The sequence below is a fragment of the Lissotriton helveticus genome, chromosome 12 (assembly GCF_964261635.1).
Source record: "Lissotriton helveticus chromosome 12, aLisHel1.1, whole genome shotgun sequence".
NCBI classification, from domain to species: Eukaryota; Metazoa; Chordata; class Amphibia; order Caudata; family Salamandridae; genus Lissotriton; species Lissotriton helveticus.
Genome location: NC_136073.1, coordinates 710200790 through 710489147, shown reverse-complemented (window position 1 = coordinate 710489147; position 288358 = coordinate 710200790).

Genomic DNA, 288358 nt, shown 5'->3' with positions numbered 1-288358 from the left:
TCTGAGTATGAGGAAAAGTCTGTAAAAATGGCAATTTTGGTCACTGTGGGGCTTTAAAAGTGGTTATTCATCAGGAGGCCCAGTCCTTTAGACATTTTACATCATTTTTTCAACATTTGAAAAAATATTTTTTTTTGATGAAAAATGATGACCCCGGACCTGTCGAACTTTCTCCAGATGGTCAGAAATGGTCATTTTTTCATGTTTTCTCTTTTGGCTGTAAATGACTATTAAACGTGAATTATCACTTTTGGAACTAAAATAAGAGTGTTTAGAGTCATTCTTCTGCCAGAAATTGGTCGTAATAGAAGCTTCTGAGTATGAGGAAAAGTCTGTAAAAATTGCAATTTTGGTCACTGTGGGGCTTTAAAAGTGGTTTTCAACAGGAGGCCCAATCCTTTTGACATTTTTCATCATTTTTTCAACATTTGAAAAAATACTTTTTTTGATGAAAAACGATGACCCTGGACCTGTCGAACTTTCTTCAGATGGTCAGAAATGGTCATTTTTTAATGTTTTCTCTTTTGGCTGTAAATGACTATTAAACGTGAATTATCACTTTTGGAACTAAAATAAGAGTGTTTAGAGTCATTTTTCTGCCAGAAATTGGTCGTAATAGAAGCTTCTTAATAGGAGGAATAGTCTGTAAAAATGGCAATTTTGGTCACTGTGGGGCTTTAAAAGTGGTTATTCATCAGGAGGCCCAGTCCTTTAGACATTTTACATCATTTTTTCAACCTTTGAAAAAATATATTTTTTTTGATGAAAAATGATGACCCCGGACCTGTCGAACTTTCTCCAGATGGTCAGAAATGGTCATTTTTTAATGTTTTCTCTTTTGGCTGTAAATGACTATTAAACGTGAATTATCACTTTTGGAACTAAAATAAGAGTGTTTAGAGTCATTTTTCTGACAGAAATTGGTCGAAATAGAAGCTTCTGAGTAGGAGGAAAAGTCTGTAAAAATGGCGGTTTTGGTCACTGTGGGGCTTTAAAAAATGGTTATTCAACAGGAGGCCCAATCCTTTTGACTTTTTTCATCATTTTTTCAACATTTGAAAAAATACATTTTTTGATGAAAAACGATGACTACGGACCTGTCGAACTTTCTGCAGATGGTCAGAAATGGTCATTTTTTAATGTTTTCTCTTTTGACTGTAAATGACTATTAAACGTGAATTATCACTTTTGGAACTAAAATGAGTGTGTTTAGAGTCATTTTTCTGCCAGAAATTGGTCGAAATAGAAGCTTCTGAGTATGAGGAAAAGTCTGTAAAAATTGCAATTTTGGTCACTGTGGGGCTTTAAAAGTGGTTATTCATCAGGAGGCCCAGTCCTTTAGACATTTTACATCATTTTTTCAACATTTTAAAAAATACATATTTGATGAAAAACGATGACCCCGGACCTGTCGAACTTTCTCCAGATGGTCAGAAATGGTCATTTTTTAATGTTTTCACTTTTGACTGTAAACAATTATTAAATGTGAATGATCACTTTTGGAACTAAAATAAGAGTGTTTAGAGTCATTTTTCTGCCAGAAATTGGTCGAAATAGAAGCTTCTGAGTAGGAGGAAAAGTCTGTAAAAATGGCGGTTTTGGTCACTGTGGGGCTTTAAAAAGTGGTTATTCAACATCAGGCACAATCCTTTTGACATTGTGCATCATTTTTTCAACATTTGAAAAAATAAATTTTTTTGATGAAAAACGATGACCCTGGACCTGTCGAACTTTCTTCAGATGGTCAGAAATTGTCATTTTTTAATGTTTTCTCTTTTGGCTGTAAATGACTATTAAACGTGAATTATCACTTTTGGAACTAAAATAAGAGTATTTAGAGTCATTTTTCTGCCAGAAATTGGTCGAAATAGAAGCTTCTGAGTAGGAGGAAAAGTCTGTAAAAATGGCGGTTTTGGTCACTGTGGGGCTTTAAAAAGTGGTTATTCAACATCAGGCACAATCCTTTTGACATTTTGCATCATTTTTTCAACATTTGAAAAAATACTTTTTTTGATGAAAAACGATGACCCTGGACCTGTCGAACTTTCTTCAGATGGTCAGAAATTGTCATTTTTTAATGTTTTCTCTTTTGGCTGTAAATGACTATTAAACGTGAATTATCACTTTTGGAACTAAAATAAGAGTGTTTAGAGTCATTTTTCTGCCAGAAATTGGTCGTAATAGAAGCTTCTTAATAGGAGGAATAGTCTGTAAAAATGGCAATTTTGGTCACTGTGGGGCTTTAAAAGTGGTTATTCATCAGGAGGCCCAGTCCTTTAGACATTTTACATCATTTTTTCAACATTTGAAAAAATATTTTTTTTTGATGAAAAATGATGACCCCGGACCTGTCGAACTTTCTCCAGATGGTCAGAAATGGTCATTTTTTAATGTTTTCTCTTTTGGCTGTAAATGACTATTAAACATGAATTATTACTTTTAGAACTAAAATAAGAGTGTTTAGAGTCATTCTTCTGCCAGAAATTGGTCGTAATAGAAGCTTCTGAGTATGAGGAAAAGTCTGTAAAAATTGCAATTTTGGTCACTGTGGGGCTTTAAAAGTGGTTATTCATCAGGAGGCCCAGTCCTTTAGACATTTTACATCATTTTTTCAACATTTGAAAAAATACATATTTGATGAAAAACGATGACCCCGGACCTGTCGAACTTTCTCCCGATGGTCAGAAATGGTCATTTTTTAATGTTTTCTCTTTTGACTGTAAATGACTATTAAATGTGAATTATCACTTTTGGAACTAAAATGAGTGTGTTTAGAGTCATTTTTCTGCCAGAAATTGGTCGAAATAGAAGCTTCTGAGTATGAGGAAAAGTCTGTAAAAATTGCAATTTTGGTCACTGTGGGGCTTTAAAAGTGGTTATTCATCAGGAGGCCCAGTCCTTTAGACATTTTACATCATTTTTTCAACATTTTAAAAAATACATATTTGATGAAACACGATGACCCCGGACCTGTCGAACTTTCTCCAGATGGTCAGAAATGGTCATTTTTTAATGTTTTCACTTTTGACTGTAAACAATTATTAAATGTGAATGATCACTTTTGGAACTAAAATAAGAGTGTTTAGAGTCATTTTTCTGCCAGAAATTGGTCGAAATAGAAGCTTCTGAGTAGGAGGAAAAGTCTGTAAAAATGGCGGTTTTGGTCTGTGGGGCTTTAAAAAGTGGTTATTCAACATCAGGCACAATCCTTTTGACATTGTGCATCATTTTTTCAACATTTGAAAAAATAAATTTTTTTGATGAAAAACGATGACCCTGGACCTGTCGAACTTTCTTCAGATGGTCAGAAATTGTCATTTTTTAATGTTTTCTCTTTTGGCTGTAAATGACTATTAAACGTGAATTATCACTTTTGGAACTAAAATAAGAGTATTTAGAGTCATTTTTCTGCCAGAAATTGGTCGAAATAGAAGCTTCTGAGTAGGAGGAAAAGTCTGTAAAAATGGCGGTTTTGGTCACTGTGGGGCTTTAAAAAGTGGTTATTCAACATCAGGCACAATCCTTTTGACATTTTGCATCATTTTTTCAACATTTGAAAAAATACTTTTTTTGATGAAAAACGATGACCCTGGACCTGTCGAACTTTCTTCAGATGGTCAGAAATTGTCATTTTTTAATGTTTTCTCTTTTGGCTGTAAATGACTATTAAACGTGAATTATCACTTTTGGAACTAAAATAAGAGTGTTTAGAGTCATTTTTCTGCCAGAAATTGGTCGTAATAGAAGCTTCTTAATAGGAGGAATAGTCTGTAAAAATGGCAATTTTGGTCACTGTGGGGCTTTAAAAGTGGTTATTCATCAGGAGGCCCAGTCCTTTAGACATTTTACATCATTTTTTCAACATTTGAAAAAATATTATTTTTTTGATGAAAAATGATGACCCTGGACCTGTCGAACTTTCTCCAGATGGTCAGAAATGGTCATTTTTTAATGTTTTCTCTTTTGACTGTAAATGACTATTAAATGTGAATTATCACTTTTGGAACTAAAATAAGAGTGTTTAGAGTCATTTTTCTGCCAGAAATTGGTCGAAATAGAAGCTTCTGAGTAGGAGGAAAAGTCTGTAAAAATGGCGGTTTTGGTCACTGTGGGGCTTTAAAAAGTGGTTATTCAACATCAGGCACAATCCTTTTGACATTTTGCATCATTTTTTCAACATTCGAAAAAATAATTTTTTGATGAAAAACGATGACCCTGGACCTGTCGAACTTTCTCCAGATGGTCAGAAATGGTCATTTTTTAATGTTTTCTCTTTTGACTGTAAATGACTATTAAATGTGAATTATCACTTTTGGAACTAAAATGAGTGTGTTTAGAGTCATTTTTCTGCCAGAAATTGGTCGAAATAGAAGCTTCTGAGTAGGAGGAAAAGTCTGTAAAAATGGCGGTTTTGGTCACTGTGGGGCTTTAAAAAGTGGTTATTCAACATCAGGCACAATCCTTTTGACATTTTGCATCATTTTTTCAACATTTGAAAAAATACTTTTTTTGATGAAAAACGATGACCCCGGACCTGTCGAACTTTCTCCAGATGGTCAGAAATGGTCATTTTTTAATGTTTTCTCTTTTGGCTGTAAATGACTATTAAACGTGAATTATCACTTTTGGAACTAAAATAAGAGTGTTTAGAGTCATTTTTCTGCCAGAAATTGGTCGAAATAGAAGCTTCTGAGTAGGAGGAAAAGTCTGTAAAAATGGCGGTTTTGGTCACTGTGGGGCTTTAAAAAGTGGTTATTCAACATCAGGCACAATCCTTTTGACATTTTGCATCATTTTTTCAACATTTGAAAAAATACTTTTTTTGATGAAAAACGATGACCCTGGACCTGTCGAACTTTCTTCAGATGGTCAGAAATTGTCATTTTTTAATGTTTTCTCTTTTGGCTGTAAATGACTATTAAACGTGAATTATCACTTTTGGAACTAAAATAAGAGTGTTTAGAGTCATTTTTCTGCCAGAAATTGGTCGTAATAGAAACTTCTTAATAGGAGGAATAGTCTGTAAAAATGGCAATTTTGGTCACTGTGGGGCTTTAAAAGTGGTTATTCATCAGGAGGCCCAGTCCTTTAGACATTTTACATCATTTTTTCAACATTTGAAAAAATGTTTTTTTTGATGAAAAATGATGACCCTGGACCTGTCGAACTTTCTCCAGATGGTCAGAAATGGTCATTTTTTAATGTTTTCTCTTTTGACTGTAAATGACTATTAAATGTGAATTATCACTTTTGGAACTAAAATGAGTGTGTTTAGAGTCATTTTTCTGCCAGAAATTGGTCGAAATAGAAGCTTCTGAGTAGGAGGAAAAGTCTGTAAAAATGGCGGTTTTGGTCACTGTGGGGCTTTAAAAAGTGGTTATTCAACATCAGGCACAATCCTTTTGACATTTTGCATCATTTTTTCAACATTTGAAAAAATACTTTTTTTGATGAAAAACGATGACCGGACCTGTCGAACTTTCTCCAGATGGTCAGAAATGGTCATTTTTTAATGTTTTCTCTTTTGGCTGTAAATGACTATTAAACGTGAATTATCACTTTTGGAACTAAAATAAGAGTGTTTAGAGTCATTTTTCTGCCAGAAATTGGTCGAAATAGAAGCTTCTGAGTAGGAGGAAAAGTCTGTAAAAATGGCGGTTTTGGTCACTGTGGGGCTTTAAAAAGTGGTTATTCAACATCAGGCACAATCCTTTTGACATTTTGCATCATTTTTTCAACATTTGAAAAAATGATTTTTTTGATGAAAAACGATGACCCCGGACCTGTCGAACTTTCTTCAGATGGTCAGAAATTGTCATTTTTTAATGTTTTCTCTTTTGGCTGTAAATGACTATTAAACGTGAATTATCACTTTTGGAACTAAAATAAGAGTATTTAGAGTCATTTTTCTGCCAGAAATTGGTCGAAATAGAAGCTTCTGAGTAGGAGGAAAAGTCTGTAAAAATGGCGGTTTTGGTCACTGTGGGGCTTTAAAAAGTGGTTATTCAACATCAGGCACAATCCTTTTGACATTTTGCATCATTTTTTCAACATTTGAAAAAATACTTTTTTTGATGAAAAACGATGACCCTGGACCTGTCGAACTTTCTTCAGATGGTCAGAAATTGTCATTTTTTAATGTTTTCTCTTTTGGCTGTAAATGACTATTAAACGTGAGTTATCACTTTTGGAACTAAAATAAGAGTGTTTAGAGTCATTTTTCTGCCAGAAATTGGTCGTAATAGAAGCTTCTTAATAGGAGGAATAGTCTGTAAAAATGGCAATTTTGGTCACTGTGGGGCTTTAAAAGTGGTTATTCATCAGGAGGCCCAGTCCTTTAGACATTTTACATCATTTTTTCAACATTTGAAAAAATATTTTTTTTTGATGAAAAATGATGACCCCGGACCTGTCGAACTTTCTCCAGATGGTCAGAAATGGTCATTTTTTAATGTTTTCTCTTTTGGCTGTAAATGACTATTAAACATGAATTATTACTTTTAGAACTAAAATAAGAGTGTTTAGAGTCATTCTTCTGCCAGAAATTGGTCATAATAGAAGCTTCTGAGTATGAGGAAAAGTCTGTAAAAATTGCAATTTTGGTCACTGTGGGGCTTTAAAAGTGGTTATTCATCAGGAGGCCCAGTCCTTTAGACATTTTACATCATTTTTTCAACATTTGAAAAAATACATATTTGATGAAAAACGATGACCCCGGACCTGTCGAACTTTCTCCCGATGGTCAGAAATGGTCATTTTTTAATGTTTTCTCTTTTGACTGTAAATGACTATTAAATGTGAATTATCACTTTTGGAACTAAAATGAGTGTGTTTAGAGTCATTTTTCTGCCAGAAATTGGTCGAAATAGAAGCTTCTGAGTATGAGGAAAAGTCTGTAAAAATTGCAATTTTGGTCACTGTGGGGCTTTAAAAGTGGTTATTCATCAGGAGGCCCAGTCCTTTAGACATTTTACATCATTTTTTCAACATTTTAAAAAATACATATTTGATGAAACACGATGACCCCGGACCTGTCGAACTTTCTCCAGATGGTCAGAAATGGTCATTTTTTAATGTTTTCACTTTTGACTGTAAACAATTAATAAATGTGAATGATCACTTTTGGAACTAAAATAAGAGTGTTTAGAGTCATTTTTCTGCCAGAAATTGGTCGAAATAGAAGCTTCTGAGTAGGAGGAAAAGTCTGTAAAAATGGCGGTTTTGGTCTGTGGGGCTTTAAAAAGTGGTTATTCAACATCAGGCACAATCCTTTTGACATTGTGCATCATTTTTTCAACATTTGAAAAAATAAATTTTTTTGATGAAAAACGATGACCCTGGACCTGTCGAACTTTCTTCAGATGGTCAGAAATTGTCATTTTTTAATGTTTTCTCTTTTGGCTGTAAATGACTATTAAACGTGAATTATCACTTTTGGAACTAAAATAAGAGTATTTAGAGTCATTTTTCTGCCAGAAATTGGTCGAAATAGAAGCTTCTGAGTAGGAGGAAAAGTCTGTAAAAATGGCGGTTTTGGTCACTGTGGGGCTTTAAAAAGTGGTTATTCAACATCAGGCACAATCCTTTTGACATTTTGCATCATTTTTTCAACATTTGAAAAAATACTTTTTTTGATGAAAAACGATGACCCTGGACCTGTCGAACTTTCTTCAGATGGTCAGAAATTGTCATTTTTTAATGTTTTCTCTTTTGGCTGTAAATGACTATTAAACGTGAATTATCACTTTTGGAACTAAAATAAGAGTGTTTAGAGTCATTTTTCTGCCAGAAATTGGTCGTAATAGAAGCTTCTTAATAGGAGGAATAGTCTGTAAAAATGGCAATTTTGGTCACTGTGGGGCTTTAAAAGTGGTTATTCATCAGGAGGCCCAGTCCTTTAGACATTTTACATCATTTTTTCAACATTTGAAAAAATATTTTTTTTTGATGAAAAATGATGACCCTGGACCTGTCGAACTTTCTCCAGATGGTCAGAAATGGTCATTTTTTAATGTTTTCTCTTTTGACTGTAAATGACTATTAAATGTGAATTATCACTTTTGGAACTAAAATAAGAGTGTTTAGAGTCATTTTTCTGCCAGAAATTGGTCGAAATAGAAGCTTCTGAGTAGGAGGAAAAGTCTGTAAAAATGGCGGTTTTGGTCACTGTGGGGCTTTAAAAAGTGGTTATTCAACATCAGGCACAATCCTTTTGACATTTTGCATCATTTTTTCAACATTCGAAAAAATAATTTTTTGATGAAAAACGATGACCCTGGACCTGTCGAACTTTCTCCAGATGGTCAGAAATGGTCATTTTTTAATGTTTTCTCTTTTGACTGTAAATGACTATTAAATGTGAATTATCACTTTTGGAACTAAAATGAGTGTGTTTAGAGTCATTTTTCTGCCAGAAATTGGTCGAAATAGAAGCTTCTGAGTAGGAGGAAAAGTCTGTAAAAATGGCGGTTTTGGTCACTGTGGGGCTTTAAAAAGTGGTTATTCAACATCAGGCACAATCCTTTTGACATTTTGCATCATTTTTTCAACATTTGAAAAAATACTTTTTTTGATGAAAAACGATGACCCCGGACCTGTCGAACTTTCTCCAGATGGTCAGAAATGGTCATTTTTTAATGTTTTCTCTTTTGGCTGTAAATGACTATTAAACGTGAATTATCACTTTTGGAACTAAAATAAGAGTGTTTAGAGTCATTTTTCTGCCAGAAATTGGTCGAAATAGAAGCTTTGAGTAGGAGGAAAAGTCTGTAAAAATGGCGGTTTTGGTCACTGTGGGGCTTTAAAAAGTGGTTATTCAACATCAGGCACAATCCTTTTGACATTTTGCATCATTTTTTCAACATTTGAAAAAATACTTTTTTTGATGAAAAACGATGACCCTGGACCTGTCGAACTTTCTTCAGATGGTCAGAAATTGTCATTTTTTAATGTTTTCTCTTTTGGCTGTAAATGACTATTAAACGTGAATTATCACTTTTGGAACTAAAATAAGAGTGTTTAGAGTCATTTTTCTGCCAGAAATTGGTCGTAATAGAAGCTTCTTAATAGGAGGAATAGTCTGTAAAAATGGCAATTTTGGTCACTGTGGGGCTTTAAAAGTGGTTATTCATCAGGAGGCCCAGTCCTTTAGACATTTTACATCATTTTTTCAACATTTGAAAAAATGTTTTTTTTGATGAAAAATGATGACCCTGGACCTGTCGAACTTTCTCCAGATGGTCAGAAATGGTCATTTTTTAATGTTTTCTCTTTTGACTGTAAATGACTATTAAATGTGAATTATCACTTTTGGAACTAAAATAAGAGTGTTTAGAGTCATTTTTCTGCCAGAAATTGGTCGAAATAGAAGCTTCTGAGTAGGAGGAAAAGTCTGTAAAAATGGCGGTTTTGGTCACTGTGGGGCTTTAAAAAGTGGTTATTCAACATCAGGCACAATCCTTTTGACATTTTGCATCATTTTTTCAACATTCGAAAAAATAATTTTTTTGATGAAAAACGATGACCCTGGACCTGTCGAACTTTCTCCAGATGGTCAGAAATGGTCGTTTTTTAATGTTTTCTCTTTTGACTGTAAATGACTATTAAATGTGAATTATCACTTTTGGAACTAAAATGAGTGTGTTTAGAGTCATTTTTCTGCCAGAAATTGGTCGAAATAGAAGCTTCTGAGTTGGAGGAAAAGTCTGTAAAAATGGCAATTTTGGTCACTGTGGGGCTTTAAAAAATGGTTATTCAACAGGAGGCCCAATCCTTTTGACATTTTTCATCATTTTTTCAACATTTGAAAAAATAATTTTTTTGATGAAAAACGATGACCCCGGACCTGTCGAACTTTCTTCAGATGGTCAGAAATTGTCATTTTTTAATGTTTTCTCTTTTGGCTGTAAATGACTATTAAACGTGAATTATCACTTTTGGAACTAAAATAAGAGTGTTTAGAGTCATTTTTCTGCCAGAAATTGGTCGTAATAGAAGCTTCTTAATAGGAGGAATAGTCTGTAAAAATGGCAATTTTGGTCACTGTGGGGCTTTAAAAGTGGTTATTCATCAGGAGGCCCAGTCCTTTAGACATTTTACATCATTTTTTCAACATTTGAAAAAATATTTTTTTTTAATGAAAAATGATGACCCCGGACCTGTCGAACTTTCTCCAGATGGTCAGAAATGGTCATTTTTTAATGTTTTCTCTTTTGGCTGTAAATGACTATTAAAGGTGAATTATCACTTTTGGAACTAAAATAAGAGTGTTTAAGTCATTTTTCTGCCAGAAATTGGTAGAAATAGAAGCTTCTGAGTAGGAGGAAAAGTCTGTAAAAATGGCAATTTTGGTCACTGTGGGGCTTTAAAAAGTGGTTATTCAACAGGAGGCCCAATCCTTTTGACATTTTTCATCATTTTTTCAACATTTGAAAAAATACATTTTTTGATGAAAAACGATGACCCCGGACCTGTCAAACTTTCTCCAGATGGTCAGAAATGGTCATTTTTTAATGTTTTCTCTTTTGACTGTAAACGACTATTAAATGTGAATTATCACTTTTGGAACTAAAATGAGTCTGTTTAGAGTCATTTTTCTGCCAGAAATTGGTCGAAATATAAGCTTCTGTGTAGGAGGAAAAGTCTGTAAAAATGGCAATTTTGGTCACTGTGGGGCTTTAAAAGTGGTTATTCATCAGGAGGCCCAATCCTTTTGACATTTTTCATCATATTTTCAACATTTTAAAAAATACATTTTTTGATGAAAAACGATGACCCCGGACCTGTCGAACTTTCTCCAGATGGTCAGAAATTGTCATTTTTTTATGTTTTCTCCTTTGGCTGTAAATGACTATTAAACGTGAATTATCACTTTTGGAACTAAAATAAGAGTGTTTAGAGTCATTCTTCTGCCAGAAATTGGTCGTAATAGAAGCTTCTGAGTAGGAGGAATAGTCTGTAAAAATGGCAATTTTGGTCACTGTGGGGCTTTAAAAAGTGGTTATTCAACATCAGGCACAATCCTTTTGACATTTTGCATCATTTTTTCAACATTTGAAAAAATAATTTTTTTGATGAAAAACGATGACCCTGGACCTGTCGAACTTTCTTCAGATGGTCAGAAATTGTAATTTTGTTATGTTTTCTCTTTTGACTGTAAACGACTATTAAATGTGAATTATGACTTTTGGAACAAAATGAGTGTGTTTAGAGTCATTTTTCTGCCAGAAATTGGTCAAAATAGAAGCTTCTGAGTAGGAGGAAAAGTCTGTAAAAATGGCGGTTTTGGTCACTGTGGGGCTTTAAAAAGTGGTAATTCAACATCAGGCACAATCCTTTTGACATTTTGCATCATTTTTTCAACATTTGAAAAAATAATTTTTTTGATGAAAAACGATGACCCTGGACCTGTCGAACTTTCTTCAGATGGTCAGAAATTGTAATTTTTTTATGTTTTCTCTTTTGACTGTAAACGACTATTAAATGTGAATTATGACTTTTGGAACAAAATGAGTGTGTTTAGAGTCATTTTTTTGCCAGAAATTGGTCGAAATATAAGCTTCTGTGTAGGAGGAAAAGTCTGTAAAAATGGCAATTTTGGTCACTGTGGGGCTTTAAAAAGTGGTTTTCAACAGGAGGCCCAATCCTTTTGACATTTTTCATCATTTTTTCAACATTTGAAAAAATACATTTTTTGATGAAAAACGATGACCCCGGACCTGTCGAACTTTCTACAGATGGTCAGAAATGGTCATTTTTTAATGTTTTCTCTTTTGGCTGTAAATGACTATTAAATGTGAATTATCACTTTTGGAACTAAAATAAGAGTGTTTAAGTCATTTTTCTGCCAGAAATTGGTCGAAATAGAAGCTTCTGAGTAGGAGGAAAAGTCTGTAAAAATGGCAATTTTGGTCACTGTGGGGCTTTAAAAGTGGTTATTCATCAGGAGGCCCAGTCCTTTAGACATTTTACATCATTTTTTCAACATTTGAAAAAATATTTTTTTTTGATGAAAAATGATGACCCCGGACCTGTCGAACTTTCTCCAGATGGTCAGAAATGGTCATTTTTTAATGTTTTCTCTTTTGGCTGTAAATGACTATTAAACGTGAATTATCACTTTTGGAACTAAAATAAGAGTGTTTAGAGTCATTTTTCTGACAGAAATTGGTCGAAATAGAAGCTTCTGAGTAGGAGGAAAAGTCTGTAAAAATGGCGGTTTTGGTCACTGTGGGGCTTTAAAAAATGGTTATTCAACAGGAGGCCCAATCCTTTTGACATTTTTCATCATTTTTTCAACATTTGAAAAAATACATTTTTTGATGAAAAACGATTTCTCCAGATGGTCAGAAATGGTCATTTTTTAATGTTTTCTCTTTTGGCTGTAAATGACTATTAAACATGAATTATCACTTTTGGAACTAAAATAAGAGTGTTTAGAGTCATTTTTCTGCCAGAAATTAGTCGAAATAGAAGCTTCTGAGTAGGAGGAAAAGTCTGTAAAAATGGCGGTTTTGGTCACTGTGGGGCTTTAAAAAGTGGTTATTCAACAGGAGGCCCAATCCTTTTGACATTTTTCATCATTTTTTCAACATTTGAAAAAATAAATTTTTTGATGAAAAACGATGACCCCGGACCTGTCGAACTTTCTCCAGATGGTCAGAAATGGTCATTTTTTAATGTTTTCTCTTTTGACTGTAAACGACTATTAAATGTGAATTATCACTTTTGGAACTAAAATAAGAGTGTTTAGAGTCATTCTTCTGCCAGAAATTGGTCGTAGTAGAAGCTTCTGAGTAGGAGGAATAGTCTGTAAAAATGGCAATTTTGGTCACTGTGGGGCTTTAAAAAGTGGTTATTCAACAGGAGGCCCAATCCTTTTGACATTTTTCATCATTTTTTCAACATTTGAAAAAATACATTTTTTGATGAAAAACGATGACCCCGGACCTGTCAAACTTTCTCCAGATGGTCAGAAATGGTCATTTTTTAATGTTTTCTCTTTTGACTGTAAATGACTATTAAATGTGAATTATCACTTTTGGAACTAAAATGAGTGTGTTTAGAGTCATTTTTCTGCCAGAAATTGGTCGAAATAGAAGCTTCTGAGTATGAGGAAAAGTCTGTAAAAATGGCAATTTTGGTCACTGTGGGGCTTTAAAAGTGGTTATTCATCAGGAGGCCCAGTCCTTTAGACATTTTACATCATTTTTTCAACATTTGAAAAAATAATTTTTTTGATGAAAAACGATGACCCCGGACCTGTCGAACTTTCTTCAGATGGTCAGAAATTGTCATTTTTTAATGTTTTCTCTTTTGGCTTTAAATGACTATTAAACGTGAATTATCACTTTTGGAACTAAAATAAGAGTGTTTAGAGTCATTTTTCTGCCAGAAATTGGTCGTAATAGAAGCTTCTTAATAGGAGGAATAGTCTGTAAAAATGGCAATTTTGGTCACTGTGGGGCTTTAAAAGTGGTTATTCATCAGGAGGCCCAGTCCTTTAGACATTTTACATCATTTTTTCAACATTTGAAAAAATATTTTTTTTTATGAAAAATGATGACCCCGGACCTGTCGAACTTTCTCCAGATGGTCAGAAATGGTCATTTTTTAATGTTTTCTCTTTTGGCTGTAAATGACTATTAAATGTGAATTATCACTTTTGGAACTAAAATAAGAGTGTTTAAGTCATTTTTCTGCCAGAAATTGGTAGAAATAGAAGCTTCTGAGTAGGAGGAAAAGTCTGTAAAAATGGCAATTTTGGTCACTGTGGGGCTTTAAAAAGTGGTTATTCAACAGGAGGCCCAATCCTTTTGACATTTTTCATCATTTTTTCAACATTTGAAAAAATACATTTTTTGATGAAAAACGATGACCCCGGACCTGTCGAACTTTCTCCAGATGGTCAGAAATGGTCATTTTTTAATGTTTTCTCTTTTGACTGTAAACGACTATTAAATGTGAATTATCACTTTTGGAACTAAAATAAGAGTGTTTAGAGTCATTCTTCTGCCAGAAATTGGTCGAAATAGAAGCTTCTGAGTATGAGGAAAAGTCTGTAAAAATGGCAATTTTGGTCACTGTGGGGCTTTAAAAGTGGTTATTCATCAGGAGGCCCAGTCCTTTAGACATTTTACATCATTTTTTCAACATTTGAAAAAATAATTTTTTTGATGAAAAACGATGACCCCGGACCTGTCGAACTTTCTTCAGATGGTCAGAAATTGTCATTTTTTAATGTTTTCTCTTTTGGCTTTAAATGACTATTAAACGTGAATTATCACTTTTGGAACTAAAATAAGAGTGTTTAGAGTCATTTTTCTGCCAGAAATTGGTCGTAATAGAAGCTTCTTAATAGGAGGAATAGTCTGTAAAAATGGCAATTTTGGTCACTGTGGGGCTTTAAAAGTGGTTATTCATCAGGAGGCCCAGTCCTTTAGACATTTTACATCATTTTTTCAACATTTGAAAAAATATTTTTTTTAATGAAAAATGATGACCCCGGACCTGTCGAACTTTCTCCAGATGGTCAGAAATGGTCATTTTTTAATGTTTTCTCTTTTGGCTGTAAATGACTATTAAATGTGAATTATCACTTTTGGAACTAAAATAAGAGTGTTTAAGTCATTTTTCTGCCAGAAATTGGTAGAAATAGAAGCTTCTGAGTAGGAGGAAAAGTCTGTAAAAATGGCAATTTTGGTCACTGTGGGGCTTTAAAAAGTGGTTATTCAACAGGAGGCCCAATCCTTTTGACATTTTTCATCATTTTTTCAACATTTGAAAAAATACATTTTTTGATGAAAAACGATGACCCCGGACCTGTCAAACTTTCTCCAGATGGTCAGAAATGGTCATTTTTTAATGTTTTCTCTTTTGGCTGTAAACGACTATTAAATGTGAATTATCACTTTTGGAACTAAAATAAGAGTGTTTAAGTCATTTTTCTGCCAGAAATTGGTCGAAATAGAAGCTTCTGAGTAGGAGGAAAAGTCTGTAAAAATGGCACTTTTGGTCACTGTGGGGCTTTAAAAAGTGGTTATTCAACAGGAGGCCCAATCCTTTTGACATTTTTCATCATTTTTTCAACATTTGAAAAAATAAATTTTTTGATGAAAAACGATGACCCCGGACCTGTCGAACTTTCTCCAGATGGTCAGAAATGGTCATTTTTTAATGTTTTCTCTTTTGACTGTAAACGACTATTAAATGTGAATTATCACTTTTGGAACTAAAATAAGAGTGTTTAGAGTCATTCTTCTGCCAGAAATTGGTCGTAATAGAAGCTTCTGAGTAGGAGGAATAGTCTGTAAAAATGGCAATTTTGGTCACTGTGGGGCTTTAAAAAGTGGTTATTCAACAGGAGGCCCAATCCTTTTGACATTTTTCATCATTTTTTCAACATTTGAAAAAATACATTTTTTGATGAAAAACGATGACCCCGGACCTGTCAAACTTTCTCCAGATGGTCAGAAATGGTCATTTTTTAATGTTTTCTCTTTTGACTGTAAATGACTATTAAATGTGAATTATCACTTTTGGAACTAAAATGAGTGTGTTTAGAGTCATTTTTCTGCCAGAAATTGGTAGAAATAGAAGCTTCTGAGTATGAGGAAAAGTCTGTAAAAATGGCAATTTTGGTCACTGTGGGGCTTTAAAAGTGGTTATTCATCAGGAGGCCCAGTCCTTTAGACATTTTACATCATTTTTTCAACATTTGAAAAAATAATTTTTTTGATGAAAAACGATGACCCCGGACCTGTCGAACTTTCTTCAGATGGTCAGAAATTGTCATTTTTTAATGTTTTCTCTTTTGGCTTTAAATGACTATTAAACGTGAATTATCACTTTTGGAACTAAAATAAGAGTGTTTAGAGTCATTTTTCTGCCAGAAATTGGTCGTAATAGAAGCTTCTTAATAGGAGGAATAGTCTGTAAAAATGGCAATTTTGGTCACTGTGGGGCTTTAAAAGTGGTTATTCATCAGGAGGCCCAGTCCTTTAGACATTTTACATCATTTTTTCAACATTTGAAAAAATATTTTTTTTTATGAAAAATGATGACCCCGGACCTGTCGAACTTTCTCCAGATGGTCAGAAATGGTCATTTTTTAATGTTTTCTCTTTTGGCTGTAAATGACTATTAAATGTGAATTATCACTTTTGGAACTAAAATAAGAGTGTTTAAGTCATTTTTCTGCCAGAAATTGGTAGAAATAGAAGCTTCTGAGTAGGAGGAAAAGTCTGTAAAAATGGCAATTTTGGTCACTGTGGGGCTTTAAAAAGTGGTTATTCAACAGGAGGCCCAATCCTTTTGACATTTTTCATCATTTTTTCAACATTTGAAAAAATACATTTTTTGATGAAAAACGATGACCCCGGACCTGTCAAACTTTCTCCAGATGGTCAGAAATGGTCATTTTTTAATGTTTTCTCTTTTGACTGTAAACGACTATTAAATGTGAATTATCACTTTTGGAACTAAAATAAGAGTGTTTAAGTCATTTTTCTGCCAGAAATTGGTCGAAATAGAAGCTTCTGAGTAGGAGGAAAAGTCTGTAAAAATAGCACTTTTGGTCACTGTGGGGCTTTAAAAAATGGTTATTCAACAGGAGGCCCAATCCTTTTGACATTTTTCATCATTTTTTCAACATTTGAAAAATACATTTTTTGATGAAAAACGATGACCCCGGACCTGTCGAACTTTCTCCAGATGGTCAGAAATGGTCATTTTTTAATGTTTTCTCTTTTGGCTGTAAATGACTATTAAACGTGAATTATCACTTTTGGAACTAAAATAAGAGTGTTTAGAGTCATTTTTCTGCCAGAAATTGGTCGAAATAGAAGCTTCTGAGTAGGAGGAAAAGTGTAAAAATGGCGGTTTTGGTCACTGTGGGGCTTTAAAAAGTGGTTATTCAACATCAGGCACAATCCTTTTGACATTTTGCATCATTTTTTCAACATTTGAAAAAATAATTTTTTTGATGAAAAACGATGACCCTGGACCTGTCGAACTTTCTCCAGATGGTCAGAAATTGTAATTTTTTAATGTTTTCTCTTTTGGCTGTAAATGACTATTAAACATGAATTATCACTTTTGGAACTAAAATAAGAGTGTTTAGAGTCATTTTTCTGCCAGAAGCTTCTGAGTAGGAGGAAAAGTCTGTAAAAATGGCGGTTTTGGTCACTGTGGGGCTTTAAAAAGTGGTTATTCAACATCAGGCACAATCCTTTTGACATTTTGCATCATTTTTTCAACATTTGAAAAAATAATTTTTTTGATGAAAAACGATGACCCCGGACCTGTCGAACTTTCTTCAGATGGTCAGAAATTGTCATTTTTTAATGTTTTCTCTTTTGGCTGTAAATGACTATTAAACGTGAATTATCACTTTTGGAACTAAAATAAGAGTGTTTAGAGTCATTTTTCTGCCAGAAATTGGTCGTAATAGAAGATTCTTAATAGGAGGAATAGTCTGTAAAAATGGCAATTTTGGTCACTGTGGGGCTTTAAAAGTGGTTATTCATCAGGAGGCCCAGTCCTTTAGACATTTTACATCATTTTTTCAACATTTGAAAAAATATTTTTTTTTAATGAAAAATGATGACCCCGGACCTGTCGAACTTTCTCCAGATGGTCAGAAATGATCATTTTTTAATGTTTTCTCTTTTGGCTGTAAATGACTATTAAATGCCTCGCTTCCACTGGAACTTCGCAGCACTCCCACCCTGCTTCAATTCAGAAGGAATTTGAAGACTTGGCTTTTTAACCTTTCTGTTTAGGTGGATTTTCTTCTTTGTTCTCCCCTGGGCTTTTGTTTTTTTTTCTTGTTATGTTGTTATACACTGTAGCTTCATGTGGAAAGCGCCGGGACACTCTTTTAGAGTAGCCGAGCGCTATATAAACATATTTTAACATAACATAACATAACAAATGTGAATTATCACTTTTGGAACTAAAATAAGAGTGTTTAAGTCATTTTTCTGCCAGAAATTGGTAGAAATAGAAGCTTCTGAGTAGGAGTAAAAGTCTGTAAAAATGGCAATTTTGGTCACTGTGGGGCTTTAAAAAGTGGTTATTCAACAGGAGGCCCAATCCTTTTGACATTTTTCATCATTTTTTCAACATTTTAAAAAAATACATTTTTTTGATGAAAAACGATGACCCCGGACCTGTCAAACTTTCTCCAGATGGTCAGAAATGGTCCTTTTTTAATGTTTTCTCTTTTGACTGTAAACGACTATTAAATGTGAATTATCACTTTTGGAACTAAAATGAGTGTGTTTAGAGTCATTTTTCTGCCAGAAATTGGTCGAAATATAAGCTTCTGTGTAGGAGGAAAAGTCTGTAAAAATGGCAATTTTGGTCACTGTGGGGCTTTAAAAGTGGTTATTCATCAGGAGGCCCAGTCCTTTAGACATTTTACATCATTTTTTCAACATTTGAAAAAATATTTTTTTTTAATGAAAAATGATGACCCCGGACCTGTCGAACTTTCTCCAGATGGTCAGAAATGGTCATTTTTTAATGTTTTCTCTTTTGGCTGTAAATGACTATTAAACGTGAATTATCACTTTTGGAACTAAAATAAGAGTGTTTAGAGTTTCTTCTGCCAGAAATTGGTCGTAATAGAAGCTTCTGAGTAGGAGGAATAGTCTGTAAAAATGGCAATTTTGGTCACTGTGGGGCTTTAAAAAGTGGTTATTCAACAGGAGGCCCAATCCTTTTGACATTTTTCATCATTTTTTCAACATTTGAAAAAATACATTTTTTGATGAAAAACGATGACCCCGGACCTGTCGAACTTTCTCCAGATGGTCAGAAATGGTCATTTTTTAATGTTTTCTCTTTTGACTGTAAATGACTATTAAATGTGAATTATCACTTTTGGAACTAAAATAAGAGTGTTTAAGTCATTTTTCTGCCAGAAATTGGTCGAAATAGAAGCTTCTGAGTAGGAGGAAAAGTCTGTAAAAATGGCGGTTTTGGTCACTGTGGGGCTTTAAAAAGTGGTTATTCAACAGGAAGACCAATCCTTTTGACATTTTTCATCATTTTTTCAACAGTTGAAAAAATACATTTTTTGATGAAAAACGATGACCCCGGACCTGTCGAACTTTCTCCAGATGGTAAGAAATGGTCATTTTTTAATGTTTTCTCTTTTGACTGTAAATGACTATTAAATGTGAATTATCACTTTTGGAACTAAAATAAGAGTGTTTAGAGTCATTTTTCTGCCAGAAATTGGTCGAAATAGAAGCTTCTGAGTAGGAGGAACAGTCTGTAAAAATGGCGGTTTTGGTCACTGTGGGGCTTTAAAAAGTGGTTATTCAACATCAGGCACAATCCTTTTGACATTTTGCATCATTTTTTCAACATTTGAAAAAAAAAATTTTTTGATGAAAAACGATGACCCTGGACCTGTCGAACTTTCTCCAGATGGTCAGAAATTGTAATTTTTTAATGTTTTCTCTTTTGGCTGTAAATGACTATTAAACATGAATTATCACTTTTGGAACTAAAATAAGAGTGTTTAGAGTCATTTTTCTGCCAGAAGCTTCTGAGTAGGAGGAAAAGTCTGTAAAAATGGCACTTTTGGTCACTGTGGGGCTTTAAAAAGTGGTTATTCAACAGGAGGCCCAATCCTTTTGACATTTTTCATCATTTTTTCAACATTTGAAAAAATAAATTTTTTGATGAAAAACGATGACCCCGGACCTGTCGAACTTTCTCCAGATGGTCAGAAATGGTCATTTTTTAATGTTTTCTCTTTTGACTGTAAACGACTATTAAATGTGAATTATCACTTTTGGAACTAAAATAAGAGTGTTTAGAGTCATTCTTCTGCCAGAAATTGGTCGAAATAGAAGCTTCTGAGTATGAGGAAAAGTCTGTAAAAATGGCAATTTTGGTCACTGTGGGGCTTTAAAAGTGGTTATTCATCAGGAGGCCCAGTCCTTTAGACATTTTACATCATTTTTTCAACATTTGAAAAAATAATTTTTTTGATGAAAAACGATGACCCCGGACCTGTCGAACTTTCTTCAGATGGTCAGAAATTGTCATTTTTTAATGTTTTCTCTTTTGGCTTTAAATGACTATTAAACGTGAATTATCACTTTTGGAACTAAAATAAGAGTGTTTAGAGTCATTTTTCTGCCAGAAATTGGTCGTAATAGAAGCTTCTTAATAGGAGGAATAGTCTGTAAAAATGGCAATTTTGGTCACTGTGGGGCTTTAAAAGTGGTTATTCATCAGGAGGCCCAGTCCTTTAGACATTTTACATCATTTTTTCAACATTTGAAAAAATATTTTTTTTAATGAAAAATGATGACCCCGGACCTGTCGAACTTTCTCCAGATGGTCAGAAATGGTCATTTTTTAATGTTTTCTCTTTTGGCTGTAAATGACTATTAAATGTGAATTATCACTTTTGGAACTAAAATAAGAGTGTTTAAGTCATTTTTCTGCCAGAAATTGGTAGAAATAGAAGCTTCTGAGTAGGAGGAAAAGTCTGTAAAAATGGCAATTTTGGTCACTGTGGGGCTTTAAAAAGTGGTTATTCAACAGGAGGCCCAATCCTTTTGACATTTTTCATCATTTTTTCAACATTTGAAAAAATACATTTTTTGATGAAAAACGATGACCCCGGACCTGTCAAACTTTCTCCAGATGGTCAGAAATGGTCATTTTTTAATGTTTTCTCTTTTGGCTGTAAACGACTATTAAATGTGAATTATCACTTTTGGAACTAAAATAAGAGTGTTTAAGTCATTTTTCTGCCAGAAATTGGTCGAAATAGAAGCTTCTGAGTAGGAGGAAAAGTCTGTAAAAATGGCACTTTTGGTCACTGTGGGGCTTTAAAAAGTGGTTATTCAACAGGAGGCCCAATCCTTTTGACATTTTTCATCATTTTTTCAACATTTGAAAAAATAAATTTTTTGATGAAAAACGATGACCCCGGACCTGTCGAACTTTCTCCAGATGGTCAGAAATGGTCATTTTTTAATGTTTTCTCTTTTGACTGTAAACGACTATTAAATGTGAATTATCACTTTTGGAACTAAAATAAGAGTGTTTAGAGTCATTCTTCTGCCAGAAATTGGTCGTAATAGAAGCTTCTGAGTAGGAGGAATAGTCTGTAAAAATGGCAATTTTGGTCACTGTGGGGCTTTAAAAAGTGGTTATTCAACAGGAGGCCCAATCCTTTTGACATTTTTCATCATTTTTTCAACATTTGAAAAAATACATTTTTTGATGAAAAACGATGACCCCGGACCTGTCAAACTTTCTCCAGATGGTCAGAAATGGTCATTTTTTAATGTTTTCTCTTTTGACTGTAAATGACTATTAAATGTGAATTATCACTTTTGGAACTAAAATGAGTGTGTTTAGAGTCATTTTTCTGCCAGAAATTGGTCGAAATAGAAGCTTCTGAGTATGAGGAAAAGTCTGTAAAAATGGCAATTTTGGTCACTGTGGGGCTTTAAAAGTGGTTATTCATCAGGAGGCCCAGTCCTTTAGACATTTTACATCATTTTTTCAACATTTGAAAAAATAATTTTTTTGATGAAAAACGATGACCCCGGACCTGTCGAACTTTCTTCAGATGGTCAGAAATTGTCATTTTTTAATGTTTTCTCTTTTGGCTTTAAATGACTATTAAACGTGAATTATCACTTTTGGAACTAAAATAAGAGTGTTTAGAGTCATTTTTCTGCCAGAAATTGGTCGTAATAGAAGCTTCTTAATAGGAGGAATAGTCTGTAAAAATGGCAATTTTGGTCACTGTGGGGCTTTAAAAGTGGTTATTCATCAGGAGGCCCAGTCCTTTAGACATTTTACATCATTTTTTCAACATTTGAAAAAATATTTTTTTTTATGAAAAATGATGACCCCGGACCTGTCGAACTTTCTCCAGATGGTCAGAAATGGTCATTTTTTAATGTTTTCTCTTTTGGCTGTAAATGACTATTAAATGTGAATTATCACTTTTGGAACTAAAATAAGAGTGTTTAAGTCATTTTTCTGCCAGAAATTGGTAGAAATAGAAGCTTCTGAGTAGGAGGAAAAGTCTGTAAAAATGGCAATTTTGGTCACTGTGGGGCTTTAAAAAGTGGTTATTCAACAGGAGGCCCAATCCTTTTGACATTTTTCATCATTTTTTCAACATTTGAAAAAATACATTTTTTGATGAAAAACGATGACCCCGGACCTGTCAAACTTTCTCCAGATGGTCAGAAATGGTCATTTTTTAATGTTTTCTCTTTTGACTGTAAACGACTATTAAATGTGAATTATCACTTTTGGAACTAAAATAAGAGTGTTTAAGTCATTTTTCTGCCAGAAATTGGTCGAAATAGAAGCTTCTGAGTAGGAGGAAAAGTCTGTAAAAATAGCACTTTTGGTCACTGTGGGGCTTTAAAAAATGGTTATTCAACAGGAGGCCCAATCCTTTTGACATTTTTCATCATTTTTTCAACATTTGAAAAATACATTTTTTGATGAAAAACGATGACCCCGGACCTGTCGAACTTTCTCCAGATGGTCAGAAATGGTCATTTTTTAATGTTTTCTCTTTTGGCTGTAAATGACTATTAAACGTGAATTATCACTTTTGGAACTAAAATAAGAGTGTTTAGAGTCATTTTTCTGCCAGAAATTGGTCGAAATAGAAGCTTCTGAGTAGGAGGAAAAGTGTAAAAATGGCGGTTTTGGTCACTGTGGGGCTTTAAAAAGTGGTTATTCAACATCAGGCACAATCCTTTTGACATTTTGCATCATTTTTTCAACATTTGAAAAAATAATTTTTTTGATGAAAAACGATGACCCTGGACCTGTCGGACTTTCTCCAGATGGTCAGAAATTGTAATTTTTTAATGTTTTCTCTTTTGGCTGTAAATGACTATTAAACATGAATTATCACTTTTGGAACTAAAATAGGAGTGTTTAGAGTCATTTTTCTGCCAGAAGCTTCTGAGTAGGAGGAAAAGTCTGTAAAAATGGCGGTTTTGGTCACTGTGGGGCTTTAAAAAGTGGTTATTCAACATCAGGCACAATCCTTTTGACATTTTGCATCATTTTTTCAACATTTGAAAAAATAATTTTTTTGATGAAAAACGATGACCCCGGACCTGTCGAACTTTCTTCAGATGGTCAGAAATTGTCATTTTTTAATGTTTTCTCTTTTGGCTGTAAATGACTATTAAACGTGAATTATCACTTTTGGAACTAAAATAAGAGTGTTTAGAGTCATTTTTCTGCCAGAAATTGGTCGTAATAGAAGATTCTTAATAGGAGGAATAGTCTGTAAAAATGGCAATTTTGGTCACTGTGGGGCTTTAAAAGTGGTTATTCATCAGGAGGCCCAGTCCTTTAGACATTTTACATCATTTTTTCAACATTTGAAAAAATATTTTTTTTTAATGAAAAATGATGACCCCGGACCTGTCGAACTTTCTCCAGATGGTCAGAAATGATCATTTTTTAATGTTTTCTCTTTTGGCTGTAAATGACTATTAAATGCCTCGCTTCCACTGGAACTTCGCAGCACTCCCACCCTGCTTCAATTCAGAAGGAATTTGAAGACTTGGCTTTTTAACCTTTCTGTTTAGGTGGATTTTCTTCTTTGTTCTCCCCTGGGCTTTTGTTTTTTTTTCTTGTTATGTTGTTATACACTGTAGCTTCATGTGGAAAGCGCCGGGACACTCTTTTAGAGTAGCCGAGCGCTATATAAACATATTTTAACATAACATAACATAACAAATGTGAATTATCACTTTTGGAACTAAAATGAGTGTGTTTAGAGTCATTTTTCTGCCAGAAATTGGTCGAAATATAAGCTTCTGTGTAGGAGGAAAAGTCTGTAAAAATGGCAATTTTGGTCACTGTGGGGCTTTAAAAGTGGTTATTCATCAGGAGGCCCAGTCCTTTAGACATTTTACATCATTTTTTCAACATTTGAAAAAATATTTTTTTTTAATGAAAAATGATGACCCCGGACCTGTCGAACTTTCTCCAGATGGTCAGAAATGGTCATTTTTTAATGTTTTCTCTTTTGGCTGTAAATGACTATTAAACGTGAATTATCACTTTTGGAACTAAAATAAGAGTGTTTAGAGTTTCTTCTGCCAGAAATTGGTCGTAATAGAAGCTTCTGAGTAGGAGGAATAGTCTGTAAAAATGGCAATTTTGGTCACTGTGGGGCTTTAAAAAGTGGTTATTCAACAGAAGGCCCAATCCTTTTGACATTTTTCATCATTTTTTCAACATTTGAAAAAATACATTTTTTGATGAAAAACGATGACCCCGGACCTGTCGAACTTTCTCCAGATGGTCAGAAATGGTCATTTTTTAATGTTTTCTCTTTTGACTGTAAATGACTATTAAATGTGAATTATCACTTTTGGAACTAAAATAAGAGTGTTTAAGTCATTTTTCTGCCAGAAATTGGTCGAAATAGAAGCTTCTGAGTAGGAGGAAAAGTCTGTAAAAATGGCGGTTTTGGTCACTGTGGGGCTTTAAAAAGTGGTTATTCAACAGGAAGACCAATCCTTTTGACATTTTTCATCATTTTTTCAACAGTTGAAAAAATACATTTTTTGATGAAAAACGATGACCCCGGACCTGTCGAACTTTCTCCAGATGGTAAGAAATGGTCATTTTTTAATGTTTTCTCTTTTGACTGTAAATGACTATTAAATGTGAATTATCACTTTTGGAACTAAAATAAGAGTGTTTAGAGTCATTTTTCTGCCAGAAATTGGTCGAAATAGAAGCTTCTGAGTAGGAGGAAAAGTCTGTAAAAATGGCGGTTTTGGTCACTGTGGGGCTTTAAAAAGTGGTTATTCAACATCAGGCACAATCCTTTTGACATTTTGCATCATTTTTTCAACATTTGAAAAAATAATTTTTTTGATGAAAAACGATGACCCTGGACCTGTCGAACTTTCTCCAGATGGTCAGAAATTGTAATTTTTTAATGTTTTCTCTTTTGGCTGTAAATGACTATTAAACGTGAATTATCACTTTTGGAACTAAAATAAGAGTGTTTAGAGTAATTTTTCTGCCAGAAATTGGTCGAAATAGAAGCTTCTGAGTAGGAGGAAAAGTCTGTAAAAATGTCGGTTTTGGTCACTGTGGGGCTTTAAAAAATGGTTATTCAACAGGAGGCCCAATCCTTTTGACATTTTTCATCATTTTATCAACATTTGAAAAAATACATTTTTTGATGAAAAACGATTTCTCCGATGGTCAGAAATGGTCATTTTTTAATGTTTTCTCTTTTGACTGTAAATGACTATTAAATGTGAATTATCACTTTTGGAACTAAAATGAGTGTGTTTAGAGTCATTTTTCTGCCAGAAATTGGTCGAAATAGAAGCTTCTGAGTATGAGGAAAAGTCTGTAAAAATGGCAATTTTGGTCACTGTGGGGCTTTAAAAGTGGTTATTCATCAGGAGGCCCAGTCCTTTAGACATTTTACATCATTTTTTCAACATTTGAAAAAATATTTTTTTTTATGAAAAATGATGACCCAGGACCTGTCGAACTTTCTCCAGATGGTCAGAAATGGTCATTTTTTTATGTTTTCTCTTTTGGCTGTAAATGACTATTAAACGTGAATTATCACTTTTGGAACTAAAATAAGAGTGTTTAGAGTTTCTTCTGCCAGAAATTGGTCGTAATAGAAGCTTCTGAGTAGGAGGAATAGTCTGTAAAAATGGCAATTTTGGTCACTGTGGGGCTTTAAAAAGTGGTTATTCAACAGGAGGCCCAATCCTTTTGACATTTTTCATCATTTTTTCAACATTTGAAAAAATACATTTTTTGATGAAAAACGATGACCCCGGACCTGTCGAACTTTCTCCAGATGGTCAGAAATGGTCATTTTTTAATGTTTTCTCTTTTGACTGTAAATGACTATTAAATGTGAATTATCACTTTTGGAACTAAAATAAGAGTGTTTAAGTCATTTTTCTGCCAGAAATTGGTCGAAATAGAAGCTTCTGAGTAGGAGGAAAAGTCTGTAAAAATGGCGGTTTTGGTCACTGTGGGGCTTTAAAAAGTGGTTATTCAACAGGAAGCCCAATCCTTTTGACATTTTTCATCATATTTTCAACATTTGAAAAAATACATTTTTTGATTAAAAACGATGACCCCGGACCTGTCGAACTTTCTCCAGATGGTCAGAAATTGTAATTTTTTTATGTTTTCTCTTTTGGCTGTAAATGACTATTAAACGTGAATTATCACTTTTGGAGCTAAAATAAGAGTGTTTAGAGTCATTCTTCTGCCAGAAATTGGTCGTAATAGAAGCTTCTGAGTAGGAGGAATAGTCTGTAAAAATGGCAATTTTGGTCACTGTGGGGCTTTAAAAAGTGGTTATTCAACATCAGGCACAATCCTTTTGACATTTTGCATCATTTTTTCAACATTTGAAAAAATAATTTTTTTGATGAAAAACGATGACCCTGGACCTGTCGAACTTTCTTCAGATGGTCAGAAATTGTAATTTTTTTATGTTTTCTCTTTTGACTGTAAACGACTATTAAATGTGAATTATGACTTTTGGAACAAAATGAGTGTGTTTAGAGTCATTTTTCTGCCAGAAATTGGTCGAAATATAAGCTTCTGTGTAGGAGGAAAAGTCTGTAAAAATGGCAATTTTGGTCACTGTGGGGCTTTAAAAAGTGATTTTCAACAGGAGGCCCAATCCTTTTGACATTTTTCATCATTTTTTCAACATTTGAAAAAATACATTTTTTGATGAAAAATGATGACCCCGGACCTGTCGAACTTTCTACAGATGGTCAGAAATGGTCATTTTTTAATGTTTTCTCTTTTGGCTGTAAATGACTATTAAATGTGAATTATCACTTTTGGAACTAAAATAAGAGTGTTTAAGTCATTTTTCTGCCAGAAATTGGTCGAAATAGAAGCTTCTGAGTAGGAGGAAAAGTTTTTAAAATGGCACTTTTGGTCACTGTGGGGCTTTAAAAAATGGTTATTCAACAGGAGGCCCAATCCTTTTGACATTTTTCATCATTTTTTCAACATTTGAAAAATACATTTTTTGATGAAAAACGATGACCCCGGACCTGTCGAACTTTCTCCAGATGGTAAGAAATGGTCAATTTTTAATGTTTTCTCTTTTGACTGTAAATGACTATTAAATGTGAATTATCACTTTTGGAACTAAAATAAGAGTGTTTAGAGTCATTTTTCTGCCAGAAATTGGTCGAAATAGAAGCTTCTGAGTAGGAGGAAAAGTCTGTAAAAATGGCGGTTTTGGTCACTGTGGGGCTTTAAAAAGTGGTTATTCAACATCAGGCACAATCCTTTTGACATTTTGCATCATTTTTTCAACATTTGAAAAAATAATTTTTTTGATGAAAAACGATGACCCCGGACCTGTCGAACTTTCTTCAGATGGTCAGAAATTGTCATTTTTTAATGTTTTCTCTTTTGGCTGTAAATGACTATTAAACGTGAATTATCACTTTTGGAACTAAAATAAGAGTGTTTAGAGTCATTTTTCTGCCAGAAATTGGTCGTATTAGAAGCTTCTTAATAGGAGGAATAGTCTGTAAAAATGGCAATTTTGGTCACTGTGGGGCTTTAAAAGTGGTTATTCATCAGGAGGCCCAGTCCTTTAGACATTTTACATCATTTTTTCAACATTTGAAAAAATATTTTTTTTTAATGAAAAATGATGACCCCGGACCTGTCGAACTTTCTCCAGATGGTCAGAAATGGTCATTTTTTAATGTTTTCTCTTTTGGCTGTAAATGACTATTAAATGTGAATTATCACTTTTGGAACTAAAATAAGAGTGTTTAAGTCATTTTTCTGCCAGAAATTGGTAGACATAGAAGCTTCTGAGTAGGAGGAAAAGTCTGTAAAAATGGCAATTTTGGTCACTGTGGGGCTTTAAAAAGTGGTTATTCAACAGGAGGCCCAATCCTTTTGACATTTTTTATAATTTTTTCAACATTTTAAAAAATACATTTTTTGATGAAAAACGAGGACCCAGGACCTGTCAAACTTTCTCCAGATGGGCAGAAATGGTCCTTTTTTAATGTTTTCTCTTTTGACTGTAAACGACTATTAAATGTGAATTATCACTTTTGGAACTAAAATGAGTGTGTTTAGAGTCATTTTTCTGCCAGAAATTGGTCGAAATATAAGCTTCTGTGTAGGAGGAAAAGTCTGTAAAAATGGCAATTTTGGTCACTGTGGGGCTTTAAAAGTGGTTATTCATCAGGAGGCCCAGTCCTTTAGACATTTTACATCATTTTTTCAACATTTGAAAAAATATTTTTTTTTGATGAAAAATGATGACCCCGGACCTGTCGAACTTTCTCCAGATGGTCAGAAATGGTCATTTTTTAATGTTTTCTCTTTTGGCTGTAAATGACTAATAAACGTGAATTATCACTTTTGGAACTAAAATAAGAGTGTTTAGAGTCATTTTTCTGACAGAAATTGGTCGAAATAGAAGCTTCTGAGTAGGAGGAAAAGTCTGTAAAAATGTCGGTTTTGGTCACTGTGGGGCTTTAAAAAATGGTTATTCAACAGGAGGCCCAATCCTTTTGACATTTTTCATCATTTTTTCAACATTTGAAAAAATACATTTTTTGATGAAAAACGATTTCTCCGATGGTCAGAAATGGTCATTTTTTAATGTTTTCTCTTTTTACTGTAAATGACTATTAAATGTGAATTATCACTTTTGGAACTAAAATGAGTGTGTTTAGAGTCATTTTTCTGCCAGAAATTGGTTGAAATAGAAGCTTCTGAGTATGAGGAAAAGTCTGTAAAAATGGCAATTTTGGTCACTGTGGGGCTTTAAAAGTGGTTATTCATCAGGAGGCCCAGTCCTTTAGACATTTTACATCATTTTTTCAACATTTGAAAAAATATTTTTTTTTAATGAAAAATGATGACCCCGGACCTGTCGAACTTTCTCCAGATGGTCAGAAATGGTCATTTTTTAATGTTTTCTCTTTTGGCTGTAAATGACTATTAAACGTGAATTATCACTTTTGGAACTAAAATAAGAGTGTTTAGAGTTTCTTCTGCCAGAAATTGGTCGTAATAGAAGCTTCTGAGTAGGAGGAATAGTCTGTAAAAATGGCAATTTTGGTCACTGTGGGGCTTTAAAAAGTGGTTATTCAACAGGAGGCCCAATCCTTTTGACATTTTTCATCATTTTTTCAACATTTGAAAAAATACATTTTTTGATGAAAAACGATGACCCCGGACCTGTCGAACTTTCTCCAGATGGTCAGAAATGGTCATTTTTTAATGTTTTCTCTTTTGACTGTAAATGACTATTAAATGTGAATTATCACTTTTGGAACTAAAATAAGAGTGTTTAAGTCATTTTTCTGCCAGAAATTGGTCGAAATAGAAGCTTCTGAGTAGGAGGAAAAGTCTGTAAAAATGGCGGTTTTGGTCACTGTGGGGCTTTAAAAAGTGGTTATTCAACAGGAAGCCCAATCCTTTTGACATTTTTCATCATATTTTCAACATTTGAAAAAATACATTTTTTGATGAAAAACGATGACCCCGGACCTGTCGAACTTTCTCCAGATGGTCAGAAATTGTCATTTTTTTATGTTTTCTCTTTTGGCTGTAAATGACTATTAAACGTGAATTATCACTTTTGGAGCTAAAATAAGAGTGTTTAGAGTCATTCTTCTGCCAGAAATTGGTCGTAATAGAAGCTTCTGAGTAGGAGGAATAGTCTGTAAAAATGGCAATTTTGGTCACTGTGGGGCTTTAAAAAGTGGTTATTCAACGGACATTTTTCATCATTTTTTCAACAGTTGAAAAAATACATTTTTTGATGAAAAACGATGACCCCGGACCTGTCGAACTTTCTCCAGATGGTCAGAAATGGTCAATTTTTAATGTTTTCTCTTTTGACTGTAAATGACTATTAAATGTGAATTATCACTTTTGGAACTAAAATAAGAGTGTTTAGAGTCATTTTTCTGCCAGAAATTGGTCGAAATAGAAGCTTCTGAGTAGGAGAAAAAGTCTGTAAAAATGGCGGTTTTGGTCACTGTGGGGCTTTAAAAAGTGGTTATTCAACAGGAGGCCCAATCCTTTTGACATTTTTCATCATATTTTCAACATTTTAAAAAATACATTTTTTGATGAAAAACGATGACCCCGGACCTGTCGAACTTTCTCCAGATGGTCAGAAATTGTCATTTTTTTATGTTTTCTCTTTTTACTGTAAATGACTATTAAACGTGAATTATCACTTTTGGAACTAAAATAAGAGTGTTTAGAGTCATTCTTCTGCCAGAAATTGGTCGTAATAGAAGCTTCTGAGTAGGAGGAATAGTCTGTAAAAATGGCAATTTTGGTCACTGTGGGGCTTTAAAAAGTGGTTATTCAACATCAGGCACAATCCTTTTGACATTTTGCATCATTTTTTCAACATTTGAAAAAAAAAAATTTTTGATGAAAAACGATGACCCTGGACCTGTCGAACTTTCTTCAGATGGTCAGAAATTGTAATTTTTTTATGTTTTCTCTTTTGACTGTAAACGACTATTAAATGTGAATTATGACTTTTGGAACAAAATGAGTGTGTTTAGAGTCATTTTTCTGCCAGAAATTGGTCGAAATATAAGCTTCTGTGTAGGAGGAAAAGTCTGTAAAAATGGCAATTTTGGTCACGTGGGGCTTTAAAAAGTGGTTTTCAACAGGAGGCCCAATCCTTTTGACATTTTTCATCATTTTTTCAACATTTGAAAAAATACATTTTTTGATGAAAAACGATGACCCCGGACCTGTCGAACTTTCTACAGATGGTCAGAAATGGTCATTTTTTAATGTTTTCTCTTTTGGCTGTAAATGACTATTAAATGTGAATTATCACTTTTGGAACTAAAATAAGAGTGTTTAAGTCATTTTTCTGCCAGAAATTGGTCGAAATAGAAGCTTCTGAGTAGGAGGAAAAGTTTTAAAATGGCACTTTTGGTCACTGTGGGGCTTTAAAAAATGGTTATTCAACAGGAGGCCCAATCCTTTTGACATTTTTCATCATTTTTTCAACATTTGAAAAATACATTTTTTGATGAAAAACGATGACCCCGGACCTGTCGAACTTTCTCCAGATGGTCAGAAATGGTAATTTTTTAATGTTTTCTCTTTTGGCTGTAAATGACTATTAAACGTGAATTATCACTTTTGGAACTAAAATAAGAGTGTTTAGAGTCATTTTTCTGCCAGAAATTGGTCGAAATAGAAGCTTCTGAGTAGGAGGAAAAGTCTGTAAAAATGGCGGTTTTGGTCACTGTGGGGCTTTAAAAAGTGGTAATTCAACATCAGGCACAATCCTTTTGACATTTTGCATCATTTTTTCAACATTTGAAAAAATAATTTTTTTGATGAAAAACGATGACCCTGGACCTGTCGAACTTTCTTCAGATGGTCAGAAATTGTAATTTTTTTATGTTTTCTCTTTTGACTGTAAACGACTATTAAATGTGAATTATGACTTTTGGAACAAAATGAGTGTGTTTAGAGTCATTTTTCTGCCAGAAATTGGTTGAAATATAAGCTTCTGTGTAGGAGGAAAAGTCTGTAAAAATGGCAATTTTGGTCACTGTGGGGCTTTAAAAAGTGGTTTTCAACAGGAGGCCCAATCCTTTTGACATTTTTCATCATTTTTTCAACATTTGAAAAAATACATTTTTTGATGAAAAACGATGACCCCGGACCTGTCGAACTTTCTACAGATGGTCAGAAATGGTCATTTTTTAATGTTTTCTCTTTTGGCTGTAAATGACTATTAAATGTGAATTATCACTTTTGGAACTAAAATAAGAGTGTTTAAGTCATTTTTCTGCCAGAAATTGGTCGAAATAGAAGCTTCTGAGTAGGAGGAAAAGTCTGTAAAAATGGCACTTTTGGTCACTGTGGGGCTTTAAAAAATGGTTATTCAACAGGAGGCCCAATCCTTTTGACATTTTTCATCATTTTTTCAACATTTGAAAAATACATTTTTTGATGAAAAACGATGACCCCGGACCTGTCGAACTTTCTCCAGATGGTCAGAAATGGTCATTTTTTAATGTTTTCTCTTTTCACTGTAAATGACTATTAAATGTGAATTATCACTTTTGGAACTAAAATAAGAGTGTTTAAGTCATTTTTCTGCCAGAAGCTTCTGAGTAGGAGGAAAAGTCTGTAAAAATGGCGGTTTTGGTCACTGTGGGGCTTTAAAAAGTGGTTATTCAACATCAGGCACAATCCTTTTGACATTTTGCATCATTTTTTCAACATTTGAAAAAATAATTTTTTTGATGAAAAACGATGACCCCGGACCTGTCGAACTTTCTTCAGATGGTCAGAAATTGTCATTTTTTAATGTTTTCTCTTTTGGCTGTAAATGACTATTAAACGTGAATTATCACTTTTGGAACTAAAATAAGAGTGTTTAGAGTCATTTTTCTGCCAGAAATTGGTCGTAATAGAAGCTTCTTAATAGGAGGAATAGTCTGTAAAAATGGCAATTTTGGTCACTGTGGGGCTTTAAAAGTGGTTATTCATCAGGAGGCCCAGTCCTTTAGACATTTTACACCATTTTTTCAACATTTGAAAAAATATTTTTTTTTAATGAAAAATGATGACCCCGGACCTGTCGAACTTTCTCCAGATGGTCAGAAATGATCATTTTTTAATGTTTTCTCTTTTGGCTGTAAATGACTATTAAATGTGAATTATCACTTTTGGAACTAAAATAAGAGTGTTTAAGTCATTTTTCTGCCAGAAATTGGTAGAAATAGAAGCTTCTGAGTAGGAGGAAAAGTCTGTAAAAATGGCAATTTTGGTCACTGTGGGGCTTTAAAAAGTGGTTATTCAACAGGAGGCCCAATCCTTTTGACATTTTTCATCATTTTTTCAACATTTTAAAAAAATACATTTTTTGATGAAAAACGATGACCCCGGACCTGTCAAACTTTCTCCAGATGGTCAGAAATGGTCCTTTTTTAATGTTTTCTCTTTTGACTGTAAACGACTATTAAATGTGAATTATCACTTTTGGAACTAAAATGAGTGTGTTTAGAGTCATTTTTCTGCCAGAAATTGGTCGAAATATAAGCTTCTGTGTAGGAGGAAAAGTCTGTAAAAATGGCAATTTTGGTCACTGTGGGGCTTTAAAAGTGGTTATTCATCAGGAGGCCCAGTCCTTTAGACATTTTACATCATTTTTTCAACATTTGAAAAAATATTTTTTTTTGATGAAAAATGATGACCCCGGACCTGTCGAACTTTCTCCAGATGGTCAGAAATGGTCATTTTTTAATGTTTTCTCTTTTGGCTGTAAATGACTATTAAACGTGAATTATCACTTTTGGAACTAAAATAAGAGTGTTTAGAGTCATTTTTCTGACAGAAATTGGTCGAAATAGAAGCTTCTGAGTAGGAGGAAAAGTCTGTAAAAATGTCGGTTTTGGTCACTGTGGGGCTTTAAAAAATGGTTATTCAACAGGAGGCCCAATCCTTTTGACATTTTTCATCATTTTTTCAACATTTGAAAAAATACATTTTTTGATGAAAAACGATTTCTCCGATGGTCAGAAATGGTCATTTTTTAATGTTTTCTCTTTTGACTGTAAATGACTATTAAATGTGAATTATCACTTTTGGAACTAAAATGAGTGTGTTTAGAGTCATTTTTCTGCCAGAAATTGGTCGAAATAGAAGCTTCTGAGTATGAGGAAAAGTCTGTAAAAATGGCAATTTTGGTCACTGTGGGGCTTTAAAAGTGGTTATTCATCAGGAGGCCCAGTCCTTTAGACATTTTACATCATTTTTTCAACATTTGAAAAAATATTTTTTTTTTATGAAAAATGATGACCCCGGACCTGTCGAACTTTCTCCAGATGGTCAGAAATGGTCATTTTTTAATGTTTTCTCTTTTGGCTGTAAATGACTATTAAACGTGAATTATCACTTTTGGAACTAAAATAAGAGTGTTTAGAGTTTCTTCTGCCAGAAATTGGTCGTAATAGAAGCTTCTGAGTAGGAGGAATAGTCTGTAAAAATGGCAATTTTGGTCACTGTGGGGCTTTAAAAAGTGGTTATTCAACAGGAGGCCCAATCCTTTTGACATTTTTCATCATTTGAAAAAATACATTTTTTGATGAAAAACGATGACCCCGGACCTGTCGAACTTTCTCCAGATGGTCAGAAATGGTCATTTTTTAATGTTTTCTCTTTTGACTGTAAATGACTATTAAATGTGAATTATCACTTTTGGAACTAAAATAAGAGTGTTTAAGTCATTTTTCTGCCAGAAATTGGTCGAAATAGAAGCTTCTGAGTAGGAGGAAAAGTCTGTAAAAATGGCGGTTTTGGTCACTGTGGGGCTTTAAAAAGTGGTTATTCAACAGGAAGACCAATCCTTTTGACATTTTTCATCATTTTTTCAACAGTTGAAAAAATACATTTTTTGATGATAAACGATGACCCCGGACCTGTCGAACTTTCTCCAGATGGTAAGAAATGGTCAATTTTTAATGTTTTCTCTTTTGACTGTAAATGACTATTAAATGTGAATTATCACTTTTGGAACTAAAATAAGAGTGTTTAGAGTCATTTTTCTGCCAGAAATTGGTCGAAATAGAAGCTTCTGAGTAGGAGGAAAAGTCTGTAAAAATGGCGGTTTTGGTCACTGTGGGGCTTTAAAAAGTGGTTATTCAACATCAGGCACAATCCTTTTGACATTTTGCATCATTTTTTCAACATTTGAAAAAATAATTTTTTTGATGAAAAACGATGACCCTGGACCTGTCGAACTTTCTCCAGATGGTCAGAAATTGTAATTTTTTAATGTTTTCTCTTTTGGCTGTAAATGACTATTAAACGTGAATTATCACTTTTGGAACTAAAATAAGAGTGTTTAGAGTAATTTTTCTGCCAGAAATTGGTCGAAATAGAAGCTTCTGAGTAGGAGGAAAAGTCTGTAAAAATGTCGGTTTTGGTCACTGTGGGGCTTTAAAAAATGGTTATTCAACAGGAGGCCCAATCCTTTTGACATTTTTCATCATTTTATCAACATTTGAAAAAATACATTTTTTGATGAAAAACGATTTCTCCGATGGTCAGAAATGGTCATTTTTTAATGTTTTCTCTTTTGACTGTAAATGACTATTAAATGTGAATTATCACTTTTGGAACTAAAATGAGTGTGTTTAGAGTCATTTTTCTGCCAGAAATTGGTCGAAATAGAAGCTTCTGAGTATGAGGAAAAGTCTGTAAAAATGGCAATTTTGGTCACTGTGGGGCTTTAAAAGTGGTTATTCATCAGGAGGCCCAGTCCTTTAGACATTTTACATCATTTTTTCAACATTTGAAAAAATATTTTTTTTTATGAAAAATGATGACCCCGGACCTGTCGAACTTTCTCCAGATGGTCAGAAATGGTCATTTTTTTATGTTTTCTCTTTTGGCTGTAAATGACTATTAAACGTGAATTATCACTTTTGGAACTAAAATAAGAGTGTTTAGAGTTTCTTCTGCCAGAAATTGGTCGTAATAGAAGCTTCTGAGTAGGAGGAATAGTCTGTAAAAATGGCAATTTTGGTCACTGTGGGGCTTTAAAAAGTGGTTATTCAACAGGAGGCCCAATCCTTTTGACATTTTTCATCATTTTTTCAACATTTGAAAAAATACATTTTTTGATGAAAAACGATGACCCCGGACCTGTCGAACTTTCTCCAGATGGTCAGAAATGGTCATTTTTTAATGTTTTCTCTTTTGACTGTAAATGACTATTAAATGTGAATTATCACTTTTGGAACTAAAATAAGAGTGTTTAAGTCATTTTTCTGCCAGAAATTGGTCGAAATAGAAGCTTCTGAGTAGGAGGAAAAGGCTGTAAAAATGGCGGTTTTGGTCACTGTGGGGCTTTAAAAAGTGGTTATTCAACAGGAAGCCCAATCCTTTTGACATTTTTCATCATATTTTCAACATTTGAAAAAATACATTTTTTGATTAAAAACGATGACCCCGGACCTGTCGAACTTTCTCCAGATGGTCAGAAATTGTCATTTTTTTATGTTTTCTCTTTTGGCTGTAAATGACTATTAAACGTGAATTATCACTTTTGGAGCTAAAATAAGAGTGTTTAGAGTCATTCTTCTGCCAGAAATTGGTCGTAATAGAAGCTTCTGAGTAGGAGGAATAGTCTGTAAAAATGGCAATTTTGGTCACTGTGGGGCTTTAAAAAGTGGTTATTCAACATCAGGCACAATCCTTTTGACATTTTGCATCATTTTTTCAACATTTGAAAAAATAATTTTTTTGATGAAAAACGATGACCCTGGACCTGTCGAACTTTCTTCAGATGGTCAGAAATTGTAATTTTTTTATGTTTTCTCTTTTGACTGTAAACGACTATTAAATGTGAATTATGACTTTTGGAACAAAATGAGTGTGTTTAGAGTCATTTTTCTGCCAGAAATTGGTCGAAATATAAGCTTCTGTGTAGGAGGAAAAGTCTGTAAAAATGGCAATTTTGGTCACTGTGGGGCTTTAAAAAGTGATTTTCAACAGGAGGCCCAATCCTTTTGACATTTTTCATCATTTTTTCAACATTTGAAAAAATACATTTTTTGATGAAAAACGATGACCCCGGACCTGTCGAACTTTCTACAGATGGTCAGAAATGGTCATTTTTTAATGTTTTCTCTTTTGGCTGTAAATGACTATTAAATGTGAATTATCACTTTTGGAACTAAAATAAGAGTGTTTAAGTCATTTTTCTGCCAGAAATTGGTCGAAATAGAAGCTTCTGAGTAGGAGGAAAAGTTTTTAAAATGGCACTTTTGGTCACTGTGGGGCTTTAAAAAATGGTTATTCAACAGGAGGCCCAATCCTTTTGACATTTTTCATCATTTTTTCAACATTTGAAAAATACATTTTTTGATGAAAAACGATGACCCCGGACCTGTCGAACTTTCTCCAGATGGTAAGAAATGGTCAATTTTTAATGTTTTCTCTTTTGACTGTAAATGACTATTAAATGTGAATTATCACTTTTGGAACTAAAATAAGAGTGTTTAGAGTCATTTTTCTGCCAGAAATTGGTCGAAATAGAAGCTTCTGAGTAGGAGGAAAAGTCTGTAAAAAAGGCGGTTTTGGTCACTGTGGGGCTTTAAAAAGTGGTTATTCAACATCAGGCACAATCCTTTTGACATTTTGCATCATTTTTTCAACATTTGAAAAAATAATTTTTTTGATGAAAAACGATGACCCTGGACCTGTCGAACTTTTTCCAGATGGTCAGAAATTGTAATTTTTTAATGTTTTCTCTTTTGGCTGTAAATGACTATTAAACGTGAATTATCACTTTTGGAACTAAAATAAGAGTGTTTAGAGTAATTTTTCTGCCAGAAATTGGTCGAAATAGAAGCTTCTGAGTAGGAGGAAAAGTCTGTAAAAATTGCGGTTTTGGTCACTGTGGGGCTTTAAAAAGTGGTTATTCAACATCAGGCACAATCCTTTTGACATTTTGCATCATTTTTTCAACATTTGAAAAAATTATTTTTTTGATGAAAAACGATGACCCCGGACCTGTCGAACTTTCTTCAGATGGTCAGAAATTGTCATTTTTTAATGTTTTCTCTTTTGGCTGTAAATGACTATTAAACGTGAATTATCACTTTTGGAACTAAAATAAGAGTGTTTAGAGTCATTTTTCTGCCAGAAATTGGTCGTATTAGAAGCTTCTTTATAGGAGGAATAGTCTGTAAAAATGGCAATTTTGGTCACTGTGGGGCTTTAAAAGTGGTTATTCATCAGGAGGCCCAGTCCTTTAGACATTTTACATCATTTTTTCAACATTTGAAAAAATATTTTTTTTTAATGAAAAATGATGACCCCGGACCTGTCGAACTTTCTCCAGATGGTCAGAAATGGTCATTTTTTAATGTTTTCTCTTTTGGCTGTAAATGACTATTAAATGTGAATTATCACTTTTGGAACTAAAATAAGAGTGTTTAAGTCATTTTTCTGCCAGAAATTGGTAGACATAGAAGCTTCTGAGTAGGAGGAAAAGTCTGTAAAAATGGCAATTTTGGTCACTGTGGGGCTTTAAAAAGTGGTTATTCAACAGGAGGCCCAATCCTTTTGACATTTTTCATAATTTTTTCAACATTTTAAAAAATACATTTTTTGATGAAAAACGATGACCCAGGACCTGTCAAACTTTCTCCAGATGGGCAGAAATGGTCCTTTTTTAATGTTTTCTCTTTTGACTGTAAACGACTATTAAATGTGAATTATCACTTTTGGAACTAAAATGAGTGTGTTTAGAGTCATTTTTCTGCCAGAAATTGGTCGAAATATAAGCTTCTGTGTAGGAGGAAAAGTCTGTAAAAATGGCAATTTTGGTCACTGTGGGGCTTTAAAAGTGGTTATTCATCAGGAGGCCCAGTCCTTTAGACATTTTACATCATTTTTTCAACATTTGAAAAAATATTTTTTTTTGATGAAAAATGATGACCCCGGACCTGTCGAACTTTCTCCAGATGGTCAGAAATGGTCATTTTTTAATGTTTTCTCTTTTGGCTGTAAATGACTAATAAAGGTGAATTATCACTTTTGGAACTAAAATAAGAGTGTTTAGAGTCATTTTTCTGACAGAAATTGGTCGAAATAGAAGCTTCTGAGTAGGAGGAAAAGTCTGTAAAAATGTCGGTTTTGGTCACTGTGGGGCTTTAAAAAATGGTTATTCAACAGGAGGCCCAATCCTTTTGACATTTTTCATCATTTTTTCAACATTTGAAAAAATACATTTTTTGATGAAAAACGATTTCTCCGATGGTCAGAAATGGTCATTTTTTAATGTTTTCTCTTTTTACTGTAAATGACTATTAAATGTGAATTATCACTTTTGGAACTAAAATGAGTGTGTTTAGAGTCATTTTTCTGCCAGAAATTGGTCGAAATAGAAGCTTCTGAGTATGAGGAAAAGTCTGTAAAAATGGCAATTTTGGTCACTGTGGGGCTTTAAAAGTGGTTATTCATCAGGAGGCCCAGTCCTTTAGACATTTTACATCATTTTTTCAACATTTGAAAAAATATTTTTTTTTAATGAAAAATGATGACCCCGGACCTGTCGAACTTTCTCCAGATGGTCAGAAATGGTCATTTTTTAATGTTTTCTCTTTTGGCTGTAAATGACTATTAAACGTGAATTATCACTTTTGGAACTAAAATAAGAGTGTTTAGAGTTTCTTCTGCCAGAAATTGGTCGTAATAGAAGCTTCTGAGTAGGAGGAATAGTCTGTAAAAATGGCAATTTTGGTCACTGTGGGGCTTTAAAAAGTGGTTATTCAACAGGAGGCCCAATCCTTTTGACATTTTTCATCATTTTTTCAACATTTGAAAAAATACATTTTTTGATGAAAAACGATGACCCCGGACCTGTCGAACTTTCTCCAGATGGTCAGAAATGGTCATTTTTTAATGTTTTCTCTTTTGACTGTAAATGACTATTAAATGTGAATTATCACTTTTGGAACTAAAATAAGAGTGTTTAAGTCATTTTTCTGCCAGAAATTGGTCGAAATAGAAGCTTCTGAGTAGGAGGAAAAGTCTGTAAAAATGGCGGTTTTGGTCACTGTGGGGCTTTAAAAAGTGGTTATTCAACAGGAAGCCCAATCCTTTTGACATTTTTCATCATATTTTCAACATTTGAAAAAATACATTTTTTGATGAAAAACGATGACCCCGGACCTGTCGAACTTTCTCCAGATGGTCAGAAATTGTCATTTTTTTATGTTTTCTCTTTTGGCTGTAAATGACTATTAAACGTGAATTATCACTTTTGGAGCTAAAATAAGAGTGTTTAGAGTCATTCTTCTGCCAGAAATTGGTCGTAATAGAAGCTTCTGAGTAGGAGGAATAGTCTGTAAAAATGGCAATTTTGGTCACTGTGGGGCTTTAAAAAGTGGTTATTCAACGGACATTTTTCATCATTTTTTCAACAGTTGAAAAAATACATTTTTTGATGAAAAACGATGACCCCGGACCTGTCGAACTTTCTCCAGATGGTCAGAAATGGTCAATTTTTAATGTTTTCTCTTTTGACTGTAAATGACTATTAAATGTGAATTATCACTTTTGGAACTAAAATAAGAGTGTTTAGAGTCATTTTTCTGCCAGAAATTGGTCGAAATAGAAGCTTCTGAGTAGGAGAAAAAGTCTGTAAAAATGGCGGTTTTGGTCACTGTGGGGCTTTAAAAAGTGGTTATTCAACATCAGGCACAATCCTTTTGACATTTTGCATCATTTTTTCAACATTTGAAAAAAAAAATTTTTTGATGAAAAACGATGACCCTGGACCTGTCGAACTTTCTTCAGATGGTCAGAAATTGTAATTTTTTTATGTTTTCTCTTTTGACTGTAAACGACTATTAAATGTGAATTATGACTTTTGGAACAAAATGAGTGTGTTTAGAGTCATTTTTCTGCCAGAAATTGGTCGAAATATAAGCTTCTGTGTAGGAGGAAAAGTCTGTAAAAATGGCAATTTTGGTCACTGTGGGGCTTTAAAAAGTGGTTTTCAACAGGAGGCCCAATCCTTTTGACATTTTTCATCATTTTTTCAACATTTGAAAAAATACATTTTTTGATGAAAAACGATGACCCCGGACCTGTCGAACTTTCTACAGATGGTCAGAAATGGTCATTTTTTAATGTTTTCTCTTTTGGCTGTAAATGACTATTAAATGTGAATTATCACTTTTGGAACTAAAATAAGAGTGTTTAAGTCATTTTTCTGCCAGAAATTGGTCGAAATAGAAGCTTCTGAGTAGGAGGAAAAGTCTGTAAAAATGGCACTTTTGGTCACTGTGGGGCTTTAAAAAATGGTTATTCAACAGGAGGCCCAATCCTTTTGACATTTTTCATCATTTTTTCAACATTTGAAAAATACATTTTTTTATGAAAAACGATGACCCCGGACCTGTCGAACTTTCTCCAGATGGTCAGAAATGGTCATTTTTTAATGTTTTCTCTTTTCGCTGTAAATGACTATTAAATGTGAATTATCACTTTTGGAACTAAAATAAGAGTGTTTAGAGTCATTTTTCTGCCAGAAATTGGTCGAAATAGAAGCTTCTGAGTAGGAGGAAAAGTCTGTAAAAATGTCAATTTTGGTCACTGTGGGGCTTTAAAAAGTGGTTATTCAACAGGAGGCCCAATCCTTTTGACATTTTTCATCATTTTTTCAACATTTGAAAAAATACATTTTTTGATGAAAAACGATGACCCCGGACCTGTCAAACTTTCTCCAGATGGTCAGAAATGGTCATTTTTTAATGTTTTCTCTTTTGACTGTAAACGACTATTAAATGTGAATTATCACTTTTGGAACTAAAATGAGTGTGTTTAGAGTCATTTTTCTGCCAGAAATTGGTCGAAATAGAAGCTTCTGAGTAGGAGGAAAAGTCTGTAAAAATGTCGGTTTTGGTCACTGTGGGGCTTTAAAAAATGGTTATTCAACAGGAGGCCCAATCCTTTTGACATTTTTCATCATTTTTTCAACATTTGAAAAAATATTTTTTTTTAATGAAAAATGATGACCCCGGACCTGTCGAACTTTCTCCAGATGGTCAGAAATGGTCAATTTTTAATGTTTTCTCTTTTGACTGTAAATGACTATTAAATGTGAATTATCACTTTTGGAACTAAAATAAGAGTGTTTAGAGTCATTTTAGTGCCAGAAATTGGTCGAAATAGAAGCTTCTGAGTAGGAGGAAAAGTCTGTAAAAATGGCGGTTTTGGTCACTGTGGGGCTTTAAAAAGTGGTTATTCAACAGGAGGCCCAATCCTTTTGACATTTTTCATCATATTTTCAACATTTGAAAAAATACATTTTTTGATGAAAAACGATGACCCTGGACCTGTCGAACTTTCTCCAGATGGTCAGAAATTGTAAGTTTTTAATGTTTTCTCTTTTGGCTGTAAATGACTATTAAACGTGAATTATCACTTTTGGAACTAAAATAAGAGTGTTTAGAGTCATTTTTCTGCCAGAAATTGGTCGTAATAGAAGCTTCTTAATAGGAGGAATAGTCTATAAAAATGGCCATTTTGGTCACTGTGGGGCTTTAAAAAGTGGTTATTCAACAGGAGGCCCAATCCTTTTGACATTTTTCATCATTTTTTCAACGTTTGAAAAAATAAATTTTTTGATGAAAAACGATGACCCCGGACCTGTCAAACTTTCTCCAGATGGTCAGAAATGGTCCTTTTTTAATGTTTTCTCTTTTGACTGTAAACGACTATTAAATGTGAATTATCACTTTTGGAACTAAAATAAGAGTGTTTAAGTCATTTTTCTGCCAGAAGCTTCTGAGTAGGAGGAAAAGTCTGTAAAAATGGCGGTTTTGGTCACTGTGGGGCTTTAAAAAGTGGTTATTCAACATCAGGCACAATCCTTTTGACATTTTGCATCATTTTTTCAACATTTGAAAAAATAATTTTTTTGATGAAAAACGATGACCCCGGACCTGTCGAACTTTCTTCAGATGGTCAGAAATTGTCATTTTTTAATGTTTTCTCTTTTGGCTGTAAATGACTATTAAACGTGAATTATCACTTTTGGAACTAAAATAAGAGTGTTTAGAGTCATTTTTCTGCCAGAAATTGGTCGTAATAGAAGCTTCTTAATAGGAGGAATAGTCTGTAAAAATGGCAATTTTGGTCACTGTGGGGCTTTAAAAGTGGTTATTCATCAGGAGGCCCAGTCCTTTAGACATTTTACACCATTTTTTCAACATTTGAAAAAATATTTTTTTTTAATGAAAAATGATGACCCCGGACCTGTCGAACTTTCTCCAGATGGTCAGAAATGATCATTTTTTAATGTTTTCTCTTTTGGCTGTAAATGACTATTAAATGTGAATTATCACTTTTGGAACTAAAATAAGAGTGTTTAAGTCATTTTTCTGCCAGAAATTGGTAGAAATAGAAGCTTCTGAGTAGGAGGAAAAGTCTGTAAAAATGGCAATTTTGGTCACTGTGGGGCTTTAAAAAGTGGTTATTCAACAGGAGGCCCAATCCTTTTGACATTTTTCATCATTTTTTCAACATTTTAAAAAAATACATTTTTTGATGAAAAACGATGACCCCGGACCTGTCAAACTTTCTCCAGATGGTCAGAAATGGTCCTTTTTTAATGTTTTCTCTTTTGACTGTAAACGACTATTAAATGTGAATTATCACTTTTGGAACTAAAATGAGTGTGTTTAGAGTCATTTTTCTGCCAGAAATTGGTCGAAATATAAGCTTCTGTGTAGGAGGAAAAGTCTGTAAAAATGGCAATTTTGGTCACTGTGGGGCTTTAAAAGTGGTTATTCATCAGGAGGCCCAGTCCTTTAGACATTTTACATCATTTTTTCAACATTTGAAAAAATATTTTTTTTTGATGAAAAATGATGACCCCGGACCTGTCGAACTTTCTCCAGATGGTCAGAAATGGTCATTTTTTAATGTTTTCTCTTTTGGCTGTAAATGACTATTAAACGTGAATTATCACTTTTGGAACTAAAATAAGAGTGTTTAGAGTCATTTTTCTGACAGAAATTGGTCGAAATAGAAGCTTCTGAGTAGGAGGAAAAGTCTGTAAAAATGTCGGTTTTGGTCACTGTGGGGCTTTAAAAAATGGTTATTCAACAGGAGGCCCAATCCTTTTGACATTTTTCATCATTTTTTCAACATTTGAAAAAATACATTTTTTGATGAAAAACGATTTCTCCGATGGTCAGAAATGGTCATTTTTTAATGTTTTCTCTTTTGACTGTAAATGACTATTAAATGTGAATTATCACTTTTGGAACTAAAATGAGTGTGTTTAGAGTCATTTTTCTGCCAGAAATTGGTCGAAATAGAAGCTTCTGAGTATGAGGAAAAGTCTGTAAAAATGGCAATTTTGGTCACTGTGGGGCTTTAAAAGTGGTTATTCATCAGGAGGCCCAGTCCTTTAGACATTTTACATCATTTTTTCAACATTTGAAAAAATATTTTTTTTTTATGAAAAATGATGACCCCGGACCTGTCGAACTTTCTCCAGATGGTCAGAAATGGTCATTTTTTAATGTTTTCTCTTTTGGCTGTAAATGACTATTAAACGTGAATTATCACTTTTGGAACTAAAATAAGAGTGTTTAGAGTTTCTTCTGCCAGAAATTGGTCGTAATAGAAGCTTCTGAGTAGGAGGAATAGTCTGTAAAAATGGCAATTTTGGTCACTGTGGGGCTTTAAAAAGTGGTTATTCAACAGGAGGCCCAATCCTTTTGACATTTTTCATCATTTGAAAAAATACATTTTTTGATGAAAAACGATGACCCCGGACCTGTCGAACTTTCTCCAGATGGTCAGAAATGGTCATTTTTTAATGTTTTCTCTTTTGACTGTAAATGACTATTAAATGTGAATTATCACTTTTGGAACTAAAATAAGAGTGTTTAAGTCATTTTTCTGCCAGAAATTGGTCGAAATAGAAGCTTCTGAGTAGGAGGAAAAGTCTGTAAAAATGGCGGTTTTGGTCACTGTGGGGCTTTAAAAAGTGGTTATTCAACAGGAAGACCAATCCTTTTGACATTTTTCATCATTTTTTCAACAGTTGAAAAAATACATTTTTTGATGAAAAACGATGACCCCGGACCTGTCGAACTTTCTCCAGATGGTAAGAAATGGTCAATTTTTAATGTTTTCTCTTTTGACTGTAAATGACTATTAAATGTGAATTATCACTTTTGGAACTAAAATAAGAGTGTTTAGAGTCATTTTTCTGCCAGAAATTGGTCGAAATAGAAGCTTCTGAGTAGGAGGAAAAGTCTGTAAAAATGGCGGTTTTGGTCACTGTGGGGCTTTAAAAAGTGGTTATTCAACATCAGGCACAATCCTTTTGACATTTTGCATCATTTTTTCAACATTTGAAAAAATAATTTTTTTGATGAAAAACGATGACCCTGGACCTGTCGAACTTTCTCCAGATGGTCAGAAATTGTAATTTTTTAATGTTTTCTCTTTTGGCTGTAAATGACTATTAAACGTGAATTATCACTTTTGGAACTAAAATAAGAGTGTTTAGAGTAATTTTTCTGCCAGAAATTGGTCGAAATAGAAGCTTCTGAGTAGGAGGAAAAGTCTGTAAAAATGTCGGTTTTGGTCACTGTGGGGCTTTAAAAAATGGTTATTCAACAGGAGGCCCAATCCTTTTGACATTTTTCATCATTTTATCAACATTTGAAAAAATACATTTTTTGATGAAAAACGATTTCTCCGATGGTCAGAAATGGTCATTTTTTAATGTTTTCTCTTTTGACTGTAAATGACTATTAAATGTGAATTATCACTTTTGGAACTAAAATGAGTGTGTTTAGAGTCATTTTTCTGCCAGAAATTGGTCGAAATAGAAGCTTCTGAGTATGAGGAAAAGTCTGTAAAAATGGCAATTTTGGTCACTGTGGGGCTTTAAAAGTGGTTATTCATCAGGAGGCCCAGTCCTTTAGACATTTTACATCATTTTTTCAACATTTGAAAAAATATTTTTTTTTATGAAAAATGATGACCCCGGACCTGTCGAACTTTCTCCAGATGGTCAGAAATGGTCATTTTTTTATGTTTTCTCTTTTGGCTGTAAATGACTATTAAACGTGAATTATCACTTTTGGAACTAAAATAAGAGTGTTTAGAGTTTCTTCTGCCAGAAATTGGTCGTAATAGAAGCTTCTGAGTAGGAGGAATAGTCTGTAAAAATGGCAATTTTGGTCACTGTGGGGCTTTAAAAAGTGGTTATTCAACAGGAGGCCCAATCCTTTTGACATTTTTCATCATTTTTTCAACATTTGAAAAAATACATTTTTTGATGAAAAACGATGACCCCGGACCTGTCGAACTTTCTCCAGATGGTCAGAAATGGTCATTTTTTAATGTTTTCTCTTTTGACTGTAAATGACTATTAAATGTGAATTATCACTTTTGGAACTAAAATAAGAGTGTTTAAGTCATTTTTCTGCCAGAAATTGGTCGAAATAGAAGCTTCTGAGTAGGAGGAAAAGGCTGTAAAAATGGCGGTTTTGGTCACTGTGGGGCTTTAAAAAGTGGTTATTCAACAGGAAGCCCAATCCTTTTGACATTTTTCATCATATTTTCAACATTTGAAAAAATACATTTTTTGATTAAAAACGATGACCCCGGACCTGTCGAACTTTCTCCAGATGGTCAGAAATTGTCATTTTTTTATGTTTTCTCTTTTGGCTGTAAATGACTATTAAACGTGAATTATCACTTTTGGAGCTAAAATAAGAGTGTTTAGAGTCATTCTTCTGCCAGAAATTGGTCGTAATAGAAGCTTCTGAGTAGGAGGAATAGTCTGTAAAAATGGCAATTTTGGTCACTGTGGGGCTTTAAAAAGTGGTTATTCAACATCAGGCACAATCCTTTTGACATTTTGCATCATTTTTTCAACATTTGAAAAAATAATTTTTTTGATGAAAAACGATGACCCTGGACCTGTCGAACTTTCTTCAGATGGTCAGAAATTGTAATTTTTTTATGTTTTCTCTTTTGACTGTAAACGACTATTAAATGTGAATTATGACTTTTGGAACAAAATGAGTGTGTTTAGAGTCATTTTTCTGCCAGAAATTGGTCGAAATATAAGCTTCTGTGTAGGAGGAAAAGTCTGTAAAAATGGCAATTTTGGTCACTGTGGGGCTTTAAAAAGTGATTTTCAACAGGAGGCCCAATCCTTTTGACATTTTTCATCATTTTTTCAACATTTGAAAAAATACATTTTTTGATGAAAAACGATGACCCCGGACCTGTCGAACTTTCTACAGATGGTCAGAAATGGTCATTTTTTAATGTTTTCTCTTTTGGCTGTAAATGACTATTAAATGTGAATTATCACTTTTGGAACTAAAATAAGAGTGTTTAAGTCATTTTTCTGCCAGAAATTGGTCGAAATAGAAGCTTCTGAGTAGGAGGAAAAGTTTTTAAAATGGCACTTTTGGTCACTGTGGGGCTTTAAAAAATGGTTATTCAACAGGAGGCCCAATCCTTTTGACATTTTTCATCATTTTTTCAACATTTGAAAAATACATTTTTTGATGAAAAACGATGACCCCGGACCTGTCGAACTTTCTCCAGATGGTAAGAAATGGTCAATTTTTAATGTTTTCTCTTTTGACTGTAAATGACTATTAAATGTGAATTATCACTTTTGGAACTAAAATAAGAGTGTTTAGAGTCATTTTTCTGCCAGAAATTGGTCGAAATAGAAGCTTCTGAGTAGGAGGAAAAGTCTGTAAAAAAGGCGGTTTTGGTCACTGTGGGGCTTTAAAAAGTGGTTATTCAACATCAGGCACAATCCTTTTGACATTTTGCATCATTTTTTCAACATTTGAAAAAATAATTTTTTTGATGAAAAACGATGACCCTGGACCTGTCGAACTTTTTCCAGATGGTCAGAAATTGTAATTTTTTAATGTTTTCTCTTTTGGCTGTAAATGACTATTAAACGTGAATTATCACTTTTGGAACTAAAATAAGAGTGTTTAGAGTAATTTTTCTGCCAGAAATTGGTCGAAATAGAAGCTTCTGAGTAGGAGGAAAAGTCTGTAAAAATGGCGGTTTTGGTCACTGTGGGGCTTTAAAAAGTGGTTATTCAACATCAGGCACAATCCTTTTGACATTTTGCATCATTTTTTCAACATTTGAAAAAATAATTTTTTTGATGAAAAACGATGACCCCGGACCTGTCGAACTTTCTTCAGATGGTCAGAAATTGTCATTTTTTAATGTTTTCTCTTTTGGCTGTAAATGACTATTAAACGTGAATTATCACTTTTGGAACTAAAATAAGAGTGTTTAGAGTCATTTTTCTGCCAGAAATTGGTCGTATTAGAAGCTTCTTAATAGGAGGAATAGTCTGTAAAAATGGCAATTTTGGTCACTGTGGGGCTTTAAAAGTGGTTATTCATCAGGAGGCCCAGTCCTTTAGACATTTTACATCATTTTTTCAACATTTGAAAAAATATTTTTTTTTAATGAAAAATGATGACCCCGGACCTGTCGAACTTTCTCCAGATGGTCAGAAATGGTCATTTTTTAATGTTTTCTCTTTTGGCTGTAAATGACTATTAAATGTGAATTATCACTTTTGGAACTAAAATAAGAGTGTTTAAGTCATTTTTCTGCCAGAAATTGGTAGACATAGAAGCTTCTGAGTAGGAGGAAAAGTCTGTAAAAATGGCAATTTTGGTCACTGTGGGGCTTTAAAAAGTGGTTATTCAACAGGAGGCCCAATCCTTTTGACATTTTTCATAATTTTTTCAACATTTTAAAAAATACATTTTTTGATGAAAAACGATGACCCAGGACCTGTCAAACTTTCTCCAGATGGGCAGAAATGGTCCTTTTTTAATGTTTTCTCTTTTGACTGTAAACGACGATTAAATGTGAATTATCACTTTTGGAACTAAAATGAGTGTGTTTAGAGTCATTTTTCTGCCAGAAATTGGTCGAAATATAAGCTTCTGTGTAGGAGGAAAAGTCTGTAAAAATGGCAATTTTGGTCACTGTGGGGCTTTAAAAGTGGTTATTCATCAGGAGGCCCAGTCCTTTAGACATTTTACATCATTTTTTCAACATTTGAAAAAATATTTTTTTTTGATGAAAAATGATGACCCCGGACCTGTCGAACTTTCTCCAGATGGTCAGAAATGGTCATTTTTTAATGTTTTCTCTTTTGGCTGTAAATGACTAATAAAGGTGAATTATCACTTTTGGAACTAAAATAAGAGTGTTTAGAGTCATTTTTCTGACAGAAATTGGTCGAAATAGAAGCTTCTGAGTAGGAGGAAAAGTCTGTAAAAATGTCGGTTTTGGTCACTGTGGGGCTTTAAAAAATGGTTATTCAACAGGAGGCCCAATCCTTTTGACATTTTTCATCATTTTTTCAACATTTGAAAAAATACATTTTTTGATGAAAAACGATTTCTCCGATGGTCAGAAATGGTCATTTTTTAATGTTTTCTCTTTTTACTGTAAATGACTATTAAATGTGAATTATCACTTTTGGAACTAAAATGAGTGTGTTTAGAGTCATTTTTCTGCCAGAAATTGGTCGAAATAGAAGCTTCTGAGTATGAGGAAAAGTCTGTAAAAATGGCAATTTTGGTCACTGTGGGGCTTTAAAAGTGGTTATTCATCAGGAGGCCCAGTCCTTTAGACATTTTACATCATTTTTTCAACATTTGAAAAAATATTTTTTTTTAATGAAAAATGATGACCCCGGACCTGTCGAACTTTCTCCAGATGGTCAGAAATGGTCATTTTTTAATGTTTTCTCTTTTGGCTGTAAATGACTATTAAACGTGAATTATCACTTTTGGAACTAAAATAAGAGTGTTTAGAGTTTCTTCTGCCAGAAATTGGTCGTAATAGAAGCTTCTGAGTAGGAGGAATAGTCTGTAAAAATGGCAATTTTGGTCACTGTGGGGCTTTAAAAAGTGGTTATTCAACAGGAGGCCCAATCCTTTTGACATTTTTCATCATTTTTTCAACATTTGAAAAAATACATTTTTTGATGAAAAACGATGACCCCGGACCTGTCGAACTTTCTCCAGATGGTCAGAAATGGTCATTTTTTAATGTTTTCTCTTTTGACTGTAAATGACTATTAAATGTGAATTATCACTTTTGGAACTAAAATAAGAGTGTTTAAGTCATTTTTCTGCCAGAAATTGGTCGAAATAGAAGCTTCTGAGTAGGAGGAAAAGTCTGTAAAAATGGCGGTTTTGGTCACTGTGGGGCTTTAAAAAGTGGTTATTCAACAGGAAGCCCAATCCTTTTGACATTTTTCATCATATTTTCAACATTTGAAAAAATACATTTTTTGATGAAAAACGATGACCCTGGACCTGTCGAACTTTCTCCAGATGGTCAGAAATTGTCATTTTTTTATGTTTTCTCTTTTGGCTGTAAATGACTATTAAACGTGAATTATCACTTTTGGAGCTAAAATAAGAGTGTTTAGAGTCATTCTTCTGCCAGAAATTGGTCGTAATAGAAGCTTCTGAGTAGGAGGAATAGTCTGTAAAAATGGCAATTTTGGTCACTGTGGGGCTTTAAAAAGTGGTTATTCAACGGACATTTTTCATCATTTTTTCAACAGTTGAAAAAATACATTTTTTGATGAAAAACGATGACCCCGGACCTGTCGAACTTTCTCCAGATGGTCAGAAATGGTCAATTTTTAATGTTTTCTCTTTTGACTGTAAATGACTATTAAATGTGAATTATCACTTTTGGAACTAAAATAAGAGTGTTTAGAGTCATTTTTCTGCCAGAAATTGGTCGAAATAGAAGCTTCTGAGTAGGAGAAAAAGTCTGTAAAAATGGCGGTTTTGGTCACTGTGGGGCTTTAAAAAGTGGTTATTCAACATCAGGCACAATCCTTTTGACATTTTGCATCATTTTTTCAACATTTGAAAAAAAAAATTTTTTGATGAAAAACGATGACCCTGGACCTGTCGAACTTTCTTCAGATGGTCAGAAATTGTAATTTTTTTATGTTTTCTCTTTTGACTGTAAACGACTATTAAATGTGAATTATGACTTTTGGAACAAAATGAGTGTGTTTAGAGTCATTTTTCTGCCAGAAATTGGTCGAAATATAAGCTTCTGTGTAGGAGGAAAAGTCTGTAAAAATGGCAATTTTGGTCACTGTGGGGCTTTAAAAAGTGGTTTTCAACAGGAGGCCCAATCCTTTTGACATTTTTCATCATTTTTTCAACATTTGAAAAAATACATTTTTTGATGAAAAACGATGACCCCGGACCTGTCGAACTTTCTACAGATGGTCAGAAATGGTCATTTTTTAATGTTTTCTCTTTTGGCTGTAAATGACTATTAAATGTGAATTATCACTTTTGGAACTAAAATAAGAGTGTTTAAGTCATTTTTCTGCCAGAAATTGGTCGAAATAGAAGCTTCTGAGTAGGAGGAAAAGTCTGTAAAAATGGCACTTTTGGTCACTGTGGGGCTTTAAAAAATGGTTATTCAACAGGAGGCCCAATCCTTTTGACATTTTTCATCATTTTTTCAACATTTGAAAAATACATTTTTTTATGAAAAACGATGACCCCGGACCTGTCGAACTTTCTCCAGATGGTCAGAAATGGTCATTTTTTAATGTTTTCTCTTTTCGCTGTAAATGACTATTAAATGTGAATTATCACTTTTGGAACTAAAATAAGAGTGTTTAGAGTCATTTTTCTGCCAGAAATTGGTCGAAATAGAAGCTTCTGAGTAGGAGGAAAAGTCTGTAAAAATGTCAATTTTGGTCACTGTGGGGCTTTAAAAAGTGGTTATTCAACAGGAGGCCCAATCCTTTTGACATTTTTCATCATTTTTTCAACATTTGAAAAAATACATTTTTTGATGAAAAACGATGACCCCGGACCTGTCAAACTTTCTCCAGATGGTCAGAAATGGTCATTTTTTAATGTTTTCTCTTTTGACTGTAAACGACTATTAAATGTGAATTATCACTTTTGGAACTAAAATGAGTGTGTTTAGAGTCATTTTTCTGCCAGAAATTGGTCGAAATAGAAGCTTCTGAGTAGGAGGAAAAGTCTGTAAAAATGTCGGTTTTGGTCACTGTGGGGCTTTAAAAAATGGTTATTCAACAGGAGGCCCAATCCTTTTGACATTTTTCATCATTTTTTCAACATTTGAAAAAATATTTTTTTTTAATGAAAAATGATGACCCCGGACCTGTCGAACTTTCTCCAGATGGTCAGAAATGGTCAATTTTTAATGTTTTCTCTTTTGACTGTAAATGACTATTAAATGTGAATTATCACTTTTGGAACTAAAATAAGAGTGTTTAGAGTCATTTTAGTGCCAGAAATTGGTCGAAATAGAAGCTTCTGAGTAGGAGGAAAAGTCTGTAAAAATGGCGGTTTTGGTCACTGTGGGGCTTTAAAAAGTGGTTATTCAACAGGAGGCCCAATCCTTTTGACATTTTTCATCATATTTTCAACATTTGAAAAAATACATTTTTTGATGAAAAACGATGACCCTGGACCTGTCGAACTTTCTCCAGATGGTCAGAAATTGTAAGTTTTTAATGTTTTCTCTTTTGGCTGTAAATGACTATTAAACGTGAATTATCACTTTTGGAACTAAAATAAGAGTGTTTAGAGTCATTTTTCTGCCAGAAATTGGTCGTAATAGAAGCTTCTTAATAGGAGGAATAGTCTGTAAAAATGGCCATTTTGGTCACTGTGGGGCTTTAAAAAGTGGTTATTCAACAGGAGGCCCAATCCTTTTGACATTTTTCATCATTTTTTCAACGTTTGAAAAAATAAATTTTTTGATGAAAAACGATGACCCCGGACCTGTCAAACTTTCTCCAGATGGTCAGAAATGGTCATTTTTTAATGTTTTCTCTTTTGACTGTAAACGACTATTAAATGTGAATTATCACTTTTGGAACTAAAATGAGTGTGTTTAGAGTCATTTTTCTGCCAGAAATTGGTCGAAATATAAGCTTCTGTGTAGGAGGAAAAGTCTGTAAAAATGGCAATTTTGGTCACTGTGGGGCTTTAAAAGTGGTTATTCATCAGGAGGCCCAGGCCTTTAGACATTTTACATCATTTTTTCAACATTTGAAAAAATATTTTTTTTTATGAAAAATGATGACCCCGGACCTGTCGAACTTTCTCCAGATGGTCAGAAATGGTCATTTTTAATGTTTTCTCTTTTGGCTGTAAATGACTATTAAACGTGAATTATCACTTTTGGAACTAAAATAAGAGTGTTTAGAGTCATTTTTCTGACAGAAATTGGTCGAAATAGAAGCTTCTGAGTAGGAGGAAAAGTCTGTAAAAATGGCGGTTTTGGTCACTGTGGGGCTTTAAAAAATGGTTATTCAACAGGAGGCCCAATCCTTTTGACATTTTTCATCATTTTTTCAACATTTGAAAAAATACATTTTTTGATGAAAAATGATTTCTCCAGATGGTCAGAAATGGTCATTTTTTAATGTTTTCTCTTTTGACTGTAAATGACTATTAAATGTGAATTATCACTTTTGGAACTAAAATGAGTGTGTTTAGAGTCATTTTTCTGCCAGAAATTGGTCGAAATAGAAGCTTCTGAGTATGAGGAAAAGTCTGTAAAAATGGCAATTTTGGTCACTGTGGGGCTTTAAAAGTGGTTATTCATCAGGAGGCCCAGTCCTTTAGACATTTTACATCATTTTTTCAACATTTGAAAAAATATTTTTTTTTAATGAAAAATGATGACCCCGGACCTGTCGAACTTTCTCCAGATGGTCAGAAATGGTCATTTTTTAATGTTTTCTCTTTTGGCTGTAAATGACTATTAAACGTGAATTATCACTTTTGGAACTAAAATAAGAGTGTTTAGAGTTTCTTCTGCCAGAAATTGGTCGTAATAGAAGCTTCTGAGTAGGAGGAATAGTCTGTAAAAATGGCAATTTTGGTCACTGTGGGGCTTTAAAAAGTGGTTATTCAACAGGAGGCCCAATCCTTTTGACATTTTTCATCATTTTTTCAACATTTGAAAAAATACATTTTTTGATGAAAAACGATGACCCCGGACCTGTCGAACTTTCTCCAGATGGTCAGAAATGGTCATTTTTTAATGTTTTCTCTTTTGACTGTAAATGACTATTAAATGTGAATTATCACTTTTGGAACTAAAATAAGAGTGTTTAAGTCATTTTTCTGCCAGAAATTGGTCGAAATAGAAGCTTCTGAGTAGGAGGAAAAGTCTGTAAAAATGGCGGTTTTGGTCACTGTGGGGCTTTAAAAAGTGGTTATTCAACAGGAAGCCCAATCCTTTTGACATTTTTCATCATATTTTCAACATTTGAAAAAATACATTTTTTGATGAAAAACGATGACCCCGGACCTGTCGAACTTTCTCCAGATGGTCAGAAATTGTCATTTTTTTATGTTTTCTCTTTTGGCTGTAAATGACTATTAAACGTGAATTATCACTTTTGGAGCTAAAATAAGAGTGTTTAGAGTCATTCTTCTGCCAGAAATTGGTCGTAATAGAAGCTTCTGAGTAGGAGGAATAGTCTGTAAAAATGGCAATTTTGGTCACTGTGGGGCTTTAAAAAGTGGTTATTCAACGGACATTTTTCATCATTTTTTCAACAGTTGAAAAAATACATTTTTTGATGAAAAACGATGACCCCGGACCTGTCGAACTTTCTCCAGATGGTCAGAAATGGTCAATTTTTAATGTTTTCTCTTTTGACTGTAAATGACTATTAAATGTGAATTATCACTTTTGGAACTAAAATAAGAGTGTTTAGAGTCATTTTTCTGCCAGAAATTGGTCGAAATAGAAGCTTCTGAGTAGGAGAAAAAGTCTGTAAAAATGGCGGTTTTGGTCACTGTGGGGCTTTAAAAAGTGGTTATTCAACATCAGGCACAATCCTTTTGACATTTTGCATCATTTTTTCAACATTTGAAAAAAAAATTTTTTTGATGAAAAACGATGACCCTGGACCTGTCGAACTTTCTTCAGATGGTCAGAAATTGTAATTTTTTTATGTTTTCTCTTTTGACTGTAAACGACTATTAAATGTGAATTATGACTTTTGGAACAAAATGAGTGTGTTTAGAGTCATTTTTCTGCCAGAAATTGGTCGAAATATAAGCTTCTGTGTAGGAGGAAAAGTCTGTAAAAATGGCAATTTTGGTCACTGTGGGGCTTTAAAAAGTGGTTTTCAACAGGAGGCCCAATCCTTTTGACATTTTTCATCATTTTTTCAACATTTGAAAAAATACATTTTTTGATGAAAAACGATGACCCCGGACCTGTCGAACTTTCTACAGATGGTCAGAAATGGTCATTTTTTAATGTTTTCTCTTTTGGCTGTAAATGACTATTAAATGTGAATTATCACTTTTGGAACTAAAATAAGAGTGTTTAAGTCATTTTTCTGCCAGAAATTGGTCGAAATAGAAGCTTCTGAGTAGGAGGAAAAGTCTGTAAAAATGGCACTTTTGGTCACTGTGGGGCTTTAAAAAATGGTTATTCAACAGGAGGCCCAATCCTTTTGACATTTTTCATCATTTTTTCAACATTTGAAAAATACATTTTTTTATGAAAAACGATGACCCCGGACCTGTCGAACTTTCTCCAGATGGTCAGAAATGGTCATTTTTTAATGTTTTCTCTTTTCGCTGTAAATGACTATTAAATGTGAATTATCACTTTTGGAACTAAAATAAGAGTGTTTAGAGTCATTTTTCTGCCAGAAATTGGTCGAAATAGAAGCTTCTGAGTAGGAGGAAAAGTCTGTAAAAATGTCAATTTTGGTCACTGTGGGGCTTTAAAAAGTGGTTATTCAACAGGAGGCCCAATCCTTTTGACATTTTTCATCATTTTTTCAACATTTGAAAAAATACATTTTTTGATGAAAAACGATGACCCCGGACCTGTCAAACTTTCTCCAGATGGTCAGAAATGGTCATTTTTTAATGTTTTCTCTTTTGACTGTAAACGACTATTAAATGTGAATTATCACTTTTGGAACTAAAATGAGTGTGTTTAGAGTCATTTTTCTGCCAGAAATTGGTCGAAATAGAAGCTTCTGAGTAGGAGGAAAAGTCTGTAAAAATGTCGGTTTTGGTCACTGTGGGGCTTTAAAAAATGGTTATTCAACAGGAGGCCCAATCCTTTTGACATTTTTCATCATTTTTTCAACATTTGAAAAAATATTTTTTTTTAATGAAAAATGATGACCCCGGACCTGTCGAACTTTCTCCAGATGGTCAGAAATGGTCAATTTTTAATGTTTTCTCTTTTGACTGTAAATGACTATTAAATGTGAATTATCACTTTTGGAACTAAAATAAGAGTGTTTAGAGTCATTTTAGTGCCAGAAATTGGTCGAAATAGAAGCTTCTGAGTAGGAGGAAAAGTCTGTAAAAATGGCGGTTTTGGTCACTGTGGGGCTTTAAAAAGTGGTTATTCAACAGGAGGCCCAATCCTTTTGACATTTTTCATCATATTTTCAACATTTGAAAAAATACATTTTTTGATGAAAAACGATGACCCTGGACCTGTCGAACTTTCTCCAGATGGTCAGAAATTGTAAGTTTTTAATGTTTTCTCTTTTGGCTGTAAATGACTATTAAACGTGAATTATCACTTTTGGAACTAAAATAAGAGTGTTTAGAGTCATTTTTCTGCCAGAAATTGGTCGTAATAGAAGCTTCTTAATAGGAGGAATAGTCTGTAAAAATGGCCATTTTGGTCACTGTGGGGCTTTAAAAAGTGGTTATTCAACAGGAGGCCCAATCCTTTTGACATTTTTCATCATTTTTTCACTGTTTGAAAAAATAAATTTTTTGATGAAAAACGATGACCCCGGACCTGTCAAACTTTCTCCAGATGGTCAGAAATGGTCATTTTTTAATGTTTTCTCTTTTGACTGTAAACGACTATTAAATGTGAATTATCACTTTTGGAACTAAAATGAGTGTGTTTAGAGTCATTTTTCTGCCAGAAATTGGTCGAAATATAAGCTTCTGTGTAGGAGGAAAAGTCTGTAAAAATGGCAATTTTGGTCACTGTGGGGCTTTAAAAGTGGTTATTCATCAGGAGGCCCAGGCCTTTAGACATTTTACATCATTTTTTCAACATTTGAAAAAATATTTTTTTTTATGAAAAATGATGACCCCGGACCTGTCGAACTTTCTCCAGATGGTCAGAAATGGTCATTTTTAATGTTTTCTCTTTTGGCTGTAAATGACTATTAAACGTGAATTATCACTTTTGGAACTAAAATAAGAGTGTTTAGAGTCATTTTTCTGACAGAAATTGGTCGAAATAGAAGCTTCTGAGTAGGAGGAAAAGTCTGTAAAAATGGCGGTTTTGGTCACTGTGGGGCTTTAAAAAATGGTTATTCAACAGGAGGCCCAATCCTTTTGACATTTTTCATCATTTTTTCAACATTTGAAAAAATACATTTTTTGATGAAAAATGATTTCTCCAGATGGTCAGAAATGGTCATTTTTTAATGTTTTCTCTTTTGACTGTAAATGACTATTAAATGTGAATTATCACTTTTGGAACTAAAATGAGTGTGTTTAGAGTCATTTTTCTGCCAGAAATTGGTCGAAATAGAAGCTTCTGAGTATGAGGAAAAGTCTGTAAAAATGGCAATTTTGGTCACTGTGGGGCTTTAAAAGTGGTTATTCATCAGGAGGCCCAGTCCTTTAGACATTTTACATCATTTTTTCAACATTTGAAAAAATATTTTTTTTTGATGAAAAATGATGACCCCGGACCTGTCGAACTTTCTCCAGATGGTCAGAAATGGTTATTTTTTAATGTTTTCTCTTTTGGCTGTAAATGACTATTAAACATGAATTATCACTTTTGGAACTAAAATGAGTGTGTTTAGAGTCATTTTTCTGCCAGAAATTGGTCGAAATATAAGCTTCTGTGTAGGAGGAAAAGTCTGTAAAAATGGCAATTTTGGTCACTGTGGGGCTTTAAAAGTGGTTATTCATCAGGAGGCCCAGTCCTTTAGACATTTTACATCATTTTTTCAACATTTGAAAAAATATTTTTTTTTGATGAAAAATGATGACCCCGGACCTGTCGAACTTTCTCCAGATGGTCAGAAATGGTTATTTTTTAATGTTTTCTCTTTTGGCTGTAAATGACTATTAAACATGAATTATCACTTTTGGAACTAAAATAAGAGTGTTTAGAGTCATTTTTCTGCCAGAAATTGGTCGAAATAGAAGCTTCTGAGTAGGAGGAAAAGTCTGTAAAAATGGCAATTTTGTTCACTGTGGGGCTTTAAAAAGTGGTTTTCAACAGGAGGCCCAATCCTTTTGACATTTTTCATCATTTTTTCAACATTTGAAAAAATACATTTTTTGATGAAAAACGATGACCCCGGACCTGTCGAACTTTCTCCAGATGGTCAGAAATTGTCATTTTTTAATGTTTTCTCTTTTGGCTGTAAATGACTATTAAACGTGAATTATCACTTTTGGAACTAAAATGAGAGTGTTTAGAGTCATTTTTCTGCCAGAAATTGGTCGAAATAGAAGCTTCTGAGTAGGAGGAAAAGTCTGTAAAAATGGCGGTTTTGGTCACTGTGGGGCTTTAAAAAGTGGTTATTCAACATCAGGCACAATCCTTTTGACATTTTGCATCATTTTTTCAACATTTGAAAAAATAATTTTTTGGATGAAAAACGATGACCCCGGACCTGTTGAACTTTCTTCAGATGGTCAGAAATGGTCATTTTTAATGTTTTCTCTTTTGGCTGTAAATGACTATTAAACGTGAATTATCACTTTTGGAACTAAAATAAGAGTGTTTAGAGTCATTTTTCTGCCAGAAATTGGTCGTAATAGAAGCTTCTTAATAGGAGGAATAGTCTGTAAAAATGGCAATTTTGGTCACTGTGGGGCTTTAAAAGTGGTTATTCATCAGGAGGCCCAGTCCTTTAGACATTTTACATCATTTTTTCAACATTTGAAAAAATATTTTTTTGTTGATGAAAAATGATGACCCCGGACCTGTCGAACTTTCTCCAGATGGTCAGAAATGGTCATTTTTTAATGTTTTCTCTTTTGGCTGTAAATGACTATTAAACGTGAATTATCACTTTTGGAACTAAAATAAGAGTGTTTAGAGTCATTCTTCTGCCAGAAATTGGTCGTAATAGAAGCTTCTGAGTAGGAGGAATAGTCTGTAAAAATGGCAATTTTGGTCACTGTGGGGCTTTAAAAAATGGTTATTCAACAGGAGGCCCAATCCTTTTGACATTTTTCATCATTTTTTCAACATTTGAAAAAATACATTTTTTGATGAAAAACGATTTCTCCAGATGGTCAGAAATGGTCATTTTTTAATGTTTTCTCTTTTGACTGTAAATGACTATTACATGTGAATTATCACTTTTGGAACTAAAATGAGTGTGTTTAGAGTCATTTTTCTGCCAGAAATTGGTCGAAATAGAAGCTTCTGAGTATGAGGAAGAGTCTGTAAAAATGGCAATTTTGGTCACTGTGGGGCTTTAAAAGTGGTTATTCATCAGGAGGCCCAGTCCTTTAGACATTTTACATCATTTTTTCAACATTTGAAAAAATATTTTTTTGTTGATGAAAAATGATGACCCCGGACCTGTCGAACTTTCTCCAGATGGTCAGAAATGGTCATTTTTTAATGTTTTCTCTTTTGGCTGTAAATGACTATTAAATGTGAATTATCACTTTTGGAACTAAAATAAGAGTGTAAGTCATTTTTCTGCCAGAAATTGGTCGAAATAGAAGCTTCTGAGTAGGAGGAAAAGTCTGTAAAAATGGCGGTTTTGGTCACTGTGGGGCTTTAAAAAGTGGTTATTCAACATCAGGCACAATCCTTTTGACATTTTGCATCATTTTTTCAACATTTGAAAAAATAATTTTTTTGATGAAAAACGATGACCCTGGACCTGTCGAACTTTCTTCAGATGGTCAGAAATTGTCATTTTTTTATGTTTTCTCTTTTGACTGTAAACGACTATTAAATGTGAATTATGACTTTTGGAACTAAAATGAGTGTGTTTAGAGTCATTTTTCTGCCAGAAATTGGTCGAAATATAAGCTTCTGTGTAGGAGGAAAAGTCTGTAAAAATGGCAATTTTGGTCACTGTGGGGCTTTAAAAAGTGGTTTTCAACAGGAGGCCCAATCCTTTTGACATTTTTCATCAGTTTTTCAACATTTGAAAAAATACATTTTTTGATGAAAAACGATGACCCCGGACCTGTCGAACTTTCTCCAGATGGTCAGAAATGGTCATTTTTTAATGTTTTCTCTTTTGACTGTAAATGACTATTAAATGTGAATTATCACTTTTGGAACTAAAATAAGAGTGTTTAGAGTAATTTTTCTGCCAGAAATTGGTCGAAATAGAAGCTTCTGAGTAGGAGGAAAAGTCTGTAAAAATGGCGGTTTTGGTCACTGTGGGGCTTTAAAAAGTGGTTTTCAACAGGAGGCCCAATCCTTTTGACATTTTTCATCATTTTTTCAACATTTGAAAAAATACATTTTTTGATGAAAAACGATGACCCCGGACCTGTCGAACTTTCTCCAGATGGTCAGAAATGGTCATTTTTTAATGTTTTCTCTTTTGACTGTAAATGACTATTAAATGTGAATTATCACTTTTGGAACTAAAATGAGTGTGTTTAGAGTCATTTTTCTGCCAGAATTTGGTCGAAATAGAAGCTTCTGAGTAGGAGGAAAAGTCTGTAAAAATGGCAATTTTGGTCACTGTGGGGCTTTAAAAGTGGTTATTCATCAGGAGGCCCAGTCCTTTAGACATTTTACATCATTTTTTCAACATTTGAAAAAATATTTTTTTTTGATGAAAAATTATGACCCCGGACCTGTCGAACTTTCTCCAGATGGTCAGAAATGGTTATTTTTTAATGTTTTCTCTTTTGGCTGTAAATGACTATTAAACATGAATTATCACTTTTGGAACTAAAATAAGAGTGTTTAGAGTCATTTTTCTGCCAGAAATTAGTCGAAATAGAAGCTTCTGAGTAGGAGGAAAAGTCTGTAAAAATGGCGGTTTTGGTCACTGTGGGGCTTTAAAAAGTGGTTATTCAACATCAGGCACAATCCTTTTGACATTTTGCATCATTTTTTCAACATTTGAAAAAATAATTTTTTTGATGAAAAACGATGACCCCGGACCTGTCGAACTTTCTCCAGATGGTCAGAAATTGTCATTTTTTAATGTTTTCTCTTTTGGCTGTAAATGACTATTAAACGTGAATTATCACTTTTGGAACTAAAATAAGAGTGTTTAGAGTCATTTTTCTGCCAGAAATTGGTCGAAATAGAAGCTTCTGAGTAGGAGGAAAAGTCTGTAAAAATGGCGGTTTTGGTCACTGTGGGGCTTTAAAAAGTGGTTATTCAACATCAGGCACAATCCTTTTGACATTTTGCATCATTTTTTCAACATTTGAAAAAATAATTTTTTTGATGAAAAACGATGACCCCGGACCTGTTGAACTTTCTTCAGATGGTCAGAAATGGTCATTTTTTAATGTTTTCTCTTTTGGCTGTAAATGACTATTAAACGTGAATTATCACTTTTGGAACTAAAATAAGAGTGTTTAGAGTCATTTTTCTGCCAGAAATTGGTCGTAATAGAAGCTTCTTAATAGGAGGAATAGTCTGTAAAAATGGCAATTTTGGTCACTGTGGGGCTTTAAAAGTGGTTATTCATCAGGAGGCCCAGTCCTTTAGACATTTTACATCATTTTTTCAACATTTGAAAAAATATTTTTTTGTTGATGAAAAATGATGACCCCGGACCTGTCGAACTTTCTCCAGATGGTCAGAAATGGTCATTTTTTAATGTTTTCTCTTTTGGCTGTAAATGACTATTAAACGTGAATTATCACTTTTGGAACTAAAATAAGAGTGTTTAGAGTCATTCTTCTGCCAGAAATTGGTCGTAATAGAAGCTTCTGAGTAGGAGGAATAGTCTGTAAAAATGGCAATTTTGGTCACTGTGGGGCTTTAAAAAGTGGTTATTCAACAGGAGGCCCAATCCTTTTGACATTTTTCATCATTTTTTCAACATTTGAAAAAATACATTTTTTGATGAAAAACGATGACCCCGGACCTGTCAAACTTTCTCCAGATGGTCAGAAATGGTCATTTTTTAATGTTTTCTCTTTTGACTGTAAATGACTATTAAATGTGAATTATCACTTTTGGAACTAAAATGAGTGTGTTTAGAGTCATTTTTCTGCCAGAAATTGGTCGAAATATAAGCTTCTGTGTAGGAGGAAAAGTCTGTAAAAATGGCAATTTTGGTCACTGTGGGGCTTTAAAAGTGGTTATTCATCAGGAGGCCCAGTCCTTTAGACATTTTACATCATTTTTTTAACATTTGAAAAAAATTTTTTTTTTGATGAAAAATGATGACCCCGGACCTGTCGAACTTTCTCCAGATGGTCAGAAATGGTCATTTTTTAATGTTTTCTCTTTTGGCTGTAAATGACTATTAAACGTGAATTATCACTTTTGGAACTAAAATAAGAGTGTTTAGAGTCATTTTTCTGACAGAAATTGGTCGAAATAGAAGCTTCTGAGTAGGAGGAAAAGTCTGTAAAATGGCGGTTTTGGTCACTGTGGGGCTTTAAAAAATGGTTATTCAACAGGAGGCCCAATCCTTTTGACATTTTTCATCATTTTTTCAACATTTGAAAAAATACATTTTTTGATGAAAAACGATTTCTCCAGATCGTCAGAAATGGTCATTTTTTAATGTTTTCTCTTTTGACTGTAAATGACTATTAAATGTGAATTATCACTTTTGGAACTAAAATGAGTGTGTTTAGAGTCATTTTTCTGCCAGAAATTGGTCGAAATAGAAGCTTCTGAGTATGAGATAAAGTCTGTAAAAATGGCAATTTTGGTCACTGTGGGGCTTTAAAAGTGGTTATTCATCAGGAGGCCCAGTCCTTTAGACATTTTACATCATTTTTTCAACATTTGAAAAAATATTTTTTTTTTATGAAAAATGATGACCCCGGACCTGTCGAACTTTCTCCAGATGGTCAGAAATTGTCATTTTTTTAAGTTTTCTCTTTTGGCTGTAAATGACTATTAAACGTGAATTATCACTTTTGGAACTAAAATAAGAGTGTTTAGAGTTTCTTCTGCCAGAAATTGGTCGTAATGGAAGCTTCTGAGTAGGAGGAATAGTCTGTAAAAATGGCAATTTTGGTCACTGTGGGGCTTTAAAAAGTGGTTATTCAACAGGAGGCCCAATCCTTTTGACATTATTCATCATTTTTTCAACATTTGAAAAAATACATTTTTTGATGAAAAACGATGACCCCGGACCTGTCGAACTTTCTCCAGATGGTCAGAAATGGTCATTTTTTAATGTTTTCTCTTTTGACTGTAAACGACTATTAAATGTGAATTATCACTTTTGGAACTAAAATGAGTGTGTTTAGAGTCATTTTTCTGCCAGAAATTGGTCGAAATATAAGCTTCTGTGTAGGAGGAAAAGTCTGTAAAAATGGCGGTTTTGGTCACTGTGGGGCTTTAAAAAATGGTTATTCAACAGGAGGCCCAATCCTTTTGACATTTTTCATAATTTTTTCAACATTTGAAAAAATACATTTTTTGATGAAAAACGATTTCTCCAGATGGTCAGAAATGGTCATTTTTTAATGTTTTCTCTTTTGACTGTAAATGACTATTAAATGTGAATTATCACTTTTGGAACTAAAATGAGTGTGTTTAGAGTCATTTTTCTGCCAGAAATTGGTCGAAATAGAAGCTTCTGAGTATGAGGAAAAGTCTGTAAAAATGGCAATTTTGGTCACTGTGGGGCTTTAAAAGTGGTTATTCATCAGGAGGCCCAGTCCTTTAGACATTTTACATCATTTTTTCAACATTTGAAAAAATATTTTTTTTTGATGAAAAATGATGACCCCGGACCTGTCGAACTTTCTCCAGATGGTCAGAAATGGTCATTTTTTAATGTTTTCTCTTTTGGCTGTAAATGACTATTAAACATGAATTATCACTTTTGGAACTAAAATAAGAGTGTTTAGAGTCATTTTTCTGCCAGAAATTAGTCGAAATAGAAGCTTCTGAGTAGGAGGAAAAGTCTGTAAAAATGGCGGTTTTGGTCACTGTGGGGCTTTAAAAAGTGGTTATTCAACATCAGGCACAATCCTTTTGACATTTTGCATCATTTTTTCAACATTTGAAAAAATAATTTTTGGGATGAAAAACGATGACCCCGGACCTGTCGAACTTTCTCCAGATGGTCAGAAATGGTCATTTTTTAATGTTTTCTCTTTTGGCTGTAAATGACTATTAAACGTGAATTATCACTTTTGGAACTAAAATAAGAGTGTTTAGAGTCATTTTTCTGACAGAAATTGGTCGAAATAGAAGCTTCTGAGTAGGAGGAAAAGTCTGTAAAATGGCGGTTTTGGTCACTGTGGGGCTTTAAAAAATGGTTATTCAACAGGAGGCCCAATCCTTTTGACATTTTTCATCATTTTTTCAACATTTGAAAAAATACATTTTTTGATGAAAAACGATTTCTCCAGATGGTCAGAAATGGTCATTTTTTAATGTTTTCTCTTTTGACTGTAAATGACTATTAAATGTGAATTATCACTTTTGGAACTAAAATGAGTGTGTTTAGAGTCATTTTTCTGCCAGAAATTGGTCGAAATAGAAGCTTCTGAGTATGAGGAAAAGTCTGTAAAAATGGCAATTTTGGTCACTGTGGGGCTTTAAAAGTGGTTATTCATCAGGAGGCCCAGTCCTTTAGACATTTTACATCATTTTTTCAACATTTGAAAAAATATTTTTTTTTGATGAAAAATGATGACCCCGGACCTGTCGAACTTTCTCCAGATGGTCAGAAATTGTCATTTTTTAATGTTTTCTCTTTTGGCTGTAAATGACTATTAAACGTGAATTATCACTTTTGGAACTAAAATAAGAGTGTTTAGAGTTTCTTCTGCCAGAAATTGGTCGTAATGGAAGCTTCTGAGTAGGAGGAATAGTCTGTAAAAATGGCAATTTTGGTCACTGTGGGGCTTTAAAAAGTGGTTATTCAACAGGAGGCCCAATCCTTTTGACATTATTCATCATTTTTTGAACATTTGAAAAAATACATTTTTTGATGAAAAACGATGACCCCGGACCTGTCGAACTTTCTCCAGATGGTCAGAAATGGTCATTTTTTTAATGTTTTCTCTTTTGACTGTAAACGACTATTAAATGTGAATTATCACTTTTGGAACTAAAATGAGTGTGTTTAGAGTCATTTTTCTGCCAGAAATTGGTCGAAATATAAGCTTCTGTGTAGGAGGAAAAGTCTGTAAAAATGGCGGTTTTGGTCACTGTGGGGCTTTAAAAAATGGTTATTCAACAGGAGGCCCAATCCTTTTGACATTTTTCATAATTTTTTCAACATTTGAAAAAATACATTTTTTGATGAAAAACGATTTCTCCAGATGGTCAGAAATGGTCATTTTTTAATGTTTTCTCTTTTGACTGTAAATGACTATTAAATGTGAATTATCACTTTTGGAACTAAAATGAGTGTGTTTAGAGTCATTTTTCTGCCAGAAATTGGTCGAAATAGAAGCTTCTGAGTAGGAGGAAAAGTCTGTAAAAATGGCGGTTTTGGTCACTGTGGGGCTTTAAAAAGTGGTTATTCAACATCAGGCACAATCCTTTTGACATTTTGCATCATTTTTTCAACATTTGAAAAAATAATTTTTTGGATGAAAAACGATGACCCCGGACCTGTCGAACTTTCTCCAGATGGTCAGAAATTGTCATTTTTTAATGTTTTCTCTTTTGGCTGTAAATGACTATTAAACGTGAATTATCACTTTTGGAACTAAAATAAGAGTGTTTAGAGTCATTTTTCTGCCAGAAATTGGTCGAAATAGAAGCTTCTGAGTAGGAGGAAAAGTCTGTAAAAATGGCGGTTTTGGTCACTGTGGGGCTTTAAAAAGTGGTTATTCAACAATAGGCCCAATCCTTTTGACATTTTTCATCATTTTTTCAACATTTGAAAAAATACATTTTTTGATGACAAACGATGACCCCGGACCTGTCAAACTTTCTCCAGATGGTCAGAAATTGTCATTTTTTAATGTTTTCTCTTTTGACTGTAAACAACTATTAAATGTGAATTATCACTTTTGGAACTAAAATGAGTGTGTTTAGAGTCATTTTTCTGCCAGAAATTGGTCTAAATATAAGCTTCTGTGTAGGAGGAAAAGTCTGTAAAAATGGCAATTTTGGTCACTGTGGGGCTTTAAAAAATGGTTATTCAACAGGAGGCCCAATCCTTTTGACATTTTACATCATTTTTTCAACATTTGAAAAAATATTTTTTTTGATGAAAAACGATTTCTCCAGATGGTCAGAAATGGTCATTTTTTAATGTTTTCTCTTTTGACTGTAAATTACTATTAAATGTGAATTATCACTTTTGGAACTAAAATGAGTGTGTTTAGAGTCATTTTTCTGCCAGAAATTGGTCTAAATATAAGCTTCTGTGTAGGAGGAAAAGTCTGTAAAAATGGCAATTTTGGTCACTGTGGGGCTTTAAAAAATGGTTATTCAACAGGAGGCCCAATCCTTTTGACATTTTACATCATTTTTTCAACATTTGAAAAAATATTTTTTTTGATGAAAAACGATTTCTCCAGATGGTCAGAAATGGTCATTTTTTAATGTTTTCTCTTTTGACTGTAAATTACTATTAAATGTGAATTATCACTTTTGGAACTAAAATGAGTGTGTTTAGAGTCATTTTTCTGCCAGAAATTGGTCGAAATAGAAGCTTCTGAGTATGAGAAAAAGTCTGTAAAAATGGCAATTTTGGTCACTGTGGGGCTTTAAAAGTGGTTATTCATCAGGAGGCCCAGTCCTTTAGACATTTTACATCATTTTTTCAACATTTGAAAAAATATTTTTTTTTGATGAAAAATTATGACCCCGGACCTGTCGAACTTTCTCCAGATGGTCAGAAATGGTCATTTTTTAATGTTTTCTCTTTTGGCTGTAAATGACTATTAAACATGAATTATCACTTTTGGAACTAAAATAAGAGTGTTCAGAGTCATTTTTCTGCCAGAAATTAGTCGAAATAGAAGCTTCTGAGTAGGAGGAAAAGTCTGTAAAAATGGCAATTTTGGTCACTGTGGGGCTTTAAAAAGTGGTTATTCAACAGGAGGCCCAATCCTTTTGACATTTTTCATCATTTTTTCAACATTTGAAAAAATACATTTTTTGATGAAAAACGATTTCTCCAGATGGTCAGAAATGGTCATTTTTTAATGTTTTCTCTTTTGACTGTAAATGACTATTAAATGTGAATTATCACTTTTGGAACTAAAATGAGTGTGTTTAGAGTCATTTTTCTGCCAGAAATTGGTCGAAATAGAAGCTTCTGAGTATGAGGAAAAGTCTGTAAAAATGGCAATTTTGGTCACTGTGGGGCTTTAAAAGTGGTTATTCATCAGGAGGCCCAGTCCTTTAGACATTTTACATCATTTTTTCAACATTTGAAAAAATATTTTTTTTTGATGAAAAATGATGACCCCGGACCTGTCGAACTTTCTCCAGATGGTCAGAAATTGTCATTTTTTAATGTTTTCTCTTTTGGCTGTAAATGATTATTAAACGTGAATTATCACTTTTGAAACTAAAATAAGAGTGTTTAGAGTTTCTTCTGCCAGAAATTGGTCGTAATGGAAGCTTCTGAGTAGGAGGAATAGTCTGTGAAAATGGCAATTTTGGTCACTGTGGGGCTTTAAAAAGTGGTTATTCAACAGGAGGCCCAATCCTTTTGACATTATTCATCATTTTTTCAACATTTGAAAAAATACATTTTTTGATGAAAAACGATGACCCCGGACCTGTTGAACTTTCTCCAGATGGTCAGAAATTCATTTTTTAATGTTTTCTCTTTTGACTGTAAACGACTATTAAATGTGAATTATCACTTTTGGAACTAAAATGAGTGTGTTTAGAGTCATTTTTCTGCCAGAAATTGGTCGAAATATAAGCTTCTGTGTAGGAGGAAAAGTCTGTAAAAATGGCGGTTTTGGTCACTGTGGGGCTTTAAAAAATGGTTATTCAACAGGAGGCCCAATCCTTTTGACATTTTTCATAATTTTTTCAACATTTGAAAAAATACATTTTTTTATGAAAAACGATTTCTCCAGATGGTCAGAAATGGTCATTTTTTAATGTTTTCTCTTTTGACTGTAAATTACTATTAAATGTGAATTATCACTTTTGGAACTAAAATGAGTGTGTTTAGAGTCATTTTTCTGCCAGAAATTGGTCGAAATAGAAGCTTCTGAGTATGAGAAAAAGTCTGTAAAAATGGCAATTTTGGTCACTGTGGGGCTTTAAAAGTGGTTATTCATCAGGAGGCCCAGACCTTTAGACATTTTACATCATTTTTTCAACATTTGAAAAAATATTTTTTTTTGATGAAAAATGATGACCCCGGACCTGTCGAACTTTCTCCAGATGGTCAGAAATGGTCATTTTTTAATGTTTTCTCTTTTGGCTGTAAATGACTATTAAACATGAATTATCACTTTTGGAACTAAAATAAGAGTGTTCAGAGTCATTTTTCTGCCAGAAATTAGTCGAAATAGAAGCTTCTGAGTAGGAGGAAAAGTCTGTAAAAATGGCAATTTTGGTCACTGTGGGGCTTTAAAAAGTGGTTATTCAACAGGAGGCCCAATCCTTTTGACATTTTTCATCATTTTTTCAACATTTGAAAAAATACATTTTTTGATGAAAAACGATGACCCCGGACCTGTCAAACTTTCTCCAGATGGTCAGAAATGGTCATTTTTTAATGTTTTCTCTTTTGACTGTAAACGACTATTAAATGTGAATTATCACTTTTGAAACTAAAATGAGTGTGTTTAGAGTCATTTTTCTGCCAGAAATTGGTCGAAATATAAGCTTCTGTGTAGGAGGAAAAGTCTGTAAAAATGGCAATTTTGGTCACTGTGGGGCTTTAAAAGTGGTTATTCATCAGGAGGCCCAGTCCTTTAGACATTTTACATCATTTTTTTAACATTTGAAAAAATATTTTTTTTTGATGAAAAATGATGACCCCGGACCTGTCGAACTTTCTCCAGATGGTCAGAAATGGTCATTTTTTAATGTTTTCTCTTTTGGCTGTAAATGACTATTAAACATGAACTATCACTTTTGGAACTAAAATAAGAGTGTTTAGAGTCATTTTTCTGCCAGAAATTAGTCGAAATAGAAGCTTCTGAGTAGGAGGAAAAGTCTGTAAAAATGGCGGTTTTGGTCACTGTGGGGCTTTAAAAAGTGGTTATTCAACATCAGGCACAATCCTTTTGACATTTTGCATCATTTTTTCAACATTTGAAAAAATACATTTTTTGATGAAAAACGATGACCCCGGACCTGTCAAACTTTCTCCAGATGGTCAGAAATGGTCATTTTTTAATGTTTTCTCTTTTGACTGTAAACGACTATTAAATGTGAATTATCACTTTTGAAACTAAAATGAGTGTGTTTAGAGTCATTTTTCTGCCAGAAATTGGTCGAAATATAAGCTTCTGTGTAGGAGGAAAAGTCTGTAAAAATGGCAATTTTGGTCACTGTGGGGCTTTAAAAGTGGTTATTCATCAGGAGGCCCAGTCCTTTAGACATTTTACATCATTTTTTCAACATTTGAAAAAATATTTTTTTTTGATGAAAAATGATGACCCCGGACCTGTCGAACTTTCTCCAGATGGTTAGAAATGGTCATTTTTTTTATGTTTTCTCTTTTGGCTGTAAATGACTATTAAACGTGAATTATCACTTTTGGAACTAAAATAAGAGTGTTTAGAGTCATTTTTCTGACAGAAATTGGTCGAAATAGAAGCTTCTGAGTAGGAGGAAAAGTCTGTAAAATGGCGGTTTTGGTCACTGTGGGGCTTTAAAAAATGGTTATTCAACAGGAGGCCCAATCCTTTTGACATTTTTCATCATTTTTTCAACATTTGAAAAAATACATTTTTTGATGAAAAACGATTTCTCCAGATGGTCAGAAATGGTCATTTTTTAATGTTTTCTCTTTTGACTGTAAATGACTATTAAATGTGAATTATCACTTTTGGAACTAAAATGAGTGTGTTTAGAGTCATTTTTCTGCCAGAAATTGGTCGAAATAGAAGCTTCTGAGTATGAGGAAAAGTCTGTAAAAATGGCAATTTTGGTCACTGTGGGGCTTTAAAAGTGGTTATTCATCAGGAGGCCCAGTCCTTTAGACATTTTACATCATTTTTTCAACATTTGAAAAAATATTTTTTTTTGATGAAAAATGATGACCCCGGACCTGTCGAACTTTCTCCAGATGGTCAGAAATTGTCATTTTTTAATGTTTTCTCTTTTGGCTGTAAATGACTATTAAACGTGAATTATCACTTTTGGAACTAAAATAAGAGTGTTTAGAGTTTCTTCTGCCAGAAATTGGTCGTAATGGAAGCTTCTGAGTAGGAGGAATAGTCTGTAAAAATGGCAATTTTGGTCACTGTGGGGCTTTAAAAAGTGGTTATTCAACAGGAGGCCCAATCCTTTTGACATTTTTCATCATTTTTTCAACATTTGAAAAAATACATTTTTTGATGAAAAACGATGACCCCGGACCTGTCGAACTTTCTCCAGATGGTCAGAAATGGTCATTTTTTAATGTTTTCTCTTTTGACTGTAAATGACTATTAAATGTGAATTATCACTTTTGGAACTAAAATAAGAGTGTTTAGAGTCCTTCTTCTGCCAGAAATTGGTCGTAATAGAAGCTTCTGAGTAGGAGGAATAGTCTGTAAAAATGGCAATTTTGGTCACTGTGGGGCTTTAAAAAGTGGTTATTCAACAGGAGGCCCAATCCTTTTGACATTTTTTTTTTTTTTTTTTTTACCTCATATTGCGACATGATTGTGAATAATAAGGTGATCGGGGAAAATTGATGGTCTGTTCGGGTTGTATACCTTCACTGCCCCGGAACTCTGCTAAGTATCCCAAGGGGAGTTTCCCAGCTTTTTCTCAAGACCTGTCAAAAATCTCCTCTTTACCTTTATCCAGCACAATAATTCCAACGATCTGTGATGAGCTAGCCCTCGAGCTACTCGGCAAAAATCCGGTCCTGCCAGGAAATTATTGTTTCCGCCTTAATCATTGGTAAACAAAAAAGAAAAAAGAAAAAAAAAAGGAAAAAGGAAAAGAAAAGTAGAACTGACCGAGGCACAAGAAAAACGGTCTTAATTATCACTCAGGAGTAAAGAAATTTACCCATATCTCCCAATATTGCATTCTTTTTGTGCTATTCCCTTTCCTATCCAGCCTGCATACCCTAATTACATAGTTTAACCAGTCCTCATATAGTGGAGGTGTCGGTTTTATCCAGTTTATACAGATTTCTCTACGTGCCAATAATATCAGTGTAAACATTAGCTTTTCCTGAAGTTTACTTAATCTTATATTGTTTGAAACGGTCCCAAAAATAATTAAAGAAGTACTTACAGTTATTGGGGTTCTCATTAGAGCCGAGTGTGTCTTACCAATCTCTTGCCAGAAATGCGCAAGTCCCGGGCAATGTTGGAACATATGAATGTCATCAGCCTTTTCTTCGCCACATTTACTGCAGGCTTTTATTGATGCGCCTTTGAACCTTGATAATCTCTTTGGAGTCCAATACGCTCTATGCATTGAGAACAGATGATTTCTTTTTAAGGCAGCGGGTTTTACACACTCCCAGCATAGTTCCGAGGATTTCTTCCACACCATATTTAAATCAATGTCATCGTTGATAAACTCTCTTCTCCATATTTTTTCCGATATTGATTGATCTTCTTCTCCAGCTTCAATTAACGCCCAATACCATTTTGATATTTCTTTTGTTATTATGGCTTCCTTTGTCATTTCCTTTTCAAGGTTTCCTGGATCTGTTGTTTCTCTCGGAATGGGGTTAGCCCAACTCTTCAGTTGGTAGTATTTAAACTTCGACACTTTTCCTTCCGTTATTGTGTGGAGATGTTCCCATGATATTAATTCATTTTCACATAGGAGTTGTCCCCATTTTTCGAAACCTAATTGTCTAATTACACTGGATAATGCATCTTTGAGACATTCAGGTGTTCCAGGTGAGTCCCAAATTGGGGCCATATTGCTATAATATGGGATCCTCAAAATACTTCTAAATTGCGTCCATAGTTTAACCGCATTAACTAATAACTTCAATTTTACTTTCTTAAAAAATTTTGGATGGCCAAATTTGAAAAGGAAATAGTCTTCTCCATTTGTGATATGTTGAAGGAAACTTGGGAAATTACCGTGCTTCATTAGCAGCGTTCTGAAGTTTTTAAACTGAAAGGCCCTGCAATATTCGATAATGTCTGGACTTGCAATGCCCCCTTGGTTTTTCCTTCTCCTGAGTTTGTTCCAAGCAATTCTTGTGCTTTTTTTCGACCAAATAAAACTGGATAATTCTCCTTGTATTTTCTTTAGGGCAGCTTTATTAAACTCCAACGGAATTGTATTAAAAAGATATGTGAATTTGGGGATGATAGTCATTTTAACTGCGTTTGATTTACCCAAAAAATTTAGTGATAAGCCAGACCATGTTTTAAGAAGACTTCTTATTTCTTTTACTACTAAGTTTAAATTTAATTGTGGAATTTTATTCAGATCTTCAGTTAGCATGATACCTAAGTATCTTATTTTTTCCTTTGAAAAAGCAGGTTTTGTCGTACAATTCCTACTCATTGCCTCTGTTTTATTAATATTTATCGAGTAGCCTGAGACCCTGCCAAAGTCATTCATTATTTCCTTAATTGGCAATTCTGAATTGTTGTAATTATCTGTGAACACCATGAGGTCATCTGCATATAAGGCCACTTTCTTCTCCCAATTTTTGTATTTGAAAGGTGTTATCTGATTATGATTTCTAATTGAGCAGGCTAAAGGTTCAATATATAAATTAAAAAGTAATGGCGACAAGGGACAGCCTTGCCTCGTACCCCTCTGAATAGTGATGTTACTTGTCAAACTCCCGTTCACTATTATATTTGCTCTGGGGTTTGTGTAAATTTCCTTGACCATGTGACTAAAATTACTTCCCAAATTATTTTTTTCTATGATGTTGTTTAAGAATTGCCAGTTTACGCGATCAAAGGCTTTTGCAGCATCATAGGTAATGATCGTGAGGGGTAGCTGTTCTGATATAGCTATGTCTATTGTTGCTATTAATTCATGTGTTATTTCTTGAATTTGTCTGCCCTTTATGAAACCCTTCTGATCCCGATCGATCAGGTTCGGCATTAGCTTTGATAGTCTTTTCGCTATTATGTTCATAAATAGTTTATAGTCACAATTAAGTAAGGATATTGGTCTGTAAGACTCACAAATTTTTGGATTTTTCCCCGGTTTTAATATAAGACTTATTGTGGCGTCGTTCCATGAATCAGGGATTTTTTCGTGTTCCATATATATCTTATTCATGACTTTTGTTAGGTGCTCGGTTAAAGGCTCTTTTAAAGCTATGTAAAATTCATTGGGTAGGGCGTCAGGACCTGCCGCTTTTCCCTTCTTTAGGCTTCCGATTGCTGATCTAACTTCATCAGATGTTATATCGCTATTTAAGGAAACGACTTCCTCTTCTGTTAGTTTTGGCATTGCTATTCCTTCTAGATATTCCTTAATTGTCTCAGTTGTTGGATTTATATCCTCTTTATATATTGATGAAAAAAAATCTGCAAATTCTTGTCTTATTTCGGAGTCGTCTTCACATATGGCTAATTGATCTTTAGTATACACAGATAATATAGTATTCCTTGTCTGGTCTGTTTTCAGCTTCCACGCTAACATTTTCCCGCAGCCTTCCCCATATTCGTGTTTAGCTAATTTACTGTTCTCCCATTTCTCTTGTACTATGTTCTCCAAGTAATCTGTTAAGGTCTCTTTTAACTTACATATCCTCTCCGTTAGTTTTTCTTTGGAGACCGATGTTGAGCTGGCTCCCAGTTGTGATTCTGTTTCCTTAATTTCTGACTCCAATTTATTTATGTCGGTTTTCCTTCCCTTATTTTTATGTGCACCCAAACTAAGTAAGTGACCTCTCATCACTGCTTTATACGTGTCCCATTTTATTCTTTCGGAGGATTCTTCACCATTATCTATGAAGTAATTAGTAGTCATTCTTAGCAGTTGATCCACATTTTCATCCGATGTTAGGATTGATCGATCCAGGGTCCATCTAGTCGGAGTTAAACTTTGTGTTAATGAGAGTTTTAATTGGACAGCCGAGTGATCCGATAAGTGAGCTGGGTGATGTTCAATGCATTTAACCTTTTCTCGAAGTGAGTTACTTATTAGAAAAAAATCTATCCTAGATTTATGTCCTAATTTTTTATTGTGAAAAGTAAACGGGTATGTTTTTCCCCTTTTTGTTTCCACATATCGTCCATGTTTAGATTTCTTTTGAGAATCCCCAACCATTCCCTCATCTTTGGTGAATTCCTTTGTTTAGACGGAGGTTGCCTATCTATGGTCGGGTCTAGTATTATATTATAGTCTCCTCCTAAGATTACTGGGACAGTGGATGTTATTAATTCTGAATATAATTTTTTGAGTGTCGCCGGGTCATCAATATTTGGGCCATAATATCCTGCTATTATAAATATGGAGCCTAATATTCTAATTTTGGCCATTGCCCATCTTCCCTTTTTATCAACCTCTTCTGATTCCAGCTTAGCATTCAGTGATTTTTTTATGATAATTGCCACTCCTTTTATATTACAGTCTTGTGATGTATGAATGCTTGAGCCAATCCAATGTAAATTTTTCACAATTTGAGACCACTCTGATTTTATTAAATGAGTTTCTTGAAGGATAATTATCTCACTTTCTACCTCTTTCAAATACTCCAAGATTCTTCTTCTTCTCTTGGGAGTCCTCAAGCCGTTAACATTCCATGAGAGTATTTTTATCGTCTTTTCTTTAGCCATTCCGTTTTTAGAAAAAAAGAAAATTTGGTTAAAAAATTAAAGAGAAAAAAGGACCATCTTGTTCCCATCGAAAACCTTTGTTTACCAAGTTTGAGGTTATTTTTTTGTTTGTTTTCCCTATTTTGCTCCCCACCCACTTATGGTTATATCTTTCATGTTTGCTGTACAGTGAAATCATTTCAACCCACCCTGAGGAAGCCTCCCTTCTTCTTTTTTCAGGTGGTATTTTCCACCCTTTTCGGGCTCTATTACGCCAGCCTTTGTTGCATAATAAGTGATTGTTATGCCTTCACTTACCCCTTTTATTAAAAAAAAATAATAATAATAATAATTTTTTGTTTTTTTTTTGCTTTTAGATCAGATTCGTGTTTTGCTTACCAAAGAGTTTTACTGACTCTCTCCTGCTATTTTTTTTAGGCTTAATTCATCTTGTCCATTTCAATTTGGTCTTTTATCGCCTGGATGAGGTTTTCTACCTCTTTTGGCTCTCTTAAGTTATGCATCTTATTTCTCCACATTATTCTTAAGGCAGCTGGGAATTTTAGTTGAACATTTGCTCCCAGACTTTTCAATTCTTGCATGTATTGCCCCAGCTCCCATTGTCTGTCTTGCGTGGCTTTACATATATCAGACCTGACGCGAAATGACCAATTGTCTTTGTTAAAAGAGCCGCTTTTTAGTCCTTCATTAAGTAATCTTTCTTTCAGAGAATAAGTCCTGAAATTTATTAGTATTTTCCTTGGGACTTTTCGCTCTTTACTTTTTCTGAAAGGGTCCCTATGTACTCGCTGGATATCTGTTGATAGTTCACAGTCCTTTGCCCAGGGAAAGAACTCCTCTAGCAAAGATATAACATATGATTTTATATCTGATCCTTCCACATTTTCAGGAATGTTCAGTAATCTGAGGTTATTGCGTCTCCATTGATTTTCCAGGGATTCAAGTTTTTCTTTGATAGCCCTCTCACTGTCTCTTATCTGTCGTATCTCTCTTTGGTTTGCATCTACTTTTTTGATTAAGGAGCCAATCTCATTTTCCACAGCCGTTACTCGTACTCCTAAATCATTTAATTTCTGGTCAAGGTTTTCGACTACTTCTTGAATTTTAGATTGATTCCCTTCCGATATTAAGAATTTCTCTCTCATTTCCCCCAAGATTTTGTCCATCATTTTATCCAAGCATGCTCCCATTATTTCTTTCATTTTGCTTACACCCGTATAATCCGTATCCTGTTCTGTGTCTCGCTCCCCTAACCGTAATTCATGTTGATCAACATCCGTCTCTTTTTCAACTTGTAGGCCAGTTGCCCCCCCTTGTTGTTCTTGTGAGGTTATATCAGATTCAGGTTCAGGTTCAGCCTCTTTGCCTGTGGGTTGTGTCGCTGAGTTACTCATTATTGTTTTTAGCATTAGTTGATGTAGGGTCTGAGGTATCTGTAGTGACTCAACTGAGGTTTGGGAGACTTTTTGCTGTATGGCTTCCTCCTCCTCCTCTTCTCCTTCCTCTTCCTCTTCTCCTTCCGTGCTTACCTCCAAGTACTCTAAAGCAGGTATCTCTACTTCCTCGTCTTCACCAATTCATTTTTTACCCCTGCTTCCACCTTCACATGTGACTGACGTAGGTAAAAGTGTTGAACTGTTCTTCGCTATGGTCTCTGCCGCTGGCTGTCCACCTCTTATCTGTAGTACTTGTTGCACTTTAAAGTATGATCTTAAAGATGGAGTGATTTTAACTATTTGCCCCCTGGCTTTCGTTTTTGAGACTCTACCTTTAATGCTTTCTGCTAGTACATCCAGTCGCGGTAAATTTCTTTTCTTTGTGCTTCTTGGAGTAATATTCTTTTTCTTCTGGGCTAGAGGAATATTTTGTTTAGGTAAATTACGACTTCTTAAAGAGTAAACTGATTTTCCAGCTGCCTCTTCTTTTTTCTTCGGTGAATCTGGGAATATTGTTTTTTCTACCAGTGGCTTTTTCGACCTAGTAGTGTAAGTAAATACAGGGGTAGGCTCTATTCTGGTATCTTTTGTATTTTTTGTCTCCAAGTCTTGTATAGAAACAGCACCGCCTTCCCCCACAGGGCTATGTTCTATGGCGTCCTGGTACTGTCCTTTGTTATTTTCCTCCCCTTGCGAGATAGAATACGGTGATTTAAATTCAGTCTGATTTTTATCTTCAGGAACAGCCAAGTCTCCCTTTCTATTCATCCAGTAACAATCATTTAATATTTGTGGGTCTTTATGGTGTTCCTGATTTTTGTTAGTTTTCACACTTGGGAAGCGCTGGAGTTTTGATTTTCCAGTTTTATTATAACTGTGGAGGTTTATAATATCCCCTTCGTGGCTTTGTATAATATTGCTGTTCTCTGTACCTTCGTGGCAGAGTTTTTTCAAGCAGCCTCCGGGAGCAGCGCTGCTGACCTCGCTGACTCTGGTTCCCTTCCCCCGGAAGAGGAAAGTGATTCCTCCAAGCGCCCTTCTGTAGCACCGGGCGGCGTTTCTCGCTCTCACCCAGAGCTCTGTCACCGCTGCTCGAGCGCCATGCTCTCCATACTTTCCTCGCCCCAGCATGCGGTCATCCCTCGACTGCAACCCCCAGGCGGCCCCCAGGCGGCCGCCGAGCAGTGCACTCTTACTCGTCTCTCGGTAAGACTCCTTTTTTTTTTAAGCTGCTACCGAGGCGATTACTCCGAGTGATTGCTTCTTCCTGGAAAACAGTCCAGTTGTGTTTAGCTGTGTTTAGCTGTGTTGGGGGTTTAAAGCTATCGGGTAGCGGGACGTAGCGGGTTATGCCGCCCTCACCTTACTTAGAATTCCTGCTGATTGTAGAAACGGTCATCCATTCCGGGGAAGTGCTAGCATCGGTTCGCGCTGCTGGCGTCTCAGAAGCTCGCGACCGGACTTGTTAGTCGGCCGCCATCTTCCTTTTGACATTTTTCATCATTTTTTCAACATTTGAAAAAATACATTTTTTGATGAAAAACGATGACCCCGGACCTGTCAAACTTTCTCCAGATGGTCAGAAATGGTCATTTTTTAATGTTTTCTCTTTTTACTGTAAACGACTATTAAATGTGAATTATCACTTTTGGAACTAAAATGAGTGTGTTTAGAGTCATTTTTCTGCCAGAAATTGGTCGAAATATAAGCTTCTGTGTAGGAGGAAAAGTCTGTAAAAATGGCAATTTTGGTCACTGTGGGGCTTTAAAAGTGGTTATTCATCAGGAGGCCCAGTCCTTTAGACATTTTACATCATTTTTTCAACATTTGAAAAAATACATTTTTTGATGAAAAACGATGACCCCGGACCTGTCGAACTTTCTCCAGATGGTCAGAAATGGTCATTTTTTAATGTTTTCTCTTTTGACTGTAAATGACTATTAAATGTGAATTATCACTTTTGGAACTAAAATAAGAGTGTTTAGAATCATTTTTCTGCAAGAAATTGGTCGAAATAGAAGCTTCTGAGTAGGAGGAAAAGTCTGTAAAAATGGCGGTTTTGGTCACTGTGGGCCTTTAAAAAGTGGTTATTCAACAGGAGGCCCAATCCTTTTGAAATTTTTCATCATATTTTCAACATTTGAAAAAATACATTTTTTGATGAAAAACGATGACCCCGGACCTGTCGAACTTTCTCCAGATGGTCAGAAATGGTCATTTTTTAATGTTTTCTCTTTTGACTGTAAACGACTAATAAATGTGAATTATCACTTTTGGAACTAAAATGAGTGTGTTTAGAGTCATTTTTCTGCCAGAAATTGGTCGAAATATAAGCTTCTGTGTAGGAGGAAAAGTCTGTAAAAATGGCAATTTTGGTCACTGTGGGGCTTTAAAAAATGGTTATTCAACAGGAGGCCCAATCCTTTTGACATTTTTCATCATTTTTTCAACATTTGAAAAAAGAAATTTTTTGATGAAAAACGATGACCCCGGACCTGTCGAACTTTCTCCAGATGGTCAGAAATGGTCATTTTTTTATGTTTTCTCTTTTGACTGTAAATGACTATTAAATGTGAATTATCACTTTTGGAACTAAAATGAGTGTGTTTAGAGTCATTTTTCTGCCAGAAATTGGTCGAAATATAAGCTTCTGTGTAGGAGGAAAAGTCTGTAAAAATGGCAATTTTGGTCACTGTGGGGCTTTAAAAAATGGTTATTCAACAGGAGGCCCAATCCTTTTGACATTTTTCATAATTTTTTCAACATTTGAAAAAATACATTTTTTGATGAAAAACGATGAACTTTCTCCAGATGGTCAGAAATGGTCATTTTTTTATGTTTTCTCTTTTGACTGTAAATGACTATTAAATGTGAATTATCACTTTTGGAACTAAAATAAGAGTGTTTAGAGTCATTCTTCTGCCAGAAATTGGTCGAAATAGAAGCTTCTGAGTAGGAGGAAAAGTCTGTAAAAATGGCGGTTTTGGTCACTGTGGGGCTTTAAAAAGTGGTTATTCAACATCAGGCACAATCCTTTTGACATTTTGCATCATTTTTTCAACATTTGAAAAAATAATTTTTTTGATGAAAAACGATGACCCTGGACCTGTCGAACTTTCTCCAGATGGTCAGAAATGGTCATTTTTTAATGTTTTCTCTTTTGACTGTAAATGACTATTAAACGGGAATTATCACTTTTGGAACTAAAATAAGAGTGTTTAGAGTCATTTTTCGGCCAGAAATTGGTCGAAATAGAAGCTTCTGAGTAGGAGGAAAAGTCTGCAAAAATGGCAATTTTGGTCACTGTGGGGCTTTAAAAGTGGTTATTCATCAGGAGGCCCAGTCCTTTAGACATTTTTCATCATTTTTTCAACATTTGAAAAATAAATTTTTTTTTGATGAAAAATGATGACCCCGGACCTGTCGAACTTTCTCCAGATGGTCAGAAATGGTCATTTTTTAATGTTTTCTCTTTTGACTGTAAATGACTATTAAATGTGAATTATCACTTTTGGAACTAAAATAAGAGTGTTTAGAGTCATTCTTCTGCCAGAAATTGGTCGTAATAGAAGCTTCTGAGTAGGAGGAAAAGTCTGTAAAAATGGCAATTTTGGTCACTGTGGGGCTTTAAAAAGTGGTTATTCATCAGGAGGCCCAATCCTTTTGACATTTTTCATCATTTTTTCATCATTTGAAAAAATACATTTTTTGATGAAAAACGATGACCCCGGACCTGTCGAACTTTCTCCAGATGGTCAGAAATGGTCATTTTTTAATGTTTTCTCTTTTGACTGTAAACGACTATTAAATGTGAATTATCACTTTTGGAACTAAAATGAGTGTGTTTAGAGTCATTTTTCTGCCAGAAATTGGTCGAAATATAAGCTTCTGTGTAGGAGGAAAAGTCTGTAAAAATGGCAATTTTGGTCACTGTGGGGCTTTAAAAAATGGTTATTCAACAGGAGGCCCAATCCTTTTGACATTTTTCATCATTTTTTCAACATTTGAAAAAAGAAATTTTTTGATGAAAAACGATGACCCCGGACCTGTCGAACTTTCTCCAGATGGTCAGAAATGGTCATTTTTTTATGTTTTCTCTTTTGACTGTAAATGACTATTAAATGTGAATTATCACTTTTGGAACTAAAATGAGTGTGTTTAGAGTCATTTTTCTGCCAGAAATTGGTCGAAATATAAGCTTCTGTGTAGGAGGAAAAGTCTGTAAAAATGGCGGTTTTGGTCACTGTGGGGCTTTAAAAAATGGTTATTCAACAGGAGGCCCAATCCTTTTGACATTTTGCATCATTTTTTCAACATTTGAAAAAATAATTTTTTTGATGAAAAACGATGACCCTGGACCTGTCGAACTTTCTCCAGATGGTCAGAAATCGTCATTTTTTTATGTTTTCTCTTTTGACTGTAAATGACTATTAAACGGGAATTATCACTTTTGGAACTAAAATAAGAGTGTTTAGAGTCATTTTTCGGCCAGAAATTGGTCGAAATAGAAGCTTCTGAGTAGGAGGAAAAGTCTGCAAAAATGGCAATTTTGGTCACTGTGGGGCTTTAAAAGTGGTTATTCATCAGGAGGCCCAGTCCTTTAGACATTTTTCATCATTTTTTCAACATTTGAAAAATAATTTTTTTTTTGATGAAAAATGATGACCCCGGACCTGTCGAACTTTCTCCAGATGGTCAGAAATGGTCATTTTTTAATGTTTTCTCTTTTGACTGTAAATGACTATTAAATGTGAATTATCACTTTTGGAACTAAAATAAGAGTGTTTAGAGTCATTCTTCTGCCAGAAATTGGTCGTAATAGAAGCTTCTGAGTAGGAGGAAAAGTCTGTAAAAATGGCAATTTTGGTCACTGTGGGGCTTTAAAAAGTGGTTATTCATCAGGAGGCCCAATCCTTTTGACATTTTTCATCATTTTTTCATCATTTGCAAAAATACATTTTTTGATGAAAAACGATGACCCCGGACCTGTCGAACTTTCTCCAGATGGTCAGAAATGGTCATTTTTTAATATTTTCTCTTTTGACTGTAAACGACTATTAAATGTGAATTATCACTTTTGGAACTAAAATGAGTGTGTTTAGAGTCATTTTTCTGCCAGAAATTGGTCGAAATATAAGCTTCTGTGTAGGAGGAAAAGTCTGTAAAAATGGCAATTTTGGTCACTGTGGGGCTTTAAAAAATGGTTATTCAACAGGAGGCCCAATCCTTTTGACATTTTTCATCATTTTTTCAACATTTGAAAAAATACATTTTTTGATGAAAAACGATGACCTTGGACCTGTCGAACTTTCTCCAGATGGTCAGAAATTGTCATTTTTTAATGTTTTCTCTTTTGACTGTAAATGACTATTAAATGTGAATTATCACTTTTGGAACTAAAATGAGTGTGTTTAGAGTCATTTTTCTGCCAGAAATTGGTCGAAATAGAAGCTTCTGAGTAGGAGGAAAAGTCTGTAAAAATGGCAATTTTGGTCACTGTGGGGCTTTAAAAGTGGTTATTCATCAGGAGGCCCAGTCCTTTAGACATTTTACATCATTTTTTCAACATTTGAAAAAATATTTTTTTTTGATGAAAAATGATGACCCCGGACCTGTCGAGGTCAGAAATGGTCATTTTTTAATGTTTTCTCTTTTGGCTGTAAATGACTATTAAACGTGAATTATCACTTTTGGAACTAAAATAAGAGTGTTTAAGTCATTTTTCTGACAGAAATTGGTCGTAATAGAAGCTTCTGAGTAGGAGGAAAAGTCTGTAAAAATGGCAATTTTGGTCACTGTGGGGCTTTAAAAAATGGTTATTCAACAGGAGGCCCAATCCTTTTGACATTTTTCATCATTTTTTCAACATTTGAAAAAATACATTTTTTGATGAAAAACGATGACCCCGGACCTGTCGAACTTTCTCTAGATGGTCAGAAATGGTCATTTTTTTATGTTTTCTCTTTTGACTGTAAATGACTATTAAATGTGAATTATCACTTTTGGAACTAAAATAAGAGTGTTTAGAGTCATTCTTCTGCCAGAAATTGGTCGAAATAGAAGCTTCTGAGTAGGAGGAAAAGTCTGTAAAAATGGCGGTTTTGGTCACTGTGGGGCTTTAAAAAGTGGTTATTCAACATCAGGCACAATCCTTTTGACATTTTGCATCATTTTTTCAACATTTGAAAAAATAATTTTTTTGATGAAAAACGATGACCCTGGACCTGTCGAACTTTCTCCAGATGGTCAGAAATTGTCATTTTTTAATGTTTTCTCTTTTGACTGTAAATGACTATTAAATGTGAATTATCACTTTTGGAACTAAAATGAGTGTGTTTAGAGTCATTTTTCTGCCAGAAATTGGTCGAAATAGAAGCTTCTGAGTAGGAGGAAAAGTCTGTAAAAATGGCAATTTTGGTCACTGTGGGGCTTTAAAAGTGGTTATTCATCAGGAGGCCCAGTCCTTTAGACATTTTACATCATTTTTTCAACATTTGAAAAAATATTTTTTTTTGATGAAAAATGATGACCCCGGACCTGTCGAGGTCAGAAATGGTCATTTTTTAATGTTTTCTCTTTTGGCTGTAAATGACTATTAAACGTGAATTATCACTTTTGGAACTAAAATAAGAGTGTTTAAGTCATTTTTCTGACAGAAATTGGTCGTAATAGAAGCTTCTGAGTAGGAGGAAAAGTCTGTAAAAATGGCAATTTTGGTCACTGTGGGGCTTTAAAAAATGGTTATTCAACAGGAGGCCCAATCCTTTTGACATTTTTCATCATTTTTTCAACATTTGAAAAAATACATTTTTTGATGAAAAACGATGACCCCGGACCTGTCGAACTTTCTCTAGATGGTCAGAAATGGTCATTTTTTTATGTTTTCTCTTTTGACTGTAAATGACTATTAAATGTGAATTATCACTTTTGGAACTAAAATAAGAGTGTTTAGAGTCATTCTTCTGCCAGAAATTGGTCGAAATAGAAGCTTCTGAGTAGGAGGAAAAGTCTGTAAAAATGGCGGTTTTGGTCACTGTGGGGCTTTAAAAAGTGGTTATTCAACATCAGGCACAATCCTTTTGACATTTTGCATCATTTTTTCAACATTTGAAAAAATAATTTTTTTGATGAAAAACGATGACCCTGGACCTGTCGAACTTTCTCCAGATGGTCAGAAATGGTCATTTTTTAATGTTTTCTCTTTTGACTGTAAATGACTATTAAACGGGAATTATCACTTTTGGAACTAAAATAAGAGTGTTTAGAGTCATTTTTCGGCCAGAAATTGGTCGAAATAGAAGCTTCTGAGTAGGAGGAAAAGTCTGCAAAAATGGCAATTTTGGTCACTGTGGGGCTTTAAAAGTGGTTATTCATCAGGAGGCCCAGTCCTTTAGACATTTTTCATCATTTTTTCAACATTTGAAAAATAAATTTTTTTTTGATGAAAAATGATGACCCCGGACCTGTCGAACTTTCTCCAGATGGTCAGAAATGGTCATTTTTTAATGTTTTCTCTTTTGACTGTAAATGACTATTAAATGTGAATTATCACTTTTGGAACTAAAATAAGAGTGTTTAGAGTCATTCTTCTGCCAGAAATTGGTCGTAATAGAAGCTTCTGAGTAGGAGGAAAAGTCTGTAAAAATGGCAATTTTGGTCACTGTGGGGCTTTAAAAAGTGGTTATTCATCAGGAGGCCCAATCCTTTTGACATTTTTCATCATTTTTTCATCATTTGAAAAAATACATTTTTTGATGAAAAACGATGACCCCGGACCTGTCGAACTTTCTCCAGATGGTCAGAAATGGTCATTTTTTAATGTTTTCTCTTTTGACTGTAAACGACTATTAAATGTGAATTATCACTTTTGGAACTAAAATGAGTGTGTTTAGAGTCATTTTTCTGCCAGAAATTGGTCGAAATATAAGCTTCTGTGTAGGAGGAAAAGTCTGTAAAAATGGCAATTTTGGTCACTGTGGGGCTTTAAAAAATGGTTATTCAACAGGAGGCCCAATCCTTTTGACATTTTTCATCATTTTTTCAACATTTGAAAAAAGAAATTTTTTGATGAAAAACGATGACCCCGGACCTGTCGAACTTTCTCCAGATGGTCAGAAATGGTCATTTTTTTATGTTTTCTCTTTTGACTGTAAATGACTATTAAATGTGAATTATCACTTTTGGAACTAAAATGAGTGTGTTTAGAGTCATTTTTCTGCCAGAAATTGGTCGAAATATAAGCTTCTGTGTAGGAGGAAAAGTCTGTAAAAATGGCGGTTTTGGTCACTGTGGGGCTTTAAAAAATGGTTATTCAACAGGAGGCCCAATCCTTTTGACATTTTGCATCATTTTTTCAACATTTGAAAAAATAATTTTTTTGATGAAAAACGATGACCCTGGACCTGTCGAACTTTCTCCAGATGGTCAGAAATCGTCATTTTTTTATGTTTTCTCTTTTGACTGTAAATGACTATTAAACGGGAATTATCACTTTTGGAACTAAAATAAGAGTGTTTAGAGTCATTTTTCGGCCAGAAATTGGTCGAAATAGAAGCTTCTGAGTAGGAGGAAAAGTCTGCAAAAATGGCAATTTTGGTCACTGTGGGGCTTTAAAAGTGGTTATTCATCAGGAGGCCCAGTCCTTTAGACATTTTTCATCATTTTTTCAACATTTGAAAAATAATTTTTTTTTTGATGAAAAATGATGACCCCGGACCTGTCGAACTTTCTCCAGATGGTCAGAAATGGTCATTTTTTAATGTTTTCTCTTTTGACTGTAAATGACTATTAAATGTGAATTATCACTTTTGGAACTAAAATAAGAGTGTTTAGAGTCATTCTTCTGCCAGAAATTGGTCGTAATAGAAGCTTCTGAGTAGGAGGAAAAGTCTGTAAAAATGGCAATTTTGGTCACTGTGGGGCTTTAAAAAGTGGTTATTCATCAGGAGGCCCAATCCTTTTGACATTTTTCATCATTTTTTCATCATTTGCAAAAATACATTTTTTGATGAAAAACGATGACCCCGGACCTGTCGAACTTTCTCCAGATGGTCAGAAATGGTCATTTTTTAATATTTTCTCTTTTGACTGTAAACGACTATTAAATGTGAATTATCACTTTTGGAACTAAAATGAGTGTGTTTAGAGTCATTTTTCTGCCAGAAATTGGTCGAAATATAAGCTTCTGTGTAGGAGGAAAAGTCTGTAAAAATGGCAATTTTGGTCACTGTGGGGCTTTAAAAAATGGTTATTCAACAGGAGGCCCAATCCTTTTGACATTTTTCATCATTTTTTCAACATTTGAAAAAATACATTTTTTGATGAAAAACGATGACCTTGGACCTGTCGAACTTTCTCCAGATGGTCAGAAATTGTCATTTTTTAATGTTTTCTCTTTTGACTGTAAATGACTATTAAATGTGAATTATCACTTTTGGAACTAAAATGAGTGTGTTTAGAGTCATTTTTCTGCCAGAAATTGGTCGAAATAGAAGCTTCTGAGTAGGAGGAAAAGTCTGTAAAAATGGCAATTTTGGTCACTGTGGGGCTTTAAAAGTGGTTATTCATCAGGAGGCCCAGTCCTTTAGACATTTTACATCATTTTTTCAACATTTGAAAAAATATTTTTTTTTGATGAAAAATGATGACCCCGGACCTGTCGAGGTCAGAAATGGTCATTTTTTAATGTTTTCTCTTTTGGCTGTAAATGACTATTAAACGTGAATTATCACTTTTGGAACTAAAATAAGAGTGTTTAAGTCATTTTTCTGACAGAAATTGGTCGTAATAGAAGCTTCTGAGTAGGAGGAAAAGTCTGTAAAAATGGCAATTTTGGTCACTGTGGGGCTTTAAAAAATGGTTATTCAACAGGAGGCCCAATCCTTTTGACATTTTTCATCATTTTTTCAACATTTGAAAAAATACATTTTTTGATGAAAAACGATGACCCCGGACCTGTCGAACTTTCTCTAGATGGTCAGAAATGGTCATTTTTTTATGTTTTCTCTTTTGACTGTAAATGACTATTAAATGTGAATTATCACTTTTGGAACTAAAATAAGAGTGTTTAGAGTCATTCTTCTGCCAGAAATTGGTCGAAATAGAAGCTTCTGAGTAGGAGGAAAAGTCTGTAAAAATGGCGGTTTTGGTCACTGTGGGGCTTTAAAAAGTGGTTATTCAACATCAGGCACAATCCTTTTGACATTTTGCATCATTTTTTCAACATTTGAAAAAATAATTTTTTTGATGAAAAACGATGACCCTGGACCTGTCGAACTTTCTCCAGATGGTCAGAAATGGTCATTTTTTAATGTTTTCTCTTTTGACTGTAAATGACTATTAAACGGGAATTATCACTTTTGGAACTAAAATAAGAGTGTTTAGAGTCATTTTTCGGCCAGAAATTGGTCGAAATAGAAGCTTCTGAGTAGGAGGAAAAGTCTGCAAAAATGGCAATTTTGGTCACTGTGGGGCTTTAAAAGTGGTTATTCATCAGGAGGCCCAGTCCTTTAGACATTTTTCATCATTTTTTCAACATTTGAAAAATAATTTTTTTTTTGATGAAAAATGATGACCCCGGACCTGTCGAACTTTCTCCAGATGGTCAGAAATGGTCATTTTTTAATGTTTTCTCTTTTGACTGTAAATGACTATTAAATGTGAATTATCACTTTTGGAACTAAAATAAGAGTGTTAGAGTCATTCTTCTGCCAGAAATTGGTCGTAATAGAACCTTCTGAGTAGGAGGAAAAGTCTGTAAAAATGGCAATTTTGGTCACTGTGGGGCTTTGAAAAGTGGTTATTCATCAGGAGGCCCAATCCTTTTGACATTTTTCATCATTTTTTCATCATTTGAAAAAATACATTTTTTGATGAAAAACGATGACCCCGGACCTGTCGAACTTTCTCCAGATGGTCAGAAATGGTCATTTTTTAATGTTTTCTCTTTTGACTGTAAACGACTATTAAATGTGAATTATCACTTTTGGAACTAAAATGAGTGTGTTTAGAGTAATTTTTCTGCCAGAAATTGGTCGAAATATAAGCTTCTGTGTAGGAGGAAAAGTCTGTAAAAATGGCAATTTTGGTCACTGTGGGGCTTTAAAAAATGGTTATTCAACAGGAGGCCCAATCCTTTTGACATTTTTCATCATTTTTTCAACATTTGAAAAAAGACATTTTTTGATGAAAAACGATGACCCCGGACCTGTCGAACTTTCTCCAGATGGTCAGAAATGGTCATTTTTTTATGTTTTCTCTTTTGACTGTAAATGACTATTAAATGTGAATTATCACTTTTGGAACTAAAATGAGTGTGTTTAGAGTCATTTTTCTGCCAGAAATTGGTCGAAATATAAGCTTCTGTGTAGGAGGAAAAGTCTGTAAAAATGGCAATTTTGGTCACTGTGGGGCTTTAAAAAATGGTTATTCAACAGGAGGCCCAATCCTTTTGACATTTTGCATCATTTTTTCAACATTTGAAAAAATACATTTTTTGATGAAAAACGATGACCCCGGACCTGTCGAACTTTCTCCAGATGGTCAGAAATGGTCATTTTTTAATGTTTTCTCTTTTGACTGTAAATGACTATTAAATGTGAATTATCACTTTTGGAACTAAAATAAGAGTGTTTAGAGTCATTCTTCTGCCAGAAATTGGTCGTAATAGAAGCTTCTGAGTAGGAGGAAAAGTCTGTAAAAATGGCAATTTTGGTCACTGTGGGGCTTTAAAAAGTGGTTATTCATCAGGAGGCCCAATCCTTTTGACATTTTTCATCATTTTTTCATCATTTGCAAAAATACATTTTTTGATGAAAAACGATGACCCCGGACCTGTCGAACTTTCTCCAGATGGTCAGAAATGGTCATTTTTTAATATTTTCTCTTTTGACTGTAAACGACTATTAAATGTGAATTATCACTTTTGGAACTAAAATGAGTGTGTTTAGAGTCATTTTTCTGCCAGAAATTGGTCGAAATATAAGCTTCTGTGTAGGAGGAAAAGTCTGTAAAAATGGCAATTTTGGTCACTGTGGGGCTTTAAAAAATGGTTATTCAACAGGAGGCCCAATCCTTTTGACATTTTTCATCATTTTTTCAACATTTGAAAAAATACATTTTTTGATGAAAAACGATGACCCCGGACCTGTCGAACTTTCTCCAGATGGTCAGAAATTGTCATTTTTTAATGTTTTCTCTTTTGACTGTAAATGACTATTAAATGTGAATTATCACTTTTGGAACTAAAATGAGTGTGTTTAGAGTCATTTTTCTGCCAGAAATTGGTCGAAATAGAAGCTTCTGAGTAGGAGGAAAAGTCTGTAAAAATGGCAATTTTGGTCACTGTGGGGCTTTAAAAGTGGTTATTCATCAGGAGGCCCAGTCCTTTAGACATTTTACATCATTTTTTCAACATTTGAAAAAATATTTTTTTTTGATGAAAAATGATGACCCCGGACCTGTCGAGGTCAGAAATGGTCATTTTTTAATGTTTTCTCTTTTGGCTGTAAATGACTATTAAACGTGAATTATCACTTTTGGAACTAAAATAAGAGTGTTTAAGTCATTTTTCTGACAGAAATTGGTCGTAATAGAAGCTTCTGAGTAGGAGGAAAAGTCTGTAAAAATGGCAATTTTGGTCACTGTGGGGCTTTAAAAAATGGTTATTCAACAGGAGGCCCAATCCTTTTGACATTTTTCATCATTTTTTCAACATTTGAAAAAATACATTTTTTGATGAAAAACGATGACCCCGGACCTGTCGAACTTTCTCCAGATGGTCAGAAATGGTCATTTTTTTATGTTTTCTCTTTTGACTGTAAATGACTATTAAATGTGAATTATCACTTTTGGAACTAAAATAAGAGTGTTTAGAGTCATTCTTCTGCCAGAAATTGGTCGAAATAGAAGCTTCTGAGTAGGAGGAAAAGTCTGTAAAAATGGCGGTTTTGGTCACTGTGGGGCTTTAAAAAGTGGTTATTCAACATCAGGCACAATCCTTTTGACATTTTGCATCATTTTTTCAACATTTGAAAAAATAATTTTTTTGATGAAAAACGATGACCCTGGACCTGTCGAACTTTCTCCAGATGGTCAGAAATGGTCATTTTTTAATGTTTTCTCTTTTGACTGTAAATGACTATTAAACGGGAATTATCACTTTTGGAACTAAAATAAGAGTGTTTAGAGTCATTTTTCGGCCAGAAATTGGTCGAAATAGAAGCTTCTGAGTAGGAGGAAAAGTCTGCAAAAATGGCAATTTTGGTCACTGTGGGGCTTTAAAAGTGGTTATTCATCAGGAGGCCCAGTCCTTTAGACATTTTTCATCATTTTTTCAACATTTGAAAAATAATTTTTTTTTTGATGAAAAATGATGACCCCGGACCTGTCGAACTTTCTCCAGATGGTCAGAAATGGTCATTTTTTAATGTTTTCTCTTTTGACTGTAAATGACTATTAAATGTGAATTATCACTTTTGGAACTAAAATAAGAGTGTTTAGAGTCATTCTTCTGCCAGAAATTGGTCGTAATAGAAGCTTCTGAGTAGGAGGAAAAGTCTGTAAAAATGGCAATTTTGGTCACTGTGGGGCTTTAAAAAGTGGTTATTCATCAGGAGGCCCAATCCTTTTGACATTTTTCATCATTTTTTCATCATTTGAAAAAATACATTTTTTGATGAAAAACGATGACCCCGGACCTGTCGAACTTTCTCCAGATGGTCAGAAATGGTCATTTTTTAATGTTTTCTCTTTTGACTGTAAACGACTATTAAATGTGAATTATCACTTTTTGAACTAAAATGAGTGTGTTTAGAGTCATTTTTCTGCCAGAAATTGGTCGAAATATAAGCTTCTCTGTAGGAGGAAAAGTCTGTAAAAATGGCAATTTTGGTCACTGTGGGGCTTTAAAAAATGGTTATTCAACAGGAGGCCCAATCCTTTTGACATTTTTCATCATTTTTTCAACATTTGAAAAAATACATTTTTTGATGAAAAACGATGACCCCGGACCTGTCGAACTTTCTCCAGATGGTCAGAAATTGTCATTTTTTAATGTTTTCTCTTTTGACTGTAAATGACTATTAAATGTGAATTATCACTTTTGGAACTAAAATGAGTGTGTTTAGAGTCATTTTTCTGCCAGAAATTGGTCGAAATAGAAGCTTCTGAGTAGGAGGAAAAGTCTGTAAAAATGGCAATTTTGGTCACTGTGGGGCTTTAAAAGTGGTTATTCATCAGGAGGCCCAGTCCTTTAGACATTTTACATCATTTTTTCAACATTTGAAAAAATATTTTTTTTTGATGAAAAATGATGACCCCGGACCTGTCGAGGTCAGAAATGGTCATTTTTTAATGTTTTCTCTTTTGGCTGTAAATGACTATTAAACGTGAATTATCACTTTTGGAACTAAAATAAGAGTGTTTAAGTCATTTTTCTGACATAAATTGGTCGTAATAGAAGCTTCTGAGTAGGAGGAATAGTCTGTAAAAATGGCAATTTTGTTCACTGTGGGGCTTTAAAAAATGGTTATTCAACAGGAGGCCCAATCCTTTTGACATTTTTCATCATTTTTTCAACATTTGAAAAAATACATTTTTTGATGAAAAACGATGACCCCGGACCTGTCGAACTTTCTCCAGATGGTCAGAAATGGTCAGTTTTTTAATGTTTTCTCTTTTGGCTGTAAATGACTATTAAATGTGAATTATCACTTTTGGAACTAAAATGAGTGTGTTTAAAGTCATTTTTCTGCCAGAAATTGGTCGAAATAGAAGCTTCTGAGTAGGAGGAAAAGTCTGTAAAAATGGCAATTTTGGTCACTGTGGGGCTTTAAAAGTGGTTATTCATCAGGAGGCCCAGTCCTTTAGACATTTTACATCATTTTTTCAACATTTGAAAAAATATTTTTTTTTGATGAAAAATGATGACCCCGGACCTGTCGAACTTTCTCCAGATGGTCAGAAATTGTCATTTTTTAATGTCTTCTCTTTTGACTGTAAATGACAATTAAATGTGAATTATCACTTTTGGAACTAAAATAAGAGTGTTTAGAGTCATTTTTCTGCCAGAAATTGGTCGAAATAGAAGCTTCTGAGTAGGAGGAAAAGTCTGTAAAAATGGCGGTTTTGGTCACTGTGGGGCTTTAAAAAGTGGTTATTCAACAGGAGGCCCAATCCTTTTGACATTTTTCATCATTTTTTCAACATTTGAAAAAATACATTTTTTGATGAAAAACGATGACCCCGGACCTGTCGAACTTTCTCCAGATGGTCAGAAATGGTCATTTTTTTAATGTTTTCTCTTTTGACTGTAAATGACTATTAAATGTGAATTATCACTTTTGGAACTAAAATGAGTGTGTTTAGAGTAATTTTTCTGCCAGAAATTGGTCGAAATAGAAGCTTCTGAGTAGGAGGAAAAGTCTGTAAAAATGGCGGTTTTGGTCACTGTGGGGCTTTAAAAAGTGGTTATTCAACATCAGGCACAATCCTTTTGACATTTTGCATCATTTTTTCAACATTTGAAAAAATAATTTTTTTGATGAAAAACGATGACCCTGGACCTGTCGAACTTTCTTCAGATGGTCAGAAATTGTCAATTTTTTTATGTTTTCTCTTTTGACTGTAAACGACTATTAAATGTGAATTATGACTTTTGGAACTAAAATGAGTGTGTTTAGAGTCATTTTTCGGCCAGAAATTGGTCGAAATTAGAAGCTTCTGAGTAGGAGGAAAAGTCTGTAAAAATGGCAATTTTGGTCACTGTGGGGCTTTAAAAAGTGGTTTTCAACAGGAGGCCCAATCCTTTTGACATTTTTCATCATTTTTTCAACATTTGAAAAAATACATTTTTTTATGAAAAACGATGACCCCGGACCTTTCGAACTTTCTCCAGATGGTCAGAAATGGTCATTTTTTAATGTTTTCTCTTTTGACTGTAAATGACTATTAAATGTGAATTATCACTTTTGGAACTAAAATGAGTGTGTTTAGAGTCATTTTTCTGCCAGAAATTGGTCGAAATAGAAGCTTCTGAGTAGGAGGAAAAGTCTGTAAAAATGGCAATTTTGGTCACTGTGGGGCTTTAAAAGTGGTTATTCATCAGGAGGCCCAGTCCTTTAGACATTTTACATCATTTTTTCAACATTTGAAAAAATATTTTTTTTTGATGAAAAATGATGACCCCGGACCTGTCGAACTTTCTCCAGATGGTCAGAAATGGTCATTTTTTAATGTTTTCTCTTTTGGCTGTAAATGACTATTAAATGTGAATTATCACTTTTGGAACTAAAATAAGAGTGTTTAAGTCATTTTTCTGCCAGAAATTGGTCGAAATAGAAGCTTCTGAGTAGGAGGAAAAGTCTGTAAAAATGGCGGTTTTGGTCACTGTGGGGCTTTAAAAAGTGGTTTTCAACAGGAGGCCCAATCCTTTTGACATTTTTCATCATTTTTTCAACATTTGAAAAATACATTTTTTGATGAAAAACGATGACCCCGGACCTGTCGAACTTTCTCCAGATGGTCAGAAATGGTCATTTTTTAATGTTTTCTCTTTTGGCTGTAAATGACTATTAAACGTGAATTATCACTTTTGGAACTAAAATAAGAGGGGCAGATTTATGTTAACTGGCGCATCCCCAGGGATGCGCCAGTTAATGTGCGCCACAGTGCGCCACAGCTCCGCCACCCATGGTGCGCCGCATTTACAATGCGGCGCACCATGGGGCAAAAACGGCACAGATGCGTGACGCATCTGTGCCGTAAAGGCGGCGCATTGTTGGAGTTGCGTCGCAAGCGCGACGCAGCTTCAGCAAGGCTCGGGGGTGCCCTATCTGACCAATGCTGCATCAAGACCTACGCCTGCTTCAAGCAGGCGCAGGGTTTTGACGCAGCATTGGCCTGAAAGTGACTGAGTGAAATCTTATAGATTTCACTCAGCCACTTTTGCGAGGCGCACCTGCCCCGGAACGCCCACCCTGCGCCGGAACGCCCACAAGCGGCGCAGGGCTTTACAACGTGACGCATCTGCCTAGAAGCGTCACGTTGTAAATCGTTCGTAGGGATGCGCCACGTTTACGCCGCCTTGCGTGACGCAACAGCGGCATAAATGTGGCGCAAGGCCTTCATAAATCTGCCCCACAGTGTTTAGAGTAATTTTTCTGCCAGAAATTGGTCGAAATAGAAGCTTCTGAGTAGGAGGAAAAGTCTGTAAACATGGCGGTTTTGGTCACTGTGGGGCTTTAAAAAGTGGTTATTCAACATCAGGCACAATCCTTTTGACATTTTGCATCATTTTTTCAACATTTGAAAAAATAATTTTTTTGATGAAAAACGATGACTCCGGACCTGTCAAACTTTCTTCAGATGGTCAGAAATTGTCATTTTTTAATGTTTTCTCTTTTGGCTGTAAATGACTATTAAACTTGAATTATCACTTTTGGAACTAAAATAAGAGTGTTTAGAGTCATTTTTCTGCCAGAAATTGGTCGTAATAGAAGCTTCTTAATAGGAGGAATAGTCTGTAAAAATGGCAATTTTGGTCACTGTGGGGCTTTAAAAGTGGTTATTCATCAGGAGGCCCAGTCCTTTAGACATTTTACATCATTTTTTCAACATTTGAAAAAATATTTTTTTTTAATGAAAAATGATGACCCCGGACCTGTCGAACTTTCTCCAGATGGTCAGAAATGGTCATTTTTTAATGTTTTCTCTTTTGGCTGTAAATGACTATTAAACGTGAATTATCACTTTTGGAACTAAAATAAGAGTGTTTAGAGTCATTTTTCTGCCAGAAATTGGTCGTAATAGAAGCTTCTTAATAGGAGGAATAGTCTGTAAAAATGGCAATTTTGGTCACTGTGGGGCTTTAAAAGTGGTTATTCATCAGGAGGCCCAGTCCTTTAGACATTTTACATCATTTTTTCAACATTTGAAAAAAAAATTTTTTTCATGAAAAACGATGACCCTGGACCTGTCGAACTTTCTCCAGATGGTCAGAAATGGTCATTTTTTAATGTTTTCTCTTTTGACTGTAAATGACTATTAAATGTGAATTATCACTTTTGGAACTAAAATAAGAGTGTTTAGAGTCATTTTTCTGCCAGAAATTAATCGAAATAGAAGCTTCTGAGTAGGAGGAAAAGTCTGTAAAAATGGTGGTTTTGGTCACTGTGGGGCTTTAAAAAGTGGTTATTCAACATCAGGCACAATCCTTTTGACATTTTGCATCATTTTTTCAACATTTGAAAAAATATCTTTTTTTGATGAAAAACGATGACCCTGGACCTGTCGAACTTTCTTCAGATGGTCAGAAATTGTCATTTTTTTATGTTTTCTCTTTTGACTGTAAACGACTATTAAATGTGAATTATCACTTTTGGAACTAAAATAAGAGTGTTTAGAGTCATTTTTCTGCCAGAAATTGGTCGAAATATAAGCTTCTGTGTATAAGGAAAAGTCTGTAAAAATGGCAATTTTGGTCACTGTGGGGCTGTAAAAAGTGGTTTTCAACAGGAGGCCCAATCCTTTTGAAATTTTTCATCATTTTTTCAACATTTGAAAAAATACATTTTTTGATGAAAAACGATGACCCCGGACCTGTCGAACTTTCTCCAGATGGTCAGAAATGGTCATTTTTTAATGTTTTCTCTTTTGACTGTAAACAATTATTAAATGTGAATGATCACTTTTGGAACTAAAATAAGAGTGTTTAGAGTAATTTTTCTGCCAGAAATTGGTCGAAATAGAAGCTTCTGAGTAGGAGGAAAAGTCTGTAAAAATGGCGGTTTTGGTCACTGTGGGGCTTTAAAAAGTGGTTATTCAACAGGAGGCACAATCCTTTTGACATTTTGCATCATTTTTTCAACATTTGAAAAAATACATTTTTTGATGAAAAACGATGACCCCGGACCTGTCGAACTTTCTTCAGATGGTCAAAAATTGTCATTTTTTTATGTTTTCTCTTTTGACTGTAAACGACTATTAAATGTGAATTATGACTTTTGGAACTAAAATGAGTGTGTTTAGAGTCATTTTTCTGCCAGAAATTGGTCGAAATATAAGCTTCTGTGTAGGAGGAAAAGTCTGTAAAAATGGCAATTTTGGTCACTGTGGGGCTTTAAAAAGTGGTTTTCAACAGGAGGCCCAATCCTTTTGACATTTTTCATCATTTTTTCAACATTTGAAAAAATACATTTTTTGATGAAAAACGATGACCCCGGACCTGTCGAACTTTCTCCAGATGGTCAGAAATGGTCATTTTTTAATGTTTTCTCTTTTGACTGTAAATGACTATTAAATGTGAATTATCACTTTTGGAACTAAAATGAGTGTGTTTAGAGTCATTTTTCTGCCAGAAATTGGTCGAAATAGAAGCTTCTGAGTAGGAGGAAAAGTCTGTAAAAATGGCAATTTTGGTCACTTTGGGGCTTTAAAAGTGGTTATTCATCAGGAGGCCCAGTCCTTTAGACATTTTTCATCATTTTTTCAACATTTGAAAAAGAATTTTTTTTTTGATGAATAATGATGACCCCGGACCTGTCGAACTTTCTCCAGATGGTCAGAAATGGTCATTTTTAATGTTTTCTCTTTTGGCTGTAAATGACTATTAAACGTGAATTATCACTTTTGGAACTAAAATAAGAGTGTTTAGAGTCATTTTTCTGCCAGAAATTGGTCGAAATAGAAGCTTCTGAGTAGGAGGAAAAGTCTGTAAAAATGGCGGTTTTGGTCACTGTGGGGCTTTAAAAAGTGGTTATTCAACAGGAGGCACAATCCTTTTGACATTTTGCATCATTTTTTCAACATTTGAAAAAATACATTTTTTGATGAAAAACGATGACCCCGGACCTGTCGAATTTTCTCCAGATGGTCAGAAATGGTCATTTTTTAATGTTTTCTCTTTTGACTGTAAATGACTATTAAATGTGAATTATCACTTTTGGAACTAAAATAAGAGTGTTTAGAGTCATTCTTCTGCCAGAAATTGGTCGTAATAGAAGCTTCTGAGTAGGAGGAATAGTCTGTAAAAATGGCAATTTTGGTCACTGTGGGGCTTTAAAAAGTGGTTATTCAACAGGAGGCCCAATCCTTTTGACATTTTTCATCATTTTTTCAACATTTGAAAAAATACATTTTTTGATGAAACACGATGACCCCGGACCTGTCGAACTTTCTCCAGATGGTCAGAAATGGTCATTTTTTAATGTTTTCTCTTTTGACTATAAACGACTATTAAATGTGAATTATGACTTTTGGAACTAAAATGAGTGTGTTTAGAGTCATTTTTCTGCCAGAAATTGGTCGAAATATAAGCTTCTGTGTAGGAGGAAAAGTCTGTAAAAATGGCAATTTTGGTCACTGTGGGGCTTTAAAAAGTGGTTTTCAACAGGAGGCCCAATCCTTTTGACATTTTTCATCATTTTTTCAACATTTGAAAAAATACATTTTTTGATGAAAAACGATGACCCCGGACCTGTCGAACTTTCTCCAGATGGTCAGAAATGGTCATTTTTTAATGTTTTCTCTTTTGACTGTAAATGACTATTAAATGTGAATTGTCACTTTTGGAACTAAAATGAGTGTGTTTAGAGTCATTTTTCGGCCAGAAATTGGTCGAAATTAGAAGCTTCTGAGTAGGAGGAAAAGTCTGTAAAAATTGCAATTTTGGTCACTGTGGGGCTTTAAAAGTGGTTATTCATCAGGAGGCCCAGTCCTTTAGACATTTTACATCATTTTTTCAACATTTGAAAAAATATTTTTTTTTTATGAAAAATGATGACCCCGGACCTGTCGAACTTTCTCCAGATGGTCAGAAATGGTCATTTTTTTAATGTTTTCTCTTTTGGCTGTAAATGACTATTAAACGTGTATTATCACTTTTGGAACTAAAATAAGAGTGTTTAGAGTCATTTTTCTGCCAGAAATTGTTCGTAATAGAAGCTTCTTAATAGGAGGAATAGTCTGTAAAAATTGCAATTTTGGTCACTGTGGGGCTTTAAAAGTGGTTATTCATCAGGAGGCCCAGTCCTTTAGACATTTTACATCATTTTTTCAACATTTGAAAAAATATTTTTTTTTAATGAAAAATGATGACCCCGGACCTGTCGAACTTTCTCCAGATGGTCAGAAATGGTCATTTTTTTATGTTTTCTCTTTTGGCTGTAAATGACTATTAAATGTGAATTATCACTTTTGGAACTAAAATAAGAGTGTTTAAAGTAATTTTTCTGCCAGAAATTGGTCGTAATAGAAGCTTCTTAATAGGAGGAATAGTCTGTAAAAATGGCAATTTTGGTCACTGTGGGGCTTTAAAAGTGGTTATTCATCAGGAGGCCCAGTCCTTTAGACATTTTACATCATTTTTTCAACATTTGAAAAAAAATTTTTTTTAATGAAAAACGATGACCCCGGACCTGTCGAACTTTCTCCAGATGGTCAGAAATGGTCATTTTTTAATGTTTTCTCTTTTGACTGTAAATGACTATTAAATGTGAATTATCACTTTTGGAACTAAAATGAGTGTGTTTAGAGTCATTTTTCTGCCAGAAATTGGTCGAAATAGAAGCTTCTGAGTAGGAGGAAAAGTCTGTAAAAATTGCAATTTTGGTCACTGTGGGGCTTTAAAAGTGGTTATTCATCAGGAGGCCCAGTCCTTTAGACATTTTACATAATTTTTTCAACATTTGAAAAAATATTTTTTTTTTATGAAAAATGATGACCCCGGACCTGTCGAACTTTCTCCAGATGGTCAGAAATGGTCATTTTTTAATGTTTTCTCTTTTGGCTGTAAATGACTATTAAACGTGAATTATCACTTTTGGAACAAAAATAAGAGTCTTTAGAGTAATTTTTCTGCCAGAAATTGGTCGAAATAGAAGCTTCTGAGTAGGAGGAAAAGTCTGTAAAAATGGCGGTTTTGGTCACTGTGGGGCTTTAAAAAGTGGTTATTCAACAGGAGGCCCAATCCTTTTGACATTTTTCATCATTTTTTCAACATTTGAAAAAATACATTTTTTGATGAAAAACGATGACCCCGGACCTGTCGAACTTTCTCCAGATGGTCAGAAATGGTCATTTTTTAATGTTTTCTCTTTTGACTGTAAATGACTATTAAATGTGAATGATCACTTTTGGAACTAAAATAAGAGTGTTTAGAGTCATTTTTCTGCCAGAAATTGGTCGAAATAGAAGCTTCTGAGTAGGAGGAAAAGTCTGTAAAAATGGCGGTTTTGGTCACTGTGGGGCTTTAAAAAGTGGTTATTCAACATCAGGCACAATCCTTTTGACATTTTGCATCATTTTTTCAACATTTGAAAAAATAATTTTTTTGATGAAAAACGATGACCCTGGACCTGTCGAACTTTCTTCAGATGGTCAGAAATTGTCATTTTTTTATGTTTTCTCTTTTGACTATAAACGACTATTAAATGTGAATTATGACTTTTGGAACTAAAATGAGTGTGTTTAGAGTCATTTTTCTGCCAGAAATTGGTCGAAATATAAGCTTCTGTGTAGGAGGAAAAGTCTGTAAAAATGGCAATTTTGGTCACTGTGGGGCTTTAAAAAGTGGTTTTCAACAGGAGGCCCAATCCTTTTGACATTTTCATCATTTTTTCAACATTTGAAAAAATACATTTTTTGATGAAAAACGATGACCCCGGACCTGTCGAACTTTCTCCAGATGGTCAGAAATGGTCAGTTTTTTAATGTTTTCTCTTTTGACTGTAAATGACTATTAAATGTGAATTGTCACTTTTGGAACTAAAATGAGTGTGTTTAGAGTCATTTTTCGGCCAGAAATTGGTCGAAATTAGAAGCTTCTGAGTAGGAGGAAAAGTCTGTAAAAATGGCGGTTTTGGTCACTGTGGGGCTTTATAAAGTGGTTATTCAACATCAGGCCCAATCCTTTTGACATTTTGCACCATTTTTTCAACATTTGAAAAATACATTTTTTGATGAAAAACGATGACCCCGGACCTGTCGAACTTTCTTCAGATGGTCAGAAATTGTCATTTTTTAATGTTTTCTCTTTTGGCTGTAAATGACTATTAAACGTGAATTATCACTTTTGGAACTAAAATAAGAGTGTTTAGAGTCATTTTTCTGCCAGAAATTGGTCGTAATAGAAGCTTCTTAATAGGAGGAATAGTCTGTAAAAATGGCAATTTTGGTCACTGTGGGGCTTTAAAAGTGGTTATTCATCAGGAGGCCCAGTCCTTTAGACATTTTACATCATTTTTTCAACATTTGAAAAAATATTTTTTTTTTATGAAAAATGATGACCCCGGACCTGTCGAACTTTCTCCAGATGGTCAGAAATGGTCATTTTTTAATGTTTTCTCTTTTGGCTGTAAATGACTATTAAACGTGAATTATCCCTTTTGGAACTAAAATAAGAGTGTTTAGAGTCATTTTTCTGCCAGAAATTGGTCGTAATAGAAGCTTCTTAATAGGAGGAATAGTCTGTAAAAATGGCAATTTTGGTCACTGTGGGGCTTTAAAAGTGGTTATTCATCAGGAGGCCCAGTCCTTTAGACATTTTACATAATTTTTTCAACATTTGAAAAAATATTTTTTTTTTATGAAAAATGATGACCCCGGACCTGTCGAACTTTCTCCAGATGGTCAGAAATGGTCATTTTTTAATGTTTTCTCTTTTGGCTGTAAATGACTATTAAACGTGAATTATCCCTTTTGGAACAAAAATAAGAGTGTTTAGAGTCATTTTTCTGCCAGAAATTGGTCGAAATAGAAGCTTCTGAGTAGGAGGAAAAGTCTGTAAAAATGGCGGTTTTGGTCACTGTGGGGCTTTAAAAAGTGGTTATTCAACAGGAGGCCCAATCCTTTTGACATTTTTCATCATTTTTTCAACATTTGAAAAAATAAATTTTTTGATGAAAAACGATGACCCCGGACATGTCAAACTTTCTCCAGATGGTCAGAAATGGTCATTTTTTAATGTTTTCTCTTTTGACTGTAAACGACTATTAAATGTGAATTATCACTTTTGGAACTAAAATGAGTGTGTTTAGAGTCATATTTCTGCCAGAAATTGGTCGAAATATAAGCTTCTGTGTAGGAGGAAAAGTCTGTAAAAATGGCAATTTTGGTCACTGTGGGGCTTTAAAAGTGGTTATTCATCAGGAGGCCCAGTCCTTTAGACATTTTACATCATTTTTTCAACATTTGAAAAAATATTTTTTTTTGATGAAAAACGATGACCCCGGACCTGTCGAACTTTCTCCAGATGGTCAGAAATGGTCATTTTTTTAATGTTTTCTCTTTTGGCTGTAAATGACTATTAAACGTGAATTATCACTTTTGGAACTAAAATAAGAGTGTTTAGAGTCATTTTTCTGCCAGAAATTGGTCGAAATAGAAGCTTCTTAATAGGAGGAATAGTCTGTAAAAATGGCAATTTTGGTCACTGTGGGGCTTTAAAAGTGGTTATTCATCAGGAGGCCCAGTCCTTTAGACATTTTACATCATTTTTTCAACATTTGAAAAAATATTTTTTTTTATGAAAAATGATGACCCCGGACATGTCGAACTTTCTCCAGATGGTCAGAAATGGTCATTTTTTAATGTTTTCTCTTTTGGCTGTAAATGACTATTAAACGTGAATTATCACTTTTGGAACTAAAATAAGAGTGTTTAGAGTTTCTTCTGCCAGAAATTGGTCGTAATGGAAGCTTCTGAGTAGGAGGAATAGTCTGTAAAAATGGCAATTTTGGTCACTGTGGGGCTTTAAAAAGTGGTTATTCAACAGGAGGCCCAATCCTTTTGACATTATTCATCATTTTTACAACATTTGAAAAAATACATTTTTTGATGAAAAACGATGACCCCGGACCTGTCGAACTTTCTCCAGATGGTCAGAAATGGTCATTTTTTTATGTTTTCTCTTTTGACTGTAAACGACTATTAAATGTGAATTATCACTTTTGGAACTAAAATGAGTGTGTTTAGAGTCATTTTTCTGCCAGAAATTGGTCGAAATATAAGCTTCTGTGTAGGAGGAAAAGTCTGTAAAAATGGCAATTTTGGTCACTGTGGGGCTTTAAAAAATGGTTATTCAACAGGAGGCCCAATCCTTTTGACATTTTTCATCATTTTTTCAACATTTGAAAAAATACATTTTTTGATGAAAAACGATGACCCCGGACCTGTCGAACATTCTCCAGATGGTCAGAAATGGTCATTTTTTAATGTTTTCTCTTTTGACTGTAAATCACTATTAAATGTGAATTATCACTTTTGGAACTAAAATAAGAGTGTTTAGAGTCATTCTTCTGCCAGAAATTGGTCGTAATAGAAGCTTCTGAGTAGGAGGAAAAGTCTGTAAAAATGGCAATTTTGGTCACTGTGGGGCTTTAAAAAGTGGTTATTCAACAGGAGGCCCAATCCTTTTGACATTTTTCATAATTTTTTCAACATTTGAAAAAATACATTTTTTGATGAAAAACGATGACCCCGGACATGTCAAACTTTCTCCAGATGGACAGAAATGGTCATTTTTTAATGTTTTCTCTTTTGACTGTAAACGACTATTAAATGTGAATTGTCACTTTTGGAACTAAAATGAGTGTGTTTAGAGTCATTTTTCGGCCAGAAATTGGTCGAAATTAGAAGCTTCTGAGTAGGAGGAAAAGTCTGTAAAAATGGCGGTTTTGGTCACTGTGGGGCTTTATAAAGTGGTTATTCAACATCAGGCCCAATCCTTTTGACATTTTGCACCACTTTTTTCAACATTTGAAAAATACATTTTTTGATGAAAAACGATGACCCCGGACCTGTCGAACTTTCTTCAGATGGTCAGAAATGGTCATTTTTTAATGTTTTCTCTTTTGGCTGTAAATGACTATTAAACGTGAATTATCACTTTTGGAACTAAAATAAGAGTGTTTAGAGTCATTTTTCTGCCAGAAATTGGTCGTAATAGAAGCTTCTTAATAGGAGGAATAGTCTGTAAAAATGGCAATTTTGGTCACTGTGGGGCTTTAAAAGTGGTTATTCATCAGGAGGCCCAGTCCTTTAGACATTTTACATCATTTTTTCAACATTTGAAAAAAAAATTTTTTTTATGAAAAACGATGACCCCGGACCTGTCGAACTTTCTCCAGATGGTCAGAAATGGTCATTTTTTAATGTTTTCTCTTTTGACTGTAAATGACTATTAAATGTGAATTATCACTTTTGGAACTAAAATGAGTGTTTTAGAGTCATTTTTCTGCCAGAAATTGGTCGAAATAGAAGCTTCTGAGTAGGAGGAAAAGTCTGTAAAAATTGCAATTTTGGTCACTGTGGGGCTTTAAAAGTGGTTATTCATCAGGAGGCCCAGTCCTTTAGACATTTTACATAATTTTTTCAACATTTGAAAAAATATTTTTTTTTTATGAAAAATGATGACCCCGGACCTGTCGAACTTTCTCCAGATGGTCAGAAATGGTCATTTTTTAATGTTTTCTCTTTTGGCTGTAAATGACTATTAAACGTGAATTATCACTTTTGGAACAAAAATAAGAGTGTTTAGAGTCATTTTTCTGCCAGAAATTGGTCGAAATAGAAGCTTCTGAGTAGGAGGAAAAGTCTGTAAAAATGGCGGTTTTGGTCACTGTGGGGCTTTAAAAAGTGGTTATTCAACAGGAGGCCCAATCCTTTTGACATTTTTCATCATTTTTTCAACATTTGAAAAAATACATTTTTTGATGAAAAACGATGACCCCGGACCTGTCGAACTTTCTCCAGATGGTCAGAAATGGTCATTTTTTAATGTTTTCTCTTTTGACTGTAAATGACTATTAAATGTGAATTATCACTTTTGGAACTAAAATAAGAGTGTTTAGAGTCATTTTTCTGCCAGAAATTGGTCGAAATAGAAGCTTCTGAGTAGGAGGAAAAGTCTGTAAAAATGGCGGTTTTGGTCACTGTGTGGCTTTAAAAAGTGGTTATTCAACATCAGGCACAATCCTTTTGACATTTTGCATCATTTTTTCAACATTTGAAAACATAATTTTTTTGATGAAAAACGATGACCCTGGACCTGTCGAACTTTCTTCAGATGGTCAGAAATTGTCATTTTTTAATGTTTTCTCTTTTGACTATAAACGACTATTAAATGTGAATTATGACTTTTGGAACTAAAATGAGTGTGTTTAGAGTCATTTTTCTGCCAGAAATTGGTCGAAATATAAGCTTCTGTGTAGGAGGAAAAGTCTGTAAAAATGGCAATTTTGGTCACTGTGGGGCTTTAAAAAGTGGTTTTCAACAGGAGGCCCAATCCTTTTGACATTTTTCATCATTTTTTCAACATTTGAAAAAATACATTTTTTGATGAAAAACGATGACCCCGGACCTGTCGAACTTTCTCCAGATGGTCAGAAATGGTCAGTTTTTTAATGTTTTCTCTTTTGACTGTAAATGACTATTAAATGTGAATTGTCACTTTTGGAACTAAAATGAGTGTGTTTAGAGTCATTTTTCGGCCAGAAATTGGTCGAAATTCGAAGCTTCTGAGTAGGAGGAAAAGTCTGTAAAAATGGCGGTTTTGGTCACTGTGGGGCTTTATAAAGTGGTTATTCAACATCAGGCCCAATCCTTTTGACATTTTGCACCATTTTTTCAACATTTGAAAAATACATTTTTTGATGAAAAACGATGACCCCGGACCTGTCGAACTTTCTTCAGATGGTCAGAAATTGTCATTTTTTAATGTTTTCTCTTTTGGCTGTAAATGACTATTAAACGTGAATTATCACTTTTGGAACTAAAATAAGAGTGTTTAGAGTCATTTTTCTGCCAGAAATTGGTCGTAATAGAAGCTTCTTAATAGGAGGAATAGTCTGTAAAAATGGCAATTTTGGTCACTGTGGGGCTTTAAAAGTGGTTATTCATCAGGAGGCCCAGTCCTTTAGACATTTTACATCATTTTTTCAACATTTGAAAAAATATTTTTTTTTTATGAAAAATGATGACCCCGGACCTGTCGAACTTTCTCCAGATGGTCAGAAATGGTCATTTTTTAATGTTTTCTCTTTTGGCTGTAAATGACTATTAAATGTGAATTATCACTTTTGGAACTAAAATAAGAGTGTTTAAGTCATTTTTCTGCCAGAAATTGGTCGAAATAGAAGCTTCTGAGTAGGAGGAAAAGTCTGTAAAAATGGCGGTTTTGGTCACTGTGGGGCTTTAAAAAGTGGTTTTCAACAGGAGGCCCAATCCTTTTGACATTTTTCATCATTTTTTCAACATTTGAAAAATACATTTTTTGATGAAAAACGATGACCCCGGACCTGTCGAACTTTCTCCAGATGGTCAGAAATGGTCATTTTTTAATGTTTTCTCTTTTGACTGTAAATGACTATTAAACGGGAATTATCACTTTTGGAACTAAAATAAGAGTGTTTAGAGTCATTTTTCGGCCAGAAATTGGTCGAAATAGAAGCTTCTGAGTAGGAGAAAAGTCTGTAAAAATGGCAATTTTGGTCACTGTGGGGCTTTAAAAGTGGTTATTCATCAGGAGGCCCAGTCCTTTAGACATTTTTCATCATTTTTTCAACATTTGAAAAATAATTTTTTTTTTGATGAATAATGATGACCCCGGACCTGTCGAACTTTCTCCAGATGGTCAGAAATGGTCATTTTTAATGTTTTCTCTTTTGGCTGTAAATGACTATTAAACGTGAATTATCACTTTTGGAACTAAAATAAGAGTGTTTAGAGTCATTTTTCTGCCAGAAATTGGTCGAAATAGAAGCTTCTGAGTAGGAGGAAAAGTCTGTAAAAATGGCGGTTTTGGTCACTGTGGGGCTTTAAAAAGTGGTTATTCAACAGGAGGCACAATCCTTTTGACATTTTGCATCATTTTTTCAACATTTGAAAAAATACATTTTTTGATGAAAAACGATGACCCCGGACCTGTCGAATTTTCTCCAGATGGTCAGAAATGGTCATTTTTTAATGTTTTCTCTTTTGACTGTAAATGACTATTAAATGTGAATTATCACTTTTGGAACTAAAATAAGAGTGTTTAGAGTCATTCTTCTGCCAGAAATTGGTCGTAATAGAAGCTTCTGAGTAGGAGGAATAGTCTGTAAAAATGGCAATTTTGGTCACTGTGGGGCTTTAAAAAGTGGTTATTCAACAGGAGGCCCAATCCTTTTGACATTTTTCATCATTTTTTCAACATTTGAAAAAATACATTTTTTGATGAAAAACGATGACCCCGGACCTGTCGAACTTTCTCCAGATGGTCAGAAATGGTCATTTTTTAATGTTTTCTCTTTTGACTATAAACGACTATTAAATGTGAATTATGACTTTTGGAACTAAAATGAGTGTGTTTAGAGTCATTTTTCTGCCAGAAATTGGTCGAAATATAAGCTTCTGTGTAGGAGGAAAAGTCTGTAAAAATGGCAATTTTGGTCACTGTGGGGCTTTAAAAAGTGGTTTTCAACAGGAGGCCCAATCCTTTTGACATTTTTCATCATTTTTTCAACATTTGAAAAAATACATTTTTTGATGAAAAACGATGACCCCGGACCTGTCGAACTTTCTCCAGATGGTCAGAAATGGTCATTTTTTAATGTTTTCTCTTTTGACTGTAAATGACTATTAAATGTGAATTGTCACTTTTGGAACTAAAATGAGTGTGTTTAGAGTCATTTTTCGGCCAGAAATTGGTCGAAATTAGAAGCTTCTGAGTAGGAGGAAAAGTCTGTAAAAATTGCAATTTTGGTCACTGTGGGGCTTTAAAAGTGGTTATTCATCAGGAGGCCCAGTCCTTTAGACATTTTACATCATTTTTTCAACATTTGAAAAAATATTTTTTTTTTATGAAAAATGATGACCCCGGACCTGTCGAACTTTCTCCAGATGGTCAGAAATGGTCATTTTTTTAATGTTTTCTCTTTTGGCTGTAAATGACTATTAAACGTGAATTATCACTTTTGGAACTAAAATAAGAGTGTTTAGAGTCATTTTTCTGCCAGAAATTGTTCGTAATAGAAGCTTCTTAATAGGAGGAATAGTCTGTAAAAATTGCAATTTTGGTCACTGTGGGGCTTTAAAAGTGGTTATTCATCAGGAGGCCCAGTCCTTTAGACATTTTACATCATTTTTTCAACATTTGAAAAAATATTTTTTTTTAATGAAAAATGATGACCCCGGACCTGTCGAACTTTCTCCAGATGGTCAGAAATGGTCATTTTTTAATGTTTTCTCTTTTGGCTGTAAATGACTATTAAATGTGAATTATCACTTTTGGAACTAAAATAAGAGTGTTTAGAGTCATTTTTCTGCCAGAAATTGGTCGTAATAGAAGCTTCTTAATAGGAGGAATAGTCTGTAAAAATGGCAATTTTGGTCACTGTGGGGCTTTAAAAGTGGTTATTCATCAGGAGGCCCAGTCCTTTAGACATTTTACATCATTTTTTCAACATTTGAAAAAAAAATTTTTTTAATGAAAAACGATGACCCCGGACCTGTCGAACTTTCTCCAGATGGTCAGAAATGGTCATTTTTTAATGTTTTCTCTTTTGACTGTAAATGACTATTAAATGTGAATTATCACTTTTGGAACTAAAATGAGTGTGTTTAGAGTCATTTTTCTGCCAGAAATTGGTCGAAATAGAAGCTTCTGAGTAGGAGGAAAAGTCTGTAAAAATTGCAATTTTGGTCACTGTGGGGCTTTAAAAGTGGTTATTCATCAGGAGGCCCAGTCCTTTAGACATTTTACATAATTTTTTCAACATTTGAAAAAATATTTTTTTTTAATGAAAAATGATGACCCCGGACCTGTCGAACTTTCTCCAGATGGTCAGAAATGGTCATTTTTTAATGTTTTCTCTTTTGGCTGTAAATGACTATTAAACGTGAATTATCACTTTTGGAACAAAAATAAGAGTGTTTAGAGTAATTTTTCTGCCAGAAATTGGTCGAAATAGAAGCTTCTGAGTAGGAGGAAAAGTCTGTAAAAATGGCGGTTTTGGTCACTGTGGGGCTTTAAAAAGTGGTTATTCAACAGGAGGCCCAATCCTTTTGACATTTTTCATCATTTTTTCAACATTTGAAAAAATACATTTTTTGATGAAAAACGATGACCCCGGACCTGTCGAACTTTCTCCAGATGGTCAGAAATGGTCATTTTTTAATGTTTTCTCTTTTGACTGTAAATGACTATTAAATGTGAATTATCACTTTTGGAACTAAAATAAGAGTGTTTAGAGTCATTTTTCTGCCAGAAATTGGTCGAAATAGAAGCTTCTGAGTAGGAGGAAAAGTCTGTAAAAATGGCGGTTTTGGTCACTGTGAGGCTTTAAAAAGTGGTTATTCAACATCAGGCACAATCCTTTTGACATTTTGCATCATTTTTTCAACATTTGAAAAAATAATTTTTTTGATGAAAAACGATGACCCTGGACCTGTCGAACTTTCTTCAGATGGTCAGAAATTGTCATTTTTTTATGTTTTCTCTTTTGACTATAAACGACTATTAAATGTGAATTATGACTTTTGGAACTAAAATGAGTGTGTTTAGAGTCATTTTTCTGCCAGAAATTGGTCGAAATATAAGCTTCTGTGTAGGAGGAAAAGTCTGTAAAAATGGCAATTTTGGTCACTGTGGGGCTTTAAAAAGTGGTTTTCAACAGGAGGCCCAATCCTTTTGACATTTTTCATCATTTTTTCAACATTTGAAAAAATACATTTTTTGATGAAAAACGATGACCCCGGACCTGTCGAACTTTCTCCAGATGGTCAGAAATGGTCAGTTTTTTAATGTTTTCTCTTTTGACTGTAAATGACTATTAAATGTGAATTGTCACTTTTGGAACTAAAATGAGTGTGTTTAGAGTCATTTTTCGGCCAGAAATTGGTCGAAATTAGAAGCTTCTGAGTAGGAGGAAAAGTCTGTAAAAATGGCGGTTTTGGTCACTGTGGGGCTTTATAAAGTGGTTATTCAACATCAGGCCCAATCCTTTTGACATTTTGCACCATTTTTTCAACATTTGAAAAATAAATTTTTTGATGAAAAACGATGACCCCGGACCTGTCGAACTTTCTTCAGATGGTCAGAAATTGTCATTTTTTTAATGTTTTCTCTTTTGGCTGTAAATGACTATTAAACGTGAATTATCACTTTTGGAACTAAAATAAGAGTGTTTAGAGTCATTTTTCTGCCAGAAATTGGTCGTAATAGAAGCTTCTTAATAGGAGGAATAGTCTGTAAAAATGGCAATTTTGGTCACTGTGGGGCTTTAAAAGTGGTTATTCATCAGGAGGCCCAGTCCTTTAGACATTTTACATCATTTTTTCAACATTTGAAAAAATATTTTTTTTTTATGAAAAATGATGACCCCGGACCTGTCGAACTTTCTCCAGATGGTCAGAAATGGTCATTTTTTAATGTTTTCTCTTTTGGCTGTAAATGACTATTAAACGTGAATTATCCCTTTTGGAACTAAAATAAGAGTGTTTAGAGTCATTTTTCTGCCAGAAATTGGTCGTAATAGAAGCTTCTTAATAGGAGGAATAGTCTGTAAAAATGGCAATTTTGGTCACTGTGGGGCTTTAAAAGTGGTTATTCATCAGGAGGCCCAGTCCTTTAGACATTTTACATAATTTTTTCAACATTTGAAAAAATATTTTTTTTTTATGAAAAATGATGACCCCGGACCTGTCGAACTTTCTCCAGATGGTCAGAAATGCTCATTTTTTAATGTTTTCTCTTTTGGCTGTAAATGACTATTAAACGTGAATTATCCCTTTTGGAACAAAAATAAGAGTGTTTAGAGTCATTTTTCTGCCAGAAATTGGTCGAAATAGAAGCTTCTGAGTAGGAGGAAAAGTCTGTAAAAATGGCGGTTTTGGTCACTGTGGGGCTTTAAAAAGTGGTTATTCAACAGGAGGCCCAATCCTTTTGACATTTTTCATCATTTTTTCAACATTTGAAAAAATAAATTTTTTGATGAAAAACGATGACCCCGGACATGTCAAACTTTCTCCAGATGGTCAGAAATGGTCATTTTTTAATGTTTTCTCTTTTGACTGTAAACGACTATTAAATGTGAATTATCACTTTTGGAACTAAAATGAGTGTGTTTAGAGTCATATTTCTGCCAGAAATTGGTCGAAATATAAGCTTCTGTGTAGGAGGAAAAGTCTGTAAAAATGGCAATTTTGGTCACTGTGGGGCTTTAAAAGTGGTTATTCATCAGGAGGCCCAGTCCTTTAGACATTTTACATCATTTTTTCAACATTTGAAAAAATATTTTTTTTTGATGAAAAACGATGACCCCGGACCTGTCGAACTTTCTCCAGATGGTCAGAAATGGTCATTTTTTTAATGTTTTCTCTTTTGGCTGTAAATGACTATTAAACGTGAATTATCACTTTTGGAACTAAAATAAGAGTGTTTAGAGTCATTTTTCTGCCAGAAATTGGTCGAAATAGAAGCTTCTTAATAGGAGGAATAGTCTGTAAAAATGGCAATTTTGGTCACTGTGGGGCTTTAAAAGTGGTTATTCATCAGGAGGCCCAGTCCTTTAGACATTTTACATCATTTTTTCAACATTTGAAAAAATATTTTTTTTTATGAAAAATGATGACCCCGGACATGTCGAACTTTCTCCAGATGGTCAGAAATGGTCATTTTTTAATGTTTTCTCTTTTGGCTGTAAATGACTATTAAACGTGAATTATCACTTTTGGAACTAAAATAAGAGTGTTTAGAGTTTCTTCTGCCAGAAATTGGTCGTAATGGAAGCTTCTGAGTAGGAGGAATAGTCTGTAAAAATGGCAATTTTGGTCACTGTGGGGCTTTAAAAAGTGGTTATTGAACAGGAGGCCCAATCCTTTTGACATTATTCATCATTTTTACAACATTTGAAAAAATACATTTTTTGATGAAAAACGATGACCCCGGACCTGTCGAACTTTCTCCAGATGGTCAGAAATGGTCATTTTTTTATGTTTTCTCTTTTGACTGTAAACGACTATTAAATGTGAATTATCACTTTTGGAACTAAAATGAGTGTGTTTAGAGTCATTTTTCTGCCAGAAATTGGTCGAAATATAAGCTTCTGTGTAGGAGGAAAAGTCTGTAAAAATGGCAATTTTGGTCACTGTGGGGCTTTAAAAAATGGTTATTCAACAGGAGGCCCAATCCTTTTGACATTTTTCATCATTTTTTCAACATTTGAAAAAATACATTTTTTGATGAAAAACGATGACCCCGGACCTGTCGAACATTCTACAGATGGTCAGAAATGGTCATTTTTTAATGTTTTCTCTTTTGACTGTAAATGACTATTAAATGTGAATTATCACTTTTGGAACTAAAATAAGAGTGTTTAGAGTCATTCTTCTGCCAGAAATTGGTCGTAATAGAAGCTTCTGAGTAGGAGGAATAGTCTGTAAAAATGGCAATTTTGGTCACTGTGGGGCTTTAAAAAGTGGTTATTCAACAGGAGGCCCAATCCTTTTGACATTTTTCATCATTTTTTCAACATTTGAAAAAATACATTTTTTGATGAAAAACGATGACCCCGGACCTGTCAAACTTTCTCCAGATGGACAGAAATGGTCATTTTTTAATGTTTTCTCTTTTGACTGTAAACGACTATTAAATGTGAATTGTCACTTTTGGAACTAAAATGAGTGTGTTTAGAGTCATTTTTCGGCCAGAAATTGGTCGAAATTAGAAGCTTCTGAGTAGGAGGAAAAGTCTGTAAAAATGGCGGTTTTGGTCACTGTGGGGCTTTATAAAGTGGTTATTCAACATCAGGCCCAATCCTTTTGACATTTTGCACCACTTTTTTCAACATTTGAAAAATACATTTTTTGATGAAAAACGATGACCCCGGACCTGTCGAACTTTCTTCAGATGGTCAGAAATGGTCATTTTTTTAATGTTTTCTCTTTTGGCTGTAAATGACTATTAAACGTGAATTATCACTTTTGGAACTAAAATAAGAGTGTTTAGAGTCATTTTTCTGCCAGAAATTGGTCGTAATAGAAGCTTCTTAATAGGAGGAATAGTCTGTAAAAATTGCAATTTTGGTCACTGTGGGGCTTTAAAAGTGGTTATTCATCAGGAGGCCCAGTCCTTTAGACATTTTACATCATTTTTTCAACATTTGAAAAAATATTTTTTTTTTATGAAAAATGATGACCCCGGACCTGTCGAACTTTCTCCAGATGGTCAGAAATGGTCATTTTTTAATGTTTTCTCTTTTGGCTGTAAATGACTATTAAACGTGAATTATCACTTTTGGAACTAAAATAAGAGTGTTTAGAGTCATTTTTCTGCCAGAAATTGGTCGTAATAGAAGCTTCTTAATAGGAGGAATAGTCTGTAAAAATGGCAATTTTGGTCACTGTGGGGCTTTAAAAGTGGTTATTCATCAGGAGGCCCAGTCCTTTAGACATTTTACATCATTTTTTCAACATTTGAAAAAAAAAATTTTTTTATGAAAAACGATGACCCCGGACCTGTCGAACTTTCTCCAGATGGTCAGAAATGGTCATTTTTTAATGTTTTCTCTTTTGACTGTAAATGACTATTAAATGTGAATTATCACTTTTGGAACTAAAATGAGTGTGTTTAGAGTCATTTTTCTGCCAGAAATTGGTCGAAATAGAAGCTTCTGAGTAGGAGGAAAAGTCTGTAAAAATTGCAATTTTGGTCACTGTGGGGCTTTAAAAGTGGTTATTCATCAGGAGGCCCAGTCCTTTAGACATTTTACATAATTTTTTCAACATTTGAAAAAATATTTTTTTTTTATGAAAAATGATGACCCCGGACCTGTCGAACTTTCTCCAGATGGTCAGAAATGGTCATTTTTTAATGTTTTCTCTTTTGGCTGTAAATGACTATTAAACGTGAATTATCACTTTTGGAACAAAAATAAGAGTGTTTAGAGTCATTTTTCTGCCAGAAATTGGTCGAAATAGAAGCTTCTGAGTAGGAGGAAAAGTCTGTAAAAATGGCGGTTTTGGTCACTGTGGGGCTTTAAAAAGTGGTTATTCAACAGGAGGCCCAATCCTTTTGACATTTTTCATCATTTTTTCAACATTTGAAAAAATACATTTTTTGATGAAAAACGATGACCCCGGACCTGTCGAACTTTCTCCAGACGGTCAGAAATGGTCATTTTTTAATGTTTTCTCTTTTGACTGTAAATGACTATTAAATGTGAATTATCACTTTTGGAACAAAAATAAGAGTGTTTAGAGTCATTTTTCTGCCAGAAATTGGTCGAAATAGAAGCTTCTGAGTAGGAGGAAAAGTCTGTAAAAATGGCGGTTTTGGTCACTGTGGGGCTTTAAAAAGTGGTTATTCAACAGGAGGCCCAATCCTTTTGACATTATTCATCATTTTTACAACATTTGAAAAAATACATTTTTTGATGAAAAACGATGACCCCGGACCTGTCGAACTTTCTCCAGATGGTCAGAAATGGTCATTTTTTTATGTTTTCTCTTTTGACTGTAAACGACTATTAAATGTGAATTATCACTTTTGGAACTAAAATGAGTGTGTTTAGAGTCATTTTTCTGCCAGAAATTGGTCGAAATATAAGCTTCTGTGTAGGAGGAAAAGTCTGTAAAAATGGCAATTTTGGTCACTGTGGGGCTTTAAAAAATGGTTATTCAACAGGAGGCCCAATCCTTTTGACATTTTTCATCATTTTTTCAACATTTGAAAAAATACATTTTTTGATGAAAAACGATGACCCCGGACCTGTCGAACATTCTCCAGATGGTCAGAAATGGTCATTTTTTAATGTTTTCTCTTTTGACTGTAAATGACTATTAAATGTGAATTATCACTTTTGGAACTAAAATAAGAGTGTTTAGAGTCATTCTTCTGCCAGAAATTGGTCGTAATAGAAGCTTCTGAGTAGGAGGAATAGTCTGTAAAAATGGCAATTTTGGTCACTGTGGGGCTTTAAAAAGTGGTTATTCAACAGGAGGCCCAATCCTTTTGACATTTTTCATAATTTTTTCAACATTTGAAAAAATACATTTTTTGATGAAAAACGATGACCCCGGACCTGTCAAACTTTCTCCAGATGGACAGAAATGGTCATTTTTTAATGTTTTCTCTTTTGACTGTAAACGACTATTAAATGTGAATTGTCACTTTTGGAACTAAAATGAGTGTGTTTAGAGTCATTTTTCGGCCAGAAATTGGTCGAAATTAGAAGCTTCTGAGTAGGAGGAAAAGTCTGTAAAAATGGCGGTTTTGGTCACTGTGGGGCTTTATAAAGTGGTTATTCAACATCAGGCCCAATCCTTTTGACATTTTGCACCACTTTTTTCAACATTTGAAAAATACATTTTTTGATGAAAAACGATGACCCCGGACCTGTCGAACTTTCTTCAGATGGTCAGAAATGGTCATTTTTTTAATGTTTTCTCTTTTGGCTGTAAATGACTATTAAACGTGAATTATCACTTTTGGAACTAAAATAAGAGTGTTTAGAGTCATTTTTCTGCCAGAAATTGGTCGTAATAGAAGCTTCTTAACCCCTTCAGTGCTAATGACAAGGGTAACTCGTCATGGAGTTTCCATTGATTTCAATGGAAAGTCAATGGGAAGAGGTGGATGTACCTTAGCATCCAAGTGGTTAATAGGAGGAATAGTCTGTAAAAATTGCAATTTTGGTCACTGTGGGGCTTTAAAAGTGGTTATTCATCAGGAGGCCCAGTCCTTTAGACATTTTACATCATTTTTTCAACATTTGAAAAAAAAAATTTTTTTATGAAAAACGATGACCCCGGACCTGTCGAACTTTCTCCAGATGGTCAGAAATGGTCATTTTTTAATGTTTTCTCTTTTGACTGTAAATGACTATTAAATGTGAATTATCACTTTTGGAACTAAAATGAGTGTGTTTAGAGTCATTTTTCTGCCAGAAATTGGTCGAAATAGAAGCTTCTGAGTAGGAGGAAAAGTCTGTAAAAATTGCAATTTTGGTCACTGTGGGGCTTTAAAAGTGGTTATTCATCAGGAGGCCCAGTCCTTTAGACATTTTACATAATTTTTTCAACATTTGAAAAAAAATTTTTTTTTATGAAAAATGATGACCCCGGACCTGTCGAACTTTCTCCAGATGGTCAGAAATGGTCATTTTTTAATGTTTTCTCTTTTGGCTGTAAATGACTATTAAACGTGAATTATCACTTTTGGAACAAAAATAAGAGTGTTTAGAGTCATTTTTCTGCCAGAAATTGGTCGAAATAGAAGCTTCTGAGTAGGAGGAAAAGTCTGTAAAAATGGCGGTTTTGGTCACTGTGGGGCTTTAAAAAGTGGTTATTCAACAGGAGGCCCAATCCTTTTGACATTTTTCATCATTTTTTCAACATTTGAAAAAATACATTTTTTGATGAAAAACGATGACCCCGGACCTGTCGAACTTTCTCCAGATGGTCAGAAATGGTCATTTTTTAATGTTTTCTCTTTTGACTGTAAATGACTATTAAATGTGAATTATCACTTTTGGAACTAAAATAAGAGTGTTTAGAGTCATTTTTCTGCCAGAAATTGGTCGAAATAGAAGCTTCTGAGTAGGAGGAAAAGTCTGTAAAAATGGCGGTTTTGGTCACTGTGTGGCTTTAAAAAGTGGTTATTCAACATCAGGCACAATCCTTTTGACATTTTGCATCATTTTTTCAACATTTGAAAAAATAATTTTTTTGATGAAAAACGATGACCCTGGACCTGTCGAACTTTCTTCAGATGGTCAGAAATTGTCATTTTTTTATGTTTTCTCTTTTGACTATAAACGACTATTAAATGTGAATTATGACTTTTGGAACTAAAATGAGTGTGTTTAGAGTCATTTTTCTGCCAGAAATTGGTCGAAATATAAGCTTCTGTGTAGGAGGAAAAGTCTGTAAAAATGGCAATTTTGGTCACTGTGGGGCTTTAAAAAGTGGTTTTCAACAGGAGGCCCAATCCTTTTGACATTTTTCATCATTTTTTCAACATTTTAAAAAATACATTTTTTGATGAAAAACGATGACCCCGGACCTGTCGAACTTTCTCCAGATGGTCAGAAATGGTCAGTTTTTTAATGTTTTCTCTTTTGACTGTAAATGACTATTAAATGTGAATTGTCACTTTTGGAACTAAAATGAGTGTGTTTAGAGTCATTTTTCGGCCAGAAATTGGTCGAAATTCGAAGCTTCTGAGTAGGAGGAAAAGTCTGTAAAAATGGCGGTTTTGGTCACTGTGGGGCTTTATAAAGTGGTTATTCAACATCAGGCCCAATCCTTTTGACATTTTGCACCATTTTTTCAACATTTGAAAAATACATTTTTTGATGAAAAACGATGACCCCGGACCTGTCGAACTTTCTTCAGATGGTCAGAAATTGTCATTTTTTAATGTTTTCTCTTTTGGCTGTAAATGACTATTAAACGTGAATTATCACTTTTGGAACTAAAATAAGAGTGTTTAGAGTCATTTTTCTGCCAGAAATTGGTCGTAATAGAAGCTTCTTAATAGGAGGAATAGTCTGTAAAAATGGCAATTTTGGTCACTGTGGGGCTTTAAAAGTGGTTATTCATCAGGAGGCCCAGTCCTTTAGACATTTTACATCATTTTTTCAACATTTGAAAAAATATTTTTTTTTTATGAAAAATGATGACCCCGGACCTGTCGAACTTTCTCCAGATGGTCAGAAATGGTCATTTTTTAATGTTTTCTCTTTTGGCTGTAAATGACTATTAAACGTGAATTATCCCTTTTGGAACTAAAATAAGAGTGTTTAGAGTCATTTTTCTGCCAGAAATTGGTCGTAATAGAAGCTTCTTAATAGGAGGAATAGTCTGTAAAAATGGCAATTTTGGTCACTGTGGGGCTTTAAAAGTGGTTATTCATCAGGAGGCCCAGTCCTTTAGACATTTTACATAATTTTTTCAACATTTGAAAAAATATTTTTTTTTATGAAAAATGATGACCCCGGACCTGTCGAACTTTCTCCAGATGGTCAGAAATGGTCATTTTTTAATGTTTTCTCTTTTGGCTGTAAATGAATATTAAACGTGAATTATCCCTTTTGGAACAAAAATAAGAGTGTTTAGAGTCATTTTTCTGCCAGAAATTGGTCGAAATAGAAGCTTCTGAGTAGGAGGAAAAGTCTGTAAAAATGGCGGTTTTGGTCACTGTGGGGCTTTAAAAAGTGGTTATTCAACAGGAGGCCCAATCCTTTTGACATTTTTCATCATTTTTTCAACATTTGAAAAAATAAATTTTTTGATGAAAAACGATGACCCCGGACATGTCAAACTTTCTCCAGATGGTCAGAAATGGTCATTTTTTAATGTTTTCTCTTTTGACTGTAAACGACTATTAAATGTGAATTATCACTTTTGGAACTAAAATGAGTGTGTTTAGAGTCATTTTTCTGCCAGAAATTGGTCGAAATAGAAGCTTCTGAGTAGGAGGAAAAGTCTGTAAAAATTGCAATTTTGGTCACTGTGGGGCTTTAAAAGTGGTTATTCATCAGGAGGCCCAGTCCTTTAGACATTTTACATAATTTTTTCAACATTTGAAAAAAAAAATTTTTTTATGAAAAATGATGACCCCGGACCTGTCGAACTTTCTCCAGATGGTCAGAAATGGTCATTTTTTAATGTTTTCTCTTTTGGCTGTAAATGACTATTAAACGTGAATTATCACTTTTGGAACAAAAATAAGAGTGTTTAGAGTCATTTTTCTGCCAGAAATTGGTCGAAATAGAAGCTTCTGAGTAGGAGGAAAAGTCTGTAAAAATGGCGGTTTTGGTCACTGTGGGGCTTTAAAAAGTGGTTATTCAACAGGAGGCCCAATCCTTTTGACATTTTTCATCATTTTTTCAACATTTGAAAAAATACATTTTTTGATGAAAAACGATGACCCCGGACCTGTCGAACTTTCTCCAGATGGTCAGAAATGGTCATTTTTTAATGTTTTCTCTTTTGACTGTAAATGACTATTAAATGTGAATTATCACTTTTGGAACTAAAATAAGAGTGTTTAGAGTCATTTTTCTGCCAGAAATTGGTCGAAATAGAAGCTTCTGAGTAGGAGGAAAAGTCTGTAAAAATGGCGGTTTTGGTCACTGTGTGGCTTTAAAAAGTGGTTATTCAACATCAGGCACAATCCTTTTGACATTTTGCATCATTTTTTCAACATTTGAAAAAATAATTTTTTTGATGAAAAACGATGACCCTGGACCTGTCGAACTTTCTTCAGATGGTCAGAAATTGTCATTTTTTTATGTTTTCTCTTTTGACTATAAACGACTATTAAATGTGAATTATGACTTTTGGAACTAAAATGAGTGTGTTTAGAGTCATTTTTCTGCCAGAAATTGGTCGAAATATAAGCTTCTGTGTAGGAGGAAAAGTCTGTAAAAATGGCAATTTTGGTCACTGTGGGGCTTTAAAAAGTGGTTTTCAACAGGAGGCCCAATCCTTTTGACATTTTTCATCATTTTTTCAACATTTGAAAAAATACATTTTTTGATGAAAAACGATGACCCCGGACCTGTCGAACTTTCTCCAGATGGTCAGAAATGGTCAGTTTTTTAATGTTTTCTCTTTTGACTGTAAATGACTATTAAATGTGAATTGTCACTTTTGGAACTAAAATGAGTGTGTTTAGAGTCATTTTTCGGCCAGAAATTGGTCGAAATTCGAAGCTTCTGAGTAGGAGGAAAAGTCTGTAAAAATGGCGGTTTTGGTCACTGTGGGGCTTTATAAAGTGGTTATTCAACATCAGGCCCAATCCTTTTGACATTTTGCACCATTTTTTCAACATTTGAAAAATACATTTTTTGATGAAAAACGATGACCCCGGACCTGTCGAACTTTCTTCAGATGGTCAGAAATTGTCATTTTTTAATGTTTTCTCTTTTGGCTGTAAATGACTATTAAACGTGAATTATCACTTTTGGAACTAAAATAAGAGTGTTTAGAGTCATTTTTCTGCCAGAAATTGGTCGTAATAGAAGCTTCTTAATAGGAGGAATAGTCTGTAAAAATGGCAATTTTGGTCACTGTGGGGCTTTAAAAGTGGTTATTCATCAGGAGGCCCAGTCCTTTAGACATTTTACATCATTTTTTCAACATTTGAAAAAATATTTTTTTTTTATGAAAAATGATGACCCCGGACCTGTCGAACTTTCTCCAGATGGTCAGAAATGGTCATTTTTTAATGTTTTCTCTTTTGGCTGTAAATGACTATTAAACGTGAATTATCCCTTTTGGAACTAAAATAAGAGTGTTTAGAGTCATTTTTCTGCCAGAAATTGGTCGTAATAGAAGCTTCTTAATAGGAGGAATAGTCTGTAAAAATGGCAATTTTGGTCACTGTGGGGCTTTAAAAGTGGTTATTCATCAGGAGGCCCAGTCCTTTAGACATTTTACATAATTTTTTCAACATTTGAAAAAATATTTTTTTTTATGAAAAATGATGACCCCGGACCTGTCGAACTTTCTCCAGATGGTCAGAAATGGTCATTTTTTAATGTTTTCTCTTTTGGCTGTAAATGACTATTAAACGTGAATTATCCCTTTTGGAACAAAAATAAGAGTGTTTAGAGTCATTTTTCTGCCAGAAATTGGTCGAAATAGAAGCTTCTGAGTAGGAGGAAAAGTCTGTAAAAATGGCGGTTTTGGTCACTGTGGGGCTTTAAAAAGTGGTTATTCAACAGGAGGCCCAATCCTTTTGACATTTTTCATCATTTTTTCAACATTTGAAAAAATAAATTTTTTGATGAAAAACGATGACCCCGGACATGTCAAACTTTCTCCAGATGGTCAGAAATGGTCATTTTTTAATGTTTTCTCTTTTGACTGTAAACGACTATTAAATGTGAATTATCACTTTTGGAACTAAAATGAGTGTGTTTAGAGTCATATTTCTGCCAGAAATTGGTCGAAATATAAGCTTCTGTGTAGGAGGAAAAGTCTGTAAAAATGGCAATTTTGGTCACTGTGGGGCTTTAAAAGTGGTTATTCATCAGGAGGCCCAGTCCTTTAGACATTTTACATCATTTTTTCAACATTTGAAAAAATATTTTTTTTTGATGAAAAACGATGACCCCGGACCTGTCGAACTTTCTCCAGATGGTCAGAAATGGTCATTTTTTTAATGTTTTCTCTTTTGGCTGTAAATGACTATTAAACGTGAATTATCACTTTTGGAACTAAAATAAGAGTGTTTAGAGTCATTTTTCTGCCAGAAATTGGTCGAAATAGAATCTTCTTAATAGGAGGAATAGTCTGTAAAAATGGCAATTTTGGTCACTGTGGGGCTTTAAAAGTGGTTATTCATCAGGAGGCCCAGTCCTTTAGACATTTTACATCAGTTTTTTCAACATTTGAAAAAATATTTTTTTTTATGAAAAATGATGACCCCGGACATGTCGAACTTTCTCCAGATGGTCAGAAATGGTCATTTTTTAATGTTTTCTCTTTTGGCTGTAAATGACTATTAAACGTGAATTATCACTTTTGGAACTAAAATAAGAGTGTTTAGAGTTTCTTCTGCCAGAAATTGGTCGTATTGGAAGCTTCTGAGTAGAGTCATTTTTCTGCCAGAAATTGGTCGAAATATAAGCTTCTGTGTAGGAGGAAAAGTCTGTAAAAATGGCAATTTTGGTCACTGTGGGGCTTTAAAAGTGGTTATTCATCAGGAGGCCCAGTCCTTTAGACATTTTACATCATTTTTTCAACATTTGAAAAAATATTTTTTTTTGATGAAAAATGATGACCCCGGACCTGTCGAACTTTCTCCAGATGGTCAGAAATGGTCATTTTTTTAATGTTTTCTCTTTTGGCTGTAAATGACTATTAAACGTGAATTATCACTTTTGGAACTAAAATAAGAGTGTTTAGAGTCATTCTTCTGCCAGAAATTGGTCGTAATAGAAGCTTCTGAGTAGGAGGAATAGTCTGTAAAAATGGCAATTTTGGTCACTGTGGGGCTTTAAAAAGTGGTTATTCAACAGGAGGCCCAATCCTTTTGACATTTTTCATAATTTTTTCAACATTTGAAAAAATACATTTTTTGATGAAAAACGATGACCCCGGACCTGTCAAACTTTCTCCAGATGGTCAGAAATGGTCATTTTTTAATGTTTTCTCTTTTGACTGTAAACGACTATTAAATGTGAATTATCACTTTTGGAACTAAAATGAGTGTGTTTAGAGTCATTTTTCTGCCAGAAATTGGTCGAAATATAAGCTTCTGTGTAGGAGGAAAAGTCTGTAAAAATGGCAATTTTGGTCACTGTGGGGCTTTAAAAGTGGTTATTCATCAGGAGGCCCAGTCCTTTAGACATTTTACATCATTTTTTCAACATTTGAAAAAATATTTTTTTTTGATGAAAAATGATGACCCCGGACCTGTCGAACTTTCTCCAGATGGTCAGAAATGGTCATTTTTTTAATGTTTTCTCTTTTGGCTGTAAATGACTATTAAACGTGAATTATCACTTTTGGAACTAAAATAAGAGTGTTTAGAGTCATTTTTCTGACAGAAATTGGTCGAAATAGAAGCTTCTGAGTAGGAGGAAAAGTCTGTAAAAATGGCGGTTTTGGTCACTGTGGGGCTTTAAAAAATGGTTATTCAACAGGAGGCCCAATCCTTTTGAAATTTTTCATCATTTTTTCAACATTTGAAAAAATACATTTTTTGATGAAAAACGATTTCTCCAGATGGTCAGAAATGGTCATTTTTTAATGTTTTCTCTTTTGACTGTAAATGACTATTAAATGTGAATTATCACTTTTGGAACTAAAATGAGTGTGTTTAGAGTCATTTTTCTGCCAGAAATTGGTTGAAATAGAAGCTTCTGAGTATGAGGAAAAGTCTGTAAAAATGGCAATTTTGGTCACTGTGGGGCTTTAAAAGTGGTTATTCATCAGGAGGCCCAGTCCTTTAGACATTTTACATCATGTTTTCAACATTTGAAAAAATATTTTTTTTTAATGAAAAATGATGACCCCGGACATGTCGAACTTTCTCCAGATGGTCAGAAATGGTCATTTTTTAATGTTTTCTCTTTTGGCTGTAAATGACTATTAAACGTGAATTATCACTTTTGGAACTAAAATAAGAGTGTTTAGAGTTTCTTCTGCCAGAAATTGGTCGTAATGGAAGCTTCTGAGTAGGAGGAATAGTCTGTAAAAATGGCAATTTTGGTCACTGTGGGGCTTTAAAAAGTGGTTATTCAACAGGAGGCCCAATCCTTTTGACATTATTCATCATTTTTTCAACATTTGAAAAAATACATTTTTTGATGAAAAACGATGACCCCGGACCTGTCGAACTTTCTCCAGATGGTCAGAAATGGTAATTTTTTAATGTTTTCTCTTTTGACTGTAAACGACTATTAAATGTGAATTATCACTTTTGGAACTAAAATGAGTGTGTTTAGAGTCATTTTTCTGCCAGAAATTGGTCGAAATATAAGCTTCTGTGTAGGAGGAAAAGTATGTAAAAATGGCAATTTTGGTCACTGTGGGGCTTTAAAAAATGGTTATTCAACAGGAGGCCCAATCCTTTTGACATTTTTCATCATTTTTTCAACATTTGAAAAAATACATTTTTTGATGAAAAACGATGACCCCGGACCTGTCGAACTTTCTCCAGATGGTCAGAAATGGTCATTTTTTAATGTTTTCTCTTTTGACTGTAAATGACTATTAAATGTGAATTATCACTTTTGGAACTAAAATAAGAGTGTTTAGAGTCATTCTTTTGCCAGAAATTGGTCATAATAGAAGCTTCTGAGTAGGAGGAAAAGTCTGTAAAAATGGCAATTTTGGTCACTGTGGGGCTTTAAAAAGTGGTTATTCAACAGGAGGCCCAATCCTTTTGACATTTTTCATCATTTTTTCAACATTTGAAAAAATACATTTTTTGATGAAAAACGATGACCCCGGACCTGTCAAACTTTCTCCAGATGGTCAGAAATGGTCATTTTTTAATGTTTTCTCTTTTGACTGTAAATGACTATTAAATGTGAATTATCACTTTTGGAACTAAAATGAGTGTGTTTAGAGTCATTTTTCTGCCAGAAATTGGTCGAAATAGAAGCTTCTGAGTAGGAGGAAAAGTCTGTAAAAATGGCGGTTTTGGTCACTGTGGGGCTTTAAAAAGTGGTTATTCAACATCAGGCACAATCCTTTTGACATTTTGCATCATTTTTTCAACATTTGAAAAAATAATTTTTTTGATGAAAAACGATGACCCCGGACCTGTCGAACTTTCTCCAGATGGTCAGAAATTGTCATTTTTTAATGTTTTCTCTTTTGGCTGTAAATGACTATTAAACGTGAATTATCACTTTTGGAACTAAAATAAGAGTGTTTAGAGTCATTTTTCTGCCAGAAATTGGTCGAAATAGAAGCTTCTGAGTAGGAGGAAAAGTCTGTAAAAATGGCGGTTTTGGTCACTGTGGGGCTTTAAAAAGTGGTTATTCAACAGGAGGCCCAATCCTTTTGACTTTTTTCATCATTTTTTCAACATTTGAAAAAATAAATTTTTTGATGAAAAACGATGACCCCGGACCTGTCGAACTTTCTCCAGATGGTCAGAAATGGTCATTTTTTAATGTTTTCTCTTTTGACTGTAAACGACTATTAAATGTGAATTATCACTTTTGGAACTAAAATAACAGTGTTTAGAGTCATTCTTCTGCCAGAAATTGGTCGTAATAGAAGCTTCTGAGTAGGAGGAATAGTCTGTAAAAATGGCAATTTTGGTCACTGTGGGGCTTTAAAAAGTGGTTATTCAACAGGAGGCCCAATCCTTTTGACATTTTTCATCATTTTTTCAACATTTGAAAAAATATTTTTTTTTGATGAAAAATGATGACCCCGGACCTGTCGAACTTTCTCCAGATGGTCAGAAATGGTCATTTTTTAATGTTTTCTCTTTTGGCTGTAAATGACTATTAAACGTGAATTATCACTTTTGGAACTAAAATAAGAGTGTTTAGAGTCATTTTTCTGACAGAAATTGGTCGAAATAGAAGCTTCTGAGTAGGAGGAAAAGTCTGTAAAAATGGCGGTTTTGGTCACTGTGGGGCTTTAAAAAATGGTTATTCAACAGGAGGCCCAATCCTTTTGACATTTTTCATCATTTTTTCAACATTTGAAAAAATACATTTTTTGATGAAAAACGATTTCTCCAGATGGTCAGAAATGGTCCTTTTTTAATGTTTTCTCTTTTGACTGTAAATGACTATTAAATGTGAATTATCACTTTTGGAACTAAAATGAGTGTGTTTAGAGTAATTTTTCTGCCAGAAATTGGTCGAAATAGAAGCTTCTGAGTAGGAGGAAAAGTCTGTAAAAATGGCAATTTTGGTCACTGTGGGGCTTTAAAAGTGGTTATTAATCAGGAGGCCCAGTCCTTTAGACATTTTACATCATTTTTTCAACATTTGAAAAAATATTTTTTTTTTATGAAAAATGATGACCCCGGACCTGTCGAACTTTCTCCAGATGGTCAGAAATGGTCATTTTTTAATGTTTTCTCTTTTGGCTGTAAATGACTATTAAACGTGAATTATCACTTTTGGAACTAAAATAAGAGTGTTTAGAGTCATTTTTCTGACAGAAATTGGTCGAAATAGAAGCTTCTGAGTAGGAGGAAAAGTCTGTAAAAATGGCGGTTTTGGTCACTGTGTGGCTTTAAAAATGGTTATTCAACAGGAGGCCCAATCCTTTTGACATTTTTCATCATTTTTTCAACATTTGAAAAAATACATTTTTTGATGAAAAACGATGACCCCGGACCTGTCGAACTTTCTCCAGATGGTCAGAAATGGTCATTTTTTAATGTTTTCTCTTTTGACTGTAAATGACTATTAAATGTGAATTATCACTTTTGGAACTAAAATAAGAGTGTTTAAGTCATTTTTCTGCCAGAAATTGGTCGAAATAGAAGCTTCTGAGTAGGAGGAAAAGTCTGTAAAAATGGCGGTTTTGGTCACTGTGGGGCTTTAAAAAGTGGTTATTCAACAGGAAGCCCAATCCTTTTGACATTTTTCATCATATTTTCAACATTTGAAAAAATACATTTTTTGATGAAAAAACGATGACCCCGGACCTGTCGAACTTTTTCCAGATGGTCAGAAATGGTCATTTTTTTATGTTTTCTCTTTTGGCTGTAAATGACTATTAAACGTGAATTATCACTTTTGGAACTAAAATAAGAGTGTTTAGAGTTTCTTCTGCCAGAAATTGGTCGTAATGGAACATTCTGAGTAGGAGGAATAGTCTGTAAAAATGGCAATTTTGGTCACTGTGGGGCTTTAAAAAGTGGTTATTCAACAGGAGGCCCAATCCTTTTGACATTATTCATCATTTTTTCAACATTTGAAAAAATACATTTTTTGATGAAAAACGATGACCCCGGACCTGTCGAACTTTCTCCAGATGGTCAGAAATGGTCATTTTTTAATGTTTTCTCTTTTGACTGTAAACGACTATTAAATGTGAATTATCACTTTTGGAACTAAAATGAGTGTGTTTAGAGTCATTTTTCTGCCAGAAATTGGTCGAAATATAAGCTTCTGTGTAGGATGAAAAGTCTGTAAAAATGGCAATTTTGGTCACTGTGGGGCTTTAAAAAATGGTTATTCAACAGGAGGCCCAATCCTTTTGACATTTTTCATCATTTTTTCAACATTTGAAAAAATACATTTTTTGATGAAAAACGATGACCCCGGACCTGTCGAACTTTCTCCAGATGGTCAGAAATGGTCATTTTTTAATGTTTTCTCTTTTGACTGTAAATGACTATTAAATGTGAATTATCACTTTTGGAACTAAAATAAGAGTGTTTAGAGTCATTCTTCTGCCAGAAATTGGTCGTAATATAAGCTTCTGTGTAGGAGGAAAAGTCTGTAAAAATGGCAATTTTGGTCACTGTGGGGCTTTAAAAGTGGTTATTCATCAGGAGGCCCAGTCCTTTAGACATTTTACATCATTTTTTCAACATTTGAAAAAATACATTTTTTGATGAAAAACGATGACCCCGGACCTGTCGAACTTTCTCCAGATGGTCAGAAATGGTCATTTTTTAATGTTTTCTCTTTTGACTGTAAACGACTATTAAATGTGAATTATCACTTTTGGAACTAAAATGAGTGTGTTTAGAGTCATTTTTCTGCCAGAAATTGGTCGAAATATAAGCTTCTGTGTAGGAGGAAAAGTCTGTAAAAATGGCAATTTTGGTCACTGTGGGGCTTTAAAAGTGGTTATTCATCAGGAGGCCCAGTCCTTTAGACATTTTACATCATTTTTTCAACATTTGAAAAAATACATTTTTTGATGAAAAACGATGACCCCGGACCTGTCAAACTTTCTCCAGATGGTCAGAAATGGTCATTTTTTAATGTTTTCTCTTTTGACTGTAAACGACTATTAAATGTGAATTATCACTTTTGGAACTAAAATGAGTGTGTTTAGAGTCATTTTTCTGCCAGAAATTGGTCGAAATATAGGCTTCTGTGTATGAGGAAAAGTCTGTAAAAATGGCAATTTTGGTCACTGTGGGGCTTTAAAAAATGGTTATTCAACAGGAGGCCCAATCCTTTTGAAATTTTTCATCATTTTTTCAACATTTGAAAAAATACATTTTTTGATGAAAAACGATGACCCCGGACCTGTCGAACTTTCTCCAGATGGTCAGAAATGGTCATTTTTTAATGTTTTCTCTTTTGACTGTAAATGACTATTAAATGTGAATTATCACTTTTGGAACTAAAATAAGAGTGTTTAGAATCATTTTTCTGCAAGAAATTGGTCGAAATAGAAGCTTCTGAGTAGGAGGAAAAGTCTGTAAAAATGGCGGTTTTGGTCACTGTGGGCCTTTAAAAAGTGGTTTTCAACAGGAGGCCCAATCCTTTTGACATTTTGCATCATTTTTTCAACATGTGAAAAAATACATTTTTTGATGAAAAACGATGACCCCGGACCTGTCGAACTTTCTCCAGATGGTCAGAAATGGTCATTTTTTAATGTTTTCTCTTTTGACTGTAAACGACTATTAAATGTGAATTATCACTTTTGGAACTAAAATGAGTGTGTTTAGAGTCATTTTTCTGCCAGAAATTGGTCGAAATATATGCTTCTGTGTAGGAGGAAAAGTCTGTAAAAATGGCAATTTTGGTCACTGTGGGGCTTTAAAAAATGGTTATTCAACAGGAGGCCCAATCCTTTTGACATTTTTCATCATTTTTTCAACATTTGAAAAAATACATTTTATGATGAAAAACGATGACCCCGGACCTGTCGAACTTTCTCCAGATGGTCAGAAATGGTCATTTTTTAATGTTTTCTCTTTTGACTGTAAATGACTATTAAATGTGAATTATCACTTTTGGAACTAAAATAAGAGTGTTTAAGTCATTTTTCTTCCAGAAATTGGTCGAAATAGAAGCTTCTGTGTAGGAGGAAAAGTCTGTAAAAATGGCGGTTTTGGTCACTGTGGGGCTTTAAAAATGGTTATTCAACAGGAGGCCCAATCCTTTTGACATTTTTCATCATTTTTTCAACATTTGAAAAAATAAATTTTTTGATGAAAAACGATTTCTCCAGATGGTCAGAAATGGTCATTTTTTAATGTTTTCTCTTTTGACTGTAAATGACTATTAAATGTGAATTATCACTTTTGGAACTAAAATGAGTGTGTTTAGAGTCATTTTTCTGCCAGAAATTGGTCGAAATAGAAGCTTCTGTGTATGAGGAAAAGTCTGTAAAAATGGCAATTTTGGTCACTGTGGGGCTTTAAAAGTGGTTATTCATCAGGAGGCCCAGTCCTTTAGACATTTTACATAATTTTTTCAACATTTGAAAAAAAAAAATTTTTTGATGAAAAATGATGACCCCGGACCTGTCGAACTTTCTCCAGATGGTCAGAAATGGTCATTTTTTAATGTTTTCTCTTTTGGCTGTAAATGACTATTAAACGTGAATTATCACTTTTGGAACTAAAATAAGAGTGTTTAGAGTTTCTTCTGCCAGAAATTGGTCGTAATAGAAGCTTCTGAGTAGGAGGAATAGTCTGTAAAAATGGCAATTTTGGTCACTGTGGGGCTTTAAAAAGTGGTTATTCAACAGGAGGCCCAATCCTTTTGACATTTCTCATCATTTTTTCAACATTTGAAAAAATACATTTTTTGATGAAAAACGATGACCCCGGACCTGTCGAACTTTCTCCAGATGGTCAGAAATGGTCATTTTTTAATGTTTTCTCTTTTGACTGTAAATGACTATTAAATGTGAATTATCACTTTTGGAACTAAAATAAGAGTGTTTAAGTCATTTTTCTGCCAGAAATTGGTCGAAATAGAAGCTTCTGAGTAGGAGGAAAAGTCTGTAAAAATGGCGGTTTTGGTCACTGTGGGGCTTTAAAAAGTGGTTATTCAACAGGAAGCCCAATCCTTTTGACATTTTTCATCATATTTTCAACATTTGAAAAAATACATTTTTTGATGAAAAACGATGACCCCGGACCTGTCGAACTTTCTCCAGATGGTCAGAAATGGTCATTTTTTTATGTTTTCTCTTTTGGCTGTAAATGACTATTAAACGTGAATTATCACTTTTGGAACTAAAATAAGAGTGTTTAGAGTTTCTTCTGCCAGAAATTGGTCGTAATGGAACATTCTGAGTAGGAGGAATAGTCTGTAAAAATGGCAATTTTGGTCACTGTGGGGCTTTAAAAAGTGGTTATTCAACAGGAGGCCCAATCCTTTTGACATTATTCATCATTTTTTCAACATTTGAAAAAATAAATTTTTTGATGAAAAACGATGACCCCGGACCTGTCGAACTTTCTCCAGATGGTCAGAAATGGTCATTTTTTAATGTTTTCTCTTTTGACTGTAAACGACTATTAAATGTGAATTATCACTTTTGGAACTAAAATGAGTGTGTTTAGAGTCATTTTTCTGCCAGAAATTGGTCGAAATATAAGCTTCTGTGTAGGATGAAAAGTCTGTAAAAATGGCAATTTTGGTCACTGTGGGGCTTTAAAAAATGGTTATTCAACAGGAGGCCCAATCCTTTTGACATTTTTCATCATTTTTTCAACATTTGAAAAAATAAATTTTTTGATGAAAAACGATGACCCCGGACCTGTCGAACTTTCTCCAGATGGTCAGAAATGGTCATTTTTTAATGTTTTCTCTTTTGACTGTAAATGACTATTAAATGTGAATTATCACTTTTGGAACTAAAATAAGAGTGTTTAGAGTCATTCTTCTGCCAGAAATTGGTCGTAATATAAGCTTCTGTGTAGGAGGAAAAGTCTGTAAAAATGGCAATTTTGGTCACTGTGGGGCTTTAAAAGTGGTTATTCATCAGGAGGCCCAGTCCTTTAGACATTTTACATCATTTTTTCAACATTTGAAAAAATACATTTTTTGATGAAAAACGATGACCCCGGACCTGTCGAACTTTCTCCAGATGGTCAGAAATGGTCATTTTTTAATGTTTTCTCTTTTGACTGTAAACGACTATTAAATGTGAATTATCACTTTTGGAACTAAAATGAGTGTGTTTAGAGTCATTTTTCTGCCAGAAATTGGTCGAAATATATGCTTCTGTGTAGGAGGAAAAGTCTGTAAAAATGGCAATTTTGGTCACTGTGGGGCTTTAAAAAATGGTTATTCAACAGGAGGCCCAATCCTTTTGACATTTTTCATCATTTTTTCAACATTTGAAAAAATACATTTTATGATGAAAAACGATGACCCCGGACCTGTCGAACTTTCTCCAGATGGTCAGAAATGGTCATTTTTTAATGTTTTCTCTTTTGGCTGTAAATGACTATTAAACGTGAATTATCACTTTTGGAACTAAAATAAGAGTGTTTAGAGTCATTTTTCTGCGAGAAATTGGTCGAAATGGAAGCTTCTGAGTAGGAGGAAAAGTCTGTAAAAATGGCGGTTTTGGTCACTGTGGGGCTTTAAAAAGTGGTTATTCAACATCAGGCACAATCCTTTTGACATTTTGCATAATTTTTTCAACATTTGAAAAAATAATTTTTTGGATGAAAAACGATGACCCTGGACCTGTCGAACTTTCTTCAGATGGTCAGAAATTGTCATTTTTTAATGTTTTCTCTTTTCACTGTAAACAACTATTAAATGTGAATTATGACTTTTGGAACTAAAATGAGTGTGTTTAGAGTCATTTTTCTGCCAGGAAAAGTCTGTAAAAATGGCAATTTTGGTCACTGTGGGGCTTTAAAAAGTGGTTTTCAACAGGAGGCCCAGTCCTTTAGACATTTTACATCATTTTTTCAACATTTGAAAAAATATTTTTTTTTGATGAAAAATGATGACCCCGGACCTGTCGAACTTTCTCCAGATGGTCAGAAATGGTCATTTTTTAATGTTTTCTCTTTTGGCTGTAAATGACTATTAAACGTGAATTATCACTTTTGGAACTAAAATAAGAGTGTTTAGAGTCATTTTTCTGCCAGAAATCGGTCGAAATAGAAGCTTCTGAGTAGGAGGAAAAGTCTGTAAAAATGGCGGTTTTGGTCACTGTGGGGCTTTAAAAATGGTTATTCAACAGGAGGCCCAATCCTTTTGACATTTTTCATCATTTTTTCAACATTTGAAAAAATAAATTTTTTGATGAAAAACGATTTCTCCAGATGGTCAGAAATGGTCATTTTTTAATGTTTTCTCTTTTGACTGTAAATGACTATTAAATGTGAATTATCACTTTTGGAACTAAAATGAGTGTGTTTAGAGTCATTTTTCTGCCAGAAATTGGTCGAAATAGAAGCTTCTGTGTATGAGGAAAAGTCTGTAAAAATGGCAATTTTGGTCACTGTGGGGCTTTAAAAGTGGTTATTCATCAGGAGGCCCAGTCCTTTAGACATTTTACATAATTTTTTCAACATTTGAAAAAAAAAATTTTTTTGATGAAAAATGATGACCCCGGACCTGTCGAACTTTCTCCAGATGGTCAGAAATGGTCATTTTTTAATGTTTTCTCTTTTGGCTGTAAATGACTATTAAACGTGAATTATCACTTTTGGAACTAAAATAAGAGTGTTTAGAGTTTCTTCTGCCAGAAATTGGTCGTAATAGAAGCTTCTGAGTAGGAGGAATAGTCTGTAAAAATGGCAATTTTGGTCACTGTGGGGCTTTAAAAAGTGGTTATTCAACAGGAGGCCCAATCCTTTTGACATTTCTCATCATTTTTTCAACATTTGAAAAAATACATTTTTTGATGAAAAACGATGACCCCGGACCTGTCGAACTTTCTCCAGATGGTCAGAAATGGTCATTTTTTAATGTTTTCTCTTTTGACTGTAAATGACTATTAAATGTGAATTATCACTTTTGGAACTAAAATAAGAGTGTTTAAGTCATTTTTCTGCCAGAAATTGGTCGAAATAGAAGCTTCTGAGTAGGAGGAAAAGTCTGTAAAAATGGCGGTTTTGGTCACTGTGGGGCTTTAAAAAGTGGTTATTCAACAGGAAGCCCAATCCTTTTGACATTTTTCATCATATTTTCAACATTTGAAAAAATACATTTTTTGATGAAAAACGATGACCCCGGACCTGTCGAACTTTCTCCAGATGGTCAGAATTGGTCATTTTTTAATGTTTTCTCTTTTGACTGTAAACGACTATTAAATGTGAATTATCACTTTTGGAACTAAAATGAGTGTGTTTAGAGTCATTTTTCTGCCAGAAATTGGTCGAAATATAAGCTTCTGTGTAGGAGGAAAAGTCTGTAAAAATGGCAATTTTGGTCACTGTGGGGCTTTAAAAGTGGTTATTCATCAGGAGGCCCAGTCCTTTTGACATTTTACATCATTTTTTCAACATTTGAAAAAATACATTTTTTGATGAAAAACGATGACCCCGGACCTGTCAAACTTTCTCCAGATGGTCAGAAATGGTCATTTTTTAATGTTTTCTCTTTTGACTGTAAACGACTATTAAATGTGAATTATCACTTTTGGAACTAAAATGAGTGTGTTTAGAGTCATTTTTCTGCCAGAAATTGGTCGAAATATAAGCTTCTGTGTATGAGGAAAAGTCTGTAAAAATGGCAATTTTGGTCACTGTGGGGCTTTAAAAAATGGTTATTCAACAGGAGGCCCAATCCTTTTGACATTTTTCATCATTTTTTCAACATTTGAAAAAATACATTTTTTGATGAAAAACGATGACCCCGGACCTGTCGAACTTTCTCCAGATGGTCAGAAATGGTCATTTTTTAATGTTTTCTCTTTTGACTGTAAATGACTATTAAATGTGAATTATCACTTTTGGAACTAAAATAAGAGTGTTTAGAATCATTTTTCTGCAAGAAATTGGTCGAAATAGAAGCTTCTGAGTAGGAGGAAAAGTCTGTAAAAATGGCGGTTTTGGTCACTGTGGGCCTTTAAAAAGTGGTTTTCAACAGGAGGCCCAATCCTTTTGACATTTTGCATCATTTTTTCAACATGTGAAAAAATACATTTTTTGATGAAAAACGATGACCCCGGACCTGTCGAACTTTCTCCAGATGGTCAGAAATGGTCATTTTTTAATGTTTTCTCTTTTGACTGTAAACGACTATTAAATGTGAATTATCACTTTTGGAACTAAAATGAGTGTGTTTAGAGTCATTTTTCTGCCAGAAATTGGTCGAAATATATGCTTCTGTGTAGGAGGAAAAGTCTGTAAAAATGGCAATTTTGGTCACTGTGGGGCTTTAAAAAATGGTTATTCAACAGGAGGCCCAATCCTTTTGACATTTTTCATCATTTTTTCAACATTTGAAAAAATACATTTTATGATGAAAAACGATGACCCCGGACCTGTCGAACTTTCTCCAGATGGTCAGAAATGGTCATTTTTTAATGTTTTCTCTTTTGGCTGTAAATGACTATTAAACGTGAATTATCACTTTTGGAACTAAAATAAGAGTGTTTAGAGTCATTTTTCTGTGAGAAATTGGTCGAAATGGAAGCTTCTGAGTAGGAGGAAAAGTCTGTAAAAATGGCGGTTTTGGTCACTGTGGGGCTTTAAAAAGTGGTTATTCAACATCAGGCACAATCCTTTTGACATTTTGCATAATTTTTTCAACATTTGAAAAAATAATTTTTTGGATGAAAAACGATGACCCTGGACCTGTCGAACTTTCTTCAGATGGTCAGAAATTGTCATTTTTTAATGTTTTCTCTTTTCACTGTAAACAACTATTAAATGTGAATTATGACTTTTGGAACTAAAATGAGTGTGTTTAGAGTCATTTTTCTGCCAGGAAAAGTCTGTAAAAATGGCAATTTTGGTCACTGTGGGGCTTTAAAAAGTGGTTATTCAACAGGAGGCCCAATCCTTTTGACATTTTGCATCATATTTTCAACATTTGAAAAAATAAATTTTTTGATGAAAAACGATGACCCCGGACCTGTCGAACTTTCTCCAGATGGTCAGAAATGGTCATTTTTTAATGTTTTCTGTTTTGACTGTAAATGACTATTAAATGTGAATTATCACTTTTGGAACTAAAATAAGAGTGTTTAGAGTCATTTTTCTGCCAGAAATTGGTCGAAATAGAAGCTTCTGAGTAGGAGGAAAAGTCTGTAAAAATGGCGGTTTTGGTCACTGTGGGGCTTTAAAACATCAGGCACAATCCTTTTGACATTTTGCATCATTTTTTCTACATTTGAAAAAATAATTTTTTTGATAAAAAACGATGACCCTGGACCTGGTCAGAAATTGTCATTTTTTAATGTTTTCTCTTTTGGCTGTAAATGACTATTAAACGTGAATTATCACTTTTGGAACTAAAATAAGAGTGTTTAGAGTCATTTTTCTGCCAGAAATTGGTCGTAATAGAAGCTTCTTAATAGGAGGAATAGTCTGTAAAAATGGCAATTTTGGTCACTGTGGGGCTTTAAAAGTGGTTATTCATCAGGAGGCCCAGTCCTTTAGACATTTTACATCATTTTTTCAACATTTGAAAAAATATTTTTTTTTGATGAAAAATGATGACCCCGGACCTGTCGAACTTTCTCCAGATGGTCAGAAATGGTCATTTTTTAATGTTTTCTCTTTTGGCTGTAAATGACTATTAAATGTGAATTATCACTTTTGGAACTAAAATAAGAGTGTTTAAGTCATTTTTCTGCCAGAAATTGGTAGAAATAGAAGCTTCTGAGTAGGAGGAAAAGTCTGTAAAAATGGCAATTTTGGTCACTGTGGGGCTTTAAAAAATGGTTATTCAACAGGAGGCCCAATCCTTTTGACATTTTTCATCATTTTTTCAACATTTGAAAAATACATTTTTTGATGAAAAACGATGACCCCGGACCTGTCGAACTTTCTCCAGATGGTCAGAAATGGTCATTTTTTAATATTTTCTCTTTTGGCTGTAAATGACTATTAAACGTGAATTATCACTTTTGGAACTAAAATAAGAGTGTTTAGAGTCATTTTTCTGCCAGAAATTGGTCGAAATAGAAGCTTCTGAGTAGGAGGAAAAGTCTGTAAAAATGGCAGTTTTGGTCACTGTGGGGCTTTAAAAAGTGGTTATTCAACATCAGGCACAATCCTTTTGACATTTTGCATCATTTTTTCAACATTTGAAATAATAATTTTTTTGATGAAAAACGATGACCCTGGACCTGTCGAACTTTCTCCAGATGGTCAGAAATTGTCATTTTTTAATGTTTTCTCTTTTGACTGTAAACGACTATTAAATGTGAATTATCACTTTTGGAACTAAAATGAGTGTGTTTAGAGTCATTTTTCTGCCAGAAATTGGTCGAAATATAAGCTTCTGTGTAGGAGGAAAAGTCTGTAAAAATGGCAATTTTGGTCACTGTGGGGCTTTAAAAGTGGTTATTCATCAGGAGGCCCAGTCCTTTAGACATTTTACATCATTTTTTCAACATTTGAAAAAATATTTTTTTTTGATGAAAAATGATGACCCCGGACCTGTCGAACTTTCTCCAGATGGTCAGAAATGGTCATTTTTTAATGTTTTCTCTTTTGGCTGTAAATGACTATTAAACGTGAATTATCACTTTTGGAACTAAAATAAGAGTGTTTAGAGTCATTTTTCTGCCAGAAATTGGTCGAAATAGAAGCTTCTGAGTAGGAAGAAAAGTCTGTAAAAATGGCGGTTTTGGTCACTGTGGGGCTTTAAAAATGGTTATTCAACAGGAGGCCCAATCCTTTTGACATTTTTCATCATTTTTTCAACATTTGAAAAAATACATTTTTTGATGAAAAACGATTTCTCCAGATGGTCAGAAATGGTCATTTTTTTATGTTTTCTCTTTTGACTGTAAATGACTATTAAATGTGAATTATCACTTTTGGAACTAAAATGAGTGTGTTTAGAGTCATTTTTCTGCCAGAAATTGGTCGAAATAGAAGCTTCTGTGTATGAGGAAAAGTCTGTAAAAATGGCAATTTTGGTCACTGTGGGGCTTTAAAAGTGGTTATTCATCAGGAGGCCCAGTCCTTTAGACATTTTACATCATTTTTTCAACATTTGAAAAAATATTTTTTTTTGATGAAAAATGATGACCCCGGACCTGTCGAACTTTCTCCAGATGGTCAGAAATGGTCATTTTTTAATGTTTTCTCTTTTGGCTGTAAATGACTATTAAACGTGAATTATCACTTTTGGAGCTAAAATAAGAGTGTTTAGAGTTTCTTCTGCCAGAAATTGGTCGTAATAGAAGCTTCTGAGTAGGAGGAATAGTCTGTAAAAATGGCAATTTTGGTCACTGTGGGGCTTTAAAAAGTGGTTATTCAACAGGAGGCCCAATCCTTTTGACATTTTTCATCATTTTTTCAACATTTGAAAAAATACATTTTTTGATGAAAAACGATGACCCCGGACCTGTCGAACTTTCTCCAGATGGTCAGAAATTGTCATTTTTTTATGTTTTCTCTTTTGGCTGTAAATGACTATTAAACGTGAATTATCACTTTTGGAACTAAAATAAGAGTGTTTAGAGTTATTCTTCTGCCAGAAATTGGTCGTAATAGAAGCTTCTGAGTAGGAGGAATAGTCTGTAAAAATTGCAATTTTGGTCACTGTGGGGCTTTAAAAAGTGGTTATTCAACAGGAGGCCCAATCCTTTTGACATTTTTCATCATTTTTTCAACATTTGAAAAAATAATTTTTTTGATGAAAAACAATGACCCTGGACCTGTCGAACTTTCTCCAGATGGTCAGAAATTGTAATTTTTTAATGTTTTCTCTTTTGGCTGTAAATGACTATTAAACGTGAATTATCACTTTTGGAACTAAAATAAGAGTGTTTAGAGTCATTTTTCTGCCAGAAATTGGTCGAAATAGAAGCTTCTGAGTAGGAGGAAAAGTCTGTAAAAATGGCGGTTTTGGTCACTGTGGGGCTTTAAAAAGTGGTTATTCAACATCAGGCACAATCCTTTTGACATTTTGCATCATTTTTTCAACATTTGAAAAAATAATTTTTTTGATGAAACACGATGACCCGGACCTGTCGAACTTTCATCAGATGGTCAGAAATTGTCATTTTTTAATGTTTTCTCTTTTGGCTGTAAATGACTATTAAACGTGAATTATCACTTTTGGAACTAAAATAAGAGTGTTTAGAGTCATTTTTCTGCCAGAAATTGGTCGTAATAGAAGCTTCTTAATAGGAGGAATAGTCTGTAAAAATGGTAATTTTGGTCACTGTGGGGCTTTAAAAGTGGTTATTCATCAGGAGGCCCAGTCCTTTAGACATTTTACATCATTTTTTCAACATTTGAAAAAATATTTTTTTTTGATGAAAAATGATGACCTGTCGAACTTTCTCCAGATGGTCAGAAATGGTCATTTTTTAATGTTTTCTCTTTTGGCTGTAAATGACTATTAAACGTGAATTATCACTTTTGGAACTAAAATAAGAGTGTTTAGAGTCATTCTTCTGCCAGAAATTGGTCGTAATAGAAGCTTCTGAGTAGGAGGAATAGTCTGTAAAAATGGCAATTTTGGTCACTGTGGGGCTTTAAAAAGTGGTTATTCAACAGGATGCCCAATCCTTTTGACATTTTTCATCATTTTTTCAACATTTGAAAAAATACATTTTTTGATGAAAAACGATGACCCCGGACCTGTCGAACTTTCTCCAGATGGTCAGAAATGGTCATTTTTTAATGTTTTCTCTTTTGGCTGTAAATGACTATTAAACGTGAATTATCACTTTTGGAACTAAAATAAGAGTGTTTAGAGTCATTTTTCTGACAGAAATTGGTCGAAATAGAAGCTTCTGAGTAGGAGGAAAAGTCTGTAAAAATGGCGGTTTTGGTCACTGTGGGGCTTTAAAAAATGGTTATTCAACAGGAGGCCCAATCCTTTTGACATTTTTTATCATTTTTTCAACATTTGAAAAAATACATTTTTTGATGAAAAACGATTTCTCCAGATGGTCAGAAATGGTCATTTTTTAATGTTTTCTCTTTTGGCTGTAAATGACTATTAAACGTGAATTATCACTTTTGGAACTAAAATAAGAGTGTTTAGAGTCATTTTTCTGCCAGAAATTGGTCGAAATAGAAGCTTCTGAGTATGAGGAAAAGTCTGTAAAAATGGCAATTTTGGTCACTGTGGGGATTAAAAAGTGGTTATTCATCAGGAGGCCCAGTCCTTTAGACATTTTACATCATTTTTTCAACATTTGAAAAAATATTTTTTTTTGATGAAAAATGATGACCCCGGACCTGTCGAACTTTCTCCAGATGGTCAGAAATGGTCATTTTTTAATGTTTTCTCTTTTGGCTGTAAATGACTATTAAACGTGAATTATCACTTTTGGAACTAAAATAAGAGTGTTTAGAGTTTCTTCTGCCAGAAATTGGTCGTAATAGAAGCTTCTGAGTAGGAGGAATAGTCTGTAAAAATGGCAATTTTGGTCACTGTGGGGCTTTAAAAAGTGGTTATTCAACAGGAGGCCCAATCCTTTTGACATTTTTCATCATTTTTTCAACATTTGAAAAAAAACATTTTTTGATGAAAAACGATGACCCCGGACCTGTCGAACTTTCTCCAGATGGTCAGAAATGGTCATTTTTTAATGTTTTCTCTTTTGACTGTAAATGACTATTAAATGTGAATTATCACTTTTGGAACTAAAATAAGAGTGTTTAAGTCATTTTTCTGCCAGAAATTGGTCGAAATAGAAGCTTCTGAGTAGGAGGAAAAGTCTGTAAAAATGGCGGTTTTGGTCACTGTGGGGCTTTAAAAGTGGTTATTCATCAGGAGGCCCAGTCCTTTAGACATTTTACATCATTTTTTCAACATTTGAAAAAATATTTTTTTTTGATGAAAAATGATGACCCCGGACCTGTCGAACTTTCTCCAGATGGTCAGAAATGGTCATTTTTTAATGTTTTCTCTTTTGGCTGTAAATGACTATTAAACGTGAATTATCACTTTTGGAACTAAAATAAGAGTGTTTAGAGTCATTCTTCTGCCAGAAATTGGTCGTAATAGAAGCTTCTGAGTAGGAGGAATAGTCTGTAAAAATGGCAATTTTGGTCACTGTGGGGCTTTAAAAAGTGGTTATTCAACAGGAGGCCCAATCCTTTTGACATTTTTCATCATTTTTTCAACATTTGAAAAAATACATTTTTTGATGAAAAACGATGACCCCGGACCTGTCAAACTTTCTCCAGATGGTCAGAAATGGTCATTATTTAATGTTTTCTCTTTTGACTGTAAACGACTATTAAATGTGAATTATCACTTTTGGAACTAAAATGAGTGTGTTTAGAGTCATTTTTCTGCCAGAAATTGGTCGAAATATAAGCTTCTGTGTAGGAGGAAAAGTCTGTAAAAATGGCAATTTTGGTCACTGTGGGGCTTTAAAAGTGGTTATTCATCAGGAGGCCCAGTCCTTTAGACATTTTACATCATTTTTTCAACATTTGAAAAAATATTTTTTTTTGATGAAAAATGATGACCCCGGACCTGTCGAACTTTCTCCAGATGGTCAGAAATGGTCATTTTTTAATGTTTTCTCTTTTGGCTGTAAATGACTATTAAACGTGAATTATCACTTTTGGAACTAAAATAAGAGTGTTTAGAGTCATTTTTCTGACAGAAATTGGTCTGAAGCTTCTGAGTAGGAGGAAAAGTCTGTAAAAATGGCGGTTTTGGTCACTGTGGGGCTTTAAAAAATGGTTATTCAACAGGAGGCCCAATCCTTTTGACATTTTTCATCATTTTTTCAACATTTGAAAAAATACATTTTTTGATGAAAAACGATTTCTCCAGATGGTCAGAAATGGTCATTTTTTAATGTTTTCTCTTTTGGCTGTAAATGACTATTAAACGTGAATTATCACGTTTGGAACTAAAATAAGAGTGTTTAGAGTCATTTTTCTGCCAGAAATTGGTCGAAATAGAAGCTTCTGAGTATGAGGAAAAGTCTGTAAAAATGGCAATTTTGGTCACTGTGGGGCTTTAAAAAGTGGTTATTCAACACCAGGCCCAATCCTTTTGACATTTTTCATCATTTTTTCAACATTTGAAAAAATACATTTTTTGATGAAAAACAATGACCCCGGACCTGTCAAACTTTCTCCAGATGGTCAGAAATGGTCATTTTTTAATGTTTTCTCTTTTGACTGTAAACGACTATTAAATGTGAATTATCACTTTTGGAACTAAAATGAGTGTGTTTAGAGTCATTTTTCTGCCAGAAATTGGTCGAAATATAAGCTTCTGTGTAGGAGGAAAAGTCTGTAAAAATGGCAATTTTGGTCACTGTGGGGCTTTAAAAGTGGTTATTCATCAGGAGGCCCAGTCCTTTAGACATTTTACATCATTTTTTCAACATTTGAAAAAATATTTTTTTTTGATGAAAAATGATGACCCCGGACCTGTCGAACTTTCTCCAGATGGTCAGAAATGGTCATTTTTTAATGTTTTCTCTTTTGGCTGTAAATGACTATTAAACGTGAATTATCACTTTTGGAACTAAAATAAGAGTGTTTAGAGTTTCTTCTGCCAGAAATTGGTCGTAATAGAAGCTTCTGAGTAGGAGGAATAGTCTGTAAAAATGGCAATTTTGGTCACTGTGGGGCTTTAAAAAGTGGTTATTCAACAGGAGGCCCAATCCTTTTGACATTTTTCATCATTTTTTCAACATTTGAAAAAAAACATTTTTTGATGAAAAACGATGACCCCGGACCTGTCGAACTTTCTCCAGATGGTCAGAAATGGTCATTTTTTAATGTTTTCTCTTTTGACTGTAAATGACTATTAAATGTGAATTATCACTTTTGGAACTAAAATAAGAGTGTTTAAGTCATTTTTCTGCCAGAAATTGGTCGAAATAGAAGCTTCTGAGTAGGAGGAAAAGTCTGTAAAAATGGCGGTTTTGGTCACTGTGGGGCTTTAAAAGTGGTTATTCATCAGGAGGCCCAGTCCTTTAGACATTTTACATCATTTTTTCAACATTTGAAAAAATATTTTTTTTGATGAAAAATGATGACCCCGGACCTGTCGAACTTTCTCCAGATGGTCAGAAATGGTCATTTTTTAATGTTTTCTCTTTTGGCTGTAAATGACTATTAAACGTGAATTATCACTTTTGGAACTAAAATAAGAGTGTTTAGAGTCATTCTTCTGCCAGAAATTGGTCGTAATAGAAGCTTCTGAGTAGGAGGAATAGTCTGTAAAAATGGCAATTTTGGTCACTGTGGGGCTTTAAAAAGTGGTTATTCAACAGGAGGCCCAATCCTTTTGACATTTTTCATCATTTTTTCAACATTTGAAAAAATACATTTTTTGATGAAAAACGATGACCCCGGACCTGTCAAACTTTCTCCAGATGGTCAGAAATGGTCATTATTTAATGTTTTCTCTTTTGACTGTAAACGACTATTAAATGTGAATTATCACTTTTGGAACTAAAATGAGTGTGTTTAGAGTCATTTTTCTGCCAGAAATTGGTCGAAATATAAGCTTCTGTGTAGGAGGAAAAGTCTGTAAAAATGGCAATTTTGGTCACTGTGGGGCTTTAAAAGTGGTTATTCATCAGGAGGCCCAGTCCTTTAGACATTTTACATCATTTTTTCAACATTTGAAAAAATATTTTTTTTTGATGAAAAATGATGACCCCGGACCTGTCGAACTTTCTCCAGATGGTCAGAAATGGTCATTTTTTAATGTTTTCTCTTTTGGCTGTAAATGACTATTAAACGTGAATTATCACTTTTGGAACTAAAATAAGAGTGTTTAGAGTCATTTTTCTGACAGAAATTGGTCTGAAGCTTCTGAGTAGGAGGAAAAGTCTGTAAAAATGGCGGTTTTGGTCACTGTGGGGCTTTAAAAAATGGTTATTCAACAGGAGGCCCAATCCTTTTGACATTTTTCATCATTTTTTCAACATTTGAAAAAATACATTTTTTGATGAAAAACGATTTCTCCAGATGGTCAGAAATGGTCATTTTTTAATGTTTTCTCTTTTGGCTGTAAATGACTATTAAACGTGAATTATCACGTTTGGAACTAAAATAAGAGTGTTTAGAGTCATTTTTCTGCCAGAAATTGGTCGAAATAGAAGCTTCTGAGTATGAGGAAAAGTCTGTAAAAATGGCAATTTTGGTCACTGTGGGGCTTTAAAAAGTGGTTATTCAACACCAGGCCCAATCCTTTTGACATTTTTCATCATTTTTTCAACATTTGAAAAAATACATTTTTTGATGAAAAACAATGACCCCGGACCTGTCAAACTTTCTCCAGATGGTCAGAAATGGTCATTTTTTAATGTTTTCTCTTTTGACTGTAAACGACTATTAAATGTGAATTATCACTTTTGGAACTAAAATGAGTGTGTTTAGAGTCATTTTTCTGCCAGAAATTGGTCGAAATATAAGCTTCTGTGTAGGAGGAAAAGTCTGTAAAAATGGCAATTTTGGTCACTGTGGGGCTTTAAAAGTGGTTATTCATCAGGAGGCCCAGTCCTTTAGACATTTTACATCATTTTTTCAACATTTGAAAAAATATTTTTTTTTGATGAAAAATGATGACCCCGGACCTGTCGAACTTTCTCCAGATGGTCAGAAATGGTCATTTTTTAATGTTTTCTCTTTTGGCTGTAAATGACTATTAAACGTGAATTATCACTTTTGGAACTAAAATAAGAGTGTTTAGAGTCATTTTTCTGACAGAAATTGGTCGAAATAGAAGCTTCTGAGTAGGAGGAAAAGTCTGTAAAAATGGCGGTTTTGGTCACTGTGGGGCTTTAAAAATGGTTATTCAACAGGAGGCCCAATCCTTTTGACATTTTTCATCATTTTTTCAACATTTGAAAAAATACATTTTTTGATGAAAAACGATTTCTCCAGATGGTCAGAAATGGTCATTTTTTAATGTTTTCTCTTTTGACTGTAAATGACTATTAAATGTGAATTATCACTTTTGGAACTAAAATGAGTGTGTTTAGAGTCATTTTTCTGCCAGAAATTGGTCGAAATAGAAGCTTCTGAGTATGAGGAAAAGTCTGTAAAAATGGCAATTTTGGTCACTGTGGGGCTTTAAAAGTGGTTATTCATCAGGAGGCCCAGTCCTTTAGACATTTTACATCATTTTTTCAACATTTGAAAAAATATTTTTTTTTGATGAAAAATGATGACCCCTGACCTGTCGAACTTTCTCCAGATGGTCAGAAATGGTCATTTTTTAATGTTTTCTCTTTTGGCTGTAAATGACTATTAAACGTGAATTATCACTTTTGGAACTAAAATAAGAGTGTTTAGAGTTTCTTCTGCCAGAAATTGGTCGTAATAGAAGCTTCTGAGTAGGAGGAATAGTCTGTAAAAATGGCAATTTTGGTCACTGTGGGGCTTTAAAAAGTGGTTATTCAACAGGAGGCCCAATCCTTTTGACATTTTTCATCATTTTTTCAACATTTGAAAAAAAACATTTTTTGATGAAAAACGATGACCCCGGACCTGTCGAACTTTCTCCAGATGGTCAGAAATGGTCATTTTTTAATGTTTTCTCTTTTGACTGTAAATGACTATTAAATGTGAATTATCACTTTTGGAACTAAAATAAGAGTGTTTAAGTCATTTTTCTGCCAGAAATTGGTCGAAATAGAAGCTTCTGAGTAGGAGGAAAAGTCTGTAAAAATGGCGGTTTTGGTCACTGTGGGGCTTTAAAAAATGGTTATTCAACAGGAGGCCCAATCCTTTTGACATTTTTCATCATTTTTTCAACATTTGAAAAAATACATTTTTTGATGAAAAACGATTTCTCCAGATGTTCAGAAATGGTCATTTTTTAATGTTTTCTCTTTTGACTGTAAATGACTATTAAATGTGAATTATCACTTTTGGAACTAAAATAAGAGTGTTTAGAGTCATTTTTCTGCCAGAAATTGGTCGAAATAGAAGCTTCTGAGTAGGAGGAAAAGTCTGTAAAAATGGCAGTTTTGGTCACTGTGGGGCTTTAAAAAGTGGTTATTCAACATCAGGCACAATCCTTTTGACATTTTGCATCATTTTTTCAACATTTGAAAAAATAATTTTTTTGATGAAAAACGATGACCCTGGACCTGTCGAACTTTCTCCAGATGGTCAGAAATTGTCATTTTTTAATGTTTTCTCTTTTGGCTGTAAATGACTATTAAACGTGAATTATCACTTTTGGAACTAAAATAAGAGTGTTTAGAGTCATTTTTCTGCCAGAAATTGGTCGAAATAGAAGCTTCTGAGTAGGAGGAAAAGTCTGTAAAAATGGCGGTTTTGGTCACTGTGGGGCTTTAAAAAGTGGTTATTCAACACCAGGCCCAATCCTTTTGACATTTTTCATCATTTTTTCAACATTTGAAAAAATACATTTTTTGATGAAAAACGATGACCCCGGACCTGTCAAACTTTCTCCAGATGGTCAGAAATGGTCATTTTTTAATGTTTTCTCTTTTGACTGTAAACGACTATTAAATGTGAATTATCACTTTTGGAACTAAAATGAGTGTGTTTAGAGTCATTTTTCTGCCAGAAATTGGTCGAAATATAAGCTTCTGTGTAGGAGGAAAAGTCTGTAAAAATGGCAATTTTGGTCACTGTGGGGCTTTAAAAGTGGTTATTCATCAGGAGGCCCAGTCCTTTAGACATTTTACATCATTTTTTCAACATTTGAAAAAATATTTTTTTTTGATGAAAAATGATGACCCCGGACCTGTCGAACTTTCTCCAGATGGTCAGAAATGGTCATTTTTTAATGTTTTCTCTTTTGGCTGTAAATGACTATTAAACGTGAATTATCACTTTTGGAACTAAAATAAGAGTGTTTAGAGTCATTCTTCTGCCAGAAATTGGTCGTAATAGAAGCTTCTGAGTAGGAGGAATAGTCTGTAAAAATGGCAATTTTGGTCACTGTGGGGCTTTAAAAAGTGGTTATTCATCAGGAGGCCCAATCCTTTTGACATTTTTCATCATTTTTTCAACATTTGAAAAAATACATTTTTTGATGAAAAACGATGACCCCGGACCTGTCAAACTTTCTCCAGATGGTCAGAAATGGTCATTATTTAATGTTTTCTCTTTTGACTGTAAACGACTATTAAATGTGAATTATCACTTTTGGAACTAAAATGAGTGTGTTTAGAGTCATTTTTCTGCCAGAAATTGGTCGAAATATAAGCTTCTGTGTAGGAGGAAAAGTCTGTAAAAATGGCAATTTTGGTCACTGTGGGGCTTTAAAAGTGGTTATTCATCAGGAGGCCCAGTCCTTTAGACATTTTACATCATTTTTTCAACATTTGAAAAAATATTTTTTTTTGATGAAAAATGATGACCCCGGACCTGTCGAACTTTCTCCAGATGGTCAGAAATGGTCATTTTTTAATGTTTTCTCTTTTGGCTGTAAATGACTATTAAACGTGAATTATCACTTTTGGAACTAAAATAAGAGTGTTTAGAGTCATTTTTCTGACAGAAATTGGTCTGAAGCTTCTGAGTAGGAGGAAAAGTCTGTAAAAATGGCGGTTTTGGTCACTGTGGGGCTTTAAAAAATGGTTATTCAACAGGAGGCCCAATCCTTTTGACATTTTTCATCATTTTTTCAACATTTGAAAAAATACATTTTTTGATGAAAAACGATTTCTCCAGATGGTCAGAAATGGTCATTTTTTAATGTTTTCTCTTTTGGCTGTAAATGACTATTAAACGTGAATTATCACGTTTGGAACTAAAATAAGAGTGTTTAGAGTCATTTTTCTGCCAGAAATTGGTCGAAATAGAAGCTTCTGAGTATGAGGAAAAGTCTGTAAAAATGGCAATTTTGGTCACTGTGGGGCTTTAAAAAGTGGTTATTCAACACCAGGCCCAATCCTTTTGACATTTTTCATCATTTTTTCAACATTTGAAAAAATACATTTTTTGATGAAAAACAATGACCCCGGACCTGTCAAACTTTCTCCAGATGGTCAGAAATGGTCATTTTTTAATGTTTTCTCTTTTGACTGTAAACGACTATTAAATGTGAATTATCACTTTTGGAACTAAAATGAGTGTGTTTAGAGTCATTTTTCTGCCAGAAATTGGTCGAAATATAAGCTTCTGTGTAGGAGGAAAAGTCTGTAAAAATGGCAATTTTGGTCACTGTGGGGCTTTAAAAGTGGTTATTCACCAGGAGGCCCAGTCCTTTAGACATTTTACATCATTTTTTCAACATTTGAAAAAATATTTTTTTTTGATGAAAAATGATGACCCCGGACCTGTCGAACTTTCTCCAGATGGTCAGAAATGGTCATTTTTTAATGTTTTCTCTTTTGGCTGTAAATGACTATTAAACGTGAATTATCACTTTTGGAACTAAAATAAGAGTGTTTAGAGTCATTTTTCTGACAGAAATTGGTCGAAATAGAAGCTTCTGAGTAGGAGGAAAAGTCTGTAAAAATGGCGGTTTTGGTCACTGTGGGGCTTTAAAAATGGTTATTCAACAGGAGGCCCAATCCTTTTGACATTTTTCATCATTTTTTCAACATTTGAAAAAATACATTTTTTGATGAAAAACGATTTCTCCAGATGGTCAGAAATGGTCATTTTTTAATGTTTTCTCTTTTGACTGTAAATGACTATTAAATGTGAATTATCACTTTTGGAACTAAAATGAGTGTGTTTAGAGTCATTTTTCTGCCAGAAATTGGTCGAAATAGAAGCTTCTGAGTATGAGGAAAAGTCTGTAAAAATGGCAATTTTGGTCACTGTGGGGCTTTAAAAGTGGTTATTCATCAGGAGGCCCAGTCCTTTAGACATTTTACATCATTTTTTCAACATTTGAAAAAATATTTTTTTTTGATGAAAAATGATGACCCCTGACCTGTCGAACTTTCTCCAGATGGTCAGAAATGGTCATTTTTTAATGTTTTCTCTTTTGGCTGTAAATGACTATTAAACGTGAATTATCACTTTTGGAACTAAAATAAGAGTGTTTAGAGTTTCTTCTGCCAGAAATTGGTCGTAATAGAAGCTTCTGAGTAGGAGGAATAGTCTGTAAAAATGGCAATTTTGGTCACTGTGGGGCTTTAAAAAGTGGTTATTCAACAGGAGGCCCAATCCTTTTGACATTTTTCATCATTTTTTCAACATTTGAAAAAAAACATTTTTTGATGAAAAACGATGACCCCGGACCTGTCGAACTTTCTCCAGATGGTCAGAAATGGTCATTTTTTAATGTTTTCTCTTTTGACTGTAAATGACTATTAAATGTGAATTATCACTTTTGGAACTAAAATAAGAGTGTTTAAGTCATTTTTCTGCCAGAAATTGGTCGAAATAGAAGCTTCTGAGTAGGAGGAAAAGTCTGTAAAAATGGCGGTTTTGGTCACTGTGGGGCTTTAAAAAATGGTTATTCAACAGGAGGCCCAATCCTTTTGACATTTTTCATCATTTTTTCAACATTTGAAAAAATACATTTTTTGATGAAAAACGATTTCTCCAGATGTTCAGAAATGGTCATTTTTTAATGTTTTCTCTTTTGACTGTAAATGACTATTAAATGTGAATTATCACTTTTGGAACTAAAATAAGAGTGTTTAGAGTCATTTTTCTGCCAGAAATTGGTCGAAATAGAAGCTTCTGAGTAGGAGGAAAAGTCTGTAAAAATGGCAGTTTTGGTCACTGTGGGGCTTTAAAAAGTGGTTATTCAACATCAGGCACAATCCTTTTGACATTTTGCATCATTTTTTCAACATTTGAAAAAATAATTTTTTTGATGAAAAACGATGACCCTGGACCTGTCGAACTTTCTCCAGATGGTCAGAAATTGTCATTTTTTAATGTTTTCTCTTTTGGCTGTAAATGACTATTAAACGTGAATTATCACTTTTGGAACTAAAATAAGAGTGTTTAGAGTCATTTTTCTGCCAGAAATTGGTCGAAATAGAAGCTTCTGAGTAGGAGGAAAAGTCTGTAAAAATGGCGGTTTTGGTCACTGTGGGGCTTTAAAAAGTGGTTATTCAACACCAGGCCCAATCCTTTTGACATTTTTCATCATTTTTTCAACATTTGAAAAAATACATTTTTTGATGAAAAACGATGACCCCGGACCTGTCAAACTTTCTCCAGATGGTCAGAAATGGTCATTTTTTAATGTTTTCTCTTTTGACTGTAAACGACTATTAAATGTGAATTATCACTTTTGGAACTAAAATGAGTGTGTTTAGAGTCATTTTTCTGCCAGAAATTGGTCGAAATATAAGCTTCTGTGTAGGAGGAAAAGTCTGTAAAAATGGCAATTTTGGTCACTGTGGGGCTTTAAAAGTGGTTATTCATCAGGAGGCCCAGTCCTTTAGACATTTTACATCATTTTTTCAACATTTGAAAAAATATTTTTTTTTGATGAAAAATGATGACCCCGGACCTGTCGAACTTTCTCCAGATGGTCAGAAATGGTCATTTTTTAATGTTTTCTCTTTTGGCTGTAAATGACTATTAAACGTGAATTATCACTTTTGGAACTAAAATAAGAGTGTTTAGAGTCATTTTTCTGACAGAAATTGGTCTTCTGAGTAGGAGGAAAAGTCTGTAAAAATGGCGGTTTTGGTCACTGTGGGGCTTTAAAAATGGTTATTCAACAGGAGGCCCAATCCTTTTGACATTTTTCATCATTTTTTCAACATTTGAAAAAATACATTTTTTGATGAAAAACGATTTCTCCAGATGGTCAGAAATGGTCATTTTTTAATGTTTTCTCTTTTGACTGTAAATGACTATTAAATGTGAATTATCACTTTTGGAACTAAAATGAGTGTGTTTAGAGTCATTTTTCTGCCAGAAATTGGTCGAAATAGAAGCTTCTGAGTATGAGGAAAAGTCTGTAAAAATGGCAATTTTGGTCACTGTGGGGCTTTAAAAGTGGTTATTCATCAGGAGGCCCAGTCCTTTAGACATTTTACATCATTTTTTCAACATTTGAAAAAATATTTTTTTTTGATGAAAAATGATGACCCCGGACCTGTCGAACTTTCTCCAGATGGTCAGAAATGGTCATTTTTTAATGTTTTCTCTTTTGGCTGTAAATGACTATTAAACGTGAATTATCACTTTTGGAACTAAAATAAGAGTGTTTAGAGTTTCTTCTGCCAGAAATTGGTCGTAATAGAAGCTTCTGAGTAGGAGGAATAGTCTGTAAAAATGGCAATTTTGGTCACTGTGGGGCTTTAAAAAGTGGTTATTCAACAGGAGGCCCAATCCTTTTGACATTTTTCATCATTTTTTCAACATTTGAAAAAAAAAATTTTTTGATGAAAAACGATGACCCCGGACCTGTCGAACTTTCTCCAGATGGTCAGAAATGGTCATTTTTTAATGTTTTCTCTTTTGACTGTAAATGACTATTAAATGTGAATTATCACTTTTGGAACTAAAATAAGAGTGTTTAAGTCATTTTTCTGCCAGAAATTGGTCGAAATAGAAGCTTCTGAGTAGGAGGAAAAGTCTGTAAAAATGGCGGTTTTGGTCACTGTGGGGCTTTAAAAAGTGGTTATTCACAGGAGGCCCAATCCTTTTGACATTTTTCATCATTTTTTCAACAGTTGAAAAAATACATTTTTTGATGAAAAACGATGACCCCGGACCTGTCGAACTTTCTCCAGATGGTCAGAAATGGTCATTTTTTAATGTTTTCTCTTTTGACTGTAAATGACTATTAAATGTGAATTATCACTTTTGGAACTAAAATAAGAGTGTTTAGAGTCATTTTTCTGCCAGAAATTGGTCGAAATAGAAGCTTCTGAGTAGGAGGAAAAGTCTGTAAAAATGGCGGTTTTGGTCACTGTGGGGCTTTAAAAAGTGGTTATTCAACAGGAGGCCCAATCCTTTTGACATTTTTCATCATATTTTCAACATTTGAAAAAATTAAATTTTTTGATGAAAAACGATGACCCCGGACCTGTCGAACTTTCTCCAGATGGTCAGAAATTGTCATTTTTTTATGTTTTCTCTTTTGGCTGTAAATGACTATTAAACGTGAATTATCACTTTTGGAACTAAAATAAGAGTGTTTAGAGTTATTCTTCTGCCAGAAATTGGTCGTAATAGAAGCTTCTGAGTAGGAGGAATAGTCTGTAAAAATGGCAATTTTGGTCACTGTGGGGCTTTAAAAAGTGGTTATTCAACAGGAGGCCCAATCCTTTTGACATTTTTCATCATTTTTTCAACATTTGAAAAAATAATTTTTTTGATGAAAAACAATGACCCTGGACCTGTCGAACTTTCTCCAGATGGTCAGAAATTGTAATTTTTTAATGTTTTCTCTTTTGGCTGTAAATGACTATTAAACGAGAATTATCACTTTTGGAACTAAAATAAGAGTGTTTAGAGTCATTTTTCTGCCAGAAATTGGTCGAAATAGAAGCTTCTGAGTAGGAGGAAAAGTCTGTAAAAATGGCGGTTTTGGTCACTGTGGGGCTTTAAAAAGTGGTTATTCAACATCAGGCACAATCCTTTTGACATTTTGCATCATTTTTTCAACATTTGAAAAAATAATTTTTTTGATGAAACACGATGACCCGGACCTGTCGAACTTTCTTCAGATGGTCAGAAATTGTCATTTTTTAATGTTTTCTCTTTTGGCTGTAAATGACTATTAAACGTGAATTATCACTTTTGGAACTAAAATAAGAGTGTTTAGAGTCATTTTTCTGCCAGAAATTGGTCGTAATAAAAGCTTCTTAATAGGAGGAATAGTCTGTAAAAATGGCAATTTTGGTCACTGTGGGGCTTAAAAAGTGGTTATTCATCAGGAGGCCCAGTCCTTTAGACATTTTACATCATTTTTTCAACATTTGAAAAAATATTTTTTTTTGATGAAAAATGTTGACCCCGGACCTGTCGAACTTTCTCCAGATGGTCAGAAATGGTCATTTTTTAATGTTTTCTCTTTTGGCTGTAAATGACTATTAAATGTGAATTATCACTTTTGGAACTAAAATAAGAGTGTTTAAGTCATTTTTCTGCCAGAAATTGGTAGAAATAGAAGCTTCTGAGTAGGAGGAAAAGTCTGTAAAAATGGCAATTTTGGTCACTGTGGGGCTTTAAAAAATGGTTATTCAACAGGAGGCCCAATCCTTTTGACATTTTTCATCATTTTTTCAACATTTGAAAAATACATTTTTTGATGAAAAACGATGACCCCGGACCTGTCGAACTTTCTCCAGATGGTCAGAAATGGTCTTTTTTTAATGTTTTCTCTTTTGGCTGTAAATGACTATTAAACGTGAATTATCACTTTTGGAACTAAAATAAGAGTGTTTAGAGTCATTTTTCTGCCAGAAATTGGTCGAAATAGAAGCTTCTGAGTAGGAGGAAAAGTCTGTAAAAATGGCAGTTTTGGTCACTGTGGGGCTTTAAAAAGTGGTTATTCAACATCAGGCACAATCCTTTTGACATTTTGCAACATTTTTTCAACATTTGAAAAAATAATTTTTTTGATGAAAAACGATGACCCTGGACCTGTCGAACTTTCTCCAGATGGTCAGAAGTTGTCATTTTTTAATGTTTTCTCTTTTGGCTGTAAATGACTATTAAACGTGAATTATCACTTTTGGAACTAAAATAAGAGTGTTTAAAGTCATTTTTCTGCCAGAAATTGGTCGAAATAGAAGCTTCTGAGTAGGAGGAAAAGTCTGTAAAAATGGCGGTTTTGGTCACTGTGGGGCTTTAAAAAGTGGTTATTCAACATCAGGCACAATCCTTTTGACATTTTGCATCATTTTTTCAACATTTGAAAAAATAATTTTTTTGATGAAAAACGTTGACCCCGGACCTGTCGAACTTTCTTCAGATGGTCAGAAATTGTCATTTTTTAATGTTTTCTCTTTTGGCTGTAAATGACTATTAAACGTGAATTATCACTTTTGGAACTAAAATAAGAGTGTTTAGAGTCATTTTTCTGCCAGAAATTGGTCGTAATAGAAGCTTCTTAATAGGAGGAATAGTCTGTAAAAATGGCAATTTTGGTCACTCTGGGCTTTAAAAGTGGTTATTCATCAGGAGGCCCAGTCCTTTAGACATTTTACATCATTTTTTCAACATTTGAAAAAATATTTTTTTTTGATGAAAAATGATGACCTGTCGAACTTTCTCCAGATGGTCAGAAATGGTCATTTTTTAATGTTTTCTCTTTTGGCTGTAAATGACTATTAAACGTGAATTATCACTTTTGGAACTAAAATAAGAGTGTTTAGAGTCATTTTTCTGCCAGAAATTGGTCGAAATAGAAGCTTCTGAGTATGAGGAAAAGTCTGTAAAAATGGCAATTTTGGTCACTGTGGGGCTTTAAAAGTGGTTATTCATCAGGAGGCCCAGTCCTTTAGACATTTTACATCATTTTTTCAACATTTGAAAAAATATTTTTTTTTGATGAAAAATGATGACCCCGGACCTGTCGAACTTTCTCCAGATGGTCAGAAATGGTCATTTTTTAATGTTTTCTCTTTTGGCTGTAAATGACTATTAAACGTGAATTATCACTTTTGGAACTAAAATAAGAGTGTTTAGAGTTTCTTCTGCCAGAAATTGGTCGTAATAGAAGCTTCTGAGTAGGAGGAATAGTCTGTAAAAATGGCAATTTTGGTCACTGTGGGGCTTTAAAAAGTGGTTATTCAACAGGAGGCCCAATCCTTTTGACATTTTTCATCATTTTTTCAACATTTGAAAAAATACATTTTTTGATGAAAAACGATGACCCCGGACCTGTCAAACTTTCTCCAGATGGTCAGAAATGGTCATTTTTTAATGTTTTCTCTTTTGACTGTAAACGACTATTAAATGTGAATTATCACTTTTGGAACTAAAATGAGTGTGTTTAGAGTCATTTTTCTGCCAGAAATTGGTCGAAATATAAGCTTCTGTGTAGGAGGAAAAGTCTGTAAAAATGGCAATTTTGGTCACTGTGGGGCTTTAAAAGTGGTTATTCATCAGGAGGCCCAGTCCTTTAGACATTTTACATCATTTTTTCAACATTTGAAAAAATATTTTTTTTTGATGAAAAATGATGACCCCGGACCTGTCGAACTTTCTCCAGATGGTCAGAAATGGTCATTTTTTAATGTTTTCTCTTTTGGCTGTAAATGACTATTAAACGTGAATTATCACTTTTGGAACTAAAATAAGAGTGTTTAGAGTTTCTTCTGCCAGAAATTGGTCGTAATAGAAGCTTCTGAGTAGGAGGAATAGTCTGTAAAAATGGCAATTTTGGTCACTGTGGGGCTTTAAAAAGTGGTTATTCAACAGGAGGCCCAATCCTTTTGACATTTTTCATCATTTTTTCAACATTTGAAAAAAACATTTTTTGATGAAAAATGATGACCCCGGACCTGTCGAACTTTCTCCAGATGGTCAGAAATGGTCATTTTTTAATGTTTTCTCTTTTGACTGTAAATGACTATTAAATGTGAATTATCACTTTTGGAACTAAAATAAGAGTGTTTAAGTCATTTTTCTGCCAGAAATTGGTCGAAATAGAAGCTTCTGAGTAGGAGGAAAAGTCTGTAAAAATGGCGGTTTTGGTCACTGTGGGGCTTTAAAAAATGGTTATTCAACAGGAGGCCCAATCCTTTTGACATTTTTCATCATTTTTTCAACATTTGAAAAAATACATTTTTTGATGAAAAACGATTTCTCCAGATGTTCAGAAATGGTCATTTTTTAATGTTTTCTCTTTTGACTGTAAATGACTATTAAATGTGAATTATCACTTTTGGAACTAAAATGAGTGTGTTTAGAGTCATTTTTCTGCCAGAAATTGGTCGAAATAGAAGCTTCTGAGTATGAGGAAAAGTCTGTAAAAATGGCAATTTTGGTCACTGTGGGGCTTTAAAAGTGGTTATTCATCAGGAGGCCCAGTCCTTTAGACATTTTACATCATTTTTTCAACATTTGAAAAAATATTTTTTTTTGATGAAAAATGATGACCCCGGACCTGTCGAACTTTCTCCAGATGGTCAGAAATGGTCATTTTTTAATGTTTTCTCTTTTGGCTGTAAATGACTATTAAACGTGAATTATCACTTTTGGAACTAAAATAAGAGTGTTTAGAGTTTCTTCTGCCAGAAATTGGTCGTAATAGAAGCTTCTGAGTAGGAGGAATAGTCTGTAAAAATGGCAATTTTGGTCACTGTGGGGCTTTAAAAAGTGGTTATTCAACAGGAGGCCCAATCCTTTTGACATTTTTCATCATTTTTTCAACATTTGAAAAAAAACATTTTTTGATGAAAAACGATGACCCCGGACCTGTCGAACTTTCTCCAGATGGTCAGAAATGGTAATTTTTTAATGTTTTCTCTTTTGACTGTAAATGACTATTAAATGTGAATTATCACTTTTGGAACTAAAATAAGAGTGTTTAAGTCATTTTTCTGCCAGAAATTGGTCGAAATAGAAGCTTCTGAGTAGGAGGAAAAGTCTGTAAAAATGGCGGTTTTGGTCACTGTGGGGCTTTAAAAGTGGTTATTCATCAGGAGGCCCAGTCCTTTAGACATTTTACATCATTTTTTCAACATTTGAAAAAATATTTTTTTTTGATGAAAAATGATGACCCCGGACCTGTCGAACCTTCTCCAGATGGTCAGAAATGGTCAGTTTTTTAATGTTTTCTCTTTTGGCTGTAAATGACTATTAAACGTGAATTATCACTTTTGGAACTAAAATAAGAGTGTTTAGAGTCATTCTTCTGCCAGAAATTGGTCGTAATAGAAGCTTCTGAGTAGGAGGAATAGTCTGTAAAAATGGCAATTTTGGTCACTGTGGGGCTTTAAAAAGTGGTTATTCAACAGGAGGCCCAATCCTTTTGACATTTTTCATCATTTTTTCAACATTTGAAAAAATACATTTTTTGATGAAAAACGATGTCCCCGGACCTGTCAAACTTTCTCCAGATGGTCAGAAATGGTCATTTTTTAATGTTTTCTCTTTTGACTGTAAACGACTATTAAATGTGAATTATTACTTTTGGAACTAAAATGAGTGTGTTTAGAGTCATTTTTCTGCCAGAAATTGGTCGAAATATAAGCTTCTGTGTAGGAGGAAAAGTCTGTAAAAATGGCAATTTTGGTCACTGTGGGGCTTTAAAAGTGGTTATTCATCAGGAGGCCCAGTCCTTTAGACATTTTACATCATTTTTTCAACATTTGAAAAAATATTTTTTTTTGATGAAAAATGATGACCCCGGACCTGTCGAACTTTCTCCAGATGGTCAGAAATGGTCATTTTTTAATGTTTTCTCTTTTGGCTGTAAATGACTATTAAACGTGAATTATCACTTTTGGAACTAAAATAAGAGTGTTTAGAGTCATTTTTCTGACAGAAATTGGTCGAAATAGAAGCTTCTGAGTAGGAGGAAAAGTCTGTAAAAATGGGGTTTTGGTCACTGTGGGGCTTTAAAAAATGGTTATTCAACAGGAGGCCCAATCCTTTTGACATTTTTCATCATTTTTTCAACATTTGAAAAAATACATTTTTTGATGAAAAACGATTTCTCCAGATGGTCAGAAATGGTCATTTTTTAATGTTTTCTCTTTTGACTGTAAATGACTATTAAATGTGAATTATCACTTTTGGAACTAAAATGAGTGTGTTTAGAGTCATTTTTCTGCCAGAAATTGGTCGAAATAGAAGCTTCTGAGTATGAGGAAAAGTCTGTAAAAATGGCAATTTTGGTCACTGTGGGGCTTTAAAAGTGGTTATTCATCAGGAGGCCCAGTCCTTTAGACATTTTACATCATTTTTTCAACATTTGAAAAAATATTTTTTTTTGATGAAAAATGATGACCCCGGACCTGTCGAACTTTCTCCAGATGGTCAGAAATGGTCATTTTTTAATGTTTTCTCTTTTGGCTGTAAATGACTATTAAACGTGAATTATCACTTTTGTAACTAAAATAAGAGTGTTTAGAGTTTCTTCTGCCAGAAATTGGTCGTAATAGAAGCTTCTGAGTAGGAGAAATAGTCTGTAAAAATGGCAATTTTGGTCACTGTGGGGCTTTAAAAAGTGGTTATTCAACAGGAGGCCCAATCCTTTTGACATTTTTCATAATTTTTTCAACATTTGAAAAAAAACATTTTTTGATGAAAAACGATGACCCCGGACCTGTCGAACTTTCTCCAGATGGTCAGAAATGGTCATTTTTTAATGTTTTCTCTTTTGACTGTAAATGACTATTAAATGTGAATTATCACTTTTGGAACTAAAATGAGTGTGTTTAGAGTCATTTTTCTGCCAGAAATTGGTCGAAATATAAGCTTCTGTGTAGGAGGAAAAGTCTGTAAAAATGGCAATTTTGGTCACTGTGGGGCTTTAAAAGTGGTTATTCATCAGGAGGCCCAGTCCTTTAGACATTTTACATCATTTTTTCAACATTTGAAAAAATATTTTTTTTTGATGAAAAATGATGACCCCGGACCTGTCGAACTTTCTCCAGATGGTCAGAAATGGTCATTTTTTAATGTTTTCTCTTTTGGCTGTAAATGACTATTAAACGTGAATTATCACTTTTGGAACTAAAATAACAGTGTTTAGAGTCATTTTTCTGACAGAAATTGGTCGAAATAGAAGCTTCTGAGTAGGAGGAAAAGTCTGTAAAAATGGCGGTTTTGGTCACTGTGGGGCTTTAAAAAATGGTTATTCAACAGGAGGCCCAATCCTTTTGACATTTTTCATCATTTTTTCAACATTTGAAAAAATACATTTTTTGATGAAAAACGATTTCTCCAGATGGTCAGAAATGGTCATTTTTTAATGTTTTCTCTTTTGACTGTAAATGACTATTAAACATGAATTATCACTTTTGGAACTAAAATAAGAGTGTTTAGAGTCATTTTTCTGACAGAAATTGGTCGTAATAGAAGCTTCTGAGTAGGAGGAATAGTCTGTAAAAATGGCAATTTTGTTCACTGTGGGGCTTTAAAAAATGGTTATTCAACAGGAGGCCCAATCCTTTTGACATTTTTCATCATTTTTTCAACATTTGAAAAAATACATTTTTTGATGAAAAACGATGACCCCGGACCTGTCGAACTTTCTCCAGATGGTCAGAAATGGTCATTTTTTAATGTTTTCTCTTTTGACTGTAAATGACTATTAAATGTGAATTATCACTTTTGGAACTAAAATGAGTGTGTTTAGAGTCATTTTTCTGCCAGAAATTGGTCGAAATAGAAGCTTCTGAGTAGGAGGAAAAGTCTGTAAAAATGGCAATTTTGGTCACTGTGGGGCTTTAAAAGTGGTTATTCATCAGGAGGCCCAGTCCTTTAGACAATTTACATCATTTTTTCTACATTTGAAAAAATATTTTTTTTTCATGAAAAATGATGACCCCGGACCTGTCGAACTTTCTCGAGATGGTCAGAAATGGTCATTTTTTAATGTTTTCTCTTTTGGCTGTAAATGACTATTAAACGTGAATTATAACTTTTGGAACTAAAATAAGAGTGTTTAGAGTCATTTTTCTGCCAGAAATTGGTCGTAATAGAAGCTTCTGAGTAGGAGGAATAGTCTGTAAAAATGGCAATTTTGGTCACTGTGGGGCTTTAAAAGTGGTTATTCATCAGGAGGCCCAGTCCTTTAGACATTTTACATCATTTTTTCAACATTTGAAAAAATAATTTTTTTGATGAAAAACGATGACCCTGGACCTGTCGAACTTTCTCCAGATGGTCAGAAATGGTCATTTTTTAATGTTTTCTCTTTTGACTGTAAATGACTATTAAATGTGAATTATCACTTTTGGGACTAAAATGAGTGTGTTTACAGTCATTTTTCTGCCAGAAATTGGTCGAAATATAAGCTTCTGTGTAGGAGGAAAAGTCGGTAAAAATGGCAATTTTGGTCACTGTGGGGCTTTAAAAAATGGTTATTCAACAGGAGGCCCAATCCTTTTGACATTTTGCATCATTTTTTCAACATTTGAAAAAATAATTTTTTGGATGAAAAACGATGACCCTGGACCTGTCGAACTTTCTTCAGATGGTCAGAAATTGTCATTTTTTTATGTTTTCTCTTTTGACTGTAAACGACTATTAAATGTGAATTATGACTTTTGGAACTAAAATGAGTGTGTTTAGAGTCATTTTTCGGCCAGAAATTGGTCGAAATATAAGCTTCTGAGTAGGAGGAAAAGTCTGTAAAAATGGCAATTTTGGTCACTGTGGGGCTTTAAAAAGTGGTTATTCAACAGGAGGCCCAATCCTTTTGACATTTTGCATCATATTTTCAACATTTGAAAAAATACATTTTTTGATGAAAAACGATGACCCCGGACCTGTCGAACTTTCTCCAGATGGTCAGAAATGGTCATTTTTTAATGTTTTCTCTTTTGACTGTAAACGACTATTAAATGTGAATTATCACTTTTGGAACTAAAATGAGTGTGTTTAGAGTCATTTTTCGGCCAGAAATTGGTCGAAATAGAAGCTTCTGAGTAGGAGGAAAAGTCTATAAAAATGGCAATTTTGGTCACTGTGGGGCTTTAAAAAGTGGTTATTCAACAGGAGGCCCAATCCTTTTGACATTTTGCATCATATTTTCAACATTTGAAAAAATACATTTTTTGATGAAAAACGATGACCCCAGACCTGTCGAACTTTCTCCAGATGGTCAGAAATGGTCATTTTTTAATGTTTTCTCTTTTGACTGTAACGACTATTAAATGTGAATTATCACTTTTGGAACTAAAATGAGTGTGTTTAGAGTAATTTTTCTGCCAGAAGCTTCTGAGTAGGAGGAAAAGTCTGTAAAAATGGCGGTTTTGGTCACTGTGGGGCTTTAAAAAGTGGTTATTCAACATCAGGCACAATCCTTTTGACATTTTGCATCATTTTTTCAACATTTGAAAAAATTATTTTTTTGATGAAAAACGATGACCCTGGACTTGTCGAACTTTCTTCAGATGGTCAGAAATTGTCATTTTTTATGTTTTCTCTTTTGACTGTAAACGATTATTAAATGTGAATTATCACTTTTGGAACTAAAATGAGTGTGTTTAGAGTCATTTTTCTGCCAGAAATTGGTCGTAATAGAAGCTTCTGAGTAGGAGGAATAGTCTGTAAAAATGGCAATTTTGGTCACTGTGGGGCTTTAAAAGTGGTTATTCATCAGGAGGCCCAGTCCTTTAGACATTTTACATCATTTTTTCAACATTTGAAAAAATAATTTTTTTGATGAAAAACGATGACCCTGGACCTGTCGAACTTTCTCCAGATGGTCAGAAATGGTCATTTTTTAATGTTTTCTCTTTTGACTGTAAATGACTATTAAATGTGAATTATCACTTTTGGGACTAAAATGAGTGTGTTTAGAGTCATTTTTCTGCCAGAAATTGGTCGAAATATAAGCTTCTGTGTAGGAGGAAAAGTCGGTAAAAATGGCAATTTTGGTCACTGTGGGGCTTTAAAAAATGGTTATTCAACAGGAGGCCCAATCCTTTTGACATTTTGCATCATTTTTTCAACATTTGAAAAAATAATTTTTTGGATGAAAAACGATGACCCTGGACCTGTCGAACTTTCTTCAGATGGTCAGAAATTGTCATTTTTTTATGTTTTCTCTTTTGACTGTAAACGACTATTAAATGTGAATTATGACTTTTGGAACTAAAATGAGTGTGTTTAGAGTCATTTTTCGGCCAGAAATTGGTCGAAATAGAAGCTTCTGAGTAGGAGGAAAAGTCTGTAAAAATGGCAATTTTGGTCACTGTGGGGCTTTAAAAGGTGGTTATTCAACAGGAGGCCCAATCCTTTTGACATTTTGCATCATATTTTCAACATTTGAAAAAATACATTTTTTGATGAAAAACGATGACCCCGGACCTGTCGAACTTTCTCCAGATGGTCAGAAATGGTCATTTTTTAATGTTTTCTCTTTTGACTGTAAACGACTATTAAATGTGAATTATCACTTTTGGGACTAAAATGAGTGTGTTTAGAGTCATTTTTCTGCCAGAAATTGGTCGAAATATAAGCTTCTGTGTAGGAGGAAAAGTCTGTAAAAATGGCAATTTTGGTCACTGTGGGGCTTTAAAAAATGGTTATTCAACAGGAGGCCCAATCCTTTTGACATTTTGCATCATTTTTCAACATTTGAAAAAATAATTTTTTGGATGAAAAACGATGACCCTGGACCTGTCGAACTTTCTTCAGATGGTCAGAAATTGTCATTTTTTTATGTTTTCTCTTTTGACTGTAAACGACTATTAAATGTGAATTATGACTTTTGGAACTAAAATGAGTGTGTTTAGAGTCATTTTTCTGCCAGAAATTGGTCGAAATATAAGCTTCTGTGTAGGAGGAAAAGTCTGTAAAAATGGCAATGTTGGTCACTGTGGGGCTTTAAAAAGTGGTTATTCAACAGGAGGCCCAATCCTTTTGACATTTTTCATCATTTTTTCAACATTTGAAAAAATACATTTTTTGATGAAAAACGATGACCTCGGACCTGCCGAACTTTCTCCAGATGGTCAGAAATGGTCATTTTTTAATGTTTTCTCTTTTGACCGTAAATGACTATTAAATGTGAATTGTCACTTTTGGAACTAAAATGAGTGTGTTTAGAGTCATTTTTCGGCCAGAAATTGGTCGAAATAGAAGCTTCTGAGTAGGAGGAAAAGTCTGTAAAAATGGCAATTTTGGTCACTGTGGGGCTTTAAAAAGTGGTTATTCAACAGGAGGCCCAATCCTTTTGACATTTTGCGTCATATTTTCAACATTTGAAAAAATACATTTTTTGATGAAAAACGATGACCCCGGACCTGTCGAACTTTCTCCAGATGGTCAGAAATGGTCATTTTTTAATGTTTTCTCTTTTGGCTGTAAATGACTATTAAATGTGAATTTTCACTTTTGGAACTAAAATAAGAGTGTTTAGAGTCATTTTTCTGCCAGAAATTGGTCGAAATAGAAGCTTCTGAGTAGGAGGAAAAGTCTGTAAAAAAGGCAATTTTGGTCACTGTGGGGCTTTAAAAGTGGTTATTCATCAGGAGGCCCAGTCCTTTAGACATTTTACATCATTTTTTCAACATTTGAAAAAATAATTTTTGGGATGAAAAACGATGACCCTGGACCTGTCGAACTTTCTTCAGATGGTCAGAAATTGTCATTTTTTTATGTTTTCTCTTTTGACCGTAAATGACTATTAAATGTGAATTGTCACTTTTGGAACTAAAATGAGTGTGTTTAGAGTCATTTTTCGGCCAGAAATTGGTCGAAATAGAAGCTTCTAAGTAGGAGGAAAAGTCTATAAAAATGGCAATTTTGGTCACTGTGGGGCTTTAAAAAGTGGTTATTCAACAGGAGGCCCAATCCTTTTGACATTTTGCATCATATTTTCAACATTTGAAAAAATACATTTTTTGATGAAAAACGATGACCCCAGACCTGTCGAACTTTCTCCAGATGGTCAGAAATGGTCATTTTTTAATGTTTTCTCTTTTGACTGTAACGACTATTAAATGTGAATTATCACTTTTGGAACTAAAATGAGTGTGTTTAGAGTAATTTTTCTGCCAGAAATTGGTCGAAATAGAAGCTTCTGAGTAGGAGGAAAAGTCTGTAAAAATGGCGGTTTTGGTCACTGTGGGGCTTTAAAAAGTGGTTATTCAACATCAGGCACAATCCTTTTGACATTTTGCATCATTTTTTCAACATTTGAAAAAATTATTTTTTTGATGAAAAACGATGACCCTGGACTTGTCGAACTTTCTTCAGATGGTCAGAAATTGTCATTTTTTATGTTTTCTCTTTTGACTGTAAACGATTATTAAATGTGATTTATCACTTTTGGAACTAAAATGAGTGTGTTTAGAGTCATTTTTCTGCCAGAAATTGGTCGAAATATAAGCTTCTGTGTAGGAGGAAAAGTCTGTAAAATTGGCAATTTTGGTCACTGTGGGGCTTTAAAAGTGTTTATTCATCAGGAGGCCCAGTCCTTTAGACATTTTACATCACTTTTTTCAACATTTGAAAAAATATTTTTTTTTGATGAAAAATGATGACCCCGGACCTGTCGAACTTTCTCCAGATGGTCAGAAATGATCATTTTTTAATGTTTTCTCTTTTGGCTGTAAATGACTATTAAACGTGAATTATCACTTTTGGAACTAAAATAAGAGTGTTTAGAGTCATTTTTCTGACAGAAATTGGTCGTAATAGAAGCTTCTGAGTAGGAGGAAAAGTCTGTAAAAATGGCAATTTTGGTCACTGTGGGGCTTTAAAAAATGGTTATTCAACAGGAGGCCCAATCCTTTTGACATTTTGCATAATTTTTTCAACATTTGAAAAAATACATTTTTTGGATGAAAAACGATGACCCTGGACCTGTCGAACTTTCTCCAGATGGTCAGAAATGGTCATTTTTTAATGTTTTCTCTTTTGACTGTAAACGACTATTAAATGTGAATTATCACTTTTGGAACTAAAATGAGTGTGTTTAGAGTCATTTTTCGGCCAGAAATTGGTCAAAATATAAGCTTCTGTGTAGGAGGAAAAGTCTGTAAAATTGGCAATTTTGGTCACTGTGGGGCTTTAAAAAGTGGTTATTCAACAGGAGGCCCAATCCTTTTGACATTTTGCATCATATTTTCAACATTTGAAAAAATACATTTTTTGATGAAAAACGATGACCCCGGACCTGTCGAACTTTCTTCAGATGGTCAGAAATTGTCATTTTTTATGTTTTCTCTTTTGGCTGTAAACGATTATTAAATGTGAATTATCACTTTTGGAACTAAAATGAGTGTGTTTAGAGTCATTTTTTTGCCAGAAATTGGTCGAAATATAAGCTTCTGTGTAGGAGGAAAAGTCTGTAAAATTGGCAATTTTGGTCACTGTGGGGCTTTAAAAGTGTTTATTCATCAGGAGGCCCAGTCCTTTAGACATTTTACATCATTTTTTCAACATTTGAAAAAACATTTTTTTTTGATGAAAAATGATGACCCCGGACCTGTCGAACTTTCTCCAGATGGTCAGAAATGGTCATTTTTTAATGTTTTCTCTTTTGGCTGTAAATGACTATTAAACGTGAATTATCACTTTTGGAACTAAAATAAGAGTGTTAGAGTCATTTTTCTGACAGAAATTGGTCGTAATAGAAGCTTCTGAGTAGGAGGAATAGTCTGTAAAAATGCCAATTTTGTTCACTGTGGGGCTTTAAAAAATGGTTATTCAACAGGAGGCCCAATCCTTTTGACATTTTTCATCATTTTTTCAACATTTGAAAAAATACATTTTTTGATGAAAAACGATGACCCCGGACCTGTCGAACTTTCTCCAGATGGTCAGAAATGGTCATTTTTTAATGTTTTCTCTTTTGGCTGTAAATGACTATTAAACGTGAATTATCACTTTTGGAACTAAAATAAGAGTGTTTAGAGTCATTTTTCTGACAGAAATTGGTCGTAATAGAAGCTTCTGAGTAGGAGGAATAGTCTGTAAAAATGGCAATTTTGGTCACTGTGGGGCTTTAAAAAATGGTTATTCAACAGGAGGCCCAATCTTTTTGACATTTTTCATCATTTTTTCAACATTTGAAACAATAATTTTTTGGATGAAAAACGATGACCCTGGACCTGTCGAACTTTCTCCAGATGGTCAGAAATGGTCATTTTTTAATGTTTTCTCTTTTGGCTGTAAATGACTATTAAATGTGAATTATCACTTTTGGGACTAAAATGAGTGTGTTTAGAGTCATTTTTCTGCCAGAAATTGGTCGAAATATAAGCTTCTGTGTAGGAGGAAAAGTCTGTAAAAATGGCAATTTTGGTCACTGTGGGGCTTTAAAAAGTGGTTATTCAACAGGAGGCCGAATCCTTTTGACATTTTGCATCATATTTTCAACATTTGAAAAAGTACATTTTTTGATGAAAAATGATGACCCCGGACCTGTCGAACTTTCTTCAGATGGTCAGAAATTGTCATTTTTTATGTTTTCTCTTTTGACTGTAAACGATTATTAAATGTGAATTATCACTTTTGGAACTAAAATGAGTGTGTTTAGAGTCATTTTTCTGCCAGAAATTGGTCAAAATATAAGCTTCTGTGTAGGAGGAAAAGTCTGTAAAATTGGCAATTTTGGTCACTGTGGGGCTTTAAAAAGTGGTTATTCAACAGGAGGCCCAATCCTTTTGACATTTTTCATCATTTTTTCAACATTTGAAAAAATACATTTTTTGATGAAAAACGATGACCTCGGACCTGCCGAACTTTCTCCAGATGGTCAGAAATGGTCATTTTTTAATGTTTTCTCTTTTGACCGTAAATGACTATTAAATGTGAATTGTCACTTTTGGAACTAAAATGAGTGTGTTTAGAGTCATTTTTCGGCCAGAAATTGGTCGAAATAGAAGCTTCTGAGTAGGAGGAAAAGTCTATAAAAATGGCAATTTTGGTCACTGTGGGGCTTTAAAAAGTGGTTATTCAACAGGAGGCCCAATCCTTTTGACATTTTGCATCATATTTTCAACATTTGAAAAAATACATTTTTTGATGAAAAACGATGACCCCAGACCTGTCGAACTTTCTCCAGATGGTCAGAAATGGTCATTTTTTAATGTTTTCTCTTTTGACTGTAACGACTATTAAATGTGAATTATCACTTTTGGAACTAAAATGAGTGTGTTTAGAGTAATTTTTCTGCCAGAAATTGGTCGAAATAGAAGCTTCTGAGTAGGAGGAAAAGTCTGTAAAAATGGCGGTTTTGGTCACTGTGGGGCTTTAAAAAGTGGTTATTCAACATCAGGCACAATCCTTTTGACATTTTGCATCATTTTTTCAACATTTGAAAAAATTATTTTTTTGATGAAAAACGATGACCCTGGACTTGTCGAACTTTCTTCAGATGGTCAGAAATTGTCATTTTTTATGTTTTCTCTTTTGACTGTAAACGATTATTAAATGTGATTTATCACTTTTGGAACTAAAATGAGTGTGTTTAGAGTCATTTTTCTGCCAGAAATTGGTCGAAATATAAGCTTCTGTGTAGGAGGAAAAGTCTGTAAAATTGGCAATTTTGGTCACTGTGGGGCTTTAAAAGTGTTTATTCATCAGGAGGCCCAGTCCTTTAGACATTTTACATCATTTTTTCAACATTTGAAAAAATATTTTTTTTTGATGAAAAATGATGACCCCGGACCTGTCGAACTTTCTCCAGATGGTCAGAAATGGTCATTTTTTAATGTTTTCTCTTTTGGCTGTAAATGACTATTAAACGTGAATTATCACTTTTGGAACTAAAATAAGAGTGTTTAGAGTCATTTTTCTGACAGAAATTGGTCGTAATAGAAGCTTCTGAGTAGGAGGAATAGTCTGTAAAAATGGCAATTTTGTTCACTGTGGGGCTTTAAAAAATGGTTATTCAACAGGAGGCCCAATCCTTTTGACATTTTTCATCATTTTTTCAACATTTGAAAAAATACATTTTTTGATGAAAAACGATGACCCCGGACCTGTCGAACTTTCTCCAGATGGTCAGAAATGGTCATTTTTTAATGTTTTCTCTTTTGACTGTAAACGACTATTAAATGTGAATTATCACTTTTGGGACTAAAATGAGTGTGTTTAGAGTCATTTTTCTGCCAGAAATTGGTCAAAATATAAGCTTCTGTGTAGGAGGAAAAGTCTGTAAAATTGGCAATTTTGGTCACTGTGGGGCTTTAAAAAGTGGTTATTCAACAGGAGGCCCAATCCTTTTGACATTTTGCATCATATTTTCAACATTTGAAAAAATACATTTTTTGATGAAAAACGATGACCCCGGACCTGTCGAACTTTCTTCAGATGGTCAGAAATTGTCATTTTTTATGTTTTCTCTTTTGGCTGTAAACGATTATTAAATGTGAATTATCACTTTTGGAACTAAAATGAGTGTGTTTAGAGTCATTTTTCTGCCAGAAATTGGTCGAAATATAAGCTTCTGTGTAGGAGGAAAAGTCTGTAAAATTGGCAAATTTTGGTCACTGTGGGGCTTTAAAAAATGGTTATTCAACAGGAGGCCCAATCCTTTTGACATTTTGCATCATTTTTTCAACATTTGAAAAAATACATTTTTTGGATGAAAAACGATGACCCTGGACCTGTCGAACTTTCTCCAGATGGTCAGAAATGGTCATTTTTTAATGTTTTCTCTTTTGACTGTAAACGACTATTAAATGTGAATTATCACTTTTGGAACTAAAATGAGTGTGTTTAGAGTCATTTTTCGGCCAGAAATTGGTCAAAATATAAGCTTCTGTGTAGGAGGAAAAGTCTGTAAAATTGGCAATTTTGGTCACTGTGGGGCTTTAAAAAGTGGTTATTCAACAGGAGGCCCAATCCTTTTGACATTTTGCATCATATTTTCAACATTTGAAAAAATACATTTTTTGATGAAAAACGATGACCCCGGACCTGTCGAACTTTCTTCAGATGGTCAGAAATTGTCATTTTTTATGTTTTCTCTTTTGGCTGTAAACGATTATTAAATGTGAATTATCACTTTTGGAACTAAAATGAGTGTGTTTAGAGTCATTTTTCTGCCAGAAATTGGTCGAAATATAAGCTTCTGTGTAGGAGGAAAAGTCTGTAAAATTGGCAATTTTGGTCACTGTGGGGCTTTAAAAGTGTTTATTCATCAGGAGGCCCAGTCCTTTAGACATTTTACATCATTTTTTCAACATTTGAAAAAATATTTTTTTTTGATGAAAAATGATGACCCCGGACCTGTCGAACTTTCTCCAGATGGTCAGAAATGGTCATTTTTTAATGTTTTCTCTTTTGGCTGTAAATGACTATTAAACGTGAATTATCACTTTTGGAACTAAAATAAGAGTGTTAGAGTCATTTTTCTGACAGAAATTGGTCGTAATAGAAGCTTCTGAGTAGGAGGAATAGTCTGTAAAAATGGCAATTTTGTTCACTGTGGGGCTTTAAAAAATGGTTATTCAACAGGAGGCCCAATCCTTTTGACATTTTTCATCATTTTTTCAACATTTGAAAAAATACATTTTTTGATGAAAAACGATGACCCCGGACCTGTCGAACTTTCTCCAGATGGTCAGAAATGGTCATTTTTTAATGTTTTCTCTTTTGGCTGTAAATGACTATTAAACGTGAATTATCACTTTTGGAACTAAAATAAGAGTGTTTAGAGTCATTTTTCTGACAGAAATTGGTCGTAATAGAAGCTTCTGAGTAGGAGGAATAGTCTGTAAAAATGGCAATTTTGGTCACTGTGGGGCTTTAAAAAATGGTTATTCAACAGGAGGCCCAATCTTTTTGACATTTTTCATCATTTTTTCAACATTTGAAAAAATAATTTTTTGGATGAAAAACGATGACCCTGGACCTGTCGAACTTTCTCCAGATGGTCAGAAATGGTCATTTTTTAATGTTTTCTCTTTTGGCTGTAAATGACTATTAAATGTGAATTATCACTTTTGGGACTAAAATGAGTGTGTTTAGAGTCATTTTTCTGCCAGAAATTGGTCGAAATATAAGCTTCTGTGTAGGAGGAAAAGTCTGTAAAAATGGCAATTTTGGTCACTGTGGGGCTTTAAAAAGTGGTTATTCAACAGGAGGCCCAATACTTTTGCATTTTGCATCATATTTTCAACATTTGAAAAAATACATTTTTTGATGAAAAACGATGACCCCGGACCTGTCGAACTTTCTTCAGATGGTCAGAAATTTTCATTTTTTTATGTTTTCTCTTTTGACTGTAAACGATTATTAAATGTGAATTATCACTTTTGGAACTAAAATGAGTGTGTTTAGAGTCATTTTTCTGCCAGAAATTGGTCAAAATATAAGCTTCTGTGTAGGAGGAAAAGTCTGTAAAATTGGCAATTTTGGTCACTGTGGGGCTTTAAAAGTGTTTATTCATCAGGAGGCCCAGTCCTTTAGACATTTTACATCATTTTTTCAACATTTGAAAAAATATTTTTTTTTGATGAAAAATGATGACCCCGGACCTGTCGAACTTTCTCCAGATGGTCAGAAATGGTCATTTTTTAATGTTTTCTCTTTTGGCTGTAAATGACTATTAAACGTGAATTATCACTTTTGGAACTAAAATAAGAGTGTTTAGAGTCATTTTTCTGACAGAAATTGGTCGTAATAGAAGCTTCTGAGTAGGAGGAATAGTCTGTAAAAATGGCAATTTTGTTCACTGTGGGGCTTTAAAAAATGGTTATTCAACAGGAGGCCCAATCCTTTTGACATTTTGCATCATTTTTTCAACATTTGAAAAAATTATTTTTTGGATGAAAAACGATGACCCTGGACCTGTCGAACTTTCTTCAGATGGTCAGAAATCGTCATTTTTTTATGTTTTCTCTTTTGACTGTAAACGACTATTAAATGTGAATTATGACTTTTGGAACTAAAATGAGTGTGTTTAGAGTAATTTTTCGGCCAGAAATTGGTCGAAATAGAAGCTTCTGAGTAGGAGGAAAAGTCTGTAAAAATGGCAATTTTGGTCACTGTGGGGCTTTAAAAAGTGGTTATTCAATAGGAGGCCCAATCCTTTTGACATTTTGCATCATATTTTCAACATTTGAAAAAATACATTTTTCGATGAAAAACGATGACCCCGGACCTGTCGAACTTTCTTCAGATGGTCAGAAATTGTCATTTTTTATGTTTTCTCTTTTGACTGTAAACGATTATTAAATGTGAATTATCAATTTTGGAACTAAAATGAGTGTGTTTAGAGTCATTTTTCTGCCAGAAATTGGTCGAAATATAAGCTTCTGTGTAGGAGGAAAAGTCTCTAAAATTGGCAATTTTGGTCACTGTGGGGCTTTAAAAGTGTTTATTCATCAGGAGGCCCAGTCCTTTAGACATTTTACATCATTTTTTCAACATTTGAAAAAATATTTTTTTTTGATGAAAAATGATGACCCCGGACCTGTCGAACTTTCTCCAGATGGTCAGAAATGGTCATTTTTTAATGTTTTCTCTTTTGGCTGTAAATGACTATTAAACGTGAATTATCACTTTTGGAACTAAAATAAGAGTGTTAGAGTAATTTTTCTGCCAGAAATTGGTCGTAATAGAAGCTTCTGAGTAGGAGGAATAGTCTGTAAAAATGGCAATTTTGTTCACTGTGGGGCTTTAAAAAATGGTTATTCAACAGGAGGCCCAATCCTTTTGACATTTTTCATCATTTTTTCAACATTTGAAAAAATACATTTTTTGATGAAAAACGATGACCCCGGACCTGTCGAACTTTCTCCAGATGGTCAGAAATGGTCATTTTTTAATGTTTTCTCTTTTGGCTGTAAATGACTATTAAATGTGTATTTTCACTTTTGGAACTAAAATAAGAGTGTTTAGAGTCATTTTTCTGCCAGAAATTGGTCGAAATAGAAGCTTCTGAGTAGGAGGAAAAGTCTGTAAAAAAGGCAATTTTGGTCACTGTGGGGCTTTAAAAGTGGTTATTCATCAGGAGGCCCAGTCCTTTAGACATTTTACATCATTTTTTCAACATTTGAAAAAATATTTATTTTTGATGAAAAATGATGACCCCGGACCTGTCGAACTTTCTCCAGATGGTCAGAAATGGTCATTTTTTAATGTTTTCTCTTTTGGCTGTAAATGACTATTAAACATGAATTATCACTTTTGGAACTAAAATAAGAGTGTTTAGAGTCATTTTTCTGCCAGAAATTGGTCGAAATAGAAGCTTCTGAGTAGGAGGAAAAGTCTGTAAAAATGGCAATTTTGGTCACTGTGGGGCTTTAAAAGTGGTTATTCATCAGGAGGCCCAGTCCTTTAGACAATTTACATCATTTTTTCAACATTTGAAAAAAAAAAAAATTTTCATGAAAAATGATGACCCCGGACCTGTCGAACTTTCTCCAGATGGTCAGAAATGGTCATTTTTTAATGTTTTCTCTTTTGGCTGTAAATGACTATTAAACGTGAATTATAACTTTTGGAACTAAAATAAGAGTGTTTAGAGTCATTCTTCTGCCAGAAATTGGTCGTAATAGAAGCTTCTGAGTAGGAGGAATAGTCTGTAAAAATGGCAATTTTGGTCACTGTGGGGCTTTAAAAGTGGTTATTCATCAGGAGGCCCAGTCCTTTTGACATTTTGCATCATTTTTTCAACATTTGAAAAAATAATTTTTTGGATGAAAAACGATGACCCTCGACCTGTCGAACTTTCTTCAGATGGTCAGAAATTGTCATTTTTTTATGTTTTCTCTTTTGACTGTAAACGACTATTAAATGTGAATTATGACTTTTGGAACTAAAATGAGTGTGTTTAGAGTCATTTTTCGGCCAGAAATTGGTCGAAATAGAAGCTTCTGAGTAGGAGGAAAAGTCTGTAAAAATGGCAATTTTGGTCACTGTGGGGCTTTAAAAAGTGGTTATTCAACAGGAGGCCCAATCCTTTTGACATTTTGCATCATATTTTCAACATTTGAAAAAATACATTTTTTGATGAAAAACGATGACCCCGGACCTGTCGAACTTTCTTCAGATGGTCAGAAATTGTCATTTTTTATGTTTTCTCTTTTGACTGTAAACGATTATTAAATGTGAATTATCAATTTTGGAAGTAAAATGAGTGTGTTTAGAGTCATTTTTCTGCCAGAAATTGGTCGAAATATAAGCTTCTGTGTAGGAGGAAAAGTCTCTAAAATTGGCAATTTTGGTCACTGTGGGGCTTTAAAAGTGTTTATTCATCAGGAGGCCCAGTCCTTTAGACATTTTACATCATTTTTTCAACATTTGAAAAAATATTTTTTTTTGATGAAAAATGATGACCCCGGACCTGTCGAACTTTCTCCAGATGGTCAGAAATGGTCATTTTTTAATGTTTTCTCTTTTGGCTGTAAATGACTATTAAACGTGAATTATCACTTTTGGAACTAAAATAAGAGTGTTAGAGTCATTTTTCTGCCAGAAATTGGTCGTAATAGAAGCTTCTGAGTAGGAGGAATAGTCTGTAAAAATGGCAATTTTGTTCACTGTGGGGCTTTAAAAAATGGTTATTCAACAGGAGGCCCAATCCTTTTGACATTTTTCATCATTTTTTCAACATTTGAAAAAATACATTTTTTGATGAAAAACAATGACCCCGGACCTGTCGAACTTTCTCCAGATGGTCAGAAATGGTCATTTTTTAATGTTTTCTCTTTTGGCTGTAAATGACTATTAAATGTGAATTTTCACTTTTGGAACTAAAATAAGAGTGTTTGGAGTCATTTTTCTGCCAGAAATTGGTCAAAATAGAAGCTTCTGAGTAGGAGGAAAAGTCTGTAAAAAAGGCAATTTTGGTCACTGTGGGGCTTTAAAAGTGGTTATTCATCAGGAGGCCCAGTCCTTTAGACATTTTACATCATTTTTTCAACATTTGAAAAAATATTTTTTTTTTATGAAAAATGATGACCCCGGACCTGTCGAACTTTCTCCAGATGGTCAGAAATGGTCATTTTTTAATGTTTTCTCTTTTGGCTGTAAATGACTATTAAACGTGAATTATCACTTTTGGAACTAAAATAAGAGTGTTAGAGTCATTTTTCTGCCAGAAATTGGTCGTAATAGAAGCTTCTGAGTAGGAGGAATAGTCTGTAAAAATGGCAATTTTGTTCACTGTGGGGCTTTAAAAAATGGTTATTCAACAGGAGGCCCAATCCTTTTGACATTTTTCATCATTTTTTCAACATTTGAAAAAATACATTTTTTGATGAAAAACAATGACCCCGGACCTGTCGAACTTTCTCCAGATGGTCAGAAATGGTCATTTTTTAATGTTTTCTCTTTTGGCTGTAAATGACTATTAAATGTGAATTTTCACTTTTGGAACTAAAATAAGAGTGTTTAGAGTCATTTTTCTGCCAGAAATTGGTCAAAATAGAAGCTTCTGAGTAGGAGGAAAAGTCTGTAAAAAAGGCAATTTTGGTCACTGTGGGGCTTTAAAAGTGGTTATTCATCAGGAGGCCCAGTCCTTTAGACATTTTACATCATTTTTTCAACATTTGAAAAAATATTTTTTTTTTATGAAAAATGATGACCCCGGACCTTTCGAACTTTCTCCAGATGGTCAGAAATGGTCATTTTTTAATGTTTTCTCTTTTGGCTGTAAATGGCTATTAAACATGAATTATCACTTTTGGAACTAAAATAAGAGTGTTTAGAGTCATTTTTCTGACAGAAATTGGTCGTAATAGAAGCTTCTGAGTAGGAGGAATAGTCTGTAAAAATGGCAATTTTGTTCACTGTGGGGCTTTAAAAAATGGTTATTCAACAGGAGGCCCAATCCTTTTGACATTTTTCATCATTTTTTCAACATTTGAAAAAATAATTTTTTGGATGAAAAACGATGACCCTGGACCTGTCGAACTTTCTCCAGATGGTCAGAAATGGTCATTTTTTAATGTTTTCTCTTTTGGCTGTAAATGACTATTAAATGTGAATTATCACTTTTGGGACTAAAATGAGTGTGTTTAGAGTCATTTTTCTGCCAGAAATTGGTCGAAATATAAGCTTCTGTGTAGGAGGAAAAGTCTGTAAAAATGGCAATTTTGGTCACTGTGGGGCTTTAAAAAGTGGTTATTCAACAGGAGGCCCAATCCTTTTGACATTTTGCATCATATTTTCAACATTTGAAAAAATACATTTTTTGATGAAAAACGATGACCCCGGACCTGTCGAACTTTCTCCAGATGGTCAGAAATGGTCATTTTTTTATGTTTTCTCTTTTGACTGTAAACGACTATTAAATGTGAATTATCACTTTTGGGACTAAAATGAGTGTGTTTAGAGTCATTTTTCTGCCAGAAATTGGTCGAAATATAAGCTTCTGTGTAGGAGGAAAAGTCTGTAAAAATGGCAATTTTGGTCACTGTGGGGCTTTAAAAAATGGTTATTCAACAGGAGGCCCAGTCCTTTAGACATTTTACATCATTTTTTCAACATTTGAAAAAATAATTTTTTGGATGAAAAACGATGACCCTGGACCTGTCGAACTTTCTCCAGATGGTCAGAAATGGTAATTTTTTAATGTTTTCTCTTTTGGCTGTAAATGACTATTAAACGTGAATTATCACTTTTGGAACTAAAATAAGAGTGTTTAGAGTCATTTTTCTGACAGAAATTGGTCGTAATAGAAGCTTCTGAGTAGGAGGAATAGTCTGTAAAAATGGCAATTTTGTTCACTGTGGGGCTTTAAAAAATGGTTATTCAACAGGAGGCCCAATCCTTTTGACATTTTTCATCATTTTTTCAACATTTGAAAAAATACATTTTTTGATGAAAAACGATGACCCCGGACCTGTCGAACTTTCTCCAGATGGTCAGAAATGGTCATTTTTTAATGTTTTCTCTTTTGACTGTAAACGACTATTATATGTGAATTATCACTTTTGGGACTAAAATGAGTGTGTTTAGAGTCATTTTTCTGCCAGAAATTGGTCAAAATATAAGCTTCTGTGTAGGAGGAAAAGTCTGTAAAATTGGCAATTTTGGTCACTGTGGGGCTTTAAAAAGTGGTTATTCAACAGGAGGCCCAATCCTTTTGACATTTTGCATCATATTTTCAACATTTGAAAAAATACATTTTTTGATGAAAAACGATGACCCCGGACCTGTCGAACTTTCTTCAGATGGTCAGAAATTGTCATTTTTTATGTTTTCTCTTTTGGCTGTAAACGATTATTAAATGTGAATTATCACTTTTGGAACTAAAATGAGTGTGTTTAGAGTCATTTTTCTGCCAGAAATTGGTCGAAATATAAGCTTCTGTGTAGGAGGAAAAGTCTGTAAAATTGGCAATTTTGGTCACTGTGGGGCTTTAAAAGTGTTTATTCATCAGGAGGCCCAGTCCTTTAGACATTTTACATCATTTTTTCAACATTTGAAAAAATATTTTTTTTTGATGAAAAATGATGACCCCGGACCTGTCGAACTTTCTCCAGATGGTCAGAAATGGTCATTTTTTAATGTTTTCTCTTTTGGCTGTAAATGACTATTAAACGTGAATTATCACTTTTGGAACTAAAATAAGAGTGTTAGAGTCATTTTTCTGACAGAAATTGGTCGTAATAGAAGCTTCTGAGTAGGAGGAATAGTCTGTAAAAATGGCAATTTTGTTCACTGTGGGGCTTTAAAAAATGGTTATTCAACAGGAGGCCCAATCCTTTTGACATTTTTCATCATTTTTTCAACATTTGAAAAAATACATTTTTTGATGAAAAACGATGACCCCGGACCTGTCGAACTTTCTCCAGATGGTCAGAAATGGTCATTTTTTAATGTTTTCTCTTTTGGCTGTAAATGACTATTAAACGTGAATTATCACTTTTGGAACTAAAATAAGAGTGTTTAGAGTCATTTTTCTGACAGAAATTGGTCGTAATAGAAGCTTCTGAGTAGGAGGAATAGTCTGTAAAAATGGCAATTTTGGTCACTGTGGGGCTTTAAAAAATGGTTATTCAACAGGAGGCCCAATCTTTTTGACATTTTTCATCATTTTTTCAACATTTGAAAAAATAATTTTTTGGATGAAAAACGATGACCCTGGACCTGTCGAACTTTCTCCAGATGGTCAGAAATGGTCATTTTTTAATGTTTTCTCTTTTGGCTGTAAATGACTATTAAATGTGAATTATCACTTTTGGGACTAAAATGAGTGTGTTTAGAGTCATTTTTCTGCCAGAAATTGGTCGAAATATAAGCTTCTGTGTAGGAGGAAAAGTCTGTAAAAATGGCAATTTTGGTCACTGTGGGGCTTTAAAAAGTGGTTATTCAACAGGAGGCCCAATACTTTTGACATTTTGCATCATATTTTCAACATTTGAAAAAATACATTTTTTGATGAAAAACGATGACCCCGGACCTGTCGAACTTTCTCCAGATGGTCAGAAATGGTCATTTTTTTATGTTTTCTCTTTTGACTGTAAACGACTATTAAATGTGAATTATCACTTTTGGGACTAAAATGAATGTGTTTAGAGTCATTTTTCTGCCAGAAATTGGTCGAAATATAAGCTTCTGTGTAGGAGGAAAAGTCTGTAAAAATGGCAATTTTGGTCACTGTGGGGCTTTAAAAAATGGTTATTCAACAGGAGGCCCAATCCTTTTGACATTTTGCATCATTTTTTCAACATTTGAAAAAATAATTTTTTGGATGAAAAACGATGACCCTGGACCTGTCGAACTTTCTTCAGATGGTCAGAAATTGTCATTTTTTAATGTTTTCTCTTTTGACTGTAAACGACTATTAAATGTGAATTATGACTTTTGGAACTAAAATGAGTGTGTTTAGAGTCATTTTTCGGCCAGAAATTGGTCGAAATAGAAGCTTCTGATTAGGAGGAAAAGTCTGTAAAAATGGCAATTTTGGTCACTGTGGGGCTTTAAAAAGTGGTTATTCAACAGGAGGCCGAATCCTTTTGACATTTTGCATCATATTTTCAACATTTGAAAAAATACATTTTTTGATGAAAAACGATGACCCCGGACCTGTCGAACTTTCTTCAGATGGTCAGAAATTTTCATTTTTTTATGTTTTCTCTTTTGACTGTAAACGAATATTAAATGTGAATTATCACTTTTGGAACTAAAATGAGTGTGTTTAGAGTCATTTTTCTGCCAGAAGTTGGTCAAAATATAAGCTTCTGTGTAGGAGGAAAAGTCTGTAAAATTGGCAATTTTGGTCACTGTGGGGCTTTAAAAGTGTTTATTCATCAGGAGGCCCAGTCCTTTAGACATTTTACATCATTTTTTCAACATTTGAAAAAATATTTTTTTTTGATGAAAAATGATGACCCCGGACCTGTCGAACTTTCTCCAGATGGTCAGAAATGGTCATTTTTTAATGTTTTCTCTTTTGGCTGTAAATGACTATTAAACGTGAATTATCACTTTTGGAACTAAAATAAGAGTGTTTAGAGTCATTTTTCTGACAGAAATTGGTCGTAATAGAAGCTTCTGAGTAGGAGGAATAGTCTGTAAAAATGGCAATTTTGTTCACTGTGGGGCTTTAAAAAATGGTTATTCAACAGGAGGCCCAATCCTTTTGACATTTTGCATCATTTTTTCAACATTTGAAAAAATTATTTTTTGGATGAAAAACGATGACCCTGGACCTGTCGAACTTTCTTCAGATGGTCAGAAATCGTCATTTTTTTATGTTTTCTCTTTTGACTGTAAACGACTATTAAATGTGAATTATGACTTTTGGAACTAAAATGAGTGTGTTTAGAGTAATTTTTCGGCCAGAAATTGGTCGAAATAGAAGCTTCTGAGTAGGAGGAAAAGTCTGTAAAAATGGCAATTTTGGTCACTGTGGGGCTTTAAAAAGTGGTTATTCAACAGGAGGCCCAATCCTTTTGACATTTTGCATCATATTTTCAACATTTGAAAAAATACATTTTTTGATGAAAAACGATGACCCCGGACCTGTCGAACTTTCTTCAGATGGTCAGAAATTGTCATTTTTTATGTTTTCTCTTTTGACTGTAAACGATTATTAAATGTGAATTATCAATTTTGGAACTAAAATGAGTGTGTTTAGAGTCATTTTTCTGCCAGAAATTGGTCGAAATATAAGCTTCTGTGTAGGAGGAAAAGTCTCTAAAATTGGCAATTTTGGTCACTGTGGGGCTTTAAAAGTGTTTATTCATCAGGAGGCCCAGTCCTTTAGACATTTTACATCATTTTTTCAACATTTGAAAAAATATTTTTTTTTGATGAAAAATGATGACCCCGGACCTGTCGAACTTTCTCCAGATGGTCAGAAATGGTCATTTTTTAATGTTTTCTCTTTTGGCTGTAAATGACTATTAAACGTGAATTATCACTTTTGGAACTAAAATAAGAGTGTTAGAGTAATTTTTCTGCCAGAAATTGGTCGTAATAGAAGCTTCTGAGTAGGAGGAATAGTCTGTAAAAATGGCAATTTTGTTCACTGTGGGGCTTTAAAAAATGGTTATTCAACAGGAGGCCCAATCCTTTTGACATTTTTCATCATTTTTTCAACATTTGAAAAAATACATTTTTTGATGAAAAACGATGACCCCGGACCTGTCGAACTTTCTCCAGATGGTCAGAAATGGTCATTTTTTAATGTTTTCTCTTTTGGCTGTAAATGACTATTAAATGTGTATTTTCACTTTTGGAACTAAAATAAGAGTGTTTAGAGTCATTTTTCTGCCAGAAATTGGTCGAAATAGAAGCTTCTGAGTAGGAGGAAAAGTCTGTAAAAAAGGCAATTTTGGTCACTGTGGGGCTTTAAAAGTGGTTATTCATCAGGAGGCCCAGTCCTTTAGACATTTTACATCATTTTTTCAACATTTGAAAAAATATTTATTTTTGATGAAAAATGATGACCCCGGACCTGTCGAACTTTCTCCAGATGGTCAGAAATGGTCATTTTTTAATGTTTTCTCTTTTGGCTGTAAATGACTATTAAACATGAATTATCACTTTTGGAACTAAAATAAGAGTGTTTAGAGTCATTTTTCTGCCAGAAATTGGTCGAAATAGAAGCTTCTGAGTAGGAGGAAAAGTCTGTAAAAATGGCAATTTTGGTCACTGTGGGGCTTTAAAAGTGGTTATTCATCAGGAGGCCCAGTCCTTTAGACAATTTACATCATTTTTTCAACATTTGAAAAAAAAAAAAATTTTCATGAAAAATGATGACCCCGGACCTGTCGAACTTTCTCCAGATGGTCAGAAATGGTCATTTTTTAATGTTTTCTCTTTTGGCTGTAAATGACTATTAAACGTGAATTATAACTTTTGGAACTAAAATAAGAGTGTTTAGAGTCATTCTTCTGCCAGAAATTGGTCGTAATAGAAGCTTCTGAGTAGGAGGAATAGTCTGTAAAAATGGCAATTTTGGTCACTGTGGGGCTTTAAAAGTGGTTATTCATCAGGAGGCCCAGTCCTTTTGACATTTTGCATCATTTTTTCAACATTTGAAAAAATAATTTTTTGGATGAAAAACGATGACCCTCGACCTGTCGAACTTTCTTCAGATGGTCAGAAATTGTCATTTTTTTATGTTTTCTCTTTTGACTGTAAACGACTATTAAATGTGAATTATGACTTTTGGAACTAAAATGAGTGTGTTTAGAGTCATTTTTCGGCCAGAAATTGGTCGAAATAGAAGCTTCTGAGTAGGAGGAAAAGTCTGTAAAAATGGCAATTTTGGTCACTGTGGGGCTTTAAAAAGTGGTTATTCAACAGGAGGCCCAATCCTTTTGACATTTTGCATCATATTTTCAACATTTGAAAAAATACATTTTTTGATGAAAAACGATGACCCCGGACCTGTCGAACTTTCTTCAGATGGTCAGAAATTGTCATTTTTTATGTTTTCTCTTTTGACTGTAAACGATTATTAAATGTGAATTATCAATTTTGGAAGTAAAATGAGTGTGTTTAGAGTCATTTTTCTGCCAGAAATTGGTCGAAATATAAGCTTCTGTGTAGGAGGAAAAGTCTCTAAAATTGGCAATTTTGGTCACTGTGGGGCTTTAAAAGTGTTTATTCATCAGGAGGCCCAGTCCTTTAGACATTTTACATCATTTTTTCAACATTTGAAAAAATATTTTTTTTTGATGAAAAATGATGACCCCGGACCTGTCGAACTTTCTCCAGATGGTCAGAAATGGTCATTTTTTAATGTTTTCTCTTTTGGCTGTAAATGACTATTAAACGTGAATTATCACTTTTGGAACTAAAATAAGAGTGTTAGAGTCATTTTTCTGCCAGAAATTGGTCGTAATAGAAGCTTCTGAGTAGGAGGAATAGTCTGTAAAAATGGCAATTTTGTTCACTGTGGGGCTTTAAAAAATGGTTATTCAACAGGAGGCCCAATCCTTTTGACATTTTTCATCATTTTTTCAACATTTGAAAAAATACATTTTTTGATGAAAAACAATGACCCCGGACCTGTCGAACTTTCTCCAGATGGTCAGAAATGGTCATTTTTTAATGTTTTCTCTTTTGGCTGTAAATGACTATTAAATGTGAATTTTCACTTTTGGAACTAAAATAAGAGTGTTTAGAGTCATTTTTCTGCCAGAAATTGGTCAAAATAGAAGCTTCTGAGTAGGAGGAAAAGTCTGTAAAAAAGGCAATTTTGGTCACTGTGGGGCTTTAAAAGTGGTTATTCATCAGGAGGCCCAGTCCTTTAGACATTTTACATCATTTTTTCAACATTTGAAAAAATATTTTTTTTTTATGAAAAATGATGACCCCGGACCTGTCGAACTTTCTCCAGATGGTCAGAAATGGTCATTTTTTAATGTTTTCTCTTTTGGCTGTAAATGACTATTAAACGTGAATTATCACTTTTGGAACTAAAATAAGAGTGTTAGAGTCATTTTTCTGCCAGAAATTGGTCGTAATAGAAGCTTCTGAGTAGGAGGAATAGTCTGTAAAAATGGCAATTTTGTTCACTGTGGGGCTTTAAAAAATGGTTATTCAACAGGAGGCCCAATCCTTTTGACATTTTTCATCATTTTTTCAACATTTGAAAAAATACATTTTTTGATGAAAAACAATGACCCCGGACCTGTCGAACTTTCTCCAGATGGTCAGAAATGGTCATTTTTTAATGTTTTCTCTTTTGGCTGTAAATGACTATTAAATGTGAATTTTCACTTTTGGAACTAAAATAAGAGTGTTTAGAGTCATTTTTCTGCCAGAAATTGGTCGAAATAGAAGCTTCTGAGTAGGAGGAAAAGTCTGTAAAAATGGCAATTTTGGTCACTGTGGGGCTTTAAAAGTGGTTATTCATCAGGAGGCCCAGTCCTTTAGACATTTTACATCATTTTTTCAACATTTGAAAAAATAATTTTTTTGATGAAAAACGATGACCCTGGACCTGTCGAACTTTCTTCAGATGGTCAGAAATTGTCATTTTTTTATGTTTTCTCTTTTTAATGTAAACGACTATTAAATGTGAATTATGACTTTTGGAACTAAAATGAGTGTGTTTAGAGTCATTTTTCGGCCAGAAATTGGTCGAAATAGAAGCTTCTGAGTAGGAGGAAAAGTCTGTAAAAATGGCAATTTTGGTCACTGTGGGGCTTTAAAAAGTGGTTATTCAACAGGAGGCCCAATCCTTTTGACATTTTGCATCATATTTTCAACATTTGAAAAAATACATTTTTTGATGAAAAACGATGACCCCGGACCTGTCGAACTTTCTCCAGATGGTCAGAAATGGTCATTTTTTAATGTTTTCTCTTTTGACTTTAAACAATTATTAAATGTGAATGATCACTTTTGGAACTAAAATGAGTGTGTTTAGAGTCATTTTTCAGACAGAAATTGGTCGAAATATAAGCTTCTGAGTAGGAGGAAAAGTCTGTAAAAATGGCGGTTTTGGTCACTGTGGGGCTTTAAAAAGTGGTTATTCAACATCAGGCACAATCCTTTTGACATTTTGCATCATTTTTTCAACATTTGAAAAAATAAATTTTTTGGATGAAAAACGATGACCCTGGACCTGTCGAACTTTCTTCAGATGGTCAGAAATTGTCTTTTTTTTATGTTTTCTCTTTTGACTGTAACGACTATTAAATGTGAATTATCACTTTTGGAACTAAAATGAGTGTGTTTAGAGTCATTTTTCTGCCAGAAATTGGTCGAAATAGAAGCTTCTGAGTAGGAGGAAAAGTCTGTAAAAATGGCGGTTTTGGTCACTGTGGGGCTTTAAAAAGTGGTTATTCAACATCAGGCACAATCCTTTTGACATTTTGCATCATTTTTTCAACATTTGAAAAAATTATTTTTTTGATGAAAAACGATGACCCTGGACTTGTCGAACTTTCTTCAGATGGTCAGAAATTGTCATTTTTTATGTTTTCTCTTTTGACTGTAAACGATTATTAAATGTGAATTATCACTTTTGATACTAAAATAAGAGTGTTTAGAGTCATTTTTCTGCCAGAAATTGGTCGAAATAGAAGATTCTGAGTAGGAGGAAAAGTCTGTAAAAATGGCAATTTTGGTCACTGTGGGGCTTTAAAAGTGGTTATTCATCAGGAGGCCCAATCCTTTTGACATTTTGCATCACTTTTTCAATATTTGAAAAAATACTTTTTTTGATGAAAAACGATGACCCTGGACCTGTCGAACTTTCTCCAGATGGTCAGAAATGGTCATTTTTTAATGTTTTCTCTTTTGACCGTAAATGACTATTAAATGTGAATTGTCACTTTTGGAACTAAAATGAGTGTGTTTAGAGTCATTTTTCGGCCAGAAATTGGTCGAAATAGAAGCTTCTGAGTAGGAGGAAAAGTCTGTAAAAATGGCAATTTTGGTCACTGTGGGGCTTTAAAAAGTGGTTATTCAACAGGAGGCCCAATCCTTTTGACATTTTGCATCATATTTTCAACATTTGAAAAAATACAGTTTTTTGATGAAAAACGATGACCCTGGACCTGTCGAACTTTCTTCAGATGGTCAGAAATTGTCAGTTTTTTATGTTTTCGCTTTTGACTGTAACGACTATTAAATGTAAATTATCACTTTTGGAACTAAAATGAGTGTGTTTAGAGTCATTTTTCTGCCAGAAATTGGTCGAAATAGAAGCTTCTGAGTAGGAGAAAAAGTCTGTAAAAATGGCGGTTTTGGTCACTGTGGGGCTTTAAAAGTGGTTATTCAACATCAGGCACAATCCTTTTGACATTTTGCATCATTTTTTCAACATTTGAAAATATTATTTTTTTGATGAAAAACGATGACCCTGGACTTGTCGAACTTTCTTCAGATGGTCAGAAATTGTCATTTTTTTATGTTTTCTCTTTTGACTGTAAACGATTATTAAATGTGAATTATCACTTTTGGAACTAAAATAAGAGTGTCTAGAGTCATTTTTCTGCCAGAAATTGGTCGAAATAGAAGCCTCTGAGTAGGAGGAAAAGTCTGTAAAAATGGCAATTTTGGTCACTGTGGGGCTTTAAAAGTGGTTATTCATCAGGAGGCCCAATCCTTTTGACATTTTGCATCACTTTTTCAACATTTGAAAAAATATTTTTTTGATGAAAAACGATGACCCTGGACCTGTCGAACTTTCTTCAGATGGTCAGAAATTGTCATTTTTTTATGTTTTCTCTTTTTAATGTAAACGACTATTAAATGTGAATTATGACTTTTGGAACTAAAATGAGTGTGTTTAGAGTCATTTTTCGGCCAGAAATTGGTCGAAATAGAAGCTTCTGAGTAGGAGGAAAAGTCTGTAAAAATGGCAATTTTGGTCACTGTGGGGCTTTAAAAAGTGGTTATTCAACAGGAGGCCCAATCCTTTTGACATTTTGCATCATATTTTCAACATTTGAAAAAATACATTTTTTGATGAAAAACGATGACCCCGGACCTGTCGAACTTTCTCCAGATGGTCAGAAATGGTCATTTTTTAATGTTTTCTCTTTTGACTTTAAACAATTATTAAATGTGAATGATCACTTTTGGAACTAAAATGAGTGTGTTTAGAGTCATTTTTCAGACAGAAATTGGTCGAAATATAAGCTTCTGAGTAGGAGGAAAAGTCTGTAAAAATGGCGGTTTTGGTCACTGTGGGGCTTTAAAAAGTGGTTATTCAACATCAGGCACAATCCTTTTGACATTTTGCATCATTTTTTCAACATTTGAAAAAATAAATTTTTTGGATGAAAAACGATGACCCTGGACCTGTCGAACTTTCTTCAGATGGTCAGAAATTGTCTTTTTTTTATGTTTTCTCTTTTGACTGTAACGACTATTAAATGTGAATTATCACTTTTGGAACTAAAATGAGTGTGTTTAGAGTCATTTTTCTGCCAGAAATTGGTCGAAATAGAAGCTTCTGAGTAGGAGGAAAAGTCTGTAAAAATGGCGGTTTTGGTCACTGTGGGGCTTTAAAAAGTGGTTATTCAACATCAGGCACAATCCTTTTGACATTTTGCATCATTTTTTCAACATTTGAAAAAATTATTTTTTTGATGAAAAACGATGACCCTGGACTTGTCGAACTTTCTTCAGATGGTCAGAAATTGTCATTTTTTATGTTTTCTCTTTTGACTGTAAACGATTATTAAATGTGAATTATCACTTTTGATACTAAAATAAGAGTGTTTAGAGTCATTTTTCTGCCAGAAATTGGTCGAAATAGAAGATTCTGAGTAGGAGGAAAAGTCTGTAAAAATGGCAATTTTGGTCACTGTGGGGCTTTAAAAGTGGTTATTCATCAGGAGGCCCAATCCTTTTGACATTTTGCATCACTTTTTCAATATTTGAAAAAATACTTTTTTTGATGAAAAACGATGACCCTGGACCTGTCGAACTTTCTCCAGATGGTCAGAAATGGTCATTTTTTAATGTTTTCTCTTTTGACCGTAAATGACTATTAAATGTGAATTGTCACTTTTGGAACTAAAATGAGTGTGTTTAGAGTCATTTTTCGGCCAGAAATTGGTCGAAATAGAAGCTTCTGAGTAGGAGGAAAAGTCTGTAAAAATGGCAATTTTGGTCACTGTGGGGCTTTAAAAAGTGGTTATTCAACAGGAGGCCCAATCCTTTTGACATTTTGCATCATATTTTCAACATTTGAAAAAATACAGTTTTTTTATGAAAAACGATGACCCTGGACCTGTCGAACTTTCTTCAGATGGTCAGAAATTGTCAGTTTTTTATGTTTTCGCTTTTGACTGTAACGACTATTAAATGTAAATTATCACTTTTGGAACTAAAATGAGTGTGTTTAGAGTCATTTTTCTGCCAGAAATTGGTCGAAATAGAAGCTTCTGAGTAGGAGAAAAAGTCTGTAAAAATGGCGGTTTTGGTCACTGTGGGGCTTTAAAAGTGGTTATTCAACATCAGGCACAATCCTTTTGACATTTTGCATCATTTTTTCAACATTTGAAAATATTATTTTTTTGATGAAAAACGATGACCCTGGACTTGTCGAACTTTCTTCAGATGGTCAGAAATTGTCATTTTTTTATGTTTTCTCTTTTGACTGTAAACGATTATTAAATGTGAATTATCACTTTTGGAACTAAAATAAGAGTGTCTAGAGTCATTTTTCTGCCAGAAATTGGTCGAAATAGAAGCTTCAGAGTAGGAGGAAAAGTCTGTAAAAATGGCGGTTTTGGTCACTGTGGGGCTTTAAAAGTGGTTATTCATCAGGAGGCACAATCCTTTTGACATTTTGCATCACTTTTTCAACATTTGAAAAAATATTTTTTTGATGAAAAACGATGACCCTGGACTTGTCGAACTTTCTTCAGATGGTCAGAAATTGTCTTTTTTTAATGTTTTCTCTTTTGACTGTAAACGATTATTAAATGTGAATTATCACTTTTGATACTAAAATAAGAGTGTTTAGAGTCATTTTTCTGCCAGAAATTGGTCGAAATAGAAGATTCTGAGTAGGAGGAAAAGTCTGTAAAAATGGCAATTTTGGTCACTGTGGGGCTTTAAAAGTGGTTATTCATCAGGAGGCACAATCCTTTTGACATTTTGCATCATTTTTTCAACATTTGAAAAAATTATTTTTTTGATGAAAAACGATGACCCTGGACTTGTCGAACTTTCTTCAGATGGTCAGAAATTGTCATTTTTTATGTTTTCTCTTTTGACTGTAAACGATTATTAAATGTGAATTATCACTTTTGATACTAAAATAAGGAGTGTTTAGAGTCATTTTTCTGCCAGAAATTGGTCGAAATAGAAGATTCTGAGTAGGAGGAAAAGTCTGTAAAAATGGCAATTTTGGTCACTGTGGGGCTTTAAAAGTGGTTATTCATCAGGAGGCCCAATCCTTTTGACATTTTGCATCACTTTTTCAATATTTGAAAAAATACTTTTTTTGATGAAAAACGATGACCCTGGACCTGTCGAACTTTCTTCAGATGGTCAGAAATGGTCATTTTTTAATGTTTTCTCTTTTGACCGTAAATGACTATTAAATGTGAATTGTCACTTTTGGAACTAAAATGAGTGTGTTTAGAGTCATTTTTCGGCCAGAAATTGGTCGAAATAGAAGCTTCTGAGTAGGAGGAAAAGTCTGTAAAAATGGCAATTTTGGTCACTGTGGGGCTTTAAAAAGTGGTTATTCAACAGGAGGCCCAATCCTTTTGACATTTTGCATCATATTTTCAACATTTGAAAAAATACAGTTTTTTGATGAAAAACGATGACCTCGGACCTGCCGAACTTTCTTCAGATGGTCTGAAATCGTCATTTTTTAATGTTTTCTCTTTTGACCGTAAATGACTATTAAATGTGAATTGTCACTTTTGGAACTAAAATGAGTGTGTTTAGAGTCATTTTTCGGCCAGAAATTGGTCGAAATAGAAGCTTCTGAGTAGGAGGAAAAGTCTGTAAAAATGGCAATTTTGGTCACTGTGGGGCTTTAAAAAGTGGTTATTCAACAGGAGGCCCAATCCTTTTGACATTTTGCATCATATTTTCAACATTTGAAAAAATACATTTTTTGATGAAAAACGATGACCCCAGACCTGTCGAACTTTCTCCAGATGGTCAGAAATGGTCATTTTTTAATGTTTTCTCTTTTGGCTGTAAATGACTATTAAACGTGAATTATCACTTTTGGAACTAAAATAAGAGTGTTTAGAGTCATTTTTCTGTCAGAAATTGGACGTAATAGAAGCTTCTGAGTAGGAGGAATAGTCTGTAAAAATGGCAATTTTGTTCACTGTGGGGCTTTAAAAAATGGTTATTCAACAGGAGGCCCAATCCTTTTGACATTTTTCATCATTTTTTCAACATTTGAAAAAATACATTTTTTGATGAAAAACGATGACCCCGGACCTGTCGAACTTTCTCCAGATGGTCAGAAATGGTCATTTTTTAATGTTTTCTCTTTTGACTGTAAATGACTATTAAATGTGAATTATCACTTTTGGAACTAAAATGAGTGTGTTTAGAGTCATTTTTCTGCCAGAAATTGGTCGAAATAGAAGCTTCTGAGTAGGAGGAAAAGTCTGTAAAAATGGCAATTTTGGTCAATGTGGGGCTTTAAAAGTGGTTATTCATCAGGAGGCCCAGTCCTTTAGACATTTTACATCATTTTTTCAACATTTGAAAAAATATTTTTTTTGATGAAAAATGATGACCCCGGACCTGTCGAACTTTCTCCAGATGGTCAGAAATGGTCATTTTTTAATGTTTTCTCTTTTGGCTGTAAATGACTATTAAACGTGAATTATCACTTTTGGAACTAAAATAAGAGTGTTTAGAGTCATTCTTCTGCCAGAAATTGGTCATAATAGAAGCTTCTGAGTAGGAGGAATAGTCTGTAAAAATGGCAATTTTGGTCACTGTGGGACTTTAAAAAGTGGTAATTCAACAGGAGGCCCAATCCTTTTGACATTTTTCATCATTTTTTCAACATTTGAAAAAATACATTTTTTGATGAAAAACGATGACCCCGGACCTGTCGAACTTTCTCCAGATGGTCAGAAATGGTCATTTTTTAATGTTTTCTCTTTTGGCTGTAAATGACTATTAAACGTGAATTATCACTTTTGGAACTAAAATGAGTGTGTTTAGAGTCATTTTTCTGCCAGAAATTGTTCGAAATATAAGCTTCTGTGTAGGAGGAAAAGTCTGTAAAAATGGCAATTTTGGTCACTGTGGGGCTTTAAAAAATGGTTATTCAACAGGAGGCCCAATCCTTTTGACATTTTGCATCATTTTTTCAACATTTGAAAAAATAATTTTTTTGATGAAAAACTATGACCCTGGACCTGTCGAACTTTCTACAGATGGTCAGAAATTGTCATTTTTTTATGTTTTCTCTTTTGACTGTAAACGACTATTAAATGTGAATTATGACTTTTGGAACTAAAATGAGTGTGTTTAGAGTCATTTTTCGGCCATAAATTGGTCGAAATAGAAGCTTCTGAGTAGGAGGAAAAGTCTGTAAAAATGGCAATTTTGGTCACTGTGGGGCTTTAAAAAGTGGTTATTCAACAGGAGGCCCAATCCTTTTGACATTTTGCATCATATTTTCAACATTTGAAAAAATACATTTTTTGATGAAAAACGATGACCTGTCGAACTTTCTCCAGCTGGTCAGAAATGGTCATTTTCTAATGTTTTCTCTTTTGACTGTAAACAATTATTAAATGTGAATGATCACTTTTGGAACTAAAATAAGAGTGTTTAGAGTCATTTTTCTGCCAGAAATTGGTCGAAATAGAAGCTTCTGAGTAGGAGGAAAAGTCTGTAAAAATGGCGGTTTTGGTCACTGTGGGGCTTTAAAAAATGGTTATTCAACAGGAGGCCCAATCCTTTTGACATTTTGCGTCATATTTTCAACATTTGGAAAAATACATTTTTTGATGAAAAACGATGACCCTGGACTTGTCGAACTTTCTTCAGATGGTCAGAAATTGTCATTTTTTATGTTTTCTCTTTTGACTGTAAACGATTATTAAATGTGAATTATCACTTTTGGAACTAAAATGAGTGTGTTTAGAGTCATTTTTCTGCCAGAAATTGGTAGAAATATAAGCTTCTGTGTAGGAGGAAAAGTCTGTAAAATTGGCAATTTTGGTCACTGTGGGGCTTTAAAAGTGTTTATTCATCAGGAGGCCCAGTCCTTTAGACATTTTACATCATTTTTTCAACATTTGAAAAAATATTTTTTTTTGATGAAAAATGATGACCCCGGACCTGTCGAACTTTCTCCAGATGGTCAGAAATGGTCATTTTTTAATGTTTTCTCTTTTGGCTGTAAATGACTATTAAACGTGAATTATCACTTTTGGAACTAAAATAAGAGTGTTTAGAGTCATTTTTCTGACAGAAATTGGTCGTAATAGAAGCTTCTGAGTAGGAGGAATAGTCTGTAAAAATGGCAATTTTGTTCACTGTGGGGCTTTAAAAAATGGTTATTCAACAGGAGGCCCAATCCTTTTGACATTTTTCATCATTTTTTCAACATTTGAAAAAATACATTTTTTAATGAAAAACGATGACCCCGGACCTGTCGTACTTTCTCCAGATGGTCAGAAATGGTCATTTTTTTAATGTTTTCTCTTTTGGCTGTAAATGACTATTAAATGTGAATTTTCACTTTTGGAACTAAAATAAGAGTGTTTAGAGTCATTTTTCTGCCAGAAATTGGTCGAAATAGAAGCTTCTGAGTAGGAGGAATAGTCTGTAAAAATGGCAATTTTGGTCACTGTGGGGCTTTAAAAGTGGTTATTCATCAGGAGGCCCAGTCCTTTAGACATTTTACGTCATTTTTTCAATATTTGAAAAAATATTTTTTTTTGATGAAAAATTATGACCCCGGACCTGTCGAACTTTCTCCAGATGGTCAGAAATGGTCATTTTTTAATGTTTTCTCTTTTGGCTGTAAATGACTATTAAACGTGAACTATCACTTTTGGAACTAAAATAAGAGTGTTTAGAGTCATTTTTCTGACAGAAATTGGTCGTAATAGAAGCTTCTGAGTAGGAGGAATAGTCTGTAAAAATGGCAATTTTGTTCACTGTGGGGCTTTAAAAAATGGTTATTCAACAGGAGGCCCAATCCTTTTGACATTTTTCATCATTTTTTCAACATTTGAAAAAATACATTTTTTGATGAAAAACGATGACCCCGGACCTGTCGAACTTTCTCCAGATGGTCAGAAATGGTCATTTTTTAATGTTTTCTCCTTTGACTGTAAACGACTATTAAATGTGAATTATCACTTTTGGGACTAAAATGAGTGTGTTTAGAGTCATTTTTCTGCCAGAAATTGGTCGAAATATAAGCTTCTGTGTAGGAGGAAAAGTCTGTAAAAATGGCAATTTTGGTCACTGTGGGGCTTTAAAAAATGGTTATTCAACAGGAGGCCCAATCCTTTTGACATTTTGCATCATTTTTTCAACATTTGAAAAAATAACTTTTTGGATGAAAAACGATGACCTGTCGAACTTTCTTCAGATGGTCAGAAATCGTCATTTTTTTATGTTTTCTCTTTTGACTGTAAACGACTATTAAATGTGAATTATGACTTTTGGAACTAAAATGAGTGTGTTTAGAGTAATTTTTCGGCCAGAAATTGGTCGAAATAGAAGCTTCTGAGTAGGAGGAAAAGTCTGTAAAAATGGCAATTTTGGTCACTGTGGGGCTTTAAAAAGTGGTTATTCAACAGGAGGCCCAATCCTTTTGACATTTTGCATCATATTTTCAACATTTGAAAAAATACATTTTTTGATGAAAAACGATGACCCCGGACCTGTCGAACTTTCTTCAGATGGTCAGAAATTGTCATTTTTTATGTTTTCTCTTTTGACTGTAAACGATTATTAAATGTGAATTATCAATTTTGGAACTAAAATGAGTGTGTTTAGAGTCATTTTTCTGCCAGAAATTGGTCGAAATATAAGCTTCTGTGTAGGAGGAAAAGTCTCTAAAATTGGCAATTTTGGTCACTGTGGGGCTTTAAAAGTGTTTATTCATCAGGAGGCCCAGTCCTTTAGACATTTTACATCATTTTTTCAACATTTGAAAAAATATTTTTTTTTGATGAAAAATGATGACCCCGGACCTGTCGAACTTTCTCCAGATGGTCAGAAATGGTCATTTTTTAATGTTTTCTCTTTTGGCTGTAAATGACTATTAAACATGAATTATCACTTTTGGAACTAAAATAAGAGTGTTTAGAGTCATTTTTCTGCCAGAAATTGGTCGAAATAGAAGCTTCTGAGTAGGAGGAAAAGTCTGTAAAAATGGCAATTTTGGTCACTGTGGACCTTTAAAAAGTGGTTATTCAACAGGAGGCCCAATCCTTTTGACATTTTGCATCATATTTTCAACATTTGAAAAAATACATTTTTTGATGAAAAACGATGACCCCGGACCTGTCGAACTTTCTTCGGATGGTGAGAAATTGTCATTTTTTATGTTTTCTCTTTTGACTGTAAACGAATATTAAATGTGAATTATCAATTTTGGAAGTAAAATGAGTGTGTTTAGAGTCATTTTTCTGCCAGAAATTGGTCGAAATATAAGCTTCTGTGTAGGAGGAAAAGTCTCTAAAATTGGCAATTTTGGTCACTGTGGGGCTTTAAAAGTGTTTATTCATCAGGAGGCCCAGTCCTTTAGACATTTTACATCATTTTTTCAACATTTGAAAAAATATTTTTTTTTGATGAAAAATGATGACCCCGGACCTGTCGAACTTTCTCCAGATGGTCAGAAATGGTCATTTTTTAATGTTTTCTCTTTTGGCTGTAAATGACTATTAAACGTGAATTATCACTTTTGGAACTGAAATAAGAGTGTTAGAGTCATTTTTCTGCCAGAAATTGGTCGTAATAGAAGCTTCTGAGTAGGAGGAATAGTCTGTAAAAATGGCAATTTTGTTCACTGTGGGGCTTTAAAAAATGGTTATTCAACAGGAGGCCCAATCCTTTTGACATTTTTCATCATTTTTTCAACATTTGAAAAAATACATTTTTTGATGAAAAACGATGACCCCGGACCTGTCGAACTTTCTCCAGATGGTCAGAAATGGTCATTTTTTAATGTTTTCTCTTTTGGCTGTAAATGGCTATTAAACATGAATTATCACTTTTGGAACTAAAATAAGAGTGTTTAGAGTCATTTTTCTGCCAGAAATTGGTCGTAATAGAAGCTTCTGAGTAGGAGGAATAGTCTGTAAAAATGGCAATTTTGTTCACTGTGGGGCTTTAAAAAATGGTTATTCAACAGGAGGCCCAATCCTTTTGACATTTTTCATCATTTTTTCAACATTTGAAAAAATACATTTTTTTGATGAAAAACGATGACCCCGGACCTGTCGAACTTTCTCCAGATGGTCAGAAATGGTCATTTTTTAATGTTTTCTCTTTTGACTGTAAATGACTATTAAATGTGAATTATCACTTTTGGAACTAAAATGAGTGTGTTAGAGTCATTTTTCTGCCAGAAATTGGTCGAAATAGAAGCTTCTGAGTAGGAGGAAAAGTCTGTAAAAATGGCAATTTTGGTCACTGTGGGGCTTTAAAAGTGGTTATTCATCAGGAGGCCCAGTCCTTTAGACATTTTACATCATTTTTTCAACATTTGAAAAAATAATTTTTTTGATGAAAAACGATGACCCTGGACCTGTCGAACTTTCTTCACATGGTCAGAAATTGTCATTTTTTTATGTTTTCTCTTTTTAATGTAAACGACTATTAAATGTGAATTATGACTTTTGGAACTAAAATGAGTGTGTTTAGAGTCATTTTTCGGCCAGAAATTGGTCGAAATAGAAGCTTCTGAGTAGGAGGAAAAGTCTGTAAAAATGGCAATTTTGGTCACTGTGGGGCTTTAAAAAGTGGTTATTCAACAGGAGGCCCAATCCTTTTGACATTTTGCATCATATTTTCAACATTTGAAAAAATACATTTTTTGATGAAAAACGATGACCCCGGACCTGTCGAACTTTCTCCAGATGGTCAGAAATGGTCATTTTTTAATGTTTTCTCTTTTGACTTTAAACAATTATTAAATGTGAATGATCACTTTTGGAACTAAAATGAGTGTGTTTAGAGTCATTTTTCAGACAGAAATTGGTCGAAATATAAGCTTCTGAGTAGGAGGAAAAGTCTGTAAAAATGGCGGTTTTGGTCACTGTGGGGCTTTAAAAAATGGTTATTCAACAGGAGGCCCAATCCTTTTGACATTTTGCGTCATATTTTCAACATTTGGAAAAATACATTTTTTGATGAAAAACGATGACCCTGGACTTGTCGAACTTTCTTCAGATGGTCAGAAATTGTCATTTTTTATGTTTTCTCTTTTGACTGTAAACGATTATTAAATGTGAATTATCACTTTTGGAACTAAAATGAGTGTGTTTAGAGTCATTTTTCTGCCAGAAATTGGTAGAAATATAAGCTTCTGTGTAGGAGGAAAAGTCTGTAAAATTGGCAATTTTGGTCACTGTGGGGCTTTAAAAGTGTTTATTCATCAGGAGGCCCAGTCCTTTAGACATTTTACATCATTTTTTCAACATTTGAAAAAATATTTTTTTTTGATGAAAAATGATGACCCCGGACCTGTCGAACTTTCTCCAGATGGTCAGAAATGGTCATTTTTTAATGTTTTCTCTTTTGGCTGTAAATGACTATTAAACGTGAATTATCACTTTTGGAACTGAAATAAGAGTGTTAGAGTCATTTTTCTGCCAGAAATTGGTCGTAATAGAAGCTTCTGAGTAGGAGGAATAGTCTGTAAAAATGGCAATTTTGTTCACTGTGGGGCTTTAAAAAATGGTTATTCAACAGGAGGCCCAATCCTTTTGACATTTTTCATCATTTTTTCAACATTTGAAAAAATACATTTTTTGATGAAAAACGATGACCCCGGACCTGTCGAACTTTCTCCAGATGGTCAGAAATGGTCATTTTTTAATGTTTTCTCTTTTGGCTGTAAATGACTATTAAATGTGAATTTTCACTTTTGGAACTAAAATAAGAGTGTTTAGAGTCATTTTTCTGCCAGAAATTGGTCGAAATAGAAGCTTCTGAGTAGGAGGAAAAGTCTGTAAAAAAGGCAATTTTGGTCACTGTGGGGCTTTAAAAGTGGTTATTCATCAGGAGGCCCAGTCCTTTAGACATTTTACATCATTTTTTCAACATTTGAAAAAATATTTTTTTTTTATGAAAAATGATGACCCCGGACCTGTCGAACTTTCTCCAGATGGTCAGAAATGGTCATTTTTTAATGTTTTCTCTTTTGGCTGTAAATGGCTATTAAACATGAATTATCACTTTTGGAACTAAAATAAGAGTGTTTAGAGTCATTTTTCTGACAGAAATTGGTCGTAATAGAAGCTTCTGAGTAGGAGGAATAGTCTGTAAAAATGGCAATTTTGTTCACTGTGGGGCTTTAAAAAATGGTTATTCAACAGGAGGCCCAATCCTTTTGACATTTTTCATCATTTTTTCAACATTTGAAAAAATACATTTTTTTGATGAAAAACGATGACCCCGGACCTGTCGAACTTTCTCCAGATGGTCAGAAATGGTCATTTTTTAATGTTTTCTCTTTTGACTGTAAATGACTATTAAATGTGAATTATCACTTTTGGAACTAAAATGAGTGTGTTTAGAGTCATTTTTCTGCCAGAAATTGGTCGAAATAGAAGCTTCTGAGTAGGAGGAAAAGTCTGTAAAAATGGCAATTTTGGTCACTGTGGGGCTTTAAAAGTGGTTATTCATCAGGAGGCCCAGTCCTTTAGACATTTTACATCATTTTTTCAACATTTGAAAAAATAATTTTTTTGATGAAAAACGATGACCCTGGACCTGTCGAACTTTCTTCACATGGTCAGAAATTGTCATTTTTTTATGTTTTCTCTTTTTAATGTAAACGACTATTAAATGTGAATTATGACTTTTGGAACTAAAATGAGTGTGTTTAGAGTCATTTTTCGGCCAGAAATTGGTCGAAATAGAAGCTTCTGAGTAGGAGGAAAAGTCTGTAAAAATGGCAATTTTGGTCACTGTGGGGCTTTAAAAAGTGGTTATTCAACAGGAGGCCCAATCCTTTTGACATTTTGCATCATATTTTCAACATTTGAAAAAATACATTTTTTGATGAAAAACGATGACCCCGGACCTGTCGAACTTTCTCCAGATGGTCAGAAATGGTCATTTTTTAATGTTTTCTCTTTTGACTTTAAACAATTATTAAATGTGAATGATCACTTTTGGAACTAAAATGAGTGTGTTTAGAGTCATTTTTCAGACAGAAATTGGTCGAAATATAAGCTTCTGAGTAGGAGGAAAAGTCTGTAAAAATGGCGGTTTTGGTCACTGTGGGGCTTTAAAAAATGGTTATTCAACAGGAGGCCCAATCCTTTTGACATTTTGCATCATTTTTTCAACATTTGAAAAAATAATTTTTTTGATGAAAAACTATGACCCTGGACCTGTCGAACTTTCTACAGATGGTCAGAAATTGTCATTTTTTTATGTTTTCTCTTTTGACTGTAAACGACTATTAAATGTGAATTATGACTTTTGGAACTAAAATTAGTGTGTTTAGAGTCATTTTTCGGCCATAAATTGGTCGAAATAGAAGCTTCTGAGTAGGAGGAAAAGTCTGTAAAAATGGCAATTTTGGTCACTGTGGGGCTTTAAAAAGTGGTTATTCAACAGGAGGCCCAATCCTTTTGACATTTTGCATCATATTTTCAACATTTGAAAAAATACATTTTTTGATGAAAAACGATGACCTGTCGAACTTTCTCCAGCTGGTCAGAAATGGTCATTTTTTAATGTTTTCTCTTTTGACTGTAAACAATTATTAAATGTGAATGATCACTTTTGGAACTAAAATAAGAGTGTTTAGAGTCATTTTTCTGCCAGAAATTGGTCGAAATAGAAGCTTCTGAGTAGGAGGAAAAGTCTGTAAAAATGGCGGTTTTGGTCACTGTGGGGCTTTAAAAAATGGTTATTCAACAGGAGGCCCAATCCTTTTGACATTTTGCGTCATATTTTCAACATTTGGAAAAATACATTTTTTGATGAAAAACGATGACCCTGGACTTGTCGAACTTTCTTCAGATGGTCAGAAATTGTCATTTTTTATGTTTTCTCTTTTGACTGTAAACGATTATTAAATGTGAATTATCACTTTTGGAACTAAAATGAGTGTGTTTAGAGTCATTTTTCTGCCAGAAATTGGTAGAAATATAAGCTTCTGTGTAGGAGGAAAAGTCTGTAAAATTGGCAATTTTGGTCACTGTGGGGCTTTAAAAGTGTTTATTCATCAGGAGGCCCAGTCCTTTAGACATTTTACATCATTTTTTCAACATTTGAAAAAATATTTTTTTTTGATGAAAAATGATGACCCCGGACCTGTCGAACTTTCTCCAGATGGTCAGAAATGGTCATTTTTTAATGTTTTCTCTTTTGGCTGTAAATGACTATTAAACGTGAACTATCACTTTTGGAACTAAAATAAGAGTGTTTAGAGTCATTTTTCTGACAGAAATTGGTCGTAATAGAAGCTTCTGAGTAGGAGGAATAGTCTGTAAAAATGGCAATTTTGTTCACTGTGGGGCTTTAAAAAATGGTTATTCAACAGGAGGCCCAATCCTTTTGACATTTTTCATCATTTTTTCAACATTTGAAAAAATACATTTTTTGATGAAAAACGATGACCCCGGACCTGTCGAACTTTCTCCAGATGGTCAGAAATGGTCATTTTTTAATGTTTTCTCCTTTGACTGTAAACGACTATTAAATGTGAATTATCACTTTTGGGACTAAAATGAGTGTGTTTAGAGTCATTTTTCTGCCAGAAATTGGTCGAAATATAAGCTTCTGTGTAGGAGGAAAAGTCTGTAAAAATGGCAATTTTGGTCACTGTGGGGCTTTAAAAAATGGTTATTCAACAGGAGGCCCAATCCTTTTGACATTTTGCATCATTTTTTCAACATTTGAAAAAATAATTTTTTGGATGAAAAACGATGACCCTGGACCCGTCGAACTTTCTTCAGATGGTCAGAAATCGTCATTTTTTTATGTTTTCTCTTTTGACTGTAAACGACTATTAAATGTGAATTATGACTTTTGGAACTAAAATGAGTGTGTTTAGAGTAATTTTTCGGCCAGAAATTGGTTGAAATAGAAGCTTCTGAGTAGGAGGAAAAGTCTGTAAAAATGGCAATTTTGGTCACAGTGGGGCTTTAAAAAGTGGTTATTCAACAGGAGGCCCAATCCTTTTGACATTTTGCATCATATTTTCAACATTTGAAAAAATACATTTTTTGATGAAAAACGATGACCCCGGACCTGTCGAACTTTCTTCAGATGGTCAGAAATTGTCATTTTTTATGTTTTCTCTTTTGACTGTAAACGATTATTAAATGTGAATTATCAATTTTGGAACTAAAATGAGTGTGTTTAGAGTCATTTTTCTGCCAGAAATTGGTCGAAATATAAGCTTCTGTGTAGGAGGAAAAGTCTCTAAAATTGGCAATTTTGGTCACTGTGGGGCTTTAAAAGTGTTTATTCATCAGGAGGCCCAGTCCTTTAGACATTTTACATCATTTTTTCAACATTTGAAAAAATATTTTTTTTTGATGAAAAATGATGACCCCGGACCTGTCGAACTTTCTCCAGATGGTCAGAAATGGTCATTTTTTAATGTTTTCTCTTTTGGCTGTAAATGACTATTAAACGTGAATTATCACTTTTGGAACTAAAATAAGAGTGTTAGAGTAATTTTTCTGCCAGAAATTGGTCGTAATAGAAGCTTCTGAGTAGGAGGAATAGTCTGTAAAAATGGCAATTTTGTTCACTGTGGGGCTTTAAAAAATGGTTATTCAACAGGAGGCCCAATCCTTTTGACATTTTTCATCATTTTTTCAACATTTGAAAAAATACATTTTTTGATGAAAAACGATGACCCCGGACCTGTCGAACTTTCTCCAGATGGTCAGAAATGGTCATTTTTTAATGTTTTCTCTTTTGGCTGTAAATGACTATTAAATGTGAATTTTCACTTTTGGAACTAAAATAAGAGTGTTTAGAGTCATTTTTCTGCCAGAAATTGGTCGAAATAGAAGCTTCTGAGTAGGAGGAAAAGTCTGTAAAAAAGGCAATTTTGGTCACTGTGGGGCTTTAAAAGTGGTTATTCATCAGGAGGCCCAGTCCTTTAGACATTTTACATCATTTTTTCAACATTTGAAAAAATATTTTTTTTTGATGAAAAATGATGACCCCGGACCTGTCGAACTTTCTCCAGATGGTCAGAAATGGTCATTTTTTAATGTTTTCTCTTTTGGCTGTAAATGACTATTAAACATGAATTATCACTTTTGGAACTAAAATAAGAGTGTTTAGAGTCATTTTTCTGCCAGAAATTGGTCGAAATAGAAGCTTCTGAGTAGGAGGAAAAGTCTGTAAAAATGGCAATTTTGGTCACTGTGGGCCTTTAAAAAGTGGTTATTCAACAGGAGGCCCAATCCTTTTGACATTTTGCATCATATTTTCAACATTTGAAAAAATACATTTTTTGATGAAAAACGATGACCCCGGACCTGTCGAACTTTCTTCAGATGGTCAGAAATTGTCATTTTTTATGTTTTCTCGTTTGACTGTAAACGAATATTAAATGTGAATTATCAATTTTGGAAGTAAAATGAGTGTGTTTAGAGTCATTTTTCTGCCAGAAATTGGTCGAAATATAAGCTTCTGTGTAGGAGGAAAAGTCTCTAAAATTGGCAATTTTGGTCACTGTGGGGCTTTAAAAGTGTTTATTCATCAGGAGGCCCAGTCCTTTAGACATTTTACATCATTTTTTCAACATTTGAAAAAATATTTTTTTTTGATGAAAAATGATGACCCCGGACCTGTCGAACTTTCTCCAGATGGTCAGAAATGGTCATTTTTTAATGTTTTCTCTTTTGGCTGTAAATGACTATTAAACGTGAATTATCACTTTTGGAACTAAAATAAGAGTGTTAGAGTCATTTTTCTGCCAGAAATTGGTCGTAATAGAAGCTTCTGAGTAGGAGGAATAGTCTGTAAAAATGGCAATTTTGTTCACTGTGGGGCTTTAAAAAATGGTTATTCAACAGGAGGCCCAATCCTTTTGACATTTTTCATCATTTTTTCAACATTTGAAAAAATACATTTTTTGATGAAAAACGATGACCCCGGACCTGTCGAACTTTCTCCAGATGGTCAGAAATGGTCATTTTTTAATGTTTTCTCTTTTGGCTGTAAATGACTATTAAATGTGAATTTTCACTTTTGGAACTAAAATAAGAGTGTTTAGAGTCATTTTTCTGCCAGAAATTGGTCGAAATAGAAGCTTCTGAGTAGGAGGAAAAGTCTGTAAAAAAGGCAATTTTGGTCACTGTGGGGCTTTAAAAGTGGTTATTCATCAGGAGGCCCAGTCCTTTAGACATTTTACATCATTTTTTCAACATTTGAAAAAATATTTTTTTTTTATGAAAAATGATGACCCCGGACCTGTCGAACTTTCTCCAGATGGTCAGAAATGGTCATTTTTTAATGTTTTCTCTTTTGGCTGTAAATGGCTATTAAACATGAATTATCACTTTTGGAACTAAAATAAGAGTGTTTAGAGTCATTTTTCTGACAGAAATTGGTCGTAATAGAAGCTTCTGAGTAGGAGGAATAGTCTGTAAAAATGGCAATTTTGTTCACTGTGGGGCTTTAAAAAATGGTTATTCAACAGGAGGCCCAATCCTTTTGACATTTTTCATCATTTTTTCAACATTTGAAAAAATACATTTTTTTGATGAAAAACGATGACCCCGGACCTGTCGAACTTTCTCCAGATGGTCAGAAATGGTCATTTTTTAATGTTTTCTCTTTTGACTGTAAATGACTATTAAATGTGAATTATCACTTTTGGAACTAAAATGAGTGTGTTTAGAGTCATTTTTCTGCCAGAAATTGGTCGAAATAGAAGCTTCTGAGTAGGAGGAAAAGTCTGTAAAAATGGCAATTTTGGTCACTGTGGGGCTTTAAAAGTGGTTATTCATCAGGAGGCCCAGTCCTTTAGACATTTTACATCATTTTTTCAACATTTGAAAAAATAATTTTTTTGATGAAAAACGATGACCCTGGACCTGTCGAACTTTCTTCAGATGGTCAGAAATTGTCATTTTTTTATGTTTTCTCTTTTTAATGTAAACGACTATTAAATGTGAATTATGACTTTTGGAACTAAAATGAGTGTGTTTAGAGTCATTTTTCGGCCAGAAATAGAAGCTTCTGAGTAGGAGGAAAAGTCTGTAAAAATGGCAATTTTGGTCACTGTGGGGCTTTAAAAAGTGGTTATTCAACAGGAGGCCCAATCCTTTTGACATTTTGCATCATATTTTCAACATTTGAAAAAATACATTTTTTGATGAAAAACGATGACCCCGGACCTGTCGAACTTTCTCCAGATGGTCAGAAATGGTCATTTTTTAATGTTTTCTCTTTTGACTTTAAACAATTATTAAATGTGAATGATCACTTTTGGAACAAAAATGAGTGTGTTTAGAGTCATTTTTCAGACAGAAATTGGTCGAAATATAAGCTTCTGAGTAGGAGGAAAAGTCTGTAAAAATGGCGGTTTTGGTCACTGTGGGGCTTTAAAAAGTGGTTATTCAACATCAGGCACAATCCTTTTGACATTTTGCATCATTTTTTCAACATTTGAAAAAATAAATTTTTTGGATGAAAAACGATGACCCTGGACCTGTCGAACTTTCTTCAGATGGTCAGAAATTGTCTTTTTTTTATGTTTTCTCTTTTGACTGTAACGACTATTAAATGTGAATTATCACTTTTGGAACTAAAATGAGTGTGTTTAGAGTCATTTTTCTGCCAGAAATTGGTCGAAATAGAAGCTTCTGAGTAGGAGGAAAAGTCTGTAAAAATGGCAATTTTGGTCACTGTGGGGCTTTAAAAGTGGTTATTCATCAGGAGGCCCAATCCTTTTGACATTTTGCATCACTTTTTCAATATTTGAAAAAATACTTTTTTTGATGAAAAACGATGACCCTGGACCTGTCGAACTTTCTCCAGATGGTCAGAAATGGTCATTTTTTAATGTTTTCTCTTTTGACCGTAAATGACTATTAAATGTGAATTGTCACTTTTGGAACTAAAATGAGTGTGTTTAGAGTCATTTTTCGGCCAGAAATTGGTCGAAATAGAAGCTTCTGAGTAGGAGGAAAAGTCTGTAAAAATGGCAATTTTGGTCACTGTGGGGCTTTAAAAAGTGGTTATTCAACAGGAGGCCCAATCCTTTTGACATTTTGCATCATATTTTCAACATTTGAAAAAATACAGTTTTTTGATGAAAAACGATGACCCTGGACCTGTCGAACTTTCTTCAGATGGTCAGAAATTGTCAGTTTTTTATGTTTTCGCTTTTGACTGTAACGACTATTAAATGTAAATTATCACTTTTGGAACTAAAATGAGTGTGTTTAGAGTCATTTTTCTGCCAGAAATTGGTCGAAATAGAAGCTTCTGAGTAGGAGAAAAAGTCTGTAAAAATGGCGGTTTTGGTCACTGTGGGGCTTTAAAAGTGGTTATTCAACATCAGGCACAATCCTTTTGACATTTTGCATCATTTTTTCAACATTTGAAAATATTATTTTTTTGATGAAAAACGATGACCCTGGACTTGTCGAACTTTCTTCAGATGGTCAGAAATTGTCATTTTTTTATGTTTTCTCTTTTGACTGTAAACGATTATTAAATGTGAATTATCACTTTTGGAACTAAAATAAGAGTGTCTAGAGTCATTTTTCTGCCAGAAATTGGTCGAAATAGAAGCCTCTGAGTAGGAGGAAAAGTCTGTAAAAATGGCAATTTTGGTCACTGTGGGGCTTTAAAAGTGGTTATTCATCAGGAGGCCCAATCCTTTTGACATTTTGCATCACTTTTTCAACATTTGAAAAAATATTTTTTTGATGAAAAACGATGACCCTGGACCTGTCGAACTTTCTTCAGATGGTCAGCAATTGTCATTTTTTTATGTTTTCTCTTTTGACTGTAAACGACTATTAAATGTGAATTATGACTTTTGGAACTAAAATGAGTGTGTTTAGAGTCATTTTTCTGCCAGAAATTGGTCGAAATATAAGCTTCTGTGTAGGAGGAAAAGTCTGTAAAAATGGCAATGTTGGTCACTGTGGGGCTTTAAAAAGTGGTTATTCAACAGGAGGCCCAATCCTTTTGACATTTGTCATCATTTTTTCAACATTTGAAAAAATACATTTTTTGATGAAAAACGATGACCTCGGACCTGCCGAACTTTCTCCAGATGGTCAGAAATGGTCATTTTTTAATGTTTTCTCTTTTGACCGTAAATGACTATTAAATGTGAATTGTCACTTTTGGAACTAAAATGAGTGTGTTTAGAGTCATTTTTCGGCCAGAAATTGGTCGAAATAGAAGCTTCTGAGTAGGAGGAAAAGTCTGTAAAAATGGCAATTTTGGTCACTGTGGGGCTTTAAAAAGTGGTTATTCAACAGGAGGCCCAATCCTTTTGACATTTTGCATCATATTTTCAACATTTGAAAAAATACATTTTTTGATGAAAAACGATGACCCCAGACCTGTCGAACTTTCTCCAGATGGTCAGAAATGGTCATTTTTTAATGTTTTCTCTTTTGGCTGTAAATGACTATTAAACGTGAATTATCACTTTTGGAACTAAAATAAGAGTGTTTAGAGTCATTTTTCTGTCAGAAATTGGACGTAATAGAAGCTACTGAGTAGGAGGAATAGTCTGTAAAAATGGCAATTTTGTTCACTGTGGGGCTTTAAAAAATGGTTATTCAACAGGAGGCCCAATCCTTTTGACATTTTTCATCATTTTTTCAACATTTGAAAAAATACATTTTTTGATGAAAAACGATGACCCCGGACCTGTCGAACTTTCTCCAGATGGTCAGAAATGGTCATTTTTTAATGTTTTCTCTTTTGACTGTAAACGACTATTAAATGTGAATTATCACTTTTGGAACTAAAATGAGTGTGTTTAGAGTCATTTTTCTGCCAGAAATTGTTCGAAATATAAGCTTCTGTGTAGGAGGAAAAGTCTGTAAAAATGGCAATTTTGGTCACTGTGGGGCTTTAAAAAATGGTTATTCAACAGGAGGCCCAATCCTTTTGACATTTTGCATCATTTTTTCAACATTTGAAAAAATAATTTTTTTGATGAAAAACTATGACCCTGGACCTGTCGAACTTTCTACAGATGGTCAGAAATTGTCATTTTTTTATGTTTTCTCTTTTGACTGTAAACGACTATTAAATGTGAATTATGACTTTTGGAACTAAAATGAGTGTGTTTAGAGTCATTTTTCGGCCATAAATTGGTCGAAATAGAAGCTTCTGAGTAGGAGGAAAAGTCTGTAAAAATGGCAATTTTGGTCACTGTGGGGCTTTAAAAAGTGGTTATTCAACAGGAGGCCCAATCCTTTTGACATTTTGCATCATATTTTCAACATTTGAAAAAATACATTTTTTGATGAAAAACGATGACCCCGGACCTGTCGAACTTTCTCCAGCTGGTCAGAAATGGTCATTTTTTAATGTTTTCTCTTTTGACTGTAAACAATTATTAAATGTGAATGATCACTTTTGGAACTAAAATAAGAGTGTTTAGAGTCATTTTTCTGCCAGAAATTGGTCGAAATAGAAGCTTCTGAGTAGGAGGAAAAGTCTGTAAAAATGGCGGTTTTGGTCACTGTGGGGCTTTAAAAAGTGGTTATTCAACATCAGGCACAATCCTTTTGACATTTTGCATCATTTTTTCAACATTTGAAAAAATTATTTTTTTGATGAAAAACGATGACCCTGGACCTGTCGAACTTTCTTCAGATGGTTAGAAATTGTCATTTTTTATGTTTTCTCTTTTGACTGTAAACGAATATTAAATGTGAATTATCACTTTTGGAACTAAAATGAGTGTGTTTAGAGTCATTTTTCTGACAGAAATTGGTCAAAATATAAGCTTCTGTGTAGGAGGAAAAGTCTGTAACAATGGCAATTTTGATCACTGTGGGGCTTTAAAAGTGGTTATTCATCAGGAGGCCCAGTCCTTTAGACATTTTACATCATTTTTTCAACATTTGAAGAAATATTTTTTTTTGATGAAAAATGATGACCCCGGACCTGTCGAACTTTCTCCAGATGGTCAGAAATGGTCATTTTTTAATGTTATCTCTTTTGGCTGTAAATGACTATTAAACGTGAATTATCACTTTTGGAACTAAAATAAGAGTGTTTTGAGTCATTTTTCTGACAGAAATTCGTCGTAATAGAAGCTTCTGAGTAGGAGGAATAGTCTGTAAAAATGGCAATTTTGTTCACTGTGGGGCTTTAAAAATAGGTTATTCAACAGGAGGCCCAATCCTTTTGACATTTTTCATCATTTTTTCAACATTTGAAAAAATACATTTTTTGATGAAAAACGATGACCCCGGACCTGTCGAACTTTCTCCAGATGGTCAGAAATGGTCATTTTTTAATGTTTTCTCTTTTAGCTGTAAATGACTATTAAACGTGAATTATCACTTTTGGAACTAAAATAAGAGTGTTTAGAGTCATTTTTCTGCCAGAAATTGGTCGTAATAGAAGCTTCTGAGTAGGAGGAAAAGTCTGTAAAAATGGCAATTTTGGTCACTGTGGGGCTTTAAAAGTGGTTATTCATCAGGAGGCCCAGTCCTTTTGACATTTTTCATCATTTTTTCAACATTTGAAAAAATATTTTTTTTTGATGAAAAACGATGACCCCGGACCTGTCGAACTTTCTCCAGATGGTCAGAAATGGTCATTTTTTAATGTTTTCTATTTTGCCTGCAAATGACTATTAAATGTGAATTTTCACTTTTGGAACTAAAATAAGAGTGTTTAGAGTCATTTTTCTGCCAGAAATTGGTCGTAATAGAAGTTTCTTAATAGGAGGAATAGTGTGTAAAAATGGCAATATTGGTCACTGTGGGGCTTTAAAAAGTGGTTATTCAACAGGAGTCCCAATCCTTTTGACATTTGTCATCATTTTTTCAACATTTGAAAAAATATTTTTTTTGATGAAAAACGATGACCTGTCGAACTTTCTCCAGATGGTCAGAAATGGTAATTTTGTAATGTTTTCTCTTTTGACTGTAAATGACTATTAAATGTGAATTATCACTTTTGGAACTAAAATAAGAGTGTTTAGAGTCATTTTTCTGCCAGAAATTGGTCGAAATAAAAGCTTCTGAGTAGGAGGAAAAGTCTGTAAAAAAGGCAATTTTGGTCACTGTGGGGCTTTAAAAGTGGCTATTCATCAGGAGGCCCAGTCCTTTAGACATTTTACATCATTTTTTCAACATTTGAAAAAATATTTTTTTTTGATGAAAAATGATGACCCCGGACCTGTCGAACTTTCTCCAGATGGTCAGAAATGGTCATTTTTTAATGTTTTCTCTTTTTGCTGTAAATGACTATTAAACGTGAATTATCACTTTTGGAACTAAAATAAGAGTGTTTAGAGTCATTTTTCTGACAGAAATTCGTCGTAATAGAAGCTTCTGAGTAGGAGGAATAGTCTGTAAAAATGGCAATTTTGTTCACTGTGGGGCTTTAAAAAATGCTTATTCAACAGGAGGCCCAATCCTTTTGACATTTTTCATCATTTTTTCAACATTTGAAAAAATACATTTTTTGATGAAAAACGATGACCCCGGACCTGTCGAACTTTCTCCAGATGGTCAGAAATGGTCATTTTTTAATGTTTTCTATTTTGCCTGCAAATGACTATTAAATGTGAATTTTCACTTTTGGAACTAAAATAAGAGTGTTTAGAGTCATTTTTCTGCCAGGAATTGGTCGTAATAGAAGTTTCTTAATAGGAGGAATAGTGTGTAAAAATGGCAATATTGGTCACTGTGGGGCTTTAAAAAGTGGTTATTCAACAGGAGTCCCAATCCTTTTGACATTTGTCATCATTTTTTCAACATTTGAAAAAATATTTTTTTTGATGAAAAACGACCTGTCGAACTTTCTCCAGATGGTCAGAAATGGTCATTTTTTAATGTTTTCTCTTTTGACTGTAAATGACTATTAAATGTGAATTATCACTTTTGGAACTAAAATAAGAGTGTTTAGAGTCATTTTTCTGCCAGAAATTGGTCGAAATAAAAGCTTCTGAGTAGGAGGAAAAGTCTGTAAAAATGGCGGTTTTGGTCACTGTGGGGCTTTAAAAAGTGGTTATTCAACATCAGGCACAATCCTTTTGACATTTTGCATCATTTTTTCAACATTTGAAAAAATAAATTTTTTGGATGAAAAACGATGACCCTGGACCTGTCGAACTTTCTTCAGATGGTCAGAAATTGTCTTTTTTTTATGTTTTCTCTTTTGACTGTAACGACTATTAAATGTGAATTATCACTTTTGGAACTAAAATGAGTGTGTTTAGAGTCATTTTTCTGCCAGAAATTGGTCGAAATAGAAGCTTCTGAGTAGGAGGAAAAGTCTGTAAAAATGGCAATTTTGGTCACTGTGGGGCTTTAAAAGTGGTTATTCATCAGGAGGCCCAATCCTTTTGACATTTTGCATCACTTTTTCAATATTTGAAAAAATACTTTTTTTGATGAAAAACGATGACCCTGGACCTGTCGAACTTTCTCCAGATGGTCAGAAATGGTCATTTTTTAATGTTTTCTCTTTTGACCGTAAATGACTATTAAATGTGAATTGTCACTTTTGGAACTAAAATGAGTGTGTTTAGAGTCATTTTTCGGCCAGAAATTGGTCGAAATAGAAGCTTCTGAGTAGGAGGAAAAGTCTGTAAAAATGGCAATTTTGGTCACTGTGGGGCTTTAAAAAGTGGTTATTCAACAGGAGGCCCAATCCTTTTGACATTTTGCATCATATTTTCAACATTTGAAAAAATACAGTTTTTTGATGAAAAACGATGACCCTGGACCTGTCGAACTTTCTTCAGATGGTCAGAAATTGTCAGTTTTTTATGTTTTCGCTTTTGACTGTAACGACTATTAAATGTAAATTATCACTTTTGGAACTAAAATGAGTGTGTTTAGAGTCATTTTTCTGCCAGAAATTGGTCGAAATAGAAGCTTCTGAGTAGGAGAAAAAGTCTGTAAAAATGGCGGTTTTGGTCACTGTGGGGCTTTAAAAGTGGTTATTCAACATCAGGCACAATCCTTTTGACATTTTGCATCATTTTTTCAACATTTGAAAATATTATTTTTTTGATGAAAAACGATGACCCTGGACTTGTCGAACTTTCTTCAGATGGTCAGAAATTGTCATTTTTTTATGTTTTCTCTTTTGACTGTAAACGATTATTAAATGTGAATTATCACTTTTGGAACTAAAATAAGAGTGTCTAGAGTCATTTTTCTGCCAAAAATTGGTCGAAATAGAAGCCTCTGAGTAGGAGGAAAAGTCTGTAAAAATGGCAATTTTGGTCACTGTGGGGCTTTAAAAGTGGTTATTCATCAGGAGGCCCAATCCTTTTGACATTTTGCATCACTTTTTCAACATTTGAAAAAATATTTTTTTGATGAAAAACGATGACCCTGGACCTGTCGAACTTTCTTCAGATGGTCAGCAATTGTCATTTTTTTATGTTTTCTCTTTTGACTGTAAACGACTATTAAATGTGAATTATGACTTTTGGAACTAAAATGAGTGTGTTTAGAGTCATTTTTCTGCCAGAAATTGGTCGAAATATAAGCTTCTGTGTAGGAGGAAAAGTCTGTAAAAATGGCAATGTTGGTCACTGTGGGGCTTTAAAAAGTGGTTATTCAACAGGAGGCCCAATCCTTTTGACATTTGTCATCATTTTTTCAACATTTGAAAAAATACATTTTTTGATGAAAAACGATGACCTCGGACCTGCCGAACTTTCGCCAGATGGTCAGAAATGGTCATTTTTTAATGTTTTCTCTTTTGACCGTAAATGACTATTAAATGTGAATTGTCACTTTTGGAACTAAAATGAGTGTGTTTAGAGTCATTTTTCTGCCAGAAATTGGTCGAAATAGAAGCTTCTGAGTAGGAGGAAAAGTCTGTAAAAATGGCAATTTTGGTCACTGTGGGGCTTTAAAAAGTGGTTATTCAACAGGAGGCCCAATCCTTTTGACATTTTGCATCATATTTTCAACATTTGAAAAAATACATTTTTTGATGAAAAACGATGACCCCAGACCTGTCGAACTTTCTCCAGATGGTCAGAAATGGTCATTTTTTAATGTTTTCTCTTTTGGCTGTAAATGACTATTAAACGTGAATTATCACTTTTGGAACTAAAATAAGAGTGTTTAGAGTCATTTTTCTGTCAGAAATTGGACGTAATAGAAGCTTCTGAGTAGGAGGAATAGTCTGTAAAAATGGCAATTTTGTTCACTGTGGGGCTTTAAAAAATGGTTATTCAACAGGAGGCCCAATCCTTTTGACATTTTTCATCATTTTTTCAACATTTGAAAAAATACATTTTTTGATGAAAAACGATGACCCCGGACCTGTCGAACTTTCTCCAGATGGTCAGAAATGGTCATTTTTTAATGTTTTCTCTTTTGACTGTAAACGACTATTAAATGTGAATTATCACTTTTGGAACTAAAATGAGTGTGTTTAGAGTCATTTTTCTGCCAGAAATTGTTCGAAATATAAGCTTCTGTGTAGGAGGAAAAGTCTGTAAAAATGGCAATTTTGGTCACTGTGGGGCTTTAAAAAATGGTTATTCAACAGGAGGCCCAATCCTTTTGACATTTTGCATCATTTTTTCAACATTTGAAAAAATAATTTTTTTGATGAAAAACTATGACCCTGGACCTGTCGAACTTTCTACAGATGGTCAGAAATTGTCATTTTTTTATGTTTTCTCTTTTGACTGTAAACGACTATTAAATGTGAATTATGACTTTTGGAACTAAAATGAGTGTGTTTAGAGTCATTTTTCGGCCATAAATTGGTCGAAATAGAAGCTTCTGAGTAGGAGGAAAAGTCTGTAAAAATGGCAATTTTGGTCACTGTGGGGCTTTAAAAAGTGGTTATTCAACAGGAGGCCCAATCCTTTTGACATTTTGCATCATATTTTCAACATTTGAAAAAATACATTTTTTGATGAAAAACGATGACCCCGGACCTGTCGAACTTTCTCCAGCTGGTCAGAAATGGTCATTTTTTAATGTTTTCTCTTTTGACTGTAAACAATTATTAAATGTGAATGATCACTTTTGGAACTAAAATAAGAGTGTTTAGAGTCATTTTTCTGCCAGAAATTGGTCGAAATAGAAGCTTCTGAGTAGGAGGAAAAGTCTGTAAAAATGGCGGTTTTGGTCACTGTGGGGCTTTAAAAAGTGGTTATTCAACAGGAGGCCCAATCCTTTTGACATTTTTCATCATTTTTTCAACATTTGAAAAAATACATTTTTTGATGAAAAACGATGACCCCGGACCTGTCGAACTTTCTCCAGATGGTCAGAAATGGTCATTTTTTAATGTTTTCTCTTTTGACTGTAAACAATTATTAAATGTGAATGATCACTTTTGGAACTAAAATAAGAGTGTTTAGAGTAATTTTTCTGCCAGAAATTGGTCGAAATAGAAGCTTCTGAGTAGGAGGAAAAGTCTGTAAAAATGGCGGTTTTGGTCACTGTGGGGCTTTAAAAAGTGGTTATTCAACATCAGGCACAATCCTTTTGACATTTTGCATCATTTTTTCAACATTTGAAAAAATTATTTTTTTGATGAAAAACGATGACCCTGGACTTGTCGAACTTTCTTCAGATGGTTAGAAATTGTCATTTTTTTATGTTTTCTCTTTTGACTGTAAACGAATATTAAATGTGAATTATCACTTTTGGAACTAAAATGAGTGTGTTTAGAGTCATTTTTCTGACAGAAATTGGTCAAAATATAAGCTTCTGTGTAGGAGGAAAAGTCTGTAACAATGGCAATTTTGATCACTGTGGGGCTTTAAAAGTGGTTATTCATCAGGAGGCCCAGTCCTTTAGACATTTTACATCATTTTTTCAACATTTGAAGAAATATTTTTTTTTGATGAAAAATGATGACCCCGGACCTGTCGAACTTTCTCCAGATGGTCAGAAATGGTCATTTTTTAATGTTATCTCTTTTGGCTGTAAATGACTATTAAACGTGAATTATCACTTTTGGAACTAAAATAAGAGTGTTTTGAGTCATTTTTCTGACAGAAATTGGTCGTAATAGAAGCTTCTGAGTAGGAGGAATAGTCTGTAAAAATGGCAATTTTGTTCACTGTGGGGCTTTAAAAATAGGTTATTCAACAGGAGGCCCAATCCTTTTGACATTTTTCATCATTTTTTCAACATTTGAAAAAATACATTTTTTGATGAAAAACGATGACCCCGGACCTGTCGAACTTTCTCCAGATGGTCAGAAATGGTCATTTTTTAATGTTTTCTATTTTGCCTGCAAATGACTATTAAATGTGAATTTTCACTTTTGGAACTAAAATAAGAGTGTTTAGAGTCATTTTTCTGCCAGAAATTGGTCGTAATAGAAGTTTCTTAATAGGAGGAATAGTGTGTAAAAATGGCAATATTGGTCACTGTGGGGCTTTAAAAAGTGGTTATTCAACAGGAGTCCCAATCCTTTTGACATTTGTCATCATTTTTTCAACATTTGAAAAAATATTTTTTTTGATGAAAAACGATGACCTGTCGAACTTTCTCCAGATGGTCAGAAATGGTAATTTTGTAATGTTTTCTCTTTTGACTGTAAATGACTATTAAATGTGAATTATCACTTTTGGAACTAAAATAAGAGTGTTTAGAGTCATTTTTCTGCCAGAAATTGGTCGAAATAAAAGCTTCTGAGTAGGAGGAAAAGTCTGTAAAAAAGGCAATTTTGGTCACTGTGGGGCTTTAAAAGTGGCTATTCATCAGGAGGCCCAGTCCTTTAGACATTTTACATCATTTTTTCAACATTTGAAAAAATATTTTTTTTTGATGAAAAATGATGACCCCGGACCTGTCGAACTTTCTCCAGATGGTCAGAAATGGTCATTTTTTAATGTTTTCTCTTTTTGCTGTAAACGACTATTAAACGTGAATTATCACTTTTGGAACTAAAATAAGAGTGTTTAGAGTCATTTTTCTGACAGAAATTCGTCGTAATAGAAGCTTCTGAGTAGGAGGAATAGTCTGTAAAAATGGCAATTTTGTTCACTGTGGGGCTTTAAAAAACTGCTTATTCAACAGGAGGCCCAATCCTTTTGACATTTTTCATCATTTTTCAACATTTGAAAAAATACATTTTTTGATGAAAAACGATGACCCCGGACCTGTCGAACTTTCTCCAGATGGTCAGAAATGGTCATTTTTTAATGTTTTCTATTTTGCCTGCAAATGACTATTAAATGTGAATTTTCACTTTTGGAACTAAAATAAGAGTGTTTAGAGTCATTTTTCTGCCAGGAATTGGTCGTAATAGAAGTTTCTTAATAGGAGGAATAGTGTGTAAAAATGGCAATATTGGTCACTGTGGGGCTTTAAAAAGTGGTTATTCAACAGGAGTCCCAATCCTTTTGACATTTGTCATCATTTTTTCAACATTTGAAAAAATATTTTTTTTGATGAAAAACGATGACCCCGGACCTGTCGAACTTTCTCCAGATGGTCAGAAATGGTCATTTTTTAATGTTTTCTCTTTTGACTGTAAATGACTATTAAATGTGAATTATCACTTTTGGAACTAAAATAAGAGTGTTTAGAGTCATTTTTCTGCCAGAAATTGGTCGAAATAAAAGCTTCTGAGTAGGAGGAAAAGTCTGTAAAAAAGGCAATTTTGGTCACTGTGGGGCTTTAAAAGTGGTTATTCATCAGGAGGCCCAGTCCTTTAGACATTTTACATCATTTTTTCAACATTTGAAAAAATATTTTTTTTTGATGAAAAATGATGACCCCGGACCTGTCGAACTTTCTCCAGATGGTCAGAAATGGTCATTTTTTAATGTTTTCTCTTTTTGCTGTAAATGACTATTAAACGTGAATTATCACTTTTGGAACTAAAATAAGAGTGTTTAGAGTCATTTTTCTGCCAGAAATTGGTCGTAATAGAAGTTTCTTAATAGGAGGAATAGTGTGTAAAAATGGCAATATTGGTCACTGTGGGGCTTTAAAAAGTGGTTATTCAACAGGAGTCCCAATCCTTTTGACATTTGTCATCATTTTTTCAACATTTGAAAAAATATTTTTTTTGATGAAAAACGATGACCCCGGACCTGTCGAACTTTCTCCAGATGGTCAGAAATGGTCATTTTTTAATGTTTTCTCTTTTGACTTTAAACAATTATTAAATGTGAATGATCACTTTTGGAACTAAAATGAGTGTGTTTAGAGTCATTTTTCAGACAGAAATTGGTCTTGAGTAGGAGGAAAAGTCTGTAAAAATGGCGGTTTTGGTCACTGTGGGGCTTTAAAAAGTGGTTATTCAACATCAGGCACAATCCTTTTGACATTTTGCATCATTTTTTCAACATTTGAAAAAATAAATTTTTTGGATGAAAAACGATGACCCTGGACCTGTCGAACTTTCTTCAGATGGTCAGAAATTGTCTTTTTTTATGTTTTCTCTTTTGACTGTAACGACTATTAAATGTGAATTATCACTTTTGGAACTAAAATGAGTGTGTTTAGAGTCATTTTTCTGCCAGAAATTGGTCGAAATAGAAGCTTCTGAGTAGGAGGAAAAGTCTGTAAAAATGGCGGTTTTGGTCACTGTGGGGCTTTAAAAAGTGGTTATTCAACATCAGGCCCAATCCTTTTGACATTTTGCATCACTTTTTCAATATTTGAAAAAATACTTTTTTTGATGAAAAACGATGACCCTGGACCTGTCGAACTTTCTCCAGATGGTCAGAAATTGTCATTTTTTTATGTTTTCTCTTTTGACTGTAAACGACTATTAAATGTGAATTATGACTTTTGGAACTAAAATGAGTGTGTTTAGAGTCATTTTTCTGCCAGAAATTGGTCGAAATATAAGCTTCTGTGTAGGAGGAAAAGTCTGTAAAAATGGCAATTTTGGTCACTGTGGGGCTTTAAAAAGTGGTTATTCAACAGGAGGCCCAATCCTTTTGACATTTTTCATCATTTTTTTAACATTCGAAAAAATACATTTTTTGATGAAAAACGATGACCCCGGACCTGTCGAACTTTCTCCAGATGGTCAGAAATGGTCATTTTTTAATGTTTTCTCTTTTGACCGTAAATGACTATTAAATGTGAATTGTCACTTTTGGAACTAAAATGAGTGTGTTTAGAGTCATTTTTCGGCCAGAAATTGGTCGAAATAGAAGCTTCTGAGTAGGAGGAAAAGTCTGTAAAAATGGCAATTTTGGTCACTGTGGGGCTTTAAAAAGTGGTTATTCAACAGGAGGCCCAATCCTTTTGACATTTTGCATCATATTTTCAACATTTGAAAAAATACAGTTTTTTGATGAAAAACGATGACCCCGGACCTGTCGAACTTTCTCCAGATGGTCAGAAATGGTCATTTTTTAATGTTTTCTCTTTTGACTGTAAACAATTATTAAATGTGAATGATCACTTTTGGAACTAAAATAAGAGTGTTTAGAGTCATTTTTCTGCCAGAAATTGGTCGAAATAGAAGCTTCTGAGTAGGAGGAAAAGTCTGTAAAAATGGCGGTTTTGGTCACTGTGGGGCTTTAAAAAGTGGTTATTCAACATCAGGCACAATCCTTTTGACATTTTGCATCATTTTTCAACATTTGAAAAAATAATTTTTTTGATGAAAAACGATGACCCTGGACCTGTCGAACTTTCTTCAGATGGTCAGAAATTGTCAGTTTTTTATGTTTTCGCTTTTGACTGTAACGACTATTAAATGTAAATTATCACTTTTGGAACTAAAATGAGTGTGTTTAGAGTCATTTTTCTGCCAGAAATTGGTCGAAATAGAAGCTTCTGAGTAGGAGAAAAAGTCTGTAAAAATGGCGGTGTTGGTCACTGTGGGGCTTTAAAAGTGGTTATTCAACATCAGGCACAATCCTTTTGACATTTTGCATCATTTTTTCAACATTTGAAAATATTATTTTTTTGATGAAAAACGATGACCCTGGACTTGTCGAACTTTCTTCAGATGGTCAGAAATTGTCATTTTTTTATGTTTTCTCTTTTGACTGTAAACGATTATTAAATGTGAATTATCACTTTTGGAACTAAAATAAGAGTGTCTAGAGTCATTTTTCTGCCAGAAATTGGTCGAAATAGAAGCCTCTGAGTAGGAGGAAAAGTCTGTAAAAATGGCAATTTTGGTCACTGTGGGGCTTTAAAAGTGGTTATTCATCAGGAGGCCCAATACTTTTGACATTTTGCATCACTTTTTCAACATTTGAAAAAATATTTTTTTGATGAAAAACGATGACCCTGGACCTGTCGAACTTTCTTCAGATGGTCAGCAATTGTCATTTTTTTATGTTTTCTCTTTTGACTGTAAACGACTATTAAATGTGAATTATGACTTTTGGAACTAAAATGAGTGTGTTTAGAGTCATTTTTCTGCCAGAAATTTGTCGAAATATAAGCTTCTGTGTAGGAGGAAAAGTCTGTAAAAATGGCAATGTTGGTCACTGTGGGGCTTTAAAAAGTGGTTATTCAACAGGAGGCCCAATCCTTTTGACATTTGTCATCATTTTTTCAACATTTGAAAAAATACATTTTTTGATGAAAAACGATGACCTCGGACCTGCCGAACTTTCTCCAGATGGTCAGAAATGGTCATTTTTTAATGTTTTCTCTTTTGACCGTAAATGACTATTAAATGTGAATTGTCACTTTTGGAACTAAAATGAGTGTGTTTAGAGTCATTTTTCGGCCAGAAATTGGTCGAAATAGAAGCTTCTGAGTAGGAGGAAAAGTCTGTAAAAATGGCAATTTTGGTCACTGTGGGGCTTTAAAAAGTGGTTATTCAGCAGGAGGCCCAATCCTTTTGACATTTTGCATCATATTTTCAACATTTGAAAAAATACATTTTTTGATGAAAAACGATGACCCCAGACCTGTCGAACTTTCTCCAGATGGTCAGAAATGGTCATTTTTTAATGTTTTCTCTTTTGGCTGTAAATGACTATTAAACGTGAATTATCACTTTTGGAACTAAAATAAGAGTGTTTAGAGTCATTTTTCTGTCAGAAATTGGACGTAATAGAAGCTTCTGAGTAGGAGGAATAGTCTGTAAAAATGGCAATTTTGTTCACTGTGGGGCTTTAAAAAATGGTTATTCAACAGGAGGCCCAATCCTTTTGACATTTTTCATCATTTTTTCAACATTTGAAAAAATACATTTTTTGATGAAAAACGATGACCCCGGACCAGTTGAACTTTCTCCAGATGGTCAGAAATGGTCATTTTTTAATGTTTTCTCTTTTGACTGTAAATGACTATTAAATGTGAATTATCACTTTTGGAACTAAAATGAGTGTGTTTAGAGTCATTTTTCTGCCAGAAATTGGTCGAAATAGAAGCTTCTGAGTAGGAGGAAAAGTCTGTAAAAATGGCAATTTTGGTCAATGTGGGGCTTTAAAAGTGGTTATTCATCAGGAGGCCCAGTCCTTTAGACATTTTACATCATTTTTTCAACATTTGAAAAAATATTTTTTTTTGATGAAAAATGATGACCCCGGACCTGTCGAACTTTCTCCAGATGGTCAGAAATGGTCATTTTTTAATGTTTTCTCTTTTGGCTGTAAATGACTATTAAACGTGAATTATCAATTTTGGAACTAAAATAAGAGTGTTTAGAGTCATTCTTCTGCCAGAAATTGGTCATAATAGAAGCTTCTGAGTAGGAGGAATAGTCTGTAAAAATGGCAATTTTGGTCACTGTGGGGCTTTAAAAAGTGGTAATTCAACAGGAGGCCCAATCCTTTTGACATTTTTCATCATTTTTTCAAGATTTGAAAAAATACATTTTTTGATGAAAAACGATGACCCCGGACCTGTCGAACTTTCTCCAGATGGTCAGAAATGGTCATTTTTTAATGTTTTCTCTTTTGACTGTAAACGACTATTAAATGTGAATTATCACTTTTGGAACTAAAATGAGTGTGTTTAGAGTCATTTTTCTGCCAGAAATTGTTCGAAATATAAGCTTCTGTGTAGGAGGAAAAGTCTGTAAAAATGGCAATTTTGGTCACTGTGGGGCTTTAAAAAATGGTTATTCAACAGGAGGCCCAATCCTTTTGACATTTTGCATCATTTTTTCAACATTTGAAAAAATAATTTTTTTGATGAAAAACTATGACCCCGGACCTGTCGAACTTTCTCCAGATGGTCAGAAATGGTCATTTTTTAATGTTTTCTCTTTTGACTGTAAACAATTATTAAATGTGAATGATCACTTTTGGAACTAAAATAAGAGTGTTTAGAGTCATTTTTCTGCCAGAAATTGGTCGAAATAGAAGCTTCTGAGTAGGAGGAAAAGTCTGTAAAAATGGCAATTTTGGTCACTGTGGGGCTTTAAAAAGTGGTTATTCAACAGGAGGCCCAATCCTTTTGACATTTTGCATCATATTTTCAACATTTGAAAAAATACATTTTTTGATGAAAAACGATGACCCCGGACCTGTCGAACTTTCTCCAGCTGGTCAGAAATGGTCATTTTTTAATGTTTTCTCTTTTGACTGTAAACAATTATTAAATGTGAATGATCACTTTTGGAACTAAAATAAGAGTGTTTAGAGTCATTTTTCTGCCAGAAATTGGTCGAAATAGAAGCTTCTGAGTAGGAGGAAAAGTCTGTAAAAATGGCGGTTTTGGTCACTGTGGGGCTTTAAAAAATGGTTATTCAACAGGAGGCCCAATCCTTTTGACATTTTTCATCATTTTTTCAACATTTGAAAAAATACATTTTTTGATGAAAAACGATGACCCCGGACCTGTCGAACTTTCTCCAGATGGTCAGAAATGGTCATTTTTGAATGTTTTCTCTTTTGGCTGTAAATGACTATTAAACGTGAATTATCACTTTTGGAACTAAAATAAGAGTGTTTAGAGTCATTCTTCTGCCAGAAATTGGTCGTAATAGAAGCTTCTGAGTAGGAGGAATAGTCTGTAAAAATGGCAATTTTGGTCACTGTGGGGCTTTAAAAAGTGGTTATTCAACAGGAGGCCCAATCCTTTTGACATTTTTCATCATTTTTTCAACATTTGAAAAAATACATTTTTTGATGAAAAACGATGACCCCGGACCTGTCGAACTTTCTCCAGATGGTCAGAAATGGTCATTTTTTAATGTTTTCTCTTTTGACTGTAAACAATTATTAAATGTGAATGATCACTTTTGGAACTAAAATAAGAGTGTTTAGAGTAATTTTTCTGCCAGAAATTGGTCGAAATAGAAGCTTCTGATTAGGAGGAAAAGTCTGTAAAAATGGCGGTTTTGGTCACTGTGGGGCTTTAAAAAGTGGTTATTCAACATCAGGCACAATCCTTTTGACATTTTGCATTATTTTTTCAACATTTGAAAAAATAAATTTTTTTGATGAAAAATGATGACCCCGGACCTGTCGAACTTTCTCCAGATGGTCAGAAATGGTCATTTTTTAATGTTATCTCTTTTGGCTGTAAATGACTATTAAACGTGAATTATCACTTTTGGAACTAAAATAAGAGTGTTTAGAGTCATTTTTCTGACAGAAATTGGTCGTAATAGAAGCTTCTGAGTAGGAGGAATAGTCTGTAAAAATGGCAATTTTGTTCACTGTGGGGCTTTAAAAATAGGTTATTCAACAGGAGGCCCAATCCTTTTGACATTTTTCATCATGGAAGCTGCTTTCTGCCCTACCTGGATTGCTAAGGAGTGTGGACTCTCTTCTGCCCTTTGCTCTTTGAGGGAAACGGACCTTCTTCACCTCCCAGCACCTCGCCGGACCGCGCGCCATCTGCTGCTGGTGATTGCTGTTTGCTGAGGAGGAGCGCGGGGAAAGGCAAGTCGACCAGCGGGGCTGCGAGCGCAGGCAGGGACTCCAGTATCCAGGAGCCCCTGCGCGCCCAACCTGCAACACCTGGGCTGCTCTCCCCGCTGGCCACGCCCCCCGCCTACAGAGTGAAAACCGGGCTTCGCTCTCGCCCCTGTGGGACCCTTGGAAGCTGCTTTCTGCCCTACCTGGATTGCTAAGGAGTGTGGACTCTCTTCTGCCCTTTGCTCTTTGAGGGAAACGGACCTTCTTCACCTCCCAGCACCTCGCCGGACCCGCTTCGCGGGTCCCGCAGCGCGCCATCTGCTGCTGGTGATTGCTGTTTGCTGAGGAGGAGCGCGGGGAAAGGCAAGTCGACCAGCGGGGCTGCGAGCGCAGGCAGGGACTCCAGTATCCAGGAGCCCCTGCGCGCCCAACCTGCAACACCTGGGCTGCTCTCCCCGCTGGCCACGCCCCCCGCCTACAGAGTGAAAACCGGGCTTCGCTCTCGCCCCTGTGGGACCCTTGGAAGCTGCTTTCTGCCCTACCTGGATTGCTAAGGAGTGTGGACTCTCTTCTGCCCTTTGCTCTTTGAGGGAAACGGACCTTCTTCACCTCCCAGAACCTCGCCGGACCCGCTTCGCGGGTCCCGCAGCGCGCCATCTGCTGCTGGTGATTGCTGTTTGCTGAGGAGGAGCGCGGGGAAAGGCAAGTCGACCAGCGGGGCTGCGAGCGCAGGCAGGGACTCCAGTATCCAGGAGCCCCTGCGCGCCCAACCTGCAACACCTGGGCTGCTCTCCCCGCTGGCCACGCCCCCCGCCTACAGAGTGAAAACCGGGCTTCGCTCTCGCCCCTGTGGGACCCTTGGAAGCTGCTTTCTGCCCTACCTGGATTGCTAAGGAGTGTGGACTCTCTTCTGCCCTTTGCTCTTTGAGGGAAACGGACCTTCTTCACCTCCCAGCACCTCGCCGGACCCGCTTCGCGGGTCCCGCAGCGCGCCATCTGCTGCTGGTGATTGCTGTTTGCTGAGGAGGAGCGCGGGGAAAGGCAAGTCGACCAGCGGGGCTGCGAGCGCAGGCAGGGACTCCAGTATCCAGGAGCCCCTGCGCGCCCAACCTGCAACACCTGGGCTGCTCTCCCCGCTGGCCACGCCCCACCGCCTATCAAAAGGAGGGAGCCGCCCCCGCTACGCGGGAGCGTGCGGGAGCGCGCCGGGAGAAGCCCGGGACAAGGGCGGGACCGTCTGTGGCCGCAGGAGGCCGGGCCGGGCTACCCCCTTAACTCCTGCTGGACCGTATTTGTTACAGTAAGTGTCATTGTGGTTGAGTTCGATATTGACTATGGCAACGTCCACATCGTTAAGTCCTGTTTCTAGTCAGATGATATCTAACCCAGTCGAGGATGCTCCATTAGCAATTGGCCCTCTAGATAAATTTTTCTTTAGTCGTTCAGTAGCAATTGACAAGGAGTTGTCTCTGGCTGAGAAGCGCGCGGAGCGCAGATTGTCTATAGAGTTGCTCAAGAATTCCGCTGACAAACTTCCTAATCTGACGTACCCCACCCTTGTGACCCCCTTGTCATCATTGAATCTTCCTATTGCAGTTGAGTATTTTGAGGGCCAAACTCAAACAAGAAATAAGGATGTTGTAACAGATTTAAATATCTCTTGTGGGAGTGACATTCAAACTACTATGCTCCCTGACTCTGGTGCACAGGCAACATTGGCCCAATCTAAGCTGGGGTCTAAAAGGAAAAGATCAGCCCCAGCAAGGAGATGCAAAACGGCGGCGAAACCACCCCAGAAACATAGGAAGCTACATAAAATTATGAACACTGGAGAGGTTGTTATTAAAGAAACAGAGAGTGTAGAAAATGTTGTGTATACTGATCATGCCCTCTTAGATAGCCAGGATATCGAAGTCATCTCTGGTACTGGCTCTACTGTACATAACAATGATAATGTGTTCTCATTTGTAAATGTGCTCCCTGAGTTAGAAAAACTATTAAGATCCTTGCTTAACCCTATAGAGGATAGAATTACTAAGCTTTCAGAAAGGCTTAATCATTTTGAACAGTCTACACTAGACAATTTCTATTCTACAAAATCGCTGATTAAAGCGAATGTTGGGGTGGATGCAAGGATAAATCCCCAGGTTTCTAATAACCCTGTTAATCAGGATAAGGGAAGAAGGCCCCAAAATAACTCTCCCTTACCCCCAAAGCAGGGTAAATCTTTGGCTGCAGTAGTAACAAAACCCTCAGAAAAATCAGACAAATCTAAAGTCGGCTCTGTTCCAACTCAGCCGACTATAATACACCATATACAGTCCTCAACACAGCAGGTACTAAATTCCCCAATTACTATGAGTGTGGACAAAGCACTGCCAACTGCAGAAGCAACCGCTAGCATGCAAGTTGACCCAAACACTCAGGTGGGAGGGAGTAGGGCTATTGCCCGCCCTGTGGTGGATAAGAATTTAGTACCAATTCAACAAAATAATAATCAACAGGCGTTGAGACTCTCCTCCCAATCAGTCCCCCAAGTTTCTATATCTATCCCGCCTCCCTTAGTAAAGCCTACTTACAGGAAACCCCCGATTAATCTCACTCCGGATTCCTTCCCCTATGTTGCAGTCCTTATAAATGTACCATCATTAGCGCCAGGGCAGAGGGAAACTTTTCAGACACTTAAGAATAAGACCATGCACTGGTTAAAGGACAATCGTCCCCTCCCTGGTGATATAGACGGGCTAATTATAGGGGTAAGGAGAATAGACTGGATGGGATATACAGCAAAAACTTTGGGTGGAGACTGTATAGTGGTCAATTTTCAAGACCCCAGGGTGGCGGGATGGATAACTAGGCAGGGATGGGGAATAAATAAGGGAGGTATTGGAATTGTAGACCTTACCTTTTTTTATCCCCGATCCAGTAGTGTAACAACTAGTCTGCTTAGTGAACCCCTAATACCCCCAACTGTACCTTGGCCAGTCAATTGCCCATTACCTCCATTACCTCCTTTAGTTGGTTACAATTATAACAAATACACAAACCACAACTCTTGTGTAGGATGGCAGGACCCCGGATGGGGATATTGACAAACCAGCACAGTTGGGGAGCGGGAGAGTCATAATGTGCCAATAATGGTTGGGGATGGTAAAGTTGATATTACAAGTGTAAATGAAATGTCTGATAACATGGCGGTAGGGAATTTGGTGGAAGAAAGTGCCTATAGTTTAGGAATTTTAAACCCAAATGTAAACGTACTACCGACAAAGAATGATAACATGATTGTAGATCGCATGGATGTAGGGGAAGGGCAGATCAATTCTATTGGAAGTTTAACGCCACTCCAAGTATCCATTAATACCAACAACTTTGATGGTTCTGTGGCTAGTATTGGTACCCTTTTATCCTGGAATATTGCAGGGCTGGGCAGTAAGATGGACTCCCAATCTTGGGTGAATTTTATAAATGGATATGATATCTGCTGTTTCCAAGAAACCTGGGCTTGCGATTCTCTTTTTTGTTTTGGTTATTTAAACTACTGCATACCAGCCCAAAAAGGTGGAAGAGGTCGGCCAAAGGGAGGCCTTACTGTATGGGTAAAACAAGATTTGCATATTGATATTAAAATGTTGGATCTGGGTAGTTGTGATTTACAATTACTAAGAATCTCTACAGGAAAGGGTGCCCCAATAGATTTGTATAATGTCTATGTGAGAGGTAACAAAGAAATTAATACACCCACCATAGAGTTGTTATCTGCTGCCATAGAGGCTACGTCACAAGAAAGTATGTTGATAATAGCAGGCGATCTCAACAGGACTTTTGAGCCGTTGGATTGTACAAACGATCCATTAGGGAGCGAAGAGGATAACCTTTGGGGAGTACCCTCTCTATGTTTAAAACCTGTTAAGAGATGGACAAAAGAGATTTTAATGTTAAATGGTATTTGTTTGGAACATGGCTTAAGAGCACTCAATGGGAGGACACAAGGGGACAAGGGTGGTGGGTACACTTATGATAATGGTATTCACAGGAGCAGAATCGATTATATATTGTGTAGTCTCCAGCTGTGGGAGGGAGTTGTTGATATGATTATTAGGCCTATGGTCGAAAGTGATCACAACCCCCTCTGCGTGACTCACAGGTGGTGGAATGCAGGGGCAGGAAACTCTTTCGTAACCAATGATGACATCCCGGTCATGAGTAATGATGAACGGAGACTAAAATGGCCAAAAGTAGTGGCAAATGAGGTTACTATGATCTTCATTAATAATGTGGTCGATAGTGCAATTTCTGCAATTGAAGCAACGGCCCCAGTGGTACCGGGAGATAGTGGTATCACGGAAATCCATAACGAGTTGTTCTCCCTCCTAAGACCGTGCTTTTTCACCAAAAACAAGAAAGCGAAGAAAGCCAAAGAGGTGGGAAGGTGGTTTGATAGTCAGTGTAGATTGGCACGACTTGAACTGGGACAAGCCATAAGGAGTAGGGACCGTGAAGTAGTAACAGAGCAAAGGAAACTGTACAAGAGGGCCATCTATTTAGCGAAAAGGAAATGGGATGAAGATCATTGGGCAGAATTGAAAGAGGCCTCAGGCAATAAAGACTCTAAAAGGTTCTGGGAAATTATTAAGTGGGGTAGAGGAGCTGGTCCCGGAAAGCCTGATAACAACGTGGCAGAAAATGCTTGGGTCGATTACTTTAGACCACAGTATGCTAATGTTAATCACCCAATGGGGGCGAGCAGTATAATACCGGCTTACGCAACTGACAATCTGTTCTCTCTTAGAGAGGCGGAAATTGCCATCAAGACTGTGAAGTGTGGGAGGGCCCCAGGCCCAGATGGGATTCCCTCTGACATCTTCAAATATGATGTGACAAGATGGGCGAGGTACACTTTCCTCGTAGCAAATGCCCTGGCAAAGGGGGAAGTGGTCCCAGACCTTTGGAAATGTGCAACTATTATCCCTATCCACAAGAAGGGCGACCGTTCGCTGCCTGCAAACTATAGGCCTATAAGCTTAATAGCTACCATGCAGAAGGTTGTGGGGAGGATGATAACAAACCAGCTTATGGACTGGGTTGATAACAACAACGGCCTTTCCCCATACCAAGCTGGATTTAGGCGAGCAACCAGTACCATCGACCAGGTCTTTCGGTTCACCATACTGCGGTGGAAGACTGTCGTACTGGGAAGGGGCTGCCTGTATGTCGCGTTTGTCGACCTACGGGCGGCATTCGACCTAGTCCCCCGATGCAAGTTATGGTCGGTTCTGCAAAAGATGGGGATTCCTGCAGATCTGCTTACATTAATCATGCGACTGCACGAGTCCAACTTTGCAAGAGTCCAGTGGGGTGGAAGTGGGGAAACAACTATGGACTTCCCAGTGGAAAGGGGCGTCCGGCAGGGCTGCTCCATGGCCCCCCTATTGTTCTCGTTATTTATCAACGGGATTGTAGAGAGAATGTTGGAGGCGAGCGTTGATGCCCCATCGTTAGCGGACACCAGGGTTCCCATCCTGATGTTCGCTGACGATACTCTCATTTTATCTAAGACCCCTATGGGGCTGCAGCGTGCACTGAACATTTTCGATGCTTTTTGCGTTGAGCATGGCCTAGAGGTGAACGTGGGAAAAACAAAATTAATGGCCTTTTCATCTGGCCGTAGGAATCACCCCAAAGTAACCTTGAATAACAGCAGGCTGGATACTGTTGCAGAATTCACTTATCTGGGGGTCCAGATTGCTGAGGGCACCGGTTGGGCACATCACGTGGACAAAGTGGTCCTAAGACATCAGCAGCTCTCAGGTGCCCTTAGGGGCGAGCACCGTAAATCCAAGACAAAACCTATAAAACCAGCACTTACGGTGTATGACGCAAAGGTCTTGGGTGCTACATTATACGGCGCAGAGCTATGGGCCTGGGAAAGTATTGCGGCATTACAGATTTCGGAGAATAAGTTTTTGCGAGGGATCACAGGACTTCCACAGAGCACCCCGTTAACTCCATTGTTTTTGGAACTGGGTAGGCGCTCTATCATTGATAGAGCCCGATTGCGTCCACTTCTCTACTGGAGGCGCCTCTGGACGACTCCAGAAATTAGACAATATGCGGAGGGCTTTCTGTGGATAATCCAGGAAGATACATTCCATAAGATAAAATGGCTGAAACATCTGCAGTCTATGCTAGTTAATCTAGGGTTTTCAAATCTTTGGAATAATCCTGAAGGAGAGATTTTCCCCAGCAAGGAAAACCTAAAAAAACAGTACTGGGATTGGGTGGGTGTTAAATTGTTGAAAGATACAAGGACTGACTCCATGTCTGGCCGGTTTCTGGAGTCAAAAATTTTACCCGCCTTAGAAAATTATTGGGACAACATCACGGTACCAATGGATAGGAAATTGGTTTTTCAGCTAAGGTCAGGATCTATCCCCCTGAAGAAAATGACAGCTGGCTGGAATAAATCGACCAATAATTTATGCCCTGCATGTGAATATGCCGAAGAGAGTATAGGCCACTTCCTATTCGTATGTCAAGCCTATAAGAAACCTAGGGCTAAATGGCTTACGCCGGTATGTAGGAACCTAGGGACACGCGATAGTACTGTGGCCTTAAGAATTCTATGTACAACTACTCAGGACTCGATAGTCATAGGGGTGGCTAAATATCTAGGTTGGGCCTGGGCAATTAGACGACGGGCTCTTGGGAGAATTGTGTAATTAGGGATCCCTTTTAAATACGGATAATGTAATATATTTTATTATGGTTTTAGATGCATTATTGTATGGGCTGCACTGTAAGTTTAATGTCTTTTTAACTGATATTATGTATTATTGTGTAATTGTTTTATATGTCATGTGCTTTTATGAAAATTGTTTCGAATAAAGCTTATACAACAACAACAACAACCTTTTGACATTTTTCATCATTTTTTCAACATTTGAAAAAATACATTTTTTGATGAAAAACGATGACCCCGGACCTGTCGAACTTTCTCCAGATGGTCAGAAATGGTCATTTTTTAATGTTTTCTCTTTTAGCTGTAAATGACTATTAAACGTGAATTATCACTTTTGGAACTAAAATAAGAGTGTTTAGAGTCATTTTTCTGCCAGAAATTGGTCGTAATAGAAGCTTCTGAGTAGGAGGAAAAGTCTGTAAAAATGGCAATTTTGGTCACTGTGGGGCTTTAAAAGTGGTTATTCATCAGGAGGCCCAGTCCTTTTGACATTTTTCATCATTTTTTCAACATTTGAAAAAATATTTTTTTTTGATGAAAAACGATGACCCCGGACCTGTCGAACTTTCTCCAGATGGTCAGAAATGGTCATTTTTTAATGTTTTCTATTTTGCCTGCAAATGACTATTAAATGTGAATTTTCACTTTTGGAACTAAAATAAGAGTGTTTAGAGTCATTTTTCTGCCAGAAATTGGTCGTAATAGAAGTTTCTTAATAGGAGGAATAGTGTGTAAAAATGGCAATATTGGTCACTGTGGGGCTTTAAAAAGTGGTTATTCAACAGGAGTCCCAATCCTTTTGACATTTGTCATCATTTTTTCAACATTTGAAAAAATATTTTTTTTGATGAAAAACGATGACCTGTCGAACTTTCTCCAGATGGTCAGAAATGGTAATTTTGTAATGTTTTCTCTTTTGACTGTAAATGACTATTAAATGTGAATTATCACTTTTGGAACTAAAATAAGAGTGTTTAGAGTCATTTTTCTGCCAGAAATTGGTCGAAATAAAAGCTTCTGAGTAGGAGGAAAAGTCTGTAAAAAAGGCAATTTTGGTCACTGTGGGGCTTTAAAAGTGGTTATTCATCAGGAGGCCCAGTCCTTTAGACATTTTACATCATTTTTTCAACATTTGAAAAAATATTTTTTTTTGATGAAAAATGATGACCCCGGACCTGTCGAACTTTCTCCAGATGGTCAGAAATGGTCATTTTTTAATGTTTTCTCTTTTTGCTGTAAATGACTATTAAATGTGAATTATCACTTTTGGAACTAAAATAAGAGTGTTTAGAGTCATTTTTCTGCCAGAAATTGGTCGAAATAAAAGCTTCTGAGTAGGAGGAATAGTCTGTAAAAAAGGCAATTTTGGTCACTGTGGGGCTTTAAAAGTGGTTATTCATCAGGAGGCCCAGTCCTTTAGACATTTTACATCATTTTTTCAACATTTGAAAAAATACATTTTTTGATGAAAAACGATGACCCCGGACCTGTCGAACTTTCTCCAGATGGTCAGAAATGGTCATTTTTTAATGTTTTCTATTTTGCCTGCAAATGACTATTAAATGTGAATTTTCACTTTTGGAACTAAAATAAGAGTGTTTAGAGTCATTTTTCTGCCAGAAATTGGTCGTAATAGAAGTTTCTTAATAGGAGGAATAGTGTGTAAAAATGGCAATATTGGTCACTGTGGGGCTTTAAAAAGTGGTTATTCAACAGGAGTCCCAATCCTTTTGACATTTGTCATCATTTTTTCAACATTTGAAAAAATATTTTTTTTGATGAAAAACGATGACCCCGGACCTGTCGAACTTTCTCCAGATGGTCAGAAATGGTCATTTTTTAATGTTTTCTCTTTTGACTGTAAATGACTATTAAATGTGAATTATCACTTTTGGAACTAAAATAAGAGTGTTTAGAGTCATTTTTCTGCCAGAAATTGGTCGAAATAGAAGCTTCTGAGTAGGAGGAAAAGTCTGTAAAAAAGGCAATTTTGGTCACTGTGGGGCTTTAAAAGTGGTTATTCATCAGGAGGCCCAGTCCTTTAGACATTTTACATCATTTTTTCAACATTTGAAAAAATACATTTTTTGATGAAAAACGATGACCCCGGACCTGTCGAACTTTCTCCAGATGGTCAGAAATGGTCATTTTTTAATGTTTTCTCTTTTAGCTGTAAATGACTATTAAACGTGAATAATCACTTTTGGAACTAAAATAAGAGTGTTTAGAGTCATTTTTCTGCCAGAAATTGGTCGTAATAGAAGCTTCTGAGTAGGAGGAAAAGTCTGTAAAAATGGCAATTTTGGTCACTGTGGGGCTTTAAAAGTGGTTATTCATCAGGAGGCCCAGTCCTTTTGACATTTTTCATCATTTTTTCAACATTTGAAAAAATATTTTTTTTTGATGAAAAACGATGACCCCGGACCTGTCGAACTTTCTCCAGATGGTCAGAAATGGTCATTTTTTAATGTTTTCTATTTTGCCTGCAAATGACTATTAAATGTGAATTTTCACTTTTGGAACTAAAATAAGAGTGTTTAGAGTCATTTTTCTGCCAGAAATTGGTCGTAATAGAAGTTTCTTAATAGGAGGAATAGTCTGTAAAAATGGCAATATTGGTCACTGTGGGACTTTAAAAAGTGGTTATTCAACAGGAGTCCCAATCCTTTTGACATTTGTCATCATTTTTTCAACATTTGAAAAAATATTTTTTTTGATGAAAAACGATGACCCCGGACCTGTCGAACTTTCTCCAGATGGTCAGAAATGGTCTTTTTTTAATGTTTTCTCTTTTGACTGTAAATGACTATTAAATGTGAATTATCACTTTTGGAACTAAAATAAGAGTGTTTAGAGTCATTTTTCTGCCAGAAATTGGTCGAAATAGAAGCTTCTGAGTAGGAGGAAAAGTCTGTAAAAAAGGCAATTTTGGTCACTGTGGGGCTTTAAAAGTGGTTATTCATCAGGAGGCCCAGTCCTTTAGACATTTTACATCATTTTTTCAACATTTGAAAAAATATTTTTTTTTGATGAAAAATGATGACCCCGGACCTGTCGAACTTTCTCCAGATGGTCAGAAATGGTCATTTTTTAATGTTTTCTCTTTTGGCTGTAAATGACTATTAAACGTGAATTATCACTTTTGGAACTAAAATAAGAGTGTTAGAGTCATTTTTCTGACAGAAATTGGTCGTAATAGAAGCTTCTGAGTAGGAGGAATAGTCTGTAAAAATGGCAATTTTGTTCACTGTGGGGCTTTAAAAAATGGTTATTCAACAGGAGGCCCAATCCTTTTGACATTTTTCATCATTTTTTCAACATTTGAAAAAATACATTTTTTGATGAAAAACGATGACCCCGGACCTGTCGAACTTTCTCCAGATGGTCAGAAATGGTCATTTTTTTATGTTTTCTCTTTTGACTGTAAATGACTATTAAATGTGAATTATCACTTTTGGAACTAAAATAAGAGTGTTTAGAGTCATTGTTCTGCCAGAAATTGGTCGAAATATAAGCTTCTGTGTAGGAGGAAAAGTCTGTAAAAAAGGCAATTTTGTCACTGTGGGGCTTTAAAAGTGGTTATTCATCAGGAGGCCCAATCCTTTAGACATTTTACATCATTTTTTCAACATTTGAAAAAAAAAATTTTTTTAATGAAAAATGATGACCCCGGACTTGTCGAACTTTCTCCAGATGGTCAGAAATGGTCATTTTTTAATGTTTTCTCTTTTGGCTGTAAATGACTATTAAACGTGAATCATCACTTTTGGAACTAAAATAAGAGTGTTAGAGTCAGTTTTCTGACAGAAATTGGTCGTAATAGAAGCTTCTGAGTAGGAGGAATAGTCTGTAAAAATGGCAATTTTGTTCACTGTGGGGCTTTAAAAAATGGTTATTCAACAGGAGGCCCAATCCTTTTGACATTTTTCATCATTTTTTCAACATTTGAAAAAATACATTTTTTGATGAAAAACGATGACCCCGGACCTGTCGAACTTTCTCCAGATGGTCAGAAATTGTCATTTTTTTATGTTTTCTCTTTTTAATGTAAACGACTATTAAATGTGAATTATCACTTTTGGAACTAAAATGCGTGTGTTTAGAGTCATTTTTCTGCCAGAAATTGGTCGAAATATAAGCTTCTGTGTAGGAGGAAAAGTTTGTAAAAATGGCAATTTTGGTCACTGTGGGGCTTTAAAAAATGGTTATTCAACAGGAGGCCCAATCCTTTTGACATTTTGCATCATATTTTCAACATTTGAAAAAATACATTTTTTGATGAAAAACGATGACCCCGGACCTGTCGAACTTTCTCCAGATGGTCAGAAATGGTCATTTTTTAATGTTTTCTCTTTTGACTGTAAACAATTATTAAATGTGAATGATCACTTTTGGAACTAAAATGAGTGTGTTAAGAATCATTTTTCAGCCAGAAATTGGTCGAAATAGAAGCTTCTGAGTAGGAGGAAAAGTCTGTAAAAATGGCGGTTTTGGTCACTGTGGGGCTTTAAAAAGTGGTTATTCAACATCAGGCACAATCCTTTTGACATTTTGCATCATTTTTTCAACATTTGAAAAAATAAATTTTTGGGATGAAAAACGATGACCCTGGACCTGTCGAACTTTCTTCAGATGGTCAGAAATTGTCATTTTTTTATGTTTTCTCTTTTGACTGTAACGACTATTAAATGTGAATTATCACTTTTGGAACTAAAATGAGTGTGTTTAGAGTCATTTTTCTGCCAGAAATTGGTCGAAATAGAAGCTTCTGAGTAGGAGGAAAAGTCTGTAAAAATGGCGGTTTTGGTCACTGTGGGGCTTTAAAAAGTGGTTATTCAACATCAGGCACAATCCTTTTGACATTTTGCATAATTTTTTCAACATTTGAAAAAATTATTTTTTTGATGAAAAACGATGACCCTGGACTTGTCGAACTTTCTTCAGATGGTCAGAAATTGTCATTTTTTCATGTTTTCTCTTTTGACTGTAAACGATTATTAAATGTGAATTATCACTTTTGGAACTAAAATAAGAGTGTTTAGAGTCATTTTTCTGCCAGAAATTGGTCGAAATAGAAGTTTCTGAGTAGGAGGAAAAGTCTGTAAAAATGGCAATTTTGGTCACTGTGGGGCTTTAAAAGTGGTTATTCATCAGGAGGCCCAATCCTTTTGACATTTTGCATCACTTTTTCAATATTTGAAAAAATAATCTTTTTGATGAAAAACGATGACCCTGGACCTGTCGAACTTTCTTCAGATGGTCAGAAATTGTCATTTTTTAATGTTTTCTCTTTTGACTGTAAACGACTATTAAACGTGAATTATGACTTTTGGAACTAAAATGAGTGTGTTTAGAGTCATTTTTCTGCCAGAAATTGGTCGTAATAGAAGCTTCTGAGTAGGAGGAATAGTCTGTAAAAATGGCAATTTTGGTCACTGTGGGGCTTTAAAAAGTGGTTATTCAACAGGAGGCCCAATCCTTTTGACATTTTTCATCATTTTTTCAACATTTGAAAAAATACATTTTTTGATGAAAAACGATGACCCCGGACCTGTCGAACTTTCTCCAGATGGTCAGAAATGGTCATTTTTTAATGTTTTCTCTTTTGACTGTAAACAATTATTAAATGTGAATGATCACTTTTGGAACTAAAATAAGAGTGTTTAGAGTAATTTTTCTGCCAGAAATTGGTCGAAATAGAAGCTTCTGATTAGGAGGAAAAGTCTGTAAAAATGGCGGTTTTGGTCACTGTGGGGCTTTAAAAAGTGGTTATTCAACATCAGGCACAATCCTTTTGACATTTTGCATTATTTTTTCAACATTTGAAAAAATAAATTTTTTTGATGAAAAACGATGACCCCGGACCTGTCGAACTTTCTTCAGATGGTCAGAAATTGTCATTTTTTTATGTTTTCTCTTTTGACTGTAACGACTATTAAATGTGAATTATCACTTTTGGAACTAAAATGAGTGTGTTTAGAGTCATTTTTCTGCCAGAAATTGGTCGAAATATAAGCTTCTGTGTAGGAGGAAAAGTCTGTAACAATGGCAATTTTGATCACTGTGGGGCTTTAAAAGTGGTTATTCATCAGGAGGCCCAGTCCTTTAGACATTTTACATCATTTTTTCAACATTTGAAGAAATATTTTTTTTTGATGAAAAATGATGACCCCGTACCTGTCGAACTTTCTCCAGATGGTCAGAAATGGTCATTTTTTAATGTTATCTCTTTTGGCTGTAAATGACTATTAAACGTGAATTATCACTTTTGGAACTAAAATAAGAGTGTTTAGAGTCATTTTTCTGACAGAAATTGGTCGTAATAGAAGCTTCTGAGTAGGAGGAATAGTCTGTAAAAATGGCAATTTTGTTCACTGTGGGGCTTTAAAAATAGGTTATTCAACAGGAGGCCCAATCCTTTTGACATTTTTCATCATTTTTTCAACATTTGAAAAAATACATTTTTTGATGAAAAACGATGACCCCGGACCTGTCGAACTTTCTCCAGATGGTCAGAAATGGTCATTTTTTAATGTTTTCTCTTTTAGCTGTAAATGACTATTAAACGTGAATTATCACTTTTGGAACTAAAATAAGAGTGTTTAGAGTCATTTTTCTGCCAGAAATTGGTCGTAATAGAAGCTTCTGAGTAGGAGGAAAAGTCTGTAAAAATGGCAATTTTGGTCACTGTGGGGCTTTAAAAGTGGTTATTCATCAGGAGGCCCAGTCCTTTTGACATTTTTCATCATTTTTTCAACATTTGAAAAAATATTTTTTTTTGATGAAAAACGATGACCCCGGACCTGTCGAACTTTCTCCAGATGGTCAGAAATGGTCATTTTTTAATGTTTTCTATTTTGCCTGCAAATGACTATTAAATGTGAATTTTCACTTTTGGAACTAAAATAAGAGTGTTTAGAGTCATTTTTCTGCCAGAAATTGGTCGTAATAGAAGTTTCTTAATAGGAGGAATAGTGTGTAAAAATGGCAATATTGGTCACTGTGGGGCTTTAAAAAGTGGTTATTCAACAGGAGTCCCAATCCTTTTGACATTTGTCATCATTTTTTCAACATTTGAAAAAATATTTTTTTTGATGAAAAACGATGACCTGTCGAACTTTCTCCAGATGGTCAGAAATGGTAATTTTGTAATGTTTTCTCTTTTGACTGTAAATGACTATTAAATGTGAATTATCACTTTTGGAACTAAAATAAGAGTGTTTAGAGTCATTTTTCTGCCAGAAATTGGTCGAAATAAAAGCTTCTGAGTAGGAGGAAAAGTCTGTAAAAAAGGCAATTTTGGTCACTGTGGGGCTTTAAAAGTGGTTATTCATCAGGAGGCCCAGTCCTTTAGACATTTTACATCATTTTTTCAACATTTGAAAAAATATTTTTTTTTGATGAAAAATGATGACCCCGGACCTGTCGAACTTTCTCCAGATGGTCAGAAATGGTCATTTTTTAATGTTTTCTCTTTTTGCTGTAAATGACTATTAAATGTGAATTATCACTTTTGGAACTAAAATAAGAGTGTTTAGAGTCATTTTTCTGCCAGAAATTGGTCGAAATAAAAGCTTCTGAGTAGGAGGAATAGTCTGTAAAAAAGGCAATGTTGGTCACTGTGGGGCTTTAAAAGTGGTTATTCATCAGGAGGCCCAGTCCTTTAGACATTTTACATCATTTTTTCAACATTTGAAAAAATACATTTTTTGATGAAAAACGATGACCCCGGACCTGTCGAACTTTCTCCAGATGGTCAGAAATGGTCATTTTTTAATGTTTTCTCTTTTTGCTGTAAATGACTATTAAACGTGAATTATCACTTTTGGAACTAAAATAAGAGTGTTTAGAGTCATTTTTCTGACAGAAATTGGTCGTAATAGAAGCTTCTGAGTAGGAGGAATAGTCTGTAAAAATGGCAATTTTGTTCACTGTGGGGCTTTAAAAAATGCTTATTCAACAGGAGGCCCAATCCTTTTGACATTTTTCATCATTTTTTCAACATTTGAAAAAATACATTTTTTGATGAAAAACGATGACCACGGACCTGTCGAACTTTCTCCAGATGGTCAGAAATGGTCATTTTTTAATGTTTTCTATTTTGCCTGCAAATGACTATTAAATGTGAATTTTCACTTTTGGAACTAAAATAAGAGTGTTTAGAGTCATTTTTCTGCCAGAAATTGGTCGTAATAGAAGTTTCTTAATAGGAGGAATAGTGTGTAAAAATGGCAATATTGGTCACTGTGGGGCTTTAAAAAGTGGTTATTCAACAGGAGTCCCAATCCTTTTGACATTTGTCATCATTTTTTCAACATTTGAAAAAATATTTTTTTTGATGAAAAACGATGACCCCGGACCTGTCGAACTTTCTCCAGATGGTCAGAAATGGTCTTTTTTTAATGTTTTCTCTTTTGACTGTAAATGACTATTAAATGTGAATTATCACTTTTGGAACTAAAATAAGAGTGTTTAGAGTCATTTTTCTGCCAGAAATTGGTCGAAATAGAAGCTTCTGAGTAGGAGGAAAAGTCTGTAAAAAAGGCAATTTTGGTCACTGTGGGGCTTTAAAAGTGGTTATTCATCAGGAGGCCCAGTCCTTTAGACATTTTACATCATTTTTTCAACATTTGAAAAAATATTTTTTTTTGATGAAAAATGATGACCCCGAACCTGTCGAACTTTCTCCAGATGGTCAGAAATGGTCATTTTTTAATGTTTTCTCTTTTGGCTGTAAATGACTGTTAAACGTGAATTATCACTTTTGGAACTAAAATAAGAGTGTTAGAGTCATTTTTCTGACAGAAATTGGTCGTAATAGAAGCTTCTGAGTAGGAGGAATAGTCTGTAAAAATGGCAATTTTGTTCACTGTGGGGCTTTAAAAAATGGTTATTCAACAGGAGGCCCAATCCTTTTGACATTTTTCATCATTTTTTCAACATTTGAAAAAATACATTTTTTGATGAAAAACGATGACCCCGGACCTGTCGAACTTTCTCCAGATGGTCAGAAATGGTCATTTTTTTATGTTTTCTCTTTTGACTGTAAATGACTATTAAATGTGAATTATCACTTTTGGAACTAAAATAAGAGTGTTTAGAGTCATTGTTCTGCCAGAAATTGGTCGAAATATAAGCTTCTGTGTAGGAGGAAAAGTCTGTAAAAAAGGCAATTTTGTCACTGTGGGGCTTTAAAAGTGGTTATTCATCAGGAGGCCCAATCCTTTAGACATTTTACATCATTTTTTCAACATTTGAAAAAAAAAATTTTTTTAATGAAAAATGATGACCCCGGACTTGTCGAACTTTCTCCAGATGGTCAGAAATGGTCATTTTTTAATGTTTTCTCTTTTGGCTGTAAATGACTATTAAACGTGAATCATCACTTTTGGAACTAAAATAAGAGTGTTAGAGTCAGTTTTCTGACAGAAATTGGTCGTAATAGAAGCTTCTGAGTAGGAGGAATAGTCTGTAAAAATGGCAATTTTGTTCACTGTGGGGCTTTAAAAAATGGTTATTCAACAGGAGGCCCAATCCTTTTGACATTTTTCATCATTTTTTCAACATTTGAAAAAATACATTTTTTGATGAAAAACGATGACCCCGGACCTGTCGAACTTTCTCCAGATGGTCAGAAATTGTCATTTTTTTATGTTTTCTCTTTTTAATGTAAACGACTATTAAATGTGAATTATCACTTTTGGAACTAAAATGCGTGTGTTTAGAGTCATTTTTCTGCCAGAAATTGGTCGAAATATAAGCTTCTGTGTAGGAGGAAAAGTTTGTAAAAATGGCAATTTTGGTCACTGTGGGGCTTTAAAAAATGGTTATTCAACAGGAGGCCCAATCCTTTTGACATTTTGCATCATATTTTCAACATTTGAAAAAATACATTTTTTGATGAAAAACGATGACCCCGGACCTGTCGAACTTTCTCCAGATGGTCAGAAATGGTCATTTTTTAATGTTTTCTCTTTTGACTGTAAACAATTATTAAATGTGAATGATCACTTTTGGAACTAAAATGAGTGTGTTAAGAATCATTTTTCAGCCAGAAATTGGTCGAAATAGAAGCTTCTGAGTAGGAGGAAAAGTCTGTAAAAATGGCGGTTTTGGTCACTGTGGGGCTTTAAAAAGTGGTTATTCAACATCAGGCACAATCCTTTTGACATTTTGCATCATTTTTTCAACATTTGAAAAAATAAATTTTTGGGATGAAAAACGATGACCCTGGACCTGTCGAACTTTCTTCAGATGGTCAGAAATTGTCATTTTTTTATGTTTTCTCTTTTGACTGTAACGACTATTAAATGTGAATTATCACTTTTGGAACTAAAATGAGTGTGTTTAGAGTCATTTTTCTGCCAGAAATTGGTCGAAATAGAAGCTTCTGAGTAGGAGGAAAAGTCTGTAAAAATGGCGGTTTTGGTCACTGTGGGGCTTTAAAAAGTGGTTATTCAACATCAGGCACAATCCTTTTGACATTTTGCATAATTTTTTCAACATTTGAAAAAATTATTTTTTTGATGAAAAACGATGACCCTGGACTTGTCGAACTTTCTTCAGATGGTCAGAAATTGTCATTTTTTCATGTTTTCTCTTTTGACTGTAAACGATTATTAAATGTGAATTATCACTTTTGGAACTAAAATAAGAGTGTTTAGAGTCATTTTTCTGCCAGAAATTGGTCGAAATAGAAGTTTCTGAGTAGGAGGAAAAGTCTGTAAAAATGGCAATTTTGGTCACTGTGGGGCTTTAAAAGTGGTTATTCATCAGGAGGCCCAATCCTTTTGACATTTTGCATCACTTTTTCAATATTTGAAAAAATAATCTTTTTGATGAAAAACGATGACCCTGGACCTGTCGAACTTTCTTCAGATGGTCAGAAATTGTCATTTTTTAATGTTTTCTCTTTTGACTGTAAACGACTATTAAACGTGAATTATGACTTTTGGAACTAAAATGAGTGTGTTTAGAGTCATTTTTCTGCCAGAAATTGGTCGTAATAGAAGCTTCTGAGTAGGAGGAATAGTCTGTAAAAATGGCAATTTTGGTCACTGTGGGGCTTTAAAAAGTGGTTATTCAACAGGAGGCCCAATCCTTTTGACATTTTTCATCATTTTTTCAACATTTGAAAAAATACATTTTTTGATGAAAAACGATGACCCCGGACCTGTCGAACTTTCTCCAGATGGTCAGAAATGGTCATTTTTTAATGTTTTCTCTTTTGACTGTAAACAATTATTAAATGTGAATGATCACTTTTGGAACTAAAATAAGAGTGTTTAGAGTAATTTTTCTGCCAGAAATTGGTCGAAATAGAAGCTTCTGATTAGGAGGAAAAGTCTGTAAAAATGGCGGTTTTGGTCACTGTGGGGCTTTAAAAAGTGGTTATTCAACATCAGGCACAATCCTTTTGACATTTTGCATTATTTTTTCAACATTTGAAAAAATAAATTTTTTTGATGAAAAACGATGACCCCGGACCTGTCGAACTTTCTTCAGATGGTCAGAAATTGTCATTTTTTTATGTTTTCTCTTTTGACTGTAACGACTATTAAATGTGAATTATCACTTTTGGAACTAAAATGAGTGTGTTTAGAGTCATTTTTCTGCCAGAAATTGGTCGAAATATAAGCTTCTGTGTAGGAGGAAAAGTCTGTAACAATGGCAATTTTGATCACTGTGGGGCTTTAAAAGTGGTTATTCATCAGGAGGCCCAGTCCTTTAGACATTTTACATCATTTTTTCAACATTTGAAGAAATATTTTTTTTTGATGAAAAATGATGACCCCGTACCTGTCGAACTTTCTCCAGATGGTCAGAAATGGTCATTTTTTAATGTTATCTCTTTTGGCTGTAAATGACTATTAAACGTGAATTATCACTTTTGGAACTAAAATAAGAGTGTTTAGAGTCATTTTTCTGACAGAAATTGGTCGTAATAGAAGCTTCTGAGTAGGAGGAATAGTCTGTAAAAATGGCAATTTTGTTCACTGTGGGGCTTTAAAAATAGGTTATTCAACAGGAGGCCCAATCCTTTTGACATTTTTCATCATTTTTTCAACATTTGAAAAAATACATTTTTTGATGAAAAACGATGACCCCGGACCTGTCGAACTTTCTCCAGATGGTCAGAAATGGTCATTTTTTAATGTTTTCTCTTTTAGCTGTAAATGACTATTAAACGTGAATTATCACTTTTGGAACTAAAATAAGAGTGTTTAGAGTCATTTTTCTGCCAGAAATTGGTCGTAATAGAAGCTTCTGAGTAGGAGGAAAAGTCTGTAAAAATGGCAATTTTGGTCACTGTGGGGCTTTAAAAGTGGTTATTCATCAGGAGGCCCAGTCCTTTTGACATTTTTCATCATTTTTTCAACATTTGAAAAAATATTTTTTTTTGATGAAAAACGATGACCCCGGACCTGTCGAACTTTCTCCAGATGGTCAGAAATGGTCATTTTTTAATGTTTTCTATTTTGCCTGCAAATGACTATTAAATGTGAATTTTCACTTTTGGAACTAAAATAAGAGTGTTTAGAGTCATTTTTCTGCCAGAAATTGGTCGTAATAGAAGTTTCTTAATAGGAGGAATAGTGTGTAAAAATGGCAATATTGGTCACTGTGGGGCTTTAAAAAGTGGTTATTCAACAGGAGTCCCAATCCTTTTGACATTTGTCATCATTTTTTCAACATTTGAAAAAATATTTTTTTTGATGAAAAACGATGACCTGTCGAACTTTCTCCAGATGGTCAGAAATGGTAATTTTGTAATGTTTTCTCTTTTGACTGTAAATGACTATTAAATGTGAATTATCACTTTTGGAACTAAAATAAGAGTGTTTAGAGTCATTTTTCTGCCAGAAATTGGTCGAAATAAAAGCTTCTGAGTAGGAGGAAAAGTCTGTAAAAAAGGCAATTTTGGTCACTGTGGGGCTTTAAAAGTGGTTATTCATCAGGAGGCCCAGTCCTTTAGACATTTTACATCATTTTTTCAACATTTGAAAAAATATTTTTTTTTGATGAAAAATGATGACCCCGGACCTGTCGAACTTTCTCCAGATGGTCAGAAATGGTCATTTTTTAATGTTTTCTCTTTTTGCTGTAAATGACTATTAAATGTGAATTATCACTTTTGGAACTAAAATAAGAGTGTTTAGAGTCATTTTTCTGCCAGAAATTGGTCGAAATAAAAGCTTCTGAGTAGGAGGAATAGTCTGTAAAAAAGGCAATGTTGGTCACTGTGGGGCTTTAAAAGTGGTTATTCATCAGGAGGCCCAGTCCTTTAGACATTTTACATCATTTTTTCAACATTTGAAAAAATACATTTTTTGATGAAAAACGATGACCCCGGACCTGTCGAACTTTCTCCAGATGGTCAGAAATGGTCATTTTTTAATGTTTTCTCTTTTTGCTGTAAATGACTATTAAACGTGAATTATCACTTTTGGAACTAAAATAAGAGTGTTTAGAGTCATTTTTCTGACAGAAATTGGTCGTAATAGAAGCTTCTGAGTAGGAGGAATAGTCTGTAAAAATGGCAATTTTGTTCACTGTGGGGCTTTAAAAAATGCTTATTCAACAGGAGGCCCAATCCTTTTGACATTTTTCATCATTTTTTCAACATTTGAAAAAATACATTTTTTGATGAAAAACGATGACCACGGACCTGTCGAACTTTCTCCAGATGGTCAGAAATGGTCATTTTTTAATGTTTTCTATTTTGCCTGCAAATGACTATTAAATGTGAATTTTCACTTTTGGAACTAAAATAAGAGTGTTTAGAGTCATTTTTCTGCCAGAAATTGGTCGTAATAGAAGTTTCTTAATAGGAGGAATAGTGTGTAAAAATGGCAATATTGGTCACTGTGGGGCTTTAAAAAGTGGTTATTCAACAGGAGTCCCAATCCTTTTGACATTTGTCATCATTTTTTCAACATTTGAAAAAATATTTTTTTTGATGAAAAACGATGACCCCGGACCTGTCGAACTTTCTCCAGATGGTCAGAAATGGTCTTTTTTTAATGTTTTCTCTTTTGACTGTAAATGACTATTAAATGTGAATTATCACTTTTGGAACTAAAATAAGAGTGTTTAGAGTCATTTTTCTGCCAGAAATTGGTCGAAATAGAAGCTTCTGAGTAGGAGGAAAAGTCTGTAAAAAAGGCAATTTTGGTCACTGTGGGGCTTTAAAAGTGGTTATTCATCAGGAGGCCCAGTCCTTTAGACATTTTACATCATTTTTTCAACATTTGAAAAAATATTTTTTTTTGATGAAAAATGATGACCCCGAACCTGTCGAACTTTCTCCAGATGGTCAGAAATGGTCATTTTTTAATGTTTTCTCTTTTGGCTGTAAATGACTGTTAAACGTGAATTATCACTTTTGGAACTAAAATAAGAGTGTTAGAGTCATTTTTCTGACAGAAATTGGTCGTAATAGAAGCTTCTGAGTAGGAGGAATAGTCTGTAAAAATGGCAATTTTGTTCACTGTGGGGCTTTAAAAAATGGTTATTCAACAGGAGGCCCAATCCTTTTGACATTTTTCATCATTTTTTCAACATTTGAAAAAATACATTTTTTGATGAAAAACGATGACCCCGGACCTGTCGAACTTTCTCCAGATGGTCAGAAATGGTCATTTTTTTATGTTTTCTCTTTTGACTGTAAATGACTATTAAATGTGAATTATCACTTTTGGAACTAAAATAAGAGTGTTTAGAGTCATTTTTCTGCCAGAAATTGGTCGAAATATAAGCTTCTGTGTAGGAGGAAAAGTCTGTAAAAAAGGCAATTTTGTCACTGTGGGGCTTTAAAAGTGGTTATTCATCAGGAGGCCCAATTCTTTAGACATTTTACATCATTTTTTCAACATTTGAAAAAAAAAATTTTTTTAATGAAAAATGATGACCCCGGACTTGTCGAACTTTCTCCAGATGGTCAGAAATGGTCATTTTTTAATGTTTTCTCTTTTGGCTGTAAATGACTATTAAACGTGAATTATCACTTTTGGAACTAAAATAAGAGTGTTAGAGTCAGTTTTCTGACAGAAATTGGTCGTAATAGAAGCTTCTGAGTAGGAGGAATAGTCTGTAAAAATGGCAATTTTGTTCACTGTGGGGCTTTAAAAAATGGTTATTCAACAGGAGGCCCAATCCTTTTGACATTTTTCATCATTTTTTCAACATTTGAAAAAATACATTTTTTGATGAAAAACGATGACCCCGGACCTGTCGAACTTTCTCCAGATGGTCAGAAATTGTCATTTTTTTATGTTTTCTCTTTTTAATGTAAACGACTATTAAATGTGAATTATGACTTTTGGAACTAAAATGAGTGTGTTTAGAGTCATTTTTCGGCCAGAAATTGGTCGAAATAGAAGCTTCTGAGTAGGAGGAAAAGTCTGTAAAAATGGCAATTTTGGTCACTGTGGGGCTTTAAAAAGTGGTTATTCAACAGGAGGCCCAATCCTTTTGACATTTTGCATCATATTTTCAACATTTGAAAAAATACATTTTTTGATGAAAAACGATGACCCCGGACCTGTCGAACTTTCTCCAGATGGTCAGAAATGGTCATTTTTTAATGTTTTCTCTTTTGACTGTAAACAATTATTAAATGTGAATGATCACTTTTGGAACTAAAATGAGTGTGTTAAGAATCATTTTTCAGCCAGAAATTGGTCGAAATAGAAGCTTCTGAGTAGGAGGAAAAGTCTGTAAAAATGGCGGTTTTGGTCACTGTGGGGCTTTAAAAAGTGGTTATTCAACATCAGGCACAATCCTTTTGACATTTTGCATCATTTTTTCAACATTTGAAAAAATAAATTTTTTGGATGAAAAACGATGACCCTGGACCTGTCGAACTTTCTTCAGATGGTCAGAAATTGTCATTTTTTTATGTTTTCTCTTTTGACTGTAACGACTATTAAATGTGAATTATCACTTTTGGAACTAAAATGAGTGTGTTTAGAGTCATTTTTCTGCCAGAAATTGGTCGAAATAGAAGCTTCTGAGTAGGAGGAAAAGTCTGTAAAAATGGCGGTTTTGGTCACTGTGGGGCTTTAAAAAGTGGTTATTCAACATCAGGCACAATCCTTTTGACATTTTGCATCATTTTTTCAACATTTGAAAAAATAATTTTTTTGATGAAAAACGATGACCCTGGACCTGTCGAACTTTCTTCAGATGGTCAGAAATTGTCATTTTTTAATGTTTTCTCTTTTGACTGTAAACGACTATTAAATGTGAATTATGACTTTTGGAACTAAAATGAGTGTGTTTAGAGTCATTTTTCTGCCAGAAATTGGTCGAAATATAAGCTTCTGTGTAGGAGGAAAAGTCTGTAAAAATGGCAATTTTGGTCACTGTGGGGCTTTAAAAAGTGGTTATTCAACAGGAGGCCCAATCCTTTTGACATTTTTCATCATTTTTTCAACATTTGAAAAAATACATTTTTTGATGAAAAACGATGACCCCGGACCTGTCGAACTTTCTCCAGATGGTCAGAAATGGTCATTTTTTAATGTTTTCTCTTTTGACCGTAAATGACTATTAAATGTGAATTGTCACTTTTGGAACTAAAATGAGTGTGTTTAGAGTCATTTTTCGGCCAGAAATTGGTCGAAATAGAAGCTTCTGAGTAGGAGGAAAAGTCTGTAAAAATGGCAATTTTGGTCACTGTGGGGCTTTAAAAAGTGGTTATTCAACAGGAGGCCCAATCCTTTTGACATTTTGCATCATATTTTCAACATTTGAAAAAATACATTTTTTGATGAAAAACGATGACCCCGGACCTGTCGAACTTTCTCCAGATGGTCAGAAATGGTCATTTTTTAATGTTTTCTCTTTTGACTGTAAACAATTATTAAATGTGAATGATCACTTTTGGAACTAAAATAAGAGTGTTTAGAGTCATTTTTCTGCCAGAAATTGGTCGAAATAGAAGCTTCTGAGTAGGAGGAAAAGTCTGTAAAAATGGCGGTTTTGGTCACTGTGGGGCTTTAAAAAGTGGTTATTCAACATCAGGCACAATCCTTTTGACATTTTGCATCATTTTTCAACATTTGAAAAAATAATTTTTTTGATGAAAAACGATGACCCTGGACCTGTCGAACTTTCTTCAGATGGTCAGAAATTGTCATTTTTTTATGTTTTCTCTTTTGACTGTAACGACTATTAAATGTGAATTATCACTTTTGGAACTAAAATGAGTGTGTTTAGAGTCATTTTTTCTGCCAGAAATTGGTCGAAATAGAAGCTTCTGAGTAGGAGGAAAAGTCTGTAAAAATGGCGGTTTTGGTCACTGTGGGGCTTTAAAAAGTGGTTATTCAACATCAGGCACAATCCTTTTGACATTTTGCATCATTTTTTCAACATTTGAAAAAATTATTTTTTTGATGAAAAACGATGACCCTGGACTTGTCGAACTTTCTTCAGATGGTCAGAAATTGTCATTTTTTTATGTTTTCTCTTTTGACTGTAAACGATTATTAAATGTGAATTATCACTTTTGGAACTAAAATGAGTGTGTTTAGAGTCATTTTTCTGCCAGAAATTGGTCGTAATAGAAGCTTCTGAGTAGGAGGAATAGTCTGTAAAAATTGCAATTTTGTTCACTGTGGGGCTTTAAAAAATGGTTATTCAACAGGAGGCCCAATCCTTTTGACATTTTTCATCATTTTTTCAACATTTGAAAAAATACATTTTTTGATGAAAAACGATGACCCCGGACCTGTCGAACTTTCTCCAGATGGTCAGAAATGGTCATTTTTTAATGTTTTCTCTTTTGGCTGTAAATGACTATTAAATGTGAATTTTCACTTTTGGAACTAAAATAAGAGTGTTTAGAGTCATTTTTCTGCCAGAAATTGGTCGAAATAGAAGCTTCTGAGTAGGAGGAAAAGTCTGTAAAAATGGCAATTTTGGTCACTGTGGGGCTTTAAAAGTGGTTATTCATCAGGAGGCCCAGTCCTTTAGACATTTTACATCATTTTTTCAACATTTGAAAAAATATTTTTTTTGATGAAAAATGATAACCACGGACCTGTCGAACTTTCTCCAGATGGTCAGAAATGGTCATTTTTTAATGTTTTCTCTTTTGGCTGTAAATGACTATTAAACGTGAATTATCACTTTTGGAACTAAAATAAGAGTGTTTAGAGTCATTCTTCTGCCAGAAATTGGTCATAATAGAAGCTTCTGAGTAGGAGGAATAGTCTGTAAAAATGGCAATTTTGGTCACTGTGGGGCTTTAAAAAGTGGTTATTCAACAGGAGGCCCAATCCTTTTGACATTTTTCATCATTTTTTCAACATTTGAAAAAATACATTTTTTGATGAAAAACGATGACCCCGGACCTGTCGAACTTTCTCCAGATGGTCAGAAATGGTCATTTTTTAATGTTTTCTCTTTTGACTGTAAACGACTATTAAATGTGAATTATCACTTTTGGAACTAAAATGAGTGTGTTTAGAGTCATTTTTCTGCCAGAAATTGGTCGAAATATAAGCTTCTGTGTAGGAGGAAAAGTCTGTAAAAATGGCAATTTTGGTCACTGTGGGGCTTTAAAAAATGGTTATTCAACAGGAGGCCCAATCCTTTTGACATTTTGCATCATTTTTTCAACATTTGAAAAAATAATTTTTTTGATGAAAAACGATGACCTGTCGAACTTTCTTCAGATGGTCAGAAATTGTCATTTTTTTATGTTTTCTCTTTTGACTGTAAATGACTATTAAATGTGAATTATGACTTTTGGAACTAAAATGAGTGTGTTTAGAGTCATTTTTCGGCCATAAATTGGTCGAAATAGAAGCTTCTGAGTAGGAGGAAAAGTCTGTAAAAATGGCATTTTTGGTCACTGTGGGGCTTTAAAAAGTGGTTATTCAACAGGAGGCCCAATCCTTTTGACATTTTGAATCATATTTTCAACATTTGAAAAAATACATTTTTTGATGAAAAACGATGACCCCGGACCTGTCGAACTTTCTCCAGATGGTCAGAAATGGTCATTTTTTAATGTTTTCTCTTTTGACTGTAAACAATTATTAAATGTGAATGATCACTTTTGGAACTAAAATAAGAGTGTTTAGAGTCATTTTTCTGCCAGAAATTGGTCGAAATAGAAGCTTCTGAGTAGGAGGAAAAGTCTGTAAAAATGGCGGTTTTGGTCACTGTGGGGCTTTAAAAAGTGGTTATTCAACATCAGGCACAATCCTTTTGACATTTTGCATCATCTTTTCAACATTTGAAAAAATAAATTTTTTTGATGAAAAACGATGACCCTGGACCTGTCGAACTTTCTTCAGATGGTCAGAAATTGTCATTTTTTTATGTTTTCTCTTTTGACTGTAACGACTATTAAATGTGAATTATCACTTTTGGAACTAAAATGAGTGTGTTTAGAGTAATTTTTCTGCCAGAAATTGGTCGAAATAGAAGCTTCTGAGTAGGAGGAAAAGTCTGTAAAAATGGCGGTTTTGGTCACTGTGGGGCTTTAAAAAGTGGTCATTCAACATCAGGCACAATCCTTTTGACATTTTGCATCATTTTTTCAACATTTGGAAAAAATTATTTTTTTGATGAAAAACGATGACCCTGGACTTGTCGAACTTTCTTCAGATGGTTAGAAATTGTCATTTTTTTATGTTTTCTCTTTTGACTGTAAACGAATATTAAATGTGAATTATCACTTTTGGAACTAAAATGAGTGTGTTTAGAGTCATTTTTCTGCCAGAAATTGGTCGAAATAGAAGCTTCTGAGTAGGAGGAAAAGTCTGTAAAAATGGCAATTTTGGTCACTGTGGGGCTTTAAAAGTGGTTATTCATCAGGAGGCCCAATCCTTTTGACATTTTGCATCATTTTTTCAATATTTGAAAAAATATTTTTTTTCGATGAAAAATGATGACCCCGGACCTGTCGAACTTTCTCCAGATGGTCAGAAATGGTCATTTTTTAATGTTTTCTCTTTTGGCTGTAAATGACTATTAAACGTGAATTATAACTTTTGGAACTAAAATAAGAGTGTTTAGAGTCATTCTTCTGCCAGAAATTGGTCGTAATAGAAGCTTCTGAGTAGGAGGAATAGTCTGTAAAAATGGCAATTTTGGTCACTGTGGGGCTTTAAAAAGTGGTTATTCAACAGGAGGCCCAATCCTTTTGACATTTTTCATCATTTTTTCAACATTTGAAAAAATACATTTTTTGATGAAAAACGATGACCCGGGACCTGTCGAACTTTCTCCAGATGGTCAGAAATGGTCATTTTTTAATGTTTTCTCTTTGACTGTAAACGACTATTAAATGTGAATTATCACTTTTGGAACTAAAATGAGTGTGTTTAGAGTCATTTTTCTGCCAGAAATTGGTCGAAATATAAGCTTATGTGTAGGAGGAAAAGTCTGTAAAAATGGCGGTTTTGGTCACTGTGGGGCTTTAAAAAGTGGTCATTCAACATCAGGCACAATCCTTTTGACATTTTGCATCATTTTTTCAACATTTGAAAAAATTATTTTTTTGATGAAAAACGATGACCCTGGACTTGTCGAACTTTCTTCAGATGGTTAGAAATTGTCATTTTTTTATGTTTTCTCTTTTGACTGTAAACGAATATTAAATGTGAATTATCACTTTTGGAACTAAAATGAGTGTGTTTAGAGTCATTTTTCTGCCAGAAATTGGTCGAAATAGAAGCTTCTGAGTAGGAGGAAAAGTCTGTAAAAATGGCAATTTTGGTCACTGTGGGGCTTTAAAAGTGGTTATTCATCAGGAGGCCCAATCCTTTTGACATTTTGCATCATTTTTTCAATATTTGAAAAAATATTTTTTTTCGATGAAAAATGATGACCCCGGACCTGTCGAACTTTCTCCAGATGGTCAGAAATGGTCATTTTTTAATGTTTTCTCTTTTGGCTGTAAATGACTATTAAACGTGAATTATAACTTTTGGAACTAAAATAAGAGTGTTTAGAGTCATTCTTCTGCCAGAAATTGGTCGTAATAGAAGCTTCTGAGTAGGAGGAATAGTCTGTAAAAATGGCAATTTTGGTCACTGTGGGGCTTTAAAAAGTGGTTATTCAACAGGAGGCCCAATCCTTTTGACATTTTTCATCATTTTTTCAACATTTGAAAAAATACATTTTTTGATGAAAAACGATGACCCGGGACCTGTCGAACTTTCTCCAGATGGTCAGAAATGGTCATTTTTTAATGTTTTCTCTTTGACTGTAAACGACTATTAAATGTGAATTATCACTTTTGGAACTAAAATGAGTGTGTTTAGAGTCATTTTTCTGCCAGAAATTGGTCGAAATATAAGCTTATGTGTAGGAGGAAAAGTCTGTAAAAATGGCAATTTTGGTCACTGTGGGGCTTTAAAAAATGGTTATTCAACAGGAGGCCCAATCCTTTTGACATTTTGCATCATTTTTTCAACATTTGAAAAAATAATTTTTTTGATGAAAAACGATGACCCTGGACCTGTCGACCTTTCTTTAGATGGTCAGAAATTGTCATTTTTTTATGTTTTCTCTTTTGACTGTAAACGACTATTAAATGTGAATTATGACTTTTGGAACTAAAATGAGTGTGTTTAGAGTCATTTTTCGGCCAGAAATTGGTCGAAATAGAAGCTTCTGAGTAGGAGGAAAAGTCTGTAAAAATGGCAATTTTGGTCACTGTGGGGCTTTAAAAAGTGGTTATTCAACAGGAGGCCTAATCCTTTTGACATTTTGCATCATATTTTCAACATTTGAAAAAATAAATTTTTTGATGAAAAACGATGACCCCGGACCTGTCGAACTTTCTCCAGATGGTCAGAAATGGTCATTTTTTAAATTTTTTCTCTTTTGACTGTAAACAATTATTAAATGTGAATGATCACTTTTGGAACTAAAATAAGAGTGTTTAGAGTAATTTTTCTGCCAGAAATTGGTCGAAATAGAAGCTTCTGAGTAGGAGGAAAAGTCTGTAAAAATGGCGGTTTTGGTCACTGTGGGGCTTTAAAAAGTGGTTATTCAACATCAGGCACAATCCTTTTGACATTTTGCATCATTTTTTCAACATTTGAAAAAATAAATTTTTTTGATGAAAAACGATGACCCTGGACCTGTCGAACTTTCTTCAGATGGTCAGAAATTGTCATTTTTTTATGTTTTCTCTTTTGACTGTAACGACTATTAAATGTGAATTATCACTTTTGGAACTAAAATGAGTGTGTTTAGAGTCATTTTTCTGCCAGAAATTGGTCGAAACAGAAGCTTCTGAGTAGGAGGAAAAGTCTGTAAAAATGGCGGTTTTGGTCACTGTGGGGCTTTAAAAAGTGGTTATTCAACATCAGGCACAATCCTTTTGACATTTTGCATCATTTTTTCAACATTTGAAAAAATAATTTTTTTGATGAAAAACGATGACCCTGGACTTGTCGAACTTTCTTCAGATGGTTAGAAATTGTCATTTTTTTATGTTTTCTCTTTTGACTGTAAACGAATATTAAATGTGAATTATCACTTTTGGAACTAAAATGAGTGTGTTTAGAGTCATTTTTCTGCCTGAAATTGGTCGAAATAGAAGCTTCTGAGTAGGAGGAAAAGTCTGTAAAAATGGCAATTTTGGTCACTGTGGGGCTTTAAAAGTGGTTATTCATCAGGAGGCCCAATCCTTTTGACATTTTGCATCATTTTTTCAACATTTGAAAAAATAATTTTTTTGATGAAAAACGTTGACCCTGGACCTGTCGAACTTTCTTCAGATGGTCAGAAATTGTCATTTTTTTATGTTTTCTCTTTTGACTGTAAACGACTATTAAATGTGAATTATGACTTTTGGAACTAAAATGAGTGTGTTTAGAGTCATTTTTCTGCCAGAAATTGGTCGAAATAGAAGCTTCTGAGTAGGAGGAAAAGTCTGTAAAAATGGCAATTTTGGTCACTGTGGGGCTTTAAAAAGTGGTTATTCAACAGGAGGCCTAATCCTTTTGACATTTTGCATCATATTTTCAACATTTGAAAAAATACATTTTTTGATGAAAAACGATGACCCCGGACCTGTCGAACTTTCTCCAGATGGTCAGAAATGGTCATTTTTTAAATTTTTTCTCTTTTGACTGTAAACAATTATTAAATGTGAATGATCACTTTTGGAACTAAAATAAGAGTGTTTAGAGTAATTTTTCTGCCAGAAATTGGTCGAAATAGAAGCTTCTGAGTAGGAGGAAAAGTCTGTAAAAATGGCGGTTTTGGTCACTGTGGGGCTTTAAAAAGTGGTTATTCAACATCAGGCACAATCCTTTTGACATTTTGCATCATTTTTTCAACATTTGAAAAAATAATTTTTTTGATGAAAAACGATGACCCTGGACTTGTCGAACTTTCTTCAGATGGTTAGAAATTGTCATTTTTTTATGTTTTCTCTTTTGACTGTAAACGAATATTAAATGTGAATTATCACTTTTGGAACTAAAATGAGTGTGTTTAGAGTCATTTTTCTGCCAGAAATTGGTCGAAATAGAAGCTTCTGAGTAGGAGGAAAAGTCTGTAAAAATGGCAATTTTCGTCACTGTGGGGCTTTAAAAGTGGTTATTCATCAGGAGGCCCAATCCTTTTGACATTTTACATCATTTTTTCAACATTTGAAAAAATATTTTTTTTGATGAAAAACGTTGACCCTGGACCTGTCGAACTTTCTCCAGATGGTCAGAAATTGTCATTTTTTTATGTTTTCTCTTTTGACTGTAAATGACTATTAAACGTGAATTATCACTTTTGGAACTAAAATAAGAGTGTTTAGAGTCATTCTTCTGCCAGAAATTGGTCATAATAGAAGCTTCTGAGTAGGAGGAATAGTCTGTAAAAATGGCAATTTTGGTCACTGTGGGGCTTTAAAAAGTGGTTATTCAACAGGAGGCCCAATCCTTTTGACATTTTTCATCATTTTTTCAACATTTGAAAAAATACATTTTTTGATGAAAAACGATGACCCCGGACCTGTCGAACTTTCTCCAGATGGTCAGAAATGGTCATTTTTTTATGTTTTCTCTTTTGACTGTAAATGACTATTAAATGTGAATTATCACTTTTGGAACTAAAATGAGTGTGTTTAGAGTCATTTTTCTGCCAGAAATTGGTCGAAATAGAAGCTTCTGAGTAGGAGGAAAAGTCTGTAAAAATGGCAATTTTGGTCAATGTGGGGCTTTAAAAGTGGTTATTCATCAGAAGGCCCAGTCCTTTAGACATTTTACATCATTTTTTCAACATTTGAAAAAATATTTTTTTGATGAAAAATGATGACCCCGGACCTGTCGAACTTTCTCCAGATGGTCAGAAATGGTCATTTTTTAATGTTTTCTTTTTTGGCTGTAAATGACTATTAAACGTGAATTATCACTTTTGGAACTAAAATAAGAGTGTTTAGAGTCATTCTTCTGCCAGAAATTGGTCATAATAGAAGCTTCTGAGTAGGAGGAATAGTCTGTAAAAATGGCAATTTTGGTCACTGTGGGGCTTTAAAAAGTGGTTATTCAACAGGAGGCCCAATCCTTTTGACATTTTTCATCATTTTTTCAACATTTGAAAAAATACATTTTTTGATGAAAAACGATGACCCCGGACCTGTCGAACTTTCTCCAGATGGTCAGAAATGGTCATTTTTTAATGTTTTCTCTTTTGACTGTAAACGACTATTAAATGTGAATTATCACTTTTGGAACTAAAATGCGTGTGTTTAGAGTCATTTTTCTGCCAGAAATTGGTCGAAATATAAGCTTCTGTGTAGGAGGAAAAGTCTGTAAAAATGGCAATTTTGGTCACTGTGGGGCTTTAAAAAATGGTTATTCAACAGGAGGCCCAATCCTTTTGACATTTTGCATCATTTTTTCAACATTTGAAAAAATAATTTTTTTGATGAAAAACGATGACCCTGGACCTGTCGAACTTTCTTCAGATGGTCAGAAATTGTCATTTTTTTATGTTTTCTCTTTTGACTGTAAACGACTATTAAAAGTGAATTATGACTTTTGGAACTAAAATGAGTGTGTTTAGAGTCATTTTTCGGCCATAAATTGGTCGAAATAGAAGCTTCTGAGTAGGAGGAAAAGTCTGTAAAAATGGCAATTTTGGTCACTGTGGGGCTTTAAAAAGTGGTTATTCAACAGGAGGCCCAGTCCTTTAGACATTTTACATCATTTTTTCAACATTTGAAAAAATATTTTTTTTTGATGAAAAATGATGACCCCGGACCTGTCGAACTTTCTCCAGATGGTCAGAAATGGTCATTTTTTAATGTTTTCTCTTTTGACTGTAAACAATTATTAAATGTGAATGATCACTTTTGGAACTAAAATAAGAGTGTTTAGAGTCATTTTTCTGCCAGAAATTGGTCGAAATAGAAGCTTCTGAGTAGGAGGAAAAGTCTGTAAAAATGGCGGTTTTGGTCACTGTGGGGCTTTAAAAAATGGTTATTCAACAGGAGGCCCAATCCTTTTGACATTTTTCATAATTTTTTCAACATTTGAAAAAATACATTTTTTGATGAAAAACGATGACCCCGGACCTGTCGAACTTTCTCCAGATGGTCAGAAATGGTCATTTTTTAATGTTTTCTCTTTTGGCTGTAAATGACTATTAAATGTGAATTTTCACTTTTGGAACTAAAATAAGAGTGTTTAGAGTCATTTTTCTGCCAGAAATTGGTCGAAATAGAAGCTTCTGAGTAGGAGGAAAAGTCTGTAAAAATGGCAATTTTGGTCACTGTGGGGCTTTAAAAGTGGTTATTCATCAGGAGGCCCAGTCCTTTAGACATTTTACATCATTTTTTCAACATTTGAAAAAATATTTTTTTTTGATGAAAAATGATGACCACGGACCTGTCGCACTTTCTCCAGATGGTCAGAAATGGTAATTTTTTAATGTTTTCTCTTTTGGCTGTAAATGACTATTAAACGTGAATTATCACTTTTGGAACTAAAATAAGAGTGTTTAGAGTCATTCTTCTGCCAGAAATTGGTCATAATAGAAGCTTCTGAGTAGGAGGAATAGTCTGTAAAAATGGCAATTTTGGTCACTGTGGGGCTTTAAAAAGTGGTTATTCAACAGGAGGCCCAATCCTTTTGACATTTTTCATCATTTTTTCAACATTTGAAAAAATATATTTTTTGATGAAAAACGATGACCCCGGACCTGTTGAACTTTCTCCAGATGGTCAGAAATGGTCATTTTTTAATGTTTTCTCTTTTGACTGTAAACGACTATTAAATGTGAATTATCACTTTTGGAACTAAAATGAGTGTGTTTAGAGTCATTTTTCTGCCAGAAATTGGTCGAAATATAAGCTTCTGTGTAGGAGGAAAAGTCTGTAAAAATGGCAATTTTGGTCACTGTGGGGCTTTAAAAAATGGTTATTCAACAGGAGGCCCAATCCTTTTGACATTTTGCATCAATTTGTCAACATTTGAAAAAATAATTTTTTTGATGAAAAACGATGACCCTGGACCTGTCGAACTTTCTTCAGATGGTCAGAAATTGTCATTTTTTTATGTTTTCTCTTTTGACTGTAAACGACTATTAAATGTGAATTATGACTTTTGGAACTAAAATGAGTGTGTTTAGAGTAATTTTTCTGCCAGAAATTGGTTGTAAAAAAGTCTGTAAAAATGGCGGTTTTGGTCACTGTGGGGCTTTAAAAAGTGGTTATTCAACATCAGGCACAATCCTTTTGACATTTTGCATCATTTTTTCAACATTTGAAAAAATAAATTTTTTTGATGAAAAACGATGACCCTGGACCTGTCGAACTTTCTTCAGATGGTCAGAAATTGTCATCTTTTTTATGTTTTCTCTTTTGACTGTAACGACTATTAAATGTGAATTATCACTTTTGGAACTAAAATGAGTGTGTTTAGAGTCATTTTTCTGCCAGAAATTGGTCGAAATAGAAGCTTCTGAGTAGGAGGAAAAGTCTGTAAAAATGGCGGTTTTGGTCACTGTGGGGCTTTAAAAAGTGGTTATTCAACATCAGGCACAATCCTTTTGACATTTTGCATCATTTTTTCAACATTTGAAAAAATAATTTTTTTGATGAAAAACGATGACCCTGGACCTGTCGAACTTTCTTCAGATAGGCAGAAATTGTCATTTTTTTATGTTTTCTCTTTTGACTGTAACGACTATTAAATGTGAATTATCACTTTTGGAACTAAAATGAGTGTGTTTAGAGTCATTTTTCTGCCAGAAATTGGTCGAAATAGAAGCTTCTGAGTAGGAGGAAAAGTCTGTAAAAATGGCGGTTTTGGTCACTGTGGGGCTTTAAAAAGTGGTTATTCAACATCAGGCACAATCCTTTTGACATTTTGCATCATTTTTTCAACATTTGAAAAACATTTTTTTTTTGATGAAAAACGATGACCCTGGACTTGTCGAACTTTCTTCAGATGGTTAGAAATTGTCATTTTTTTATGTTTTCTCTTTTGACTGTAAACGAATATTAAATGTGAATTATCACTTTTGGAACTAAAATGAGTGTGTTTAGAGTCATTTTTCTGCCAGAAATTGGTCGAAATATAAGCTTCTGTGTAGGAGGAAAAGTCTGTAAAAATGGCAATTTTGATCACTGTGGGGCTTTAAAAGTGGTTATTCATCAGGAGGCCCAGTCCTTTAGACATTTTACATCATTTTTTCAACATTTGAAGAAATATTTTTTTTTGATGAAAAATGATGACCCCGGACCTGTCGAACTTTCTTCAGATAGGCAGAAATTGTCATTTTTTAATGTTTTCTCTTTTGACTGTAAACAATTATTAAATGTGAATGATCACTTTTGGAACTAAAATAAGAGTGTTTAGAGTCATTTTTCTGCCAGAAATTGGTCGAAATAGAAGCTTCTGAGTAGGAGGAAAAGTCTATAAAAATGGCGGTTTTGGTCACTGTGGGGCTTTAAAAAATGGTTATTCAACAGGAGGCCCAATCCTTTTGACATTTTTCATCATTTTTTCAACATTTGAAAAAATACATTTTTTGATGAAAAATGATGACCCCGGACCTGTCGAACTTTCTCCAGATGGTCAGAAATGGTCATTTTTTAATGTTTTCTCTTTTGACTGTAAATGACTATTAAATGTGAATTATCACTTTTGGAACTAAAATGAGTGTGTTTAGAGTCATTTTTCTTCCAGAAATTGGTCGAAATAGAAGCTTCTGAGTAGGAGGAAAAGTCTGTAAAAATGGCGGTTTTGGTCACTGTGGGGCTTTAAAAAGTGGTAATTCAACATCAGGCACAATCCTTTTGACATTTTGCATCATTTTTTCAACATTTGAAAAAATTATTTTTTTGATGAAAAACGATGACCCTGGACTTGTCGAACTTTCTTCAGATGGTCAGAAATTGTCATTTTTTTATGTTTTCTCTTTTGACTGTAAACGATTATTAAATGTGAATTATCACTTTTGGAACTAAAATAAGAGTGTCTAGAGTCATTTTTCTGCCAGAAATTGGTCGAAATAGAAGCTTCTGAGTAGGAGGAAAAGTCTGTAAAAATGGCGGTTTTGGTCACTGTGGGGCTTTAAAAAGTGGTAATTCAACATCAGGCACAATCCTTTTGACATTTTGCATCATTTTTTCAACATTTGAAAAAATTATTTTTTTGATGAAAAACGATGACCCTGGACTTGTCGAACTTTCTTCAGATGGTCAGAAATTGTCATTTTTTTATGTTTTCTCTTTTGACTGTAAACGATTATTAAATGTGAATTATCACTTTTGGAACTAAAATAAGAGTGTCTAGAGTCATTTTTCTGCCAGAAATTGGTCGAAATAGAAGCTTCTGAGTAGGAGGAAAAGTCTGTAAAAATGGCAATTTTGGTCAATGTGGGGCTTTAAAAGTGGTTATTCATCAGAAGGCCCAGTCCTTTAGACATTTTACATCATTTTTTCAACATTTGAAAAAATATTTTTTTTGATGAAAAATGATGACCCCGGACCTGTCGAACTTTCTCCAGATGGTCAGAAATGGTCAGTTTTTTAATGTTTTCTTTTTTGGCTGTAAATGACTATTAAACGTGAATTATCACTTTTGGAACTAAAATAAGAGTGTTTAGAGTCATTCTTCTGCCAGAAATTGGTCATAATAGAAGCTTCTGAGTAGGAGGAATAGTCTGTAAAAATGGCAATTTTGGTCACTGTGGGGCTTTAAAAAGTGGTTATTCAACAGGAGGCCCAATCCTTTTGACATTTTTCATCATTTTTTCAACATTTGAAAAAATACATTTTTTGATGAAAAACGATGACCCCGGACCTGTCGAACTTTCTCCAGATGGTCAGAAATGGTCATTTTTTAATGTTTTCTCTTTTGACTGTAAACGACTATTAAATGTGAATTATCACTTTTGGAACTAAAATGCGTGTGTTTAGAGTCATTTTTCTGCCAGAAATTGGTCGAAATATAAGCTTCTGTGTAGGAGGAAAAGTTTGTAAAAATGGCAATTTTGGTCACTGTGGGGCTTTAAAAAATGGTTATTCAACAGGAGGCCCAATCCTTTTGACATTTTGCATCATTTTTTCAACATTTGAAAAAATAATTTTTTTGATGAAAAACGATGACCCTGGACCTGTCGAACTTTCTTCAGATGGTCAGAAATTGTCATTTTTTATGTTTTCTCTTTTGACTGTAAACGACTATTAAAAGTGAATTATGACTTTTGGAACTAAAATGAGTGTGTTTAGAGTCATTTTTCGGCCATAAATTGGTCGAAATAGAAGCTTCTGAGTAGGAGGAAAAATCTGTAAAAATGGCAATTTTGGTCACTGTGGGGCTTTAAAAAGTGGTTATTCAACAGGAGGCCCAGTCCTTTAGACATTTTACATCGTTTTTTCAACATTTGAAAAAATATTTTTTTTGATGAAAAATGATGACCCCGGACCTGTCGAACTTTCTCCAGATGGTCAGAAATGGTCATTTTTTAATGTTTTCTCTTTTGACTGTAAACAATTATTAAATGTGAATGATCACTTTTGGAACTAAAATAAGAGTGTTTAGAGTCATTTTTCTGCCAGAAATTGGTCGAAATAGAAGCTTCTGAGTAGGAGGAAAAGTCTGTAAAAATGGCGGTTTTGGTCACTGTGGGGCTTTAAAAAATGGTTATTCAACAGGAGGCCTAATCCTTTTGACATTTTGCATCATATTTTCAACATTTGAAAAAATACATTTTTTGATGAAAAACGATGACCCCGGACCTGTCGAACTTTCTCCAGATGGTCAGAAATGGTCATTTTTTAAATTTTTTCTCTTTTGACTGTAAACAATTATTAAATGTGAATGATCACTTTTGGAACTAAAATAAGAGTGTTTAGAGTAATTTTTCTGCCAGAAATTGGTCGAAATAGAAGCTTCTGAGTAGGAGGAAAAGTCTGTAAAAATGGCGGTTTTGGTCACTGTGGGGCTTTAAAAAGTGGTTATTCAACATCAGGCACAATCCTTTTGACATTTTGCATCATTTTTTCAACATTTGAAAAAATAATTTTTTTGATGAAAAACGATGACCCTGGACTTGTCGAACTTTCTTCAGATGGTTAGAAATTGTCATTTTTTTATGTTTTCTCTTTTGACTGTAAACGAATATTAAATGTGAATTATCACTTTTGGAACTAAAATGAGTGTGTTTAGAGTCATTTTTCTGCCAGAAATTGGTCGAAATAGAAGCTTCTGAGTAGGAGGAAAAGTCTGTAAAAATGGCAATTTTCGTCACTGTGGGGCTTTAAAAGTGGTTATTCATCAGGAGGCCCAATCCTTTTGACATTTTACATCATTTTTTCAACATTTGAAAAAATATTTTTTTTGATGAAAAACGTTGACCCTGGACCTGTCGAACTTTCTCCAGATGGTCAGAAATTGTCATTTTTTTATGTTTTCTCTTTTGACTGTAAATGACTATTAAACGTGAATTATCACTTTTGGAACTAAAATAAGAGTGTTTAGAGTCATTCTTCTGCCAGAAATTGGTCATAATAGAAGCTTCTGAGTAGGAGGAATAGTCTGTAAAAATGGCAATTTTGGTCACTGTGGGGCTTTAAAAAGTGGTTATTCAACAGGAGGCCCAATCCTTTTGACATTTTTCATCATTTTTTCAACATTTGAAAAAATACATTTTTTGATGAAAAACGATGACCCCGGACCTGTCGAACTTTCTCCAGATGGTCAGAAATGGTCATTTTTTTATGTTTTCTCTTTTGACTGTAAATGACTATTAAATGTGAATTATCACTTTTGGAACTAAAATGAGTGTGTTTAGAGTCATTTTTCTGCCAGAAATTGGTCGAAATAGAAGCTTCTGTGTAGGAGGAAAAGTCTGTAAAAATGGCAATTTTGGTCACTGTGGGGCTTTAAAAAATGGTTATTCAACAGGAGGCCCAATCCTTTTGACATTTTGCATCAATTTGTCAACATTTGAAAAAATAATTTTTTTGATGAAAAACGATGACCCTGGACCTGTCGAACTTTCTTCAGATGGTCAGAAATTGTCATTTTTTTATGTTTTCTCTTTTGACTGTAAACGACTATTAAATGTGAATTATGACTTTTGGAACTAAAATGAGTGTGTTTAGAGTAATTTTTCTGCCAGAAATTGGTTGTAAAAAAGTCTGTAAAAATGGCGGTTTTGGTCACTGTGGGGCTTTAAAAAGTGGTTATTCAACATCAGGCACAATCCTTTTGACATTTTGCATCATTTTTTCAACATTTGAAAAAATAAATTTTTTTGATGAAAAACGATGACCCTGGACCTGTCGAACTTTCTTCAGATGGTCAGAAATTGTCATCTTTTTTATGTTTTCTCTTTTGACTGTAACGACTATTAAATGTGAATTATCACTTTTGGAACTAAAATGAGTGTGTTTAGAGTCATTTTTCTGCCAGAAATTGGTCGAAATAGAAGCTTCTGAGTAGGAGGAAAAGTCTGTAAAAATGGCGGTTTTGGTCACTGTGGGGCTTTAAAAAGTGGTTATTCAACATCAGGCACAATCCTTTTGACATTTTGCATCATTTTTTCAACATTTGAAAAAATAATTTTTTTGATGAAAAACGATGACCCTGGACCTGTCGAACTTTCTTCAGATAGGCAGAAATTGTCATTTTTTTATGTTTTCTCTTTTGACTGTAACGACTATTAAATGTGAATTATCACTTTTGGAACTAAAATGAGTGTGTTTAGAGTCATTTTTCTGCCAGAAATTGGTCGAAATAGAAGCTTCTGAGTAGGAGGAAAAGTCTGTAAAAATGGCGGTTTTGGTCACTGTGGGGCTTTAAAAAGTGGTTATTCAACATCAGGCACAATCCTTTTGACATTTTGCATCATTTTTTCAACATTTGAAAAACATTTTTTTTTTGATGAAAAACGATAAGCTTCTGTGTAGGAGGAAAAGTCTGTAAAAATGGCAATTTTGATCACTGTGGGGCTTTAAAAGTGGTTATTCATCAGGAGGCCCAGTCCTTTAGACATTTTACATCATTTTTTCAACATTTGAAGAAATATTTTTTTTTGATGAAAAATGATGACCCCGGACCTGTCGAACTTTCTTCAGATAGGCAGAAATTGTCATTTTTTAATGTTTTCTCTTTTGACTGTAAACAATTATTAAATGTGAATGATCACTTTTGGAACTAAAATAAGAGTGTTTAGAGTCATTTTTCTGCCAGAAATTGGTCGAAATAGAAGCTTCTGAGTAGGAGGAAAAGTCTATAAAAATGGCGGTTTTGGTCACTGTGGGGCTTTAAAAAATGGTTATTCAACAGGAGGCCCAATCCTTTTGACATTTTTCATCATTTTTTCAACATTTGAAAAAATACATTTTTTGATGAAAAATGATGACCCCGGACCTGTCGAACTTTCTCCAGATGGTCAGAAATGGTCATTTTTTAATGTTTTCTCTTTTGACTGTAAATGACTATTAAATGTGAATTATCACTTTTGGAACTAAAATGAGTGTGTTTAGAGTCATTTTTCTTCCAGAAATTGGTCGAAATAGAAGCTTCTGAGTAGGAGGAAAAGTCTGTAAAAATGGCGGTTTTGGTCACTGTGGGGCTTTAAAAAGTGGTAATTCAACATCAGGCACAATCCTTTTGACATTTTGCATCATTTTTTCAACATTTGAAAAAATTATTTTTTTGATGAAAAACGATGACCCTGGACTTGTCGAACTTTCTTCAGATGGTCAGAAATTGTCATTTTTTTATGTTTTCTCTTTTGACTGTAAACGATTATTAAATGTGAATTATCACTTTTGGAACTAAAATAAGAGTGTCTAGAGTCATTTTTCTGCCAGAAATTGGTCGAAATAGAAGCTTCTGAGTAGGAGGAAAAGTCTGTAAAAATGGCGGTTTTGGTCACTGTGGGGCTTTAAAAAGTGGTAATTCAACATCAGGCACAATCCTTTTGACATTTTGCATCATTTTTTCAACATTTGAAAAAATTATTTTTTTGATGAAAAACGATGACCCTGGACTTGTCGAACTTTCTTCAGATGGTCAGAAATTGTCATTTTTTTATGTTTTCTCTTTTGACTGTAAACGATTATTAAATGTGAATTATCACTTTTGGAACTAAAATAAGAGTGTCTAGAGTCATTTTTCTGCCAGAAATTGGTCGAAATAGAAGCTTCTGAGTAGGAGGAAAAGTCTGTAAAAATGGCAATTTTGGTCAATGTGGGGCTTTAAAAGTGGTTATTCATCAGAAGGCCCAGTCCTTTAGACATTTTACATCATTTTTTCAACATTTGAAAAAATATTTTTTTTGATGAAAAATGATGACCCCGGACCTGTCGAACTTTCTCCAGATGGTCAGAAATGGTCAGTTTTTTAATGTTTTCTTTTTTGGCTGTAAATGACTATTAAACGTGAATTATCACTTTTGGAACTAAAATAAGAGTGTTTAGAGTCATTCTTCTGCCAGAAATTGGTCATAATAGAAGCTTCTGAGTAGGAGGAATAGTCTGTAAAAATGGCAATTTTGGTCACTGTGGGGCTTTAAAAAGTGGTTATTCAACAGGAGGCCCAATCCTTTTGACATTTTTCATCATTTTTTCAACATTTGAAAAAATACATTTTTTGATGAAAAACGATGACCCCGGACCTGTCGAACTTTCTCCAGATGGTCAGAAATGGTCATTTTTTAATGTTTTCTCTTTTGACTGTAAACGACTATTAAATGTGAATTATCACTTTTGGAACTAAAATGCGTGTGTTTAGAGTCATTTTTCTGCCAGAAATTGGTCGAAATATAAGCTTCTGTGTAGGAGGAAAAGTTTGTAAAAATGGCAATTTTGGTCACTGTGGGGCTTTAAAAAATGGTTATTCAACAGGAGGCCCAATCCTTTTGACATTTTGCATCATTTTTTCAACATTTGAAAAAATAATTTTTTTGATGAAAAACGATGACCCTGGACCTGTCGAACTTTCTTCAGATGGTCAGAAATTGTCATTTTTTTATGTTTTCTCTTTTGACTGTAAACGACTATTAAAAGTGAATTATGACTTTTGGAACTAAAATGAGTGTGTTTAGAGTCATTTTTCGGCCATAAATTGGTCGAAATAGAAGCTTCTGAGTAGGAGGAAAAATCTGTAAAAATGGCAATTTTGGTCACTGTGGGGCTTTAAAAAGTGGTTATTCAACAGGAGGCCCAGTCCTTTAGACATTTTACATCGTTTTTTCAACATTTGAAAAAATATTTTTTTTGATGAAAAATGATGACCCCGGACCTGTCGAACTTTCTCCAGATGGTCAGAAATGGTCATTTTTTAATGTTTTCTCTTTTGACTGTAAACAATTATTAAATGTGAATGATCACTTTTGGAACTAAAATAAGAGTGTTTAGAGTCATTTTTCTGCCAGAAATTGGTCGAAATAGAAGCTTCTGAGTAGGAGGAAAAGTCTGTAAAAATGGCGGTTTTGGTCACTGTGGGGCTTTAAAAAATGGTTATTCAACAGGAGGCCTAATCCTTTTGACATTTTGCATCATATTTTCAACATTTGAAAAAATACATTTTTTGATGAAAAACGATGACCCCGGACCTGTCGAACTTTCTCCAGATGGTCAGAAATGGTCATTTTTTAAATTTTTTCTCTTTTGACTGTAAACAATTATTAAATGTGAATGATCACTTTTGGAACTAAAATAAGAGTGTTTAGAGTAATTTTTCTGCCAGAAATTGGTCGAAATAGAAGCTTCTGAGTAGGAGGAAAAGTCTGTAAAAATGGCGGTTTTGGTCACTGTGGGGCTTTAAAAAGTGGTTATTCAACATCAGGCACAATCCTTTTGACATTTTGCATCATTTTTTCAACATTTGAAAAAATAATTTTTTTGATGAAAAACGATGACCCTGGACTTGTCGAACTTTCTTCAGATGGTTAGAAATTGTCATTTTTTTATGTTTTCTCTTTTGACTGTAAACGAATATTAAATGTGAATTATCACTTTTGGAACTAAAATGAGTGTGTTTAGAGTCATTTTTCTGCCAGAAATTGGTCGAAATAGAAGCTTCTGAGTAGGAGGAAAAGTCTGTAAAAATGGCAATTTTCGTCACTGTGGGGCTTTAAAAGTGGTTATTCATCAGGAGGCCCAATCCTTTTGACATTTTACATCATTTTTTCAACATTTGAAAAAATATTTTTTTTGATGAAAAACGTTGACCCTGGACCTGTCGAACTTTCTCCAGATGGTCAGAAATTGTCATTTTTTTATGTTTTCTCTTTTGACTGTAAATGACTATTAAACGTGAATTATCACTTTTGGAACTAAAATAAGAGTGTTTAGAGTCATTCTTCTGCCAGAAATTGGTCATAATAGAAGCTTCTGAGTAGGAGGAATAGTCTGTAAAAATGGCAATTTTGGTCACTGTGGGGCTTTAAAAAGTGGTTATTCAACAGGAGGCCCAATCCTTTTGACATTTTTCATCATTTTTTCAACATTTGAAAAAATACATTTTTTGATGAAAAACGATGACCCCGGACCTGTCGAACTTTCTCCAGATGGTCAGAAATGGTCATTTTTTTATGTTTTCTCTTTTGACTGTAAATGACTATTAAATGTGAATTATCACTTTTGGAACTAAAATGAGTGTGTTTAGAGTCATTTTTCTGCCAGAAATTGGTCGAAATAGAAGCTTCTGAGTAGGAGGAAAAGTCTGTAAAAATGGCAATTTTGGTCAATGTGGGGCTTTAAAAGTGGTTATTCATCAGAAGGCCCAGTCCTTTAGACATTTTACATCATTTTTTCAACATTTGAAAAAATATTTTTTTGATGAAAAATGATGACCCCGGACCTGTCGAACTTTCTCCAGATGGTCAGAAATGGTCATTTTTTAATGTTTTCTTTTTTGGCTGTAAATGACTATTAAACGTGAATTATCACTTTTGGAACTAAAATAAGAGTGTTTAGAGTCATTCTTCTGCCAGAAATTGGTCATAATAGAAGCTTCTGAGTAGGAGGAATAGTCTGTAAAAATGGCAATTTTGGTCACTGTGGGGCTTTAAAAAGTGGTTATTCAACAGGAGGCCCAATCCTTTTGACATTTTTCATCATTTTTTCAACATTTGAAAAAATACATTTTTTGATGAAAAACGATGACCCCGGACCTGTCGAACTTTCTCCAGATGGTCAGAAATGGTCATTTTTTAATGTTTTCTCTTTTGACTGTAAACGACTATTAAATGTGAATTATCACTTTTGGAACTAAAATGCGTGTGTTTAGAGTCATTTTTCTGCCAGAAATTGGTCGAAATATAAGCTTCTGTGTAGGAGGAAAAGTCTGTAAAAATGGCAATTTTGGTCACTGTGGGGCTTTAAAAAATGGTTATTCAACAGGAGGCCCAATCCTTTTGACATTTTGCATCATTTTTTCAACATTTGAAAAAATAATTTTTTTGATGAAAAACGATGACCCTGGACCTGTCGAACTTTCTTCAGATGGTCAGAAATTGTCATTTTTTTATGTTTTCTCTTTTGACTGTAAACGACTATTAAAAGTGAATTATGACTTTTGGAACTAAAATGAGTGTGTTTAGAGTCATTTTTCGGCCATAAATTGGTCGAAATAGAAGCTTCTGAGTAGGAGGAAAAGTCTGTAAAAATGGCAATTTTGGTCACTGTGGGGCTTTAAAAAGTGGTTATTCAACAGGAGGCCCAGTCCTTTAGACATTTTACATCATTTTTTCAACATTTGAAAAAATATTTTTTTTTGATGAAAAATGATGACCCCGGACCTGTCGAACTTTCTCCAGATGGTCAGAAATGGTCATTTTTTAATGTTTTCTCTTTTGACTGTAAACAATTATTAAATGTGAATGATCACTTTTGGAACTAAAATAAGAGTGTTTAGAGTCATTTTTCTGCCAGAAATTGGTCGAAATAGAAGCTTCTGAGTAGGAGGAAAAGTCTGTAAAAATGGCGGTTTTGGTCACTGTGGGGCTTTAAAAAATGGTTATTCAACAGGAGGCCCAATCCTTTTGACATTTTTCATAATTTTTTCAACATTTGAAAAAATACATTTTTTGATGAAAAACGATGACCCCGGACCTGTCGAACTTTCTCCAGATGGTCAGAAATGGTCATTTTTTAATGTTTTCTCTTTTGGCTGTAAATGACTATTAAATGTGAATTTCACTTTTGGAACTAAAATAAGAGTGTTTAGAGTCATTTTTCTGCCAGAAATTGGTCGAAATAGAAGCTTCTGAGTAGGAGGAAAAGTCTGTAAAAATGGCAATTTTGGTCACTGTGGGGCTTTAAAAGTGGTTATTCATCAGGAGGCCCAGTCCTTTAGACATTTTACATCATTTTTTCAACATTTGAAAAAATATTTTTTTTTGATGAAAAATGATGACCACGGACCTGTCGCACTTTCTCCAGATGGTCAGAAATGGTAATTTTTTAATGTTTTCTCTTTTGGCTGTAAATGACTATTAAACGTGAATTATCACTTTTGGAACTAAAATAAGAGTGTTTAGAGTCATTCTTCTGCCAGAAATTGGTCATAATAGAAGCTTCTGAGTAGGAGGAATAGTCTGTAAAAATGGCAATTTTGGTCACTGTGGGGCTTTAAAAAGTGGTTATTCAACAGGAGGCCCAATCCTTTTGACATTTTTCATCATTTTTTCAACATTTGAAAAAATATATTTTTTGATGAAAAACGATGACCCCGGACCTGTCGAACTTTCTCCAGATGGTCAGAAATGGTCATTTTTTAATGTTTTCTCTTTTGACTGTAAACGACTATTAAATGTGAATTATCACTTTTGGAACTAAAATGAGTGTGTTTAGAGTCATTTTTCTGCCAGAAATTGGTCGAAATATAAGCTTCTGTGTAGGAGGAAAAGTCTGTAAAAATGGCAATTTTGGTCACTGTGGGGCTTTAAAAAATGGTTATTCAACAGGAGGCCCAATCCTTTTGACATTTTGCATCAATTTGTCAACATTTGAAAAAATAATTTTTTTGATGAAAAACGATGACCCTGGACCTGTCGAACTTTCTTCAGATGGTCAGAAATTGTCATTTTTTTATGTTTTCTCTTTTGACTGTAAACGACTATTAAATGTGAATTATGACTTTTGGAACTAAAATGAGTGTGTTTAGAGTAATTTTTCTGCCAGAAATTGGTTGTAAAAAAGTCTGTAAAAATGGCGGTTTTGGTCACTGTGGGGCTTTAAAAAGTGGTTATTCAACATCAGGCACAATCCTTTTGACATTTTGCATCATTTTTTCAACATTTGAAAAAATAAATTTTTTTGATGAAAAACGATGACCCTGGACCTGTCGAACTTTCTTCAGATGGTCAGAAATTGTCATCTTTTTTATGTTTTCTCTTTTGACTGTAACGACTATTAAATGTGAATTATCACTTTTGGAACTAAAATGAGTGTGTTTAGAGTCATTTTTCTGCCAGAAATTGGTCGAAATAGAAGCTTCTGAGTAGGAGGAAAAGTCTGTAAAAATGGCGGTTTTGGTCACTGTGGGGCTTTAAAAAGTGGTTATTCAACATCAGGCACAATCCTTTTGACATTTTGCATCATTTTTTCAACATTTGAAAAAATAATTTTTCTGATGAAAAACGATGACCCTGGACCTGTCGAACTTTCTTCAGATAGGCAGAAATTGTCATTTTTTTATGTTTTCTCTTTTGACTGTAACGACTATTAAATGTGAATTATCACTTTTGGAACTAAAATGAGTGTGTTTAGAGTCATTTTTCTGCCAGAAATTGGTCGAAATAGAAGCTTCTGAGTAGGAGGAAAAGTCTGTAAAAATGGCGGTTTTGGTCACTGTGGGGCTTTAAAAAGTGGTTATTCAACATCAGGCACAATCCTTTTGACATTTTGCATCATTTTTTCAACATTTGAAAAACATTTTTTTTTGATGAAAAACGATGACCCTGGACTTGTCGAACTTTCTTCAGATGGTTAGAAATTGTCATTTTTTTATGTTTTCTCTTTTGACTGTAAACGAATATTAAATGTGAATTATCACTTTTGGAACTAAAATGAGTGTGTTTAGAGTCATTTTTCTGCCAGAAATTGGTCGAAATATAAGCTTCTGTGTAGGAGGAAAAGTCTGTAAAAATGGCAATTTTGATCACTGTGGGGCTTTAAAAGTGGTTATTCATCAGGAGGCCCAGTCCTTTAGACATTTTACATCATTTTTTCAACATTTGAAGAAATATTTTTTTTTGATGAAAAATGATGACCCCGGACCTGTCGAACTTTCTTCAGATAGGCAGAAATTGTCATTTTTTAATGTTTTCTCTTTTGACTGTAAACAATTATTAAATGTGAATGATCACTTTTGGAACTAAAATAAGAGTGTTTAGAGTCATTTTTCTGCCAGAAATTGGTCGAAATAGAAGCTTCTGAGTAGGAGGAAAAGTCTATAAAAATGGCGGTTTTGGTCACTGTGGGGCTTTAAAAAATGGTTATTCAACAGGAGGCCCAATCCTTTTGACATTTTTCATCATTTTTTCAACATTTGAAAAAATACATTTTTTGATGAAAAATGATGACCCCGGACCTGTCGAACTTTCTCCAGATGGTCAGAAATGGTCATTTTTTAATGTTTTCTCTTTTGACTGTAAATGACTATTAAATGTGAATTATCACTTTTGGAACTAAAATGAGTGTGTTTAGAGTCATTTTTCTTCCAGAAATTGGTCGAAATAGAAGCTTCTGAGTAGGAGGAAAAGTCTGTAAAAATGGCGGTTTTGGTCACTGTGGGGCTTTAAAAAGTGGTAATTCAACATCAGGCACAATCCTTTTGACATTTTGCATCATTTTTTCAACATTTGAAAAAATTATTTTTTTGATGAAAAACGATGACCCTGGACTTGTCGAACTTTCTTCAGATGGTCAGAAATTGTCATTTTTTTATGTTTTCTCTTTTGACTGTAAACGATTATTAAATGTGAATTATCACTTTTGGAACTAAAATAAGAGTGTCTAGAGTCATTTTTCTGCCAGAAATTGGTCGAAATAGAAGCTTCTGAGTAGGAGGAAAAGTCTGTAAAAATGGCGGTTTTGGTCACTGTGGGGCTTTAAAAAGTGGTAATTCAACATCAGGCACAATCCTTTTGACATTTTGCATCATTTTTTCAACATTTGAAAAAATTATTTTTTTGATGAAAAACGATGACCCTGGACTTGTCGAACTTTCTTCAGATGGTCAGAAATTGTCATTTTTTTATGTTTTCTCTTTTGACTGTAAACGATTATTAAATGTGAATTATCACTTTTGGAACTAAAATAAGAGTGTCTAGAGTCATTTTTCTGCCAGAAATTGGTCGAAATAGAAGCTTCTGAGTAGGAGGAAAAGTCTGTAAAAATGGCAATTTTGGTCAATGTGGGGCTTTAAAAGTGGTTATTCATCAGAAGGCCCAGTCCTTTAGACATTTTACATCATTTTTTCAACATTTGAAAAAATATTTTTTTTGATGAAAAATGATGACCCCGGACCTGTCGAACTTTCTCCAGATGGTCAGAAATGGTCAGTTTTTTAATGTTTTCTTTTTTGGCTGTAAATGACTATTAAACGTGAATTATCACTTTTGGAACTAAAATAAGAGTGTTTAGAGTCATTCTTCTGCCAGAAATTGGTCATAATAGAAGCTTCTGAGTAGGAGGAATAGTCTGTAAAAATGGCAATTTTGGTCACTGTGGGGCTTTAAAAAGTGGTTATTCAACAGGAGGCCCAATCCTTTTGACATTTTTCATCATTTTTTCAACATTTGAAAAAATACATTTTTTGATGAAAAACGATGACCCCGGACCTGTCGAACTTTCTCCAGATGGTCAGAAATGGTCATTTTTTAATGTTTTCTCTTTTGACTGTAAACGACTATTAAATGTGAATTATCACTTTTGGAACTAAAATGCGTGTGTTTAGAGTCATTTTTCTGCCAGAAATTGGTCGAAATATAAGCTTCTGTGTAGGAGGAAAAGTTTGTAAAAATGGCAATTTTGGTCACTGTGGGGCTTTAAAAAATGGTTATTCAACAGGAGGCCCAATCCTTTTGACATTTTGCATCATTTTTTCAACATTTGAAAAAATAATTTTTTTGATGAAAAACGATGACCCTGGACCTGTCGAACTTTCTTCAGATGGTCAGAAATTGTCATTTTTTTATGTTTTCTCTTTTGACTGTAAACGACTATTAAAAGTGAATTATGACTTTTGGAACTAAAATGAGTGTGTTTAGAGTCATTTTTCGGCCATAAATTGGTCGAAATAGAAGCTTCTGAGTAGGAGGAAAAATCTGTAAAAATGGCAATTTTGGTCACTGTGGGGCTTTAAAAAGTGGTTATTCAACAGGAGGCCCAGTCCTTTAGACATTTTACATCGTTTTTTCAACATTTGAAAAAATATTTTTTTTGATGAAAAATGATGACCCCGGACCTGTCGAACTTTCTCCAGATGGTCAGAAATGGTCATTTTTTAATGTTTTCTCTTTTGACTGTAAACAATTATTAAATGTGAATGATCACTTTTGGAACTAAAATAAGAGTGTTTAGAGTCATTTTTCTGCCAGAAATTGGTCGAAATAGAAGCTTCTGAGTAGGAGGAAAAGTCTGTAAAAATGGCGGTTTTGGTCACTGTGGGGCTTTAAAAAATGGTTATTCAACAGGAGGCCCAATCCTTTTGACATTTTTCATCATTTTTTCAACATTTGAAAAAATAAATTATTTGATGAAAAACGATGACCCCGGACCTGTCGAACTTTCTCCAGATGGTCAGAAATGGTCATTTTTTAATGTTTTCTCTTTTGACTGTAAATGACTATTAAATGTGAATTATCACTTTTGGAACTAAAATGAGTGTGTTTAGAGTCATTTTTCTGCCAGAAATTGGTCGAAATAGAAGCTTCTGAGTAGGAGGAAAAGTCTGTAAAAATGGCAATTTTGGTCACTGTGGGGCTTTAAAAGTGGTTATTCGTCAGGAGGCCCAGTCCTTTAGACATTTTACATCATTTTTTCAACATTTAAAAAAATATTTTTTTTTGATGAAAATGATGACCCCGGACCTGTCGAACTTTCTCCAGATGGTCAGAAATGGTAATTTTTGAATGTTTTCTCTTTTGGCTGTAAATGACTATTAAACGTGAATTATCACTTTTGGAACTAAAATAAGAGTGTTTAGAGTCATTCTTCTGCCAGAAATTGGTCATAATAGAAGCTTCTGAGTAGGAGGAATAGTCTGTAAAAATGGCAATTTTGGTCACTGTGGGGCTTTAAAAAGTGGTTATTCAACAGGAGGCCCAATCCTTTTGACATTTTTCATCATTTTTTCAACATTTGAAAAAATACATTTTTTGATGAAAAACGATGACCCCGGACCTGTCGAACTTTCTCCAGATGGTCAGAAATGGTAATTTTTTAATGTTTTCTCTTTTGACTGTAAACGACTATTAAATGTGAATTATCACTTTTGGAACTAAAATGAGTGTGTTTAGAGTCATTTTTCTGCCACAAATTGGTCGAAATATAAGCTTATGTGTAGGAGGAAAAGTCTGTAAAAATGGCAATTTTGGTCACTGTGGGGCTTTAAAAAAATGGTTATTCAACAGGAGGCCCAATCCTTTTGACATTTTGCATCATTTTTTCAACATTTGAAAAATAATTTTTTTGATGAAAAACGATGACCCTGGACCTGTCGAACTTTCTTCAGATGGTCAGAAATTGTCATTTTTTTATGTTTTCTCTTTTGACTGTAAATGACTATTAAACGTGAATTTTCACTTTTGGAACTAAAATAAGAGTGTTTAGAGTCATTTTTCTGACAGAAATTGGTCGAAATAGAAGCTTCTGAGTAGGAGGAAAAGTCTGTAAAAATGGCAATTTTGGTCACTGTGAGGCTTTAAAAAGTGGTTATTCAACAGGAGGCCCAATCCTTTTGACATTTTTCATCATTTTTTCAACATTTGAAAAAATACATTTTTTGATGAAAAACGATGACCCCGGACCTGTCGAACTTTCTCCAGATGGTCAGAAATGGTCATTTTTTAATGTTTTCCCTTTTGGCTGTAAATGACTATTAAATGTGAATTTTCACTTTTGGAACTAAAATAAGAGTGTTTAGAGTCATTTTTCTGCCAGAAATTGGTCGAAATAGAAGCTTCTGAGTAGGAGGAAAAGTCTGTAAAAATGGCAATTTTGGTCACTGTGGGGCTTTAAAAGTGGTTATTCATCAGGAGGCCCAGTCCTTTAGACATTTTACATCATTTTTTCAACATTTGAAAAAATATTTTTTTTTGATGAAAAATGATGACCACGGACCTGTCGAACTTTCTCCAGATGGTCAGAAATGGTAATTTTTTAATGTTTTCTCTTTTGGCTGTAAATGACTATTAAACGTGAATTATCACTTTTGGAACTAAAATAAGAGTGTTTAGAGTCATTTTTCTGACAGAAATTGGTCGTAATAGAAGCTTCTGAGTAGGAGGAATAGTCTGTAAAAATGGCAATTTTGTTCACTGTGGGGCTTTAAAAAATGGTTATTCAACAGGAGGCCCAATCCTTTTGACATTTTTCATCATTTTTTCAACATTTGAAAAAATACATTTTTTGATGAAAAACGATGACCCCGGACCTGTCGAACTTTCTCCAGATGGTCAGAAATGGTCATTTTTTAATGTTTTCTCTTTTGACTGTAAATGACTATTAAATGTGAATTATCACTTTTGGAACTAAAATGAGTGTGTTTAGAGTCATTTTTCTGCCAGAAATTGGTCGAAATAGAAGCTTCTGAGTAGGAGGAAAAGTCTGTAAAAATGGCAATTTTGGTCAATGTTGGGCTTTAAAAGTGGTTATTCATCAGGAGGCCCAGTCCTTTAGACATTTTACATCATTTTTTCAACATTTGAAAAAATATTTTTTTTTGATGAAAAATGATGACCCCGGACCTGTCGAACTTTCTCCTGATGGTCAGAAATGGTCATTTTTTAATGTTTTCTTTTTTGGCTGTAAATGACTATTAAACGTGAATTATCACTTTTGGAACTAAAATAAGAGTGTTTAGAGTCATTCTTCTGCCAGAAATTGGTCATAATAGAAGCTTCTGAGTAGGAGGAATAGTCTGTAAAAATGGCAATTTTGGTCACTGTGGGGCTTTAAAAAGTGGTTATTCAACAGGAGGCCCAATCCTTTTGACATTTTTCATCATTTTTTCAACATTTGAAAAAATACATTTTTTGATGAAAAACGATGACCCTGGACCTGTCGAACTTTCTCCAGATGGTCAGAAATTGTCATTTTTTTATGTTTTCTCTTTTGACTGTAAACGACTATTAAAAGTGAATTATGACTTTTGGAACTAAAATGAGTGTGTTTAGAGTCATTTTTCTGCCAGAAATTGGTCGAAATAGAAGCTTCTGAGTAGGAGGAAAAGTCTGTAAAAATGGCAATTTTGGTCAATGTGGGGCTTTAAAAGTGGTTATTCATCAGAAGGCCCAGTCCTTTAGACATTTTACATCATTTTTTCAACATTTGAAAAAATATTTTTTTTAATGAAAAATGATGACCCCGGACCTGTCGAACTTTCTCCAGATGGTCAGAAATGGTCATTTTTTAATGTTTTCTTTTTTGGCTGTAAATGACTATTAAACGTGAATTATCACTTTTGGAACTAAAATAAGAGTGTTTAGAGTCATTCTTCTGCCAGAAATTGGTCATAATAGAAGCTTCTGAGTAGGAGGAATAGTCTGTAAAAATGGCAATTTTGGTCACTGTGGGGCTTTAAAAAGTGGTTATTCAACAGGAGGCCCAATCCTTTTGACATTTTTCATCATTTTTTCAACATTTGAAAAAATACATTTTTTGATGAAAAACGATGACCCTGGACCTGTCGAACTTTCTTCAGATGGTCAGAAATTGTCATTTTTTTATGTTTTCTCTTTTGACTGTAAACGACTATTAAATGTGAATTATGACTTTTGGAACTAAAATGAGTGTGTTTAGAGTCATTTTTCTGCCAGAAATTGGTCGAAATATAAGCTTCTGTGTAGGAGGAAAAGTCTGTAAAAATGGCAATTTTGGTCACTGTGGGGCTTTAAAAAGTGGTTATTCAACAGGAGGCCCAATCCTTTTGACATTTTGCATCATATTTTCAACATTTGAAAAAATACATTTTTTGATGAAAAACGATGACCCCGGACCTGTCGAACTTTCTCCAGATGGTCAGAAATGGTCATTTTTTAATGTTTTCTCTTTTGACTGTAAACAATTATTAAATGTGAATGATCACTTTTGGAACTAAAATAAGAGTGTTTAGAGTCATTTTTCTGCCAGAAATTGGTCGTAATAGAAGTTTCTTAATAGGAGGAATAGTCTGTAAAAATGGCAATATTGGTCACTGTGGGGCTTTAAAAAGTGGTTATTCAACAGGAGTCCCAATCCTTTTGACATTTGTCATCATTTTTTCAACATTTGAAAAAATATTTTTTTTGATGAAAAACGATGACCCCGGACCTGTCGAACTTTCTCCAGATGGTCAGAAATTGTCATTTTTTTATGTTTTCTCTTTTGACTGTAACGACTATTAAATGTGAATTATCACTTTTGGAACTAAAATGAGTGTGTTTAGAGTCATTTTTCTGCCAGTAATTGGTCGAAATAGAAGCTTCTGAGTAGGAGGAAAAGTCTGTAAAAATGGCGGTTTTGGTCACTGTGGGGCTTTAAAAAGTGGTTATTCAACATCAGGCACAATCCTTTCGACATTTTGCATCATTTTTTCAACATTTGAAAAAATACATTTTTTGATGAAAAACGATGACCCCGGACCTGTCGAACTTTCTCCAGATGGTCAGAAATGGTCATTTTTTAATGTTTTCTCTTTTGACTGTAAACGAATATTAAATGTGAATTATCACTTTTGGAACTAAAATGCGTGTGTTTAGAGTCATTTTTCTGCCAGAAATTGGTCGAAATAGAAGCTTCTGAGTAGGAGGAAAAGTCTGTAAAAATGGCAATTTTGGTCAATGTGGGGCTTTAAAAGTGGTTATTCATCAGAAGGCCCAGTCCTTTAGACATTTTACATCATTTTTTCAACATTTGAAAAAATATTTTTTTTTTATGAAAAATGATGACCCCGGACCTGTCGAACTTTCTCCAGATGGTCAGAAATGGTCATTTTTTAATGTTTTCTTTTTTGGCTGTAAATGACTATTAAACGTGAATTATCACTTTTGGAACTAAAATAAGAGTGTTTAGAGTCATTCTTCTGCCAGAAATTGGTCATAATAGAAGCTTCTGAGTAGGAGGAATAGTCTGTAAAAATGGCAATTTTGGTCACTGTGGGGCTTTAAAAAGTGGTTATTCAACAGGAGGCCCAATCCTTTTGACATTTTTCATCATTTTTTCAACATTTGAAAAAATACATTTTTTGATGAAAAACGATGACCCCGGACCTGTCGAACTTTCTCCAGATGGTCAGAAATGGTCATTTTTTAATGTTTTCTCTTTTGACTGTAAACGACTATTAAATGTGAATTATCACTTTTGGAACTAAAATGAGTGTGTTTAGAGTCATTTTTCTGCCAGAAATTGGTCGAAATATAAGCTTCTGTGTAGGAGGAAAAGTCTGTAAAAATAGCAATTTTGGTCACTGTGGGGCTTTAAAAAATGGTTATTCAACAGGAGGCCCAATCCTTTTGACATTTTGCATCATTTTTTCAACATTTGAAAAAAAAATTTTTTTGATGAAAAACGATGACCCTGGACCTGTCGAACTTTCTTCAGATGGTCAGAAATTGTCATTTTTTTATGTTTTCTCTTTTGACTGTAAACGACTATTAAATGTGAATTATGACTTTTGGAACTAAAATGAGTGTGTTTAGAGTAATTTTTCTGCCAGAAATTGGTCGAAATAGAAGCTTCTGAGTAGGAGGAAAAGTCTGTAAAAATGGCGGTTTTGGTCACTGTGGGGCTTTAAAAGTGGTTATTCATCAGGAGGCCCAATCCTTTTGACATTTTGCATCACTTTTTCAACATTTGAAAAAATATTTCTTTGATGAAAAACGATGACCCTGGACCTGTCGAACTTTCTTCAGATGGTCAGAAATTGTCATTTTTTTATGTTTTCTCTTTTGACTGTAAACGACTATTAAATGTGAATTATGACTTTTGGAACTAAAATGAGTGTGTTTAGAGTCATTTTTCTGCCAGAAATTGGTCGAAATATAAGCTTCTGTGTAGGAGGAAAAGTCTGTAAAAATGGCAATTTTGGTCACTGTGGGGCTTTAAAAAGTGGTTATTCAACAGGAGGCCCAATCCTTTTGACATTTTGCATCATATTTTCAACATTTGAAAAAATACATTTTTTGATGAAAAACGATGACCCCGGACCTGTCGAACTTTCTCCAGATGGTCAGAAATGGTCATTTTTTAATGTTTTCTCTTTTGACTGTAAACAATTATTAAATGTGAATGATCACTTTTGGAACTAAAATAAGAGTGTTTAGAGTCATTTTTCTGCCAGAAATTGGTCGTAATAGAAGTTTCTTAATAGGAGGAATAGTCTGTAAAAATGGCAATATTGGTCACTGTGGGGCTTTAAAAAGTGGTTATTCAACAGGAGTCCCAATCCTTTTGACATTTGTCATCATTTTTTCAACATTTGAAAAAATATTTTTTTTGATGAAAAACGATGACCCCGGACCTGTCGAACTTTCTCCAGATGGTCAGAAATTGTCATTTTTTTATGTTTTCTCTTTTGACTGTAACGACTATTAAATGTGAATTATCACTTTTGGAACTAAAATGAGTGTGTTTAGAGTCATTTTTCTGCCAGTAATTGGTCGAAATAGAAGCTTCTGAGTAGGAGGAAAAGTCTGTAAAAATGGCGGTTTTGGTCACTGTGGGGCTTTAAAAAGTGGTTATTCAACATCAGGCACAATCCTTTCGACATTTTGCATCATTTTTTCAACATTTGAAAAAATACATTTTTTGATGAAAAACGATGACCCCGGACCTGTCGAACTTTCTCCAGATGGTCAGAAATGGTCATTTTTTAATGTTTTCTCTTTTGACTGTAAACGAATATTAAATGTGAATTATCACTTTTGGAACTAAAATGCGTGTGTTTAGAGTCATTTTTCTGCCAGAAATTGGTCGAAATATAAGCTTCTGTGTAGGAGGAAAAGTCTGTAAAAATGGCAATTTTGGTCACTGTGGGGCTTTAAAAAATGGTTATTCAACAGGAGGCCCAATCCTTTTGACATTTTGCATCATTTTTTCAACATTTGAAAAAATAATTTTTTTGATGAAAAACGATGACCCTGGACCTGTCGAACTTTCTTCAGATGGTCAGAAATTGTCATTTTTTTATGTTTTCTCTTTTGACTGTAAACGACTATTAAAAGTGAATTATGACTTTTGGAACTAAAATGAGTGTGTTTAGAGTCATTTTTCGGCCATAAATTGGTCGAAATAGAAGCTTCTGAGTAGGAGGAAAAGTCTGTAAAAATGGCAATTTTGGTCACTGTGGGGCTTTAAAAAGTGGTTATTCAACAGGAGGCCCAGTCCTTTAGACATTTTACATCATTTTTTCAACATTTGAAAAAATATTTTTTTTTGATGAAAAATGATGACCCCGGACCTGTCGAACTTTCTCCAGATGGTCAGAAATGGTCATTTTTTAATGTTTTCTCTTTTGACTGTAAACAATTATTAAATGTGAATGATCACTTTTGGAACTAAAATAAGAGTGTTTAGAGTCATTTTTCTGCCAGAAATTGGTCGAAATAGAAGCTTCTGAGTAGGAGGAAAAGTCTCTAAAAATGGCGGTTTTGGTCACTGTGGGGCTTTAAAAATGGTTATTCAACAGGAGGCCCAATCCTTTTGACATTTTTCATCATTTTTTCAACATTTGAAAAAATACATTTTTTGATGAAAAACGATGACCCCGGACCTGTCGAACTTTCTCCAGATGGTCAGAAATGGTCATTTTTTAATGTTTTCTCTTTTGGCTGTAAATGACTATTAAATGTGAATTTTTACTTTTGGAACTGAAATAAGAGTGTTTAGAGTCATTTTTCTGCCAGAAATTGGTCGAAATAGAAGCTTCTGAGTAGGAGGAAAAGTCTGTAAAAATGGCAATTTTGGTCACTGTGGGGCTTTAAAAGTGGTTATTCATCAGGAGGCCCAGTCCTTTAGACATTTTACATCATTTTTTCAACATTTGAAAAAATATTTTTTTTTTGATGAAAAATGATGACCACGGACCTGTCGAACTTTCTCCAGATGGTCAGAAATGGTAATTTTTTAATGTTTTCTCTTTTGGCTGTAAATGACTATTAAACGTGAATTATCACTTTTGGAACTAAAATAAGAGTGTTTAGAGTCATTTTTCTGACAGAAATTGGTCGTAATAGAAGCTTCTGAGTAGGAGGAATAGTCTGTAAAAATGGCAATTTTGTTCACTGTGGGGCTTTAAAAAATGGTTATTCAACAGGAGGCCCAATCCTTTTGACATTTTTCATCATTTTTTCAACATTTGAAAAAATACATTTTTTGATGAAAAACGATGACCCCGGACCTGTCGAACTTTCTCCAGATGGTCAGAAATGGTCATTTTTTAATGTTTTCTCTTTTGACTGTAAATGACTATTAAATGTGAATTATCACTTTTGGAACTAAAATGAGTGTGTTTAGAGTCATTTTTCTGCCAGAAATTGGTCGAAATAGAAGCTTCTGAGTAGGAGGAAAAGTCTGTAAAAATGGCAATTTTGGTCAATGTGGGGCTTTAAAAGTGGTTATTCATCAGGAGGCCCAGTCCTTTAGACATTTTACATCATTTTTTCAACATTTGAAAAAATATTTTTTTTTGATGAAAAATGATGACCCCGGACCTGTCGAACTTTCTCCAGATGGTCAGAAATGGTCATTTTTTAATGTTTTCTTTTTTGGCTGTAAATGACTATTAAACGTGAATTATCACTTTTGGAACTAAAATAAGAGTGTTTAGAGTCATTCTTCTGCCAGAAATTGGTCATAATAGAAGCTTCTGAGTAGGAGGAATAGTCTGTAAAAATGGCAATTTTGGTCACTGTGGGGCTTTAAAAAGTGGTTATTCAACAGGAGGCCCAATCCTTTTGACATTTTTCATCATTTTTTCAACATTTGAAAAAATACATTTTTTGATGAAAAACGATGACCCTGGACCTGTCGAACTTTCTCCAGATGGTCAGAAATTGTCATTTTTTTATGTTTTCTCTTTTGACTGTAAACGACTATTAAAAGTGAATTATGACTTTTGGAACTAAAATGAGTGTGTTTAGAGTCATTTTTCTGACAGAAATTGGTCGTAATAGAAGCTTCTGAGTAGGAGGAATAGTCTGTAAAAATGGCAATTTTGTTCACTGTGGGGCTTTAAAAAATGGTTATTCAACAGGAGGCCCAATCCTTTTGACATTTTTCATCATTTTTTCAACATTTGAAAAAATACATTTTTTGATGAAAAACGATGACCCCGGACCTGTCGAACTTTCTCCAGATGGTCAGAAATGGTCATTTTTTAATGTTTTCTCTTTTGACTGTAAATGACTATTAAATGTGAATTATCACTTTTGGAACTAAAATGAGTGTGTTTAGAGTCATTTTTCTGCCAGAAATTGGTCGAAATAGAAGCTTCTGAGTAGGAGGAAAAGTCTGTAAAAATGGCAATTTTGGTCAATGTGGGGCTTTAAAAGTGGTTATTCATCAGAAGGCCCAGTCCTTTAGACATTTTACATCATTTTTTCAACATTTGAAAAAATATTTTTTTTTGATGAAAAATGATGACCCGGACCTGTCGAACTTTCTCCAGATGGTCAGAAATGGTCATTTTTTAATGTTTTCTTTTTTGGCTGTAAATGACTATTAAACGTGAATTATCACTTTTGGAACTAAAATAAGAGTGTTTAGAGTCATTCTTCTGCCAGAAATTGGTCATAATAGAAGCTTCTGAGTAGGAGGAATAGTCTGTAAAAATGGCAATTTTGGTCACTGTGGGGCTTTAAAAAGTGGTTATTCAACATCAGGCACAATGCTTTTGACATTTTTCATCATTTTTTCAACATTTGAAAAAATACATTTTTTGATGAAAAACGATGACCCTGGACCTGTCGAACTTTCTTCAGATGGTCAGAAATTGTCATCTTTTTTATGTTTTCTCTTTTGACTGTAACGACTATTAAATGTGAATTATCACTTTTGGAACTAAAATGAGTGTGTTTAGAGTCATTTTTCTGCCAGAAATTGGTCGAAATATAAGCTTCTGTGTAGGAGGAAAAGTCTGTAAAAATGGCGGTTTTGGTCACTGTGGGGCTTTAAAAAGTGGTTATTCAACATCAGGCACAATCCTTTTGACATTTTGCATCATTTTTTCAACATTTGAAAAAATAATTTTTTTGATGAAAAACGATGACCCTGGACCTGTCGAACTTTCTTCAGATAGGCAGAAATTGTCATTTTTTTATGTTTTCTCTTTTGACTGTAAACGACTATTAAATGTGAATTATGACTTTTGGAACTAAAATGAGTGTGTTTAGAGTCATTTTTCTGCCAGAAATTGGTCGAAATAGAAGCTTCTGAGTAGGAGGAAAAGTCTGTAAAAATGGCGGTTTTGGTCACTGTGGGGCTTTAAAAAGTGGTTATTCAACATCAGGCACAATGCTTTTGACATTTTGCATCATTTTTTCAACATTTGAAAAAATTATTTTTTTGATGAAAAACGATGACCCTGGACTTGTCGAACTTTCTTCAGATGGTTAGAAATTGTCATTTTTTTATGTTTTCTCTTTTGACTGTAAACGAATATTAAATGTGAATTATCACTTTTGGAACTAAAATGAGTGTGTTTAGAGTCATTTTTCTGCCAGAAATTGGTCGAAATATAAGCTTCTGTGTAGGAGGAAAAGTCTGTAAAAATGGCAATTTTGATCACTGTGGGGCTTTAAAAGTGGTTATTCATCAGGAGGCCCAGTGCTTTAGACATTTTACATCATTTTTTCAACATTTGAAGAAATATTTTTTTTTGATGAAAAATGATGACCCCGGACCTGTCGAACTTTTTTCAGATAGGCAGAAATTGTCATTTTTTAATGTTTTCTCTTTTGACTGTAAACAATTATTAAATGTGAATGATCACTTTTGGAACTAAAATAAGAGTGTTTAGAGTCATTTTTCTGCCAGAAATTGGTCGAAATAGAAGCTTCTGAGTAGGAGGAAAAGTCTGTAAAAATGGCGGTTTTGGTCACTGTGGGGCTTTAAAAAATGGTTATTCAACAGGAGGCCCAATCCTTTTGACATTTTTCATCATTTTTTCAACATTTGAAAAAATAAATTTTTTGATGAAAAACGATGACCCCGGACCTGTCGAACTTTCTCCAGATGGTCAGAAATGGTCATTTTTTAATGTTTTCTCTTTTGACTGTAAATGACTATTAAATGTGAATTATCACTTTTGGAACTAAAATGAGTGTGTTTAGAGTCATTTTTCTGCCAGAAATTGGTCGAAATAGAAGCTTCTGAGTAGGAGGAAAAGTCTGTAAAAATGGCAATTTTGGTCACTGTGGGGCTTTAAAAGTGGTTATTCGTCAGGAGGCCCAGTCCTTTAGACATTTTACATCATTTTTTCAACATTTGAAAAAATATTTTTTTTTGATGAAAAATGATGACCCCGGACCTGTCGAACTTTCTCCAGATGGTCAGAAATGGTCATTTTTGAATGTTTTCTCTTTTGGCTGTAAATGACTATTAAACGTGAATTATCACTTTTGGAACTAAAATAAGAGTGTTTAGAGTCATTTTTCTGACAGAAATTGGTCGTAATAGCAGCTTCTGAGTAGGAGGAATAGTCTGTAAAAATGGCAATTTTGTTCACTGTGGGGCTTTAAAAAATGGTTATTCAACAGGAGGCCCAATCCTTTTGACATTTTTCATCATTTTTTCAACATTTGAAAAAATACATTTTTTGATGAAAAATGATGACCCCGGACCTGTCGAACTTTCTCCAGATGGTCAGAAATGGTCATTTTTTAATGTTTTCTCTTTTGACTGTAAATGACTATTAAATGTGAATTATCACTTTTGGAACTAAAATGAGTGTGTTTAGAGTCATTTTTCTTCCAGAAATTGGTCAAAATAGAAGCTTCTGAGTAGGAGGAAAAGTCTGTAAAAATGGCGGTTTTGGTCACTGTGGGGCTTTAAAAAGTGGTAATTCAACATCAGGCACAATCCTGTTGACATTTTGCATCATTTTTTCAACATTTGAAAAAATTATTTTTTTGATGAAAAACGATGACCCTGGACTTGTCGAACTTTCTTCAGATGGTCAGAAATTGTCATTTTTTTATGTTTTCTCTTTTGACTGTAAACGATTATTAAATGTGAATTATCACTTTTGGAACTAAAATAAGAGTGTCTAGAGTCATTTTTCTGCCAGAAATTGGTCGAAATAGAAGCTTCTGAGTAGGAGGAAAAGTCTGTAAAAATGGCAATTTTGGTCAATGTGGGGCTTTAAAAGTGGTTATTCATCAGAAGGCCCAGTCCTTTAGACATTTTACATCATTTTTTCAACATTTGAAAAAATATTTTTTTTGATGAAAAATGATGACCCCGGACCTGTCGAACTTTCTCCAGATGGTCAGAAATGGTCAGTTTTTTAATGTTTTCTTTTTTGGCTGTAAATGACTATTAAACGTGAATTATCACTTTTGGAACTAAAATAAGAGTGTTTAGAGTCATTCTTCTGCCAGAAATTGGTCATAATAGAAGCTTCTGAGTAGGAGGAATAGTCTGTAAAAATGGCAATTTTGGTCACTGTGGGGCTTTAAAAAGTGGTTATTCAACAGGAGGCCCAATCCTTTTGACATTTTTCATCATTTTTTCAACATTTGAAAAAATACATTTTTTGATGAAAAACGATGACCCCGGACCTGTCGAACTTTCTCCAGATGGTCAGAAATGGTCATTTTTTAATGTTTTCTCTTTTGACTGTAAACGACTATTAAATGTGAATTATCACTTTTGGAACTAAAATGCGTGTGTTTAGAGTCATTTTTCTGCCAGAAATTGGTCGAAATATAAGCTTCTGTGTAGGAGGAAAAGTCTGTAAAAATGGCAATTTTGGTCACTGTGGGGCTTTAAAAAATGGTTATTCAACAGGAGGCCCAATCCTTTTGACATTTTGCATCATTTTTTCAACATTTGAAAAAATAATTTTTTTGATGAAAAACGATGACCCTGGACCTGTCGAACTTTCTTCAGATGGTCAGAAATTGTCATTTTTTTATGTTTTCTCTTTTGACTGTAAACGACTATTAAAAGTGAATTATGACTTTTGGAACTAAAATGAGTGTGTTTAGAGTCATTTTTCGGCCATAAATTGGTCGAAATAGAAGCTTCTGAGTAGGAGGAAAAGTCTGTAAAAATGGCAATTTTGGTCACTGTGGGGCTTTAAAAAGTGGTTATTCAACAGGAGGCCCAGTCCTTTAGACATTTTACATCATTTTTTCAACATTTGAAAAAATATTTTTTTTTGATGAAAAATGATGACCCCGGACCTGTCGAACTTTCTCCAGATGGTCAGAAATGGTAATTTTTTAATGTTTTCTCTTTTGACTGTAAACAATTATTAAATGTGAATGATCACTTTTGGAACTAAAATAAGAGTGTTTAGAGTCATTTTTCTGCCAGAAATTGGTCGAAATAGAAGCTTCTGAGTAGGAGGAAAAGTCTGTAAAAATGGCGGTTTTGGTCACTGTGGGGCTTTAAAAAATGGTTATTCAACAGGAGGCCCAATCCTTTTGACATTTTTCATCATTTTTTCAACATTTGAAAAAATAAATTATTTGATGAAAAACGATGACCCCGGACCTGTCGAACTTTCTCCAGATGGTCAGAAATGGTCATTTTTTAATGTTTTCTCTTTTGACTGTAAATGACTATTAAATGTGAATTATCACTTTTGGAACTAAAATGAGTGTGTTTAGAGTCATTTTTCTGCCAGAAATTGGTCGAAATAGAAGCTTCTGAGTAGGAGGAATAGTCTGTAAAAATGGCAATTTTGTTCACTGTGGGGCTTTAAAAAATGGTTATTCAACAGGAGGCCCAATCCTTTTGACATTTTTCATCATTTTTTCAACATTTGAAAAAATACATTTTTTGATGAAAAATGATGACCCCGGACCTGTCGAACTTTCTCCAGATGGTCAGAAATGGTCATTTTTTAATGTTTTCTCTTTTGACTGTAAATGACTATTAAATGTGAATTATCACTTTTGGAACTAAAATGAGTGTGTTTAGAGTCATTTTTCTTCCAGAAATTGGTCGAAATAGAAGCTTCTGAGTAGGAGGAAAAGTCTGTAAAAATGGCGGTTTTGGTCACTGTGGGGCTTTAAAAAGTGGTAATTCAACATCAGGCACAATCCTGTTGACATTTTGCATCATTTTTTCAACATTTGAAAAAATTATTTTTTTGATGAAAAACGATGACCCTGGACTTGTCGAACTTTCTTCAGATGGTCAGAAATTGTCATTTTTTTATGTTTTCTCTTTTGACTGTAAACGATTATTAAATGTGAATTATCACTTTTGGAACTAAAATAAGAGTGTCTAGAGTCATTTTTCTGCCAGAAATTGGTCGAAATAGAAGCTTCTGAGTAGGAGGAAAAGTCTGTAAAAATGGCAATTTTGGTCAATGTGGGGCTTTAAAAGTGGTTATTCATCAGAAGGCCCAGTCCTTTAGACATTTTACATCATTTTTTCAACATTTGAAAAAATATTTTTTTTGATGAAAAATGATGACCCCGGACCTGTCGAACTTTCTCCAGATGGTCAGAAATGGTCAGTTTTTTAATGTTTTCTTTTTTGGCTGTAAATGACTATTAAACGTGAATTATCACTTTTGGAACTAAAATAAGAGTGTTTAGAGTCATTCTTCTGCCAGAAATTGGTCATAATAGAAGCTTCTGAGTAGGAGGAATAGTCTGTAAAAATGGCAATTTTGGTCACTGTGGGGCTTTAAAAAGTGGTTATTCAACAGGAGGCCCAATCCTTTTGACATTTTTCATCATTTTTTCAACATTTGAAAAAATACATTTTTTGATGAAAAACGATGACCCCGGACCTGTCGAACTTTCTCCAGATGGTCAGAAATGGTCATTTTTTAATGTTTTCTCTTTTGACTGTAAACGACTATTAAATGTGAATTATCACTTTTGGAACTAAAATGCGTGTGTTTAGAGTCATTTTTCTGCCAGAAATTGGTCGAAATATAAGCTTCTGTGTAGGAGGAAAAGTCTGTAAAAATGGCAATTTTGGTCACTGTGGGGCTTTAAAAAATGGTTATTCAACAGGAGGCCCAATCCTTTTGACATTTTGCATCATTTTTTCAACATTTGAAAAAATAATTTTTTTGATGAAAAACGATGACCCTGGACCTGTCGAACTTTCTTCAGATGGTCAGAAATTGTCATTTTTTTATGTTTTCTCTTTTGACTGTAAACGACTATTAAAAGTGAATTATGACTTTTGGAACTAAAATGAGTGTGTTTAGAGTCATTTTTCGGCCATAAATTGGTCGAAATAGAAGCTTCTGAGTAGGAGGAAAAGTCTGTAAAAATGGCAATTTTGGTCACTGTGGGGCTTTAAAAAGTGGTTATTCAACAGGAGGCCCAGTCCTTTAGACATTTTACATCATTTTTTCAACATTTGAAAAAATATTTTTTTTTGATGAAAAATGATGACCCCGGACCTGTCGAACTTTCTCCAGATGGTCAGAAATGGTAATTTTTTAATGTTTTCTCTTTTGACTGTAAACAATTATTAAATGTGAATGATCACTTTTGGAACTAAAATAAGAGTGTTTAGAGTCATTTTTCTGCCAGAAATTGGTCGAAATAGAAGCTTCTGAGTAGGAGGAAAAGTCTGTAAAAATGGCGGTTTTGGTCACTGTGGGGCTTTAAAAAATGGTTATTCAACAGGAGGCCCAATCCTTTTGACATTTTTCATCATTTTTTCAACATTTGAAAAAATAAATTATTTGATGAAAAACGATGACCCCGGACCTGTCGAACTTTCTCCAGATGGTCAGAAATGGTCATTTTTTAATGTTTTCTCTTTTGACTGTAAATGACTATTAAATGTGAATTATCACTTTTGGAACTAAAATGAGTGTGTTTAGAGTCATTTTTCTGCCAGAAATTGGTCGAAATAGAAGCTTCTGAGTAGGAGGAAAAGTCTGTAAAAATGGCAATTTTGGTCACTGTGGGGCTTTAAAAGTGGTTATTCGTCAGGAGGCCCAGTCCTTTAGACATTTTACATCATTTTTTCAACATTTGAAAAAATATTTTTTTTTGATGAAAAATGATGACCCCGGACCTGTCGAACTTTCTCCAGATGGTCAGAAATGGTCATTTTTGAATGTTTTCTCTTTCGGCTGTAAATGACTATTAAACGTGAATTATCACTTTTGGAACTAAAATAAGAGTGTTTAGAGTCATTCTTCTGCCAGAAATTGGTCTTAATAGAAGCTTCTGAGTAGGAGGAATAGTCTGTAAAAATGGCAATTTTGGTCACTGTGGGGCTTTAAAAAGTGGTTATTCAACAGGAGGCCCAATCCTTTTGACATTTTTCATCATTTTTTCAACATTTGAAAAAATACATTTTTTGATGAAAAACGATGACCCCGGACCTGTCGAACTTTCTCCAGATGGTCAGAAATGGTCATTTTTTAATGTTTTCTCTTTTGACTGTAAACGACTATTAAATGTGAATTATCACTTTTGGAACTAAAATGAGTGTGTTTAGAGTCATTTTTCTGCCACAAATTGGTCGAAATATAAGCTTATGTGTAGGAGGAAAAGTCTGTAAAAATGGCAATTTTGGTCACTGTGGGGCTTTAAAAAATGGTTATTCAACAGGAGGCCCAATCCTTTTGACATTTTGCATCATTTTTTCAACATTTGAAAAAATAATTTTTTTGATGAAAAACGATGACCCTGGACCTGTCGAACTTTCTTCAGATGGTCAGAAATTGTCATTTTTTTATGTTTTCTCTTTTGACTGTAAATGACTATTAAACGTGAATTTTCACTTTTGGAACTAAAATAAGAGTGTTTAGAGTCATTTTTCTGACAGAAATTGGTCGAAATAGAAGCTTCTGAGCAGGAGGAAAAGTCTGTAAAAATGGCAATTTTGGTCACTGTGAGGCTTTAAAAAGTGGTTATTCAACAGGAGGCCCAATCCTTTTGACATTTTTCATCATTTTTTCAACATTTGAAAAAATACATTTTTTGATGAAAAACGATGACCCCGGACCTGTCGAACTTTCTCCAGATGGTCAGAAATGGTCATTTTTTAATGTTTTCTCTTTTGGCTGTAAATGACTATTAAATGTGAATTTTCACTTTTGGAACTAAAATAAGAGTGTTTAGAGTCATTTTTCTGCCAGAAATTGGTCGAAATAGAAGCTTCTGAGTAGGAGGAAAAGTCTGTAAAAATGGCAATTTTGGTCACTGTGGGGCTTTAAAAGTGGTTATTCATCAGGAGGCCCAGTCCTTTAGACATTTTACATCATTTTTTCAACATTTGAAAAAATATTTTTTTTTGATGAAAAATGATGACCACGGACCTGTCGAACTTTCTCCAGATGGTCAGAAATGGTAATTTTTTAATGTTTTCTCTTTTGGCTGTAAATGACTATTAAACGTGAATTATCACTTTTGGAACTAAAATAAGAGTGTTTAGAGTCATTTTTCTGACAGAAATTGGTCGTAATAGAAGCTTCTGAGTAGGAGGAATAGTCTGTAAAAATGGCAATTTTGTTCACTGTGGGGCTTTAAAAAATGGTTATTCAACAGGAGGCCCAATCCTTTTGACATTTTTCATCATTTTTTCAACATTTGAAAAAATACATTTTTTGATGAAAAACGATGACCCCGGACCTGTCGAACTTTCTCCAGATGGTCAGAAATGGTCATTTTTTAATGTTTTCTCTTTTGACTGTAAATGACTATTAAATGTGAATTATCACTTTTGGAACTAAAATGAGTGTGTTTAGAGTCATTTTTCTGCCAGAAATTGGTCGAAATAGAAGCTTCTGAGTAGGAGGAAAAGTCTGTAAAAATGGCAATTTTGGTCAATGTGGGGCTTTAAAAGTGGTTATTCATCAGGAGGCCCAGTCCTTTAGACATTTTACATCATTTTTTCAACATTTGAAAAAATATTTTTTTTTGATGAAAAATGATGACCCCGGTCCTGTCGAACTTTCTCCAGATGGTCAGAAATGGTCATTTTTTAATGTTTTCTCTTTTGACTGTAAACGACTATTAAATGTGAATTATCACTTTTGGAACTAAAATGAGTGTGTTTAGAGTCATTTTTCTGCCAGAAATTGGTCGAAATATAAGCTTCTGTGTAGGAGGAAAAGTCTGTAAAAATGGCAATTTTGGTCACTGTGGGGCTTTAAAAAATGGTTATTCAACAGGAGGCCCAATCCTTTTGACATTTTGCATCATTTTTTCAACATTTGAAAAAATAATTTTTTTGATGCAAAACGATGACCCTGGACCTGTCGAACTTTCTTCAGATGGTCAGAAATTGTCATTTTTTTATGTTTTCTCTTTTGACTGTAAACGACTATTAAAAGTGAATTATGACTTTTGGAACTAAAATGAGTGTGTTTAGAGTCATTTTTCGGCCATAAATTGGTCGAAATAGAAGCTTCTGAGTAGGAGGAAAAGTCTGTAAAAATGGCAATTTTGGTCACTGTGGGGCTTTAAAAAGTGGTTATTCAACAGGAGGCCCAGTCCTTTAGACATTTTACATCATTTTTTCAACATTTGAAAAAATATTTTTTTTTGATGAAAAATGATGACCCCGGACCTGTCGAACTTTCTCCAGATGGTCAGAAATGGTCATTTTTTAATGTTTTCTCTTTTGACTGTAAACAATTATTAAATGTGAATGATCACTTTTGGAACTAAAATAAGAGTGTTTAGAGTCATTTTTCTGCCAGAAATTGGTCGAAATAGAAGCTTCTGAGTAGGAGGAAAAGTCTGTAAAAATGGCGGTTTTGGTCACTGTGGGGCTTTAAAAAATGGTTATTCAACAGGAGGCCCAATCCTTTTGACATTTTTCATCATTTTTTCAACATTTGAAAAAATAAATTATTTGATGAAAAACGATGACCCCGGACCTGTCGAACTTTCTCCAGATGGTCAGAAATGGTCATTTTTTAATGTTTTCTCTTTTGACTGTAAATGACTATTAAATGTGAATTATCACTTTTGGAACTAAAATGAGTGTGTTTAGAGTCATTTTTCTGCCAGAAATTGGTCGAAATAGAAGCTTCTGAGTAGGAGGAAAAGTCTGTAAAAATGGCAATTTTGGTCACTGTGGGGCTTTAAAAGTGGTTATTCGTCAGGAGGCCCAGTCCTTTAGACATTTTACATCATTTTTTCAACATTTGAAAAAATATTTTTTTTTGATGAAAAATGATGACCCCGGACCTGTCGAACTTTCTCCAGATGGTCAGAAATGGTCATTTTTGAATGTTTTCTCTTTCGGCTGTAAATGACTATTAAACGTGAATTATCACTTTTGGAACTAAAATAAGAGTGTTTAGAGTCATTCTTCTGCCAGAAATTGGTCTTAATAGAAGCTTCTGAGTAGGAGGAATAGTCTGTAAAAATGGCAATTTTGGTCACTGTGGGGCTTTAAAAAGTGGTTATTCAACAGGAGGCCCAATCCTTTTGACATTTTTCATCATTTTTTCAACATTTGAAAAAATACATTTTTTGATGAAAAACGATGACCCCGGACCTGTCGAACTTTCTCCAGATGGTCAGAAATGGTCATTTTTTAATGTTTTCTCTTTTGACTGTAAACGACTATTAAATGTGAATTATCACTTTTGGAACTAAAATGAGTGTGTTTAGAGTCATTTTTCTGCCACAAATTGGTCGAAATATAAGCTTATGTGTAGGAGGAAAAGTCTGTAAAAATGGCAATTTTGGTCACTGTGGGGCTTTAAAAAATGGTTATTCAACAGGAGGCCCAATCCTTTTGACATTTTGCATCATTTTTTCAACATTTGAAAAAATAATTTTTTTGATGAAAAACGATGACCCTGGACCTGTCGAACTTTCTTCAGATGGTCAGAAATTGTCATTTTTTTATGTTTTCTCTTTTGACTGTAAATGACTATTAAACGTGAATTTTCACTTTTGGAACTAAAATAAGAGTGTTTAGAGTCATTTTTCTGACAGAAATTGGTCGAAATAGAAGCTTCTGAGCAGGAGGAAAAGTCTGTAAAAATGGCAATTTTGGTCACTGTGAGGCTTTAAAAAGTGGTTATTCAACAGGAGGCCCAATCCTTTTGACATTTTTCATCATTTTTTCAACATTTGAAAAAATACATTTTTTGATGAAAAACGATGACCCCGGACCTGTCGAACTTTCTCCAGATGGTCAGAAATGGTCATTTTTTAATGTTTTCTCTTTTGGCTGTAAATGACTATTAAATGTGAATTTTCACTTTTGGAACTAAAATAAGAGTGTTTAGAGTCATTTTTCTGCCAGAAATTGGTCGAAATAGAAGCTTCTGAGTAGGAGGAAAAGTCTGTAAAAATGGCAATTTTGGTCACTGTGGGGCTTTAAAAGTGGTTATTCATCAGGAGGCCCAGTCCTTTAGACATTTTACATCATTTTTTCAACATTTGAAAAAATATTTTTTTTTGATGAAAAATGATGACCACGGACCTGTCGAACTTTCTCCAGATGGTCAGAAATGGTAATTTTTTAATGTTTTCTCTTTTGGCTGTAAATGACTATTAAACGTGAATTATCACTTTTGGAACTAAAATAAGAGTGTTTAGAGTCATTTTTCTGACAGAAATTGGTCGTAATAGAAGCTTCTGAGTAGGAGGAATAGTCTGTAAAAATGGCAATTTTGTTCACTGTGGGGCTTTAAAAAATGGTTATTCAACAGGAGGCCCAATCCTTTTGACATTTTTCATCATTTTTTCAACATTTGAAAAAATACATTTTTTGATGAAAAACGATGACCCCGGACCTGTCGAACTTTCTCCAGATGGTCAGAAATGGTCATTTTTTAATGTTTTCTCTTTTGACTGTAAATGACTATTAAATGTGAATTATCACTTTTGGAACTAAAATGAGTGTGTTTAGAGTCATTTTTCTGCCAGAAATTGGTCGAAATAGAAGCTTCTGAGTAGGAGGAAAAGTCTGTAAAAATGGCAATTTTGGTCAATGTGGGGCTTTAAAAGTGGTTATTCATCAGGAGGCCCAGTCCTTTAGACATTTTACATCATTTTTTCAACATTTGAAAAAATATTTTTTTTTGATGAAAAATGATGACCCCGGTCCTGTCGAACTTTCTCCAGATGGTCAGAAATGGTCATTTTTTAATGTTTTCTTTTTTGGCTGTAAATGACTATTAAACGTGAATTATCACTTTTGGAACTAAAATAAGAGTGTTTAGAGTCATTCTTCTGCCAGAAATTGGTCATAATAGAAGCTTCTGAGTAGGAGGAATAGTCTGTAAAAATGGCAATTTTGGTCACTGTGGGGCTTTAAAAAGTGGTTATTCAACAGGAGGCCCAATCCTTTTGACATTTTTCATCATTTTTTCAACATTTGAAAAAATACATTTTTTGATGAAAAACGATGACCCTGGACCTGTCGAACTTTCTCCAGATGGTCAGAAATTGTCATTTTTTTATGTTTTCTCTTTTGACTGTAAACGACTATTAAAAGTGAATTATGACTTTTGGAACTAAAATGAGTGTGTTTAGAGTCATTTTTCTGCCAGAAATTGGTCGAAATAGAAGCTTCTGAGTAGGAGGAAAAGTCTGTAAAAATGGCAATTTTGGTCAATGTGGGGCTTTAAAAGTGGTTATTCATCAGAAGGCCCAGTCCTTTAGACATTTTACATCATTTTTTCAACATTTGAAAAAATATTTTTTTTAGATGAAAAATGATGACCCCGGACCTGTCGAACTTTCTCCAGATGGTCAGAAATGGTCATTTTTTAATGTTTTCTTTTTTGGCTGTAAATGACTATTAAACGTGAATTATCACTTTTGGAACTAAAATAAGAGTGTTTAGAGTCATTCTTCTGCCAGAAATTGGTCATAATAGAAGCTTCTGAGTAGGAGGAATAGTCTGTAAAAATGGCAATTTTGGTCACTGTGGGGCTTTAAAAAGTGGTTATTCAACAGGAGGCCCAATCCTTTTGACATTTTTCATCATTTTTTCAACATTTGAAAAAATACATTTTTTGATGAAAAACGATGACCCCGGACCTGTCGAACTTTCTCCAGATGGTCAGAAATGGTCATTTTTTAATGTTTTCTCTTTTGGCTGTAAATGACTATTAAATGTGAATTTTCACTTTTGGAACTAAAATAAGAGTGTTTAGAGTCATTTTTCTGCCAGAAATTGGTCGAAATAGAAGCTTCTGAGTAGGAGGAAAAGTCTGTAAAAATGGCAATTTTGGTCACTGTGGGGCTTTAAAAGTGGTTATTCATCAGGAGGCCCAGTCCTTTAGACATTTTACATCATTTTTTCAACATTTGAAAAAATATTTTTTTTTGATGAAAAATGATGACCACGGACCTGTCGAACTTTCTCCAGATGGTCAGAAATGGTAATTTTTTAATGTTTTCTCTTTTGGCTGTAAATGACTATTAAACGTGAATTATCACTTTTGGAACTAAAATAAGAGTGTTTAGAGTCATTTTTCTGACAGAAATTGGTCGTAATAGAAGCTTCTGAGTAGGAGGAATAGTCTGTAAAAATGGCAATTTTGTTCACTGTGGGGCTTTAAAAAATGGTTATTCAACAGGAGGCCCAATCCTTTTGACATTTTTCATCATTTTTTCAACATTTGAAAAAATACATTTTTTGATGAAAAACGATGACCCCGGACCTGTCGAACTTTCTCCAGATGGTCAGAAATGGTCATTTTTTAATGTTTTCTCTTTTGACTGTAAATGACTATTAAATGTGAATTATCACTTTTGGAACTAAAATGAGTGTGTTTAGAGTCATTTTTCTGCCAGAAATTGGTCGAAATAGAAGCTTCTGAGTAGGAGGAAAAGTCTGTAAAAATGGCAATTTTGGTCAATGTGGGGCTTTAAAAGTGGTTATTCATCAGGAGGCCCAGTCCTTTAGACATTTTACATCATTTTTTCAACATTTGAAAAAATATTTTTTTTTGATGAAAAATGATGACCCCGGTCCTGTCGAACTTTCTCCAGATGGTCAGAAATGGTCATTTTTTAATGTTTTCTTTTTTGGCTGTAAATGACTATTAAACGTGAATTATCACTTTTGGAACTAAAATAAGAGTGTTTAGAGTCATTCTTCTGCCAGAAATTGGTCATAATAGAAGCTTCTGAGTAGGAGGAATAGTCTGTAAAAATGGCAATTTTGGTCACTGTGGGGCTTTAAAAAGTGGTTATTCAACAGGAGGCCCAATCCTTTTGACATTTTTCATCATTTTTTCAACATTTGAAAAAATACATTTTTTGATGAAAAACGATGACCCTGGACCTGTCGAACTTTCTCCAGATGGTCAGAAATTGTCATTTTTTTATGTTTTCTCTTTTGACTGTAAACGACTATTAAAAGTGAATTATGACTTTTGGAACTAAAATGAGTGTGTTTAGAGTCATTTTTCTGCCAGAAATTGGTCGAAATAGAAGCTTCTGAGTAGGAGGAAAAGTCTGTAAAAATGGCAATTTTGGTCAATGTGGGGCTTTAAAAGTGGTTATTCATCAGAAGGCCCAGTCCTTTAGACATTTTACATCATTTTTTCAACATTTGAAAAAATATTTTTTTTAGATGAAAAATGATGACCCCGGACCTGTCGAACTTTCTCCAGATGGTCAGAAATGGTCATTTTTTAATGTTTTCTTTTTTGGCTGTAAATGACTATTAAACGTGAATTATCACTTTTGGAACTAAAATAAGAGTGTTTAGAGTCATTCTTCTGCCAGAAATTGGTCATAATAGAAGCTTCTGAGTAGGAGGAATAGTCTGTAAAAATGGCAATTTTGGTCACTGTGGGGCTTTAAAAAGTGGTTATTCAACAGGAGGCCCAATCCTTTTGACATTTTTCATCATTTTTTCAACATTTGAAAAAATACATTTTTTGATGAAAAACGATGACCCCGGACCTGTCGAACTTTCTCCAGATGGTCAGAAATGGTCATTTTTTAATGTTTTCTCTTTTGACTGTAAACGACTATTAAATGTGAATTATCACTTTTGGAACTAAAATGAGTGTGTTTAGAGTCATTTTTCTGCCAGAAATTGGTCGAAATATAAGCTTCTGTGTAGGAGGAAAAGTCTGTAAAAATGGCAATTTTGGTCACTGTGGGGCTTTAAAAAATGGTTATTCAACAGGAGGCCCAATCCTTTTGACATTTTGCATCATTTTTTCAACATTTGAAAAAATAATTTTTTTGATGAAAAACGATGACCCTGGACCTGTCGAACTTTCTTCAGATGGTCAGAAATTGTCATTTTTTTATGTTTTCTCTTTTGACTGTAAACGACTATTAAATGTGAATTATGACTTTTGGAACTAAAATGAGTGTGTTTAGAGTAATTTTTCTGCCAGAAATTGGTCGAAATAGAAGCTTCTGAGTAGGAGGAAAAGTCTGTAAAAATGGCGGTTTTGGTCACTGTGGGGCTTTAAAAGTGGTTATTCATCAGGAGGCCCAATCCTTTTGACATTTTGCATCACTTTTTCAACATTTGAAAAAATATTTCTTTGATGAAAAACGATGACCCTGGACCTGTCGAACTTTCTTCAGATGGTCAGAAATTGTCATTTTTTAATGTTTTCTCTTTTGACTGTAAACGACTATTAAATGTGAATTATGACTTTTGGAACTAAAATGAGTGTGTTTAGAGTCATTTTTCTGCCAGAAATTGGTCGAAATAGAAGCTTCTGAGTAGGAGGAAAAGTCTGTAAAAATGGCGGTTTTGGTCACTGTGGGGCTTTAAAAAGT